The sequence below is a fragment of the Nematostella vectensis genome, chromosome 4, assembly GCF_932526225.1.
Source record: "Nematostella vectensis chromosome 4, jaNemVect1.1, whole genome shotgun sequence".
NCBI classification, from domain to species: Eukaryota; Metazoa; Cnidaria; class Anthozoa; order Actiniaria; family Edwardsiidae; genus Nematostella; species Nematostella vectensis.
The window spans coordinates 5407067-5619489 of record NC_064037.1 but is presented as its reverse complement, the minus strand read 5'-3'; the positions used below and the strand labels follow the sequence as shown (position 1 = coordinate 5619489).

At 40.3% G+C, this 212423-nt stretch overlaps 21 protein-coding genes and 2 long non-coding RNA genes across 31 annotated transcripts in view; 11 read left to right on the top strand and 12 right to left on the bottom strand.

Annotated features, from left to right (window-relative positions):
- Nucleotides 1-2842: 2842 nt before the first annotated feature.
- Nucleotides 2843-4397, bottom strand: LOC116608382. Its single transcript, XR_007307575.1, has 2 exons — nt 3900-4397; nt 2843-3243 (listed from the first exon to the last, which is right to left on the bottom strand). It is a non-coding gene; the product is annotated as an uncharacterized LOC116608382 (long non-coding RNA).
- Nucleotides 4398-7550: 3153 nt separating this feature from the next.
- On the bottom strand, nt 7551-19059 carry LOC5501322 (eukaryotic translation initiation factor 4E transporter). The gene is made up of 14 exons (XM_032369647.2): nt 18782-19059; nt 18456-18562; nt 18251-18324; nt 17392-17481; nt 15848-16085; nt 15425-15503; nt 14877-14993; nt 14386-14558; nt 13439-13550; nt 12627-12824; nt 12037-12233; nt 11601-11826; nt 9410-11011; nt 7551-8792 (listed from the first exon to the last, which is right to left on the bottom strand). The coding sequence occupies exons 1-14, from the start codon at nt 18879-18881 to the stop codon at nt 8605-8607; spliced, it is 3501 nt and encodes a 1166-aa protein (XP_032225538.2). The 5' UTR covers nt 18882-19059; the 3' UTR covers nt 7551-8604.
- A 2993-nt stretch (nt 19060-22052) lies between these two features.
- On the bottom strand, nt 22053-28035 carry LOC5500904 (malate dehydrogenase, mitochondrial). Its single transcript, XM_001622226.3, has 14 exons — nt 27850-28035; nt 27605-27725; nt 26558-26598; nt 26319-26409; nt 26017-26086; nt 25887-25926; nt 25716-25780; nt 25549-25609; nt 25205-25282; nt 24729-24827; nt 24132-24182; nt 23878-23979; nt 23499-23567; nt 22053-22280 (listed from the first exon to the last, which is right to left on the bottom strand). The coding sequence occupies exons 1-14, from the start codon at nt 27928-27930 to the stop codon at nt 22224-22226; spliced, it is 1026 nt and encodes a 341-aa protein (XP_001622276.2). The 5' UTR covers nt 27931-28035; the 3' UTR covers nt 22053-22223.
- A 3412-nt stretch (nt 28036-31447) lies between these two features.
- LOC5500902 (alpha-1D adrenergic receptor) lies at nt 31448-33576 on the top strand. Its single transcript, XM_001622230.3, has one exon. It carries the CDS (start codon nt 32574-32576, stop codon nt 33501-33503), a length of 930 nt encoding a protein of 309 aa, XP_001622280.1. The 5' UTR covers nt 31448-32573; the 3' UTR covers nt 33504-33576.
- Nucleotides 33577-40729: 7153 nt separating this feature from the next.
- LOC5500903 lies at nt 40730-48770 on the top strand. Its single transcript, XM_032369283.2, has 2 exons — nt 40730-41144; nt 46025-48770. Exons 1-2 carry the CDS (start codon nt 41105-41107, stop codon nt 46555-46557), a joined length of 573 nt encoding a protein of 190 aa, XP_032225174.1. The 5' UTR covers nt 40730-41104; the 3' UTR covers nt 46558-48770.
- Nucleotides 48771-62931: 14161 nt separating this feature from the next.
- LOC116607829 lies at nt 62932-69651 on the top strand. Of its 2 annotated transcripts, none has more exons than XR_004292485.2 (2): nt 62932-69479; nt 69551-69651. XR_004292485.2 is itself a non-coding variant. In XM_048726575.1 (2 exons), the coding sequence occupies exon 2, from the start codon at nt 63310-63312 to the stop codon at nt 69172-69174; it is 5865 nt and encodes a 1954-aa protein (XP_048582532.1). In that variant the 5' UTR covers nt 62935-63080; nt 63152-63309; the 3' UTR covers nt 69175-69651. The 2 variants fall into 2 exon arrangements, 1 of the variants encoding a protein (XP_048582532.1); XM_048726575.1 differs by having other exon boundaries at nt 62935-63080; nt 63152-69651.
- A 1794-nt stretch (nt 69652-71445) lies between these two features.
- LOC116607830 lies at nt 71446-73845 on the bottom strand. The gene has a single exon (XM_032369284.2). The coding sequence runs from the start codon at nt 73325-73327 to the stop codon at nt 72689-72691; it is 639 nt and encodes a 212-aa protein (XP_032225175.1). The 5' UTR covers nt 73328-73845; the 3' UTR covers nt 71446-72688.
- Nucleotides 73846-80278: 6433 nt separating this feature from the next.
- On the bottom strand, nt 80279-83245 carry LOC5500900 (serine/arginine-rich splicing factor 3). The gene is made up of 4 exons (XM_001622225.3): nt 83112-83245; nt 82440-82728; nt 80933-80974; nt 80279-80781 (listed from the first exon to the last, which is right to left on the bottom strand). The coding sequence occupies exons 2-4, from the start codon at nt 82724-82726 to the stop codon at nt 80721-80723; spliced, it is 390 nt and encodes a 129-aa protein (XP_001622275.2). The 5' UTR covers nt 82727-82728; nt 83112-83245; the 3' UTR covers nt 80279-80720.
- A 96-nt stretch (nt 83246-83341) lies between these two features.
- On the top strand, nt 83342-86902 carry LOC5500901 (serine/arginine-rich splicing factor 3). 2 transcript variants are annotated; one of them, XM_032369280.2, is made up of 5 exons: nt 83342-83479; nt 84282-84573; nt 85935-85994; nt 86095-86169; nt 86532-86902. In XM_032369280.2, the coding sequence occupies exons 1-4, from the start codon at nt 83455-83457 to the stop codon at nt 86138-86140; spliced, it is 423 nt and encodes a 140-aa protein (XP_032225171.1). In that variant the 5' UTR covers nt 83342-83454; the 3' UTR covers nt 86141-86169; nt 86532-86902. The 2 variants fall into 2 exon arrangements, with proteins under 2 accessions (XP_032225171.1, XP_032225172.1); XM_032369281.2 differs by lacking the exons at nt 85935-85994; nt 86095-86169; nt 86532-86902 and adding an exon at nt 84724-85148.
- A 5604-nt stretch (nt 86903-92506) lies between these two features.
- Nucleotides 92507-115435, top strand: LOC5502464 (serine/threonine-protein kinase 36). 3 transcript variants are annotated; one of them, XM_048726135.1, is made up of 36 exons: nt 92509-92651; nt 92776-92869; nt 93153-93293; nt 94150-94227; nt 95166-95296; nt 95370-95418; nt 95760-95827; nt 96057-96147; nt 96392-96433; nt 96565-96658; nt 96861-96973; nt 97087-97354; nt 97448-97623; nt 99230-99465; nt 99795-99894; nt 100363-100454; nt 100635-100746; nt 101248-101398; nt 101978-102245; nt 103015-103161; nt 103583-103766; nt 104081-104161; nt 104349-104467; nt 104747-104867; nt 105823-105926; nt 106053-106119; nt 106450-106517; nt 110616-110701; nt 110797-110870; nt 111830-111971; nt 112461-112581; nt 113138-113198; nt 113901-114030; nt 114237-114309; nt 114501-114597; nt 114898-115435. In XM_048726135.1, the coding sequence occupies exons 1-36, from the start codon at nt 92623-92625 to the stop codon at nt 115072-115074; spliced, it is 4185 nt and encodes a 1394-aa protein (XP_048582092.1). In that variant the 5' UTR covers nt 92509-92622; the 3' UTR covers nt 115075-115435. The 3 variants fall into 3 exon arrangements, 2 of the variants coding, with proteins under 2 accessions (XP_048582092.1, XP_048582093.1); XM_048726136.1 differs by lacking the exons at nt 99795-99894; nt 100363-100454; XR_007307486.1 differs by lacking the exons at nt 113138-113198; nt 114501-114597; nt 114898-115435 and having other exon boundaries at nt 92507-92651.
- A 1996-nt stretch (nt 115436-117431) lies between these two features.
- Nucleotides 117432-125027, top strand: LOC5502465 (sodium- and chloride-dependent GABA transporter 1). 3 transcript variants are annotated; one of them, XM_032370728.2, is made up of 12 exons: nt 117448-117794; nt 119341-119402; nt 120173-120307; nt 120764-121085; nt 121163-121430; nt 121607-121710; nt 121796-121920; nt 122000-122112; nt 122560-122688; nt 123177-123545; nt 123931-124030; nt 124564-125027. In XM_032370728.2, the coding sequence occupies exons 1-11, from the start codon at nt 117757-117759 to the stop codon at nt 124024-124026; spliced, it is 1761 nt and encodes a 586-aa protein (XP_032226619.1). In that variant the 5' UTR covers nt 117448-117756; the 3' UTR covers nt 124027-124030; nt 124564-125027. The 3 variants fall into 3 exon arrangements, with proteins under 3 accessions (XP_048582094.1, XP_032226619.1, XP_032226620.1); XM_032370729.2 differs by having other exon boundaries at nt 117707-117794; nt 119341-119447; XM_048726137.1 differs by lacking the exon at nt 119341-119402 and having other exon boundaries at nt 117432-117794.
- LOC5502467 (notchless protein homolog 1) lies at nt 124619-142105 on the bottom strand. Its single transcript, XM_048726138.1, has 18 exons — nt 142006-142105; nt 141777-141900; nt 136846-137017; nt 136721-136766; nt 136029-136108; nt 135766-135842; nt 135153-135250; nt 134399-134435; nt 134139-134294; nt 133505-133543; nt 133300-133434; nt 132871-132967; nt 128720-128825; nt 128118-128160; nt 127777-127836; nt 127583-127639; nt 126812-126882; nt 124619-125742 (listed from the first exon to the last, which is right to left on the bottom strand). The coding sequence occupies exons 1-18, from the start codon at nt 142008-142010 to the stop codon at nt 125730-125732; spliced, it is 1416 nt and encodes a 471-aa protein (XP_048582095.1). The 5' UTR covers nt 142011-142105; the 3' UTR covers nt 124619-125729.
- Nucleotides 142106-142114: 9 nt separating this feature from the next.
- On the top strand, nt 142115-144573 carry LOC5502466 (39S ribosomal protein L18, mitochondrial). Its single transcript, XM_032370742.2, has 4 exons — nt 142115-142445; nt 143002-143233; nt 143562-143649; nt 143957-144573. Exons 1-4 carry the CDS (start codon nt 142150-142152, stop codon nt 144028-144030), a joined length of 690 nt encoding a protein of 229 aa, XP_032226633.2. The 5' UTR covers nt 142115-142149; the 3' UTR covers nt 144031-144573.
- Nucleotides 144574-149391: 4818 nt separating this feature from the next.
- On the top strand, nt 149392-151900 carry LOC5502470 (transmembrane emp24 domain-containing protein). The gene is made up of 4 exons (XM_001623597.3): nt 149392-149685; nt 150112-150301; nt 150686-150796; nt 151198-151900. The coding sequence occupies exons 1-4, from the start codon at nt 149500-149502 to the stop codon at nt 151320-151322; spliced, it is 612 nt and encodes a 203-aa protein (XP_001623647.1). The 5' UTR covers nt 149392-149499; the 3' UTR covers nt 151323-151900.
- On the bottom strand, nt 151893-155296 carry LOC5502480 (1-phosphatidylinositol 4,5-bisphosphate phosphodiesterase delta-4). Its single transcript, XM_032370730.2, has 2 exons — nt 153251-155296; nt 151893-152961 (listed from the first exon to the last, which is right to left on the bottom strand). Exons 1-2 carry the CDS (start codon nt 155259-155261, stop codon nt 152537-152539), a joined length of 2436 nt encoding a protein of 811 aa, XP_032226621.1. The 5' UTR covers nt 155262-155296; the 3' UTR covers nt 151893-152536.
- Nucleotides 155037-155437, top strand: LOC116609908. The gene is made up of 2 exons (XR_004293190.1): nt 155037-155171; nt 155296-155437. It is a non-coding gene; the product is annotated as an uncharacterized LOC116609908 (long non-coding RNA).
- A 256-nt stretch (nt 155438-155693) lies between these two features.
- Nucleotides 155694-167548, bottom strand: LOC5502471 (BRCA1-associated protein). The gene is made up of 20 exons (XM_032370733.2): nt 167331-167548; nt 165647-165865; nt 165292-165442; nt 164721-164831; nt 164307-164385; nt 163363-163425; nt 162872-162922; nt 162714-162779; nt 161653-161735; nt 161220-161295; nt 160728-160795; nt 159985-160055; nt 159797-159867; nt 159359-159400; nt 159149-159238; nt 158949-159062; nt 158692-158742; nt 157910-158005; nt 156577-156669; nt 155694-156507 (listed from the first exon to the last, which is right to left on the bottom strand). The coding sequence occupies exons 1-20, from the start codon at nt 167404-167406 to the stop codon at nt 156430-156432; spliced, it is 1749 nt and encodes a 582-aa protein (XP_032226624.1). The 5' UTR covers nt 167407-167548; the 3' UTR covers nt 155694-156429.
- Nucleotides 167549-167581: 33 nt separating this feature from the next.
- On the top strand, nt 167582-169996 carry LOC5502472. Its single transcript, XM_032370735.2, has 2 exons — nt 167582-168314; nt 168510-169996. Exons 1-2 carry the CDS (start codon nt 167954-167956, stop codon nt 168968-168970), a joined length of 822 nt encoding a protein of 273 aa, XP_032226626.1. The 5' UTR covers nt 167582-167953; the 3' UTR covers nt 168971-169996.
- A 1330-nt stretch (nt 169997-171326) lies between these two features.
- On the bottom strand, nt 171327-182529 carry LOC5502481 (ADP-ribose pyrophosphatase, mitochondrial). 2 transcript variants are annotated; one of them, XM_001623608.3, is made up of 7 exons: nt 182408-182529; nt 179949-180147; nt 179319-179426; nt 174473-174559; nt 174132-174237; nt 172914-173057; nt 171327-172434 (listed from the first exon to the last, which is right to left on the bottom strand). In XM_001623608.3, the coding sequence occupies exons 2-7, from the start codon at nt 180116-180118 to the stop codon at nt 172204-172206; spliced, it is 846 nt and encodes a 281-aa protein (XP_001623658.2). In that variant the 5' UTR covers nt 180119-180147; nt 182408-182529; the 3' UTR covers nt 171327-172203. The 2 variants fall into 2 exon arrangements, with proteins under 2 accessions (XP_001623658.2, XP_032226625.2); XM_032370734.2 differs by lacking the exon at nt 182408-182529 and adding an exon at nt 182068-182348.
- A 256-nt stretch (nt 182530-182785) lies between these two features.
- On the bottom strand, nt 182786-191870 carry LOC5502473 (TRPL translocation defect protein 14). Its single transcript, XM_001623609.3, has 14 exons — nt 191693-191870; nt 191398-191492; nt 188806-188873; nt 188464-188501; nt 188343-188380; nt 187653-187781; nt 187188-187282; nt 186696-186800; nt 186504-186581; nt 186316-186411; nt 185625-185727; nt 184476-184567; nt 184289-184404; nt 182786-183759 (listed from the first exon to the last, which is right to left on the bottom strand). The coding sequence occupies exons 2-14, from the start codon at nt 191459-191461 to the stop codon at nt 183612-183614; spliced, it is 1170 nt and encodes a 389-aa protein (XP_001623659.1). The 5' UTR covers nt 191462-191492; nt 191693-191870; the 3' UTR covers nt 182786-183611.
- Nucleotides 191851-194669, top strand: LOC5502474 (exonuclease V). The gene is made up of 3 exons (XM_001623599.3): nt 191851-191990; nt 192785-193012; nt 193683-194669. The coding sequence occupies exons 1-3, from the start codon at nt 191879-191881 to the stop codon at nt 194441-194443; spliced, it is 1101 nt and encodes a 366-aa protein (XP_001623649.1). The 5' UTR covers nt 191851-191878; the 3' UTR covers nt 194444-194669.
- Nucleotides 194670-195609: 940 nt separating this feature from the next.
- Nucleotides 195610-206076, bottom strand: LOC5502482 (putative Xaa-Pro dipeptidyl-peptidase). Its single transcript, XM_032370732.2, has 8 exons — nt 205613-206076; nt 202417-202635; nt 201446-201668; nt 199996-200375; nt 197831-198265; nt 196758-197097; nt 196048-196291; nt 195610-195894 (listed from the first exon to the last, which is right to left on the bottom strand). The coding sequence occupies exons 1-8, from the start codon at nt 205740-205742 to the stop codon at nt 195697-195699; spliced, it is 2169 nt and encodes a 722-aa protein (XP_032226623.1). The 5' UTR covers nt 205743-206076; the 3' UTR covers nt 195610-195696.
- Nucleotides 206077-210541: 4465 nt separating this feature from the next.
- LOC5500189 (battenin) overlaps nt 210542-212423 on the bottom strand; it is a 15459-nt gene continuing 13577 nt past the window's right edge. For both annotated transcript variants that reach the window (XM_032368638.2, XM_032368639.2), the window contains 5 exons: nt 212211-212279; nt 212077-212132; nt 211788-211881; nt 211316-211456; nt 210542-210823 (listed from right to left, as the gene is read on the bottom strand). In XM_032368638.2, the coding sequence (XP_032224529.1) occupies nt 210686-210823; nt 211316-211456; nt 211788-211881; nt 212077-212132; nt 212211-212279 (498 nt within the window). In that variant the 3' untranslated portion in view covers nt 210542-210685. The remainder of the gene's footprint in view (nt 210824-211315; nt 211457-211787; nt 211882-212076; nt 212133-212210; nt 212280-212423) is intronic.

Genomic DNA, 212423 nt, shown 5'->3' with positions numbered 1-212423 from the left:
CATTAGAAAATAAAGGGGTGGGGAGGGTGGAGAGGTTTTAGTCGTTCATGTTTTTTTTTTCTTGACATGCATGAATTTTTTTATCGTTGTATGCATTTTTTTCTGTCTGGTTTTGGCTGCATTCATTTTTTTCCAGGCTTTTCATCGTGTATGATTTTTTGTTCCTTACCCACCCCCCCCTCTTTCGCTTTTCTACTTGTCCGTCTAGAATGGATGGCATTATGGCCGGCACATATCAGTTTATAGCCAGTTTGCCTCAGATAAACCTCATAGGCAATTCCAGGAAGATTTCTGCTTTTAACCCCCAGTTTAGATCAATGTAGGGAGTTTAAAACATCCACAAATTTATCTTCCTTCCCCTTCGAAAAATCCGCTGACCCGCCCCCTATTTGAGAAAGTACACACAATTCTACTTTTTTGTCTTTTGGGTTACCTGTTTTGCAGGGTAACAATTTGGGAGGCTAGAGAAAATGTGACATGTGACAAATGTGCGCAAAGCCTACTGACAAAAAAGTTATTCACATTCTTTTTTTTTTTTTCAGAAGAACGTCCAATTTTCAGTTGAGGCTGGGCCTTTCTTAATTTTTGGGACATTTTAAGGCCGAATATGTTCTTAACAATGTTCTTAAATTGTAGTGTTTATAAGAATATAATTCCCAATGAATTATTAGAAAGAGAATTACATTATCAATGACAATAATAAGGTTGTTGCTATGAGCACAATTTTATTCTTCATTTTAGAACGCATCAGGACTAAAAAAGAAAAAAAAATTCTGCATTCTGAGCCTCGGCATATTCTTAGCATGTTCTTAAAATTTGGTGAAATCTCAGGCTGGACGTTCCTATTAAAAGTGTTCTTATAAAAAAAACTGGTATATATACAAGTACAAGGAACTACTAACTTACAAGCACTTTTTCGAGTTTGGTGGTAAACGAGGGATTGTAGATTTTTTCCCTCTCAGGCCCGTACCCAGGATTTTTCTTGGGGGGGGGGGGGGGGGGGAATCCGAAAAAGTGGACCTAATTCTTCCGGGGGGGGGGGATAAGTTCTATGATAAAAATCTGAGCACCCCCGACAGAACAAAAAGGGATTTTTTTACGCCTTTGCAGTATCTCCACGGGACGTTTATTGTCGGGTTTGGCTACATACCAGAGTAATCTAACTTATGCTTTATAGTTTTGTCAACAAATAGCACGTCCATTGGGAACCGAAAGTGGACCTTCGGCCGTTGTGTGTGTAGGGGGGTGCGTTCGCACCCCCTGCAACACCCCTGGGTACGGGCCTGCCTCTATACACTCCAAACTCCTTTCTTAGGTCTTTGATATGGATTTCACACTTGCTTTCCTCTTGGAATATGAAACTACCACAGATGGGTAAAATATCTTGCCCTGCTTCTTATGAATGCATAATAGCTTGGGCAATAGTGCACGGCTCTGGTTTGATCGGAATCCTCAGCTCTCCGTTTGGATCAGGAAATTGGCGTAGTTGGAGTCTTGTCAAAACACACGCTTAAAAGCGTCTCAATTCTCACAATAAAGTCAAGACACCATTAAGCTTTCTCTTCACATTTATTCGGCCTCTTTTACCACTATGGATAACTATTAAGGAGGCTTTGTGCAACCGAATCTCGTCACTTGGCTTCCTAAAACTGTTATTTATTTATAACAACATAATACATAATACACCGAGGGGGAGGGAAGATTTTTACTCAAGACACCTTCAAATTTCAGAGCCCCCCTTTTATTGTAAACATTTTTTTTCGGTGCCCCCCCCCCTTTCAGAACCCCCAAATTTTCAAAGCCTTCCCCCTTACGACCTCAATAAACAAAAGAGTCTTTAAATCTGGAAAATGAAAATGAAATGATCCTCAATCAGTTGCGTGCAGGATTTGTTTTTTCAATCACCCCTCTCAAGTCAAATGGACCGCCCCCAAGGACGCCTTGTGAAAGAGTATACATTTGTATATATTTGTTTTTGTTAAGAATATTTTTAAAACATTGTATGTATATCGGTTTGTGGATTTGCAGGTTCCTCAACTGTTTTAGAAGTTTAATAAACTGTATCGGGAGATTTAACTGTTTACTCGAAAGCTGGAAGTATCTATATTATGGTTTATAAAGACAAAAGTATTAAATACATTGGTAATTTAGCTTAAAATTTAATCTGTGTTTGTGCCAAAAACTAGATCATATCAGTAAAATATTAACGCTGAAAAGTATGGCTCCTAAAAAAAATCAGAGCACCCACCCCTCCCCCCCTTTAAAGGACCTTTTTTCTTCGGATCACCCCCTTTTGGTGGTTAAAAATTCAATCTCCCCCCCCCCCCCCCCCCCGGGGGAGAATGTCTAAATTGAAGTCGTAATAAGAGGTTCCTGGCGGCTTATTTCTGGGTAAAAACTGGGAATATTGACATTTGAATTAAGCAACGCGCACGCAAGGCCTTTCAGTCATTTATAAGATAAATAATGAAAACACAAAGCCGAGAAGAACAGCAGCAACAAATGGCGTTCTTTTTATAATACTTTGTTGTTTAAAAGAACATGAACGTGATTTCTTGATTGCTCGATGGAATAGAGGGTGTCAAAAATTCTCTACTTTCGTCCCGCCCTCCTATATGCACATTAGCAAATTAGTAAAACATTAGTAAAATAATCTAATTCTTTTTGGAAGGAATCTAATCTACTGCGACACCTTTAGTACTTATCGATCGTGCTTTAACAAATAGTGATGATGTTTACATAAAGAAGAAAATGACGCCATCAGGTCTTTGCCACGTCTGCACGAAATGAAATGAATTCGGTATTGGCACTACATATATTGTCACGATTTATCGAGTTTTAATAAAATATGGAATATTTATTCTATATGGATTGACATCATTTTGTTCTACCGTTGTCATCTTCGAAAAAAATATATTTTGCTGTAATATGTATTTTCTTGCTACCCTCTTTATAATGACAGGAGTATCGGAGTCTGAAAAGTTGAACGTGTAAGGTTCAACAAGCTAAAATTCGGATACAAATATGTTCTAACGATCGGCCATATTTCTTTGATGATTAATTGATTGGTTGACCAGATCTTCTGAGTGTGCTTGCGTGATGCCTTCAACACGTTCTTGGTAGCCTGCACGCAAACATATGGAGCTTAGCTTGGAATGATTGACAGACGCTGTTACGTCACGGCTGGATGTGTATCGAGGTAGTTTCAGAAAAAGAACCATACACGCAAGCCAGTAACTTGTTCTAGAAAGGAAAACGACTGGGTTGAACGATTGATACGCAAGCATTATCGTCGAATTTTAGATATTGGTCTTCTCTCAAAATTTAATGCGAAAAAGTGTTTCAGAAAATCGCTGCAATCATAAAACATGCTAGAACCAGGCCCGTACCCAGGGGGGAGGGGGGGGGGGGTGGAGGGGATGCGAACGCACCCCCCACACAACGGCCGAAGGTCCACTTTCGATTCTCAACTTGAGTCTAGTAGACATGCTAGTTGTAGACAAAACTATAAAGAATAAGCTAGATCTCTCTGGTATGTAGCCAATGTCCGACAGTAAACGTCCCGTGGAGATACTGCAAAGGCATAAAAAAATCCCATTTTGTTTTTTCGGGGGGGGGGGGGAGGGGTCAGATTTTTATCAGAGAATTAACCTTTCGGCGATTTTTTAACACTTTTATAATTGGCATCTTTTCGATAATATTTCGGCAACTTTTGCGACTAAGACTAATCTTATTGGCCGCGCAACAGCGTATTTTGGTAGATGGTTTTAAGACTGGAAAGTAAGACTGACAAGGGGGGTATTGATAACAAAGAAGTCTTTTTTGCGTAAGTAAAATGTTGACATCGATCTCCAGTAAATCCAGGGGGGACATTTGCATTGATAGCGCAGTCCGCTTACCATACATGACGAATAACATGTACCACAGTGCAGACAAGGGATGCCATGACGACAGCATGCAAAAAAGACGGGCGAGCTCTTCTGACTGACCTAAAACACAGGGAAACCACAAGAGTCGGACGAGCATTATTATTAATGAAAACTTCAAGCCACGAACACATTAAATTTCTTCTTGAACATCAAGACATTTTTAATTTTTTTTTTCTTAATAAGTTTTAATTTGAGAGAAGAGATGTCCTAGAGAGTCAATGGTGTCTTTGAAAAAAGGATTATTATCAAGATAGGTGCTTCCCTCTCTGGGGAAAGTCAAAGAACCACAATTTTAATTTTGTAGTCGAACGAGGTCATGCCCATTTGAGAAGCTGACCGCGTTGTACAAGATACAGGGCCCTTGTTTAGACCATAAACCTTGCTTTGCGGATGGAGTCGCGGTTATTTCTTATTTTTTCAATAGGTAGCTCTATGTCAGAAGCGGAGTGGTTAGGTTTTAGGAAGTGTTCGGCGGCGTGGGTTGGTATGGATCGAGATTGGGAGTCTACAGTTCTGCGGTGGTCATTAAAGCGTTCTTTTAATTTGCGTTTAGTTTCCCCAATATATTGAAGGTTACAGCGGTTACATTGAATCATATAAATCACGTTTTTAGTATTGCAGGTTATGTGGGAGGTACCGATGGCCTTAAAAGCTACACATTTTTCTCAACAGGTGAAACACGACCTATAACCTCCCACATAATCATCAATGAACTTTGTACATATACTAGCTGTAACATGTCATTGTAACTCATTTATAACCTGAAGAAGGCAGGCATTGGCCTGCCGAAATATCGTTCTAAAAAACATAAATCTGCGTTGTTGTCGACTTTTTCTTTTAAAGGTTATATTAATTAATCAACTGTCGACGCAGACCACAAGGTCCGACGCACACCAGCAGATAGAGGCTGTCCGGTGGTTTCTTCCTACGTTTTTATACACCTTGCCATTCGAAATTGAATGATCAGCATCGGCAATCGTAAAGACAAAATCTAAAGCACTCCACTACAGTGGATTTGTAGTTTATAAGGTGGCCGAGTGCCATCTCGACGTTCTCTTTGCCATTGTTGATGTTAAGGTGGTGGTATTCACAGGAGTAGCAGGACTGGACTGAATCGGGTCATCGCGTAGATAATGCTGATGAGGCGGGGCAGGTGCAAGAACACCATTATCACATCGACCTATCGACACAGCAACATGTTATCCCATTATAGCACACGGATATAGAGTTAGTTACCTGTGGAGGCTACTATGTAATCTAAAGTCGAATCGAAGGCGAGTATAATAAATAAGGGGCGTGTCTAGAGAAAAACGGTAGAGAAAAAAGGTAGGGTCAAGGTAAGCTAGAGAAAAAAAAGTAGGGTCCAGAGCAGTAATTAAGGTAATTACCTTGAATTGCACTGCGCATCCCATCTGCGCATAGTGGCGCGCGCTGTTTGTTCGAATTTTCCGGTATAAAGTGCGCGAGCGCGCCACAGTTGTACAAGAAAACACAGCAAAAGGCGCGCGTTTTTTACTTAAAATCGCTTTGACAGAAAAACGAAGTCGGTTACCCCCATTTTTTATTTGCTCAAATAGTTTAATATAGACGGAAAAATAATATACTGAAAGAAGAAAAAAAGTTGGGTTGTAGAAGTTTTGTTATTTCTCTCAAAAGCCGTAAAAATACTTCAAAATGGCGCTTTTTACCGTATGATTAGTGGCGAAAACAATGTCTTTTAGTGCGATCTCTTAAAATGTGATTTGTTTTGAACATTGGCTACTACAAGTTATTGTTTAGGAGATCGGATTTCGGCAGCTCGACAAACAAAACTTTATTTTTTAAAGACTATAGGCACTCTTTTTGAAAACTAAGAGTTGTGTTTTTTCCTCGCACGATCAGTAAAAACGCGTCAACTCTACGCCCCTCTGTTGTGAAAACGAGGTCGGTACCCCCATTTTTTATTACATTTTTTGAAAGCCCTTAACTTCAATATTGTTTATGCCAAGTTTTAAAAAATTCTGGGTTGTAGAACTATTTCAAGGGAATTACCTTAACTGCTCATTTAAGTTCAAATCGTTTAAGTCCAAATAGGCATACTTAGTTATGGTAATAAGTCAGTAGACAGCCCCGTATCCAGGGGGGTGCAGGGGGTGCGAACGCACCCCTCCACACAACGGCCGAAGGTCCACTTTCGGTTCTCAATAGACGTGCTTTCTGCAGACAAAACTATAAAGCATAAGTTAGATCACTCTGGTCTGTAGCCAAATCCGACAATAAACATCACATAGAGACACTGCAACGCATGAAAAAATCCCTTTTTGTTCTTTCGGGGATGGTCAGATTTTTATTAGAGAACTTATTCCATCCCTCCCCCCCCCCCCCGAAAAAGTTTGGTCCACTTGTTCGGATGTCGCACACAGTCATTTTGTCACCTTTAACTTAGAGAAGTGAAGGTCGACTGATCTTTTGCATATTTGGCATAGTCATTTCGTCACTTTAGTTTAGAGAAGTCAGGTTTTCTTGTCGACTCATCTTTTACATATTTGTCAGTTATTTAGTCACCTTTAGCTTACACAATTGAGCTTTTCTTTTCGACTCACCTTTGCATATATGGCATAGTCATTTTAGTTTAGAGAAGTCAGGTTTTCTTGTCGACTCACCTTTGCATATATGGCATAGACATTTTGCCACCTTTAGTTTTTGGAAGTGAAGGCTTTCTTTTTGTCTCATTTTTTTGGTGCCCCGGCTTTAGGAGACTTCAGCTGAAGGGCACCAGTCATCTGCCCTGATACCGCGGAAATAGATAGGGGAGCCCCTTCAACCCTTCCTAATACCCGATGTCAAATAAATGTTTTGAAGAACATTTGAGACAACTACTTTGCCTCTTCTACCATTACCATTTTCTCCGGATAATAAGTAAAAGCTTTTCGTCATTGAAATTAGCTAAGAAAACAAATTTAGTAGCTCCCTGAAATTACGCCCAAGAGTTTTCAGTTTTTTGGTCAGTTGCACGGACATTTTGTTAGGTACAGTGATCTGGGAAAGCTATAACTATATTTCAGATTGCAATTGATAAAATCTAGTTTGAAACCATAGCTTTGTTTAGTTAGGAACCGACCATTAAACTCTTGAGGGTGTTGCCAGGGCCCAACATGTCAAAATATATACTTTCACAATAGTTAACGCGAAGAAAAAACTCCTACTTAAATAGAAATCTTCGCGCCCTGCCTTACTCCAACAGTTAAATGGTCAATCCTTATTACGAGAATTCACCTTAAAACGGACCAAGATTCTTATTGACTTTGTTGTTTTCATGTCAATTCAACCTTCCCTGCTAGCAGAGGCCTCTTTTCTCTGTATATCTTTTCCTCGCGAACTCCAGCCCAGCGAAATACAGAGAAAAGAGGCCTCTGCTAGCAGGGAAGGCAGAGGTATCTTTTCCTCGCGAACTCCAGCCCAGCGAAATACAGAGAAAAGAGGCCTCTGCTAGTAGGGAAAATTCAACCATTTAAAACTGTGAAAACTGTGAAAACTGAGGTAAAGACTGAAAACATACAAATCATTTCCGTTTTCAAGTAAATAACAAACTAACTCTAGGGTGCCCATTTTACCCCTTCAAGTAAGTTAAACACAGAGAAATGTTATTGTCACTTTATACAAACATTTCACATATTGGTCCATTTCTTTGTACAGTAGGCTTTTTTTCTTTAGTTTTTTTTCTTCTTTTTACACTAATTGTATACTGGAGATTTTCTCTCTTGACAAATTACTAGGTTGCCTTATTACAAGTGAGTAAATCGGCATTTACTACGTCCCTCTAGCGATCATCCTTGCGACTTACAACTACGCTTTTATTATGCGAATTTTCTCTATATGGCTATATAGCTAATTCCAACATGTTTTGGGAACGTTTATGCTGTACTTGGTCGTCATTTTGCGAAAGGCTTGATGGTGAAGGAGGTGAATTTGTAGTAGTTTGCTTCCGTTATTTTACGTCACTCTTTCTCTCCAGTTGAAGGGTACGACTATTTACACTAGATGACTCGATGGCTCATCTTACAAGATGCAATAAGTGTTCTATAACAGTTAATGGGACGATCACGGAAGAACATTTGCAATGTTAAAACAGCGATAACACACCTATCTTGGGGACAAGAGACTCTCGACTCGACCAAGTGGGAAGGAAAGGGATGCCTGACTACAGAGATAATTTATAATTTAAAGTATACGAGTATTAAGGGTGTTAAGACTGAGATAAGAGCTTCAAGGGTTGAAGCGAACTTTAACGAGAATGTCAAATTGTGCCTCACACACAATGACCGATGTTGACAGGCGTTTCGTGAATCGTTGCATATATTAATGCATTCCACTGGAAATTTAATGATCACCACCCCTTTCATTCTTAATTTTTTTCAGTATTTTGTTAGATTTTGATACTGACGAATGCACGTGAAGAAGATCCAGCCAAGTTCCTCTAATCCCCAAGAAAGCATCGAGACTACAACTAAAATAACATTACTGACACGCGCTAAACACAAAACTCCCAACACTGTTTTGACACGGTCTCAATGGCGGATGCAACAAACACAAGTTCCGACTGAATAACACGGAGTCCTTGACAAATAATTCATACTGGCGCAAGCTGTCCATGGCGCTCACCCATTGGTTGTTTTTGGTTAATTAACGGCACGAGTCACGTGTTTACCATGGCATGTTGTCGCTCTACCTCTTCCAGTGATAATACCTTTTTGCTAAAGTCTGGCGGTTTTTGTGCTTTCGCCACAGGGTTGACCCGAAGCACGTCTTCCCCGAACCACTTAGAGAGGATGTTGTCGTTGGAGGCATTGTTGGTCTCGCCGTAGTGGGGCTGCGGGCTAGATACTGTTCAACGATAAAGGGGGCGATTAGATGGATGGTAGATTTCAGATTAAGACAGAGGAAAATGCTACTTTAGTAGGGCTAGTCTTACACAAATGAATAGAACCTATTCTAAATAAAAGTGCATCAGTAAGTTGCAGCATGACACCTGCAAGAAACCAGCTCTTGTTATACACTTGTACGTTTGTTTCGTAGCCTACTTGTAGGCTTTGGTAGTTTTTCCGGCACGAAAACCCCGAAAACACGAAGTTCGCATACCATGGCGCCATCTTTCTGCGGGGCGCGTTATCCAAGATGGCGGCCGTGCCGGAAAAACTATCAAAGCCTACAAGTAGGCTATTTGTCTCGTTATGCACTTGTGCGTTTAGTTTCCAAAACAATCATAACGCCTCTCATTTGTTGTGCTTTGCTTTGCTTTGCATCTGATAACAAATAATTCAAAATATCAATCCAAACCATATGGCCATATTTGGATCACCAAACCTATTCATGAGAAACACCAAATGAATTGTAGGTAGGAAGATGCAAAATCCATCTCTCTGACCCATGGCAGAGCCACTTTTTTAAGATAGCGAGGTTCTAATGGGAATCCGTGCCATAGGAAAGGATGAATGACTTACCTTGAGGAGGACCACGCATATTAGCAGGTCTCGGCCCTCCAGGGAAGTTGGACGTTTGGCCAAGCAATGCAGGGTTCACGCCACCATAACCACCCATTCCTGGTCCATACATGAGTGGGGACTGACCTGGAAACATGGGCGGCTGCATAGGCACGTTGGGAGGGACTCTCCCTGCATGTTGCATCATCCTGAGGTATTGCGCAGGGTGGATGGTAGGTCTCATCATGCCTGGGGGGGTGCCCTGCTTGTGGTGCACAGGAATACCTACCATGGGTGAGTTGAAGGGCGTGTGCGTCGGTGGCATTCGGGGGGTGCCCAACAGAGACTGGGGTGACATTCTCCCCCCTGCCATGTGCGTTGGAGGCATAGCCCTGTGACGGTAGAGGTCTGGAGAGTGCATTGGACGCATGTCTGGCATGGCCTGCAGCATAGGGGAGTAGTCCTGCCGAGGGTGTTGCCGCATGACTGGGATGGGTCTACCCTGGCGATGTTGTTCGGGTAAGGCCTCTCTTCTCTGCTGCATATGGTGTTGACCAGGAGAGTGGTTACCACCTTGTAGTTGTTGTTGCCCCTCTTCGTGTCTCTGAGGAGAGGAACGCTCATTTTGTCTGTTCCCCATGCGATGCTGTAGAAGCTGCTGTTGAACAAGTCTCTCATGCTCGTATGCGCCTTTACCCTGCAAAGGGCCATTTGAAAATGCAGCACTTCTAGCCTTCATTTCACTCCTTATCTGTTCATCAGCTTTAGCGCGGATCATCATCTCCCTCTCCATGACATCACCCCTAACCTCCTCAGTGCTTGACTTGCCCACAAGGGGTGACCTGTGGATCATGTTTTCACCATGTGGATGTCTCTGCGGTGTCACAGGAGCAGAGTGAGGCAGCTGTCTGCGATTAGGGGACCCTGATTGGTGGCCCCTTCCTGGTGACTGCGGCTCAGAGTGGCTACCAGATTTTTCTGGAGAATAGCTAGATCCAGGGTAAGGTCTGAAAGCTGTAGGCTTCAGCAGAGGGGAGCCATCATTGTGAGGGATGTTTCGAGTTTGCTGTGGTGATACGGGCCCGTTGGCAGGAGCTCTTGATATTGGTCCGGATGCTGCTATTTCTCTGAGCAGCTGTGACTTAGGCGACAAAGGCCTTTCTGCTGGCTTTACCCCCTCATTTCTCTCCCTGGTCTCATTTCCGTTGATGAATTTTCCTTCTTCCTCATTAACATGGTCTACACTCTTTGCCTCATCTTTCCCCTTTGGCGTCATCTGATCTTTCTTCATGTGCATAAGGACAGAAGTTGGCATGAATCCCAGGTCCCTCAATGAGGACGGCACCTCTTTTCCAATAGACTTTGTCTTGGTCATGTCCAGTGGTTTACCCATGTGCATCTTGCTTGGTGTTTGATGCGATTGTGGGGAGTTCATGGCAAGGTCAAATGGTGGCAGCCTACCCATCGGTGGCCGGGGAGACATGAAGCTCTGACTAGGTACTGGGCTGGTGAATGCCTCTGGCCCTAGGAGGGGCTTTAGTCCTTTGTCAGCATGCATGTAGTTCACTGGGGATGGTGTTTGTCTGTGCATGGATACTGGCAGCAGATCATGAGGAGACATCACTGGAATTAAACATTTTAAAGGTCAGCTATATTTCTGAAAAGAAGACGCAAGCTATGGGCCTAAGAAATAAATCAACAGAGTCCTAAGTCATAAGTTATAGTGGTGTGCTGTATAATTGCAAATTTCAATTCATACTCCATGACCTGAGTTTAAATTTGTTATGTAACACAATCTGTTACACCTTGCCCTTGAGACCACTAAATGCAATAGAATAAATAAAAAAACAAGTATAGAGTGATTTTCAAAATCCCCTGCAACAAGATGTAATTGTTAAAGTGTAATAGCCAAGCCAGAACAAAAGAGAACAATGACATTACAGTGTATTAGCACTAAATAAACTAAATCGTAATTTATGGGTTTTGTAAACCACTCTAATAAATAGCAAAACCAGAAAATAAATAAATGAATAAAAAGCTTTACCAGAAACTCAAAAATGATCCATGATCTATTTTTGTAATTAAAAGTTCCAGAGCATCTGCATACAGTTTTGCAACAAAAACAAACTTATTTCTGTGGACCAGGGTTGCCTAGTATGTAAATTTTTCCCTATATAGATATCACAGCATTGGTAGTTTGAAGCCTTCCTACCAATGGACTTGTGCAGGATCTCAAATGGGGATTGAGAGCCATCTAGCTGAGGAACTACTTGCGCCGGTGATGGTGGTCGTCGCGGCTGCATCTGAGTCTGCATCATCAGTTGCTGCACCATCTCGGCTGGTGATGGTGACCTGCGAAGTTTCTGAAGGGGTGAAGGAGATTTGCTAAGCTTGGGGGATGGTGGGCGTGGTAGGTACTTGCTAGGAAGACCCGGGATCTGGACATAAAACAAGTATGCATAATTAGCAAATTATACTAACTTATGATTGCAATTTTAAAAAAAAAGCACAATAAAAATATAGCATTTTGAAATTATCTGATTGTTGCCTAATTTTCATTTCCTATACCATATATCTCTTATTTAACAATAATTTTGCACAGGAGTATAATTATCTATAATTATCCCACTCAGACAGGGTGCACTTACAACAGGCTGGGGTTTCTCAGGAAGATGGCCTGAGGATTTCATTGTCTCCACAAGCTTGAAAAAAGCAGCCATGTCCTGGCCAGTACTTTCCTGAGAACTTGGTGGCTTGTCTTCTACTGTATCTGCAGGTTCTTTCTTTAACTGTTTCTCTTTTTTGGACAAAACTTGTTGTTCTAAATCTTCCAATCGACATGGACCTAGCAAAGACAAAAGTCACTAGGGCACAACAGATAAAAAAAGTGGCTGTTTTTCCCGTTTGTTAAAAAAGACTATGCCTGGTTATGTGTTATTTGGACTATAAATCTTATATCTTTGATTCTGCCTTCAACTAAAAATTAACTTCTGTAGGTTATATTTAGTGAGTAAACAAACTTTATCACAATATAACAAAGGCTACTTGGACAAGAACTGCAAACAATTTTCAAGAGTGAAATATTTGACTGCCCTATATTATTTATATCTGAAAAACATTCATCCAGTGAGAAGAGCTTAGACATTGGTTACTCTAATATTCTAATATTTCCACACTCCCAAACGACAAAACGCTGTTATTGTGTGATCAACAAAATAAAGGTGTTAGCATTGTTCACCTTTCACCCTTGCATTGTCATCCTTCTCAGAGGAGAGAACATTCTCCAAGAGGGGCTTGACATCAATTCTAGTCTTCTCCAGCATTTCCTCAAGTGACACGGGGTCCGTGGAGGCATCCACAGGTTTGATTGGCACAAATACAAAAGGCTGAGTGGGTGAAGCTGTATGAGAGGTGACGGGACTACCAATGGACAGTCCTAAAAACAAACATATTTTAACTTTGATGAATTTTTATTCTAGACAAATTATTATGATACCCTGGCAAAAAAATGATCATATGATCCCCTGTTGTCTCTGTGTTTATAATGGACAAGCTATAAATAAAATATTCAAGTCAGAGGAAAAATCTTTCACCAAGTGTCTGTATGGTGGTGACTGCTAAATAGGGTCAAGTTTACAGCAAGTAGAGAACATTTTGGGCTTTAGTGAGTGATGCTGTAAACTTTATCTTAGTGTTATGATATCTATTTCCTGGATGAATGAATCTTTAAAACTCTAATTTGTAACTTGAATTTCACTTGAAATCAAAGTGCCCAACCCTCCCAATTTTGCTTAAAAATTCAGATTCCTGTAACAAAAAGACTCAGCAACATGCAGACAATATCTTCACGGTTATATCTTTCTGCTCTTTATTCTTGGCAGTTTCATTTAAATATTTTAAACAACTTGCTGAAGCTGACAACAATGCAAAACATTGGATATGTATTTGTTTTGACCTTTTTAGGGGCAAGGGGAGGAGTTGCAAAGTCTCATCTTGATCTCCAAAAGTCTTCACCTTTTTACATTTCATTTCAGATAACAAAAACATTACCCGAGTACTCCATCAATTCTTCAGCTGTTGAGGAACGTCGGCTTCCATTGTGACTTCCACTGCCATGAACACCAAAGAACTGGCTAAACCGGCTGGCATTTTGCTGATCAGCCTAAAAACAAAGGAAATATTTTAAAATAACTCTTAGTGACAAAAGAGGGCAAGCAAGCTAATAATAAGCCAAGTGACTGCTTTAGGTCACATTGTCACCAGTTTATTCCGGTCGATTATGTAACAATCTCCAATGATTTTTAACGGAAAACAGGAAAAACATTTCAAAATATTGAAAGTTTCTTGAGGATGTGATTGATAATTCAGAGCGGATGGCCTGTTAAATATCTCGGATTTTAATAGATTCTTTTGTCTTTTAACGGTTGAGGTTTCCGTCGGACCTCCGGAAGTAAACTGGTGACAATGCGGCTTTAATAGAGATTGACTGCTCATTAGAGCTTTTCTTATTTAGCCCAAATTGCTGAAAACGAGTCAGAAATTCAAACTCTACATTATTCTATCACAAACAGTATATAAAGATGATATGATCAATTTAGTAAGTGATATAATAATATAATAATATCACTATAATTATAATAATAATAATAATAATAATAATGTTTGTTTAATTCAACCGATTGCAGTACATGAATAGACTGAATTGCGGGTAGAGTCAGCGATTACTAAAATATAATTCACAACACATATTTAGCGTATTTAACGGAAGCAAATTTAGAAAAGCGGTCTGTGCGACCCGCTTCAACGTGGCGACTACATCTCCCTGATCTTAGAGCATATATACTTTAAGAAGTAACCATTGGATAGAGGGTGGCAACTTAATAGGGTGCGACCCGCTTCAACGTGGTGACTACAACTCCCTGATCTTAGAGCATATATACTTTAAGAAGTAACCATTGGATAGAGGGTGGCAACTTAATAGGGGCCGGACTGCTTACCATGCCAGAAAACTGCACTACTGTGTCAGTCATGAAGAATTGGTCGAGATCAAAGCCTTTGTCATCCTTTGTCTTATCTCCTACAGGTTCTGGTGTTTGTTTTGAAACACCTGAAAATGACTTCAAGTCATTCCCTGCTGTAACCAGCTCATCTAGGATGGTTTTGCGCTTTCCTAAAATGGCAAAAGCATCAGCATAGGCCATGTAATACTGCAATATTTAGATGTGGCACAGTTATTAGGCACAACCTTGTCGATGTTGTACATTTCACCACAATAGCCTAAAATAGAACCTCTGCTAAAACAACATGTTGTTCAAACACAGGCATTGCTAAGCCAGCATCTCACCAGGATTTTGCCAGCAATAATGGTATTGCTTGCATTCCATGCTATAAAATCAGTTCCTTGGGCATTATATACATATGTTATCCAGAAAGACTGATAGATACAATATACTGTATTTAGAATGCATAGTCTCTATTGTTAGTGTACCTTTTCTTTGTCTCTCGGGGAACATGTCATCATCAAAACCTTTTAGTTCCACTATTTCTGATGAATCTGGTTCGTAGTTTAGCCACTCTGGTTCTTCTTCAACATCTCTCCTTCGGTCTAAACTCAACAAAAGCAAGACAATAAATCCATAGTAAGTGCATAGTATTCTAACGGTCCTCTACCAATCACTATTACGCACAATACTCAATTTTCTATAATAAAAGCTGTACAAATAAACTATGTATCTATATCTTATTTTTATCTGAGCTTGTGCGCAACACAACCAGACAGATTATTTCAATGAAATTTTGTGTCTAGGTTTAAAGTCACATTGTCCCAATGATGGTTTTTAACGAAAACACGAAAAATATTGGAAGTTTCTTTGAGGATGTGATTGATAATTTAGAGAGGATGGCTTGTTAAATAACTCTGATTTTTAATAGATTCTTTTGTCTTTTAATGGTTGAGGTTTCTGTCGGACCTCCGGAAGTAAACTGGCGACAATGCGGCTTAAATATGGTATCCCTTCTCATCACTTGATTGCCTACCTTTTCTATTGTCCTCCCTTCCTGTTTTTCTTTCACCCAGTCCCCTCTCCCATGGGCTGGACTGTCTAACATCTGAGCTCTGCGACCCAGGAAACAAGAGCACTATGAGTTAACAGGCTGCTGCAGATGTGACAACTTTACTAGTAGTAAGTATGAGAGAAATAAAAGTGAATAGGATGGGCATTAAGATAAACAAAAAGCCATTTATCAAAACCTTCTGCCTACTTACAGTAGGAATACAATATTTCAGCCTATTTATGAATACCCCCTACCTCCTATCCTGGGAAATATTGTTTTAAACTTGGAATAAGCAAGAAACATGATTTTCAAAAACCTCTAGCTGGAGCGCAGACCAAGCTGCTTGTTTGAAATATCACATGTTTGTCATTCCAGGATGGATTTAGCTACTTTGTTCCATCATACCCTGTTCCGTTCTCTTAATGGTGGTCTCTCCCTCTCTCTGTACTCTGTTGTCCTGCCCCCTCTACCAACACGCCCAGTTAGTCTGCTGCGACCATCTCTCGGCTCCCTGTCCAGTGTCCTTGTCAGCATACTCTTGGGTCTTTCCGTCAGTGCTGCTCGATCAGGTGCGCTTTGTGGCACATGGCAGCCTTGACCAAAACTCTGACGCTGTGGGCTAAGAACTATTCCATCTTCCAGCCTAAAGTATCAAATTTGGTGAGGGTCAGAAATAATCTTCTTGACATGGTTTTATTCCTAAAAGTTTCGAATATCTCACTGTCTTAAAAACACAAATTTAGAGGCAATAAATCACATTTCCTCCAAATCCAAATGCTGAACAAGGACTTTTCTCTTTAAAGATCACTATATACAGGGCTTCTGGAATTACGCGGAAAAAAAACTTAAAATAACGTAGGATTCTTTGCTAAATTATGTGCAAAATTATGCAGAAAATCAATCTTTACGCGCTAAATTACGGTGATTTTGCAATACATTTTTCTTAAAAAATAAAAATTTTTGCGGGATTCTTTACTACATTATGCGCTAAATTACACGGAATATCAACTGTTACGCCCAAACTACATTTTGTACCGAAGAAAAGCACAAAATAACTTGAAAAGGTTATTTTTTTGCGTGAAAATATCTTAGGCAAGTTTTCATTGGCTATTAGCCACCAGCCAATTAAAAAAGGTATTTTATTATTAGTCCTAGGCCTTCGCTCTTACAAAGAATATCTCTTTTTTTTTACGAGAAATAGAGGTAAGAACCCTAAAAGAACACAGCTGTGCAATTAAATGTTTTGTCTTTCAAAATTTAGCCCAATTACGCTGGATTACGCGGAAATTTGTTGATTACGCGGAAAAAGCCAACTTACACGCTTCTGCACAAGCGCGTAATCCCAGAAGCCCTGTATATAGTAGAACTAAGATTGATCTTCTTATAATGTATAAGAGTATTGATTATACAGCCACAGTGCTCTCGCACTGGTTGATTAGCGGGTCATACATTCCCAAAGGGCATGCTAAAAAACAATGGAAAATTTTGCGTTAACAAATAAAATAAACAATTAAATCGTTGAAATTTTCAAATCTTTAAATCATCTCGCATATAACAGGTTTTGTTATTATTAAACCAAGAAAATAATCCTGTCTTTTCAGGGTGGCACAACTTCTAAGATAAATGGTATAAACACAAATGCTGGCAACATGTCTAGCATGGGTTAGCTTGAATGAACAACTCCTGGAAAGGTTCCTACTTCTGAAGCCAAAGCTTTTAAAGGCCAGTGGAACCCCAATTACTTTAACTTGGATGAGCTGAACTCCCCGCAAATGCAAACTGACTACAATTACTAATTTTCAGTCAATTCTACTAGAATAACACAAACTAACACCCAACTCAAACTGTTTGTTTTTTTACCTTGAGGGTTCAAGTTAACAGCATTTAAATGAAAACAAATGCAATGTGTTTGCAAGGGAGACCTCTCCATTAACACCTTAGACACTTACATTTGCCTTCTTATGTCATCCACAGGAGATGCACATCTTTTCTCGCTAAGGCTTGACTGGTGCCAAATCTCAGGGTCCCAGATACCATTTCTAGGACACAAAATACCAGTCTTATCTCATAAATCACATTAAACTATGTGGATCAGCTTTCTTAAAGGGTCTACCAGGGGCCGTGGTTTACTCAATATTCTACCATGTCCAAGAAGACTGAAGATGGCCTGAAAAATACCCTCTCAGATTTTAATAATCCTTGAACAGCTGATTCATAGGGAGAATACAATGTAAAGCCTTGTGTAAAGTTTACTTTATGTAAAGTAGTGCAACTAATATGAGACAATATCTAAATTACAGACTGACTACATTTTATATTGGTGCAGCTAATTAATGCCATGACATACTAGGACATTTCATTATTTGACCCCAAGCCCTGTATGAAGGACCAAATCAACAGGTCCAAAGGGGAAAATATCTGACATGTCCAAATTAGGCTGCTCACAAATGTGTGTCATATAGAAAGCAGCTCCAGGATGTCAGGGATTAAGAGGCCTGATTTTTTTGCTTTTACAAGAAATAGGGGCTTAATAATGGGATGTCTTATATGTATGCAGGTAGCTACGCCCATGGTCACTCAAAGCAACACTAAATTTCAGGTAGAGGGTTTCATTGTATCAAAAAGTCAACGTTAACCTAGTTGTCAAATTTTCTTCTCAAAATGTGTTTGAATAGACTTCCTGGACAAGTTCATGATTGTATTAAAAGTAGTTTTCCTTCTGTAATTTTCATGACTGATAGTTTGCAACTGCTAATACTAATGGCACTAACATTGTTATTTAGTTATGAACTAGAATAATAATAATACCTAACAAACTCCTCAGACAAGATACTTGGCCAAGCACGACAACTGGGACTTTCTTTCAAAGCAACAAGCTCATCCTAAAAATAAAATTAAAAATTGAAAACAAATTTTACAAAACGTCTACTTGTAAAATCTCTTGTTGGGTGTTCATACATAACGATAAAAATAAAAATAGACTTTTATAGCACAGGTTGTTCACTTCACAAACCTTCGAGTACATCACACGTGTGGCTTCTGGTTCACTCTCTCCGTCTCCAAGACTGTCCTTTGCCGTTTTTTCTTCAGTCCCAATGGCACTTGGTACTTCCTCATTTTCTTCGAATAAGTAAAGTAAACACAAGAAATACAAAATTCGAAAAGGCTGTGACATAAAACGGACGGACTATTTTTGGGACATGATACGAGAACTAATTTCAGATATCTAAAATATCGGTTAATAAAAAGAGCTGAGCTACGCACTATCTTGTTGTTGGAAAACAAGTTCGAGAGACTTTCACTGAAGGTATTTGTATTGTTTTATGTCTTCCACATTACCTTTTGAGAAAGGTTTCTCACCGCCATTGCTGTCTTTCTTCTCTGATTTCCCTCGTGCATGAACAGAGCCGACGTTTTTGCTAGGCTCCTCAACTTCCATTTTCCTCTTAACGAGGTGGAAATCTTACGGAGCCTTCCCACTGTTATGTTTAGTAGTTGTTAGGCCGGTATTTTGAGTGGTTATGGCGTTTATAAGGCTGAAATTTTGATGTTTCTACCCGAGCCCTTGATGACTAAACAGCCATTTTCAGAAAGTACAAAAAAGACTTCAACTCGCATTTTATTTGGCAGTAATGCGCAGGCGCAGTTGACAGTTTACGTTTACAGCCTCGATATCATGCTAAGCCAGCATCCGGCCTCATGCTTTAAACCGGAAGTATTCATAACCTAAGATTTTTTTATTTCCCCTGCCTCTCAAAAAGCAGCAATGAGAAAAAAGAGTCTGAACTTTTCATTTAAAGAAGCTAAACCATGTTTCTTTTAGGAAGGGATAGGGCAAGTTTAAAAATTAGTGAGCTAAAAATCCTAAATTTTATTAAAATTATTAATTTCATTTAGGGAGTGTCAGGGGCTCATAAGTAGGGGCAATCAACTTCCCCACATTCTTGTACTATATAGGTGTCACGGCGTTTCCTAGGATCAGGCCAGGGTGGACACGGTTCACGTGAATCGGCTTGGCCAATCAGAACGCGCCAAAAAAATCATTTTTGTTTAAAAGTTTTTGGGTGAAGAGCTCCCGGACAACTTCACTTTGGAGCAGATTTGTGGTTTAATCGGCAAGTTTACGTGTTGGCTTTGTTCAATACGTACTCATAGATAACTAGAGATCAATCTGACAAGCGATGGAGGGACGACGAGTTGTAATTATGGAGAAAGAAGCACTTGAACTGCAGACACTCGTCATCAAAATAGCGAATTTACATTTGTAGCAATATCGTGAAAAACCGGCGAAATTCATAACTTGTCAGCCTCTAAAGCAATTAATTTGTGTACCAATTTAAAGTTGGATATTTTTCCTATCGCGAAACGAGATGGATCACCATCGCACCTCGTACCGTTTTCGTGTTATTCGTTGAACAAGTTCGTGGATTTTAAGCGATAGGATGACAAGTATAAATTTTCGAATTAAATGGAAATAGAATTTACAAAAAGACACAAACATCCATATTGAGGTTGCCTTTTATGTTAGTATACTTTACATGGATATTTCTTACAATTTTTTACCAGATCAGTACAGTGAGTCCAGGACAGGTCATGGGTGTTGATACAAACACAGTTCTAGCTTTGAAAAGCTCGTTTAATAAAAATATTTCACAAAAACAAGACATAAACTTTCGTATGTTACTTCTTACACTATCGTAGTTAACTAGCAGTATCAAAAACCTTATAAATGATAATATCGCCTCTCAGCGACAGAATTTCGAGATCGAAACAAATGATCACTTATTTCCGAATTTATTGCTTTGCAAGAGCAAGAAAAAATGTCCTCGTAACAACGTTTGAGTCCACTTATGGAGAAATAAATAGTCCAAGGCTAGTAACAGAATGTTTCTTTCTCTGCGACAAAAAGGATCCAAAAATAAGAAGGCATATGACGACGTAGGAAGACTTTGAAAAGCAAGCGTCGTTTTCCCCCTTCTTGGCCGCCAATTTTGGATTCCTCGAGACAAAGTCAATTTTTCCGTCCTGTCATCTGATTGGCTAATCCGTGCGTCTAAAAATAGCCTGATCCTAGGAAACGCTGTGACAATTATATAATACAGATATGATTGCCCCTACTTATGAGCCCCTGGGAGTGTTCATTATTTATGGCCGAGGGGGGGGGGGGGGGCTCGGTTCCCACACAGGGGGGGCTAAAAAAGTTTTGGGTACGTCGATGGGTGGTCATAAAAGTTTTAATGTGGTTAAGGGGGGTCAAAAAAGTTTCATCCCTTAAAAGTAGGAAACCTTTTTTATTTATTATAATTGAAATGCGTAATCAAAATGCAAGAAAAGCTGTTTCCTAACATTGCCAATTGCATATTTAGGCTACATTAAATGCTGGTGAGCCGTGAACGCTTTCCCACAAATGACAAATTCAACAATACTTATTAAACCCGACGTATATGCATTTTTAAAATATACTGGGAATCCAGGACGGCAGGTTATTAGATAATGTCAATGTGTAAAAAGTTTGTGCAGTAAAATACAAAATTGTCCTGCGTGATATTGACTAGCGATATGGCATGCAGAGATAGATCTAGGTATAGATACATATTCTTTACTGTTTCAAAACGCCACAAGGCCAGATTTGACTCATTACAATACAAAATATTATTGATTTGTTTATATGTATCTATATGTAGTTTTGTGGATTTTTAAAGAGGAGGGGGGGTCAAAATGGTTTTTGGGTTTCTCCTGGGGGGGGTCAACAAAGTTTTGATGTTTACAAAGGGAGGGTTCTACAGAAAACAGTGGAGTGGAGTGGCGCTGAATACAAATCAGAGTTGGCTGCCCCTTCCAAACCATCCCTCCCCTTATCTTAGCAATACAATGGTCCCACTATTACCAGTATACATAAGTGACAATGGCAGAATGCTCCTAAGTATAAGTATTTGCCTCTAGGTGTGTACTTTTGTAACTTGGGTACCAAAGAGCCTCCAGATTTCTCTTGTCCAGTGACTGCAACAAGAGAAGTCTGGAGGCTCTGATACAGAGGGTGGTACTTTTGAATAGCATAAAATTCCCACAAAAGCAAAAGATCAATATCAGGCATGTACACAGGGGGTCGCAATGTGTGCAAGCACCCCCCCCCCCTTGGCAGCCAAAACCTGGGTCATTTCTTATTAAGGAATCTTCAAATACAATTTTTTTCCATATTATACCGCTATGAATGCACCCCCCCCCACCTTATCAATGGTAAATACAGTACATCTCATGGCTAACACTGATCCAGGCAAAGGGACTGTTTCAGAAAATTGTTGTGTGGGTATTTTTGTTTATCTTAGTACCATAGCTTATTTTGTTTTAGCTTATTTTGTTGAACACATCTTTTAAAAATTATGCCAAAGGTTTCCACAAGGATTATAGATGCAAGAAAATCCAATGACCTTAGTCTGATGATTTTTTTATGGATATCTCCTTCAAGTATACAACAGCCTCTCCGCATTATTAGGGACTTTAAGATTAACAATGCCAGAGGGATGATAAAAGAAATAAACAGTGTGTTCTGCCGTTGTCTCTCCAGTTTCGTAAAACTTAACATCCTACTATATACCACAAAAAAACACAATTTTTATAATGATGTTTTACTAGATACACAGATAAGGACAGAGTTAGAATGGCATCCAATAAAATTCTGAATTAATTTACAATTCTGTGTCTTCTAAAACACTGTATATTAATAAAAGCATAGCTATAGCTTTACTAAAGCTTAAGGACACCAGAAGAGATTATAGAGTAATTATTGGTTTACAAAGTCTTCTCCTTTCTTGATGTTCTTCAATAACTCTGGAATGACCTACAAGAAAAGATAAAATTAGCCTTCAGAGGGCCAAAGCTATCATTATATAGTTTGCTGAACAGTTTCCAACATCATGCCATACTTCAACTGCATAATTCTGTGCAAAATATCTCAGATTATTTATAGTTTAGTTAACCAAGAGTGTGGAAAAAGAAGAATTTAATAACAAATAAAAAAAACATTTATTGTTCCAAACATATTATTGCCTCTAGCCCTAATTTTCTGATCACAAAAAAAAAATATATCTTGGTATATATCTTGGGATATATCTTGGTTTGTAAAAAAACATGCGATAATCTCCTGATGAGTAGGCAACCACGAAACAGGCTTGTAGAGATGAAACGGTAGTTCGCTTGTTTTTTTTCCTATAAACCAAGATATATATATATATATGGAAAAACCCCGCGAACTACCGCTAGTTTGCCACCCAGTGATCTTTCGCAAGTTCCCTATTGTTTTTGCGTTGCCTAAGCCGACACTCACACTAGTCGTGACACTAGTCGTGACGCTAGTCGTGACACTAGTCGTGACACTAGCCGTGACACTAGTCGTGACACTAGTCGTGACACTAGCCGTGACACTAGTCGTGACACTAGTCGTGACGCTAGTCGTGACGCTAGTCGTGACGCTAGTCGTGACGCTAGTCGTGACGCTAGTCGTGACACTAGCCGTGACACTAGTCGTGACACTAGCCGTGACACTAGCCGTGACACTAGTCGTGACACTAGTCGTGACACTAGCCGTGACACTAGTCGTGACACTAGCCGTGACACTAGCCGTGACACTAGTCGTGACACTAGCCGTGACACTAGTCGTGACACTAGCCGTGACACTAGTCGTGACACTAGCCGTGACACTAGTCGTGACACTAGTCGTGACACTAGTCGTGTATAGAAAGTAATTTATGTATTGATTACGCAGTAATTATCATGGCAACTGAACAAAAACTGAAAACTCTTTTTTATAAATACTGACTGAAATCCTGGAATGAAACAAATCAACATTGCTGCAATGCTACCTCTTCTTCAAGTCATTACTCATTTAGGTTACAAACAAATCACCAAAATGACGACTTACACATAGTAGGTTGTCAAATCTCTAACCTTTCACGATAATCTTAGTCCCAAAAGTGCCGCCTTAGGCAAAGTTTACTGTATATCCTATAACCATAGATAGAAAAAATATAAAAAAGGTAAAAAAAACACCAAACATTACCTCTCCCATCTTCTTTTGTTCATAATCTGAGAGCTTTCCCATTCCTAGATTCTTCTCAACACCATTTGTCTACAATAAAAACAATAAGGTACATTACAGGTTAAAAATCATATAGATGGAACATAAGTTACAAAACATAGAGAGAGAGTGGAGCCCCAAGTTTGAACTTGGATATCTCAAGCTCCCTCATAACTCTACTTATGTTCAGTTGATACCATTTATTAGTAATTTCTAATTGGGTAATTCTCATTTTTCCAAAGTGTTTTTTTATCTCCCTTGTGGCTTCAAGTGGATTCCACTGTATAGTAAAAAACAGGTACCGGTATTTTTCAATTATAATCTGTAAAGAGCTAATATAATATACTATTTCTGTACTCACTCCCAGTAGAACTGGAGTAGCAAAATAACCAGCCTCGGTCAGGTGAGACTTGATAAAAGCACACTGCACCACATCCTTCTTGCCATTTAAAGCCTCAATAACCTAAGGCAAAAGAAAGACTCTATATAGAACATTTTAAATTGAAATAATAAAATCCAATGAACCAAATAAGAAAGGAGGGATCACAAAATGGCCTTCAGACAGTTAGAGAACACAGTATAAATCAAACTGATATAATTTAATTGATCACTTACAGAATGTACAAACTCCTTTCCAGCATACGCCATAGACAAGGTTGCAGATCCCTGAGATAATAATAAAATATTTTATAGTACTTCAGCATTGCTTGCAATATAATCACTATTATAACAACAACGATGATGATGACAGACAATAATAATAATATGTTTAATCGTACCATTTGCAGGGGACCTGAAGAACAGGCACAGTCAGCATAAAGCAAAAACAAAAATTGTGGGAAACTATAATTCACTACAACTCCCAATATGCATGTTATGTGAAACAGTACCAACATCATCTTTGGGTCAGTGTTGCTTCCATTTTTGGCAAACAAAAAAAGGCACTCTTTACACCTTATTTTCTTTAGCAAAACAGTTATCAAAGTTTTGAAAACCAGTGACACAAAAAAATGCAAAATATGTAAGACCCTTGAAGATTATTCCAATTGTGTCTCATCAGGGACGTTTTGAGGAAAATCTAAATTTGACAAAAAGGCTTTTTAAGAACCTACAGGTTCTACATACATATAGAATATACAGAAAAGGCGAATACTATTTTGACCACCTCCAAGACACATAGATATTGGCAATCCTTGACCACCTAATACTCACAGCTCCAGCCTTTGCATTGACGACCTCAGTGCCAGCGTTTTGAATTCTATCTGTCAACTTCTCAAGGTCGTCCTGAGTAAAATTCACACATGGTGTGGTCTGAAAAGAAACATAACATCCAGATTATTTACTTTTTGTAAAAATAAGTTGTAAATTAAAGGATAAAAAGTATCAAATTAAATTGGTTTTATTTGACTGGCCAGTAATATGGGTAAGCTTAGTTAACAAAGCATTAGTTTACAAATAAACAAAGACTAATGTATTCCCATCAAAACAGGTCAATTGAGATGCAAAAATATTCAGGCTTAGGAGAAAAATATCAAAGACAATCCCCTGCTTTTTTTGCTAAAATCTACTGAGTTTTGGCAAGAAAAAGGGTGAATCCCACATAAAAAAGAGTAGGCAAGCTACTGTAGAATGATGTTTTAATTTTAAATGCATAAAGATTGTCCCTGATTGGCTAGAACATTGTGTACCTGAGAGAGAAGAGGCAGAATGGTGACTCCAGAGTGACCACCAATGACTGGGATCTTAACAATATTCACATCCAGGCCCTAAAAAAGAACAAAAAGTCAGTGACATGATGTACAGCATGGAGGGCTAGTTAAAAATAACAGATTATTCAACTCAAGATGTTTTATAAGGCAGTTATTTATGTGAGAAAAAGTTCCATAAAAAATGTGACAGTTTGTTTGTCAAGTTTGAATGTGTTGTGAGACAACACATTTGATGGACGAAAAAGTTTATGGAGTTTGAACCTTAAGATTTAATCTAAGCATCACTTGGTGATGTAAACAGTGGTTTCAATAAGAGAACTAACCTTAGCTTCAGCAACAAATGTATGAGCACGCACAATGTCAAGGGTTGTAACACCAAGAATTCTATCAAAAAAACTAAATGTTAGATATCACTTTTTTGCTATAAATGAGTATAATGCTTGTGTTATACAATGTGATTTCGCAAAGGGAAAATGAACATTGTGCTGACCTTCCTGGGTCATACACTCCCGCCTTTTTGTAGACTTCACTTGCAATAGGGACTGTTGAGTTGACCTACAACATTTACAAGTAAATCATGAATTAAAAAATAATACAACAGTACAACTTGTATGAATCAAAATAAATAATGTTGAACTTGCATGAATCAACAGAAACTTACAGGATTTGAGATGATGCAGATGATAGCCTTGGGGCAGTGCCTAATAAGTATAACATGAAAAATAATTGTAACAGCCAAACTCGGGGTATATCTCCACCACCAAAAGTCCCCTTTTACACAACTGACTTACTTTGCACAAGCCTCCGAAAGATTTTTGACTATGGAAGCATTGGTGTTGAAGAGATCATCACGAGTCATTCCTGAGATGATTAGAACGATTAAAAATAATAGGTTATTGTCACTTTATAAGATGTCAATGTTGTTAAAAGCTGTATTTCTAGCTAACTGATCATTGTCATGATTGCTAAATGAAGACTGAAAGATTTCAAGTCAAATCTGACTATTGCTGACACCCTCGGGACTGTCATTTAGTGTTCATAATAGCAAGATGACTTTGTATTTTAGTTTTACTAAATGTAACAGCAAGCTTACCAGGTTTTCTTGGCACACCAGCGGGAATTGCCACTACAGAGCATCCCTCAAGAGCAGCTTTCAAATCATCTGGCCCTTGGTGACTTGTAACCTGTTTAAAAATTTATGTCAGTATGAGCTTTTAATACTTATTGCAAATATTTCAGGGCAGACAGAATATGCCTGTTAAACAGCTATTCATCAAAATGAAAAAGAGTGGATTAACATGTGACTTTTCATCACTAACGATACTTACTAACCTTTGCACGGGTGGAAATGTGGCTCAAATCAGCAGCAACTCCTACAGAAAACAAAAACATTAATTACTATCACTTCATTGAGATGAGAGTTGTTATGCAAGAAAGGTCACACTTATATATAAATTTATACCATTGTTAATTATGCACTGATGTTTGTAATCATTCTGCATCTTAAAATGTCATTAATTCATGGGTTGACACAGGTAACCCAAGCACACGGTTTGTATTCTAGTATGCAAGAGAATTTGTATAGTGATGAAAAAATGGAAAATTAAAGAAAATAATCTTCATAGGGGACTCACTTTATTATTTTCTCTTTGGGATCTCTCCTGAATATTATGGGTCCATTTTTCTCACTCATTTCCCTTTCACCACTCTTACAAGATGAGGAGCCATGCACCCAACTGATATTTGGCTTGGTAATCGCTCCTCAAAGCTCTCCCCATTCTACCCCAGACCTATCAAGACCATTTGGTAAAATCTTACCCATCTGCGCCCCCATGGGAGCAGTCACATGTTTTTCCATTTCTTGTTTACCTGAGGTTGTTCTGTGATTGGCTGACTTAACAGCTCCCATGAAGGCGTGGGTACGTATGACTTTATCAAGTGGTTTTTATAGGTCTGGGGTAGGGTGGAGAGAAAAGTCAGTTGGGTGCACGGCTGGTCAATTCAAGCATTGTGACAGAGCGCGAAAGGTCAGCAAATTAAAAAAATAATGCCAAGGTTTCCTACACAAAACGGGATGGTGACTTTAGCTTCATTCGGCTGTTTGGCTTAACCTTTGAGCGTTCTGCTTACCAATTTTGAGGTGATTTAGATCATCAAAAAGTCCACTAGAAAGTCCATTTTATTTAATTTTCCATTTTTTTATCACTATACAAATTCTCTTGCGTACTAGAATACATAGAGTGCTTGGGTTTTCTGTGGGGTTGATTGCAGATTGCCAAGAGAGCTTGTTTGCTTGTTTGTTGGTTTTGTAAAGGAATTAGTGTGTTTTGTGTTGAGACTGGTATAAGCTGAAGTAAGTAAAGTACTTGGTACACTTGCCTGGGGTGTTGACGATGTCATACAAAGCGAGATGGCTGATCAACGGAGATTGTTTCAATAGCAAAGACATTGGCTGGCCTATTCCCCCAGCTGCACCAAGGATTGCAACCTTTGACTGCCGCTATGCACAAACATGACAACACAGACACGATTTCAACAAATTGTAACTTTGGATCGTGTGAAATTACAAATTTACATTTCACCGGTACTTTGCCTTCGCGGGAACCCAACACGAGATTTCCTACCTGTGAAGATGAAGAGAACTGTCTGACAGCTCTAGAAATAGTGTTGGCTCCATTTGCGCGAATAGCAGCTCTGGAAAGCATTTTTGTGTGATATTTTAGGGAAGGATTCCGCAACCTTTTTCTAACAGCGACGGTGACCGTTCAAGAGAGATCGTGATCGCGCATGCTCACAAGTTTACGTTCTAAGTAGTGCCAGTCTCCAAGAAAGTAACTTACCACAGCTATACCACGCTAGTAGCATCAGAACGAGGTCTATTCTTATAGCTTTTGGGTCGATCTAAGGAATAGCAAATTGCAAAAAATGGGGAGACGGGGAGAGTAATCCTTGGCGAGTTTTTTTTTTTTTTTTTTTTTTATACGATGAATTCCTATATTTGGGATTCCTGTGCTGCGCGTACCCAGAGAACACTCTAGCGTACCTTGACTCTGCTAAATTTTCGTCTATAATAAGACTTCTTCAAGGCTGACTTGAAGTCTCCCCTAAAGAAGTCTTATTATAGACGAAAATTTGGCAGAGTCGAATACCCGTTTTTGGTGTATTGTATCAATCTTCTGGTTCACGAACACGACTATTTGGGCTTTTTGTTTTTATTCTAGCGTACCTTGATTACACTTTGGCGCGACTGATAGAAATTCACGAAATTATGATGATACGAAAATGAAGTGTCGCTAAAAATGGGATGCGCGAATATTTATTGAGAAAACTTGAAAGATTTTGATGAAATCGTTAGCCCAACAGGAGAACGTTACTCCTCATTCTCAAACAAAATATACTTTTTAAAACTTTTATTTAAGAGTCTTTAATTGACATGAAAACTGGGGATCAAGAAAAAGAAAGTAAACTTCATAAATTGGAATTGGAAGAGCAAGACGAGGATAATCCCCCCTCTTTGGCCAAGTTAGAGTCTTTAAAAAAACTAAAGCAAAACGACTAGCGCATCAGCACTGATGACGTTAATTTACTTTTTGTTATTGGTCAGGAGAACGCGTGCGTTACTCCTAATGTACTCCTGGTTGAGTAAGATGCTTGTTAATGTACAAAGAAGAAAGGTTATCAACGACAAATCACGCCAAAGGACATAACGACCCAATATTATAACTGAATAATAGCGGAGCTAAGCGCGGCCGCAGGCCGCGCGCGTAGCTCCATAGGCATAGAAATATGGTATAGGTATGCGACTTGGTTTTTGTGGTCATCGCGCGGGTATCCTGTGGTGTCACTCGCCAGCCAGCCAGCCAGTCAGTCAGCCGCGCGACTCCCAGGCCCCACTCGGCCCCGAAATGGCGACTAAATACAAGCACGGAGCAAGGGAAAAAGTTCTTGTCGATTATGCGATGATTATTTATTTTGCCTCAAATTTTGTGACTTAAGGATAAAGTCTACTAGAGGAGATCTACTAACATTCATTCACGCCAAGATTTATCTGGTTTTAGCTAGTACATTTAAGCAAGTAGCAGTTAACATTAAAAAGCGAGCACAACCACAAGAAAGCGAAAAAAAAACAATGCAAGGTGAGTTTCGGACGACGATTTGTATTGTCTATTGAGGATATGATAGTTATTGGGCTTTTGTTGTCCTTTTTTTTGCTTTAAGAATGCGAGTACTTAATTTAGTAATCAAATTATTTGAGCATAACAGCTTTTGTTTTGACATTCTTCTTTTTATCTATATTCTTGGTTGTGTTGAATAAAATACAATACACGAAAAACTTGGATTCGACTCTGCCAAATTTTCGACTTTAATAAGACTTCTTCAGGGCAGATTGATTGTGTTGGGATATTTCATAAAGGCTAACCAATATCGTGTTGCATTTGTCAACTACTGCTAAAAAAGACCGTTCTTGTCTTTATATCCTGTGCTCTTAGTCCTAAGAAGATACATATTCTTAGAAAATACAGCAACTTTTTCAATTTACAAGAGAAATTTTCCTTACCGAGGATAAAAAAAATCAACCCCTATTGTCAATATGTATTGTTGTTATTGTCTGAATCTTGCATCTCATGTGTTTATTTTTTTCAAATAGTTGTGGAAAATTAGTTAGATTATAAATGGCTTGATGAAAAGATTGTTTTGAAAGATATAATAAATAATTGTTTTCACTCTTTCATGAACCAGGAACTACCTGAAGGGCCAAGATGAATGCTAAAGACTGGAAGACATGGGAATTAAAAACCATGTCTTGAAGAGAACAGTAGGGAGTTCTTATTCACTAGTCATTTGGTACACCCACTTCCATGGTCCCAGGAAAGGGTGGGGGATTAGACTTTTTAAAAGCATGTTTCCAAGTTAAGAGTAAAAAACAGTCAATACCACCACCTCTCTTGACATATTCTGGTTAAAAAGTGGTCTAAAACCCCACATTAACCCCTGGCTTCTGCGGGGCCATGAGGGAGGGGGCTCAAATGACTAGTTCATTACTATGTGATTCAGCAGTACACACTCAATATGTTTTTTTTAGAACAAGATACTTATACAATATAAAAACTAAAAACAAACTTTTGCTTTTTAAATAATAAATCTGTAAAGAAAACAGTTTTTTATCAACCTAAAGATAATGGAAATATTTTAGGAAAGTACTGAATATAATTATCATATAATTATTATTGTTATATTTTCTTTTCAAACATTTAAAGAAGAGTCATATTTCTTCCTTTTACTTCTCCTACTTCTCCTATTTTTATGCAATTGATGCTATTTGCTATTTCCCCTCTACACAAAAAATAAATTAATGAATAAATTTGATTTTTAAATTAGAAATTTTCATTTAGTACTTTCACTTATATCTTTTTTTAGGATTTCCTTTCCAAGTCAGTCTCTTTCCCATTACATTTATTTTAGAGGTTTAGTTTTATTTTACTGGAATGGTTGGATCCAGGGCTTCTAAAAACACCAAAATATAATGCTTTACTGGATGTATATTTGTAGATATTAATTCCCATGAGGATGGGAAATCACCACATGGAAACTTCAGTATTGCATCTCATCTAAAACTGTGTCTGACACTATATAATATCTTTGGAATCCTGTTTAATCCATTACTTGTTCTTTGTAAGGACAAAGCTTGTCAGAATGTAGCTTTACAAATGTACATTAATGGGACTTTTATGAGGGGAAGGGTTTTTTTAGGACAAGATACTTAAACTATATAACACTAAGCAACAACCATGTTCTTTTTCAATAATAGAATTTGAAGCTATGTTCACATAGCTTGGATAGCATAGGCTTGGCCTCTTTAGAGGCCTGTGGTGGTGGAAGGGTTAAGATAATGGGAAAGGGGAAATGTCAATAAATGCCCAATCAAATTATTTTCATTATTCATATTTTTTTCACCAAACCTTTCAAGTTGAGTCGATTTCCTTTATTTCTCCTCTCCCGTCGACTATTTTTTAATCAATTGATATTCTTTGCTGTTTCCTCTCTACCCCAAACATAGATCAATGAAAGGGTTTGGTTTGAAATTAGAAGTTAGCATTTTAGCACTGTCAGTGATGTCTTAGATGTATTTTTTTAGGGTTTGCTTCCAAAATCAATCTGTTTTTTCTCGATTGCATTCATTTTGGAGTAGGCCAACAACAACAAGGCCATTATATGGTAAATGGTGGGTGCACCAATATGTAATGCATTGAAGGAGATACATTTGTGGATTTTAATTTCCAGATTAATTTTTCTGAATATTCAGTCAAATAAAGGAGAGAATCACCACTAAATTGATACCTTCAAATTACAGTATGGCATTTAAACAGTCTAAATATATCTATATATATAGTCTATATATATACCATGCCACGGGGTAGCTCAGGCCCCGTCCCCACGTATCCGTTTTCGTTTCAAAACGCAACCTTTTTGTTCCGTTTTCAAAACAATCCGAGTCCACACGAAGCGTTCTCATTTTGATACGGCCCGTCCCAACGAAAACGCAGAAACGATACGATAACGATAACAAGTTCTACAGCGCCTGCGTACTCGCGCGCCAAGTGGACTGGACCTGAGTTATCACGCCATCGTTTTCGAAAGGTTCCGTTTTCGTCCGTCCCCACGGCACCAAAAGGGTATCGTTTTCAAACTGTTACACTCTGGAGGTCGTTACCCGTATCCATAACAAAAAGGTTGCCGGGACAGGGTCTCAGACTACGCAACGTCGCTTGACTGGCTTTTCGAGAAAAGAAGAAGAGCACGTCAAAAAAGGCACATTTCAGCTAATTTAAAGACACTCTTGTGGTTTTATTATTAAAAAAAAAAAAAACAGTGACTCCTTTCCTATGTCGCTATAAAAAAGCGACATGATCTGAAATACACAATCCTGCTCTCCTGCTTGTAGCTAAAAATAGTATTTTCATTTCCGTCCCGGGATAAAAGAATGATAATACATTTGAAATTGCAATCAGACAAGAGTTGCTGTCTTTTTTATATTATTAATTTGTGCGCTGGGCGGCATTTTGATTCGTCATATTAACTCGCCTGCCGACAGTTTGTTTGGAGAGTAAATTAGATCTGGAATAAAAAGGCAGTCCCGTTATTACTTTGCACTTGAGAAGTGCCAGAAGCAGCAAATTGTGCCAAAGAGCCACCGAGCCTAGACAAACAAGTGCAAAACACAACCGAAAATCTTACGGAACACGCTTCATAGAGGCACATTGTAACATTTGACAAGTCTGAATGAGCCCCCGAATATCTCCGGAATATCTCCAAATCCTTAATACCTGAAGAATTCTTTAGATTGGAGATGGGCTTGTTAAGAACATTAAGAAACTTGTTTTACGGGGTAGTTTTATGTACAACACTTTTTGTGGGAATTCCGGGTAATGTCCTCGTGATAGCTGCCGTTCGCAGAAAACGCCTTCTAAGAAGCACTACAAATTACCTTCTTGCAAACGTCGCCGCGGCAGACCTGGCCACCATCGTCTTCGCCATCATATGTGGAATACCTTACTTGTTCACACTTGACAACTTCCCAGACATTTTTTGCAAAATTTTCTACATTGGTAATTTACCCGTGACTACAACGAGTGCATCCACGCTGACTCTTGCCATCTTAGCTATCGAGCGCTACCAAGCAGTTATTCACCCGTTGCAAGACAGTTATAAACTACGAGAAGACACCGTCAAGTATGCGATTGTTGCGAGCTGGATTATTTCTTTGGGGGTGACGCTTCCTTTGTACGTCTTCAGTGTTTTCGAAAATGGTGAATGTAGTCACAAATATGTAAACTACAAAACCTATATCATCATAGCTTTTTCTCTTGTTATATTCATTCCTTGCTTAGTTATGCTATTTTGCTATGGTTGTATAGTAAAAGAGCTCTACTTTAAAAACTCTGTGGCCCCACAGAACATTTCGGCGGCAGAAGAAGCTGCGATGCGACAAAAACTCTTCAAAAGATCAGCATGCGTTACTGTCGTGTTTGTCTCGTGTTTTTTGCCAGTGGCAATCATACATACACTGCGACTATACATTGGCGTGAAAACAGATATTCGTAATATCGCATTTGCAATATATTTTCTGGATGCCGCAATTAACCCTCTTATTTATTCCTGTCAGAGCTCGAACTTTCGGCAAGCGTTTATAGAGATAATCAAAGACTATTGCAATAAGGCTAGAAAAAGAGTTATCAAGAAAAATAGAGATGTGACGCACGGAGACACTGAGAGTTGAGACCTCAATGTCATTCGAAATCAAATAATAAATTAAGTGAGCTATAAGAAGGTAGCTCATAGAAATTCCCGGAGACCGCACATTGTGAAAAGTGTATTCTGATCTGATCCAAGTGCTAATAATATGGCTAAGAACATTGTAATGTTAAAAAAAATGTAATGTTTGGCATTTGTATAGCACACTTTAACATACGAAATGATCAAATGCGCTTCACATGTGACTGACTTTACTCGTCAGTGGCATTTGTATAGCGCCCTTCAACATACGAAATGATCAAATGCGCTTCACATGTGAATGACTTTACCCATCAGTGGCATTTGTATAGCGCCCTTTAACATACGAAATGATCAAATGCGCTTCACATGTGACTGACTTTACTCGTCAGTGGCATTTGTATAGCGCCCTTTAACATACGAAATGATCGAATGCGCTTCACATGTGACTGACTTTACCCATCAGTGGCATTTGTATAGTGCACGTTAACATACGAAATGATCAAATGCGCTTCACATGTGACTGACTTATCTCGTCAGTGGCATTTGTATAGCGCACTTTGACATACGAAATGACTAAATGCGCTTCAATGTAACTCGTCAGTGTGTAGATACAGACTGCTCCACGCAGTTTACAATCATGAGTGAGTTAGTGTGTAAGCATTGTCACTGAAGATGGTGCCACGGGCCAGCGTCCCCAGCGGTTCTTTTACATCCCCCAATACAGGTTAATGATGTGCGGTGAGAGACGGGACCTCCGACTTAACGTCCTTATCTGTGAAGACGAGGGATTCACAATCACCAATGTAAATGTAGAGAGCCAGGTTTATTACACCTCTGAAACTTAAGAGGCATTCCCGATAACATTAACTCGGATAACTCGAATTACTGTTTTCGGAGTTTCGGGTCTCCTGTGGAATCCCGGAAGGAATCCACAGGAGTCCCGATACTCCGGAGAGCCGGCTAGCAGGTAGGCTCGGTCTCCAGCCGTGATGATTTCGGTGCGCCCGCGATCCTTTCCCATTCCACGGCTGGGCGCAGGGTATGAAGCTTTGTCTGGATTAGCCAATCAGAAACTTACCACTCGAAAGTCCGTCATTAGCATAATTATCACAACGAAAGCGATCAGACGGTGACGATGTGACGTCACGGTCATGGTGTCTCGACCGCGTGCCCAGCCGTCAGTGGAGGAGGAGAGCGCGACGTAACCACGGCTAGAAACCAAGCCTATTTAGGCAATACCTGAAAGCGAAGCACCAAACGACCAAATCTTTGCTTATTGTCGCTTAATAATTTAAGAAATCTTAAATATTATTATTATATTTCTTCTTTGACGACGTCAACGATTTCACAGATCACGCGACCAACTTGTTAAACCCCCTTCCCACCACCCTTGACATCTACATAGTTGTCTACGATGTTTCGGCGTCAGGGTAGTTTAACGTAGTGACGTCATCAATGAAGTCACGTGACCATCTCATTGCACCCCACTTGAAACATACATGACACCGAGTTTGGTGTTGCCATACGATGTTTCCTTCGTGAAATATAAATATTTCTTATTTTGATGACGTTAGCATATTTTCACAAATCACGTGACCACAGTTTTGCACCTCCCTTGATACATGACACCTGTCAAGTTTGGTTGTCATACTATGCTTTTTAGATCATGCTTTTTATATCAGATGCAGATAAAGCTGAGGCTCTTAACCATCATTTCCAGAGCGTTTTCACTAGTGATAATGGTCAACTTCCAGATCTGTCGACTTCTAGTTACCCTACAATTAAAGATATTATCTTTACCGAGCCTGGCATTCGTAAGCAGCTTGAAAGTCTCAATCCATCTAAGTCTGTTGGACCGGATGGTCTTTCTCCAAGAATCCTCCGTGATCTATCATCTGAGATCTCAAATGTGCTCACGTTTATCTTCCAGCAAAGTTTTGACTCAGGTATTTTGCCTGAAGACTGGTTAAAAGCTTTGGTAGTCCCTGTCTTCAAAAAATCCAGCAAGGACAACCCTGAGAACTACCGTCCCATATCCCTGACTTGTATATGCTGTAAAGTTATGGAACATATAGTGCTAAGCCATCTGAACAGTCACACTGCTATGAACAACATCTTATCTGATTTGCAACACGGTTTTCGTTCTGGTTTTTCTTGTGAGACGCAGCTTGTTCTTACTACTTATGACTGGGCTACTTCTCTTAATAATCAAGGCCAGGTTGATGCTCTATTACTCGACTTCAGTAAAGCCTTTGATAAAGTCTCGCATTCCAAACTTTTGTATAAGCTCCGTAGTTATGGTATCTGCGGTAAGACTTGCCAATGGATCACTAGTTTCTTATCTGTTAGAACACAATTTGTCTCTGTGAATGGTACCCACTCCAGCTGTACTCCAGTGACCTCAGGCGTTCCTCAAGGCTCTGTGTTGGGTCCGGCGCTCTTCCTCTTGTTCATCAACGACATTACTCTCTGCACCAGGTCTCACCTACGTTTATTTGCTGATGATACTGTAGTCTATCGCAATATCAGGTCTGCAGATGATCATCAAGTGCTCCAGCAAGACCTGGATAACTTAACTAAATGGTCAAATGATTGGCAAATGGAATTCAACGTGTCTAAGTGTCATCTGCTTTCTATCACAAACAAGCGCAAACCATCCTTGCATACTTACTCCATCAACAATAAGTCTCTATCCAAAGTTGCAGAGCAAGATTACCTTGGAGTACGCTGTTCCTCCAATCTTCGCTGGGGCCCCCACGCATCTAAAATCTCGGAAAAGGCAAACAAAGTTCTTGGTCTTCTTCGCAGGACTTTGAAACCATGCAGTCAGCTAGTTAAAGAGAGAGCATACTTCACCTTAGTAAGACCTATTCTTGAGTACGCAGCTCCAGCTTGGAACCCTTATACTGATACCGATGTCAATCGCCTGGAACAAGTGCAAAAGAACGCTGCACGGTTCGTCACCAACACATATGACCCGTATGCAAGTACCACAAAACTTGTTAAAGACCTATCTTGGGACACTCTTGAACAAAGACGTTTAACTAGTCAGGCTATCTTATTTTATAAATTTCATAATAGTCTTATATATGCTAAATTACCTGATCTTGTCACGCGATCAACCAGATCAACCAGGCGCAAAGAGCTGTATTATAACCAATTGCAAGCAAATACCCTAGCTTTCAACTATTCTTTTTTCGCTAGAGCCATAAGAATCTGGAATTTGCTCCCCAACGACGTCAAATCAATTAATACCCTTGCCAAGTATAAGGCTGCTGTTCAGCCTGCAGTTAGATCTTTACAAGTACCTTGCTACTTGCGCAGGCTTTAGATCCCCAACCCATTAGCTGCTTAGTTTGTTTGTTTATTTATTATTCATTCATTTATTTATTTATTTAGCTATTTATCTATTTATTATTTATGTATTTAGCTATTTATTTATATCATTTATCTGCAATTAGATTTAAAGTGCATGTTACTTGTGTTAGCATTTAGATCCTCAATGGTCCTTTCCCCTTGTGGCGTTCTGTGCTTCTGTCTACGCCGGAGTCCTCTGCAATGCTTTGTTGTAGCGGTTGCGAGTGATTCTGGTGTGGATGGGGGTGTGGAGCGCCGTAGGGGGAATGGTCCATTAAATATTTTGTTCGTCTGCTTGTTATTCACTACTAATTTATTTATTTGTTTATTACCTATTTGTCTCAAGTATCTATCCTGTTTTTCTTATTTTATCTATTTACTTATTTATTTATTTATTTATTTACTTATTTATTCATTGATGTTTGTTTTTGCTACAGTTACTCTTTAATACTCTTTGTATCATAATTATTTGTTATTATTTGAGCAATACTTATTGTAATTATTTTAGCTCTATATGCCTCCTAGTATTAGCGAAAGCTACTTATAGGAGTAATAAATCGAAGTATCGAAGAGACGGATGGACATCGCGTCACGAAAACTCGAGTCGATGGGTTACCAATATATTGTTTCCATATTTTTCTTCCGCTATGACATCATCGATAGGAGCGTACAACTGTGATTGGGTACTATCAAGAGAGGTCTCTTGGTACTATAAAATCATCATCACCAGGGGCATATGGCGCCATTGATTCGCAGTCATCCTCTGTGTACAGGTATAGCGTAATCGTGCGTATCAATGGTTGTTTTTAATCAAAATATCGGAAATAATATATCTCCTTTTAATCAGGAATTCAAGACGACCACAAATATTCAGACTTTTTGAAATGTAAATCTGGATTTATAATAAAAAGATTGACTAACATGCGTATGATTTGTGCTTCGAACTTCAAACAGTCCTCTGAAGTGGGAAAATATTTCGCCGTTTTAATGCAAGTGCTGTTGGATCGAACAAAACCCCATGGTATTATCAATATATTGACTTATATCCCAGTGATGAATTTTCACGCGCGCTCATTGGTCAATACGGGTCACGTGCATATTTTCACAGGACAAATATCAGTCGATAACGTCCAGCCAAAGTGATATCTGTCCTGTGAAGATGTCTGCCCAATAACTCCTCGAACAAGGATTTCAAAACGCTATGAAGGCACAGAAATAATTTTTTTCTTGTTTTTGTTCTAATAAAAAAATTGTTGCATGGATTTTTATCTTTCGCGAATGGCAAACATAACAGCGCGCGCTCGTGGCGTCATTCCAGTGCACGTCAGCGCGCGCAGAAGACAATTCGCACTTTCAGTGTATTCACTGGGATATAAAATAAATAAACCCCTTCTTTGGCTCACTGTTAATGATAATGTCCGCGGATGAGAAATGGTACGAAAAATAAACAGTTGGCCGAGAGACGAAGATACCCCAGCCGCCATTTTTATTTACTAAATAGCAAGTAGACAAGGCGTGATACCAGCTTACAAGATTCCGAGTTTTGTTGTTGGAGTTTGTGTGGAATTTGAAGCGCTTAATCAGACGCATCGAGCCAAAAAACCCCATGATGCTACTATTACTTTGTTGACATAGCAACTAGACAAGGCAAAAAAGCAGCCCACAGTAGTGGTTTGAGTTACGCAACACATACAGAACGATCAGGTTTGGTAACTAACGGAACACCATAAAATGCCATTGCTAGCAAGAGAAAAACAGCAAAAGGATTACAAAAAGAAAATTCAAGGAAAAGGTTGGTTTATTTTCTACAAATCTTGTTCATTTCAAACCATTCCAAGCCAGTAGTGACCAGGGTGTGTGTGTGATGAGGAATACTGCGGGCTAAGAACGAGTTATCTACTAAGAGAAAGAGGTGCGCTAAATGAGTAAAGTAACCTCTCTCAAAATCCTGGCCACGGGCATAACATTTTATGTCAGAATACAAAGTATTATAAGATAGAGTAGTTCTCGTGTGCACTGAAAGAAAATGTTCTGAGAGCGCACAATGTCATATTACGACGCTGTTCTTTTTTCAAAAAAACATGTTTGGCCACCATGAGCTCATTTAATTTCTAACTCCACATCTACGCAGAACTACGCAGTACCTACACTAGTATGGATTCATAGTGCGCGTCACCCTATGGTCACAAAGACAAATTTTAGGGAAAGTTTGCCAGTTTGAATGCGAGAATATAGAATGACAAAAGCGACACAATACAAAGAATTAAGTTTGCATTTTGTTTTCTTTCGTCTGCATTAGTAGTAAGTTAATACCAAAAGAGCGATGAAGGTGATATATTATTACGATTGTTGAAAACAAGGATAAAATTATAAAATATTATAATCCCTCCACCTCGATTCCTCCTGCTGTGTTAAGTCTATGGTGTTTTATTTACCGTGATCTGTTCCCACGCGTCGTTGCGCATATGCCTCGCAGGTAGCTCTCCCTATTGTGTTGTTATCAAGTTTGCTTGGATATAACAGACAACACATTTCAAAACCGTATATTTATCAGCAGTAAGGCATGATTAACCATCTATACGCGCGCAAGTGCAAAACAAAATTGAGAAAACCAACGCAGTCGTGATAAGATTTTGAATGATTTGGAAGTATAATATTAGGAGCTTGAATCAGACACGCCTTTGTTAAATTGCTCTTATTAAATATTAAAAGACAAAATATGCCATCTAAAATAGCCATCTAAAATAAACAAAGTTTCACACTTCATTCAAAAGTTCAATCGAAAATACCGCAATGATCTTTTAAAATCAGCCGATGGAAATGGATGCTTTCTCACACTTGCGATAGCTTGTAGTCTGCGTAGCAAGCATTTCTGTGGGGTTTCAATGAAATAAGCAGTGAATGAAGAGGAGAGGCTCTCTCCCCATCCTTCTTCCACATTCTTCGCGGGGTTACGCAGGCTAGATAGGTTGCAGATTTAGGCGGAGTTTATCTATTCCACACATCTCCAACTCAACCTCAAGCCAAAAGGAGCCCTGGACACCCCAAATGGTGATAATTTTGAAAGGCTTGGATTTGATGTGTTGTTGTGATCTATAGTCAGACGTGTAACTAGGGACCTATTTGGCATAGGATGCACTTCGTCTCCTCCCCTTCCCCCCCCCCCTCCTACCTTCATCCCCCAACCCTACCACCCCACCTCACTCGCCGGTTTACCTTCACGAATTCTAAAGTTGTTTTTTACTAGGACGTGAGCGGGATTGCCGTCGCAACACAACCGAGAGTTTGTCAAACACAAGCATAGATGGGTTTTATATCAAGATTGTTTGTTTTAAAGGGACGTATAAAAGGGTGTCAACTGTTAAAATTTCCTTTATCATGCTAACCTTAATATTTGGAACTCTATTAATCATGCTAGCCTTATATGGAAATCTATTAATCATGCTAACCTTATTTGAAAATCTATTAATCATATGCTTACCTTATTTGGAAATCTATTTAACTTAGAAATCATCTATGCCCATATTTGTCTACCATATTTGTCATTCATGTAGCTTGGAAACTTTTACAGATTTTAACACAGGAAGCCTGGTCCTATAAACAAAATTAGCAGCAATATCTTGATATGTCTTGCGTTCTTAGTTTTTCCTGCTCTTTCGTTCCTGTGAGAATCGGAAAATTGCGAAGAAAACGTCCGCTTACGCAATCAAAACTAATTTTTTTGTATATGATTTTTATATGCCTACTCATCTCCCCGTCCCCCCTCATCAGATGGAATCACCTGATAAAAAGGCATATACTTCAAACAGGTTTCCCAAAAGGCTATCAAGAGTCTATTGAGAAGGCTATTAGAGCAGGAACCTCTCTCGACAACAAATCCATCGTTGATTCAATGCCATACAATAGTGATCACAAATTTGCATTGCAATCCTTAGAGGTGATAAAGTCCCGATTACTAGTAAATTTATCTTTCCACTTTAGCAACTAAACAGGTTTTATCATAATGGACGACTCTAAGCTAAAAGTATAAGTGTGTGGACCTCCAGGGCGGTTTCTTTACACAATAATTCATTATCTTATGTTTCACGCAAGATTTCATGTCATTTGGATTAGGAATGATGGGTCCTAAGGGTTCTAAAGATGTTATGAGCCTTTTATCAACAAATAGGAATCCCTTCCGAATTACATTCAGTAAGCCCTCGGGCTGAGAGAGCATCATATTTCAGAAATTGACTTGCAAGCGAAAGCATGGAAATGCGATGGGCTCATCAAATTTTGAGATGGAAAGGTATAGTGATGTTATATCATATCCTCGTAAACGTTTTCGCATGTTGATGATTATATAGTTATCGGCGTTTTAGGTCTATAATTTCGAAAACGCTTCAAAATCAGGATTATTTCTGTTTTTGTAGTATGATAACAAAGTTTATTTCTTTGTGATTTGCTTCACAAATATAACAAAAAGGGGAAAAACGGAGTGCATGTTTGCGAATGCATTATTCAATTTAATTTTCTTTTGTGAGTAAGAGTATTTCGAAAAGAATCAATGCGCAAAAGAAGAATTTAAAGAAACTACTACCGTTTTAATGAAATTTGCCTTTTATTTGATTTTTTTATAACTCTTTGAACTGTGATTCTATAAACCACCTTTTAAGATTCTCGAAACAGCAATGCCTCTTTTGGTACATTATTTTAAGAAAGCGACACGAAAGTATTGCAAAGGAAATATATAAAAAGAAAACGATACCTGATTTCTATAAAATAGTTCCCCAAATCTCCTTCCTCTTTATCGATGAATAGAGATATGATGACGAATAGACATGGCACGGCACTTGTTTGATTAGACGTAATGTTGAAGCCCTATTCTATCGTTCAAAGTGGGGCTGGGGGGTAGGGAATGGAGAGATGGGCAAGTAGGGGTGGGGCATGGAAAGATAGGCAAGTAGGTATAATGAGGCGTGGTTGGGAGGGACTAGGTGCTCGTTAGGGCGGAGCAAACAAATGGAAACAAAATTCAAACTCTTGATAAAAATATTCTTAAGCAAATTTTATCTGCGAAAATTTTGCAGGGTCGACTAACCAGTATTTTGTGTAACAAAATGAATTTAGAATATGCAAGCCTTTTATCAAGTGTCTTTCTTTAATGCTGGATGTTCCAAAACCATCCGTTTTTATAACACGATATTATTATGAGATAGACAGACATTTTCTAAGAACTTTAGTATTAGTATTACGTGACTTATCTTAGTCTTAATCAAAATCCTCTTAATGCTGTACCTGATCTATCAAAACATTTACCAAAGCTACCGGGCTATCTTATTTACAATATATTACTCCTCTGTTTTTTTAATTGTGATACAATATCTAGAAATTGGTGTTGATGCCTACGGCCTACTTAAACTTCGACTGACATGGATATGTTCTATTTGAGGAAGATCTCAGACACTCAAATAATCTTTGAGATTTTAATACTAATGAAATGCACCCCAATGATAAAGTTTTTTGTTCCGCCTTAACGTAGAAACATCTGGTTTCATCTGTTGGTTTATCTGGAACATTGTGCCCTTTTTAAACGCCGAAATGCATTTTTCATCTGAATTTTAACAAACATTGTTTTACTATTATAAGGACTCGTTTGCTTTCCTAGGAAAACCGCATTATCCATCAAGAAGCGCTTTTCTAGGAAAAACGCATTATGTTAATAATTCTTGATTGTAAAGTTTATTTTCTTAGATGCACTTTTTATAATAATATATAGCCCGAACAGCGGTCATTAATAATTTAAATCTATAAAAAATCGTAGGAAAAAAATGATATGGTGCCAATTAAATTATACATGTTGAAACGGAGGAAAGTATAAATCACCTGTCCAAGCGAACAGTGCAAACCACCATTAAAATGATATTTTCTTGCATTATTTAATCGCGCTATGTCCTTTGGATAGGAGATACAAGTTCAGAGCCGTAGTAGGCCCCGTAAGATTGTGAAGGGGGGGCACAATGCAGAAACGTTAAGAAAATATTGGAGGGGAGGGGGGACAGCCACGCCCCTACAGATCATTTCCTTCTAATCTTTGAAAATACTGGGGGGGAGCTAACGCCCCCAGTGCCCCCCCCCCTACTACGGCTTTGAAGTTTATATAAGTTTTTATTTCTATCCATTTGAAAAAATGCTGCTAGGAGAGAACAGGAGTGGTTGTTACTTACGGAGGACTGAAATTCTACGTGTTTGCATAGTCCTAGGTACACTTTTTACCGATTTGCAATGCCAAGAAGGAGGCTTGGTTATTGGGTAGGATTGGATTGATGGGCTAATAGGAGTGGTAAGGTATCCGTATCCCCCACCCCCCCCCTTCTTATATAACGGTGGTAAGGTAAGTTAAGGTAACTATGGGGGTGGAGTTGTACCAACAAAGTAGAAAGAGGAATAGAATATATATATATATATATATATATATATATATATATATATATATATATATATATATATATATATATATATATATATATATAAAAGCTCGCAGCTTCATTGCATCTTATTTAATTGCCGGTCGGATCGGCGAAAAGAATAGATGGGAATATTTAGTAAAATTAGGGTAAGGCGTGGTTGGGAGGGACTAGGTGTCCGTTAGGGCGGAGCAAACAAATGGAAACAAAATCAAACTCTTGATAAAAATATTATTAGGCAAATTTTATCTGCGAAAGTCTTGCAGGTTGACTACCCAGTATTTTGTGTAACAAAATGAATTTAGAATATGCAAGCTTTATTATTAAGTGTTTTTCTTTAATGCTGGCTGTTTCAAAATCATCCGTTTTTTATAACACCATATTATTGTGAGATAGACAGACATTTTCTAAGAACTTTAGTATTAGTATTACGTGACTTATCTCAGACTTAATCAGAATCCTCTAAATGCTGTACCTGACCATCAAAACATTTACTACCGGCCTATCTTATTTCCAACATATTACTCCTCTGTTTTTTGAATTGCGGTGTAATATCTAGAAATTAGTGTTGATTCCTACGGCCTACTTAAACTTCTGCTGACATAAATGAGTTCTATTTGAGGAAGATCTCAGACACTCAAATAATCTTTGCGATTTTAATACTACCACTAATGAATGCACCCCAATGATAAAGTTTTTTGTTCCGAACATCTGGTTTCATCTGTTGGTTTATCTGGAACATTTTGTCCTTTTTAAACGTCGAAATGCATTTTTCATCTGAATTTTAACAAACATTTTTTACTATTATAAGGACTCGTTTGCTCTTCTAGGAAAAACGCATTATCGGTCAAGAAGCGCTTTTCTTGGAAAAACGCATTATGCTAAGGGAACTTCTCGATTGTAAAGTTTATTTTCTTAGACGCACTATTTATAATAATATATAGCCCGAACAGTGGTCACTAATAATTTAAATCTATAAAAAATCGTAGGAAAAAAATGATATGGCGGCAATTAAATTATACATGTCGAAACGAAGGAAAGTATAAATCACCTGCCAAGCGAACAGTGCAAACCACCATTAAAATGATATTTTCTTGCATTATTTGATCGCGCTATCTTCTTTTGATAGGTGAGACCATAAGTTTTTATTTTAATCCCTTTGAAAAAAATGCTGCTAGGTAGCAACAAAGAGTGGTTGTTGTTACTAACGGAGGACTAAAGTTCTATTTTAATATGTCTATTTGTTTGTTAAGTCGTCGCTACCCTTTTTACCGATTTGCAATGCCAAGAAAGACGAAAATTCAGTTACGATTTCGTTGTAAAAAAAATTTTTCGGGGTGTTGCAGGCGATCATATGAAACTGTGAAATCTCCGTGGGTGAATCACAAGATTGGAATGTGACTCATAATAGAATAAAAATTATAGGCCTCTATAAAGTCTATATCCTCGACTTCATGCCATTTTATAGAGTTCTTTTGTACTTCGATTACAAGAAAATAAGCAATATTAGATTTCAGTTTGGCGTTTAGGTTTTTAACATTACATAGGACAACGGCATTTTCATCAAGTTAGTCTCCTACATCCGGGCGATCATATTGAATCATCCAATCGCGTGTTAACTGGAGATCCCCCAATCCGTATGTACATTGTTCCCCATTGGAGCGATTAGGGCGATTGGTAAGAATAAATAGAAACCAGGCTATAAATCATTGTAGAAAGGCAATGCCGACACCTTTTAAATTTCTCATTTATAACATTAAATCTAGTCGCTTTTCTCGGCGATAATGGTCGAGAGCTAGTCTCAGGTGAGTGCACCAAAAGCCTGCACTTCAGCCCACGTTTTATTTTAGTAGCTCCAAAAAAGCCTTCGTGTTAAAAAAAAAAAACTCATAACGAGTCTCAAGGGCCTAAGCAAAAAAAAACTGCTTTGCACTTAAAATAACATGTTTTTCGTTTACTGTAATGTGTGAGACAACAAATAGTCAGGCGTGCACCTGCACCACGACCAATGCAAGTTTGATAACGACGACTCAGAGTCGGAAACCCGAGGCAGTTTCTGCTTCGAGTATGTGCGTAAAAAATTTAACATCAAGCGGATAGTTTCAGGAGACATTGGCGCCAATTAGACCTCGTTGTCTACGCCTTAACGATAGCGATGTATATGTATGACTCCCGCCAAAAAAATAAGTAAAAATATGATGTCTACAGTACAAACATAGTCTTTTTTGCCGGTTTGTTGTTTTTGGCTTATGATTTGCGCGATCCACTATCAGAGTTATCAATAGGATCGAGTCAAAGATAAAAAAAATCTGTTGACTGTTGATATGATATAATGAATTCTCCAAACTTTGATTTGTAGTTAAGTTAATGATATCAGGCGATATGATTTGAAGGTACTGAAAGCTCGTTATAATTGGCGAAGAGGAAAGAGGATTTCAAAATAAAAAAAAAAAACACGAAAATTACGTATATTTCTAATATATATGTATACAAATGAAAAATTTATATTATTTCTTTGGAGAATTGAAACCAAAATCTGCGAGTTACTTTAAAGAAGTAGATTAATATTAAACGACAGTATTTTTACTTAAAGGAAATGCGCCTGCTGTATGATGAATTATTGTTATTAATCACATTAAAGGACACGCCATGTTTTGTGCCAAGATAGTTGATAAATATTGTAAGCTATCGTTAACAGATGGATTTATGCTTTGTTCTATAGCTCAGTCAATGCAAGCAAGAATGGAGACTCAAAGAAGAGAAAATCATGAAGGGGTTGCTGGAAATAAGAAAGCTAACGAGTCTTCCTTTTATCCTCTGGGAAGTAACGCCGACGAAAATGATATCTGTGAACCAGAAAGGAGAGAAAAGAGCGAAGAAACACGAAGAAAACGGATTCCGATGCGAGCATTAGTAAAGATGAAACTTCTTGGAAGAAAAACGCGGACGAAATACCATAGCAAGGAAAACAAAAACCAGGACGAAGAAAATAAGTCTGAGAAATTGGAACATGGAAAATCAGATAGAAAGATGGAAGCAATGAAACAATATGTCCCTCTTTCCAATATGGGATTCATAACTGGAACAGACGAGGATGAAAACATGCCAGACAATGTCGATTACAAAGGGGAAAGACGCCGAATGGCTATTTGCGAAGAATTGGAAAGGGAAATATTCTTTTGGGGGCAAGACTTGTACACACTTCGTAGCCTTCTTGTTGTACAGTACAAGCTTAATGGGTTTGGGTTGTTATGAATTATTAAGTTGGTGTGAAGTTTGTGACAGGAGTCACAAATAATCCGAGAGATGAGACGCCTTTTTATCATGGCTCTCGATGAGTGGGAAGTTCGACTTGGAAGCTAAATCTGTGGCTTTCATTAACAAACCGAAGGGAAGGAACAAAACCACTGGAAATAACAAATCGCAATTGGTCGCACAAATAACATAAAGTAACTAACACCTCTTTCAAAGGTCTATGCGATTGCAGTAAAACTGACGCTATCAAAACGCAACACTAACTGATAGAAAAACTTAACGGCGAATTTCGCCCAAGGCATTGCTTTGTAAGTTTCAAAAAAAGCAAAACAAGAAGTTGACAGGATTTTCATGAACCTCTATAATATCAAATTATTGCATTTGCATATCTTTCATCTTGCTCTTTCTCCGTTCGTGACGGAAAAATGTCTAATTTGTTGAATTGTGTTTCACCCTGTTTGTTTTACGCAGCGTGAAATAGCCATTTAAGACCTAATTAATTTCTGCCAAACAAATTATTTCTTTTACCAATTGATATGAATGAAATTTGCGGGTGAACTTCTAAGATTTGGAAATTGTGATTAATCAAATTTGTACAAAAAACCGTCCAACATTTTCTTTTAAATAAAGGTTTTGATGGATTGTGACATTAGCTTCTGTTACGTTATTTCTTATATACCTTTGTTATAGTAAGAGATATTGCCTTGCTAAAAATTCGAGATATCCGACTCTGTTCTATTTAAAAAAGATAACTATGAGATGGATTTGAAGTTGAACTTGACGGACATGGTTTGCGCGTCAAAATATAAACCATCAAAATATACAAACATTTTGCTGACTCATACTTATTGAACTAAAGTTGACGCAAGATTTGTAGAATTTTGAAAGCAGATGTTTCTTGCTGGTTAAGTAAATGTAAAATCTATAAGTTACTTTTTACATTTTCAGGTAACGTCGAAAAGAAATACTTTCAAAACATTTTCAGAACTTGTCACAACAGGAATTTGTTTTTACAAAATATCCCGTATGATTGTCATTGATGTTTTGGCTTATTTTAAAGAATGTAACTTTTAATAATATTCTGGAAAATAATGTTAGTCGCGCATTAATCTATACTTTTAGCCATGAATATGGGAATAAAACATCCGTCGGAGACGTGTCTCAAGGATATTACAATTAAGTGCTTTTAAAGTGTTTCAAGTTTGTCTGAAAGTAGATAAAGTTTATTTCAGCGCGAACAAAGTTTATTACAAAGTGCATCAAGTTTAACTTAAAGTGCGTCACGTGTAAATTAAGCTGCGTCACGTTTATCACAAAGTGCGTCAGTTTTAACTCAAAGTGCGTCAAGTTTATCTAAAAGAGTGCGTCCAGTTTAATTCAAAGTGCGTCAAGTTTAACCTTTATCTAACTATAAGTTCTCGTGGAGAAGTGAAGTGCTCGAGCTCATAGATTGATTGGTCATTCAATTGCAAGGGTAAAATCAATATTCTTTTAGATTTGTGTGGAGCAGTTCGCACATTTTCCATAAGCCAGGTTTATGCAAGACCCCCTTTTCTTTGCAGCCACTGTCTTGGCTGATCACTAACCCTTTTATGGTTTCTCTGTTTGTTTTATAAGAGAAGTAGAACAAAAACAAATTGCTTGTAGTCTTATTTTATTAAACAAAAGAAATTATTTAATTGAAGGCATTGTATGTCTAGAAAAGGAAAGGTGAAGTCTGATAACCATAATAAACAATCTGATTAGCTGTGGAGGGGATGTGCAGTCATAGATATTATGGAAAGTAAGTATATTTTTAAAAAAGGTGGTTGAGGTGGTTGAGTGGGAGGGGCACAACCCGTGTGCCCACCCCGAGCTGCATGCCTGTACATACCCAGTAAGCTATTTGGGTCTAAGTGGTGGCCATGATAATAGCTACTGAAAAGATTACTGCCCATGCATTAACATTTAGTGAACTATACAGAATTTTTGATCTCCTGCTTCTCAATAACAATAGCTTCTGCATGTAAGTACACTGCAGTATTCACTGAAGCCCACTGATTTCTAAAGAATCTATGTGTCTCCTCCGTGGCTGTGTTTGCCTTGGTTTAAAATAATGTAGCAATCCATTTTGTTTTATTTCTTGGGCAATGATTTGCAATCATAGTAGTTCTGGACTGGACATTGTTGTGGAAAAATAGACTCAAAATATAAAATACTGCAAACCCAGTATCGAGTAAAATAAAGCAATTTAATGTTTGATATTAGAAGGGCAGAGAAATGTGATTTTTCGGATTGATATTTCGAGATTTTACATTTCCCTCTATACAAAAGTCTCATCAAATAACGCAGAGATCTACTGAATGCTTATTATTTACCCGTCATCTTAGGAATTTGGTTGGTTTGTCTTCCCTTCATAAAGTTATTTCGCTCAGTTGCATTTATAAACAAAGCCTTACAGAACAAACGCCAGGCAATGGGGTTTGGGCTGTTGAATATCTTTCGCTTTTCCCTTAGGTGAGGGGCTAGTTTGATTATCCGAGTTCTTTTATTATCAAATGACAAACTTCGAAAGCCATGATAAGCAAACCCCGTAATACATCATACTTACCAAATAATTCTTGCTGCTCGCTCGAGCAATTATAATTCCGTTTTCTTGGAGCAAGTAGCGTGATGTAGAGAAATAACATGTACGCGTCATTGTGTCAGCCTCTTGTTTTGTGACCTGTAGGAGTTTTATGTCACACTTTCGTTGTGTGACAAGTAGGCGTCATCTTGTAACACTATCGTTGTTTGAAATAAGAGCATCATTGTATTAATCTCTAGTTTTGTGACGTGAGTTACATCAATGTGTCTCGCGCTTGTTGCGTGTCATGTAGGCGTCACTGTGTTACACTATCGTTTTGTGACATACGAGCATTGTTGCGTTACGGTCTCGTTGCGTGACACGTAGGCGTCACTGTGTTATGCTATCGTTTTGTGACGTACGAGCATCATTGTGTCACGCTCGCGTTGCATGACATGTAGGCGTCATTGTGTCACGCCCAGACTACGTGACACGCTCATCCTAATGGTAGTTATCAATGCCAAGTGCCTTGGCCTCTTCTGTTTGCGTGTTTTCCGTGTCCTCCTCTCCTATTGTCAGAAACTGGTACGATTTGTGAGTGGGAAGCACCCTTAGTGCATTTTTTGTATGTCCCTTTCGATTAATGGCTTGGTGGGCGTTTCTTCGTGCTCCTTGGCCCTCGTATTTTGTCGACTTGAATGAATCGAAGTAGTTCTTTTTAAAGCGCTCTTGTAAATGCTCTTGTACAGTCAATGGTTCCAAATAAAATGAGGTGTGTGGGTTTTTTTAAATTAAAACGTGAAGCATGATGAATTCAGTAAAAAGCCAATCAGAGCACGTGATTTGTGGATACCGGACGTCCTCGACCACAACCTCCCAAATCGTGTAATTGTTGTTAAATTGTGGTATCATATGGAAAAAGCATAGTATTTGAAGATGATCCCTTAATAAGAAATTACCCATTACCAATGTAACCGTCGGAACTTGACGTTAAGAACCGTGCGGTTACGAAAAATGTAGAAACAAATGCAATACTGAAAGCAAAACTATCAGGTTCTGGCACTAGCCAAAAAGTAGGCAAAAATAAATGGAATGAAACGAAAACGATCGAGCGAAAGGCAACGTGAGAACGAATACATGATGCAAGGCATGGACTTATAAGGATTTATTAAAAAATTAAATAATAAAGTTTAAGTGATAACAAACATAGTCAAATCCCGAGAAAAGGTAACCTAAACCAAAGGCTAGTTTTAAAAACCAAAGTACTTACAACCGGTAAATCAAACTGAACACAACTGGCATGACAGGCCCGTACGGACAGCGCTCTAAGCTTGTAGCTTATCTCTGCTGACTGTCTTCCCTGAGCAACTGCATTTCTCGCTCCCGCATCACGCCTCGCAAGCAATGCGTCACCTTTGCTCAACGGTACTAAAAAAAACTAACAGATACTGTAAAAACAGCCGCTTTTATACTCGCTTGGGGACGCGCATTTTTCTAGGGACGCTTACATTTACTACTGCTCATATTACTCAGCGTCCATTGTCCTGTCAAATTTAGAAACTAATCTTCCTGGGAAATGGTAAAAGGACGCTAAACTTAAGTCAATTATCACTATCAAGCTATTGATACTAATCTAAAGGAATTTGAAACATGTTGAAAGTAAATTCCTAAACGTGTACGGATCGAATTAGAATCACGTTTGAGAAACAATCCGTAAAATACGTAAAACAATTATAATCGCAATCCAAAAATCGCTTACTTAAAATCTTTGCAAAATCTAAAATAACCAAAAATACCACCCGGTCACACCAAATTTCTGGCCGCCAACGGGGGGGGGGGGGGGGGGGGGGGGGGGTTGCATCCATTTCACTTACCGTAAAGAAGACTTTCCCCGAGCCCGCGATACCGATGTAACGTTTTGTTGCAACACTACGAATTCGCACGATACTCGGGCCATACCGTAAAGAAGACTTTCCCCGAGCCCGCGATACCGATGTAACGTTTTGTTGCAACACTACGAATTCGCACGATACTCGGGCCATACCGTAAAGAAGACTTTCCCCGAGCCCGCGATACCGATGTAACGTTTTGTTGCAATACTACGAATTCGCACGATACTCGGGCCATACCGTAAAGAAGACTTTCCCCGAGCCCGCGATACCGATGTAACGTTTTGTTGCAACACTACGAATTCGCACGATACTCGGGCCATACCGTAAAGAAGACTTTCCCCGAGCCCGCGATACCGATGTAACGTTTTGTTGCAACACTACGAATTCGCACGATACTCGGGCCATACCGTAAAGAAGACTTTCCCCGAGCCCGCGATACCGATGTAACGTTTTGTTGCAACACTACGAATTCGCACGATACTCGGGCCATACCGTAAAGAAGACTTTCCCCGAGCCCGCGATACCGATGTAACGTTTTGTTGCAATACTACGAATTCGCACGATACTCGGGCCATACCGTAAAGAAGACTTTCCCCGGGCCCGCGATACCGATGTAACGTTTTGTTGCAACACTACGAATTCGCACGATACTCCATTTGTTGTTCCCCTGACGTAGAGAGCAATTCGGTCAGATTATAAGCAGGCGAGCGCGTACAAGTACAGCCTTCAGGTAGTCCTTTTGTTGATATTTTGCTTGAGGGAGGGGATAGGGGGCGCTTATTGGTGAAGAAAAATATTTTTTTGATTATAGTAAGATAAGTCAATGGCAAAACGATCTGGGTTTTTATTTGCCAAGATTTTTAAGGACGGTTTTTAAATTGCACTATGTCCAGGGGCGTGTCTAGAGAAAAACGCAGGGTGGGGTTCAGGGTAGTAATATATACTCGGCCACGAATCAATAAAGTCCAAGTCGGCACCTTAAGCTCTGGTAATAGGTCACTAGAAAATCAACCGTCTTCTTAACTACCAAAGACGGGGTCAGCCGGAGTCGAACCCATCTGGTCACATGAGCAGGGTGTGGTCCGAACCCCTCGCTTCCCCTCCCCCCTTCCTCTTGGACACGCGCCTGATGTTCGAGATGCGTGGAATCCCTAGGAGCCTGTCGTACAAAGCCTGATTTAAGTTATCCAGACAGCACTTATCTATGCTTGATGCAAGTGGCAATACAAACGAAATACACTCCCGTGTGTATGTTATCAGGGTGTAAGTGTAAGGGGGACGGAGGGGTTTTTGTGTGATATGACTAAAACCATGTCAGGGTTATGAGATAATATTGTTTTACTCACCATATCTATCCACCTTCTTATGGTCAATACTGCCCCGCACCTCCCCCCTGGTAGCACAACTAAATGGTATCCTGTGCGACAAAATATCTTGACCCGGGTGGTGATAGTCGGGATTTTGATAAGAAGAATAAGTCGGGTCGGTATGCGGACAGATGTCTCTTGCACATCGTTGGATTTATTTGAGTTGATTGGGCTTTCATTTGGCGCGGGGTTTGGTGATTTCCCAAGAATAGTCAGCATCAAAACACTTGCCATTATCTGCGATGGCATGAAAAATCCAAGCAATCAGGTAACTAATTAAGGATGTATCATACAGTACATCTTCAAAGAGTCCTTCAGTCTGTTTCTGTCTCTCCGTCTTTGCCCGTCTGTTTGTACGTTCGTCCAGTCTGCAGGGCCGTAGCAAGGAGGACACGAAGGGCATGTGCCCCCCTTTCAAAAAGAAAAAGGAAATGACCAGTAGGGGGGTGGCTGTACCCCCAATATTTTCTTAATGTTTCTTTGTGCCCCCCCCCCCACCACCACCACCACCACTCCCCCCAACCCACCCAATCTTACGGGTTCTGCTACGGCTCTGAGTCTGTCTGCCTGTCTGTCCGTCGAGTGGTACGTCCGTCCTCTACGCCTGTTTTTCCATTTGTTTCTGCATTTTCTTCCATACGTTGGTTCGTCTGTCTGCTCATCTTACGGTCTGATAGTCTGCCTGTTCCTCGATTTGTTTGGTCATCCGCCTGGTGGTAAAGATGGTCTGTCTGTCTGCCCGTCTGTCTGTCGATCTGTCCTCTTGTCTGTCTGTGCGTGGGTTTGTTCGTTTGTCCTTCAGTCTATCTGCTTGACCGACTAGACTAGAAGTTTGTTATACATAAATTTATCCTAGCTGCCAGAAGAAATGTTTTATGATAATGATCTATCCCTCCTTATTACCATAGCACAACGATCATGTGATTTCCCGGGGCTTTCACTTAGTTTAGTAAGTGGCAACACATAACATAATATTATCTGTCGTTTTCAATGCGCTATTGTGAATGGAAAGTGTTTTTGTAAAAACAAATGCTTTATGCATTTCATGTGATACAGGTTTTCTCGGTTCGAAAAAAGCAAATATTATAGCAGTTTTCCCGTGTTTTTCAAGGCATTACCCGCTCTATTTATCGTATTTTAAACTGTTCAAACTGAAATTTCACGTAAAGCAAAATAGGAGGAGGAGGTCTGGGAACGAGAATTGATATTCGCTCTTGAGAAGTGAATCGAAGGTCGATTAATCTTTGCCCTCTAAAGCATCAACAATGTGAGGCAAAGAAGCCGTTGCAAAGTTAGTATTTTTGTAGGGGAGAGCGCGGGGAGAGCGCAGGCATAGATTATATACAAAGAGTTTTAGAAGTGGTGACTTTCCAACAAGGAAAGAGGTGGGGAGTAGGGGAAAGGGTGTACCCCTAGACACTCGCCGCTCAAAAGAACATGTGACGAAATTCGAACCAAGCCTGCGTTGCATTGTGGTCGACAGGCGGCATTTAATAAGGGTGTGAGGTTAACGTAGACGACGTTTGAAGAAATAAAATGCAACTCTGCAAAAATAAGATGCCAATACTTTAGGTCGATAGGTTTGTTTAAAAAAAATAGGAAATATAAGCTGTAGCTCCTTTACCATAAGAATCTGTAATGGGTTTCAAATTCTCAAGCATTTATGCATTTTTAAACTATTGTAGACTCAATTTAATTTGCCAACTCTGGTTAATTTCTGCTTATATTTTTTTCTTTTTACTTCTCCAAGGAATAACTTCGGTGACGATTTAAGTGACATTTTCATCAACAGGGGTATGGAAAAAAGCTTGGAAAATCAATAAGATAATCCAAATTGACGATGGTAAATATATGATAACATGGATAGATTCTTGTAATGTCGGGGTAACCTGCAAGTATTTCTATTTTGTTTTGTAAAATTATCCATTTTAGCATGGGGAGGGGGCTTGGCGTTAACCATACGATAGTTAATATGCTCTATGGAACATTCGATGTTGAGACGCTTTCAGTATGCTATGGATCTTGAACTTTTTTTCCATTCCCTATCTTTGCTTAGAGGAAATGACATGCACTTTTCGAGAACCTAATACCTGTAATATTGCCATTTAATATGCAACCTCAATTGCAGAGGCAAAAGGCTACTGTGGGTAAAATGTTTAGCTTGAAAACGTTTGTTTCCATAATTGCTTGCTACATTTTTGAAGTGGAAAAGCGCACAAGAAAAAGAAAACATTTCGAAGTTTGCTTTTATCTGCATGTTTGTGCTCTCTCGTTTCACACCATGACATCACTAAAGAGACTTTAAAGTCTCGATATAAGGAGTATGGCGAACTCCCGCCTAGCAAGATAACACCGAAAGCTTTATTTCATTTTAGTACGAAAAGAATCTCACTATTATCCTAGTATTAGAATATTACCCTTGACTAATGATACACTCATACTCTCTTGGTATAGATAACGTAACTCTTATAGTTTCTAAGGAAGCGGTTTTTAAAGTATCCCGATTATATTAAGGCTGTGTGTAATTTATGCTTTGCAAGCTGGGATTCGATCATCATATTGATGCCGCTGCATATGGCGTTTTGTGTCAAAGGCAAAGGTCTGTTTCGTGAACAAAAATAAACTGATCAAAACAGAATCACTAAGGCGATGTCCAGAGGTGACTGTTCGAGTAATCCCTGGCGCGAATCACCCTGACCCCACTCCCCTCATTAGCCAAAAACGGATAGAAATATCGCCATATTGATGAAACCTTTGCACATGATATCTATACCTGACCCCCTACGCTAACCCTTAGCTACGCGTATACGTCTCCCACGGGATAATTTTTTACTCTTCTTTGTCGACACCTAATGCTCAATGCTTGTAGGGGTGGGGTGGGGAAATTGCGTTGCGGTCCCTACGCCACCCCCTACCTACATGCCTACCCCTCCCACCGGATAATTTTGTACTCTTCTTTTCGACAATTCATTCGGGTTTCCACACGTTCCACTCATTTATACACACAGACCCCTTGGTCTGTTTTGCAATAATAGCCCTACATTATGTTGTTTGGATTTGTTTACAAAACTAGCAATTACAGTTTCTGCCTTTAAATTATTTTTTATTGTCCCTGATGATTTTTAATAATGTGATTTCCCGTCTTTCGCCGCGAGCCATTATCTGTATTAAGAAAAAAAAAGAAACATTTTTTGGCAAATGTCTCAAGACAAATAAACGAACTACTTCTTATTAGTCGTTTTATGTTCACCAGTGACGGATCCTTTCGTCTATTATTTGCAGTAGACTTTCGGTTTTTCTTCCTTAAGCTCTTAAATCTTTCACTAGCGGCTTAGATTGCACTTTGGCAATATTAGACTTTCTTTAATCGAATTTGAGATATTTTGCCATTGCGGCTGTGTAAACTAAAGCCATACACTTTATAAAACATATGAAGCTAATATGTGGTTTCACTAGGAACCTCTATGTCTGAAGAGCTTTCAAGAGATTTCGTGAATAGCGAGATTTGCGATTGTCTATTTTTCACGAAACAACAATAACCTTAGCCTTATCAAAAGCCAATATAACTTCAATCTCTTCTTTTTATATTTTGCCTTTCAAAAAATAATTTTAAAAATAAAACACTACAGCTTTAAACTAGTTCCATTTCCCCGTTGTATCTTATGATTTACAGATCGCATAGAGTGTTTGGTTTCGTGAATAGCGAGATTTGCGATTGTCTACTTTTCACGAAACAACAATAACCTTAGCCTTATCAAAAGCCAATATAACTTCAATCTCTTCTTTTTATATTTTGCCTTTCAAAAAATAATTTTAAAAATAAAACACTACAGCTTTAAACTAGTTCCATTTCCCCGTTGTATCTTATGATTTATAGATCGCATAGAGTGTGTGATTTCACTTTGAACCGGGCCTTTACTTTTATCGCAAAACAGTAGTGTCATCTTCGTTTGTTAATCTACCCTTCTACCGGTGCCTAGTTCAGCCATTTGTTTCATCGCCACGAAAACCCAGCGTGTAGATGCACTGAAACCATCCTCTTTCCAAGTAATCGCTCATGTTCGATAAAAAGCGACACAAAACCGAAACGCTCAGTCAAAATGATCAGTCGATTACAGAACAAGATAAAGGGACAGTGTGTAGATTTGAGTGAGTTTCATCCTTGAGTCCCGTAAGTTGTTATCTTGATAAGCTCCGGGTAAAGATTGCTCGATACACTCGCAAATAGCGAATCGTCTCTCCTTCAGCGACGCACTAGAGGTATCTACAAATGTCACAAATGAAGCAGCTCTTTTGCACTCATCCCCATCAACACTGTTATGATTTATCTCGAAACTGTCGTTTGTCAATAAAGAGGACTTCTTTCTTATGGATGTGTCATTTCTATGTGGCTTTTGCTGATCAATGTGAACCACTTTATCCTTTTTCCTTTGGAAAAATCCCAATATCTTTCTTACGTTCGCCATTGCACTTTAGTAACAAGAGTGATGAGTAAGGCTTAGCTCGTCCCCTTCACGAAGATTGATTTTCTTCTACCGCTTATAGCACAACACTCAATTATCTAGACGTGTTTCAACAATATTCATCCAACCTGTCAAAAATTGCTGTTTTAGGTGCTTGTAATGAGTCTAGATGTTTTCAAACTCTATGTTTGCAGTCATATATCAGACTAATAAGGTTTTAGGAATGACGCAATAAGAAAAAAAAATCATTGTGCCCGAGGTGAAGTTTTTTTTTACTAGAATTTTCTAAGATTATACCCGCTACACTGTCTAATATCTGATTTGATATTCATCAATTCATGCCAAAAAAACGCATTAAACCCATCCACTTATGTGCTTGGAAAGACACTATGTTTCCATTATGATTGTTTATATTTTAGGAGTTGAAAAGAAGAGGCAAGACATGAAAGTGTGACGGAGGAGTTTATTTACTTTCTTCGAGTCAAGAATAGCTTTTCTAGAAGGTGGAAGGGAGGAACTATCGATTTTCATTTTCACGTTGGTTGCGGACTGTAGTTGTTTTTTCATTATTTATATTTTTATCTATTAAGGTTAAATAGACTAATGATACATCATACAGTACAGAACAGTGCGCACAACAGTACAAAACAGTACGCACAACAGTACAGAACAGTGCACACAACAGTACAGAACAGTGCACACAACAGTACAGAACAGTGTGCACAACAGTACAGAACAGTGCACACAACAGTACAGAACAGTGCGCACAACAGTACAGAACAGTACGCACAACAGTACAGAACAGTACACACAACAGTACAGAACAGTACGCACAACAGTACAGAACAGTGTGCACAACAGCACAGAACAGTACGCACAACAGTACAGAACAGTACGCACAACAGTACAGAACAGTGTGCACAACAGTACAGAACAGTGCACACAACAGTACAGAACAGTGCGCACAACAGTACAGAACAGTACGCACAACAGTACAGAACAGTACGCACAACAGTACAGAACAGTACACACAACAGCACAGAACAGTGTGCACAACAGTACAGAACAGTGCGCACAACAGTACAGAACAGTGCACACAACAGTACAGAACAGTGCACACAACAGTACAGAACAGTGCACACAACAGTACAGAACAGTACACACAACAGTACAGAACAGTGTGCACAACAGTACAGAACAGTGCGCACAACAGTACAGAACAGTACCCACAACAGCACAGAACAGTACACACAACAGCACAGAACAGTACGCACAACAGCACAGAACAGTACGCACAACAGTACAGAACAGTACGCACAACAGTACAGAACAGTGTGCACAACAGCACAGAACAGTACACACAACAGTACAGAACAGTACACACAACAGCACAGAACAGTGCGCACAACAGTACAGAACAGTACACACAACAGTACAGAACAGTTAGCACAACAGTACAGAACAGTACACACAACATTACAGAACAGTGCACACAACAGTACAGAACAATACGCACAACAGTACAGAACAGTGCACACAACAGTACAGAACAGTACGCACAACAGTACAGAACAGTACGCACAACAGTACAGAACAGTACGCACAACAGTACAGAACAGTGCACACAACAGTACAGAACAGTGTGCACAACAGTACAGAACAGTACGCACAACAGCACAGAACAGTACGCACAACAGTACAGAACAGTGCGCACAACAGCACAGAACAGTGTGCACAACAGTACAGAACAGTGTGCACAACAGTACAGAACAGTGCGCACAACAGCACAGAACAGTGTGCACAACAGTACAGAACAGTGCACACAACAGTACAGAACAGTGTGCACAACAGCACAGAACAGTACGCACAACAGTACAGAACAGTGCGCACAACAGCACAGAACAGTGTGCACAACAGTACAGAACAGTGCGCACAACAGTACAGAACAGTACACACAACAGTACAGAACAGTCCACACAACAGTACAGAACAGTGCGCACAACAGTACAGAACAGTGCACACAACAGTACAGAACAGTGTGCACAACAGTACAGAACAGTACGCACAACAGTACAGAACAGTACACACAACAGTACAGAACAGTACACACAACAGCACAGAACAGTGCGCACAACAGTACAGAACAGTACGCACAACAGTACAGAACAGTTAGCACAACAGTACAGAACAGTACACACAACATTACAGAACAGTGTACACAACAGTACAGAACAATACGCACAACAGTACAGAACAGTGCGCACAACAGTACAGAACAGTACGCACAACAGCACAGAACAGTACGCACAACAGTACAGAACAGTACGCACAACAGTACAGAACAGTACACACAACAGTACAGAACAGTGCGCACAACAGTACAGAACAGTACGCACAACAGTACAGAACAGTACGCACAACAGTACAGAACAGTACGCACAACAGTACAGAACAGTGTGCACAACAGTACAGAACAGTGTGCACAACAGTACAGAACAGTGTGCACAACAGCACAGAACAGTGTGCACAACAGCACAGAACAGTACGCACAACAGCACAGAACAGTACGCACAACAGCACAGAACAGTACGCACAACAGTACAGAACAGTACGCACAACAGCACAGAACAGTACACACAACAGTACAGAACAGTGCACACAACAGTACAGAACAGTGCACACAACAGTACAGAACAGTGTGCACAACAGTACAGAACAGTGCGCACAACAGTACAGAACAGTGCACACAACAACAGTACAGAACAGTACACACAACAGTACAGAACAGTGCGCACAACAGTACAGAACAGTACGCACAACAGTACAGAACAGTACGCACAACAGTACAGAACAGTCACACAACAGTACAGAACAGTACACACAACAGTACAGAACAGTGTGCACAACAGTACAGAACAGTGCACACAACAGTACAGAACAGTACACACAACAGCACAGAACAGTGCACACAACAGCACAGAACAGTACACACAACAGTACAGAACAGTACACACAACAGTACAGAACAGTGCGCACAACAGTACAGAACAGTGCACACAACAGTACAGAACAGTGCACACAACAGCACAGAACAGTACACACAACAGTACAGAACAGTACGCACAACAGTACAGAACAGTACGCACAACAGCACAGAACAGTACACACAACAGTACAGAACAGTGCACACAACAGTACAGAACAGTGCACACAACAGTACAGAACAGTGTGCACAACAGTACAGAACAGTGCGCACAACAGTACAGAACAGTGCACACAACAACAGTACAGAACAGTACACACAACAGTACAGAACAGTGCGCACAACAGTACAGAACAGTACGCACAACAGTACAGAACAGTACGCACAACAGTACAGAACAGTACGCACAACAGTACAGAACAGTACACACAACAGTACAGAACAGTGCGCACAACAGTACAGAACAGTACACACAACAGTACAGAACAGTACGCACAACAGCACAGAACAGTACGCACAACAGCACAGAACAGTACACACAACAGTACAGAACAGTACGCACAACAGCACAGAACAGTACGCACAACAGTACAGAACAGTGCGCACAACAGTACAGAACAGTACGCACAACAGTACAGAACAGTACGCACAACAGCACAGAACAGTACGCACAACAGTACAGAACAGTGCGCACAACAGTACAGAACAGTACGCACAACAGTACAGAACAGTACACACAACAGTACAGAACAGTACGCACAACAGCACAGAACAGTACGCACAACAGTACAGAACAGTGCGCACAACAGTACAGAACAGTGTGCACAACAGTACAGAAAGTACACACAACAGTACAGAACAGTACACACAACAGTACAGAACAGTGTGCACAACAGTACAGAACAGTGCACACAACAGTACAGAACAGTACACACAACAGCACAGAACAGTGCACACAACAGCACAGAACAGTACACACAACAGTACAGAACAGTACACACAACAGTACAGAACAGTGTGCACAACAGTACAGAACAGTGTGCACAACAGCACAGAACAGTGTGCACAACAGCACAGAACAGTACGCACAACAGCACAGAACAGTACGCACAACAGCACAGAACAGTGCACACAACAGTACAGAACAATACGCACAACAGTACAGAACAGTGCACACAACAGTACAGAACAGTACGCACAACAGTACAGAACAGTGTGCACAACAGTACAGAACAGTGCGCACAACAGTACAGAACAGTGCACACAACAACAGTACAGAACAGTACACACAACAGTACAGAACAGTGCGCACAACAGTACAGAACAGTACGCACAACAGTACAGAACAGTACGCACAACAGTACAGAACAGTCACACAACAGTACAGAACAGTACACACAACAGTACAGAACAGTGTGCACAACAGTACAGAACAGTGCACACAACAGTACAGAACAGTACACACAACAGCACAGAACAGTGCACACAACAGCACAGAACAGTACACACAACAGTACAGAACAGTACACACAACAGTACAGAACAGTGCGCACAACAGTACAGAACAGTGCACACAACAGTACAGAACAGTGCACACAACAGCACAGAACAGTACACACAACAGTACAGAACAGTACGCACAACAGTACAGAACAGTACGCACAACAGCACAGAACAGTACACACAACAGTACAGAACAGTGCACACAACAGTACAGAACAGTGCACACAACAGTACAGAACAGTGTGCACAACAGTACAGAACAGTGCGCACAACAGTACAGAACAGTGCACACAACAACAGTACAGAACAGTACACACAACAGTACAGAACAGTGCGCACAACAGTACAGAACAGTACGCACAACAGTACAGAACAGTACGCACAACAGTACAGAACAGTACGCACAACAGTACAGAACAGTACACACAACAGTACAGAACAGTGCGCACAACAGTACAGAACAGTACACACAACAGTACAGAACAGTACGCACAACAGCACAGAACAGTACGCACAACAGCACAGAACAGTACACACAACAGTACAGAACAGTACGCACAACAGCACAGAACAGTACGCACAACAGTACAGAACAGTGCGCACAACAGTACAGAACAGTACGCACAACAGTACAGAACAGTACGCACAACAGCACAGAACAGTACGCACAACAGTACAGAACAGTGCGCACAACAGTACAGAACAGTACGCACAACAGTACAGAACAGTACACACAACAGTACAGAACAGTACGCACAACAGCACAGAACAGTACGCACAACAGTACAGAACAGTGCGCACAACAGTACAGAACAGTGTGCACAACAGTACAGAAAGTACACACAACAGTACAGAACAGTACACACAACAGTACAGAACAGTGTGCACAACAGTACAGAACAGTGCACACAACAGTACAGAACAGTACACACAACAGCACAGAACAGTGCACACAACAGCACAGAACAGTACACACAACAGTACAGAACAGTACACACAACAGTACAGAACAGTGCGCACAACAGTACAGAACAGTACACACAACAGTACAGAACAGTACGCACAACAGCACAGAACAGTACGCACAACAGCACAGAACAGTACACACAACAGTACAGAACAGTACGCACAACAGCACAGAACAGTACGCACAACAGTACAGAACAGTGCGCACAACAGTACAGAACAGTACGCACAACAGTACAGAACAGTACGCACAACAGCACAGAACAGTACGCACAACAGTACAGAACAGTGCGCACAACAGTACAGAACAGTACGCACAACAGTACAGAACAGTACACACAACAGCACAGAACAGTACGCACAACAGTACAGAACAGTGCGCACAACAGTACAGAACAGTGTGCACAACAGTACAGAAAGTACACACAACAGTACAGAACAGTACGCACAACAGTACAGAACAGTACGCACAACAGTACAGAACAGTACACACAACAGTACAGAACAGTGCGCACAACAGCACAGAACAGTACACACAACAGTACAGAACAGTACGCACAACAGTACAGAACAGTGCGCACAACAGTACAGAACAGTACACACAACAGTATAGAACAGTACGTGTTGTCGCCATTATCCGGGCTCCCTGTGTTAGAGGCCTGGTTCCGAGCCTTGCGCGGTCGCATAGCCTCGTGCAAAACGTTTTCAGTTCGTCGAGAATTTCCTGGAGTTTTTTATTGGAGTTTTTGACCTGAATCTAATGAATATTGTATGGATTTGTTTTTGGATGGATTCCGCACCCGTGTAAGTATCATGCGTTTGTATAATTAGCGGAAATTGCCATAATTTTCATCTTCAGTATTTGTTTATTTCAGCGAATCTCGTGGTAATTCGTGATAATTTTGAAGTTGAAACTCGTGTAGAACTTTACCCGTGAATATCGACAAGTGGAAAATAAAAGTTGTGTTCATATCTAGAAGCATCTCATCTATCTGACCTATCTGAATTCCAACATCATTCGACGGCAGAGTAAATGAACACTGAGGATTATTATCTTGGAAACATGAGTGAAAACGAAGCTAGTAGTGAAGTCGAACGAATAGAAAGCAAGAAAAGGTCCCTAGGAGGCTACCTAGGGCGCGTGAGTATTCACATGAAAGAGCTCAAAACTTGTCTTGATGATCTCTCTAGAGCCAATGAAATACAGACAGCCTTGAATGAATTACAGTCGGCTTTGAATAACTATGAGGACTGCTATCAGTCGTACATTTTGGAAGAATTGGCAACCGATGAATTCAACAGAGTGAAAGAGAAATTTGAAGAAACTCGTAATGAGTGTGAAACTACTACCAAATTGGCAAATGAACGTTTGAAGAAAGGAAAGTCAAACTCAACTAAGTCAAGGCTGTCTAGTAGGTCTAGGAAATTAAGAGAGAAAATAGAAATGAAAAAGCTTCTTTTGCAACAAGAAGAAGAGATAGCTCAGCATCGAATGGATCTGGAACGTAAGAAAATAGAATTGGAATATGAACAGAAAGCGAGAGCATGTAAGCTCAAGTTCCAGGTTCAAATCGCAGAAAAGGAAGCTGAGTTATTAGAAGAGAGAGGGAGTGAGTCTGATAGTTGTGTGTCAGAAGAGTATAAAGGGGATGTAGGGGTCATGCCACCCATGTCTCAAGAGGAAAAGCTAATGAAATGGACCGAGCAATGTGACCCCATTCCTGATAATCCTAGACCAGACACACCTAAGCTAATGGAGGGCCCTTCCCATCCTAAAGACCCCATTCCTGAGAGAAAACCCCAGATTAATGACCAAGAAGCCCCCCCTAGTAGTTATAGGAAAACCCCGTTTGGTTTTCTTCCCGTGAACAGTACTGATATCATGTTAAAGCTGACCATGCTCCAAGCCATGCAACCTGTTAAGTTCTCTGGGAATCCAAGTGACTTTCCTAATTTTAGGAAGAGATTGAGAGATAATTTAGAAGATGAAATTTTAAGTGATTCACAAAAGGTTGAATTCCTACCGAAGTTCCTCTCGGGGGAGGCTTTTGAAGTTGTGGAAAGGGTTTCCGGTTGCAGCTATTCAGTGATAGTTGATATTTTGGAAGACCGATATGGGCAGCCAGCGACCGTCGCTGCTTCTTGTATTGACAATTTGACCAGAGGCCCAAGATTGAACAATCATGATTATAAGGGACTGAGGGATTTTGCAGAGCAACTTGAATCAGCCTCAAAGAAACTTGTTGGGGAATATGCTATTGAAGCCAGTACCATCTCAAACATGAAACAGATAGTTAGAAGGCTTCCCCAGTATTTAGTAAATAAATGGGGTGATGTATCCTACAAGATAAGAGAAAAGGGGGGTATCCCTAAGATTTCAGATTTGGCAGATTATGTGAAGAGGCAAGCAGCCATAAAGAATGACCCAGGTTTTGTTAACCTAAGCATGAGTGAGAACAAGGGTGGTGGTGATAAAAGACCCGAGCAGGGTGGGAAAGGCAAGAACTACCAGAAACAGACTTCTGTCTTTAAAACAGACATGGAAGGCTCACCCCCTGAAACTACTATGGGTAAACAAGCCCCAATTAAGACCTGTCCTTGCTGTCAAGGAGAACATAGGCTTTCAGACTGTGCAAATTTCAAGGGAAGGGACTTACCCGGCCGTTGGCGACTGGTAAAGGAGAAGAGATTGTGTCATATATGCCTTAGGCCAGGACATATGAGGGACAGATGCCATACAACCACTTTTTGTAACTGCAAAAGTGAGCGAAAACACCACACCTTGTTACATAACCCCCCTAGAGCTAAAGATGACCCTCCCAAAGAACTTAACTCGAGCGCAGGGGAGGGGACGACCGAGGGACCCCCTAGAAGAGACCATGCTCAGGGCACCCGGGGTGGGGAGCCACACAGGCAAACCGAGCAATACGCAACATTTTCTGAAAGAGCCACAAAAACGGTGTTACTACATGTTGTACCAGTTAAATTGATTGCCCCAAATGGGAACTCTCTGACAACGTATGGGCTACTGGATAATGGCTCAAGAGGAACTATGATAAGCTCGGAGGTTTCAGCGAAACTCGAACTTAAAGGTCATACTGAGGAAATATCCATCACCACCATGATGGGAAGTAGTAAGGAACAGATAGAGGTTGTGGAGTTTGAACTGCAACACGCAAGTGGTGAAGGGGATAGAATTCCCGTAACTGAGGGTTTGGTAACGAAGAAATTCAATGTCAACGAAAAGTGTCTTCCTAAAGATATTGACAGAGAGGCACACCCGCATCTGAGGGATATTGAGATTCCCTCGGTAGACATGCCTAAGGTTTCGGTTCTGATAGGAAAGGACGTTGGCTATGCGCATGAGGTGTTTGAAGTGCGTAGACCAGCGACGAAAGCCAGTGATTTGAAGGCTTTGAGAGGTCCTCTTGGATGGGTAATTACAGGAACCCTTCAAGGGGAGACCTCATGCAAGGAAGTAAACCTGAACTTTGCTGATTATAAGAAAGAACTTCAGCATCAGATTGAGCGGTTCTGGGATTTGGAGAGTTTCGGTACAAAGAGTGTTGGGACGGACAAGGGATCCCCAAGTTTTATATCGCACCATCTGTCCAGGGAAGACAGGAAGGCTATCGATAAGTTGGAGAAGACCATTACTAAGCGTGATGGTCACTATGAAACAGGCCTCCTGTGGCGGGATGATGATGTGACCCTACCTAATAACCGGAATGAAGCCGATAAAAGACTGAATAGTCTGAAGCGTAAGTTTTCACGAGAGCCTGGATTGGAGGAGAAGTATCGAGCAGCCATGGAGAAGTATATCACTAAAGGGCATGCACGCAAACTCAGCCCAGAAGAAGCACAAGAGACTGGACCGAGAACTTGGTACTTACCTCATTTTGCAGTGACGAATATCAACAAACCTGGTAAGCTGAGGATAATTTTTGATGCTGCATCAGAGTACCAAGGTACTTCGTTGAATAAGAACTTGTTACATGGACCTGATTGTACAAACAGCCTGACTGGGGTGCTCCTACGGTTCAGGGAGGACAATGTTGCATTGGTAGCTGATATAGAAGGGATGTTCCTTCAGGTCGGAGTTAGAGAAGAAGACCAAGATTCTCTGCGATTTCTTTGGTGGGACAAAAGCTCTGATGACCCTCCAGAAGAATATGCCATGAACGTGCATGTCTTTGGGGCAACCGACTCGCCTTGTGCAGCCAACTGGACACTCAAGAAAACTACAACTGACAATGCTGGTGACTTTGGAGATACCACCATCGAAACTGTCCTGCATAATTTTTATGTGGATGATGTACTAAAAAGCGTAGACACGAGTGCGAGTGCAGTCACGCTTGCGAACGAGTTAACCGAACTTTGTGGTAGAGGAGGGTTCAACCTCACAAAGTTTATGAGTAACAGTAGGGAGGTCCTTGCTGAAGTGCCTATCGAGAAGAGGGCAGCACCAACGCTAGATTTAGATCTTGATGAACTCCCAGTCGAGCGGGCACTTGGAGTTAGATGGAACGTGGAGACAGACACCTTCGGGTTCAAGGTGAGCAACACTGAGAAGGCTGATACTATGAGAGGAGTACTATCGACAATCAGCTCTGTCTTTGACCCTTTGAACTTTGCTGCACCAGTGATAATGCGTGGCAAGCAGATCATGCAAGCCCTATGGAGGCGGAAGGCACCATGGGACGAGCCGCTCAGTGGAGACATTCTGCGTCAGTGGCAGACATGGAAAAGGGAACTTGTACGGCTTGAAGATTTGTCCATCCCCCGATGCTACTTCAGCAGGCCAGACCATGAAGGTGTTGGACTACAACTCCATCACTTTAGTGATGCCTCGGAGGCAGGATACGGGTCAGTAAGCTACTTACGAATCGAGTACCCGGACGGAATGGTGGAGTGTGCTTTCGTCGCCGGAAAGTCAAGGAATGCACCTATTAAAGGCTCAACCATCCCAAGGCTGGAGCTACAAGGAGCCCTACTGGCAACACGGGTGGACCAAGCAGTTCGCCGAGAACTGGACCTGAAGCCTGACAGAGTCGTGTTTTGGACTGATTCGATGATAACACTTAACTATATCAATAATGAAACCCGCAGATTCCAGACGTATGTAGCCAACAGGGTTACAGAGATTCGCGAAGCGACTAATCCTGACCAATGGCGACACTGTCCGGGAAAACTAAATCCTTCCGACGAAGTAAGTCGAGGTCTAACCATAGATGAGTTTCTCCGGGATGAGCGATGGCTTAATGATCCGAGTTTCTTGAGAGAGTCAGAAGATCAATGGCCAGATAATAAATTTGATGCCCTGTCTGAAGAAAGTCTGGAGATAAAGAAAGAAGTGTTCTTCACTGACCTGGAGCCAGGAGATGGCCTGGAAAAGCTTCTAACCGACACTTCTGATTGGATGAAGACCATTCGAAAGGTTGCGTGGGTAATGAAGTTTGTGGAGTGGTTGAAGACAAGAAAGCATGCAAAGCCTACTGAAAAGACACCTGGAGAGTCAGAGAACAAGCTAAGTCCAGACGACATAGAACGCGCCAAGCGACGAATAGCTGTACTAGTACAGCGGGAAAGTTTCCCTGAAGAAGTGAAGGCTCTGAAGGCAGGAAAGGAGGTGAATGTTGCTAGTGCTATCTTGAAGCTTAAGCCGGTCATGAAAGGCGATGAAGTTATGAGAGTTGGAGGAAGGATCTCGATGGCACCGATGAGTGATGATGCCAAGAATCCCATGATATTGCCGAAACAGAGTCATATCACTACTATCTTGATCCGCCACCTACACGAAAGCAACGGTCATTGTGGCGTGGAACAAGTACTATCCCTGCTGAGAGAGCAGTTTTGGATTGTGAAAGCGAGAGTGGCCATCAAGGCTGTTCTTGGAAGATGCATTCATTGTCGCAAGCAAAGAAGAACTACTTTGAAGCAAGAGATGGGAGATCTACCTAGAATTCGGATGATCCCTTACGAGCCACCCTTTACGTATACAGGTATTGACTATTTTGGACCGCTATATGTTAAGCGGGGAAGAGGAAGAGTGACTGAGAAGCGCTGGGGAGCTATCTTTGTTTGCATGAACTCCCGAGCAGTTCATCTCGAGTTAGCTAAGTCGCTAGAGACGGATGATTTCATACTCGCTCTGATGAGGTTCCTGAATCGCAGGGGCCATGTTGTGGAACTGTGGTCGGATAACGGGTCCAATTTTGTGGGAGCTGATCGGGAGATACGTGAACATCTGGAAGGAATGGATCATGACAAGATCGGACGTGAGTGTTCTGCGAAAGGATGCAAGTGGATCTTTAATCCACCTGGAGCCACCCACATGTCAGGCGTGTGGGAGAGGATGGTGAGAGTCGTCAAGCGAAGTCTGAAGGCGATCCTGGGGAAGAACCCCCTCAACGATGAAGTGCTGACCACCGTGTTTACTGAAGCAGAACGTATCGCGAATTCAAGACCGCTAACCCGGAATCCAGAGAATCCTGATGATGAGGATCCTCTTACGCCCAATCACTTTCTGAACGTGCGACCTACGATGAATCTTCCTACGGATACGGATGAACGGGCAGATAAGTACAGTCGGAAGCGGTGGAGACAAGCGCAATTACTTGCTAACCACTACTGGCGTCGCTGGTTGAAAGAGTACATTCCTTCCTTGCAAGTTCGAAGCAAGTGGAACAGGAAACAGCGAAACCTACACGTCGGAGATATAGTGCTCGTTGCGGACGACAACGTTGGACGAAACAACTGGCCTCTTGCGCGCGTGATTAATGTGTTTCCTGGCGTGGATGGATTGGTAAGGAGTGCAGAGGTGCGCGGTAAAGGGACGACCTACAAGCGCCCGGTAACCAAGTTGTGTCTGCTGGAAGCCGAGGATGAGGATGTCTAGATACGGATCGGATTGGAGACTCAAGGGACAGACGTAGATAGTGTAATATAGAACGGACATTAGCGTTATGACAATACGTTTATAGTTATGAACCTCCTCCGCAGGAGTTCATGGGGGGCGGGATGTTGTCGCCATTATCCGGGCTCCCTGTGTTAGAGGCCTGGTTCCGAGCTTTGCGCGGTCGCATAGCCTCGTGCAAAACGTTTTCAGTTCGTCGAGAATTTCCTGGAGTTTTTTATTGGAGTTTTTGACCTGAATCTAATGAATATTGTATGGATTTGTTTTTGGATGGATTCCGCACCCGTGTAAGTATCATGCGTTTGTATAATTAGCGGAAATTGCCATAATTTTCATCTTCAGTATTTGTTTATTTCAGCGAATCTCGTGGTAATTCGTGATAATTTTGAAGTTGAAACTCGTGTAGAACTTTACCCGTGAATATCGACAAGTGGAAAATAAAAGTTGTGTTCATATCCAGAAGCATCTCATCTATCTGACCTATCTGAATTCCAACAGTACGCACAACAGTACAGAACAGTACACACAACAGTACAGAACAGTACGCACAACAGTACAGAACAGTGTGCACAACAGTACAGAACAGTGTGCACAACAGTACAGAACAGTACGCACAACAGTACAGAACAGAACACACAACAGTACAGAACAGTACACACAACAGCACAGAACAGTACACACAACAGTACAGAACAGTACGCACAACAGTACAGAACAGTACACACAACAGTACAGAACAGTGCGCACAACAGTACAGAACAGTGCACACAACAGTACAGAACAGTACGCACAACAGTACAGAACAGTACGCACAACAGTACAGAACAGTGTGCACAACAGTACAGAACAGTGCGCACAACAGTACAGAACAGTACCCACAACAGCACAGAACAGTACGCACAACAGTACAGAACAGTACACACAACAGTACAGAACAGTGCGCACAACAGCACAGAACAGTACACACAACAGTACAGAACAGTACGCACAACAGTACAGAACAGTGCGCACAACAGTACAGAACAGTACACACAACAGTACAGAACAGTACGCACAACAGTACAGAACAGTACACACAACAGTACAGAACAGTACGCACAACAGTACAGAACAGTGTGCACAACAGTACAGAACAGTGTGCACAACAGTACGCACAACAGTACAGAACAGTACACACAACAGTACAGAACAGTACACACAACAGCACAGAACAGTACACACAACAGTACAGAACAGTACGCACAACAGTACAGAACAGTACACACAACAGTACAGAACAGTGCGCACAACAGTACAGAACAGTGCACACAACAGTACAGAACAGTACGCACAACAGTACAGAACAGTACGCACAACAGTACAGAACAGTGTGCACAACAGTACAGAACAGTGCGCACAACAGTACAGAACAGTACGCACAACAGTACAGAACAGTACACACAACAGTACAGAACAGTGCGCACAACAGTACAGAACAGTGCACACAACAGTACAGAACAGTACGCACAACAGTACAGAACAGTACGCACAACAGTACAGAACAGTGTGCACAACAGTACAGAACAGTGCGCACAACAGTACAGAACAGTACCCACAACAGCACAGAACAGTACACACAACAGTACAGAACAGTACACACAACAGAACAGAACAGTACGCACAACAGAACAGAACAGTACGCACAACAGTACAGTCCACACAACAGTACAGAACAGTGCGCACAACAGTACAGAACAGTGCGCACAACAGCACAGAAAAGTACGCACAACAGTACAGAACAGTACGCACAACAGTACACAAAATAGTATAGAGCAGTGCGCATTACCATAACCATACCCTTATCAATTCCTTTAAGAAAGTTTTTCCCTGTTTTTACAGCGACCATCCATTGCCATCCGTATATTGAATAAAAGAGCTTCAATTCTTGCTTTCATTGATCTTGGCAAGCTTTTGTATATTTAGTTTTGTTACTGTATGAAATCTTTTTCGTTGCAGCGTATAGAGCAATGGTACAAAATGGTTACTTGCACTATTTGCGTATTAAATAAATAGGTATTGAGATATATTTGAATAACATTTAATTTGGCCAATTTTTAATAAACAATAAGGAAAGTAAATTAACACAAATGGCAATTTCCGTATACACATATTTCTAAAAACGTTAGACCGAAAGGACCCATGGGTCCCAAAATATTTACTCCAAATTCAAAAACATATCAATAAAACATACAGCTTTCCATTAAATGTAATTAATTTATGGTTTTGACATAGTTTGAGTTTATTTACCACCTTTATTTTCACAAATAATCAATACCGATAAGCACCTTTTGGTCGTAGAACTACCATTTGTCAATTGCCATTCGCTGTTTGCGCTTACAACGTTTATTGAATAAATAGGTGTATACAATATATGACCTTCTCAAACAAGGTCAATTTGTTCATTATTACTCTTTTAATGTTATAAATCCGTAACAAACACTTTCTTTATTAGAGAACCCGATAACATCTTCGGCTTTTTCTGATAACGACATTTCAATCACATGCATATTCCGCATCTGATCAGCGCCGCGCCCCATAAGGCCTCATGTCTATATGCCGCTAAACACACAAGTAAAATAAACGCTTGTTATTTCTATTTTTGCGCCAACATCATTTTCATTACCTCCATTTGGACCTTTCGTTGCCATGTTATGGTGCAGTTTGCAATTAAACTTTTATAAGCAGGAAAGCAATATATCTTAGGCGAAAACAATGTCTCCGTGACATCCCCTAGGGGTTAGATGTCTTAGGGTAAGATCTAGCGTAGATATCGTACACTGTTCTTCGTGTTTATAAAACATGAAACAAAGCCAGCGCGATCAGATATACTGATTTAGCCACATGCCCAGCCGTGCATAGGAGAGATCATCATTAATTGCTTATGAGCTTCTAAAAACCCTCTAGCAATAACAAAACGCCCACTTAAGATCTCTCAAATTTTACTTGTTTCTACTCGAAATAAATGTGCATTGGTCTTTTTTTATCCGGTTGTTTTGCGCTTTTGTTAACGCTTGCTCTTATTAACTGTCGCCAGTAACTTGGCATTCTAAATACAACTGGCGTGGGCACGTTTTATTCACTCAGTTCTACAAGAAGACGTGCTGTTCATACCAAAATATGTCAAGAACCGTAACATTATCACTTGTGTTTCGCATCTTGTCTTAGGTTTGTGTTTTCAAACCGTCGCCCGTAACACAATGCACAATTTTCATCTACATCTACGTGTTTTACGTGTCATTTAAAATAAAGCGACTAGACGTTGCTCGTGGAAAGTGAGATAAACCACGATATCTTCGCGTTCATCGTAGAGACGCATTTCATTCATTATATACTCCTTTCCATCTTCTCGCAAAGAAAAGAACTCTTATAGCATCCCTAGTTCACTTAGAGTGTGATAAACCATATCATATCACATTTCTACATTCGTTAAACACGCTTTTCACAAAGAAAATAACTCTTAAAGCATCCCTAGTTCGTCGAGAGTTAGATAAACAGTGAGGTCTTTACGTAGCTCGTGAAGAGACGTCCCTTCGTTTATCACATGCTTTTCGATCTCCTCGCATACACCCTTCCTTCTAGGAATATCAGGCAACTCAGCGAGCTCATCGATATCACTCTCCTGGTTAATTTCCTGTCCAGCCATTTCATTTAACGACGAGCTAAAAGAAGAATCGTCTTCTCCCCATATCATTTTCTTCTTTTTGTTTTTCTGTGATGATGTTTTTGTTCCGGTATCTTTTTCTATTGTTTTAGATTTAACTCCGTATTTCGTCTCATTCATGCTTTCAGTAGAGGTAATCCCCCGAAACGAAAACCTTTTTTTCTTGTCTCCTTTTTTGGAAAAATCGTCTTTATTGTCAGATTTCACGTGCTTTACAGCTGAAAAAGTTAAGCGTTGGAGTAGTTTCCATCGTTTTCTTGCGTTTCTTTGTGGTGCTTCATCTGTTTTCTCCTCACACTCCATATTTTTGCCTCTAGTATCACTTGCACATTCTGAAGAGTCCTCCTCGATCCGCGGTGGCGCCAGATGATATTCAAAATCCGATATTTTTGCATTGGTTTCTGGTAAAGATCTTGATTTATGTAGCTGCATCATCTTAAAATAACTTCGCCGCCCCTAGATACAGACCTCCCGGGGTTTGTAGCGTTAAGAAGATGATCGATTTTATTCAATTACTTCTTTTTTCCGCGTGTCGCATATTGAATCCCTCCTCAGGAAAACAGGTGAATGCTTGAACAAGCTCATTCATTAGTGCATACGAGAGACGCTTATTATTCTGAAGGTTCTTTTGCGATCGCAACTTCACATAAAGTCTTCCGCCGTTGATCGAGCATTTGAAAGGAAAATAAGGCTTGTGAGATGGGTGAAATGATTCGCTAGATTAAGCTTTGACGTAGAGATAGATGTAAACGAGATATCTTATAGTACGCGCACACTTTAAAACGACTCTTTGTAGTCACGTCACAAAAAGCACATTACCCGTGTAAACAGTTCATCTCCAAGAACTTAAGCTTTTAGGAACCGTTCTTGTCAATGCATCTGATTTCTATAAACGCGAGATGGGAGTAACACCAGTGACGATATTTCTCCAGACAGTCAAAGTGCATTTAAGATTGACTTAAAAGCATTACTTTATTATAAAGACTTAATTAGACTTGCGAGCGATAAAAGGATTATTATAGCCTAAAACTTGTGCGCTTTTACAAGAGTCTCGGTGGGAGTATTAAATCGATTTAAGACAAGTCTTACTTTCCGTAAACCAAAACAGTATACAAGAGCTCGATCAAAAAATATCACATCGAAATGACTTCCGCATGTTGTAGGTAACACCTCACAAGCTAGGTATAAAAATAGTGCAGAAAATTTTGATTTCCATTTATTCAAAAGATAACCTATTAAATTCCTAAAGCGCTGTTTGTGGTTGACATGGCATCGTTATCAACACACGCTGAATTGAAAACAAACGTGGAAAAGTGTTTCCTCGAAAAGTCAATACATTTGGACATGGAATTAAACGATGTCCAATAGGTTATGAAAAATAACGTCATATAGATGATGTTCCTTAAGCAGGGTGCGATAACCTTCCTGAGTGCGATTCTATCGAAAATAATAAAGAATTCTACGATTTACACGATAGCTTTTAGCCCGCTATTGACGGGGAATGTTACCACTTTATTTAAGGTTTCTTGGCGAGCAGAGAAGTGTCGCTCAGGAAGCGGTATTGGGCCAAATTAGTAGTAAAATATCGTTTTTCTCCCGTGCTATATACCTTAAGCATAACAAAAACAGGACCGTGCCACAGGCTGTGGGTGTGGAAAAAGCCGCTGAAACGCTATATAAACTCGTTTAAAGCGAGCTGGCTCATGTCACGTCCATCGGACGTGTCACGGAAGCCATTTCGCGGCAAATCTGAACTCATTGACCAATAGGAAATCTAATGTTGAGCACTTGCGTCATAAGGCTTTCAAAACAGAGAAAAGCCCTCGCTATAAGCTCAACAATAAGGAAATGTTACATTTCAATATATTCAAACACCTATACCGCAAATGGCTGGATAAATCCGGTCCTCCTCATAGTCTCCTTGTCTAAATAAACGCCCCTCAGCCACAAACTTTCAATAGTGAACCCTGACAGTACTACCGAACTCAGAACTCCAAACCTTATTTTATACAGCCTATCAAGGTCAAATACCGCCGTGCCATATCTCGGCCACAAGACAAACCTCAATCTCGCCCCCAGGGTCGTCTGGGTGTTTTTCTTATCATTTCTGTGAGGTTTTGAGCGAGGTTTGTCGTAAAAAGAGGTATTTTGATCAAACTGCAAGAGTGCCTTAGGGCATAATCAAGTTTTTCTAGCTCCATGGCTAAAGATGTTTGCCAGTCTTCTGCGCAGCTGTTCTTGGTGTCGTTAGGCAATGTTTTTAATATGGCTGCGCAGGAGAATTTGTTTGAGGGGTCGGAAAATACCAGCTTCTACATTGATTTAGAACAAAACTTTAGTTGTGATAAACTGAAGCGACAGTAAAAATGTTGTTAGACTTGATACGGTTCATTCATGGAGGGATTTTCATTGTTTTAAAATCTATGACAATATACACCTTTTGGTGTTCATTACCAGGAAATCTACATTCATTTGCGGCAATATACGATCAATAACGCGAATATACATTCATTTCCGTCATAAAGCACTCATTTGCGTGAACACAAATTTCAATAGCGATATTTACTTCGCCGTAACATTCAATCGCAAAAATCGACAGTCATTCGCGCCTTTCGTCATTCAAAGGGGAAAAATATACTTTCATCTGCGTTTTCATTCGACCATTAACAAAAAATCGATAAACAATTTGGCGAATTGACAGTCAACTATGTGCAACACATATTTATTAACATCTTTATAACAAAGAGTGAAATTCAATAGCATTTATAGACAGTCATTCACGTGATTATGACATACATTACTAGGTTTATACAAGCAGTTGCGCGTTCTTTACATTCAATAACGAAAAATCTATTTCAATAACGGTGAGTCATGTTAAAATTCTACATAGAGCATTTAGCTGCACTTTGCATTAGCCCTCGATCACCTCACCATTCAGACATCGTGGTAAATATGTTTGCATGAATCGGTACCACTGACGCGCATTTAGCAGGGGTTATACAGTAGTACCAATATTGCGCTGCAACGCTTGCAAAAGCAAACGCGTACGGAAAACTTCCAATGCAAGGCCTTGGTCTCTAGCCGCACCCCTATCTCCCATCCGGGCTTGTACTTCTGGTCTTGAGATGTCAGCTTTTATAGCCGCTTTAAGAGAGCTTATTGCCTGCTCCACAATGATCAAAAAGGGGCTGTAGGGTGGTAGCATTTTCCGCTCTGTATTGGGCCCGGGTATGGCAGGGTTGCGGTGGTGGCGCTCCATCGTAAATAAATATCACCATCTCGTCCGGGTCGAGATTAAGTCTAGCCTGCGTAAGAAATCACTGAACCGCTGTGCGTTCATGTCACCAATAATTGCCGAGTGGAATACAAGACCATTGATTGGTGATATTGCCATTGTTACGGTAATGTTCCTCCAACGCTGCCCGCAGACCTGTCTATAGGCTCGCTCTCCTTGTCTTGCCCTCCCGTGACGTGCGGTCCAGATATTGTAGCCGCATTCATCTACAAAGACCGAATGATGCACGACACCACGGTTCATGAACCAGTTGCCGTAGTCTACTCTCTTCTGTAGAACGTCAGGCCTGTTCCTTTCCGCTGGGAGGGGCCTTGCCAGCTTTACACGGAACAACATGCCATCTAGCGTTCTCGCTACCGTGCGGTCGTAAATCCTTGGTTTCAAGGGCAGTCGCCTTCTTAGTTCTTGGTTGATACGGCTGAGAGTAAGAGGGCAGTTGTCGTTGATGATATCGTTTAGGCAGTCTCTCATCTCGTCATCTACTCTTACGTCATTTCTTCCACCTCGTGGTATTTCTTCAATTCTCCCTTCTCGTATGTATCTAGCAACGAAACAACGGGCTGTGGAAGGGTTGACCCCCAATGTGTCCGCCACCAGGAGATAATCTTCCTCTTCATCTTCGAATGACCGTATAATTCGCTCGCGGTGCTCAAAGGGGATTCTATTTCTTGGAGGCATTGCAACGGTACTGAACAATGGCACGGACTGTACAGTATTGCCGAACAGAAAAAAAACTGCACAATGTTGTCTACATTTATACCGTTATTTGTTTGGAAAGGTTTGCATAACCTTTTGTCAGAATGCAAAAGCTTATAAAATATCTAGTTTGATAAAAAAAACACTCAAATTATCTATTGTTTTATTGAAAAAAGATTTTTTTGTTAATGAATGCAAAGAAGGTCTAAATGTTTGTATAATCGCACTAATTAATGTCATGTCCGTATAAATGGTTGTCTATAAATTCAATTGAATTCACTCTTTTTGTTAAAGATGTCAATAAACACTAATAAATATAAGTTAAATCCATATGACTGTCAATTCGCACATTTGTCTATAGATTTTTTGTTAATGATCGAATAAACACGCAGATTAAAGTACATTTTTCGCCTTTGAATGACGAAAGGCGCGAATAACTGTCGATCTTTGCGATTGAATGTTACTGGCGATGTAAATATCGCTAATGAAATTTGTGTTCACGCAAATGAGCGCTTTATGACGAAAATGAATGTATATTCGCGTTATTGATCGTAAATTGCCGCAATTGGATGTAGATTTCCTGGTAATGAACAGCAAAAGGTGTAAATGCAAGTTAAATAAAATTCGAGGTCGAGAAGGGGGTGGTGGGGGGGGGGGGGGGGCTATTTAAAGTGCGCTTTTTCGAATCAGTACGGTATCGGAATTTTTCTGTTTGCTTTTATGGGAAGATGTTTGTTGCCGTCTGGAAATACGTTTTTTTAATACTTTCTTGGATGGCTTGCAGGTTTCAAAGGTGCAAATAGCGTGAAAGGCAATCAGGCCTTCGTTTTCATGAAGATTTAGCAGCGCGATGGACGGAATGGATATTATGGTTTTCGCTGTAGTTACCACTACTTTACATTTGATTATTACATTTGAATTGCTGTTCTCGTTGCAAAATAATTTGTTTCTTCCAAATAGAGAAAATTCTAGTGTAGAGAAGCTGGTAAAAGTTGATGGTAAGGAAGAGTTTGAAAAGTTGATGATAATTTCATTCGTTCTACTTTGTCCGCCCTTATTTTTCGGAATGGAAAAAGTTGAAGTTGATGGAAATCATTGTGAACCTGATTTAGGAATGTCGCCTCTAAAATGCAATCTAAGATTTAGAAAGGGGGGTGACTTTTTTGACAGGCTGTCTCGATTTTTTTCTCAGATTTTAAGGAGTATATATTTCATGTTACAAATTCTTCTACAAAATTTCGAAAATACTTTTATTTTCCCTGTTTGTGAAAATCACGTTTCTTATTGAAGTTTTGAATTATAGAGAACAAAACGCATAACAGCTCCTCTTACTACCAAACGCCATCCGCCATAAAGCGCCTACAGACATCCATTCTGTCGATCGACACTATTTCGTATCCTATCGTGCAACCCAGCAAATTTTGCGAAAATCTTCCAGTGCAAGTGCATCAATCACAACACAATTTTAAAGTAATTCTGCCGGCGAGTTGTCAAAAAACTTAAAAAGCTTATGGTAAGAACCCAACATATTGCGTACTATATTGCAGGCGTGGCAAATGACTATATTCATTGAATGAAGGTAGCATCCTTGATAATCGGCGTCCGGTGCTAACTTAGCTATTCCTACATAACCTCCTTTCTTATCCGAGCTCATTTATGAGCTCATTTGCCTATGCACGCGTCAGTTGGTTAAAATCTCATTTTTCGACAGGGATTCTTGTATCGCTGTTGCTAAAACTTTGCCAGTGGGGCATGTTGATAAGTTAATCGCAGTTTCAGTTTGATTATCCAGCACTCAACTATGTGCGAGCATTAATTTGCCGGTTGCCCTCCCGTCTACAAGTTGTAGGGGGGGGGGGGGGGCTCTCCATAAAAGTAGACGATAGGGTGATCGCCCTATTTTTTAGGGCATTCAATTCAACTAACTGCTATGAAATTCTCACGCTTTTGCTATCCCTTAGGGGGTTTCACCGGTCGGTCTCACAGTGATTTTAAAGCTTATGGTTAGAAATTGCTCACATTTCAGTAAGTTTGGAAAAAAATGTTCACTCGTCAGTTACTTGGGACGAGTTACCACAGCTTTCAAAGAGTGTTGAAGGAGAATTTAATAACAGTTTCAGACCGATTTTGCCTACTTATTTTGAGCCGGGTCGAAAGCGTACCAGCACACGTGCCATGGTCGCGTCCCCCGCAGTCGGTTGAGATCTCGACAAAATTGGACACTAAACAAGCAAAACGAGCATCCTAACTCAATGCCTAAATACTCTAGCTCACTTGGCTATAGGCTGTACGGCGTTTGGGAAAACTTATCAGTTCAAAACAATGACCCAATGCCTTCTAGTAATTGCTGAAGAGCATGCAACAAGTTTTAGCAAACCCAAGTAATGCTAAAAATTGAAAAACACCTTGACAGAAAAGCTTATTTTGTAAAACAATCAAAACAGATTATTATATCGTTTTGTTAATAAATCCAGGCTGTTGTGTTGTTTTAAAAACTGACCAAATAGGACGGGGAGGAAATGGATAAGCAAAAAAAAAAAAAACCCTACCAATCATGACTCTGGATAAAAAATAGAGACTAATATATTGCCAAATTCTCTAACAATTAGCCTACCTTACGTTTATTGGTATTTTTAGCGAAGAAAAACTCAGCGCGATGCGATAAGCTGCCGCCATCTTTGTGTTTGTTTCAAAATGACAGAAACAAGATGAGTAGCAGGGGTAAGACCACGGGCGCAAGGAATTCAACATCCCAAATAAGTGATACTTTATCATTAAAAGAATGTCAATCACCCACTCCTTTGTTATTGTTTATCTTTGAAAATACAGCGGTTTATTCGCAAGAAAACTTCAAAATAATAGTTATCTAAGGCCTAGGGCTTTATATTCTAGTAGGCTCATCAGGACTATGGCCAGTCAAAGCAATCCAGTCCTTTGTCTTGTAATCATAGATATCTCATATTGGTTCAATTTTGTCTAGATCAGGGCACCATGGGAGCTGTTATTCTGATGCATCAGAGTACTTGGTGTAAAGTGATGTTTCCTATATGCCTGTAGATGAAATATAAGTTTAAGAAAAAACTCTCACATCGTAGCTCGCTGTATTCTATGTAACACTGCCAAAGTAACCACCTGCTGCTGTATTAACATTAAAAAATCTACCCTAAATTCTAATTTTCTTACCTCCCTAACAACTCCTAGATTCCTATACTTGGATTTTTAGTAAAAACATTTATGCTCCTCCAGGGATAATTTGTCATTTTCCAACACTAACGACATATCTTGCTAGAGCAACAAAAGTATGTGGGCTCTGGGAACAAGATTGTAAGACTCCATGGGAAAGAGTACCATTCTTTTGGGGGTCTATACAAGGTAGAGATGAAATTGGTCTGATGTATATTTTATATTTTAATGTTGACAACACTTCCACAATTACAATTAGCAAAGGTATAACAACACAAAGTGTAATGCTAAAAAATATAAAATGAAGATGCTAGAGTGATACTGTGCAAATAATGGTAAATGTTATGCAGGGCTACTTTCAGGTTCCATATCACATTTCTTTGCTGTCTCTTGAGCTACTAAACTTTTATAGGTCAAAAGTGGGGTACATACTATCTTAGTTTTATGAATTTTGACAATGTAGACACCTCTAAACAAAAAAAAGTGAACTGAACAATGTTTGAGTAAGAAAAATTAAAAATGTGGCATTGAAGTGTCATTAGTATTGCCCATGAGTTCAGCAAGTCAGAAATAATATCTAAAAGGCTAAAAAAAGGTCAACGCTAATCTTCTGCAGGCCCTCCATTATATGCTGGTAGCATGATGTCTTTACTGTCAGTGGGGACTTGGGCTTCTACGAATAGGACTGCGAGAACGGCTTCTCTTGTATCGATCCCTAATATAAAACATGCAGATTTGAATAAATAAAAAGAATAATAAAAAAATAGTTAATACAGCAGGGAAAGAACCCTTAAATAAAAATATAGTAGTAAATATGGTGGTAACAGGAAAAGTAAATTTCAAACACAAATATATGAAGGTCTTACCCTGAGAAGGATCGGCTTCTGCGACGTGGTGGTGTCCTGGATCTGCAAAACAATAGCATTTCAATAAATGTAAACACCATTAAAAACAGCATTTAAATATCAAAATCTTATCAATAACGTGGATAGAACAGAATAAATAGGACTACAGGCATGCAATTTATACTGAGGAAGTCTGAAAAAAATTATGCTGAACTTATTTAATCGGTTTTAATGACAACAGAACATCAAAACACCAAAACAGTCAAAGATTATGCATGCAGTAGTAGGTGTGTAGCAAGGATTAGCTGAGATGGGGTGGACAGATTTGATTCTCATATGGAAAATCTCTAATTTGGAGATTCTTCCTAGTTATAGGTCTAAGTGGTTCAATCTATCAAAAGGCATACAGTACTGTGGTCACCAAGCTAAGTCTAAAAAAGTTTGGCCATAAGAATGCCAGAATAAAAAAGTTTTAATTTGCACAATTTTGGATGTTTACACAATTTTGTGAAGAAAATTGAAGCACTTTAATTGGCTAAGAGCAATCAAATTTTTTTCTTAAATTTTGATTGGTTAACTGTTACAAATAACAGTCTAGGTGGCCACAGTAGCATGCGTGGCATGGTAAAAAAGGAACACAACACTACCTGAATAGCACAACAAGACGGGAAGAGATGGGAAGGGAAGAGAAGGGAAGTGGGTTGACCTGGATGCATCACTCCATTCACAGATGATTGAATTGCTTATTTTTTTTTTAAAAGATTTGTATAAACTTGTTTCTTGTGGCATTTGTAAGCTTAAAAAGTATTTGTCAAACCAGAAATTTATAAGTAATATGATATGATGACATCTGATCTTCTAAAACCATTCAGATAAAAGGTAGACCTTATCAAGTTCTTTCAAAATTCACTTCCACTTTGAACACCCTAGCAAGCAGCAAAAGCTATTAGAACCACAGAAAAGCTCAAGGCAATTAAAAAATCAACAATCTAGTAAGTTGAATCATTGAAGTAAAATGCAAATAAAAAGTTATCATCTTAATCAGCAATACATTTTTTGTCTAACACAATCCAATCATCTGTGGAGGAAATCGCCTCAGGAGCAAATAATGGCGCAGAGTAGGCGTGAAGTAGTCCAGCTTGGGGTGATTGACGCATTTTGATGCGCAGAGAAGCCATGTAATGATCACCAAATTTGGTATTTTTAACCAAGCAGATCTTGTGTTAAGGACGAAATGGCCTAACTATGACGCATGGTAAGATGCCTCTTGACAGGAGAGGCATAGGTTCATTTTCCTCAAACATAACCATTAATTAGTGAATGAAAGAACCTGTAAAATGTCAAACACCATATTAGATTAATAAATCAACTCCTTATCTACATTTGCAACCAAGAAGTATCGGTTTTGAATCACACAAGGGCTACTATTAACAAATGTCCAGAGAATTAGCTGGGGCTCAAAACATGAATGATAAAATATAAATTTCTTATAAATACGATATATGAAATAGAAAATACTTAACAGTACCTTCTTCTTGGTGGGCTTCTGCCACGAGGGCGTCCACCCCCACGGTCACGACCACCACGGTTGTTAGAGAATTCAACTCTTATTGTTCTATCACAGACATTAGCCCCATCAAGCTCTCGGACAGCCTCCTCGGCATCCCGATAGTCCTCATACTCAACAAAAGCAAAACCAGGGGGGTTGCGGGCAACCCAAACCTTACTCAGGCGGCCAAACTTCTCAAAAGCTCTCTCTAGTTCAGATGAGTCGGCATTTCGACCAAGATTTCCAACATACAGTTTAGTTGTCATTTCTATAAAAACAATAAGGGTAAAATTATCAACTTTAAAAATTGCATGTACACCAAACAACTCCCTCTTCCATTCGCCTGTATTATTCAGGCCGGCAGCATGGAGTTGGGTGCAATAAAGGGGGAAATGCATGCGAAATTGCTTCCCTTTTATGTCAGAAACACCTAAAGACCGTAAATATGCCACTAATACGACTTGTTGGTCGTGGGTCATCCGTATGTAGAGCGCAGAAGTCTGTCAAAGCTTGAAGCGATATATTAAACGTATCGTCGTTGATAAGTTGTTAAGCACATCCAAGTCATTCCTTTACCGAGGTATAGCGAAAGACTCATTACGAGAACTATTACCTCAAATAAGCATACAAAATAAGGGACCGAAAGCTTACCTTAAAGAGTGGAACGTCGTAAAAGCAGAAGGGAAATAAAATGCAAGCAAGAAATCAACTTGAGCGGGGTCGAGCATATGGCGTTCTTTACCCATAAGGCGTTTGGGGCTCAACAAGCAACACAGGAAACCCAAACTTACTAAGAAATGATTGTAAGGTCATAAAAATATCTTTTGCATAGCGTTGCAAACTGCGATGATAATACTATACAATTTAGAAATAAGCGATAGGATGAAATAAGCGCTAGGATTCAGATTTTTTTTTTTAATGCTCTGCTCGATCGTCCAAATAAGGTCATCGGTACCTGGACATATCGCATTGCATTCTGGGATACGGACGCCATATGCGAGAGAGTTCATCAAACGAAGGTTAGTTCTGTCGATGTTTTCTTCCGATCTTTTGCCCTAAAAACGTTCTTTTCTCTTACTAAAAGGTCTTCACCGTATGATTTCTTTGTTAAGATCGTTTAAGAAGCTGAATGCGCATGCCGTCCCGAGTTTATTCATAGAATTTTCGAACGTTCTGTTTGCTTTTTGTTATTTTACTCTATTTGCTAATGTCTTGCCTAGCCGCACTTGGTTTGGTCATTTTCATCACATTAACTTTTAAAACCTTTCTTTGCAAAAGAAAATCCGAATCCTAGAATTTTTGAATAAATCAAGAATATGAATAAGCCTAGAATCTAACGGCTACTCGTTGACGTTTCATTAGATATTTTTGACTCATTCGCATCAACCTCGAATATAAGCTCAGGTTCCTGTTTTAGCGATCATAAGATTGTTGAAGCTTGAATAAAGCGTAACCTGCCCTGTTTTTCTTTTTCTATCTTATCTTCCCTATTACAGTTAAAGGTGAAGAACGCATTTTGACATTTTCGCTTGTAGATATATTCTGTAAGTTTAGTAGGATGGCAAACAATAGACTCGGAAGAGAGCAGCTGGTAGACGGCCATTTTGAGAGGTCAACTTCACAATTACAGTGTGTTTGCATAATGTGTTTGCATTATTCATCACACGAATAAAAACTTGGATTCTCTTAATTATCATTAAGGTATAAGGGGAAAAGTCTTAAAAAAGATGGAGGCATAAGTATACTGATTTTCCCAATGACATGTAATTTCGTCAGATCTTGATAACTCACCCTTGCTATTTCATATCATATTTCAATCAGATATGACTACCAAAGTTTGGGTTGGCAACCTAGGAAAGGAAGGTGACAGGCATGAGTTGTGGGAAGCCTTCAAGTCTTATGGTGAACTACGTGATGTCTGGGTAGCACGTAACCCTCCAGGGTTTGCCTTTGTTGAGTTTTATGATGCCCGCGACGCAAGAGATGCTGTTGATGCCTTGGATGGTGAACGTATCTGCGGGCAAAGAGTGAAGGTTGAATTGTCACATGGGCGGTCACGAGACAAGGGTCGAGGAGGAGGAGGAGGAGGCGGGGGTCGTTATGGGAGAAGAAGGTTATGTAATCATCCTTTTTTTATGTATTTGCTCCCTTGCCTTTTTTCTCAGTTTACTAGTTAATTTCGAGTCAAGCTAAAAGATTATTGTAATCCCTTTAAAAATATTTAGACAGTCAGTTATACTAATACCAACTTACCATTTTACAGGTCGTTACTTTTTCTAACGACCACCATTTTCTGCAAATGGCACATCCTCAACTTTACACACTCGCCACATAACTTCACGCTTCGTCTTGTGTGATGTCTCGGTGGAATTTTGAGTCTAGCAACCTGGCCCAAAGAATTCTCCAAATCCATTGCTACCTCCCTGTCTCCCTCAACAACAACAGCAACAACAACAACGCTGCTTTCGATACACCCCTCTCCAAATTCCAAGAGCTACTGGTTCAACACCAACGTCCACCACCCAGCTCATGTGCAGTGTTCTTTGCGACTCAAGCATCCGCCTCCTGTTTTTGCTTCTCTTGATGATGGTTGAGCATAAAACAAACAAAGTACATTTTTTTTATTTCAAAAGACAACCATGTTATAAGACAACATTTTATTTGGCCAAATTAAAAGGACAAAATATAGCAAAGAGGACAGCCTGTTTCTCCAGGTGCAAACCCAGTGGTTGTATGTACCCCCCCCCCCCCCCCCCCGGCCTCATTTCTATATATATGCATCTGTGCAACCCCTCTAAGCAAATCCTGCTCTCAACAATAGTTGAAGATGCTGTGAATTTGTAGATTGGGTTACTGTTTTGGTATCATAAGCAACTGTGTGGGATTGATTTTATGCTCAACCATCTATGAAGTGACTGCAAACCAAAGTCCACACAACAACTGCAGCACAGCTCGGCATGTCTGCAAATGTGTTCATCTAAGGAGGGCACAGCCTGCATCAGCGCACCCTTCCCCTCCATTCCATCTTGTCCCTCCTGGCAATTAGCATCTCAACAATCCTCAACCCTCCTTATAAAATTATTCGGCCAGGTAGTGTTTGTAATGCATGTAGAGTTAACTGGAATATTGAAAGAAATAATGGGAGGACACGGCTATGGACTTTTTAATGTTTTTTTTGCTAATTTTCCTAAACAGTTAAGTTATTTCTTATGTTATGAAGTACTGATTGTTGTTGTGTGATTTTTTTTGTCTGTGGTTTTAAATTGTCACTAATGAACACTGTATGTATATGCCCAGGACATAGTAATAAGCTATTAGGTAACTGGATATGAGACTGGACTTCTTTCTAGGTTTCAAAATTTTGTCTAGTGACATGGCTGTGAAGGCTGTTCTTGTGCGCTTGTACTGAAAAATTGAACAGACTTGTGAAATATGTTTTGAGTGTGATAATAAATATTTATTGTTTTTTTTCAGATCCAGGTCAAGATCGAGATCTCCCCGACGATTTTCCAGGTCTCCTAAAAGATCTCCACCGTAAGTTACACTTTATATTTCCATCTATACTTCCATATACAGTACTTCTATTAAACTTTTCAAATGCTCATGCTGAGTAATTTGTACAATATTTATACAGGCGTTTCTCCAGACGAAGCAGATCGAGAAGTCCTGGACGCCACTGAATCGTAAAGCAGCCGTACTTTTGAAGAAGGTATAGCTGTCACCTTTTGACATTGTGAGAAGGCTGTGGGGAAATATTTTCCCTAGGGCATTGCTAATGAATTCACACAAAGGGTTTCATATCTAGTTTGCACATAATGTAGAGTAGTAAGTTTCTGTTGACCTTGCTATATGTTGAAATTCTAAATATATCACCAAAAGGGCCAAAAGATCTTTTTCAGGCTAGCATATGTGAAAATTTTGGATTGCTGGTTAAATGATGGCATACAGAGAACTTGTGATGTAGCTTGTTTACTTGTTTTTTTTTCTCATTGCCTTTGACCTGTCTTGTGACATACTCTCTCTTCCATCCCATTCTAACAGTTTTTTTTTAATATTTTGTATTTCTTTCAGAAGTCTTTATGAATCAAGTGTTGTTTCCTTTGTGCTTCAACCAGTAGTCATGTTAGCACATTTTATAGACCCGCTATACGTGTGAACATTCTCTGCTCCTCCCATAGATTTAGATGTCATTCATCCATATCCAAACACCTTGATCTTAATTGTAACTATTGATTTCTCATTTGTGATATATGAAATTGTTAGCTATTGTACAATGCTTGCAGTCCTCTCCTTTGGCCAGCCAATGAAGGCCTGTGGTGACCTTGTTTTTACTAATGTCTGCCAAAGGAGAGTGTGCAAGCAGTATCTAGCTATTGTAGTTACAGAGTTTTTAAATTTTTGTTATATGCTGTTGAAGCCCAATAAAGTTGTTTTATTCATAAGCTTTTGGTGTTTGCTGTATGATATTGTGACCTCATATATACTATTTATTGTGGTATTCCACTCGATATTATTTCATTTGATCATGTGTGGTCCAAATCATTGATCAGGGGGTCCAAATTCTATAAACCTTTATGTGATCGAAAAGGGTAGCAGAAATTGCAAACCCAGTTCTCAATGGGTATTATAATGATTTCTGGCTGCTTTTTCCTTAATGAAGAGGAATTTTTTTGTGTTCAAGGATTTTTTTGTACCCACTGTGGGTGGGTGTCCGTTATATGGAGGTTCTGCTGATTGTTTGTTATGGGGTGTTCTCTTGGTGTGTCCGTTATATGGAAGTTCTGTTGATTGTTTGTTATGGGGTGTTCTCTTGGTGTGTCCGTTATATGGAGGTTCTGCTGATTGTTTGTTATGGGGTGGTCTCTTGGTGTGTCCATTATATGGAGGTTCTGCTGATTGTTATGGGGTGGTCTCTTGGTGTGTCCATTATATGGAGGTTCTACTGGTTGTTTGTTATGGGGTGGTCTCTTGGTGTGTCCGTTATATGGAGGTTCTGCTGATTGTTATGGGGTGGTCTCTTGGTGTGTCCGTTATATGGAGGTTCTGCTGGTTGTTTGTTATGGGGTGGTCTCTTGGTGTGTGCGTTATATGGAGGTTCTGCTGATTGTTATTGGGTGTTCTCTTGGTGTGTCCGTTGTATGGAGGTTCTGCTGATTGTTTGTTATGGGGTGTTCTCTTGGTGTGTCCGTTATATGGAGGTTCTGCTGATTGTTTGTTATGGGGTGTTCTCTTGGTGTGTCCGTTATATGGAGGTTCTGCTGATTGTTTGTTATGGGGTGTTCTCTTGGTGTGTCCGTTATATGGAGGTTCTGCTGATTGTTTGTTATGGGGTGTTCTCTTGGTGTGTCCGTTATATGGAGGTTCTGCTGATTGTTTGTTATGGGGTGTTCTCTTGGTGTGTCCGTTTTATGGAGGTTCTGCTGATTGTTTGTTATGGGGTGTTCTCTTGGTGTGTCCGTTATATGGAGTTTCTGCTGATTGTTTGTTATGGGGTGTTCTTTTGGTGTGTCCGTTTTATGGAGGTTCTGCTGATTGTTTGTTATGGGGTGTTCTCTTGGTGTGTCCGTTATATGGAGGTTCTGCTGATTGTTATTGGGTGTTCTCTTGGTGTGTCCGTTATATGGAGGTTCTGCTGATTGTTTGTTATGGGGTGTTCTCTTGGTGTGTCCGTTATATGGAGGTTCTGTTGATTGTTTGTTATGGGGTGGTCTCTTGGTGTGTCCGTTATATGGAGGTTCTGCTGATTGTTTGTTATGGGGTGTTCTCTTGGTGTGTCCGTTATATGGAGGTTCTGCTGATTGTTTGTTATGGGGTGTTCTCTTGGTGTGTCCGTTATATGGAGTTTCTGCTGATTGTTTGTTATGGGGTGTTCTCTTGGTGTGTCCGTTTTATGGAGGTTCTGCTGATTGTTATGGGGTGTTCTCTTGGTGTGTCCGTTATATGGAGGTTCTGCTGATTGTTATTGGGTGGTCTCTTGGTGTGTCCGTTATATGGAGGTTCTGCTGATTGTTTGTTATGGGGTGTTCTCTTGGTGTGTCCGTTATATGGAGGTTCTGCTGATTGTTTGTTATGGGGTGTTCTCTTGGTGTGTCCGTTATATGGAGGTTCTGCTGATTGTTTGTTATGGGGTGGTCTCTTGGTGTGTCCGTTATATGGAGGTTCTGCTGATTGTTATGGGGTGTTCTCTTGGTGTGTCCGTTATATGGAGGTTCTGCTGATTGTTATTGGGTGGTCTCTTGGTGTGTCCGTTATATGGAGGTTCTGCTGATTGTTTGTTATGGGGTGTTCTCTTGGTGTGTCCGTTATATGGAGGTTCTGCTGATTGTTTGTTATGGGGTGTTCTCTTGGTGTGTCCGTTATATGGAGGTTCTGCTGATTGTTTGTTATGGGGTGTTCTCTTGGTGTGTCCGTTATATGGAGTTTCTGCTGATTGTTTGTTATGGGGTGTTCTCTTGGTGTGTCCGTTTTATGGAGGTTCTGCTGATTGTTATGGGGTGTTCTCTTGGTGTGTCCGTTATATGGAGGTTCTGCTGATTGTTATTGGGTGGTCTCTTGGTGTGTCCGTTATATGGAGGTTCTGCTGATTGTTTGTTATGGGGTGGTCTCTTGGTGTGTCCATTATATGGAGGTTCTGCTGATTGTTATGGGGTGGTCTCTTGGTGTGTCCATTATATGGAGGTTCTACTGGTTGTTTGTTATGGGGTGGTCTCTTGGTGTGTCCGTTATATGGAGGTTCTGCTGATTGTTATGGGGTGGTCTCTTGGTGTGTCCGTTATATGGAGGTTCTGCTGGTTGTTTGTTATGGGGTGGTCTCTTGGTGTGTGCGTTATATGGAGGTTCTGCTGATTGTTATTGGGTGTTCTCTTGGTGTGTCCGTTGTATGGAGGTTCTGCTGATTGTTTGTTATGGGGTGTTCTCTTGGTGTGTCCGTTATATGGAGGTTCTGCTGATTGTTTGTTATGGGGTGTTCTCTTGGTGTGTCCGTTATATGGAGGTTCTGCTGATTGTTTGTTATGGGGTGTTCTCTTGGTGTGTCCGTTATATGGAGGTTCTGCTGATTGTTTGTTATGGGGTGTTCTCTTGGTGTGTCCGTTATATGGAGGTTCTGCTGATTGTTTGTTATGGGGTGTTCTCTTGGTGTGTCCGTTTTATGGAGGTTCTGCTGATTGTTTGTTATGGGGTGTTCTCTTGGTGTGTCCGTTATATGGAGTTTCTGCTGATTGTTTGTTATGGGGTGTTCTTTTGGTGTGTCCGTTTTATGGAGGTTCTGCTGATTGTTTGTTATGGGGTGTTCTCTTGGTGTGTCCGTTATATGGAGGTTCTGCTGATTGTTATTGGGTGTTCTCTTGGTGTGTCCGTTATATGGAGGTTCTGCTGATTGTTTGTTATGGGGTGTTCTCTTGGTGTGTCCGTTATATGGAGGTTCTGTTGATTGTTTGTTATGGGGTGGTCTCTTGGTGTGTCCGTTATATGGAGGTTCTGCTGATTGTTTGTTATGGGGTGTTCTCTTGGTGTGTCCGTTATATGGAGGTTCTGCTGATTGTTTGTTATGGGGTGTTCTCTTGGTGTGTCCGTTATATGGAGTTTCTGCTGATTGTTTGTTATGGGGTGTTCTCTTGGTGTGTCCGTTTTATGGAGGTTCTGCTGATTGTTATGGGGTGTTCTCTTGGTGTGTCCGTTATATGGAGGTTCTGCTGATTGTTATTGGGTGGTCTCTTGGTGTGTCCGTTATATGGAGGTTCTGCTGATTGTTTGTTATGGGGTGTTCTCTTGGTGTGTCCGTTATATGGAGGTTCTGCTGATTGTTTGTTATGGGGTGTTCTCTTGGTGTGTCCGTTATATGGAGGTTCTGCTGATTGTTTGTTATGGGGTGGTCTCTTGGTGTGTCCGTTATATGGAGGTTCTGCTGATTGTTATGGGGTGTTCTCTTGGTGTGTCCGTTATATGGAGGTTCTGCTGATTGTTATTGGGTGGTCTCTTGGTGTGTCCGTTATATGGAGGTTCTGCTGATTGTTTGTTATGGGGTGTTCTCTTGGTGTGTCCGTTATATGGAGGTTCTGCTGATTGTTTGTTATGGGGTGTTCTCTTGGTGTGTCCGTTATATGGAGGTTCTGCTGATTGTTTGTTATGGGGTGGTCTCTTGGTGTGTCCGTTATATGGAGGTTCTGCTGATTGTTATGGGGTGGTCTCTTGGTGTGTCCGTTATATGGAGGTTCTGCTGGTTGTTTGTTTATGGGGTGGTCTCTTGGTGTGTGCGTTATATGGAGGTTCTGCTGATTGTTATTGGGTGTTCTCTTGGTGTGTCCGTTATATGGAGGTTCTGCTGATTGTTATGGGGTGGTCTCTTGGTGTGTCCGTTATATGGAGGTTCTGCTGATTGTTATTGGGTGGTCTCTTGGTGTGTCCGTTATATGGAGGTTCTGCTGATTGTTTGTTATGGGGTGTTCTCTTGGTGTGTCCGTTATATGGAGGTTCTGCTGATTGTTTGTTATGGGGTGTTCTCTTGGTGTGTCCGTTATATGGAGGTTCTGCTGATTGTTTGTTATGGGGTGTTCTCTTGGTGTGTCCGTTATATGGAGGTTCTGCTGATTGTTTGTTATGGGGTGTTCTCTTGGTGTGTCCGTTATATGGAGGTTCTGCTGATTGTTTGTTATGGGGTGTTCTCTTGGTGTGTCCGTTAAATGGAGGTTCTGCTGATTGTTTGTTATGGGGTGTTCTCTTGGTGTGTCCGTTATATGGAGGTTCTGCTGATTGTTTGTTATGGGGTGTTCTCTTGGTGTGTCCGTTATATGGAGGTTCTGCTGATTGTTTGTTATGGGGTGTTCTCTTGGTGTGTCCGTTATATGGAGGTTCTGCTGATTGTTTGTTATGGGGTGTTCTCTTGGTGTGTCCGTTATATGGAGGTTCTGCTGATTGTTTGTTATGGGGTGTTCTCTTGGTGTGTCCGTTATATGGAGGTTCTGCTGATTGTTTGTTATGGGGTGTTCTCTTGGTGTGTCCGTTATATGGAGGTTCTGCTGATTGTTTGTTATGGGGTGTTCTCTTGGTGTGTCCGTTATATGGAGGTTCTGCTGATTGTTTGTTATGGGGTGTTCTCTTGGTGTGTCCGTTATATGGAGGTTCTGCTGATTGTTTGTTATGGGGTGTTCTCTTGGTGTGTCCGTTATATGGAGGTTCTGCTGATTGTTTGTTATGGGGTGTTCTCTTGGTGTGTCCGTTATATGGAGGTTCTGCTGATTGTTTGTTATGGGGTGTTCTCTTGGTGTGTCCGTTATATGGAGGTTCTGCTGATTGTTTGTTATGGGGTGTTCTCTTGGTGTGTCCGTTATATGGAGGTTCTGCTGATTGTTTGTTATGGGGTGTTCTCTTGGTGTGTCCGTTAAATGGAGGTTCTGCTGATTGTTTGTTATGGGGTGTTCTCTTGGTGTGTCCGTTATATGGAGGTTCTGCTGATTGTTTGTTATGGGGTGTTCTCTTGGTGTGTCCGTTATATGGAGGTTCTGCTGATTGTTATTGGGTGGTCTCTTGGTGTTGCCACCCAAGGACCACATAACAAACATGAAGGGGAACCTCCAAATAATGGCACCCTCAGGACAGGAAAATGTGCCTGTTTGAAAAGGTATGCGGGGGGCTGTAAAACCAGAGGGGGGCACTAAGTTAAAATGTTGCTAATCACCTTTCCCTTTAATTATTGAGTTTGACAGGAAAATATTAAATTGAAACTTTGAATAGTGCTGATTAAATAGATGTAGTCCGCTATAGAGGTCAGTTATATAGATGTTCTACTTCATGTCCAAACCAAAATAAACAACCTACAAAATGTGGTAGCTTTGGTTATAACAAATTGCGTCAAGTTTATTACAAATTACGACGGTTATAACAAATTGCTACAAGTTTATTACAAATTGCGACAGTATTGTGGCCATGGGCGAGCTTTTTCCATGCACAAACAAGTGGAATATCCACCACTCCTGTCTTCCGTCCCTACTCTTCCCAAATAAAATTAATTCTCGATCTTCTTTCTTAGTTTATGGTATGCCTGTGGCGATAACACGTGATTTAACATGGCGGCTATCAAACGATAAAGGCGCGAGATTTGGGTTTTCCAAGAAACCTGCTAGCATTAGCGTCCGTATTTATCTTAAACTTATATTTTTAATCCATGGCTCAAAAATCAAACAAGAAAAGCATGTAAGAGTTGGTCGATTGTTACTTTGGATAATTTTCTCTCGAGTCATGCTAGTTTCTGTTAATGTTGTTGACGTTGTCAAGATGGCGCCCGGTATTTATATTTTCAAACACATTTGGTGATTAGCGTCGACACGATGGAGAACTACCATATACTGGAGCTAATTGGCGAGGGATCTTTCGGTAAAGTTTATAAGGGGAGAAGGAAATACACTGGAAACGTAAGTCTTTGCTCTATATGGTCGATGTTTTGATCGATATGTGGCTCTCATTGGAATGGAAATTAGACTGATAGATAGACTAACTTGATTTTATTGATATCTGACTGGGAATTGATTGGAAGGAAGATTGTCATGGCTTATTCTTAAACTTCTAAATACAATGATGCTGTGTTTGTAAAGATGCATCCGTATCTTTTACTTTGAGATCTTTTTTTTCAAATTAATGTTTGATGTGTGTTCAAATATCAACCAAACAACAACAAAAAACTTGTATATTTCTCAGTTTGTAGCTTTGAAATTCATACCCAAGACTGGAAGGTCAGAAAAAGAGTTGAAATGCCTTCAGCGGGAGATCGACATAATGCGGGGGCTACAACACGAGAATATTATCAGACTGCTTGACTCATTTGAGACCCCACAAGAGGTGAGAGTGCAGATTTATTGTCAAAGTCAGTGTCTTAGGCCTAGCTAAACATTCAAACATGTTTGTCAAACATTGCGCAAATGTCAAAGTCAGTGTCTTAAGGCCTAGCTAAACATTCAAACATGTTTGTCAAACATTGCGCAAATGTTTCTATGCAAATGCCACCCACAAAACATGGCACTTAATTGGCTTCCACAACACGTCCAGATGTTTGAACCAGATCAAAACATTTTCATCAAACATTTGTGTTGAACGTACATGTTTTATCGTTTAGCCACTCATCACAAAATACATTGCACGCACCTCATGCTTTCATCCAATAACAGCTTGAAATTCCCATGGCGCCACTTTGATTTCTCACGTAATCATAACGGAAAATATGTGTGCGCTCATGTTTTATGAAAATTTTTTTGTGTTTAGCCACCTCGCCAAATATGCTCGCATGAGAGTTCAATTTCAATGTTTGACAAACATGTTTGAATGTTTAGCAAGGCTTTTAAAGTCCAGCTAAACTTTAGTACAATTTAATGCCATCAATTAATGACAATGAGCACTTGTTTATTGCATTCTGGCTTCTGTCAATCAAAACAATTGAAGCTTTTTAATAAGCTGACACTTTAATGTCTTTCCAACAAGTTTGGATGACAGAACAACTTTGGATGACAGAAGCCACAACCAGGCAGTTAAGCAGTTTAAATTCATTGGCAGGATTTTGCAGAATATTGAAAAAATATCTTGTCATGGGCTATGAACAAAGGTGCTCAGTGGTGAGCCTGCTGACCAAAAAATAGTACAATTATGCCTTTCTGAATCAGTGTATAAAGTCAGTTTTTTAAGTGTTAATGCTATACTTTAGGTATGTGTTGTTACTGAGTATGCTGCTGGCGAGCTTTTCCAGATTCTAGAGGATGATGGCGCACTGCCTGAGGAACAGGTATGTACTTGACAGAGCAAAAAATGGCAAGTTTTCCCAAAATAAGGTCTGGTTAACTTTGGTAAGCTTGAATTTTTGTATAGAGGTTCCTTATGTTATTTAAACCAACATATCAAAAAAGTATTTTTTTCTAATGGAGACGTCTTCGAGATATGAGGCTTGAAGTGCAATTTTCAAATGTTCAAAGTATTAATTCTCCTTGTTTTTAGGGAGAAGTCGGGCTCCGATCAGATATTAACCCAACTTTGCTCGCTATTACCTAAATTTCATATCTTCTAAATTTCTTTAACATTTGGAAATAAGCTTTTGGTTAGAGGAACTCCTTGTATGCGGAATCTTAAGCTTATATATTGAGAATTGGAAAATTTCATGCCATTTTTTCCCTCTGCCTATGTACTTTAGCAAACAGAAAAACTTTTGTGACAGTCACAAAAAAACAGACTTCCAAATGAGTGGGTCACATTTCCAAATGTGAGTGGGCCACTTTAATTGTAGGATGGATTGGAATTTGCTGTAATTCAAGCATATGTGATTTAATACTAAGATGAGCTTCTCATTTGCATAGCGTTTCATACCCTCCAAAACCATTAATCACACAAGTTATATCTCAACAGATTTAAATTCAAAATCAAAGCAGGGACAGATATTTTTAAAGAGAATACTCTATTCATAAAAACCTTAGAAAGTCTGTATCATTTACATTTTCTCTAATGCCTAGTGCACACTAGAGACATATCAACATAATGACATGGGCGCGCGCACTCTTATCTTCGACATAACGACATGGACATAACAACATAAGAGAAAAAATATGTTTTTTCTTTTATGTCATTATGTCCATGTTGTTATGTCGGGCTAAACATAGTGCGCACGCCCATGTCGTTATGTTATTATGTTGCTAGTGTGCACTTGGCATAACTGCATCTTGTGTAATGTAGGTGCAACGTATCGCTTGCCAACTGGTAAAGGCACTTTACTACCTTCACTCTCACCGCATCCTTCACCGAGATATGAAACCACAGAACATTCTCATTGGAAAACATGGAGTTGTTAAGCTTTGTGACTTTGGGTAAGTTATAGTTTGTATAGCATAGCATTAGAAATAATGGATTATGTATTACAACTGTGCTATTTTATTTTAGATTTGCAAGAGCTATGAGCATTAATACTCTGGTCCTTACATCTATAAAGGTAGAATCAATAATCATCATCTTTGTCTCTACCAGTACCTTTTATAAAATTGAAATAATTACATTATAGCAGGGCTAATGAGGCTGGCAGCACTCCCTGCTCACTCTTTGAGGATGTGCTTTAAGGCCTCCATACTGCCATTGCTCACAATGGAAGAAGCCTTTGCATTCAATTTACTGATTATTCTAACAAGCACTTTGTTTAGTACAAAACACAAGCACTGCCACTGTTATCACATCACCATTTGTTTTTTAATCTTATCACCCTACCTTCATGAGGTTTACTACAAAAACACATGTGACCATAATGAATTATCATTACATTCTATGTCTTGTCTGTAGGGAACTCCATTATATATGTCACCTGAGCTGGTTCAGGAGAAACCATATGACTACAACTCTGACCTATGGTAAGGAAGAATCTGGAATTAAACTTTGCAAAAGCTAAAGAAAATATTAAAGGGCACTTGAATGCAGAAGAAATAATTTTAGCATTATGTTGAATAACATGTTTGTCATGGTGTGCTCTTCACTTAACATGGATGGAAACTGGTTGAAGAAAATAAAAACAAAATGCTCCTTATCCCACTGTTTGTCCACATTCTCTCCCATTTGTAACATCTTGCTGGTTCTCTGCAGGTCTCTTGGATGCATCTTATATGAGCTGTGTGTTGGCACTCCACCTTTTTACACCAATAGCATCTTTCAACTTGTGAACCAGATATGCAGGGTATGGTGAAAGCTAGTGGTGTTTATCCCTGCCAATTATGGCCTATGATTGCAATTCTGCGACATTACTAGCAATTTCCCTACCATAAAGCTTGCATTCTCGCAATTTGTTTTTTTAGGTGGTATCCTAAAAAGGAAGGAGTTCTGAAAACTTGTCATTAGAGCTAACATACCTTGAGTTGTAGCAGGTTGGCATATTTTTTTTTTACTTAATTCATGCAGATTTCCCTTTGATTTTGTTTTAGGATACAGTGAAATGGCCAGAAACAATGAGCCCTGATTTTCAGGTAAGGAGCTTTTTCACAGTAACACTTTAGACTACAAAGTATAATATACCCTAGCATGCTCCTTTTACTGTAAATAAGGGGGTATAGATAGTGTTGCATTGTACATATTATTGTGTCTGTTGTGTTCATAGAGTTTTTTACAAGGATTACTGACAAAAGATCCAACCAAGAGGCTGACCTGGCCACACCTACTGCGCCATCCATTTGTGTCCAGTAACATAAACGGTATTAAAAAGTTTCTTTTATTGAATTAAGTGTGATGAATTAACCATGATTTTAAAAGATCTTGATGCAAAGGTGGATCCAGGAGCTCAAATAGGGGACGGGGGGATGAAGGGATGGGAGGGATTTGGAAGGATCTATTAAAGAGTGTCATTTTATTTTCCTCATGATATAATATGTGCTGGATTCCTTTTCTTGATTTTAGAAGCTGATCTTGAAGTTGATGGGATTCCTCCTTCTGAGTTTGAAAGCACTCAGGTCAACAGGACCCATCTGGACAGGGGCTCTGTGAAAACGCCCAGTAAGACAAGGGAAAAGGTAGAATGTACAGAATGTTCTACTACAAAAGCATATATAAATCCTCAAACAAAAACCATGCTAGGTTCAGTTCCTATCGTCACCTTATAAGCATTGTACTTATGATTTTTTAGAATAAAGAAGACCAAGAGGTAAAGCCATCGTGGATAAAGAAGCTCCAGCAACGGCAAGAAGGGGGGAAGCAGAACAAAGATGGAAACAAAAAGCCAGACAACACCAAAGACAAGACTGCAGAGTGCAAGCCAGATGCCAAGAAAAAGCAGCCAACTTCGAGCAAAGGAAAGCAAAGCAAAGAGGAAGAGAAATGTGGACGAAAGCAGAGTAATGGACAGAAAAAAGCAAGGCAGCCAGAAGAGCAGAGGCCTGCACAACATCTTGATGGTGAGTTTTGTAATGTTTCAATTAATATTTTTTGGGAATTTTATACCCTTACATCCCCAGTTTATTGTCAGCGTTGATTATATTTGGATCCAGATGATTGGGAAGTTGAGCAAGAAAGCAAACAAGTCAGACAGAACCAGACTCAGAGAGAGCGAACAGGGCATGAGATAAGTGATGATTATGAGCGAGAGATGTCTGTTATTAATCTTGTGCTGGCTGCTGCAGCCAAGAGGAGGCAGGAGACTACTGGGGGACAAGCAGAGAATGAGGTACAATGGCCAATAATGTTATCTTTCCTCTTCTATATACCGCGTTAATCATCCATGGTCCTCATCATCATTCATGTTCATCATCATCAAATTTTTCCATCATCATCCATGTTCATCATCATCATCTATGTCCATCATCATCATCCATGTTGATCATCATCATCCATGTCCATCATCATCAAACTTGTCCATCATCATCCATGTTCATCATCGTCATCCATGTTGATCATCATCATCCATGTCCATCATCATCATCCATGTCCATCATCATCAAACTTGTCCATCATCATCCATGTCCATAATCAATGTCCATCATTATCATCCAGGTGCATCATCATCATTATCATCCATGTCCATCATCATCATCCAGGTGCATTGTCGTCCGTGTCCATCATCCATGTACATCATCATTCATGTCCATCATCACCCATGTCCATCATTATCATCAAACTTGTCCATAATCATCCATTGTACATCATCATTCATGTCCATCATCATTCATGTCCATTACACCCATGTCCTTCATCATCATGTTTATCATCCATGTCCATCATCATCATCCATGTTTATCATCATCATCCATGTTCATCATTGTCATCCATGTACATCATCATCCAGGTGCATAGTCATCCGTGTCCATCATCATCATCCATTTTTATTATTGTCATCCTTGTCCATAATCATCATCCATGTCTATCATCATCAAACTTGTCCATCATCATCCATGTCCATCCTCATTAATGTCCATTACACCCATGTCCATCATCATCATGTTTATAATCCATGTCCATCATCATCCATGTTCATCATCATTATCAATGTTTATCATCGTAAAACTAGTCCATCATCATCCATGTCCATCATCATCATCATCATGTCCATCATTATCATCCATGTCCATCATTATCATTTATGTCCATCATCATCAAACTTGTCCATCATCATCCATGTCCATCATCATCATCCATGTTCATCGTCATCATCCATGTCCATCATCATCAAACTTGTCCATAATCATCCATGTCCATCATTAATGTTCATCATCATCATCCATGTCCATCATTATCATCCATGTCCATCATCATCATCATGTCCATCATTATCATCCATGTCCATCATCATCAAACTTGTCCATGATCATCCATGTCCATCATCAATGTTCATCATCATCATCCATGTCCATCATTATCATCCATGTCCATCATCATCAAACTTGTCCATAATCATCCATGTCCATCATCAATGTTCATCATCACCATCCATGTTCATCGTTGTCATCCATGTCTATCATCATTCATGTCCATTACATCCATTATCATCCATGTCCATCATCATCCATGTCAATCATTATCTATGTCCATCGTCATCCATGTCCATCATCATCATCAATGTCCATCATCAAGATCCATGTCCATCATCATCCATGTCCATCATCATTCAAATCCATCAACATCAATGTCCATCACCATCCATGTCCATCAACATCCATGTCCATCATCATTCATGTCCATCAACATCCATGTCCATCATAATCCTGTGCATCATTTTCCCTGTTAATTTATCATCATTGGATTGTCATCAATAAATTGGAAATGCCTATCTCTAGGAACTTGACAGTGATGAAGAATGGGAGTGCCTTGTGGAGGCAACTGAAGCCAGCCCTTCCCCAGAAGATGCTAATGAGTCGACAAGCATGAAGCTGATGAATGATGAAGCTTTTGTAGAACACACAAGGACAGCAATGGACAATGCCTGTGCATTAGTGTTTGATGGAGTGATTGAGGGTGCATCTAAACTACGGCTTGTACTTAGGGTCTTAAGGAACATTCTCCTTAACAAAAGGTATGATTCCTTGAAAAAAACTAGGTTAGTTTTTCAACTGGCCCTCTATACATGCTAGAATAGCAAAATGGCAGTTGAGAAAGCAACTTTAATGGAAGTTCAATATTGTAGCCAATTTTCCTGACCTTGTCCTCTTCAGAGGTCAGCTGTATAAGCATTCGTGCATGGGTAGGATTTTGAATAACATTCAATAAAAGTGAAAAAAATTAGGAGTAGCTGAGCTTAAGACTGCAATTCTTCATGACACCCCTATGTGTAAAAAGAATACACAACAAATAAATAGAAATAAAAGAATAAATAGACACTCACCAAAGGTGTTTCTTCTACAGCTCTGCAAGTGACAAATCCATGTTCTGCAGTACCCTTGGTATTCCCCTTAAAATGGCTGATCTTGTCACGCAACTGATTACTAAACCTTCTCTTTATAAGGTAACATGACTACCACCCCAACGGAGCATGTAGAAAACTGGGGGGCTTATAATTGAAAATTTTTTTATCATATTGAAAAACGAAAAAGGAATAAATAGTATAGTCATCGTTTTTGACTTGTTTCTCTCAACCCCCCCCCCCCCCCCCGCAGACCCTCCCTTTCCGTGGTGCCTGGCTAAACCTGCTCTTGATAAAAGATAACATAACTACCACCTAAATAAACCTCATTATAAGGGACATGACTACCACCCCAACTAAACCTTCTCAAAATAAGGTAAAATGACTAACATCCCAACTAAACCTCCTCTTGCTGAGGTAGCATGTCATCTAAGCTGGTAGCATGTCACCAGATCTGTACTGTGCTATGTGATACTTTTAAGAATTGAATCGAACCAATGATGAACAGACAATAAGATTTCTTGTAACACATTGCAAGCAAGTTTTGATAGTATTTTCTGTTGGTTTTAGCAACCATGGGTTGTGCAGGTGATTATTGACCTACTTAGTATTGTCACAGCATATCTCAAATACTGCATCTTGAAAGCAGGGAAAGATGAAAGGTATTGGTGTGCAATAATACATTATCTTCAATTATAATTAGAAAGCATTTGTTATGAGCAGCGTTTGCCTTTCACAATTCCATTGCTTCTTTGTCAAAGCCTCATAAGCACAATAAAGATACATTGTGGCTGGTAAAGGTGATTGGTCTCTTAGCCACATAATGGTTTATCTCTTTTCAGGGTGGATTGTTGTGGCCTACCTGAAAGCGGTAAGATGCTGTGTAGTGTTGTTTCCGCCCTCTTGAGGTGTGATCAAGATAAAGAATTCCTGCTAAGAGATGCAAGTTTAGAGGTATGTCTTAATCAGGGGTGGATCCAGGAATTTTTCAAAAGGGTGGGTGGGTGGGGCACCAGCCGCCTTGGAGCCCCCTAGATCTATTACTGTTAATGGATCTTATGTGATGTGAAGTAGCAAGACATGAGATACCAGACTTTAGATGATCTTACCTCAAGCCATAGGTCTGTGGGAGAGAAGGTGATTGGTAGGTTATAGATTAGGGGCAAGTCCGCCAGTTCTTGTGGCATGAGATTAGGATCTGTGAATCCCCTTACAGATTGAAAAAGACAGAAGTCTTATCTCTTTATCTGTATTGGTGTTGATCCATGCTCCGTGCCTAGCTTATGGTGTCATTTTCAAGGTCAGGTTGGAAACTGCACTTCTTTACCACAATATCTTGCTCTCTCTCTTGGTTACACCCATTGTTTTTAAGACGAATTCTGATGAGAGTTTCTATTAAACAACACCATTTCGATATACTCATAAATTGTTACATTTTGTTTCGTACTTTTCAAGTGTGTGGGTGCCCTCTGCCAAGCGTTTGATTGTCATCCAGGACCCATTCGTGAGGAGTTCTATGACAATCTTGCCATGTGTGACATTGCCAGTGTTGATGCAATCATTTCATCTCTTGCGCTTGATCAGCCACTGGTGCAAAAACTCAAGGGTAAGTGTTTGCCAAATGCCATCTTCGTTATCAATTATGGGTCACAGCACATGTATTCTAAGAGTGCAAGCTTATTTGAATCGTAGGTATTTATGTTAAACATATGTTAGCTTTACAAACAGGGGTTAGGATAGCAAAGAAGAGAGTCCTAGCAAAGAAGGACCATAAATACAGCTTAGATAGATAGATAGATTCGTTTATTAAATACCCCTCGCAGTTAGAAACTGAATTACAGGTAATTAGCACACACACAAGTTAAGCGATTACAACATTACTACATTCATACTTATACAGATACTTAACAGTAACAAAATTTAACAAGCGATTAGTGTTGCATATTTTCGGTTTCATGGGAGCAGATCTTCTTAGATTGTACCGGTTGACTCCCTTGACAGTACTACTAGTGGCTAGGCAATGTAAAGGGTTTTCCTCACACAGGGAACTCATGAATTGTTGACAAAGCATAAATCGTCTATTTTTAAGCAAGACAAGACCGGCTTTCTCCAGGGCATCATTGTAACTATTGGATGGGAAGATTATTATAAGCGCTCGTTTCTGGATACGCTCGATTCTTTTCAGCCTCAACAGCAGACCCCAATTCTCTCAAGTCTCGTGCCAAGCAGCTCCAGTCCCTGACTCGATCCACACTCTGTGCCCTGCTTGCACCCAGCACCTCACCACACTCTCCCGCTAAACGAAACCTGGCGTCTGTGGTGGCCAAGAAGTTCCTGCAGAAAGCACATGAAAAGCATCTAGACGTCCTCCTTCAGTACGCAGGAAGCAGGCAGCCTGTGCCGCCTGCACTGAGCGTGGTGGCAGAGCTCTGCCTGGTATCTAGAGAATTCAGGTAAGCCAAGTGATCTGCAGAAAAGACTCCTGGCAATGGACATTTTTAGTCTATGTTTTCTTTCTCTCTTTTTTGATTTTATAAATCTCATACAATTTTCACCACCAGTTTTTAGGGTATGGCCATAATCGAATAATAGTAACTCATTAGTAACTCATGTAGAAGCATTCTTTGATAAAGTTTTCTTGTGTTTTCTTTGATAAATATTTCTAGCATTTTAAAAAAAAGATGAATTTGAACAAATGCATATATTGCTAAAGTTTAGTGTTTGGTAACAACTATATGTATAATCGAAATCAGAGTGAAACATTTCTAAAACAAACCCCCTGTTGTAGAAGCTACATGTCTTTTCTCCTTGTCATTAAAACTACAGGATTTTTCTTTGCCACATTTAATAAAATTGTGTTACTTTCCCAATTGAAGACTTTGCTTTCAAAGATTTGTTAGTTCCATTGTTATTTTTATGAGATTGTGTGACTTTACACATGGTTTTTTGCAACTTGCAATACAATGATGGCGGATAAAAAAATTGCAGCTTCCAGAAACATGATACACATGGACATTCTTCTCACAATTTTGCGAAAAGTAGAAACCAATTCTTCTTGCAACTTGCAACAGAAAAAAAAATATGCAAAAGTGTGATGTTAGATAATTGTCATTCTCTTGCAACTCGCAATGCAGCAAAGATTGCTCAGCAAATTGGTGTAAATATTGCATCATGTAACATGGCCCTTATCACGCTATTTGTATTCTTCTTTTCCACTATCAGTATGCATGTTGGAGGTGAACACAAGGTGTTGGCAGCCATGGCGTCACATCTCCAAGGTCAGGGGCAGCAGACAAAGGCTGAGGTGCTGTGTCCCGTGATGCAAATCATCTATAATACAAACATGGCTTTGGGGGAAGTCCCGGTGGAGTAAGTGAAGCAGGGATCTAACAGATAATATAGTTTCTAACATTTGTTGGCTTTATAAAGTTCTTGAAATTTCAATTACAATGATTACTATGTGGTGCAAACTGATTTGATCCTTGTTCATATTTCTGACCAAATTATTGCCATACCCTTTAACTCACTTTCCCACCTCTTCATCTTGAGACCATGTGGTAGTTCTGAATTCTGTGCACTATTTATTCCCCACTTCCTTTTGTGTTGAATCACAGTTCATAGTTCTGACATGTCAATCACATGTTCCTAATAAGGCAATTAGAAAGAAGGTGACATAAAAGCAGTCATGTGGTCCCACACAAATGTTTCGCAAAGTCTGCAATCAATGGCAAAATAGATTTCAAAAATGCCTTTTGGATTTAATCAATGGTATAATCTCTGGTGGTTGCAGGGTCACAGGTGCCTCCAAAAGCATCTTGTCCCTCTTCCTGTCCTCTGAGGAGTTCACTGTGCAGACATTTGCAGCAGCGTTGTTGGCACAAGTATGGGGACCTGATGTCAATGACGCAGTGGAGGGGAAAACTGCTGAGCTTCTAGATGCGTCACACAGAGCTCTCATTGCTGCACAAACCCAGGTGTCTAACACAATATCCAAGGTGTTGGGTAGAATAATGGAAAATATCAAGATTCTAGATACATCACATACAACACTAGTCATTGCACAAACCCAGGGTTCCCTAACACAATAACCAAGGTGTTGTAGAGTAAAGGAAAATATCTCTGGCAATGTGTGGAAATGGCATGATTTCGGAGTTTTCTAGCTCAGCCGTTTTTTCGTAAAAGGTGGTCAACAGTCCATTCCTTAGCGTATTATATATAGTATCGATAATTGTGTATGCCAGGTATCTTTATTATCGACTCATGTTATACCCCTATACCCCTGTGCTAGGCGGAGTCACAAGGTCTATTTGGTGGTGCAGGAGGACACCTAGATGGGATCATGACGGTGCTATCCTTACATCTGACAGAGGTATTATATGCTGTTGATAATTCTTTTCAAGTCCAAAAGCCTTTTGGTGTCACAGTTCTGTACTTTTTGTCATATTATTCAAGGAATTAAGGCCCTTGGCCTTGGTGTGATGGCTGAAAAACTCCTAAAGACACTTTTCTGATATTTTTCTTGTGCAAAAGTAAGCTCTTTTGTTTTTACTTTTCAGAATTACACCTCTCTGACTTCAAGCCTGGCCCTGATACTTGGTCACCCTGTATGGAACCTTGTTTGGGAGAGCATGTGTCGAATTCTTGATATAACCAGGGATCTTGGTATGATTATCAGGTAGGCGTCACAGTAAAAAAAAGATGTGTTGTGGTCGGAGGGGAGGGGTTGAGGTTGGGTTTATACCCATAATGTTAATACATGGAGCGGATATTTGTTTCAAATTAAAATGTACATTAAATAGACAGTAAAAAAAATTCCATGATTTCTTGTCCTTGGTTTGTCCTCCTCTCCACTTTCTATGTCTTTGTCTAGACATCTCTCTTCTATATCTAGTGATCCCTCATTGTTTTGAAACCTACATCTAGTGATCTTTCATCTTTTATCATCTATATCTAGTGATCTTGAGGCGAATGTGGTTGATGAGGACGAGAGTACTGTTGGAAGGGTACAGTGGAATGTCATGTCATTTTATGGCCTCATGGAGGTTACTGAACTCAGCTACCAGCTCTTTGCCAAGGTAACATAAGATTAATTTACTGATCCAGTCTTGGGCTCATGGTGGAGGTGGGCTAGACATGCACTAAAGTATAGTTTGTGCCCTATTCTATAGTGACGCTACACAATACCTCGCCAATGAACACCACAATGCTGCATACTTTGCCATACCACCACAGTACTTCACCATACCACCACAGTACTTCACCATACCACGACAGTACTTTACCATACCACCACAGTACTTCGCCATACTACCACAGTACTTCACCGTACCCTCACAGTACTTCACCGTACCACCACAGTACTTCACCGTACCACCACAGTACTTCGCCGTACCACCACAGTACTTCACCATACCACCACAGTACTTCACCATACCACCACAGTACTTCGCCGTACCCTCACAGTACTTCACCATACCACCACAGTACTTTACCATACCACCACAGTACTTTAGTGTTGCACCGAAGTACTTCACCATACCACCACAGTACTTCACGGTACCACCACAGTACTTCACCGTACCACCACAGTACTTCACCGTACCACCACAGTACTTCACGGTACCACCACAGTACTTCACCATACCACCAGGGACAGTACTTTACCATACCACCACAGTACTTCACCGTACCACCACAGTACTTCACCGTACCACCACAGTACTTCACCGTACCACCACAGTACTTCACCGTACCACCACAGTACTTCACCATTCCTCCACAGTACTTCACCCTACCACCACATCACTTCACCATATCACCACAGTACTTCACCATACAACCACTGTACTTCACCATACCACCACATCTACTACAAGGTTTATTGAAATCCCTAGGGGATTGTATGTTCAATTACAACTAAGCACCTTACTAAGAAGTCCTTTTTCAGGAAGCAGCTTGTACATCCTGTCATCAGTTTATGTGTGATTCCCTTCTGTTTCTCTGTTTCGTGATTGGTGGATTTTTTTTCAGGTACCGGTGGAGTGTGTGATCAAAATGGCAGACCCATCTGATCACATGATCTGTGTACTCAGCAAGATCCTTACTCCAGAGTTCCTCAACCAGCTTTACAAACAGTGAGTCAAATGCGAAAATATCCCTCTTTATTCTCCGTCTCCCCTGTGAACTCCTCAGCAACAACGAGAAAAATGTCCATTAATCTAATAAATGTGTGATATAGTGTTGTAACCGTTATCTCCTAGTATATGTGAGAATGTGTGCCAATCAAAAGAGGAGGCAACTACAGCTGCTACAACATTCATACTTCAGGTTAGGGTCAAACTAATTCACAAATATTCCTGATTGTCAGTTAGCCTGTATAAAATGTAGAGTTATCATATTGTGTGGTCTGTCTATTGCGTGACGCATGCTAGTGTCACGTGATGTTTCTGTCACATACTATTGTATCTGTCACGCGTTGCTGTGTCACACACTATCATCTGTCGCGTGCTTTCGTGCCACCTGCTATCAACGGTCACGTTTTTGCTGTGTCACGCACTATCGTCTGTCACGTGCGTGTCACGTGTTGTATTGTGCCACAGACTATCATCTGCCACGTGCGTGTCACGTGCTATCAACTGTCAAGTTTATTACCCATAGGTCGTGCGCACCTTTTATTTGCCTTTTGCGGTTGATTTGGATGACGCCCTGATGAGCGATGCATTGAGGTGAGCCCTCGGACTTAGATAGATGATGTATGTTGTACGTGTTTGATCTATGTTTTATATATAGATCTTCTCTTCCCTATTCGAACTTAGATTATATGTTTTTTATATTTGTTCCTCCTACTCTTTTCTGACAGATTCTGTATGTTTTATGTATAGCCCACCCCATCCACTCTTCGAACTTAGATTATGTGTTTTATATATTGGTCCCCCCTCCCCTCTTCGTACGTTGATTCTGTGTGTTTATATGTCGCCCCCCCCCCCCCCCCCCCCCCCCTCCTCTGTTCGTACTTAGATGATGTGTGTTTTATGTATTGGTTCCCCTCTGGGTGGTGAATTCCTCTATCGGTCCCTGCATTTGTCAGACAAAAAATCTTCACATTTTTTAAAAGTTATTTTAAAAATATTGTCAAAAGACAACTTCAATAATGACCTTAAGCTAAACGTCATGTTTATTTGATAAGCGATAAAATTACACCGAGCCTCGCCGTAATGCAGTGGGCTAGCAGTACATGAACAATAACTTATTCTTTTTCTATTTCTCTAAGCCCTTAATCTAAAATTTAAACCAAGTATGGATATTGGACTATAGCTCTTTTCTATAATGACTTGCGAAGAGCGACTGCATTTTAAGCTAAACCTAATATCTTTTTGAAAATGATAATGACCATTATTATATTATAATGATAATTGATATTTAGCAATGCAGCGGACTAGCAGTACTACGTATGGATATTGGACTATTGCATATATGATAATTGCCATTCCGCACTGCAATTCGGCACAGTCTCAGAACTAATGAACGATTTCTCTACTTCTCTAACCTCTATTTAAAGTTATTGTTCCTGATGCCTTTTTTTATTTACAACTTTTAGTTAGAAGGACGGGTAACAGATGTGTTCTGACCGGCTTTCAGAGAGTGCGCACGGGCCGTACAGTTTTTTCTATTCCTGGCTTCCAATGTGTATTCGACAACTTTTAAAGGTCACAATCGGTCTCCGTCTGCGGTACTCGGCTTACTCAGCCAATAAATAACATTTATATTTTTCCATGCGCGCGGGCCGCATTCTCCTATCTCGCGAGCACGGTAACCATTTGCGCGCCATAGTCAAACAGACAGATAAAATTCAAGATTTCAGTTGAAAATAGTTGTTTATCGGCTTCAATGGCGGGCCATTGTGTCTTCAGCTCTTGGAATACAGAACTCTACGCACGCCTCAAGGAATCTCTTAGCGAGTCGCTTGTTCGCGTTTTGCCTCAGCATCCTTCTAAGATCGTCTCAAGAAATCGTCCAGCGAGTCGCTTGTCCACGTAACGTCTCAGCCTCTTGCTTCGAAAGATGTAAACCAGAGGGTTGATACACGGTCCCAGCAACACCAGCATGGATAACAGACCCAACACACTCGTTTGCGGCGATTCCGCGCCTTCCTTGTGCATGCTCCGTATCACGTACGTCATCACCGAGCGTGGAAGACACGTCGCTGTTAGTGTCACCAGCACGATGAAGACTGTAATCACTGCCTTGAATTCCTTTCTGCTGCGTGCTGCTTTCTCAAGCCCCGCCTCTGTGCGTTGATTGCGTTTCTGTGGCGATATGCGGTATGGAAAGCCTTCAAGTTCATACCTAGCATACCAAGGAATAGGAAGAGGAGGAAGACGAAGAAGAGATAGCGGAGGTGATTCTCGGAGATCCTGTAGACAATACTTATTCTAATACTGACAGCCCAACAGAGCCCGAGTGCTAGCTTAACACGCTTCATCGTGACCAAGGTGTTATAGCGCATATGCAGCTCGAAAGCAATCAGGCGATCCACAGTGGCGAGAAACAGGGTTGTTAGGGTACACACGAAAGTGGTCGTGCCTGCAAGAAGGACGATGACGTCTCCCACATCCAGGCAGAAGTCCTCGACGCCAGAGAGTGAGCGTCCTACCAAGTAGACAAAGTAGGTTTGCACAAAAACACCCGTCGTGAGGTCGCTCAGCGCGAGATTCACGAGAATGAAATTCGCCGGAACTCGGAGCTGATAATGTGTGAAGACGGTAGCGACGATGATGGTTTTCCCAGGATGGAAAACACGGAGATTAGCACCGTGATGACGAGGATGGCTGTAGCGAGCGCGGGAAAGCTCTCCGCACTCTGCGCTATCGAGAGTTTCGACGTTGTCGTAGTACTGAAAATGCTTAGAGCCGACTCCTGGCATAGGTGATAGCTGGTGGTGGTGGTGGTGGGGGGGGGGGGGGGGGGGGGGGGCACACATTCCCGAGCACTTTCGAGTCTCTTTCCCGCTTGTACACGAAGGACTCTTTGGGCGAAATGAGCACTTGAAGAGACAATTACGTCTAGCACAGATGGAAGGGAATTGAGTTTGCCAGGATTAACGTAGCGTTGTTATGGAAAGTTAGCTTCAAATTCGGAAACGACTGCAAACTGCAGTATATTTGCTGCTCTCAATCTTGTTTAAAGTAGTTTTCATGAGAATATTTTTTTCAAGAGACATACATTGGTGTTTCAAATTCTAACGAATTTTTAGCCGTAAACAACTGTGTACTATTATCGTAGACTTATCTTCATCCAGGTGTTCGAACGACTGGGACCTTTTAATCCGTTAAAAAACCGTTAATAAACGTTCATCATTCTATTAAGTTGGAGGACTCTTTTGGATAAACTGTGCTTGGTGTTCGATAGCATCTCATAAATTCCACGCTAGACAACATTCAGTTGAAAAATAAATAAATAAATTCCTGTTTATCCCATAACGTATTAAAATGCTTGGAACAATGATTCCATATGTAAAAGAAAACAATATGATGACCGCCAGTATACGCTTGATTTTGTTGGTTAAGCAGACACTATAGTGTGCGCCTCTTATTGTTTGGGTTAACTTACAAACACAGGAGGCAAGGTTATTATTAATTTTTTTATTTGTATGTTTTAAAAACACTTTAAATGTGTTAAAACACTTTAAAACGTTAAAAAATATTTGTTGTTAGATATAGGTGCTAACATAGAAGCTAACACTCTTGGCAAAACGTGTAAAACTAATATTTGATAGACAAAGCTAACGGGACAAAGCTTTACTGTTTAAAGTCGTTTTGGATAAACGCAATAGGGATTTTTCCAGCACGTATAACAATTAGTTTATTAAGTTATTGATTTTTGTCCCACGTTATGAACATGTTACTAATCCAGAGAAAAAAACCTACGTTCACCGAATACAAAAACAGATGCATTTGCAGTTAGATCTATCCTAACCCAACTCGCAAAAAGCTCCCACTTACGTATAAAAAAACCCCGTAATTTAGAAATAAAAGGGAAAGTAATATATAGATTTAGGCATTGCCTAAAAGCGGAGCTCCAAACGACCAAATCTTTGCTTATTCTCGCTTATAATTTAAGAAATATTAAATATTATTATATTTCTGTTTTTGACGACGTCAACTATTTCACAGACATGCGACCAACATGTTATACCCCCTTCCCCACTATTCACGTCTACATGACACATAACAAGTTAATTTTAAGGCGTCAGGGAAGTTTTACTTTTAGTGACGTCATCAATGACGTCACGTGACCTTAACACCTTCATTACACATACGAAGATTGGTTGTCATACGATGTTTCGTTCATGAGATATGGATATTTTTGTTCTTTATGAAATCGGAATAGTTTTGCTTTTAGTGACGTCATCGATGACGTCACAAATCACATGATCATATTTTTGCACCCCCCTTGACATGACACATGCCAAGTTCGGTTGCGAAACAATGTTTCTTTCAAGAGATATGATTTTTTTTTGCTTTTTATCAATTGGTGTAACAATACGTGACCGTATTGTTGCACCCCCTTGGCACCTACTTAGTTTGGTTGCTCTCTCCTATCACTCCTCCTACAGACGTTTTCGATAATTTTTTTCATACCCAGGCGCTCCATAGGCACGCGTGCAAAGGATCACTGTAAGTTTTAAGCAAGCCCGAAAAGAATGAGCTATTGCGCTGACACTACCCCGGTCACTGTTCGTCGCTCGTTTAACGGACGCTAGGTGCGAGGCAGAGCTACTGACATTTTGGTTTTCATGCCTGGTTTTCTTCTTCTTTTTTTAGTGTGATGTACAGGCAGCGACTGCTGGACCATCTACTGGATGTCTCTAGCGCCTATCTCGCCGAAGAGGCTTTGGACATGCCAATTGGTAAGAGCACATTTAAATTTCGCAATATTTTAAAAATGACAAAATTGAAGACCCGCGAAAATGGGTGTGACTGAGGTTACCGGTTGTTTCGCCAGGTCTCGTCTGCCGCCTCGTGCTAAGCGATGAGATGTTCGTCACACAATTCGCCAAGTACGTCATCAAGGAGAAGGTGAACGCATCTGCAAACCTTTGAACAAGCACTAGTTTTGTCATCGTCTGATACAGTAACCTTCGTTTCAAGGAGTTTGCCTTATCAGCTTTTTATTTAAATGGCAAGTTCCTACTTCGGCAAATAGGATTCTTACATAACTTGGCAACTCCATGACTATAATATAGTGATTTAAGAAAATAAAAGCCTGTGTTTTGTTTCTAGGCATTTTTTCTTGTTTTAGTAGGCGTAAATGACAAATTTTGAGGCTAACAGGTTCTCAAATATCAGGTTCATACTCGCGGAAATCGGAACCGGAAAGAATAGAGCAGGCTTTTGGGGCCGAGGCGCGCTTGTAGGCGGAGTTGTTTTTAGAATGGAAATGATGTCATAAATGGTCAACAAAGCATATTCCCCAGTGTATGTTGTTGGAATGTAAACTCGCGTCAGCATTGTTGTACTTGTGACGCTCTGAATTCTCTGTTTGTGAGTTGTGTAATAAGACTGTTGCATGATTTAATAGTTGTTGGAATGTGAACTCGTGTCAGCATTGTTGTACTTGTGACGCTCTGAATTCTCTGTTTGTGAGTTGTGTAATAAGACTGTTGCATGATTTAATAGTTGTTGGAATGTGAACTCGTGTCAGCATTGTTGTACTTGTGACGCTCTGAATTCTCTGTTTGTGAGTTGTGTAATAAGACTGTTGCATGATTTAATAGTTGTTGGAATGTGAACTCGTGTCAGCATTGTTGTACTTGTGACGCTCTGAATTCTCTGTTTGTGAGTTGTGTAATAAGACTGTTGCATGATTTAATAGTTGTTGGAATGTAAACTCGTGTCAGCATTGTTGTACTTATGACGCTCTGAATTCTCTGTTTGTGAGTTGTGTAATAAGACAGTTGCATGATTTAATAGTTGTTGGAATGTGAACTCGTGTCAGCATTGTTGTACTTGTGACGCTCTGGACTTTCTGTTTGTAGGCGGAGTTGTTCTTCACCTCTCTCCTAAGCACCGACTCGCCTGTCTCGATAGTATGTGACGTCATCGCCATTTTAAGTCACGTGGCACGCAGCTCGTCCGAATACGTCAGTACTGTTATCTCCATTCTGGCGGGAGACCGAGGTATGTGGCGTGGCAGGTTTGACAAGATTTGATTAAACGTACATAAGAACGGCATGTAACATGATCTGCACACGTCACTCTCGGTTTGTTGGTCAAGTGATGATAATGATAATAACTTTATCTAACGAGGGTAACACTTCACGTTAAAACTGATTATCTTGTGGCTCTCCTAAACTCCTTGAATTATTTAGCATTGTAACCGGGAACAATATCTGAACACGGCAACATCCTTGAAGTAAGGCGTTATAGAATGTATTGATTATATTAACGCACTAAGCGCCCAATATGGTTGACAAAAGAAAATGTCTATTGCTTAGTTTTGGGACGTCGCCGGACTTCGATATTCTGTAAATAGCAAGGCTAGTATAACAAGTTGTTAATTTTCAAATGAATTCTACAACAATGGTCTAGCACATCGAGTCGAATCAAAACTGTCGTCGTACGGTATGTAAAACGGCTAGTCATTTTTATTTTACTGTTTCATGTCAGGTTCATACGAGGCGCTCTACGCAGTACTAATGTGTCCGGACACAGCCGTAGTCGCCGGCGCGTGTGGCATGCTTGGAAACATCCTCAAACACTCGGCTGTCTTCTACCCAGTCTTACAGCGGTGAGAAATCAACGTCTATTTCTCTACTTTCATTCAATGGTGCACTGCAAAGGCTCGTGTCCGTCACCAAGTTAGCGCATCTTAAAATAATCCTGTTTTGAAATCCACTTCGCCCGCTGCAAAGATTTTGTCCGCAGTCATTATAAATGGTGCCACAACACTATTTTCCTGTGGGACCCTTAATACGACTGCATAAGAGTTCTCAGAGAAGTCAGTAATTGGTGGGGTCTACTCACTGGACGCTCACTGGAGTTCAAGTATGTACATCCACGACGTAACATCAACACAAGGAATGGACAGAACGACATACAATAATATGTTATCTCTGTTATGTTGTTATGTCGTTGTGTAAGCAGTTTGCACCTTTAAGCCAACCCCATTCCTAGATACCTATATGCAGATCGAACCATCATTTTTATTGACAAGCTTAAAAAGGTTGGATTCAGCTTACATGTTTTAATGAGAGAGGTTATTAGGTGTAATAGAGCTGAGGGGTTTGGCGTTTCTCCTTTGACTTGTAATGTATTGCTCTGAATAGTGTTCTGAATGGTTTTAGGACGGACACTTTATCCGTACTTAGCGGGTGTCTCAAGTTTGATGATCCAAATACACGCAAGGTATGCAAGCTAAGTCTTGCACTGATATACCCGGGATTATACAACGACACTCGTAAATAGCGCGCTCTGATTCACAGCCTCACACACACCCAGTTTCACAGTTTTATTTACAATTCATAAATTGAGCAAGCGTCAAGGATCCATGTGTTATTAGAGGACATATGCATGCTTGGCGTCACCATGAGCGCGCGCCCCCAAAAACTAGATTGTAACGCAAGAAAATATTTTCATTATTGTATAATACAGATACTGTAGATCTTATTTTTTGTGCGTCCTGCCCTCTTATAGACGCTCCAAAGACGTCACAGCGTTTCATGAAAAACAGTCACGCAACTCGACAGATGATGTCACGCTGTAACGTCAACTGTGCATCTATTAGAGGGCAGACGCACGCAAAAATGAGATCTATTTGTTAATTATATCACGTATTTATTATTTAAGCTAAGCGCAAATTAGTTAGAACAACAATGAAATGATGTGCTGACGAGTTCATGAACTGACTGGTTTATGTTGACTTTGTTATAACCAAACTACAACGCTTCTACTTATTCTGTATTCAAAGGGTGACTCGCTGTACTAGCTCTCATCCGACGTGTTCCGCAGTTTGTCAAGCTAGTTACACCTACAATTTAACATTATTTTTTCACTCATGGAAATTTGCCTTTCTTTATGTAGCTAATCTTGAGTTGTTGTTTTTTTAAGGCGGCGAGTTACGCGCTAGGTAATGCTGCGTATCACAGTGACTCGTTGTACTCGCTACTCGCTCCAGTTATTCCACAACTTGTAGAGTTATTGACTGACTCCGTGCCCAGAACACGTGCCAATGTCGCAGGTAAGTCCTAACAACACATTACCCGACCTTCTTTAAATCCGGTTTCCTGGGGAAATTATTTTTTAAAAAGCAAGAAAAAATATGTTTCTTCCTTTTCCTATTTAGTTTCCCTTGATGCCTTGGTCATTATTATATTTTTGGGGTGTCATGCTCACTTTACCTGTCTAGTGGTTGCACCGCCTGAACTTGTTTATCCCTCTGCGCAGGTGCACTTGGTAACCTGGCTCGACACTCGCCAGCACTCTACCCTCAACTAATCAAAGCACAAGCGCCGAACGGGTAAGCAGTGTCAGATCCAGGCGGGAAGGAAGGTGGGGGGTGGGGTAGTGGGGCTAGGGTCGCCTTGATTGATGATTTGGAATTTTTAGAAAAAAAATTATGGGAGCTAATTTAACTCCAGCTATTTGTTTTATGTTGTTTCCTTCGTGCTGGTGGCATTTAATGTCGATTTTGGACTGACTTTGAGGTAGACTTCTAGAGGTGGCGTGTAACGACAGCCACTGTGAATCACGAGACGCTGCCATGAAGACGCTCAGGCTGTATTGCAGAAACCCCGTATGTAGACAGGTCAGTGTGACACAGGGTACCCCTCTTTATGAAGACGAAAAAGCTGTATTGCAGAAACCCCGTATGTAGACAGGTCAGTGTGACACAGGGTACCCCTCTTTATGAAGACGAAAAGGCTGTATTGCAGAAACCACGGATGATAGACAGATCAGTACGACAAAGCGGCCCAGGATATACTCTAGACAGAGGGCCGCTTTTGTTATAAGAAAGAAAGTTCGTTCCGTCCTCTTGTTTTGTGATGCATATTCGTTTTGAGTTGCCATCTTTTTGTCAATAAAGAACTCTTGTTCGTTTTGACAGGTTCTTATATCAATTGGGGTGGAGGAGCGGTTGCTTAGGCTACAGGATAGGTCCCGGATGTCAAGCGCTACCAGTCTCCCATCTACGGCGTCCAGCGCTCGGTCAGACGACAGCGCAATGAGTGAACATTGCGCACACATACTAAGCAAGCTAAAGTCGCGGCACAGGGATAAGTGACTGGGGGAAATGATAATATGCAAGAATGTGACTTGGGGATAATCTAAATTGGAACTCGAACCAAGATAAAACGTGAATATTTAACAATTGTATATGTCGAAAGTGTCGTACCAGAACTACCAGCACATATTCACCGACACTTTAAGCGCCGATGTGACTAAGCGCGCCAGAGTCTGAGGCGTGTTAGCGTCAACAATTAGACGCCGAAATTTTTGGTGTATCGGATCTATGAACTTTGTAGCAAGCTTTTGGAAGAAAAGAACGAGCTCTATAACTTACGGACCACTAGGGTGTTAGTCAATCAGAGCCCGCGATTTGTAATAGAACAGTAGGTGATTTCTATTAAACAAATGATATCGTACTATGTGTGGGTAAAACGGAAATGAAGTTCATCTACATCTTTGGGACCCCGGGCGTGGAGTACTGGAACGAGAGAGCGGTGCGGACGAGGGGCGCATGACATAATACTGCTTTAACCGTTGTAATCTGTATCGTTTTACATGCAACCAAGTTAACCGTCTGACCCAGGCAGCATTCTAGAAGATATAACTTTGCAGTATGTGTTTTTGTATGCATATAATAATTATGTTTTTGCGCCACCGAGGCGACAACAGCCTTCAATGTCACCGCGCAGAGCCCAGGGCTGAATGCTCTTTTTTATCCAATCAAATGTCGAGATAGCCGTATTTATGCCTGGGTTACCGCTAACCTGCTTTCTACGAACCGGTCCCAAAACGGTATGCTAGCGAATATCACAATAAAAACTCGAATTTTTTTATTATCCGTTTACATTTTCTCTCCATATATTTACTGATACACGTTGAGTTTCGAGAAATGCAAATTAACACCCTATGGCAATCACGTATTGGCCTAAGCGAGCGCTAAAGTATTTCATAACAATGCAAAGCTAAAGTAATTTAGTGATTTCACTCAGGAGAATGACCACTAGTAAGTAGATTTTCGTTTCTGCCAAATCTTGTTGTATCGCAGCAACCCTCCCAAAGTCGCATCAGATGAATGCGCTACGTGGGAGTTCAAAGCAGGAGTTCTAGAAGCATCTCTTGTGGAACTCTCGGGTAAATATGTTATATGACTAGACAACCAGTATAGAAAAAGTTGTGTAGCTTCGACTCAAATACTTTTCTCTTGAATAATCGACAATTAAATTCTTTATCTTTTAATTTTGCGTTTTAGAAAGCTGTATGAAAAGTTGTTTACGAAGTTTCACGCGTCATCAACCTGTTAATCTATACGATTATTTTTACTGAAATTGTGTGTTTAGATGGTAAAACAAATTGATTTCCCGTATTTTTTTATCTTCAATGTGGGCACAGTCGTCTTCAGCCGTGAGATTTTAATCTTATCATAGTTGAAACCACGTGACGGGTGCTTGATATCCGCCTCCCTTACCAGCTTAAACGTATATCCTTCGCAACCCACAACAGTGCAACCCCGCCAACTGGAAATCGTATAGCCAGTTAGGGCTTAGTTGGATCTTAACTTATCGAACTACATTTTATTCGATAATTTCTATGTTTATTAGTTCATAGATTTACTTGATGTTGCTTTTGAGTTGGGCCCGCACTTTTATGAGATGGGAGGGCTATTTGCGTTTCTCTGCGAGATCTTATTCCTAGCTTGCAGTGTTACTTAATTTCGTCTCATTCGAGTGGGGTGGATTCTTCGGAGCTCCCCCCCCCCCCCCCCCCCCGACAGCAGAAGTGCCCAATTCAGATTGTCTTATATTCATTTTCAGTTTCTTGATGTAAGCTAATACGGGGTTCATGCGCCACTGAGCTTGGCGAGTCTGAGAGAGACTTGATATATATACGTAAATAAACAGAGAGAGAGAGAAGATGTGAGATAAAGTATATAAGAAGAGAGAGAGAGCAGAATATTTGACCTAACTCTAGAAAGAACGCAAATATTATATGAAGAATGTAAAAACATTTTTTTTTTGCCATGCGGGGCAAGAAAATGAAAAAAATTCAAACTGTTATGAGACGGCACAATGTTACTCTTCAACTAATATGTTCATATTCTTCAACTAATATATTCAGCGTTCCGGTCTCCCCAGGCGTTTTACACTATTCAGCTCGTCTAGTAATTTTACTAATCACGTCATCTAACATACGGGAACCTTCATATGCGGAAGCTCGAATTTCGTCGCTTTTTCGGCCTAAAAGCATCAAATGTATCTGTAGTCACTCTATAATTAGAAATGTTTGTCTAGATGGTACAGATTTGAGTATTTGTGGGCGAAAAAAGGGCAAAATTTGGTAATTTGAATATTAATTGACATGCGCGCGTTTTTTTATGCAGGTGGTACATGGGATCGAGGCTAGTGTTGATATATTCACTTCCCGCGCGTTTGCGTAGCATCAGAACACGAGGCGGTTTGATCGAGTGTTACTTTGCTCGCGGTATTTCTGACACTAAAAAAAGACCCCCAAAAAACTCCTCTCGAACAACTCCAAAATAGTCCAACATGGATACCGAAGACTTTGTGCTCAAGAATAACAGCGAAAGAGTTCTCCTTTCTCCCGAAAGGGAGAATGGCTCGCCTCAAGAGAGTGAACTAGATGAGCGCGAAGTTCAGCTTGAAGACGAGAGAGAGACTTGGGGTAAAAAAGCCGACTTTCTCTTGTCTTGTATCGGCTTTGCCGTAGGTCTCGGGAATGTATGGAGGTTCCCCTACCTCTGCTACGCCAACGGAGGAGGTAAATACATTATATTTAGTCAAATATCTAATAGAAAGGAGTAGGATTTGAATAAAGTTACTACCTCGTGGCCATTGAAAAGCATTCGTCCGCGACTGGCAAGCTTATAGCACATGGTTTAATTAAACTATCACACACTACAAAACGTATTTAGAGTTATTGTGTACGAATTCATTCCCTAGACCCAACGTTGCTGTTTTTCTTTGTGATTTTCGCGGCGAACGCTATTCTTAAATGAAAATGCAAAATTGATCAGATTTTGTGTCGTCATTGGCTGTCAAAAAAGTGATTGTGTATGTGGAAATCATAAATCATTTATCTAGCATAACTTTCGTGCCAAGACTCAGACTATTTTTTTACAGTGATTCACTCGAAAGTTTATAGGAAAAAAATGATTATTTTTGTTTCTTCTTTTAGAACTGTGTATGTTTAAGTATTGATAAGTTTTTTTGTAATTTCATGCTCGCCCGACCATTGGTTTTGAAGTTCTAAATTATTTATAAAACTACCCCGGGTACTAGAACATTGCTATCACAAAGAAAGATAGACAAATGTGATAGCTTATTTAATGAGCGCTACTCGTTGCGTTGTGAAAAGATAAAACAAGAAGTTTTCATCCACAATTCAAACTGCAAAATGTACAAGCTTAAAATTTATCTTTGTATTGAATTCCCAAATTCTAAAGACATAAACCTCAGCTCAGTGTATACAAACAGGTTTGAAATAATAAACAGCGTTGCCCCCACCCTTTTAAAGTCGGATTAAATATCTTATATGGCGTGTTTCGTCTGTAGATGATTAAAAAGCTTTCAGGATTTTAAGAATGTCGATGGCAGGATTTTTACGGAATGCATAATAACTTGAGCAATGGGAAGTTATTTTAGGATTTCAAAACAAAATCTAGCAAAATAGATTAACTCGTTTCCCCAAAGCAAGCTCAGTAACAGGTTTCATTGTTTACTCGCATATGGAAAATGATATTGCAAAACTTATCTTTAATGGATTGACGTCTATAGGCTTAAAAGGCTTGCAGTATAAGAGAATAGCTTCATATTCAAATGCGTTCACCTTTTTGAATTATGCTGCTGAAAACATCTGTCTTTTTAAAAACAGTATAGTCAGCTTACTTTATTAATTTCTTGATTTCTATCTCAAAGCTCATTTAAGGTTGGGTGAGGGTAAATCACTTATTTAAAGTATCAAGAGTTATTTTAGTAACAGTGTAGACGCTTAGGTGTGAAGTTCGGTTGTAAAGTTTTTTTTTTATCGATTTGCATAATATTTCGCCCTCATCCCTACGTATTTCCTAGGATTTGTATTTAACAATCTATATTATGCTAACTGTGGGCCTTACGTTTATGTTAAATTAGCCCAGGGCTGTATTTAATGGGAGGTTGGAAACTGAAAAATATTGATTTTGGGTAAGGGAATTTATTTTTGTTGCCCCATGTTGCTTAAAATAAATTTGATGTATTTAATAACAATTTTTATTTTTGTCCTAACATAAATGAGTGATGTATATGATTGTTCTATTTCTTATTCAAAGGCATTTGTCCTTGTTCCACACCATCAGCCGTTTCCCTGAGACTCCCCGGGGAAAATTACCAGGTGGTTAGAGCATATGAACGTGATTATGATACCAACGTATGGCCGGTAAAAGCCAGCATTACCTTGCATCTATTCCAAATTCATTTCAATCATATGACGCTTTTATCTCCATTCCATTTAAACTAAAATGACATTCCTTTTTGCGATTATGCATGTACAAAAAAAGTTTTAACTGTTTTGAAAGACCAAATTGTTATAAGATTGTGTGGCTTCATTATAAATGGTAACAGGTTGAAAGGGTGTTTTTGGGATGGTTGGGGGCCCGGAGAAATTCCTTCAATGAGATTTAGAATGGTTTCCATGGAGTGTGTGGGTGTTTATGGGGGTATGGGTGTTTATGGGGGTTAGGGGTTGGCAGGGGTGGAGAGGCCACACAATCAACCAAAATGTGTATTATGATCACTTCCATTTTGGAGTTATGTATAATTAGAAATAGTTTCTCCTTTTTTGTTCATGCATTAAAATCTTAACCCTGGCATGTGTGGCACAATCATCAATCTAAATGGGACTGCTGGACCAGATTTGGAACACAACAAGACTGATGATAAACATCCTCCAGCCCTCTTGATTTTGATTTTTTCCACATTTGCCATAGCCAAACTCATACTATATAAAAACAAAAATAAATTCGAGTTACAGTATTTAGATTACCACAAACCACCTTGAATAGGACAACATTTGTTATTAATGACATTTGGGGGAGTATCAAAGCTATTCATAACACTTGCTTGTCTATATGAACATGACTAACTTTGACTTTATCCACCTAGGAGCGTTTCTTCTTCCTTACTTGATCATGTTGGTGCTATGTGGTATGCCCATGTTTTTCATGGAACTCTCTGCTGGCCAGTACTTCAGTCTGGGCCCTATTGGGGTTTGGGGTGCTATCTGCCCTCTCTTTAGAGGTTAGTGGGCCTTTTATCATTTTAACATTTATTTGAGTTGGCAAATGACCCTCTTTAGATATATAAATATATGTGACTTTTGGTGCAAGATATTATGGTTCTAATGGAATTTTAGTCTTTAAGGACTGTTTTTGGTCTTCAAAGATTGAGAGCCTTTATTAATAGGAAACAAGTGTAACACAAGAAGATTAAGTATTTGTGTTTGTCTTGCTGTTGTGTTCTAGTGAGAATTAATCTTGGTCTTCTTATCTTACTCTGGTGCATAGTCCTTGAAAAGCAATGTGGAAAAACCTATCACTTCAGAGCAATTAATAGGTTCATTTGCATTTCCCCAACATCTATGTTACTGCTCCTAAGCATGTTTCCTTATGTGGGTATTGGCCTTTCCAGCACAGTGATCCAACATAATTTGTTACTGTCTGTTCCTAAGTGAGCTTCCCTATTCATACATTCCAGGTATTGGCTTTGCCAGCATAGTGATCTCCTTCCTGGTCTGTGTGTACTATAACGTGATCATTGCCTGGTGCCTGTACTTCCTTGCCGTGTCCTTCCGCAGTGAGGTGCTCTGGAAGCACTGCGATAACTGGTGGAATACGGACAATTGTTATGCTGGGAGGATCCCAGAAAGCATGTCATGTTCTCTTGGGAGTGGAAGTAACAATTCGCTTGTCAACTCTACACTAGCTAATGCAACTGTACTGGCTGCCAATGCAACAAACGCCACCACAGAATGTCTCTTTCCTGAAAACCAAGTATCTCCGTCATTAGAGTTCTGGGAGTAAGTATTCATCCTTATGCCAAACATTTTTAGATTAAGATGTGCTCTAACATATCAACATTTTTGTTTACCCCTAGGAATTATATCCTAAGACTGAGTGATGGCATTGGTGAAGCTGGAGAGATCCGTTGGCAGATCTTGGTGTGCCTGATTCTAGCCTGGGTTGGTGTCTACTTCTGCATGTGGAAGGGGGTCAAGTCATCTGGAAAGGTGGTCTACTTCACAGCCACGTTTCCCTATCTGGTATTGTTCATCCTGTTTGTGCGTGGTGTCACCCTCCCAGGAGCAGACAAAGGGATTGCATTCTACCTTAAGCCAGAGTGGCACAGACTAAAGGACCCTAAGGTACTGCATACCTCTTTTGCTTGGACAAAGGGCTAATGCCTGAAATGTCAGCAAATCAGAAAGTCATTCAGTTAAAAGCTTCAACCCTTTGTTGTTTTACGTTCCTGTTTCTCAAATGACTATGCAAAGGATTATTCCTCCACATGTCTAAGTTATTTTGCTGATTGGTTTAATAGGTTTGGGTTGCTGCTGCCACACAGATCTTCTACTCTCTTGGGATTGGCTTTGGCTCCCTTGTTGCCATGGGCAGCTACAACAAGTTCCATAACAACATTTTCAAGTAAGACGTACCAGAGTATCACTTTAACAGTTTGCTGTGTGATATTCTGTACACAGTTTCTCAACCTAATTTTGTTTTCATTTAGGGATGCCATCAGCATTTCTCTGATCAACTGTGGCACCAGTGTGTTTGCAGGCTTTGTCATTTTCTCTACTCTTGGATTCATGTCTCATGTACTAAACAAGCCCATTGAAGAGGTTGCTAATTCAGGTAATTGGTCTTTATTTGACTCTCAATTGCCTTTACAATGGTCTGTGTTCAATGATCTAACCCTGGAGCCTTGCCGTAGGTCCTGGACTTGCATTTGTTGTGTACCCAGAGGCCATTGCACAAATGCCCATCTCTCCTCTATGGGCGATCCTTTTCTTCTTCATGATTCTCACCCTGGGACTTGACAGCCAGGTACAGTAAATTATTTGATGTTTGTAAATTATACTAAAGTAAAAACACATTTATTGTTGTGCTCAGAAAGTCCACTTGTCATAATTTGCAGTAGTTGGATGGCAGGAGTAGTTGGACGACACAGTACAAATAGCTAAATCCTGCTCTTTAAAAGGCTATGTTAATGTTAAGAGGGACAAAAAAAAAAAAAGAACAATAGCTTTCTATGAAGACATGCAAGTTACAGCATATGAATTCCCTTTAATGCAAACTATAGCACTGTTGAAAACTTCCTGTTGGCTCTCTTTGTCAACCATGTTGGGAGAAGCTGTGAAGTAGTTTACCAACACTTCCCTTGTCTAATGGTCAACTTAGCAAGGCGGTGACCAATTTTGGTTGATTAAAAATCCAGTGTATGTGTGCATAGTGCAGTCTTGGCTAAGCAGCTTGCTTGTTGTTGTTGTATAGTTTGGCATGATGGAAGCAGTCATTACAGGCATTATTGATGAGTACCCTGTGTGCCGGAAACGCAAGGAGTTGTTCATTGCTGTGGCATGCTTTCTGTGCTTCCTGCTTGGAATAACCAACGTTACTCAGGTAAGGATAACTTTTGGTGATGGTCTTATTAGCTAGGTGCATGAAACATGAGACTGCACTATAAAATGAGTGCCCAGGGCAGCAACACCTTCAGTTGTCGCTTGCCCGTCGACCTGTCAAGACGCATCAGATTTTCTTATCGAAATCGAATATTTGGTTCCATATAAACTTCCAAGGTAGAAAGAAACATCAAAGCAAACTGCAAATGGTAGTTCTATGATGAAAGGAATCATGGATCTCTACACATTTTTAACAAATGCAGGGAAATAGTCAATGATGCGTGAAATGTACATAATATATCTCGGTGGCTTTTAGGGAAAACTGTGCTTCTCCATGCTTTGAAACAAGTGTTTGAACTCTAGTTCTATAAGATTATCTTTTAGTTACTTTTGGTCAATTTTAGTTATTACCTTCTCTAGTGTTTTTTTAAATTAAAGTTTGACCCCATCTTTGCCTGACCTTTTAATTAATTTCATGCTTCTTTTCAGGGTGGAGCATATGTCCTCAATCTGTTTGACTATCAGTCTGGTGGCGTTTCACTGCTTTTCCTGGGATTCTTTGAAACTGTCTGTCTGGCATGGATATATGGTGCTGATCGTTTCTCTAAAGACATTGAGGACATGGTGGGCTCAAGGCCAGCTGCATGGTGGCGTTTTACTTGGAAGTTCTGTGCACCCACTGTCATGGCAGGCATTTTCTTCTACAGCATTATCTTTTGGCAAGGGGTCAGCTATGGCAGCTATAAGTACCCCCAGTGGGCGGAGTTCTTCGGCTGGGTCATTGCGCTGTCCTCTATGTTGTTCATTCCTGGAAATGCTATTTATATGATCTGGAAAACTCCAGGGACCCTAAGAGAGGTGAGTTGAGAATCTAAAGTCATGTTGCTCTGTCTGCTAATAGGCCATTCCAGCTATAAGCATGCGCACGCACTCACCATGGGAACCTACCTCGACTACCAGCATGCAGCGCTCACTTCGTTTGATGTAAGCTTCAAAAAGCGCACGCTGCATTCTGGTAGTTGAGGTAGGTTTTCTATGGTTATGCGCGCGCAAACTTATAGCTGGAATGGCCTATTGCCTATACAAGGGACAGTAGACCAAGTAAAAGCAAAGAAATCCTTATAATGCAACCATGTTAAAATTATTTTAGCCATATTTATTGCTTCTCAGCCTGTCTTATCATACTAAGTGGTAGGACCACTTAGAAGTCTTCTAATTTCCTTTATTTTGGTTTGTTTAACAGCGTGTAACATTCTTACTTAAACCTGACCGGAATATCCTACAAGAGATTGAGAGAAGAGAAGGACTGTCAAAGAGAGTTGAAGTCCTTAAGGTTTAACTTGGTGAGTATGGAACAAGCCATTTCACTTTTTTCAAGTAGGAACTGCTGCATAATTGAGTTTTTGTCATTCGCAAACAGTCAACTAATAGTGTTAAACTCATCATGTGACATCTCTAGCATTGGAAATGTCTTTTTAGGCTGGCTCTCACGACAACATAAGCGGAGACGGAAGCGAAAGAGTCTTATGTCGCGTGAGGTTTAACGCATGCTCAGTTCGTAGTCTGTGCCCATACCTCCTTAACAAGCTCAAGCTGGACGGGTTAACTTATGCTTATGTTCCGCTTATGCTTACGTCGATCTATTTTTCACGCTACCTGAGCGCAGCATAGAGGTTAGATTATCAAAACTTCCTGTTCTTCTTGCGCTTACGACGAGCCGGTTCTCACGCGACATAAGACTCTTACGCTTTCGTCTCAGCTTATACCTTCAAAATTATATAAAACCAGGAGCAAGAAAGTTGTAGTATTTTTTTTTCCTTATGTGAGCAATCAATATAATTCAAATATTAATAATCTGATTCTTCTTATTTTGCAGATAAAAAGATGTACATATTTTCCACTGACTACCATTACAACAAGACCAACCAGACTTAAAACAATAAAATTGACGTTCCTTGTTTGAAGTATAACTTTGTACAAAATATTATTTATTCAGAAGAATATGAACAGCAAAATATACTAACTACATCGAATCAACATCACGGAATAATAATTGGTAAATGAAGTTAAGTATAGTTTATACAAATTCCATGTGTTTGAAAATGAACAAGTGTCACCGAAAAGCTATTTAAGTTGAGTTTAAAATTGTAATTCCAGGGAACTTTTGTTTAAAAGTTGGCTTACATACTGTTTCAAAATATATTTTATTTTACATTTACCAAAAACATTTACATTCACATAATAATAGACTACCATATAAAACAGCCATATTGTAGTTGCAGTATTTAAACAGGTGTTAAAGATATTAAATCAGTTTGTAATAAATAAACCAACAAACAATCTGCTTGTTTCTCCTGTACTAGTTACACCAAAGATCCCTACCTTACTAGGAAATAAAATCACTTGCTTTTGCAAGATACCCAACCTAGAGCTTTCAGCGGAAATAAAAGCCGTTTGCTAAACAATGTTTCCTAAATATGATAGTAAATCTTGTTGCAATTTGATTGCATGAAGCGAACAACATACTGGGATGATTTAGGGTACGCAATTCAACATGATGTCTACCTACCCACAAACGAAAATATTCCGGAAGCAGAATTATTGCCAAAACCTACCATTTTCTGTATCACATCAAATCGTTTAAGACGCCATGTTGTATTTCGTCCTCTAAAATCGTCACAGCATGCTGTTTCTTATCAACCCAATCCCTGCGCAACGTAAGAATGAAGAACCATTTTCGAGGTGACCTACTTTCTCGTAAAATCCCTGGGCCCCGGTTCCTAGAAGGCAGGTTAGCGCTTATACACGGATAAACATGGTTATCGAGACATTTGGTTGGATAACAACCTTATTTATCTCTGGGTTAGCGGTTAACCTGCTTTCTAGAGACCTGGCCCTGGACTAATCGAGCAGAGGGCGCGACAGGAGTCTTACATCGGTGGGGGTGGGATTTTCCTCCACAGCCATAACAGCGCACAAAGATTATGTACTGCAGCTCTTCTTGGTCGCGAAGCTCTGGCACACAAACTTCCCTCAAAGTGTTTACGCCCTCCAGCTGAAAGTAGATTTGGAATGCATTAATAATACTTGTACAGACAGTCTCTCACACAGGGTTTCGTGTGGTGTTTTGGGTTTCGTGCGGTAAGGGTGGAAAAAAAAAGTTCTCGATAAAATCAACCTTTTGTTCATTTATTTATCCTGATCCTACCACACCTAGGCCGACCTAGTTATTCTACTTTTTGCTTCCGTAGTTTTTCTAGTCATACCAGCGTGTATTGTGTGGCTCTTAACCTTAGCCGTAATTAATCGTAATAGACGAACTAACTTATCCACTTTACACTGATCACTTGGCCTTTTTGGTTGCGAGTTCGTGCTTAGTAAACAAGTAAAAAATGTATATTAAGCCTTTCACTCAAGGGTACTTTTGAGCAAAATTTTAAGAAAAATAGACCCCCCCCCATTTCAAGTCCAATACTACCAAGATGGTATGCCTTGAAGTTTCCAAAAATGCATTGTGGTTTTTTTGTGTTAACTGCTACAGCCTGTTGCTTACAACAGTTTTGCTTGTAATGTGTTTAAAAAATACAGCTTTATGACATCTGGAGAGTGCTTTAGGACACCATGAAGTCTATTTGGGCATAATTAATGCTGTGATTATGAATGTTTGCACACTGAGGTTGATTCAATGGGATAATTCCTTGTTTGGGTTTCACTGAGTGAGAAAGAAATTTTCTGGTGAATGGCCTCATACTCTCCAATGTGGTACATCTTTGCTACCCTACCCAACCTTATTCAAAAATTGTTTTCAGGCTTATTCTGGGTTCCTTGGACCTGGAAATGTTTTGTTTGTCGTTGGGGCAAAGAGACTTTAAAAAAAAAAGATGGGGGAGAAATTTTCCCACCCTCTGTCAAGGTGTTTCCAGGACTCCGATGATGCAGTGCAGGCATACAATTTTTCCTAAACATGGAGGTTTTAGCATAGATTATTGTGGCTGATGGCTCTATTGGTGACTTGATTGTGACTCCATTTCCAAGAAATGAAGTAGACCTTCATATTTAATAAAGCTAAATCCCCCCGGCCTATCACAAACATAAATGTATAAATAGATTGTGATGCTACTCACATTTTTAGAACTTTATCTTTGCCCCCACTTCCAACTCGTGCTCCGTCAGGGCTCCAGTCAACGCTATATACCTGAAGATTTAACACATAAAACCAAATGTACAAACAGTCAGAGCAAAAAATACACCACAACAAGCAGGAGTAGGAACAAAATCGCTTTATATAGTCAACGCTATATACCTGAAGATTCAATACATAAAACCAAATGTATAAACAGAGCAACAAATACTCCACAACAAGCAGGAGTCGGAACAAAATCGCTATATATTACATTTAACGGGCATACAGTCAGATAAAAAAAGGTTATAAACCACACCTACCGGACACTCATAGTCAAAACAAAAACGTTAAAAACAACAACTAACGGGCAACAAAAACGTTATACATCACAAATTGTAGAGTGCACAACGACGTTATACAGCTACACAACGTTCACAATACAGGAAAAGAGTATACAGTAAATGAAATACGCTATACACCTACACAACGTTCACAATACAGCAAAAGAGTATACAGTAAATGAAAAACGCTATACACCTACACAACGTTCACAATACAGCAAAAGAGTATACAGTAAATGAAAAACGCTATACACCTACACAACGTTCACAATACAGCAAAAGAGTATACAGTAAATGAAAAAGGCTATACACCTACACATCACTAAAAATACAGCAAACGAGTATACGTAAGAATAAACAGCTAAAGAGCACAAGCATAGAGAAATGCTCAAGGAATAAAAACACGACAGGTTTGGACACTTGATTCTTACCTCGTCAGCATGTCCAGGAAGGTCGTAGAGTAGCTTTTTTGTTTTCATATCCCAGACCTGGTAAAAGCGAGAGCATAATCAATAATTTTGACAAACACGTGTTACAGAGCGAGGAATTGGGTTATCGATATGCATTTATCTTAAAAGTCCTTCCAATACACACCATCTTGCGCATGCGCATGACCCATACTCACCTTCAATGTGCTGTCTGCACTGCCGCTGCATATGAGCCTGCAGTCCGCTGACCATGCGATCTGGAAACAAAGTACAGCCTTCATTACTAAATCCATTTAGCTGTTTTTTTTTTTTAACAAAGGGGCGTGTCTCAGTAGGCAAAAAAAGATTTGCACGCAAAAGTTCCAATTTTCATTTAATGTCCAATGCTGCAATTGATGATAATGAAGCAATCGATTGGCATATCTGTGGGTTTATGTTTTCAAAATCATCCATTATTTTAGGAGGGTTTTACGTACTTAGGGTCTCTTCTCCCCCGTTTTCCATCACCAGTATCGCGTTATCACATATCATGGCTCACCTGATAGACGCAATTAACGTGACCTCGAAGAGATGTGATAAATCTGAAATAAAGTCACCGATGGTAAAAAAAATTCTATTTACTCCAAGTTTTCAATATTTGTATTTATCAGTAGAATAAAAAGTCATATTTCCGAGATCTTTTGTTTGATAGTCTGTTTGATAACTGTCTTTCTTCCTTCAAATGAGCCCCCCCCCCCCCGAAAAATCGCCTCCTGCTTGAATAAGGGCATCGCCTGAACCGTTTTGCACAATAGGCTTCGATAAAGACGGGTCTGTACGCTAGAAAGTAACGAAAACTGAAAGTCCTACTCGCCACAACATTTTAACATTAAAAGTTTGACATGTTATAATTTTTGGCAATTTTTACTTCTTGCACCTTCTAAAAACACTTTTTATGAAAAATTAAATAAGCGCTTATTCGACGGTACTGACATTTTCAAGCGGCTCAGCGCACGCTTGCATGCATCTGATTGGTTTAACCGTCGCACGCATCTGATTGGTTTATCCATCGCACGCATCTGATTGGTTTATCCGTCGCACGCATCTGATTGGTTTATCCGTGCAGTTGTTTGCCCCTACTTTTGAGCTTTTCATACTTACTTCCCTGTTTCGCCATTCCACAGTTTGACCGATTTGTCGAACGCAGCGCTCGCGATGAGCCGCCCATCGGGAGAGAAACAGACTTGATTGATCAGCGCTTGGTGGCCTGGAGGAAATATGATACTTTGAAGGGAAGGGTCGCAGATACTTTATAATGCTAGTGTGCACATATAGCTAAACCGCAATTGCAACAAAAATATTGATTTTGCTCTTTTGTTTTTGCTCTTTTGGCACTTAAAGCCAATAGCAGTGAGCAAAAACAAAACAAAACGCAGTGCGCAAAAAAGTTATCTTAGCTTTGACTCTCGAGAGCAAATACTTCTAAAAGCCTGACCAGCAATCTGTACTGCCTTACCAGTCATGCGTACCAAGGGTTCAGCAATCTGTACAGTCTTACCAGTCATGCGTACCAAGGGTTCAGCAATCTGTACTAGTCTTATCAGTCATGCATACCAAGGGTTCAGCAATCTGTACTGCCTTACCAGTCATGCGTACCAAGGGTTCAGCAATCTGTACTGCCTTACCAGTCATGCGTACCAAGGGTTCAGCAATCTGTACTAGTCTTATCAGTCATGCATACCAAGGGTTCAGCAATCTGTACAGTCTTACCAGTCATGCGTACCAAGGGTTCAGCAATCTGTACTAGTCTTACCAGTCATGCGTACCAAGGGTTCAGCAATCTGTACTAGTCTTACCAGTCATGCATACCAAGGGTTCAGCAATCTGTACTAGTCTTACCAGTCATGCGTACCAAGGGTTCAGCAATCTGTACTAGTCTTACCAGTCATGCGTACCAAGGGTTCAGCAATCTGTACTAGTCTTACCAGTCATGCGTACCAAGGGTTCAGCAATCTGTACTAGTCTTACCAGTCATGCATACCAAGGGTTCAGCAATCTGTACTAGTCTTACCAGTCATGCGTACCAAGGGTTCAGCAATCTGTACTAGTCTTACCAGTCATGCGTACCAAGGGTTCAGCAATCTGTACTAGTCTTACCAGTCATGCGTACCAAGGGTTCAGCAATCTGTACTAGTCTTACCAGTCATGCGTACCAAGGGTTCAGCAATCTGTACAGTCTTACCAGTCATGCGTACCAAGGGTTCAGCAATCTGTACTAGTCTTACCAGTCATGCGTACCAAGGGTTCAGCAATCTGTACTAGTCTTACCAGTCATGCGTACCAAGGGTTCAGCAATCTGTACTGCCTTACCAGTCATGCGTACCAAGGGTTCAGCAATCTGTACTGCCTTACCAGTCATGCGTACCAAGGGTTCAGCAATCTGTACTAGCCTTACCAGTCATGCGTACCAAGGGTTCAGCAATCTGTACTAGTCTTACCAGTCATGCATACCAAGGGTTCAGCAATCTGTACAGTCTTACCAGTCATGCGTACCAAGGGTTCAGCAATCTGTACTAGTCTTACCAGTCATGCGTACCAAGGGTTCAGCAATCTGTACTAGTCTTACCAGTCATGCATACCAAGGGTTCAGCAATCTGTACTGCCTTACCAGTCATGCGTACCAAGGGTTCAGCAATCTGTACTAGTCTTACCAGTCATGCGTACCAAGGGTTCAGCAATCTGTACTAGTCTTACCAGTCATGCGTACCAAGGGTTCAGCAATCTGTACTAGTCTTACCAGTCATGCGTACCAAGGGTTCAGCAATCTGTACTAGTCTTATCAGTCATGCGTACCAAGGGTTCAGCAATCTGTACTAGTCTTACCAGTCATGCGTACCAAGGGTTCAGCAATCTGTACTAGTCTTACCAGTCATGCGTACCAAGGGTTCAACAATCTGTACCAGTCTTACCAGTCATGCGTACCAAGGGTTCAGCAATCTGTACTAGTCTTACCAGTCATGCGTACCAAGGGTTCAGCAATCTGTACTGCCTTACCAGTCGTGCGTACCAAGGGTTCAACAATCTGTACTAGTCTTACCAGTCATGCGTACCAAGGGTTCAGCAATCTGTACTAGTCTTACCAGTCATGCATACCAAGGGTTCAGCAATCTGTACTGCCTTACCAGTCATGCGTACCAAGGGTTCAGCAATCTGTACTAGTCTTACCAGTCATGCGTACCAAGGGTTCAGCAATATGTACTAGTCTTACCAGTCATGCGTACCAAGGGTTCAGCAATCTGTACTAGTCTTACCAGTCATGCGTACCAAGGGTTCAGCAATCTGTACTAGTCTTATCAGTCATGCGTACCAAGGGTTCAGCAATCTGTACTAGTCTTACCAGTCATGCGTACCAAGGGTTCAACAATCTGTACTAGTCTTACCAGTCATGCATACCAAGGGTTCAGCAATCTGTACTAGTCTTACCAGTCATGCGTACCAAGGGTTCAGCAATCTGTACTGCCTTACCAGTCGTGCGTACCAAGGGTTCAACAATCTGTACTAGTCTTACCAGTCATGCGTACCAAGGGTTCAGCAATCTGTACTAGTCTTACCAGTCTTGCGTACCAAGGGTTCAGCAATCTGTACTGCCTTACCAGTCGTGCGTACCAAGGGTTCAGCAATCTGTACTGCCTTACCAGTCATGCGTACCAAGGGTTCAGCAATCTGTACTGCCTTACCAGTCATGCGTACCAAGGGTTCAGCAATCTGTACTGCCTTACCAGTCATGCATACCAAGGGTTCAGCAATCTGTACTGCCTTACCAGTCATGCGTACCAAGGGTTCAGCAATCTGTACTGTCGTACCAGTCATGCGTACCAAGGGTTCAGCAATCTGTACTGCCTTACCAGTCATGCGTACCAAGGGTTCAGCAATCTGTACTAGTCTTACCAGTCATGCGTACCAAGGGTTCAGCAATCTGTACTGTCTTACCAGTCATGCATACCAAGGGTTCAGCAATCTGTACTAGTCTTACCAGTCATGCGTACCAAGGGTTCAGCAATCTGTACTAGTCTTACCAGTCATGCGTACCAAGGGTTCAGCAATCTGTACTAGTCTTACCAGTCATGCGTACCAAGGGTTCAGCAATCTGTACTGCCTTACCAGTCATGCGTACCAAGGGTTCAGCAATCTGTACTAGTCTTACCAGTCATGCGTACCAAGGGTTCAGCAATCTGTACAGCCTTACCAGTCATGCGTACCAAGGGTTCAGCAATCTGTACTAGTCTTACCAGTCATGCATACCAAGGGTTCAGCAATCTGTACAGTCTTACCAGTCATGCGTACCAAGGGTTCAGCAATCTGTACTAGTCTTACCAGTCATGCGTACCAAGGGTTCAGCAATCTGTACAGTCTTACCAGTCATGCGTACCAAGGGTTCAGCAATCTGTACTGCCTTACCAGTCATGCGTACCAAGGGTTCAGCAATCTGTACTAGTCTTACCAGTCATGCGTACCAAGGGTTCAGCAATCTGTACTAGTCTTATCAGTCATGCGTACCAAGGGTTCAGCAATCTGTACTAGTCTTACCAGTCATGCGTACCAAGGGTTCAGCAATCTGTACTAGTCTTACTAGTCATGCGTACCAAGGGTTCAGCAATCTGTACTAGTCTTACCAGTCATGCGTACCAAGGGTTCAGCAATCTGTACTGCCTTACCAGTCATGCGTACCAAGGGTTCAGCAATCTGTACTAGTCTTACCAGTCATGCGTACCAAGGGTTCAACAATCTGTACAGTCTTACCAGTCATGCGTACCAAGGGTTCAGCAATCTGTACAGTCTTACCAGTCATGCGTACCAAGGGTTCAGCAATCTGTACTGCCTTACCAGTCATGCGTACCAAGGGTTCAGCAATCTGTACTGCCTTACCAGTCATGCGTACCAAGGGTTCAGCAATCTGTACTGTCTTATCAGTCATGCGTACCAAGGGTTCAGCAATCTGTACTAGCCTTATCTGTCATGCGTGCAAAGGTTTCAGTAATCCTTGCTATCCTTATCTGTCATGCGTGCAAAGGTTTCAGTAATCTTTGCTAGCCTTATCTGTCATGCGTGTTAAGGTTTCAGTAATCTTTACTAGTTTTATCTGTCATGCGAGCAAAGGTTTCAGTAATCTTTGCTATCCTTATCTGTCATGCGTGTTAAGGTTTTAGTAATTTTTACTATTCTTACCAGTCATACATACCAAGGGTTCAGCAATCTGTACTAGTCTTATCTGTCATGCGTGCAAAGGTTTCAGTAATTTTTGCTAGCCTTACCTGTCATGCGTGCTATGGGTTTCGTTTTAGCCTCAGGCTCCCATAGAAAGAGCGTAAAGTCATCTGACCCAGAAACAAGGCGCTCAGCTTTACTCCCCTGAGAGAAAGTGAGATGGATATTAATGTTTGCAGAGGACTATGGTCTCCTGTGGGTGTAACTACAGTAGACGGAGGACTTTACTTCAAAAAAGTTTTTGGAGGCAGTTGAACTGACACGAGAAAGGTAGAGAATAAGGTAGAGGTGATCCAAGAGGGAGTTGCCAATGTCTTCAGGGATAGCTTAACTAGGATACATGCCATATGCTAATGTACAGTTTGCTCACAGCATTTAGCCTGGCCTTAACTTTTAGAATATCAGAAATTGAAAAGGAAAATTTATATATATCGCAGTCACTGAAAATAAGTTTCTACAGTACATACTGCACCTACCTTGGCCTCTTTGTATCTTTTTGATGCTTCACTTTGTAATGTCTCTGCAGACATAGTTTGTAAAGTTGTCCCCTTGGATGGTTCAAATGCACCAGTTCTTAAGACATAATCTGTATTGAGAGCCATGTGGTTTACCTGTGAGAAAAAAAAAAAAAAAATCAGATCAATCAGATCATTCACCCCAATAACTATAGTCCAATCGTACCCAGTGAGCATGTCCCTGTAGAGTTCTGCACAGCACTCCCTGCAAAAAAACAAACAAGAGAAGAATGTTTATGACCCCAAATCAGCACATTTACTGATGATAACTATTACTTGGTCTATCTTGCTTTGTTTTGTGTTTTTACTTAAACTTTTATTCCTTACCTATTGCACCTTACTCCTGTAACAGTGAGTCTCATTGGTGTAGGAGGGTGTGGTCATAAGCGCAGGTCCCTTTGTTTTATTTGTTAACTACCGTATTTACTCATGTATAATATGCATTTTTTTCAGGTGAAAATAAACTCCAAAATCGGGGTGCGTATTATAAATAAAAAAAATGACATAACAATTAAAAAAATAGAAAGCTCTTGAATATTTGACCCGTGAATAATTAGTCAAGTTATTTATACTCCGCAAGGTGTTATTTTGACCAGATCTAAATCAAGGAAAACATCTTGATAGTTTTCGATGTCTTCAAGGCGAACATGACAATTATTTTTCAACATACTCATCTAGGATTTTTGTCAAATAATAGTTACCTGTCTTTTTTGTGAAATGACCCAAAAAATCCGGTTGAGTATTATACATAAGTGCATCTTATACATGAGTAAAAACAGAAATACGTCATGTATACTCACATCCTCTGCTCTCCAGACTTTTATAGTTCTATCCTGAGATGCACTGTAAATTAACCCCTCCCCTCCCCATTTGACGCATGTGACTGACTGGGTGTGGCTGGAGAATGTTTTGTCAACTGATCCAGTTGCTGTATCCCAGATTTTAACAGAAGAGTCCTGCAAAACAAAAAAAGTTAAAATATCACCCTCTTTAAATAAAGATTACAATACTTGTATTCTACTGAATTTCTTGAAACATATAATGAAATCAAGTATGCCACCTTTGAAGAGCTTGCCAAGTATCTACAGTCTGGATTTCTTAAAAGGAAAAGTCAAGATGTCAGTAAAAGAAATGGTGTATTTTTTGTAGTATTTTGTAACATTTTGAGAGTGGGTGGATTAACATTCGCCCTCAGTAAAGTATAATCTTCCAGATATGATCCATTCACCCATAATTTTTTTCTTCCACTTACACCCCACTCCAATCCTGCAAGAAATGGTAATTGACTTGACACTTAAGTCCTTCAGGCGTTTAAATTTCTTAGAGGAAGATTGCAATTGCGCTCACAACACTGCCAAACCCATCTGGAATTTTGCCACAGTAGTGTTGTAATTTTACATTATTAACAGACCCGTATGCAGGGGGTGCAGGTGTTGGCCACCTCCCGCCCACAAGGGGGGGAAGTCTACTTCTGGTTCGCAAACAACGTGCTAATAGTAGACAAAACTATAAAGCATAAGCAAATAAGAGAAATACAGTAAAGCTATTCTAAGTCAATCTGGTATGGTATAAATTTAAAAGTCAAACTTTTTTGTAGCTACAGTAGATGTGATAATAACTGTGCTGTGAAGTTACTGCAATGGCATAATAAAGTCCCTTTTTGTTCTTTGGGGTGTTCATATTCTTGTCAGAAGACTCACCCTTCACCACCCCCCTGAAAATTTGTTCGGATTTCCCATCCCCCAAAGGGTTTGATTAATCAGGTTGAAAGTTTATGTATGACTTCAGCTCATTAACTAAGATCAAATTCTTACCTATGTAAAGGCTCCCAGCTAAGCCATGTTATCCATTTTAAATGCCCTTTGAGTGTCTTTCCCATTTGTTTTCCTGTCGCTGGATCCCATATCCTGATCTGCAGCACCAATATACATACATTATTTGCATCATTATCCTGTATGCTGGGGAATGAACTGTCTGCCTCGGATAATACTGTATGTCATCAAATTTCATGGATAGGGCATGATTTGAAAATGGGTTATTCTGATCAAGGGGGGGGGGGGGGGGTGACTCCCATAGAACAGACAAGGGTGATTAACCCTAAAGGGATAGCACTTTGGGTGTGGCCAACAGCAATTCTTACCCTAAATAGCACACTAGGCATGGTCAGAGCAATTGCTAACTCGAAGCAAATTTTCAGTTTTCCACCCTAGAGTACATCTCTTTTCTGACTACATTCATGGACAATTGTCATTAGGATGTGATGATCAACTAGCGTGAGACCCTCTAAGGGATAGCAGAAGCGGAAAAATTTTGAACATCCCCTAAGTGATAGCAGTTAGTTGAATTTTAAACCTCAAAAAGGTAGTACAATTACCCCCTCTACTGTTATGGGGAGTCCTATCCCCGGGGTTCTGATCCCTTCCATACCTCGCCATTTTTGCAGCCAGAGGCAAGCTTCTTCCCGTCAGGTGACCAGGCTATATGCAGTATCCAATGCATGTGACCTTGACATTAAAAACATTCACTGGAGTGAAAATACTGCAATATTTATCCAAGGGATGGAAGTTCAGGGAAATGGAAACTCATGTTCATTCTAGTTACCAAGGCTCAGTAATAAAATTGTCTAATGCCTATCTCCATCTCAAGTATCACTCTCTTATATTGATATGTACTATAAATTTCCAATTCACCTTTACAAGTGAAGTGAGGTGTCTCCGTGGTTACATCCCAGAATCTGACTGTGGTGTCCCCAGAACCGCTAGCAAGGTATCTGCAAATGGATCCATCACAATTATTCTTTGCAGAAAACATATTGAACTATGAGGTTAATTTCATGATTTGCTCCTTATAGCATGTTGGTGCTGTCATACTATGCGTTTGGTACTACTGGACAAAGATGTCATCCTTCATAAAGCTACTAACAGTGACCCCTCCATATAACTGACAACCTCTATTTGGCAGACACCATTTGAAGTCCGATTTTTTTGGCCACTTAAATTCAGTAAATTATACCTCCATTAAGCAGACACCTCTATTAAGTGGACGCAGACACATTTCACCGTCCAGTCTTTAACAATCCCTGTATTTTTTACCTCCTATTGCACAGTGGTTACTTTTTACAATACTTTCCTATAATAATGCCATGGAAACCCCAAACAACATAACCACTATGCGATATATAATGATTGCTGTGCTATACAATTGTGGAGTATTTATGAAACAGTGATTCAAGTTCCTGACTGTAGTTGAAAAAATATTTTTATCTTTATTAATTGTACCAAGGTCTTGAGTTATACAACTTTAAACTCTTCTTCAGCCATGTTGTCGAGAAATTGTAATTGTATTCATTAAAAATACTCTAAAATAGCACAATGAGCAGTACCTTCCATCTGGACTGAAGGCAACAGAGATCACGGCTTCAGTATGCCCTGTAAACAAGTTTTATTTTTTAGTTCAATATGGGTAAAAAATGTGACAACATAGGCATGTTCTCAGCTCTTGACTAACCTGGAATGGAGCTGGTACATCTGGTGACAGCCCTGACCTTAAACACTGCTTGGGGTTGGTAGACTATTTCAACAACTTTTTCCGTCTCTACATCCTGCTTGTGCAAGGTGTCTTGTAGAGAACCTATGACCTCAGACTCATTCACAAAAAAACTGTACGGGACAGTCTCTTCCTAGTGATATAACACAATAAAGAAATGTCATGTTTTGTTTTTTTTGCACTCATCATTAATCAGTAAATACAAATGTATGTTAATACAAAGAGTGAGTTAATGTGTGGAAGTAATGTGAATGGAAACAAATCCCACATTATATTGGTGCAATAATAAGAGACAGTACTAGAAGGAGATATAGTTGGACATCTGTATTATTTGGATTTTTAACAGGATAACCAACACGAGTTCAAGTCACAACTGCTTTAATTCCTAGATTACTAATTACTAGACTAAGTACATCTTATTTCTTCCTGTGCAATTTCAGTAGTGAGGGTATGATCGTCAAAGTGAGAGTTTACCAACGGCTTCGGTTTCGCTTCGGTTCTCATTCCTAAAGAAAGCCTTACGAGTTTGAATCACAACTGTCCCCTTTATTCCCCCAATACATTACTTGCACAAAATCGATCCATTAAATTGCTAGACTAAGTACTTCATAGTTATTTATGTACGATTAAATAAATGCGAGTACAAAAAGTGAGAAATAACACTGGCTTCGATACAAAATGTCCATCTGAGTGAGGTGCGGTATAGCAGGATAGACAGTTTATATGATATTGGTCAAAACTGTATATATAGACACAATTTACTGTCATATACACACACAGTATAGACTGTATATTCTTCAAGGAGTCTCCTATTTATCAATTTATTGTCAATAGACAGTTAGAATCTACCATTTAGAACGAAGCAGCACTGTACCAATGTCAATTCTGTCTAATTATACACTTTATACGTCAATTGACTGTCTAATAGACAGCTAGTATCTATTCTGTATAATTAGAACGAAACAGCACTGTACCAATGTCTATTCTGTCTAATTATACACTTTATACATCAATGTACTGTCAATAGACAGAATCTAAGCAGCACTGTACCAATATCTGTTCTTTTCTATTGTGTCTATTTATACACTTTAAACATAAATTGACTGTCTATATACAGCTAGTATCTATTCTGTATATTTAGAACGAAGCCGCACTAATGTCTATTCTGTCTATTATACACTCTATACATCAATTAACTGCCTATAGACAGCTAGTATCTATTCTGTATATTTAGAACGAAGCAGCACTGTACCAATGTCTATACTGTCTAATTATACACTTTATACGTCAATTGACTGTCTAATAGACAGCTAGTATCTATTCTGTATATTTAGAACGAAGCAGCACTGTACCAATGTCTATTCTGTCTAATTATACACTTTATACATCAATTTACTGTCAATAGACAGCTAGTATCTATTCTGTATATTTAGAATGAAGCAGCACTAATGTCAATTCTGTCTATTTATATACACTTTATACCTCAATTGACTGTCTATAGACAGCTAGTATCTATTCTGAATATTTAGAATGAAGCAGTCAACTACACCGATGTCTATTCTGTCTATTCTGTCTAATTATACAATTTATTCGTCAATTGACTGTCTATAGACAGCTAGTATCTATTCTGTATATTTAGAACGTAGCAGTCAACTACACCGATGTCTATTCTGGGGCAATTGCAGGGTTGAACATTGATTTTAGGGTTATTTCGAAGAGCTCGAAAGAAGTCAAAATTTTATAAACTAACCAAAATAACATTGTAGGTTTGTTAATTGGCCTTTGATCTTTAAGATAAATTCAATATTTTGGTTTGAACGTCTCACATCGAGCGGATGGAAACGGATTGAAAACAGTACTTTTAGGTTTTGGAGAAGGTAGCTTTACTCAAACACTGACATTGCATAGAGCTAACCAACTAGATCCTCCGCATACAACCCATTTAAAAGAACATAGTTTCATTTAGTTTCACTTGTTACACACTATTTTATATTTATTTCATAGCAAATGCGTGTAAGTGCCCCTTTCACCAGGCCAAAACATCTTATATGTCAAACTAAAGAAAAGTAAATCACACATTTTACTTTAATCGATATGGCTGTTTATTTGTTTATAAGAAAGTGAAATATATAAAAACGTGCATCAATACAGTCTTCAAAAACATGCTCACACAAAAAGCTAATTATTTACAAATTATATAAAAGGTTAAAAGCGTAAAAGTCTCTGCAGTTCTATTGGAAAACTTATGCACATCTGAAAAGCTAAATATTTACAATAAATGGTTATACGAAAGGTTACCATGAAACGTTAGAGCCTCCTCTTTTCGGTATTTGTTATCAACGCGTTTCTGTTTATGGTGCTGGGAGATCTTCGTCACAGTGATTGGTGAAGAAAGCTCGAGCACTCTCTTCACACGATACTCGTCGTAGGTGGGCGCAATGGTTTCTTCAGCAACTACAGACGTTGGAGGCAAACTTCTGGCTGATAAGGAAGTTCAACAGTTCCGATGCTTTGTCCATGTATTGCTTTGGGATTACATAGCTCCATTCACAACCTTTGTTACTGCCTGATGAAGGGCGTATAAAACTGTGGCAACTCAGACCACTTGTCCCTTTGCTTTTGAAAGAATGCTCTTACGGTCTCGGTCATGTCAGTGAAGCTCTCTTTTCCTCCTATTCATCTTCGTGCGCTCCCTCACCCATTGAGTTCTCAGGCTTACCAACCAAGTGTTCCTTGTCAAGGACATCAAACACTTCCTTGAAGTCTTGTGTCCTTCCAGCATTGTCTTCATCTCGTGATAGTCTGCGTCTGTCACTGGAGGACAAATAAAGAACTGCCAGTCGCAGAAGCCGTTATAGTCGTTCCCATTGAGAAGGCTCACGATAACATCGGGCTGCACAAAGCCAGCCACGTTGAACCACGTCTTTGTCACAACACTCTGAGAGTTGCGCCGCCAAGCACTGCCGTTGATAAGGGATAGTAGTGTTTTTCTGGCCGACAACCCATTCTTGTACTAGTCTAACTGCTTGTACAGTAGAGATATCTCGTCGTATAGGCCAACAACTCTGCCTCCATTGCGCTTGAGGGTATAATGGGGTTCTTCCATTGAAAAGTGTTCAATATATATTTGTAGATCATCTTCTTCCTCTTGTTTCTCTGGTTCTCTCTCTTGTTCTGTCTCGCATCACTGATCTTTCTCCATAGCTTGAATCGAAGTATAGAATAGAACAGAAGTCGGTTAAGCGCGGGAGACTTCTTTTGGCCCTTGTCTGCCAGAACAACATTCCATATGATGGGTGGCTCCTTCAACTGGTTGTTTACAACAACATGGGTTTCTGGGCCCATGAAGTGTGAACACACAGAAAGCAGAGGAAAAAAAAGAACTCGGGAGGACTGCCAATGGCTTCAGCATGGGCATTCACCAGTGTCTCAACTTCGCTTGAAGTGGCTTTCTTCAGATTTAAGGTGAGTGCCTGAGCCGCTAACACCCTACGGTCTATCTCTCCGAGACTCAACATTCCTGGTAGACTCATCGTGCGCACGGTTTGAAGTTGTGGCGTAATCTGACCGACCTTACTCGATACTTCTGTGCATGTTGTTTGGAAAATAATAGGACATGCTGAAAAAGAGCCCGCTTAGAAATAATAACAAAGGAAAGTTAATGCGATAAGTTACTATTATTCGCTTACTCTAGTTAGACGCAGGCCTAAACATTTAAGAAACAAGGTGATTTATCTGACTGCGAAAAATAATTGTGTAGCTCAGTCATACATTTCTTGGCAATGGTGTTTCAAAAAAGACATCCCAATGATAGGTTGCTATTTCCAGGACATTGCTGAAAAATATATCAAATTAAAGAACTTGCTTTGAACTTATAACGTGCATGCTAAAAAGTGTGCGCGAGCAAAGCTGATGATCTGGTCTTAAACATGAAGTGCTAAACCCTTAGGGAACAAAAGCAATTGTAGGTCTCCTATTCAGGGCGGAACTGCCACCTATTTTCCAAAGAGCGCTGGTTTCTTTTTAAAAGAATTTGACTTCCCTTACTTATCAATATCCACGGCCTACTCTGAAACCCATTTCTATAGATGATAAATAAACCCTGTGTAATGATCAATGTAGGCCTTGTAGTGTAGGTCAAAGTAAAACCACTCTGATGCTTTGCTTAAACTGTTTGCAATGATCCATCTGAATTGTGTTTTTCGTTGTCATAGTTTGTGTTTCCCCAAAATTGCGATGACAGTATCCAATCTTCAGTGGTATCAAGAGGACCTTGGGACTTCTCACCCTTGGCTGAGAAGTCCCTTCTCAGCCAAGGGTGCAAGAAGAAAGAAAACTCTGTTGTTCTATGAAACAACAGCAGGGATGCTTGCTTTCTTTCGGCCCTGTGGAATAATTGTAGCTATGACAGAAATGTTTACTTGCGAGTCGCACACTCAAGTTTATCTTTTTCTTTTGAGGACGTTTTGTCACAATACTAATTCTTTCCAACGATTACGTTATCTAGGATACGATCCGGCATGTGGGTTTGTTCCCTTTTTGAGAAACCAAAAAAGAATGGCTAGTGAAAAACTCTGAGGTTGGTTTTCCCGTGAGATGTCACATATATGAGGACACACATCTTTGATAGCAATTTAATATCATAGATGAGAGCAGTTATTCAAAAGGAACTAACAAATTGACTGACAGAATGACTCACTGGCTATTAGAATAGAAAGATGTAAGTAATAGCAGTAATACGAGACTAGAATAGATGACTGACTCACTGACTGACTGTCTAGGGACTCGCTGACTGACTTACTCAATGTAAAACTAAACTTATAGTTATGATTGGCTAAACTTGGATATGCTTGCGAGCTACCATGAATTGTTGATTATTGTGAAAAGCCTACCTTTTGCAGTACTGCATTGCACACAAGCTCTAGTTTATCTGGTGTGATGTCGACAGGGAGGTCAAATGGTGCACCAACAAGCTCTCCATCCTCACTCTTGAACTGTGCAAGAATTCTTCCGTCACTTGAAAAACCCAAATAGAGTAGAAAGCAAAGGTAAGAAACTAACTGGATTTGGCAGCGTCTAAACTTCTACAGCTGTTGACACCAAAATCTAATAAACACCTACCTCATTCTATTATAAAATTTATGGAAGAACACTAGAGTTACTAAAAATCCCTGTCGTAAAATGGTTTGTTTTCGAAATATAATCACACGTGCAGATAATCTAGGTCAGCGGTATTCTTTTCAGAGCAGGCGCTCTGTTAAAAACATGGCGGCCGCTATGGCCAAACCAAGTGCAATTGTGCAAAATTTTATTATCAAATTTCGCGAGTTATTCAGTGCGACGTTGTTGAGAAGGCCTCGCGCATGTAGAAGTCTATCTTATGTGTCCACATGCAGGCTAAGCCAGCTGAAAGATAAGAAATCTAGCGAAGAAATTGGGGTTTCCGCCCCGGCTCCAAGAACAGATTTTAGGAATCGTAACCCTCGGGACAAGGAGTACCAAGGATTAGACAAGCCGAGAGGCTATTCCACACAGTTTAACAGAAGAGATTACTACAATAAGTGAGTGTTACTGTGCGTGTTATTTTGTCTGTTTTGCATACCTGTCAACCTTCGAAAATCTCAAGGCTTGAGAATGTTTTTGGGGTAGGGGTAGGGTATATTCATTTTTTGGGGGAAGGGTAGGTTTAACCTTGCAGGCGTTTGCCGTATAGAAAGCTCTCGCAAACAAATCCACTTATAGATCTCACGGGGGTGTTAGATAAATTGTGCTACGCAAGGGAATTATTTTTTCAAATATTTTAATAGAAAAAAGGGGAAATTATGGTTTTCTATAGAATAACTTTTCGGAAGCGATAAAAATTGCTAAAAAGCTGGAGATTTGGTGCTCAACGCGGGAGAGCGGGAGAAGGGGTCCAAAATCTTGAGACTCCCGCCTAATGCGGGAGAGTTGACAGGTATGGTGTTGTTAAAGTTTTGAAAAAAAAAACTTTTCCACCCCCTCCCCCACCACCACCACCACTAAGTTGCACAGCTTACAGAAAGTTGAATTTGTGGTTGCTTCCTCACCTTCATTGCCACCCTGTTCCTCACTCAGTTTATTGACCTTGACCTTCAGGCTATGTCTTGACATCTCTAATCGTCACATCAAAGCATATGTGCAGCATAACACAGGGACGATCCTAGCTTCAGCTTCAACCACAGAGTTCCCAATCGCAAAGCGCTTGTACAAAACTACAGACACATCAGCTGCTGCTAACATAGGCAGGGTGTTGTCTCAGAGATGCACTGAGGCGGGACTTACTAGAGTTTACTGGGCACCAGAATGGGCTGACAAGAGAAAGTTAAGGGTAAGGGCATCACCCTCAGGGGTGGGGCATGGCCGCCAGTTTTCCATAGGCTTAACTATTTTTTTAACAACCAATTCAAAGATATTTGAATAATTGAAATATCACTTTTTAACTCTTGATACAGCAATAGATTTATAATTTTGTCACCAATGAAACAATTGGACCATATTTATCCCAGCTGCAAAGTAAATTGTTTTATTCAAATAAGAGGAAAGTATGATGTCATACTCCTGTCAGCCTATCAAAAATCCCAAATAACTCAACAAGCATTCAAATGATGTAACACGTCCACTAATGATTTACAAGTTTCTTTCGTTCTTTTTTACAGGTGAAAGCGTTCATGAGCACCATACAAAAGGGCGGCATCAAGCTTACTGAGCCAAAAGCCTCCAGGCTTCTGCAAGACTTTTTCTCAGGTATGTCTTATGTACTCAGGTGAGTCCCGCTTGTAACCTGGTGAGTCTGGCTTGTACTCAGATGAGTCTTACTTTTACTGGGATAAGTCTGGCTGCAACTTGGATTAGACCAGCTGACTCCAACTCAAGTGAATCCAGCTTGGATTTATTGGGTTGCTGCCCTTTCATAAATGTTTTTTTTCCATCTGATAATCAATAATCAAATAAATCTGACTTCTATTGTCACTGGGTATAAAAGTATAAAAATCAATTTTATTTAAGAATTTGTCAACCAACTTGCATACTAAAATATACATTTGCTCTACAGATTTCAAACCAAAGAGTACCAGAAAACGTTGGAAACGAATGCCTAATTCTGAGAAGAGAAAGTTTATCAAATAAGATCGCCAGGGAAATGATGTTCATTGGGGAACACAAGAGTTGATGTCGCTGGTTCTTAAGCTACATACCTGCATCACCCAGTAACTAGGGAGAATTGTGTGAAAGGAAAGGCAAACTATATCTCCATAAAGTTTTCTTTATTGTGGTCCCTTTCCCTTGGAGCTCTCTCTATCTGTTTTGCTGATTTAGAAGTTGTGGTAAGATATATCGTCGTTTATCTTGACACAATTAGTGATTGTGTGACACTTCTCCTTTCTTCTCATGTGGGGTGCCTTATAAACAAGTCAGGGGCATAGCCAGGGGGGTGGCCTAGGGGGCCCGGGCCCCCCCTTTTAGCAGCCAAAAATACAGTAAATGTATGAGAAATGATCTAAAAGAAAGGAGAAAATTCCACGAAAGTCCCTTTTGGGCCACCTCCTGTTAAAAATCCTGTCTAAGCCGCTGCAAGTGGAAAAAGGGTTGACATCTAAACTTACACCTGGGTGTTAGTTAGCAATGTAATGTTTGATATCTGATAAAAAATAAAAGATATTGTATAATCTATGCCTTGATGTTGTGTTATTGTAGTAAAGTTAATGGCCGTTCTATATCATAACCCCCTTCTTTTATAGAAAAACAAAAAGAAGCAGTATTAGTCATTCATATCTTACTGATTTTGATAATGTTTTGGATCTTGGTAATGCTGTGTTTCTTTGTTAGAGTGGTTTTCAAAAACCTGTGAATTACTATTAAGTTTATTTAGTACTAAAACACTGTAATGTCTCTTGTGTTCTGGCTTTACTGTTACACTTTAACAATTAGATTTTGTTGCACAGGATTTCAATTAGTTTTTTGCACAGGACCACTCTACTTTACAAGGATGTTACTGGAAAATGTGAGATAAGTAAAGTTATACAAAATACAGTGCTACCTACAATTCGCCTCATCATTAGAATTCTCCATGATCGCACTTTCTTGCTCGGCAAACGGGTTTGACCAAGCAAATGTTATGCAGGCTTCCTGTTTTGAAACAAAAAACCCTCAAATCGTATTGGTGTTTATCTCTTCTTGGTACCTAGAAATTAACAAATTTAATTCTTTGTTTGTTTGTAGATTTCACATAAATACAAGGAACTCTAAGGCCTACCTGAAATTATTACTGAATGACGTTCTCATTTTTAGTAACAGAGAAAGCTGGTTTCAAACTCATCATTTTTGGGCAAAGCCTGGGTATGAGCGGAATAAAGTGAGGTGGATATACAATAGTAGTTTTCTTCCTTTTTGATCCCGTGTACAGTACAACTAAAAGTGGTGTGTAGCAATATTCTCATTTAGCTTGGAATGATGCAGTGAGCAAACCTCAACAAAACAAAGAAATATAGCTAAAAAGAGCAAATGAAGGTGAATGAGGGTTGGCACAAGATGCAATATGCACTTTTTTCAGTCATTTTATATTAAGTACATATCTCAGCATCAAGCATATCATAGCTAAAGAGGGCAAATGAAGGTGAATGAGGCCTAAGTATAGGAACAGGTACGGGTGTACTTATAGATGCAGTTTTTTCAGTCCTTCTATAGCAGTCTGACATGAAGTATATAACTGCATCGAGCATATCGTAGCATAAGAGGTGGGAGGTTGTGGGAAAGGTAACCCCCAATTTATAATCATGGGTTGGACTGCATTGTCTTTTAGTTTTATGCACAGGCAGCCACAGTTGGTTAAGGTTAGAAATAAACTCGTGTCATTTATATATTTTTTTATAAATGAGCACTGATGAATTCTCCCCAGTCCTTCTATGGCAATCCGATATCAAATCAAATCGCACGATTTGATTGGTCAAGGGTCCATGTGTTATAAGAGGAAACACGCCAGCTTGGAGTCAGCAGGCGCGCTGAAATTTATGTTTACACTAGCTTTTAGGACAACTTCAACACACCTGCGTGGGTCTTTGCAATAAAAACCTAAAACAAAACCACCTATGATCTTATGATCACAATCTCACATAAACAATGAATCATGTCTATATCAATAGTCGACCTGATTCACAATTCAAAAACTCCCTCTGCTTCCTCCTCTTCTTTATCCTCTTCTTCTTTTTCAGCTTCTTCCTCCACCTCTCCCTCCTCCTCTTCTTCTTCTATTTCGATCTTTTCTCTCACTTCTACTTGTCTGTCTTCTTTTTCCAAAGCTCACTCTGTTAGTTTCACTTCAGTATACTTTCTTGCATCTTTGTGCCATTTTAAAGTTTGCAACTTTTTAAGTGCAGTCATTTGTCGGTCTCTTCTCAACTTATCCAATCTTGCTATACGTAGCATTTCCTTTGTAATTAAGCAGTCATGTATCTCTTCTCTAGGATCTGTGTTAATGAGGTTTGTTTTCAGAAATGCTAGTGTTTTCTAGTCGCTTTGACTTTCTTTTCCTGGCCTATTTCTTGTTCTCTTTAACCCATTGACTCCTGGCTTTTTTGGAGCTGAATTTACAAAAAACAGACTGAAAACAGATACCTCCCCCCCTATTCTGAGTTTTATACAGCCCGTCAAAGTCAAACACAGCTGCACCTAGTCAGCGGTATCCAAGCTTTCCAACAGTGCTTTGCGGTCCCCACTTTTAATCCCTCGTCGATGTGCTGAAGCCAGCACAAGTTGATGGTTGCTTGTATTTTTCATCAAAAATACAGCTATGAGCATATTAGGAGAGTGTCTCAGGACATCATGAAGTCTTTTGGGGCATAATTGAGTGCCTTGCTTATGGATATTTGCAAGCAAAGGTGGATTCATGATGATTTTTTCTTGTTTGGCTTTGCCCGGATGAGAAAATAATTTTCTAATGAATCACCACAGCTCTCCTAAATGCTGTCTTTTCTGAAACCAAATTGATTGCAAAATTGTTTACACTGCTATTCTGGGTGTGTATGACCTGGAATTGATTCGTTTGGCTTCGGGGTGAAAAGAAAAAAACCATCTGACTTTGGGGAGAGGAGTGTTGACTGGCCCTCCCCTCGTGAATTTTCCCCTGTATCTCCCAGAATGCTTTGCAATACGTAAACATATTTTCGTGGTTGTACAATCCTTCAAGGAATGGGCATTGTGTTTTGAGGCCAAGGAAATGTACCTGGAGGATCAGAATAAAGGTATCTATTTGTGTCTTGAGCTGTGTTTGCTGATCTCTCTCCCTTGTGTGGTATTTTGAGCGTTTTATTGAGAGGGGTGATTCTGCTTTTCTCTCCTTGTTCGATTTGAGATTTGTCAAAGAACCTGTGCTATTATTTGGCTTAAGAGTAGATGCCAACACCTTGGTTGGATGCATATCTGCAAGACCATTTATCCCTTAGACTGATGCCTGAGTATCTTCATCTTGTTGTGTTTATTTTGAATTTATGAATTTTTTGGGTTGTGGGTACTTCCCAAAGCCGGTACAGGCCGGTTCAGGGGTCAATGTGTTAACTTTCCTTTTTTGATTATCCTTTTTTGGTATCCCCTTGAGACATGTGCTATTTTGTTTGGGCAATTATGCACTAGTCATTTGAAACCCCCACCCCCATGGTCCCGGAACTTTTGAACAAGAATCGGTCCCGAGGGGGTGGGGGAATTGACAGTTTTTTTTTAGTCTTACACTTGTCCCCACATACCATGGGGGCTTGGGGACAAATGAATAACATCACAAATGTACTTTGCAAAAGTCGTGTAAGTTTCTGGTTTGAGACTTTCTTCTGTAGCAAGCATTCCATGTATCAGCGTGTAGCAAGCTGCATGGCAAAATGTGCAAAAACGAATATGAATGATAACTAACGCCAAATGAAGATAATTTATTTTTCCATTATCTTGGTAATTGTTATCTTCATGGTTCTTTGTACAAATTCGCTAAAGTGTACTGGCTTTGAAAGATATAGGCTTTTTTACAGATGACTTGTTGTAGGGTTGTTGCCTATAGTTTACATCCCGAGGGGAAGGGGCTTTTGACAGCAGTTTTGTCCCGTGGGGGTGGGGGCTTTTTAGTGTAATCCCTAACGCTTCACCGGGACCATGGGGGTGGGGGTTTCAATTGACTAGTGCATTAAACAAGGACCCGCACTATAAAAGGGCCTGGACCAGGTGCACAAAAAGGCTCATTTGTCAGTAAACTGCTACGCGGTGCAGAGCTCCGGAGTTCAGTCAAGCGTGTCTTGTTTACCCACGAGAAGCGAAACCCAAACTCAACTTTTGAAGCGCTTTTTTTCTCGTTTGCTCGGTTTATTTTCTCTTTTGACTACTAACAATGAATAATAATAATAATAATAATAAAAATAAAAATAATAATAATAATAATAATAATAATAATAATAATAATAATAATAATAATAATAATAATAATAATAATAATAATAACTTTATTCACTCTGTACTTGACACAGTTTAACAATTAAAGGGAAAATAAAAATAGTACATTGAGTCTGGAATCCGTAATAACAAGTAGTTTTCGAGTTCAAATTATTAACTATAACACAACTAAAAAGTTTCACTACCGACGCAATGTTACGGCGTGTTGTCATCTTGAAATTTGAATCTTATTCAGCAGGGGGCGGAGCTAAGCCCTTTTATAGTGCGGGTCCTTGTTTAAAAGCTCCTCAGGCTTTACCTCAACCTCTTCAAGCAAATTTCTGCGCTCTTCTAGTTTTGTTTTTGAATAATCATACTGTTCTGTGGCCCAGTCTTGCAATTTGTTTTTCGAAAAAGTTTGTCAATGTTGTCTTTCATTTCTTCCTCCTTTTTCTCTAGCTCAGGCATTATCTTCTCTAATTTTTTACGACTTCAGGATAAAACATCTATGTGATTGAATACTTGTAGAATGCATTATTGGACTTCCACGCGGCAATATTGTAAATCAGTAACGTGTCAAAACTAAAACGTGTGTGTGTACGCAGAAGTTTAAAAATGGGAAACTAAAAAAAAGGTCATATGATCACTGCCATTCACAACAAAAAGTAGATGACCCGCACATGTGTTTCCATATGTTATGGTAACCCCCCCTTGATAGTGCAGAATTTAAGCTAACCCCCTTCCCCCTGGCATAAATAGTCAATGGTCCCTTAATCTCATTTTTTGTGCGTCTGTCCTCTAATAGATGCACGGAAGACTTCACAGCGAGTCATGGACAACAGTCACACAACTCGACGGCGTCTCGTTGCGTAAGAGCCCGAAGCAGACGCTCTCGCTCATACGATCACTTCCATCTCCGTGTTCTCTCTTAGAATAAAAACGCCAACGCGTCTCCTTGCGTTATACTATTTTGTCTTTATTATGTGCACGAAACTTTTTTTATTTCCAAAATGAACTCGCGATTTTTTTTAGAACGGTCTTCCTGTGGTCTTTTTAAAAAGCGTGGGTCTACTACCAAGCGCATGCGTTGTAACGCTATTCTTGTTCGACGTGGCGTTTGGACAAAGAAGTTACTTGAATTTGGTGGAAAACTGTGAAGAAAAACTCGGATTTTAACCAAATTCCAGCCTTACTATGGCGTCCATACGGCTATTGCCTTCTTGTATAGTACTTATGTTTCTCGCTAGGTCATCACTTTGTTATTTTATCACTATAGACGCTCATGGGGAGGAGTGTTTTCATGATAAAGTCACGTCCGGCACCAAAATGGGACTTATTTTCGAGGTGGCCGAAGGTGGATTTTTGGACATTGATGTAAAGGTAACACATCATCGACTGTCTTTATCATTTTTTAAACCTTTGCTTTTCTGTGCAGCGAAATAAAGAGAGAACATTGGTGAGTGGCTCAGACAAGATATATCTCTGAACTTTTGGAGTATTGTTGTTTTGTATGCAGCCGGCTTGATTACGCATCTGAGGCTTTGTGACTATCCGTTTTGAAGTAATATATATATATATTTTAGTATATAAGTATGAGCATGCATTGATCACGAATCCATTGATTCATGTTAGTATGAAATGGTTGGGTGATCAGCTACAGTACCAATTGAAAGAAAAGTATTACCACTCTCAACTGGAATTTCTCATTTACTTGCCTTAGTAACTGATGTAATATAAGAGTCTTGTAATACACTTTGTACTATATAATATCCAGCAGAAATAAACCAAAATTATATTTTTTCGCAGATTATAGGGCCAGACCAAAAGGTCATATATTCAGGAGAAAGAGAGACTAGTGGGAAATACACATTTGCCGCACATATGGATGGCACTTATAACTACTGCTTTAGCAACAAGATGTCGACAATGACACCAAAAGTGCTCAAGTTCTCTATGGATATTGGAGAGGCACCAAAAGATACAAGCAAGGAGGACAGTAAGTTTGTCCCCTTTCAACCGAATCAAACTCATTCTCTGGTGACATCTGGGAATAGTTGCTTTAACTGTGTATAAAGCTAAGATCCTGATTATAACAACATTAACTATTAGGTTAGTCCTATTCTTTCAACTGAGGAGTGCGCAGGGCTGAGAGACCCCCTATAATTTAGAGTAGATAGGTAATTCTTCAAATGCAAATGTTGTACTGTATATTGACATGGCAGATTGAGTCAGAGATTTGTTTATTTGGGTTGTATTACTATTGTAATCTGAGAACTTACTATTGTAAAGTTTAGTTGCCATCATAATGTTGATATTGTGTAATTTAAGCATGTACTGAGTTTCTAGTATACATTCTAAATTCTTGATGTTCTTTTTACAGACGCAGGGCATGATAAGCTTAGTGAGATGGTTAGCCAGCTGTCAGAAGCCATGACTGGCGTCAAGCATGAGCAAGAGTACATGGAGGTCAGGGAGAGAATCCATAGATCAAGTAAGTCTTCCTCCTACCTACATTATATCCTACTCAGATAAGAAATATTAACAGTCATTCACAATGAGCCACCAAAAATATTACCTGTCATTAGTTAAAAACAAAAGAAAAGTAATTACCCACCAAAATTCATACACATTCCTCGTGCATTTTTGAGTTTTATAAAATAATTTCAGGAGTTTTTTTCATTTTTATTTTTGTTCAATGCAAATTCCATATAAAAATAAATGTATTGTGAAAAATGCTGTAAGTGTGTCAACTTTTTCTTGTTTACCTGATCTTTTAAAAGTTTGTATTATTTTAGCTTTATACCTACATTTAACCTATAAACATCTTAAGGACCTAGTGTTTAACAGGTAACATTATTAAAGCTCCTAACCCTAAACTTATTTAATCCACAGTCAATGACAACACAAACAGCCGAGTGGTGTGGTGGTCGTTCTTCGAGTCTCTTGTTCTTGTTGCCATGACATTGGGTCAGGTGTACTACCTCAAGAGGTTCTTTGAAGTGCGAAGAGTAGTCTAAAGAACCACACAAGATCTTTAACTCTCTAGACAATATTTATCAGCTGTTGTTTGGTTGTTAACCAGAAGATTATCTACGGCACTTGTGACAACCATACAACTTCATGGTTCGAGCTTCTTCACAAAGCTGATAACTTACAAATTTAAGTAAATTTTCAAAATACCAATCCATACACTAGTGTACCTCCAGAGAATTCTATTCAAATGAACATCAAGATGTTAGGTTGAACTTGGAGATATAATTGGGGGATATAACACTTGAGAGTTTAATCACCCTAAAGCTTTACAAAAGTTGTATGTACAACCATTTACTTAGTCTGTAAATATGCTACCTTGGCTTTTCTCCTTAATATTATTGTATCTTCCCATAAGTGATTAACTTTTAGGCCAGTTTCAGGCATATTAAGGTAAATAATTACTTACAGCTGTTAGCATGAGTTTTCTCAGAAAATGTTAAAATGTCACACTTTTTTTTCCGGCTCTTTGGATCAAAAAGAAAAGGATCCATGGAACACACTTTGGTTTGTTGTTTTTGTCCAAGCAACTCAAATTTATCAAAATAAACATTCAGTGATTTTCTTTTCTCTTTTATTTAATGTACTTCAAACACAATATTATTATACAAGGAGATATGATCTGAAGAGTAAGTTTGCATATAAAAAAGGACCATATTTGCAAGTATCCTTCTGTATTCCTCTTTTTGAACCAAAAACTGGTTTACGAACACGACTATTTGGGCTTTTTGTATTTACCCCTTTTTGAACCTTTATACATTGATACACAAATATTATTACTGTAGGTCACTGCCATTTTCAATGCAAACTGCCATTTTAAGGGGAGCTATTGTCAGCAATTCCTAACTGATAAACATTGTTCTGGCTTTTATCATTTAAACTAATTGAATTTTGCTTGAGCTTTTTGATTGGCCAGTGAGAGATGTGGCAACCAGAAGGTGATTTGGCAATTGTAAATCGTCTGCGAGAGTAGCAGAATATTATAACTGCATTTAAGTTTTATGCATCAGAGGTTGAGGTAACTACTTAAGAGTTACTTGAGAGTAAATAGAGGTGCTACTACACTCAATATACATTTTGGGAACAGTTAACCTTGTTTTTTTTGTGCTAGTCCAAGTTTCTGTAATTTCAAAAAAATTATTTCACTTCTGCATTGGCAGAAAGCCTGGGATATATTGGCTGACTGACTGTGGATAGATCCTTAGATAATAGCCTGCAAGTCAGTGTCACTTATTTTGACGTGGACAAACAAAGTAGTGCCAGGAAGTGGCAGACCAGACATGTCCAACAACTGGATCTGCCGATAGCCCTCCATCAGAGATTCAAATGGGATAACAACCTGCCCCAGAAAATCATCAAATCCATAGTCCTCATCATATACCACAAATTGGACCATTGCCAGCTCTGGGACATGAACAATTGTCTGGAACTCTTCATTCCAGACAGGGTTTAAGGTGGTGTCGGTAAGGCCATGTGTGGTAAATGTTGCCTTGTCAGCAGGTACACCATGAACTTCTACCTGGACGTAGGGGTCAGGTTCATCTCGGACCAAAGACCAGGACTCTTCTATTTCCAGCAGTTGAAAGGCACTGATAACTGTCAGCTGGAGGCGTTTGGGTTGAATACCTGAAAGTAAAAATATTTCTTATTATGGGTACAAAAATAAAGGCTTAGCCAGCTCTCTTTTTGTGTTTATTCCATTGAATCCTTTGGCACTGGGAAATGAAGTGCACTGGATCTGCTTGTGTGCATATAACCTTTGTATAACCCAAGTCATATAATTTCCAGATAATACCAAATGACAGCTGGCTACCAGGTTAATAAGAATAGGGATGGAGCTAAACTATTTCATCTTTATTCTATTCCTATGCCCTATTCCTGTTGTGTTAACATTCAATGTAAGAGTGAAACACACCTGGGAATTTTCCATCCTGTGGGTCAGGATCAAATGTCAACTCTGGGTCACGGAGGAATTTTGGCTTGAGAACATATCCTGTGTTCCCATTCTGTCTGAACTTGCCATAATGTAGTTGCATTTCCTCTGAATTTGTCTGATGGTTTAATGCAACAATCTGACATCCAACAGTCCAAGGTTTAATTGGGTCGTAGTTACTTGAATCAACCCTTAGGTTGCCAGGGTAAATTCTACTTATCTGATGCTTGTTGAATTCTACAAATTCAGATGCACTTTTATCCAGGAAATACAGCATTTCACTCTCAACAAAAGAATGTGTTTGTGAAAAGTGACCCATTTCCATAGACTCAATGAAACTCTTGAATTTTTCATTAGAGATGTAGTTGATAAGCTGTGATAATTCATCAGCAACATGTTCCTTGGCTCTAGACCAGCTCATTTTCCTGCGTCTACTTCTTGGGCTGGATTGTGGACTCAGCTTTTGGCCCAGACTAGCCACTGATAGATGGTCATCAAGAGATTTGGGTGTATCTTGTCCAGCTAATGTTCTATTGTTGTTAGATACCTTACTCCCTCGAAAGTCTGTCTCTTGCACTGATCTTTCGATTTGAACTTTTCTGTCAAATGAATCAATCTCTTTGTCCATTTCCTTATCATCAACTATGCTTTTTCCCGTCTTTCCTCTGACCAGAATCTTGTTCAGGAAAAACTTTGGGGAGGGTAGGGCATCCAAAGTGAAGTCAACAGGGGTGGTGTAGAGCAGACTGCCAAGGATCCCTTTCAAATGTTCAGCCATTTTTATCTGGAACTGCACAGAGCAGTGATTCTCCAGAGACACTATGACAGGGTAAGGTGATACCTTAAATGCACTCTCTTTAATTGCCTGCACAATATCCTTGAATAGGACCTTGGATGTTAGGGTGTGGCCGTGGTATACTATAGGCTCCTCATCGTCCCCATCCCAGCAATCCAGCTCAACACACCGACACCCCCTCTCCAGGACATCTCGATATGCCTGCACGCTGGAGCTCCCCTTCAACTGATGTCCAAGCAAATAGGTGTTGTGTGACGACGCTATGAAGTAGTGCGAAAGGGGTTGATTCATGTCTTGGTAGATTTTCTCATGAGCAGGGTTAAAAAGACTAGCATGTTGAGAGTTAATAAAAGACAAAAAACCATCTATTCCCAGCTGTAACTGTGCTTTCCCTCGTTGAGAAACCTCGAATTTCTTGATTAATTCCTTGCATGTCTTGTGCGTGACGTCAAAGCGTTGATCCTTCGTCATGAAATCCTCAAGATCATCGACCGTGACCCAGGCTCCATTCGATGACACGTTTCTAAACAACAGATCGACTTCCTTTCGTTTCGAAATGAACTTGTAAAACTCAATAAAGTCTTCCTTATTAAATGTGAAATCCTCTGGGCGTTCTTTTCGCTTGTTCATCCGGAGGAAGTCTTTCGTTTTACTTCGGAATGTTTCATTGTTTATTTTCAATGAAATGTGGGTTTTGAAAAAGTTCTGAACATCGTCGTACGGCAACTGTTCGTACTTGTCGTGGCAAACTTGCTTAAAGATCTCTCCTAGCCACAGATTTCTCCTTGCCTCGCCTTCTGCAACCTTAGCCCTGTTTTGAATGAGGCAATGAAGTCCATTAACCCAGCATGACGCGGTATCTGCCGTATTTGCCACCAAGTGAATAGCACTACAGTTTTGTTTATCTGTTGTTATAACGATTGAAAAGCAACGTTGTAAATCAAAGTTTTCAAGTGCGGCACAGTTATCAGCGATCCAACCAGGTAAGGACGACCCACTGAGTACAGATGTGATCGAATTAGCATCAAGTTCTTCTTTGCTTCTAGCTCTGTAGAAAATGGCACCAAAATCTTCCGCCAAATGGACGTTTTCTAGCTCGCTCTGCAGGTATTTTACTTCCCCGCTCTTGGATGTAAATTCGTTGACTTGAAGCATGTTTGTTTTTTTAAGTAGCGTTTGCCAGTACGGGCTCTTCATGGTTTATTCTCTTTTAGCTTGCTTTCTTTCTTAGTACAGCGAACTTGGAGTTCTGTGGATGAAGTGAGGCTCAGAGAAGCGGACAGAAAGGAAAAGTCCAATCACCATAACCCACTCACGGAATCCGATTACGTGACTAGGGACCGGAAATAGGACATTAAAGCGTCATCAGCCTTTTCAGTGTTTGCTCATCTGTATGATGGCTCTTGAAGTTCCTAACACTTGGAAGTTCGCATTTTGAATGAAAGAATCGTCAAGAGTGCTATTAGTTTTACTGCGACAGATATTTGGAGGGTTATGCAACTTGATCAGGGGTAGTGTCACGCAACACTCCCCGTCCAGGTTTGGACGCTCACTCGAATGCTTTCTTCCCCCTGCCCATATGTATTTCAGCCCGACTCAACTCGTTACTCAGTAATCAGATATAGCAAATTTGATTCTTATTTTGGATCTTTATTATTGTTTCATTTGTACAAACTATGGCACAGGTAATATTTATTTTCCTCAAACGGTCCTCCGCTAACTCGAACTGATTTATAACTTCTTAATCAGAGGTCCACGCAAACGGGGTTCTTGCCCCACTGCTTGGAAAGTAACACATTTCAGGCGCGTATACAGGGGGGTGCGCACCCCCCCTATGGCGGCCGAAAAGTGGGTCATTTCTTATTAAAAGGAATCTTCAAATGCTATGCTTTTTCCATATGATACCTATGACTGTGCAACCCCCCCACCCCCCCTCAGCCAATCCTGGGTACGCACGCGCCTGCAATTTGAGGTCTGAAGGATGTCATGTGCGTCTACAAACTTGATGCTCTATGACTACGCATAGCCTATAGTCGTCTTCCCGCGCAAAGTGAGGGGTGTGCCCCAATCACAGCACTTGTTCACCCTAGTGACCCTTCCTGGTATGGCAAAGGATTTGGAAACCAAGTATTATGCTATATAAGCATCGTGTTGCATCTTTGTGATCCACCGAATGCTTGCTACCCTGCTAGCAGAGCTTTCTTTATGTTTCTTTCGATCAGTTCACTTATCTGGTCGTGTCTCTGTTCTTTCGCAATCTCGTTTGTTCAAGAATGAGAAATAACAGAGACGCAACAAGGGGAAATGTGCTGATAGTCTACCACACTCGCAGATTGCATGCTGGGTAATTGATGCTCGCGTTCGGTCATCTGTGTTTTCGCCTCGGTTTCCGGTTCTGCGAACTTGAACCTTCACCAACAAACATCTGACCTTCCTGTAGTTCCTACAAGAAACAAAACACTAAGCTTTTCGATGGGAGCATATGATATCGTTTTGTTCACAGTAGACTAACCTGTCGGGTTTCCTGTGGTGCACATGCAATAGCCTCTTGAGCCTGCAGGTGATGCATTAGGTCAGCGACCTGCTCTTGTAGCTCTCGAACTTCCTGGAAATATATTCAGAAATTTTAAATGACATTACCCTTTACTCCCTGGGGTGGGGGCACATCTTTAAGACCACACCCCTTAACTTCTTCGAGCACTGCGTTTGAACATTTCCACTATAGGAGAACTTGAAAAAAAAATGTTTAAATTAATTATCAAGAACATAAAGACTAAGTGTCCCTTACGACATCTGACCCAAGACAACGAACAGTCACACCACAGGTTACTATGGTAATGATGTCGAGAGTACGATGAGCCACACACATGTGACGTAATGCGGTGGTTGTCACTATGGATACACCAGGAGTGGATCTAAGAAAGTGTGTGAACTAGCACCAGGCTCGTGCCCAGGATTGGCTAAGGGGGTAGGGGAGGGGGGGGGGTGCGCAGTCATAGGTACACTCTGCGCATCCCCCTTTGTACGCGCCTGAGCGGGACTCAATTTAAATGGGAAAATGTTGAGCATATTCTTGTTTGGGCGCTGCCACCCATTAGAATGCTCCCATGGGACTTAGATTAACACCAACTCATCAACAGGGAACGTATACCACGTGATACTTTTGAATAGGGACCATAAACAAGGACGACGACGACGACGACGAAGAGATCGAAAAAGATGCGTTCTTGCCCTTGGCGTCCAATTCCAAACTAGTTGCGATGGAATAGGCATGGCATTACTGCCAGGAACAGATAAAAATAAACGTGCTAAGCGCTCAATTTTAAACTAGATTCGATCAAATTAACCTATTTTTACCATGGCGAACAATGATAGTCTGGTTTTCGACGCACACATCCCCGTCCTTCCTAGACCGTGAAACTTGAGATTTTACGTTGTAGTTTACCCTCGTGCGCAGAGCTTTCTGTGTCGCTCGTTTACTTTACTTGTTGATGTGGAGCAAAGTAAACGAGCGACACAGAAAGCTCTGCGCACAAGGGTAGTTGTAGTTTGAAGGAAAACGGATGGGGTTACTTGGCAATTTCAATCGGTTTCCTCTAAACCGGTCGGTTTGGGCTACAAAACCAAATTTGTGTGTTGATTACATGTATTATTGTTGTTTGTTTGAAAGTATGAACTCTAGCTATCTTTTATAAACAAGTTTAGTCTGAAAGCTGTTTTTCGGTCCTAGCCGTTGCTCTGCTCCTGCTAAAATTCTCTATTCACTGACCATGTGCAGCCCCCGTCTTTTCACGCGTTTTTATGATAAACTGACATAGTTATCAGGAAAAGTAGCAATTACTTACTGTCGTGCGAATTTTCTCAGATTCTTGAAACTTGTTTTCAATCTCGATCACTTTCTCTTGCCATGCGGCTTGATTCTCACGCAGACACTTGTTCAGCTGAAAGAAAAGTACTTTGCCTCTCACTAACATCATTTTACCATAACTTAAAGTTCGCAGGTCCGACTTGCGTTGACAATGCTGTTTTCTTTTTATTTTGAATATTCAATACTTTCACATTTACTCAAAAAACAATATCGTAAATGTTTAAAAAAGCTGCTCTTTACGACTTCACGGTATCTATTTTGAAGTAAACAAACTCAAACACAAAGCCTACAAAATCAGTCTCGACTCTCAACTAAAGTCACGTGATATTTGCATCAACAACTTGTCCTGTATTATTTGACACTTTAAAAATATAACTGATGACGCTCTATAAAAGTAGACGCATCTTTTAGGGTATAAAATTTGACCAACCTTAAGGGGTGTTGAAGGATTTTTCCAATTCTGTTATCTCGTAGGGTATAAAATTCGACCAATTGCTAATCCTTAGGGGATGTTCGAAGATCAAGCGTACTTTGCAAGCGACCTTAGGGTTAAAATCGATTTTGCCGACGATCACCCGTTTGTTTTTATCGGAGTCCCCCCCCAGGGGGGGATATGGTGATCAAAAGCTACTCGGGTGTCATGTTTGCTCACTACAGGGCTCCCCGCCTCTAGAATTTCTGTTCTCTACAGTTGAGATGCCTGATTTGCACCACAGGGTTTCATAGCCTACGGAGGATGTTTCTCTGTCCAACACTCACCTCCTTTTCCTCCTTGAGCTCATTTACAAGCTTCCCAACTTTACCCACAACCTATAACACAACGCAGCGACATATTTTCGGTATAATACCACAGGGCAAAGGATGCTAATGTTTCAGTTTTATTTCGCCACACTGTTGAAAGAAACTACATTATACATAATTTAATAAAATAATACAACAGGGCTAAAGTAAGTTATCTTTTCAATATCAATATATTTTATTTCGCTGTTACTTATGATGGTTTCCTACGAACAAACCTGGTTGTACTTTTTCTCAAAATTGCGTTTCTCTTTCTCGCAATCTGCCAGTTTCATCTCCAACTTCTTGCATTCCTCCAGAGTTTTCTTGGAACGTTCCTCTTCCTCAGCAACCTGTAATGGTTTATTCAACATGCTCTTAGTCCAGGTCACCTGGGTAAGACTACAAATCCTGTAAATTCCAAGAATATTTTAAGAACCTGTGCTGCCGCCTCGGTCTCAATTCTTGTGACTTTTTCCTGGAAATACAGTCTCTGGTTTTCCAGCTGGTTCGTCAATAGATACGTATACTGAGTAGACAAGGATAGATAGGTATTTGCGTGGTGCTAAAAGGGGTGTCACCAGGGTGTGTAAAAAATACAATCTAAAGCAACAATAAAAAAGTTACACAAAAGCGGTTAGATTTATACCTCAAGCGTTAGTGAATCCAGCTTTTCATCATCCCCCACTTGCTAAGAAAAAAAAGGCAACTTAAAAATACAGAACAAAATCTGTAAACTGCTGCTAGTATGACAAAGCATACTTCTACTCAGCGCATCTCACGGGCGCTTGACAAAGGCGTTCAGCGGATAGATCATCGGACAAAACATGCAATGGCCGAACTCTATTACTGGGATTTTCAATATTCTTTTTACTGTCGCCAACGATTCCAGATGCATACGGTAATAGCCCTAAAACTTCCTTGTGACCTCAGATTGGTTGACGCTTTGCACTGGAAGCCATCTAAGTGAAGAAGCCTTAATGGAGTTTCTGACTTGGGATTAATAAGCGCGAGTTTGCACAATACACTTAATCGCAGTAACACTGCGAAGCTTGCTACAATCCATGTATAATATCAAGACAATTACTCTTTCTCCCGGACCAAACTCGACCAATTTGCCATCTGTCTTATTCTGTACCAGACGGTGGACATAGTTATCTGGAAAATACAAGAGCCATTGTAGAAAATGAAAATAAAAAGGAGTGGATAGTAGAAAATATCCCAAACATTTATAAGAATGGGGGTGACGCCCTAGCCCTTGCCATCTGTACCTACCTCCTGTATAGTCCCATACTCTCTGGGTCCCAAGTTGGAGTGAATATGTGTGGTTGGTATCCTCGAAATGCCTGGAAAAAAATAAGGAAACATTTATTTCCAATAAGTATTTTTTGTAGCTGCTTCAATATCGAGTAGAATAATTTTTATGATATCTAAACAGTGATTTAAAAAAAAAAGTTAGGAAGCCAAAGATTCAACACTTTTATTGTAATTTTATCTCTAAAACAATACAATACAATATCCTTTATTTTACGAGGGTGATATTTTAACAATACATATAAATAAATAAATAAATAAATAAATAAATAAATAAATAAATAAATAAATGAATGAATGAATGAATGAATGAATAAATAAATATATAAATAAATATATATAAATAAATAAATGGACAGACGGACGGACGGATGGATGGATAAATAAATAAATATATCTGTTTTTTAACAAATGGCCCTCTCTTACTATTTAGTAATAGTAAGAGAGGGCCATTTGTTAAAAAAACAGATATATTTATATTTTTAGAGGGCCATCTCTTACTATTACTAAATAAGACATGCTGATTAACCTGCACCATAATTATGCTTGGTTTGAGCAAATGCTAGCGAGAAATCTAAAAAAAAGAAACTCACATTTTTTCACAGCTTCTCAGGTAAGTCCAACCCAGCCTCCTTTTCTTTGTGCAACAGAAATCCCAGCATCACAAACAAACAACAGGCTGAGTCTATATGCAAGCTACATACCGATAGGCGTGTGAACTCTGGTACCGCCCACATCCGATATGCCCACAGATGAGACAGATCCACAAGCTCTAAAGAAAAACAATGCCAAGTAAATTCAAATAAAAGACCTAGCACAAGAAGAAGGGGGTGATTGTCCTATCTCTTAGGGTATAAAATTTGGACCAACTGCTATCCCTTAGGGGGTGTTGAAGATTTTTTTTCCGATTCTGCTATCTCTTAGGGTTAAAAATTCCTTCTACCACACCCAATGTGCTTTCTTTTAGGAGTAAGAATTTCTGTTGACCACACCCAAAGTGCCATCCCTTAGGGTTAAAATAGATTTTGCTGACACCCCCATCTGTTCTTATCGGAGTCCCTCCCCGGGACATGGTCATGGAATGTTTTCATAGGGAGCTCTCGCCTGTGGCTGGGTAAATTTTGAATGGTTTCTGAGCTGTGCAATGTTTATATTCAAAGTTTGTATGGGTCTCATCTACTTGTCTATATAATTACCTCTCTAGAGTCACACATAAAGCACTTATTTTCTGTTGTAGTCTCAGGAGTCTGAAGATATCTGCATACTGGGCAGCTACAAAATAATAACATCAAGTCAACAGTAATCATCAAGTAAAAAAATAGTCATACTTCTTCCATTGAAACATGTGTAGCCCCTGCCCTGTTAGTTAGCAGATTTTCCAATTACCTTCTAATTAACTGCATGCTTTAAAAAATGATAAAGTCCATAACAGGTATTAAAGACACTGCTGATAATCATTAATCTGATCTGTGCCATATTGAACAATTCTGCTTCATCGTCATCATCATGGCCAAATTTTGACTGATGAATTTGAAATCAGGACTTAGAAAAGGGCCTGCTACATAGAGTGTGTGTATAATGGAAGCCTATTATTTGGAAATTACATTGTAACCATCATTTGATACTTACGTGGTGTCTGACCATTTTGACAAACAGCTACCATGGAAAGAGTGATTACAAAGAATCGTCAGGACCCCCTCAACAGATTCATCCTAAAAGGTGAACACAATAAAAACATACTCCTTTCTTCTAGATTTTTTTAGATTAAATATAAACATTCAATGAGAAATACAAAAGGCAAATTATGGTCAAATCCCCACTAATGCAGCTCTAATTGTGGAGATCTTCTTAAATACCTGTTTTGACTTTAAACTGCTAAAATATATTTTCTGGTAAACCTTCAGTTCAAATTGCACAAATTCTAGTTTTGACTTACAAACAGATATTATATGAACACTTTTTTACTCAGGGAGTGGTCATTTATTACTGGGGGTGGGGGTGGGGTGGGCTGGCAATTTTGCAAAACACTGGGCTCAAACATTTTGCCCCCCCCCTCAAATCCAACCCCAAAAAATTGTGACCCCCCTAGACCGGACGCCCAAAAATTTGCGACCCCCTCCCCCACCACCACCAACACCTCCACATTTTTATATTCGATAAAACCACAGAAACTTGATATACATAAGGAGTTTAGCTGAATATAACCTTTACTAAAATATAGATAAGTCTAGCATGGCAATTTTGTCCTATTTAATTTATTTATTATTTAATTTATGTACCTTTACTTTCGCTAGTTTAAGAGTGCACAGAGATAAACAACTGATTTGAATGGGCAGCTTTGTCTGTCAACCATGAGACGGTTTCTCAAAATTTATTTATATAAAGACAAGACTAGTATTGGACTAGCATGTCGTTTGCTTAATACTTTTATTTGACATTCCTTTATACAGACAGTTTTACTAAAACAGCCGCCTTTTCAAATAGAGTGGTTTTCAAAATTCCATGCAACAAAATGTAATTATTAAAGTGTAATAGTCAAGCCGGAACTAAATAAACTTAATAGTATTTTCACGGGTTTTTGAAAACCACTCTTAACCACTTTGACTCTTTCTCTAAAAGCAAGTATTTTGTATGAATATTCTTGTTTGGACAACACGTTGTCAGCTAACAAGAGAGGGGGGGTACCATACCATTCTTTCCAAGCAGACAGGACATTTTGGGAGCTCTGTAAGGCCAGGGCATGCAAGACTTGCACCCTACAACAAGTCATGTAAGGGAATAATTAAAGTAGATTAGCCAAGTTTTTCTTAAGAACAAATACCATGTCTAGTCAGGTGTCTTTATTTACCTCTGAGGACTTGACAATCTCGACTTTGGCTACATACACAAGGTGGCACACCTGTGAGATGGACAAAAGATAGCTACCCTAAAGGCTCTAGTAAGCCCCCAGACTCTATTTATTTTTCTCAAAGAGGGTGGGGGCATATTGGAGAGGGGGGATGCAGAGAAAGAGGGCTTGTTTCAAAACCTCCATTTAGGCACTACTATAGGCATTTATGGCCTTTACAAAAGTCTTACAGATGCTATACCTTGATGTATATTATGCTTGTATTCTATATAAATAATAATATTTGGTGGCAAGGATCACTTGCACTCTTGGAATATGTATCTTTAAGGAGGAGGGGGTTATGGTTCAAATCATCAATCAAGAACCGTAAGCTCAGTATCAAGGTATGGCAGAAAAAGTTAAGACAATGTGAAAGAGCATTTAATGTAGTATTAGGTATTAGTTCAGTGTCAATTTATTAAATGTTCAGACAAACAAAACCTGTGACACACCTCTTCTTCAAAGGAATTATATTGCTGTCCATTAAAGGTATTGTAGAATTCATCTGCAAGTTCCTAGAAGGTAAAATATCCTTTAATATTTGGCAACAGTGAAGTTATTTTCTCTAAAAATAAGATTGAAATAATTTTCTTTCAATCACAACAGCGAGTTTGGGGCCTTGTGTGTAATGTAGAATAATGTGCATAGTCTGGATTTGCAGAGGAGATGGGCAGGCATTCATTAAGAAATAAAATATTCTTTGCCTCCTTTGAGTTTTGAAAACTGAGGTATTTTTGTTTGGGAGAATTCGAGAGCAGGTCAGTGGAGCACGAGACCGCAGGTAGAGTGCACCACATCTGCTCGAGAATTCCCAAAACAAACAATGAAGTTTTTAAAACTCAATGAAGGCACAAAAAGAATGTTTTATTTCTTTTATAAAAATATTTCTAATTTCATATGCAAAAGACAGAGCGCAAAAACAAAACAAAACAAAAAACTTCACAGCAGCGTGCGCTCATGGCGTCATTCCAGTGCACGTCAGCGCATGCCCAGAAAACAGTTTGAAAAACTGGCTTCAAATTCCAAGCAATATTTACTTCATAGTTTGGTTTTTCATCTATTTGGACTTATTTTGCAATTTCCTATCTACCTGGGACACATTTTTCTTCCGAAGAATATTTTTTTTAGGGTTCAAAGGTAAAAGTTAGTCGGAATTCACAGGGTTGTTGACTGATGATGCACAAATTCTCTTTACACATTTTTTTTCTGCGTCATTGCATGACTATCATGTAATGATAGTGACCAATCCCACCAATCAGAGTGCCTGTACTATCTTAATTTAGAATATCATATGAAAAATGACTAACATTTGGCAAGGAATACAAGGAAGGAAGTCAGGGGGGGTTGCATGTGCCCCCTACACCCTCCCCAAAACAAAGCCAAACTAAGAACGTGCCTGGTTCTTAAACTTGATTAAAGCCATGTACTGATTTGGAGATGCATCTCTTATTATCTTGATGTTTTCTATAAACTCTCTGAAAAAGAGAAAGAGAAGTAGAAGAGAAAATCTTTACTAAGAAGGTATTCTTTTCAGGCCCGTACCCAGGGGGGGGACAAAACTATAAAGCATTAGCTAGATCACTCTGGTACGTAGCCAAATCTGACAATAAACGTCCTATGGAGATAATGCAAAGGCATAAAGAAATCGCTTTTTGTTCCATCGGGGATGGTCAGATTTTTATCAGAGAGAACTTATTCCCTCCCTCCCATCCCGGAAAAATTGGGGTCCACTTTTTCGGATTTTGCACCCCCTAACCCCCCCCCCCCCCTCCAAAGAAAAATCATGGGTACGGGCCTGCTTTTAACTCACTCTGACGGGGCAACAAACTGGAGTAGATCAATGCATGTCAGTTTGGCGGGAACTGCAAGCATGCATATAGTTTGACTTCTGGAGATCCCTTGGTTCAAAGAAGTCATCTCACTGAAAAAAAAAACATACATTAAATTGTCTATTCTAGATCAGTATAATAAACACTACAAGAAAAGAGATACTCAGGCATCAGTCTAAAGGATAAATGATCTTGAAGTCATGCATGATAGGAACTACTTTTCAAGCAAAATAATACCTCAGGTTCTTAGATAAGTTTTTAATCGAACAAGGAAAGCAGTAGAATTGATTCTCTCAACAAAACACACAAAATACCACACAGGGAAGAACAGCATGTGAGATGGAAAATTAGAGCGAAAGCACTGTTGGAAATTTTTGATACTGCTGACAAGGAACAGCAGTGTTTCCCTTTGACAGGCTGTAAAAAAATCAGAATAGGGGGTAAGTATCTGTTTTCAGTCTTTGTTAATTTTTGGAAAATTCAGCTCAAATAGCTGGGGGTCAATGGGTTAACTGTACCTAAATGAAATAAATTTTGTGACAAATTACTTACTTGTTTTTGTAGATGTGTAGAAACCCTTTGACAGTCTCAACAGATGGGTTTCCAGAGAAAAATCCAATTTTTCCCATCCACTTGGACTTTTTATTGGTAGCATCTGTTTCTGTATTATCCTCACTTTGGGAAACCTCTGTCTTATCAGAATCTAAAAATGTGAATGAATGTGCATGCAATAAAAAATGGAAAGCTTTATTCATACTAGATCAAGCAAGGTCAAATATGAATCATAAGTGAAACTTGCTGAGGTTAGTTCTTACTCTGCTGCTCACTAGATTGAGTGAATTGGCAGGACCAGCCTTCCCACAACAAATTGATTTCATCAAAGATGCCATATGTACAATCCACCCACCTCTTGAAAGGGTTTCAATTTTGATATCCTGGTTTGACCTTCCTCCTATATTGATCTCCAGCACACCACTGGCTGAAGTTCCTTTCTCTGCGTTCTCTGCTGGGCTACCTGTGGAGTGTGTGCCCTCTACACCCTTGCGATCACTACTTTTTTGTTTTCGGCTTTCTTTATCATAGTGGCCATCTGATGACATAACTGAGCTAATGGTGAAACCTGGAGCTTTATAAAAGAGAGAAGACAAAATCATGAATTACTGAGGCCAAACCCTAACCCAAAACATTGCTTGCTTAACAAAGAAAACCCTATAAACCCATTTTATGGTGTACAAATAGAGTGCTCTCTCTAAAAAACATTTTTTTGCTGTGTATGTAAAAATATCAAGGCGAGATTTCTTCATTGAGGTCTTTAATTACCACTTATGGAATTTATCACTTTGTAAACATGCAGTGAATCAGAAGGTATTTGGAAAATCGGCTAACTAACAGTGCAGGGGCTGCACTGTTGACTTGATGTTTTTATTTTTTGACTTGATGATTACTGTTGACTTGATGTTATTATTTTTTGACTTGATGATTACTGTTGACTTGATGTTATTATTTTTTGACTTGATGATTACTGGTGACTTGATGTTATTATTTTTTGACTTGATGATTACTGTTGACTTGATGTTATTATTTTTTGACTAGATGATTAATGTTGACTTGATGTTATTATTTTTTGACTTGATGATTACTGTTGACTTGATATTATTATTTTTTGACTTGATGATTACTGTTGACTTGATATTATTATTTTTTGACTTGATGTTATTATTTTTTGACTTGTTGATTACTGTTGACTTGATGTTATTATTTTGCAGCTGCCCAGTATGCAGCTATTTTCAGACCAATGAGACTACAACAGAAAATAAGTGCTTTATGTGTGACTCTAGAGAGGTAATTATATAGACAAGTAGATTAGATCCATACTAACTTAACCTTTGAATATAAACATTTCACAGCTCAGAAACCATTCAAAATTTACCCAGCCACAGACAAGAGCTCCCTATAAGCATATTCTATGACCTAGTCCCAGGGAAGGACTCTGATAAAAACAGACAGGGGTGATAGTCTGCAAAATAAATTTTAACCCTAAGGGATAGCCCTTTGGGTGTGGTCAACAGAAATTCTTACAACCTGAAAATCCAGAGCCAACCCTACATATGTGGTGTAAAATGTCTTAATCTGTCCCTAGAGAATTTGTTCAGTCTGTAACATGAGGCATGGAACTGTACAGGTTCAACAAGTACAGGTGATTAAGAGTTGGTTCCCCTCAGTTTTCGAGACACACTGTGGAAGTTAGGCTTTGGGCAGGAGGTTTTATCTTATGAGACTTCGCTCTTGTGAAAACTTGATAAGAGTCGTGTATAGATGTTTTTAATGTGAAAATTAGGACCTTGCCTTTATGAAAATTAAGACCATGTCTCTATCAAAAACAGTCTTTAGAATAGTTGTTGTTGAATATGTCAATTCTGAAACTAGAAGTATAATTCTCAGCAACCTAGGCTTAGAAAAAAAGGAAAACAAGAGGTAAAAAGGAATCAAATGTCAACATAAGTTCGAATACAGCTACATTTTATTTTCAATCAGTAGGCATGGCGGAACATGAATGAATGGTCGTGAAGTCATTGATTCACTTATCTCACCTGTGAATTGAAACCCTTGTGGAGCCTCACAATCATCCGAAAGCTCAAGTCTGATTACGACTAGAGAGACAGACATCTATTTCACTATACAGCAGCATTAACGAATTGCTTGTTATTTTTTTTACATTTTTGTAAATTTCTTTTCGTTTTTTTTGTTGACTTCAAGTGCATTCTAACGCGCCCACGGTCCGCTAGTCAGCAAAGCAACAAAGTGAGTAACAGCTCACGAAAAGTTGTCCCCAGACTCTCACAACGAGCGCGCGTCCAGCATGGCGGCAAAAACTGACAATGTTGTTGTGTTTGGCGCGCTTCCAAATGAGCTATTAATTATAGCTCACTCGGACGCGCAGCTATTAGGTAATTTGCATGGCAGGTGCGAGCTTACGATAACGACGATAAAGGAAAGCGGTATTTGGTCATCATTGATGGAATCCAGAGGTAAATTCTTTTCACGGCACGGTAAGGCGTGGAGAACCTGAGAACGATAGTGAAAGTGAAAGTGAAAGAATGTGTTAAAAAATTTTCTGGAATCTGCTTCCCATGGGAATCACACTCCTATTTTTCAAAAAGAGCGACAGAGGCGAATAAGCAAGCAGAGCAGCCGACTCATAACTATAACAAAGATGGCAGGATACAAGCAAGCGTTCCTTCTCTTTGCTATCTTCCTTGCTGTGTTTTTTACAACAGTAAGTTTTCCCGACGCCACCAGGAACGCTTATCGGGTTACCGAGCAAGGACTGCCAAAAGTTGCTGAATTTGCGATGGACGCCGCTGTCAAGTTTCGTGATTACTGCGCCAATGATCTAAACACTGATGTGACCAAGATGATGGTGTTTGTATACAAAGTGGCGGTAGCTACAGGTCGAGTTATCGGACCGATAGGACAGAAAGTAGGGTTGCAAATATGGAATTGGCTGGTTTGTATTCACGACAACGCCATGTCCTATACAGAAGACACACTGCAGCAGATCCTTGGGAAAGAAGGTATATGAAAAAATTCCAGGTGTGTTCATAGGATTTTCTGGGGGGAGGGAAGTACGGGGTGCACAGTAAAAGGTACCATATGGATAAAAGATACTTAGTTTTTGACGATTATGTACACCTCCTGTGTATGTGCCTGTATTCTTCCCACTGTTATGCTATGAATACCAGGATATCATACAGTTCTTCTGTCCACAGATTATTGGACCCCAGATGTGATAAGCCCTGGTCGACACAAGCTACTCTCCCTTATCCTGCTAAGTTTGTGGATTCTCACAGGAATTCTGTCTATCTCACGTATGTCATACAACAAATTTTTCCTGGTCATGTCTGGCACTTTTCTCCTGCATGCAGTGTTTGGCCCTGTCTGGTGTGTGCGACGCATGGCATTTGTTATCGGCCTGTGTATGTGGGCAGGTTCGGCAGCAGCTAATAAGCCCATTCCTGCTGCTGTCACTATCCTCATCATCTTCCTGCTGACAGGGATTCGCAAATGGAGGAAGGGCATCGCCAAGGCCAAGAGTGCTGCGGATTTGTTGATGTTTAACAAAACTATGGAGCAGAGAATGGAAAACTTAGAGAGAAAGCTAGACATTGTGCTGGCAAAAGTAGAATTCCTTGTTGACAAAGTTCCTGATAGAGGCTGCCGACATGCATGAGACATGAATTTATTAATAGGCAGACTTTCAAATGACCAGAAAGTGTTGTGTAGATTAATTTGCTCTTAGTGTTATCCATCAATATGCACTGTGGAGTTGACTTTCAAATCAATGATTTGGGCCGTTATACCATGTTGACTTGATGTTTGTAAGACAACCAATAGTAGTCCTTTGCAGGAGATCATAAGGCTGAAGCCCATTGTGTTTTCCTATCAGCAGACAGATAATACATAATGTAAATATAAGCAGCATGCTTAGTGTGATTTTTCGTGATATTTCACAGGATAAAGTCCAGAGAAGAAATTCACTGACTTTGCAGTGTTCAAATTGGCATTCTTAGCTCCAGATCAAAATGCACACAATAAATTACCTTCTTATCTACCGAAAAGGTGTCAACTGGAACACAAGCAGGTTGAGGTCCAGACCTGAACAAGTGTCTGCAGTATACAACATACCATCAGACAGACAGCTTAGAGAGTGTTCATTATTTATGGCCGGGGGGTGGGGGGGTGGGCGGTTTTCAGTGCCCCCCCCCCCTTTGTTGACCCCCTCCTCTTTAAAAATCCACAAAACTACATTTATAATAAGAAATATAGATATGTATAAACAAATCATGCATTAAAAACAACAACAAAATAATATTTCTTATTGTTATAAGTCAAATGTGGCCTTGTGGCATTTTGAAACAGTAAAGAATATGTATCTATATCTATCTTTGCATGCCATATCACTAGTCCACATCACGCAGGACCATTTTATATTTTACTGCATTGGACTGTTCTAATAAAAGATAAAATCGTCCTGTGTCATTGGTATCTAATAGATCTCCCAGATCTGGTACTCGCGGGGGCGTCCAAAGCAAAGGTATCCGAGTCAGACTTTTAACACATTGACATTATCTAATAACCTGCCGTACTAGATTCCTAGTATATTTTACAAATGCATATATTTCGGTTGTTGTTTTTTATTGATCCTATAGGTCAAGCTTATGAACTACTATCAATTAATAAACTGTTGAATTTGTCATTTGTGGGAAAGCGTTAACGGCTCTACAGCAGTCAATGCTAGGAAACAGCTTTTCATGCATTTTGATTAATCATTTCAATAATAACAAATAAAAAGTTACCTACTTTTAAAGGAATGAAACTTTTTTGACCCCCCTTCAACCACATGGAAACTTTTATGACCCCCCATCAATGTACCCAAAACTTTTTTAATCCCCCTATGTGGGAACCGGTCCCCCCTCGGCCATAAATAATGAACATAATGAATATAGTCCTCAGCACCTCATGAAACAATCAAATTTTCCCAGGTCTTGTCTCATTGTTCTAATTGACTGTTGTGCATATAACAGAAAACTGAATTCTGGAGAGAAAAATGCTCATGTTAGCAGAAGCTTTATTATACTTGCAGTGAGAGAAATTAGGCAAAGGCATAAAAGCTTTTCTACATTACATTTTGGACTTTTTTTTTGTACACTCTAAAAGTTCAATACTAAAAGTGGTCACTCTACTAAATAAACTACTAAAATTGGTAAGAGTTACCCTTAAAGACATGTAAATCAACAAAGAGTTCAGGCCCGTAACCAGGATTTTGAGCAGGGTGGTTCGTTTTTCCATTTCAGTGGACCAAATTTCCGGTATACCACTCCCCTCGCCTTATTATATTAGGTAATCAATCTTGTATTTGTTATTAATACCGTGCTTTTTAACATATAGCGATAATAAGATAATTATTATACAAACATTTATATAGCCACTTGAAAGACATATTTATGTGCAGAGTATATCTCCAGCCAAACGTTATACATTTTTGTTTGCTCTAAGCGAACGAATCCCCTGAACCCCCTCTGGCTACGGGCCTGGAATTTGGAATAGTCATCTTTTGGGGTTTGTACCCATAGTACACCAAACCTGCATGGTTGAATACCGCAGCATGTGAAATAGGGTAGGCAAGGTTAAGCTCTTCTCTCAGACATGGTTGTGTGGAAACTAAGATCTTTGGGGTAGGCTGCCATGAACCACTAACCTATCCTCCCCCTTCCAGAAAACCCTCAATTATAATCCTTGAAGAGATTAATCAAATATAGCATACTAGTTTTGTAACAACAGAGAACAGTGCAAATGATGCAAGAAAATTAGCCATCAAGAAAATTAGCCTTTATCTAGCAAATTGTCAATCCACCCCGTAAAGGAAAGGAAAATATAGAGAGAAAGAGGGAGGGAGCAGATCAACCTGTGGGAGTGTTCAAAGGTAAAATAAAACAAAAGAAATAAGCTATGACTCCGAGTCAACTTGTCATATCAACTTCTCATCCACCCCCTGAATAGTGTTGTGACATTAACACTTACATTTGTTCTGTACAATATAACACAATTCTTGTTTTATTTTGCATACTTCTTGAGGACTATACCAAGTGCTGTGAACATTTTACAAATCACGAAAATTTAAGTTTGACTATGTTATATTGTCTCATTCTAATATCGAACACAAATCTAACCTTTGTGCGGCAATATGAAAAAAAAAATGTATATCTCACTTAAACATACTTGTGCTTCAACCAAAGATAAAAAAGAGTCATGTGACTTATTGATATTTTCATCTGCCAGTGGAAATATACAATTAGTGTGCATTCATTTTCAGCTCGAGCAGACCTCAAAATATTGGAGGGGGCAACATACAAAACTATAAGAAAATATTGGAGAAATTAGCCATGTCCCTACTACCCCTATTTCCTTATAATTTATTTAAAATATTGGAGGGGGAGGGGGGGGAGTCACATTCTCCCTAGTGCCCAACCCCCTTCTGCAGCCCTGAGGCGTGCATTCGTGTATCTTGAGCTAGCATGAAAAAATGAATACATTATCATTTTGTAAATGTGAACCAGTAGCCTACCTGTAGGCTTTGATAGTTTTTCGGGCACGAAAACCCGGAAAACACAGAGTTCGCATAACCTGCCTGCCAAGCGCATTATCCAAGATGGCGGCCGGGTTATGCAAACTCCGTGTTTTTGGGTTTTTTGTGCTGGAAAAACTATCAAAGCCTACAGGTAGTCTAGTGAACCAGGGACTGATAAGAAGTTCCTAGACTATATATGAGCCTTTGTTACTTCATTCATTCTTGTTCAAAGTATGTGGGATCGAAATTGATAAGGTTGACAAAAAAACAAGAGTTTCACTAGAGTGATCAAGCTTTTCTGTTGAGATTGGGTGAGTTTTGGCTACAGCAAGCAGTCAGAAAAATGCATGGTGGTACTCCGCAACCTGACGCACAATGTCTGCATGACTGGCATATAGGTTAAGATCATGTGATATTGGGGTCCAGGCCACTGCGCCCGCATCATCGCCTGCTTGAAGTCGAAACTGTTTGAAAGTGTTTCCGCTTTCGTCGTGGTAATTAACAGCATGCGTCTCCATCCATGCGTTGTCGGTGTTGCGGGGATCATCAACATACCCACTGTAAATCTATGAAAAATGAGAAAAATATAACATAATTAGGGAATGGCAGGATATCTTTAGTCAGTGGTGTTGATTTTTAATGCAGGGCCATAGCAAGGGGTGGGGCACTGGGGGAACCTGCCCCTCCCCTCCCAATTTTTTTTTCACAAATTATAAGGAAATGGCAAGTAGCGACTTGGCTTTGGCCCCATTATTTTCTTAATGTTTTTGTATTGTACCCCCCCCCCCCCCCAATATTTCAAGGCCTGCTATGGCACTGCCATACCATTCGCATTGCAGTTTTTTTTCTTCTTAACTTATAAACTCTCATGCTTTATTTTGAGTTGGTCTTCCCTTATAACAAGAAAAAGCATGGAACCATATACGGTAACGCGAGTGTATACTTTTATGACATCATTCTGTAATCATTTATCTTAACAAAATGATAAAAACCTTTATCCACATGCGCGCCTCAAAAGTCAGCATTAGTCAGCTTTACTACTCACATTATGCCCTGTTTTGAAGCACTCCGTCAGCTGTGCATGAAGTTTATCCTTTTCTTCTTGAGAGACCTCCATACTGTTCATAGCTTCCTCACCAAACTCTTTCTTCAATGTTATACTGACTGTGTCACCAGGGTCAACCATTCCCTTCAAAAACACAAATAAACAAATAAATAAGCTCATTACCCTTTATGTTGGAAGGTGCACATACAACATGGCCGATTAGAGGGTATCAAGTCAAGGGTATAAAAAAGGAGGGATAGGGGGATGCTTGCCCCCCTCCTTTGTAAGCAGATGTCATTTTTTTACATGTACCTAAATATGTATCCAGTATTACATGTATAAATTGATTGCTTAGTAAAAGACGTCATATGTTTTTTTACTGTCTGTATTCATTTTTAGCAGCCAATTCTGCCCACAATGTCTGGGACCACTCCACTGTCCCTGAGGCAGTCAGCATAGGGAAACAAGCTTTACTGAAATTGTTTATGTTTTGCTGTGTAGGATTTCCCATCTATGCAACTTCAATATTACTTGATACTTGATACTTGATCAACCCTAGCCTTTCATGTTAGAATCCAATGACATGGGGGGTTTAAAGGGTTTAATTGAGGCCAGGGGTGGTGGAGCTGGCCTTGAAGTGTGGCTCAAATTGAAATCCAAAGAAGCTAGGCTGGGAGGGTGGGGGGGGGGGGGGGGGGGGGAGAGTGGGAGTAGGCAACCCCCACCCTCATGACACCTTTTTCTCCCCATTTATTAGATGTGTAAGCCAAGCCAAGGTGATTGCAGCTTGAGAATAGCCTTTGCAGCTTCTATTGACTTTTTTTGCTCTTTTCTCATTTTCTTTTTCTATATCTATTGCATGTTTTTATACTACTGGCCCAAAAAATGTTGAGGTCCCTAGCCCACCACCTAAGGGGGCATTCCTGGCCACCAAGTATAATAGAGGCAGGCGCGTACCCAGGATTGACTGAGGGGGGGGTGCGCAGTCATAGGTATCTTATGGAAAAAGCCTAGTATTTGAAAATTCCTTTATAACAAATAACCAACTGTTTGGCCACGAAGGGGGGTGAGTGCACTCTGCGCACCCCCCTGTGTAAGCACCTCAGAGGCAAGGTGTAGATGTAGAACTAGCCTGAAATGGAAGTCTCTGCAATAGGTGACTTGGCTCTTGTATGTAGGATGTTTTGAGGGAGTGTAGGAAATAGAATGTGTTCTTACCCCAGGAATGGCCCACTCTCCTGTGTCTTTTCTCTTGATTGCTACAAATTCTAGAACTGGTTTTCCTCCTTGTAAAACCTTGTTTCCTTTATTGTCTCTCTTCCATCTATAAACAATGGTTTGGACTGGGCTTTAATGGTAAACATTAATTTTGTTTTCATTGATGTAACAACTACAAAAAAATAAAATAAAGATCCATTTTCTCTAATTTCTCTCTCTCTCTCTCTCTTGCCTTTCTTTGAAGATAATCAGTGATTTGCATGATCAGTTTTTATTTTGGATTGAAATGTTTAGGAAGAAATGAGTACGTGTTTATTTTTGCTTCTTAGGCATAACAGTACCTTGTGACAACAGGGTCTGCAGCATGATTTGGCCCCCAACGACCTAGTAAGCCACGCCCTTCCAGGCCAGTCCTACCAAATGGATTTCTGTATAATCACAAAGTTATAGAAAATTATAAAAAGTTGTTTCAATGCATTGCATGATGAATAGATAGAAAACATTGTCAGGTGGGTTCTCAAATAATGATGCTTTGAGATAATTTCAATTAAACAGAACCATGCAATCATTAAATGAACTGTGGTAGATACTGTAATAAGTTGACTTGAAGGCTTTTTATTCACCTATTTTATTAACACAATACAAAACATGGCGGACTACACGAGGAACTAAATCCGGGTGCGCATGTGCGAAAGATATGCTAATTAACCGGAAGTAAAACTACAACATCCCCTTCTCTAAGCTGAAAAGCTGAAAAATTACATGAGTACAAATGTGACTGGTAGTGTCCAATTAGGGGTGTAAAAAAAAAAACAAAGAACTTTGCAGTACTAATAATAACATAGCTCAATATCTAATGTTTGTGTAGCAAATGCTACAAGTTCAGTCTGTCTGGGGGCTTCACTGTCCGTGTTGATCTGCGTAATGGTGGACCACTTTGGGTAGGTGTGGACTTCGCAGGGGTACCAGGTGTAGACGTCCTTGGCTCTGTTGGGGGTTGGTTGCCGTTAGGTGCTGGTTCTGCTACAGGCTCGTAGTCATCAGTAGCTGAGGTATTATTCAAGCTTAGTTTTTCACCTGTGGGACGAATGTGTCTGCGGTTTCTGGTGAGAGTACTGCCATTGGCCATGTCCACAATGTGCGAGCGTGGGGTTGGCGCAGCGGCTCGAACTATTCCTGGCTCCCATTTGGAGTTGAGGGGGTTGAAGACTCTGACAGCGTCCTGAGGGTAGACAGGCTGTAGACACTTGGAAGTCCTGTCGTAATATGATTTCTGTCGGTCTTGTCTGGCTTGCAGCTTGACATTGGCATCATAGTCAGGTTTGTTCAGTAGTGCATGCCTGGAAGTAGCTGGCAGGTTAGACTGATATATTCTGGAATTTAGCAACTCTGCTGGTGATGGCAGGGTGTGACCCAAAGGGGTTGTTCTCAGGCACAGCATGGCTAGATGTGGGTCTTGCCCTGATTCCTTGCACTTTTGAAGGAGATCCTTGACAGTTTGCACATTTCTCTCTATGAAGCCATTAGCCTCCTTGTAGTATGGGCTTGTAGTTGTATGAATAAATCCATAGGTGCTGCTAAAAACCTTGAATAGAGCAGACGTAAACTGGGTGTCATGTCCTGTGACAAGTTTGTCTGGTATGCCATGCTCCTCAAATATTCCTTTGAGGTGAGCGATGACAGTAGATGATTGGATGTTAGTTAGCTTGCGCACAATTGGGAACTTACTGTAGTAATCAGAGAGTAGTAAGTATGGTGAACCGTTCCAGGAGAACAAGTCAGATGCTAGGGTGTGCCAGGGCCTTGGTGGAACATCATGAGGCATTAGCGGTTCTTTAGTGTTCATGGACTGATTATGCTGACAGGGAGCACAACTCTTGACCATGTTGTCGATGTCGGCATTGATGTTCGCCCAAAAGACTGATCCCTTGGCTCTGAGCTTGCATTTTTCCGCACCCTGGTGTGCATAGTGTAGCTGCTGTAGAACATCTGGTTGCAGGGTCTTTGGAATTACAATTCGGGTACCCTTCAGGACCAATCCATCGGCGACAGTAAGTTCGTCACGATAGTTCCAGTATGGGTGTAGTAACTCAGGGCATTCAGCTCTTTTGTTTGGCCAACCTTGGGCGATGACGGCACGAAGTGAGTGAAGTGTTGTGTCCTTCCTCGTCTCCTCTTGGATCTGCGTTATCCTAGTAGGGCTAGCATTGAGGTGCAAGTGTAGCTCATGTATAGAGACATCAAGTCCAGCGATAGTGTCACCGGGACTTGGGTTAAGTCGTGAGAGGGCGTCGGCCAGGGGTATGTCCTTCCCTGGGACATATCGAATGTCGATGTCGTATTTCTGTATCCGCAGCATCATCCTGGCAATGCGGGGTGGCGCGCTGGCCAGATGCTTTTTGAATATTGCCTCCAGTGGCTTGTGGTCCGTGTGGACCTGGACGTGGCGTCCATAAGCGTAGTAGTGGAATTTCTCGAGACCATGGACGACTGCAAGCATTTCCCTTTCTATGTTGGAGTACCTCCTCTCGGTTTCAGTGAGTAGCTTACTTCTGTACTCCACAGGGCCTTTATCTTGGATGAGTGTCGCGCCGAGGCCACGTTGAGATGCATCCACCTGGATTACGACAGGCTTGGTGCTGTCGAAATACTGCAGCGAGGCTGGCGATGTGATGAGTTTCTTGATGTCATCTACAGCTTTCTGGTGTTCTGGGCACCACTGGAATTGACTACTTTTCCTTGTCAAGTCCCAGAGGACCGCTGCTGTTGAAGCGAGGTTGGGTATGAAACGGCTAAGGTATTGCGTCATACCTAGGAAGACTTGGAGATCTGTGAGGCTCGTTGAAGGATCCATGTTGTTGATGGCTTCAACCTTAGTAGGGTCAAGTTTCAGACCATCCGCACTTAGGGTGTGTCCGAAGAAGACAAGTTCCTTGCTGGCAATTTTGCATTTGTCAGCATTGAATTTCAGACCAGTTTCACGGGCACGCTCCATTACTGCTTTCAGGTTATTGTCATGCTCCTTACGGTTGCGTCCGTAAACAACTATGTCGTCGGTGATGCCTGTCACCCCAGGTAAGTCACCAAAGGTTTCATCGACCTTCTTTTGGAAGATGTCCTGAGCACAAATCAGACCAAAGGGTAGTCGTAGGAATCTGAATCTTCCATGGGGAGAGTTGAATGTTGTATAGAGTGAGCTTTCCTGGTCAAGCTTTATGTTCCAATAACCGCTGCGGGCGTCAACTATGGAGAAGTACTCGGATCCACTTAGCTTTGATAATACTTCATCAAGAGTGGGTGTACGATGATGTGGACGTTTGATGGCGCAGTTGAGGTCCTTTGGATCAAGGCAGAGTCGTATGGAGCCATTCCGCTTTGTGGAACAGACTAGCGAGTTGACCCAGTCAGTGGGTTCATCAACCTTGGTGATGATTCCTTGCTGTACGAGGGATTCCAACTCCTTGCGCAGAGGCTCCTGAAGTGCTTCAGGGACTCGTCGTGGCGGGTGAACCACAGCGGGTACTGTAGGGTCAAGTGTGATATGGAACTCTCCGCTGAAGCATCCGATGCCTTCGAAGCAGTCAGCATACTGTCTTAGTAGAGCTGCCTTTGCCTCAGGGTCATCCTTGGGTACTTGAGCTGGTCGTATTTCGGCTGGCTCAGCCTGGTCTTTGCTTAGACTGTGGTTAAGGGTTACAAGCTTCATTGCAGTACATGTGGGTAGTCCTAGGATTGTAGGTCCTGTCGTGTTTACAACATGAAATTCATGAGGGCTGGACTGACCGTTATGTAGTAAAGTGAGGTTGCAGGTACCGTAGTGTTGTACTTCATGGCCTCCATATGCTGTTATCCTTGTATCTGATGGGGCTAAGCTGAGGGGCTTGCCGTCTATGTCGCAGAGTGACTCTGGATAGATGTGCTTGTAGTTGCTTAATGGGATCACATTTCCTTCAGCACCAGTGTCAATCTTGCATAATAGTGGTAGTGTCCCGTTACTCGAGTTAACCTGTATGTTGACGAGCGCTTGAGTGATCTGTCGAGACATACTATCAATGGTCAGAGAGTGAAAATATAACTGTGGGGAATCTAGGGGCTCAGGTGCAGTGCTAGCATTCTCATTGCTGAGGGTGTTTATCTGTTGCTTTGATTTGTTCCAGTTTCCCCGCCTGCCTCTTCCCCTCGGGGTGGGACCTTGGGGTTTGGTGGAACGGCAAACCTTGGCCCAGTGGTTTGGTTTCCCACAGTTGCTGCATTTTGTTCCGTTTGCGGGGCACAGGGATTTTTGTGTCACATTATGGCTAGTGCCACAGTTCCCACAAGTTTGTATTTGTTTATTTTCACGTGAGTGTGTCTTGGGATGTGAAGAAGGGCTTTTGTGGGTTGTTGCGTGTACAGGTATAGTGTTTGTGCCTCTAATATCTTGTAACTGAGCCGAAGTGGCTTCCTCAGTCCTGGCTATGTCTATTGCCTTGGCGAGCGTTAGAGTGTTGTCTAACTCGAGGAGTTTAGCCTGGACACGTGGGCGGCGAGACCCGAAAATTAGAGCGTCAATAATGTGTTCGTCTACATTATCATACCTGCATTCGCTGGCTAGCAATCTTACTTTCTTTATAAATGAATCCACTGGTTCATCGTCCTTTTGCTTCAGAGTGCGTAGTTTAAATCGTGCTAAGCGAAAATTGCTCTTGGGGGCGACGTATTCTTCAAACTTCTCCCAGTAAGTTGACAGCTTTTTCTTCTCGTCTGAGGTTAGCGACCACGTAGAAACTAATTCAATTCCTTCTTCTCCCGTCCATATCAACAGATAACTGACCTTTTCTTCCTCCGATTTGGACTTAAGCGGGCCAGAAAAGTACAATTCGACGGTTGCCTTGAACTTTTTTTAGCGCTTGTTGAAGATCGGTTGCATTCCAGTCCATACGAGGGCTAGTGAGTCCCGTGAGTTCGGCCATTTTCCTTGTGTAAACTTGCTAGATTTCTCGTAAAATACCGACCTGGTATGTTTGAGAGTGATTTTCCTTCAGTTTGCTTCTGACACCATGTAATAAGTTGACTTGAAGGCTTTTTATTCACCTATTTTATTAACACAATACAAAACATGGCGGACTACACGAGGAACTAAATCCGGGTGCGCATGTGCGAAAGATATGCTAATTAACCGGAAGTAAAACTACAACAGATACTTACAGAGGAACATTATTTTTTATCTCATACATCCCAGTGTAGCTTGTTCTATCGACATTGTAGGCTTTGTCCAGTTTATTGAACAAGAGAGGGGGGTCAACAGTTTCCTGCCTGGAAATTTGAAAAATCAAACATTTCAAGTTGTATTGAAATACTTAGTACCCTTGGAAAAGCAGGGCCTTGACTGACAAGTTGGGAAGGGGAGGGGGTGTGGCAGGTCAGCCGCTCCCAGTAGAGTTTGAGTGAGGTAAGTTAAGTCAAAAATATAAGGAATCATGCTAAAAGTTTTAAGGGTCTGTTTCCCTCTTTCATAACAGTAAAAGACAGAATATTTTTGAAGTTCCAGCAGCACTTAACAAAAAATCTCTTCACCAAATTTTTTTTTGATTTTACATAGTTTTTGGGTTTTGCTTTGGATATATGTTCAAATTGAATCTATATCGTTTGCACTTCCATGAGATCTTTGCAATTTCTAAAAGTTTTATACAGGAATGTCTATAGAGCTGAAATTGATATATGATATATTATATTTAGGAAAATAGTGCCCTTTTGGAGAATTAAAAAAAATTCAATAAAATATTGCAATAGAAACACAATACATGATCACTATGAAATTTTTTGTTCTCTAGTTACCTTGTATCTGGATCAGCCCAGACAGGTCTCTTCAGAACACTTGGCGCTGTGTAGTCTACGGGTGTATAATTTGGAAATGGTTCCTTCCATGTTACTAGATTGTCTGGTACAGGAAAACGCTGAAGGTTGCTTCCTGGATAGACAGAGGTTCTTGCCTTTGTGTGATGCATTTTCAGTGGGCGAATAAAAAGGCAGGGACCTATAAAATAATAGAACTTACATAAAATAACCTGAGTATTAGGCCCTCCTATGCTTCCATCGTGCCGGCGAGAAACAAGACAAGGGCCTGATACAAGAACTGTTCAAATCATATGTTCTCATGCCGGATTCCAGCATGCTCCTGATTGGTCAAAAAAACAAAGGGCACTTGAATGGGATGTGCTGATTGGTTCAACTATATATAGTACCCTAACCCGTCGACTGCTTGTTCTCAGAGTAATAGCGGACTCCAAAACTGCTTTTGACCATGCGTTAGCAGAATCAGAGAAATTGTTTCTATAACATTTTCTTTGGAAAAACTAAAATTCTGTCTGATACTCAGGTTAGATGTTCAAATGTCTTGCCCAGGCCGGCCATTGCGTGTGTTTATTTCTCGTTGGTATCATTTTTCGAAGCGAAGATCTACTAGTTATACCAAAGGCTCTGGAAATATGGATATCATAGAAGCTGCTTAATACTACAGATATCATTAGTAGCCGAATATTCAAGAAATTTGTCTGTGAGAGCACAAAGAATATCCTGTAGTAATTAAGTGATGTGTGGATCTGCAGTCATAAACTTAAGTCATAAATTTCCTGAGCCGTGAAATATCTTTTGCGTTTCAAATCATTTAGCATAAAGTTACCCTCACCGGAGTTCATCATTACTAAAATTATTACCCTTGCATACGACACCAATGTAGATTTGTTTTACATAAATACTGTTTATAATTTGATTTGGGCATTTGATTGCGCCACCACACGAGTCATTGAAAAATTGACAGCCAACGTATTTTGACAGTGACCTGAAAAAGGGCGGCAGGTATCACGTCTAGTATTGGGTCAGGCGTACTTTTATTTTTCCTCACCAACTTTTGACAAATTAAATCGCCTGATACTCATCAGGCTACCATAAAATGATTTTTCCATCATTTGCATTATTGCCATATAAAACACAGGGGTAGTATTAAAATGGGAAGAAAGTCTTTTACCTGAAAGCCCCAAAGCCTTGCATCTCCAGGTTTTGGTAGTAAATAACCTGTATCCCCATTTTTAATATAGAATCTCCCAGTTTCAGACAAAAAATATTTTGTTCATTTTGCCACACCCAAACCTCTACTGGTCTTGTAAATGGAAAAGCTTTTGAGAGAAATGATACAACCAGCATGTACATAAATTTGCATCATATGTTACATGTATAAATGAATTGCTTGATAAGAGATGGTATTATACATATAAATTGTACAATACAATTTTCGCTCTACTCTATGTAAAACCCAGGTACCTCTCCCCCCCTCCCTCAAAACCACTATCACTATAAACACCCTCTTTTTATCCCCTGTGGCTCCTCCGCCCAATTTTGGGACACTCCACCACCCCTGAAAAATTCAAAACCTAGTTTTTATGCACTGCCCCAGTTCCCACATGACATAGAGAATGGGTTATTGATGAGCTTAACGTCTGTCAAATTTGACTGACAAGTAGGTTAAATACATTTTTTTTTTAGTCATTGTGACTATACATAAATGTATTAAGGAAATCCTTTTAAATTACATAGTAATATTGCACTTACCAAATGGTATACTTAAGTTAAATTCTTAAATGATAATTCGAGATATCGTCTATCATTTCTTGTTGCTGGACTATCGCTTCCAAAAGGAAAATACATTCCTAAATAAGGATATTCATATCTCATATTTGTGACCTACCTCGCACATTGGTAAGTAAGTATTTACTTATATTTGAAAGTGCAAAACTCCACAAAATCTAATGAAACTAGAGAGCAAAGCTATTATTGCATGCTTTGTTTAGTTTCGGGTGCACTTTCGGGTTCATTAGACATGATATATAGGCAAATCTGTTTGTGTTCCTTTAAAATTAATAAAACTAGATAACAAGGCGATATCATCACATACGCTTACCTATATAAGCTAGGAACGAGGAGATAGATGACTTTTCGGCCAACCGCCGGCAAAACATATATACACACGGCAACGAGTTCCTTCACGGCATAGAGCTTCTAGAGGATTCTTACGTGGCGCTACTGGCTTTATATGAACTAACAAAATGCTCTCTGACCATGGTGTTATGATTAGCCCACTGAATTACTTAGCATGACATTATTTTGTGTGTGCATGGCATGGAAAGGTAAATTAAAATCGATTCGGATCAGTTACTCGAAGTATACGATTGGTTTGGTTTGGGGACTGAGTCAGATTAATGGAGACGATGACGTCACGATTTTAGTGGCGAAATATTTACCTGTTTACCGAGAGCCGAAAAACACTGTTACACACCCGCCATTTTGCTTGATTACGGGGAGCTGTTTTCTAGGCGGTGTATACTGCATTTTATCCCGAGTTCCACAACCAATCAAATCGCTTGTTCTTGCGAGGTTCCCGAGTTTTGCATACTAAATATATATATATATATATTTTGTGTTATACAAAATAAATGTCGAATTAAATCTCATAAAGTTGTATAGTTGGTGTCAATAAATGATTTAAAAAATCGAAATTAAGATTAAACAAGAAAGCATAAGATTGAAATTATACACGATGAAAAGCCTGGAAAATCCATGCAGCAGCCCAAACAAAAGGAGCTACAAAAACTCTCCCGGTCTTTTATTCAGAACTCATTAATGATCTACATTTTATTCAAAACTTATAAATGATCTACATTTCGAAAACGGAAGAAAATACATTAATGGAATGGTATAATTGTATAGCTGTATAACTGTAAGCCCAGTGGTATAACTGTTAACCAAATGGTATGTAACTGTAAACCCAATGGAGATACCAGAGTTTTTACGTTCAACCATTTATAGACCTTAGAAGTTAGAGGCTCTGGTTAACAGGGTAGGAAAGATAACAAAACTATCGTAAACACGTAGATCGTAAAAGTTTCCTTTCTCTGAAGAAACGTAAAATTTCGCCAGATAATTATAAGTAATAGCGCAGTCCTTTAAAGGCCATCGGGTCTGTGTACAGTAAATGTGTATGGGTGGGGTCTGTATCACTCTTGGGTACATTCAACGTATGTCGCTTTCAGCGTCACCTCTGGGCGGGGTGGCTGAAGGGGAGAGGTGGGAAGGGGAAGCGAGAAAAAAAGATCCCTCTCCTCAATTAAAATAAGGACACAATCATTCTGAAGAAAAAAATACCATTAATATTAATATTAATATTAATATTAATAATTATTATCAAATTATTAAATCAAGCTAGGCTAGCTTAAATAGAACAATAAATATATCATTCTTATAGAGCAAGTTCTTCTTACAACTGGCCTAAAATGACTACATTCACACAACCTCAAAATAACCTGTTAAAACTCAGTGATATAAATAAACTCAAAACTAAGAGCTCACAAAAATTACCAAATACATTTGTACAACTTGTCTTGTGAGTGAAAAACGTTATAATACTTTATATCAAATCTAGATTACTTGGTTGATTTCCGCTGATTGCTAATCATCTTTCTCCCTTAGGGATAAGTTGTACATGGAGTATGCCTTGTCGTCAGTGACGTCCTTCTCTATGTTCAAGAACTCTGGCAAATGCAGCTCTCTTGTAGATTTAGTTGAATATGTCTCCAGCAAAATTAGACCTTTGCACCTGTAAAAAGATAGTAAAGAGGTTAGGCCTAACAAAAAGTTTTTTTAGGTACGGAAGTTTCAAAGAAAAACAACTGAATTGAAACTAGAGAATACTTTTTGCTGTTTGTTTTGTTAATCTTTAGCAACTGTTGTTGTTGTTATTCTTTTTTAAGTATTGTCAGATTTGGCACTAACGATATAAAAAAGTAATCGATTTTGTCTCGCTTAGATAATTATTTGTATAAAGAGCTGCATTAACAATCAAAGGATAAACTCTCCGTTAAAGAAGGCTAATCACGCCGCCATTTCATGCTCCCGCTTAATGCCGAATCACACAAAGCATCCATTTCCGTCGGTTATTTCAAGCGAGTAACCAATATATTTTCAATCAAATACCGTCAATCAATAATGTATCAGATTTAATTCATAGATTGTTGTTTTGAAGTTTCCTTTCAAATAAACCATTGTATTTTCAATTATAAACAATAACAAAGGAGCGGTTGATCAACATTCTTTAATTTCCGAAGGCCTTGTCAAAGTGCACGTACCTCTCTGGGCAAGGTTCTGTGTACACATCTAGCTGGTAATACTGGTCTTTCCAAATAAAACAGCGACGGTGCTTGTACATGGACTGCCTCATGGGGTCCCTCTGGCTCAGAAGCAGCTGGGGCGGGGAAAACCAAGAATAAGGTCCAAGTCAAGCAAGCATATTTACGTGTACTGAGATATACAGACCTCATAGTCTCGCCTGTTGAGACTTTTTCGCACTTCCACTACTTGGCCATCGATCATGGGTCTCCGTACAGTGTGCATGTACATGTAACGCCCTAATAGAATTAAAAAAAAAACATTGTCAGCTAAGGCAGATTATGTTCCAAGATTTTGCTTAGAGGACACCATTGGGAACCAAGGGCGTCAAGGTCAGCGGAACAGTGTGGGCGGACTGGGAGGGCGTAGGGGGGCGGGAAGGAAGAGAAAGGAGTGAGAAGTCTTCTTTCCATTTCCTTCCCCCCCCCCCCCCCTCCGTCACCCCATTCGTGTCTGGTTATACTGACCTCGAAATTCTCATGGAATACGTGCAAAACTTTCTAGAAAACTGGCATAACCACATAAGAGAAAAATGGATTTACACACTTGAACATAGAACAGCATACACATGTTGCTATGTCTCGAATGTGCGCCAAGTTTCAGCTTGCGGTCTTACATGTACTTTGCTTTAATTTAGAAGGGTTCTTCCACTAAGCTATATCATATTTTCTCTGGAACTCCAGTTTTGAATGGTAATCAACGAAGGGTAATGACACTGGATGGATGAAAGGTAGGAGAGGATGAGGAAAGGAGGGGATGATGATGATGAACAACCTAAATAGAAAAGGTGTAATGGCACTTGTACGGATCAAAGGGAGGAGAAGATGATACAAGAAGAGAATGATGATGATGAACAACCTAAATAGATAAGGTGAAATGGCACTGGTACGGATCAAAGGGAGGAGAGGATGAGGAAAGGAGGGGATGATGATGATGAACAACCTAAATAGACAAGGTGTAATGGCACTGGTACAAATCAAAGGGAGGAGAAGATGAGACAAGAAGAGAATAATGATGATGAACAACCTAAATAGATAAGGTGTAATGGCACTGGTACAGATCAAAGGAAAAAGAGGATGAGGAAAGGAGGGGATGATGATGATGAACAACCTAAATAGACAAGGTGAAATGGCACTGGTAAGGATCAAAGGGAGGAGAGGATGAGGAAAGGAGGGGATGATGATGATGAACAACCTAAAAAGACAAGGTGTAATGGCATCCCAATTTTCATGTAACTTTCTTTTTGCGATCTTTTTCAAATGAGGTTATATGCTACTGAAAGAGTGCCCAAGTTACCATTTTGCCCTCGCTTCCTAAGGCGTGCTTGGGTTCCCTTTTCTGGGTTGGCCACTAACAAATAGTTATGCACAACATCAAAGTCTTCAAATGGCGGGAACACCTGCAAACACGATTGACTTTTTGAATCTAGACAAATTAAGGGAAACATTTGGTGAACATTCTATAAGAAGTAACAACATTAAACACTCCACTCTAAACTTTTCAAGAGGTGAGTCACAAATTATTAAAATTTTGAACAATAAGGTTCTTAAAACTAACAACAGAATTGCAAAGAATAGTCTATACATAACTCTTATTTTCAGAGCTGTAGTATGGTTCAAAATATTGGGGGCACGATACAGAAACATTAGGAAAATATTTTTCGGGACAAATATTTTTGTCGTCAGAGCTGTAGTATGCTTCTAAATATCGGGGGTACGCTAAAGAAACATTAGAAAAATATTTCTTGGGGACAGACATGCCACTACAGGTTATTTCTTATAATTTCCAAAGATATTGTGGGGAGGGGGGTGCCTCAGTGCCCCACTCTGTCATTTAACAGAAAAATGATATGTGGAATATAACATGTATTGCAGCCACCAGTAACTGCTCATTGAATCAGACTTAGAGAAGCTTAGAAAAGCAATTAGGTGTCAGCAATACCATTTATATTCAATTTGAATATATTAAATACACTTAGTGATCATACCCTATCAGAAGGCATTTTCTTGATAAGAAACTTCAGCTTTATGCTATCAGGAGCCAAACGATCACCAACTTGAATCCCGATTTTGTTACATACAACCTAAAATAGTGTTTAGAGCCTCTTAATAATTTGATTATGGGACACATTTAAACAAAATGCTGTGATGCAGTGCAGTGGTGGTATATGCTTACCCTTATCGCCTTATGCACTTTGGCATCAAACTCCATGGTGTTATCGATAACGTCAAAGTAAGGGTGCCCTACCCACACCTATAAGTGAAGAAAAGAAATGATGGTCAACTTGGTCAAATTTATGAGTGCAAACATAGGCTGAATCTTAATTCTGGATTAAAAGCATGGTTTTGGTTCTTGAATCCTTTCCACCTGTTGAGTTTTCTTATCCAGGTCTCTTGCAAGCTGAAGACCCTCTGATCTGGCATTGTTGTTGGCAAGAGTATAAAAAGCTTCAGCTCCGCATGCAGATGACAACTGTAGAACAACAAAACAATATTGACAAGGAGCTATCCTGCATCCAGAGGCTTATGTCCTCATGCTTAAAAATATACGCCAAGGGTGCGTGTCCCTGCTCCCCCTTTGTTGGCATTTGATCATTGCATTTTTAGGCCTTTTATGGTGCTGAAACCTCTGAAACCAAGGCTATACTCAGGGATTACCCTAAGAGGCACTGTTGCCTCTAGAGATATCCATATTCAAAACACAACAAATATGGGTTAAGGGCACTGACCCCCTGAGTTCTCACTAATTTTATAGGGCCATGCCAGGCGCATATAGCAAGGGGTGAGTGCAGGGACACATAGTAAAGGGGGAAGCTTATAAAAACATGTCAATAACATTTACCCTGAGAACTACACTCACCAAGTGAACAACCTGGTCATAACGCCCTTCCCGGAGATCCATGGTTCGCCAGCCATTTTTATCCAACATTTTCTGCCAATGCTCTGGTTCACAGTCTATGGTAGAAGAGAGGAGAAAACATTTGTGATTAATAAGCATGCCGTGACTTGGGCATTGTCTGTCAAATTGTCTTATATGTTTATTAAAATCATATATACATTTTACAAAAGAAATTGACAATATTTCTTACAATTTAAGCGGCAGGCCAATGGGGGACACTTACTAAAATAGTCACAATCCTCGAAAAATAATTTTTCCGTAAAGAAAAAAAGGGGTGAGGTCAGCAGCAATTAATCACAACACCACAGGTTGTCTAAAATGAAATCTTAAACTTTTGTTATAAATGATGTTCTGCTAAAATAACAACTAGCTCTAGATCCACAGGAATCGGAGCTGTTGCCGTCATGAGAACAAAAAAAAACTTACATGCGGAGGGGTCCATTGTTCCCCTGTCGCAGATAACCAGGCAGTTTTTGTGGCAGCGTTCAGCTAAATCAAAGTATGTTTTTTCCAGTTGCATCATCGTCTTTAGTAGGTTCTCTTGAAAGATATTCACTGAAATGATACACAAATATTTATCTCTTGAAAGATATTCACTGAAATGATACACAAATATTTATCTCAACCATACGTCTGTAAGACATTGTTCACTTGATGCTGCCAAGAAACAACATATTTTCTCATTTAAAGCCACATTGTCACCAGTTTACTTCTGGTCGATTATGTAACATTCTCAGATGATTTTTAACGGAAAACGTGAAAAATATTTCAAAAATAATGAAAGCAGCTTATTGAAAGTTTCTTTGAGGATGTGATGTGTTTAATATCTCAGATTTTAATAGATTCCTTCGTCTTTTAACGGTTAAGGTTTCCATCGGACCTCTGGAAGTAAACTGGCGACAATGTGGCTTTAACCCTGGGACATTTAATCAGCAAAAAATAATGTGTCTCATTGTCCTCAGAGAAAAAAATAAATAGCTTAATATTATTAAATATATCGGAATTTTGCTAGAAAAGCTAAAACAATGAGAAAAAGGTTTGATCTTTGGCAAGAACATCAGTTTTAACCCAGGGCAGTATTTTTTTAAATATTTGTTTTGCAGAGCATTGTCATACCTTGCTCCCCATCAAGCTCAGCAAACTTAACACCACCACTGCCATGAAACAAAGTAAAATGTATTGGCATCCACAAAGGACAACAGCCTTTTTGACTGGGAAATATATATTGTATACTAACCCTAAAAGAATGGTTGCTGTTTCAGGAACACGGAAAACCTAAATTAAAAAAGAAAAATCAATGCAATCAGCTCTCACATAAGAGTAAGCCTCTAATGACATAAAAAGTAGTCATTGTAAATCTCAAAGTTAATCAACCACTCTTTTGTTGTTGTTTACAAGTGAAAATAAAGCAGCTTATTTGCAAGAAATTTTCCAAAATAACACCCATGATGGAATAATACAGTATTTGATTGAAAGTTTCTCAGGCTTCCCGATTTTTTGCCAATAGAGGCGGTAGGCGGGAAGATGTCTGCAAAGCAGGCTAGGGTAAAAAGTTTCAAAACACACAAAATATTTGTACCTTCCAACCAATATTCTCGAAAAATGTGGACATTCTTGCTTGAGTTGTAGTTTTTCCTCCACAAGGCCCTGCCAATATCAAAATAATATAAATATAATTTTAAAGCTTAATTTAAAATGCACTTAATTTTGAGTCATTTTGTTGGTCCGAAGTGAGAAATCGACCACTTTTAAACATGCGAATAACTTATCCACACCAAAAGCACGTAGCCTTCCAGGATCTACACTAACAGACTGTGTCTTGTTTTGACGTGACAAAGCCTCATTTATGAATAATCATAGGTTAAAGTTAGGAGTGAAGGACTTTTGCTACTTCCGCCACAACACGCTAAATAAATCTGTGGCGGAAAAAGCTATTGATTATCCGAGACAAAGTATGACAAATCAATACCTAGACCACGAGCTTGCCAAATGTCGCAGGAATCGGATGGTTAGAAGTGAACCTTTAATTAAGATATTTAGAGCGACTTGGGGTGAATCGGAGTTCAAAGTTGTGTAAACATTGGAAGCAGCATGACAGTAAAGACAGATGAAAAGCAAATAGAGTCGCACAAATATCAAAGCACTAGTCATGAAAGCCAAGCAAGATGGTAAGGTCCAAGCATGCCTGCACTGAAAAAAAATGTGAGGAAACAAAGAAGTGCTGGAAATGGAAAGGAAAAATGGTAACGTTGTCTTCCATATGATCACTTGTATTGGTAGCTTTGCTTGTTGAAGATTGTTATAGGTTGTATCATGAGCCCTTGTCACTTTCAGCAAGGCAAATTTGTTCATGTACGCCAAACTTATTGGAATTTCCCTCTGTGTTGGGTTTTCTGCCTCTCTTAGCCTTCTTAATAGGAACCCAAGGCTTTTTCTTAAAATTCGGCATAGCTTACAACTATTAAGTGGAATTTAATTTGAATGCTGGTAAAGATAATAAAATACAGAAGAATCTCGAATAAACGTGAAAAGAATGTTAATAATGATACTGATGCATGCATTATGCTAATTAGAGGATAAAGCATAAAACTAAGTTGCCTGGATGTTGATTGCTGAACCTGGATCAAAGTAAACGGGATTATGTGATTGACGCCTTCAAGAATAATGCAACACTCGTTTGAATTTGTTTTTTTCCTGAATATCAAGCAAGTATTTAGATTTTGGTGTTTTTTTTCACTAAAATCTAGAGTATACCTATTGTCGTCAAATAAGGTAGTTTCACCCAAAATATAGCCATTTTGGGCTAAGGTATCGTTTGAGTCTGTTGCTAGGGAAATCTGTTTGTTTCATAAAAGCTTGTGTTTTTTGTCAAATCTCTTGGAACTTTCAACATAAGTGTTTTTGACATATTATGACACAAGTGATGACGTCATCTGACCCCACCCATGGTCACGTAACCAAGAACAGAAAAACATGTTGGAGAAGCTACTGTTGAAATCTAATCTCATTTTTTTGCAGATTCTAAAACTTCAGGCATCTGATTTGTGAAATTTTGATACGTGAGAAGTGGCAATTTTGTTTATTTGGTAATAATTGTTTATTTGGTAATAACTTTTTGATTTCTTCAAATATCAAAAATCCCAAATTGTTAGGAATGGTAAGGCTTGAGTGAAAAAAAAAAAACTCAACTGTTGTAAAATGTTTGTTTTTCTTGCACTAAAATGGCCACCATCTTGTTTTTTGCCATCTATTTTTTTATCTAAAAAACACATAAAAATCTATTTTCTTCTACAAAATGTCAAAAGTTTATTTTAATATTTTAGGGAAGTAAAAGTAAAGTTAGAACTTGAGTTTCAAAGAAAAAAGGCTTGACGGAGATTGAACCTGGAGCACCTGTTCATGAGTCATCAGTGCTTAACAATGGGCCATGGAGTGATGTTGGTGGACGCAGGGTAATTCTAGCCTATTTGGCCGAAATCTAGCGCTTTTCCTTTCCGTAGCAAAGGTGTTTCGTAGCAACGAGGTGCCATAGGCCCTTAAGTACTTATGATATTGATATGGTTTAAAAAATTTTTACACAGAAAAATCAAAATGGGAGCAGATCTAAGGGGGGGCAGGGGGGACCCCAGTCCCCCTATTTTCAGACATTTGGCTTAAAAATAACAAGAAATATAAGGAAATACATGGAAGAACATTAAGTCTGGCCCCCCTTTCTTGAAACGTTTGCTTCAGCCCCCCCCCCCATTTTTTAAACTTCTGGATTTGCCCCTACAAAATGCAGCAAAAGTATTGAGAAACTGAATAAAAATCTGTTTTATTTTCATAAGAACGTTTTTTTTTTTCATAAGAACGTCTAATTTTCAGTGAGGCTGGGCCGTTCTTATTTTGGGGACATTTTAAGGCTGAATATATTAACGATGTTCTTAAATTTTAATGTATATAAGAATATAATACCCAATAAATTATTAGGAAGAGAATTACACTAATGATCAATAGCAATAATAAGGTTGAAATCTTAGGTTGGGCGTTCTTATAAAAAGGGTTCTTATAAAAAATAGTGTAGTGGTATTTGTTGTTGTATTAGGCTTGGCACGTAAATCCATAACAAAATCAAGCTTAATTCCCCTTTGGACACGACAGAAAGAACAACAAAAACCGACTTTTAACCTACCTCCAGTAAGTACGACTTTGTACACTTTGTGGCCGGGACCTATTCCATTTTTAAGTGTTTCCATTCTTTAAATATCCAACAACCTGATAATCAGCCTAGGAGAAAGCATAGCGAAGACATTCGGCTTTCAAGATTTTAAACAAGTTTCTGGTAATCCGTGAAACATCTCAGAACAGAACACGTGCGATCAAATAATCAACGTTGGTTTGAAAACGGATGTTTTGGAAATTCAATACAACAAGTATGGCAACTGTGTTAACAAAAGTTACCGGGTCAAATATACAGATGTACTTACCGGCGATATAAAAACAACAAGGAAAAGAATTAAAGTTCAGACCACCGGTCCATCGAAAGTTGTCTTTACAACATCACAAAATGGCTGAAGTGCTAAGACTAGATACACCCTCCCCGCTCCCCACGTATTTCAATTTGACTTTGGTTTGGGCTACCTGTGTGAAAATAATTTGAGTGTTTGACAAAAATGGCGGGCAATTTGGGTGATGAATTTTCTTCGTGTTTAGAGGATGAATTTCTCAATGATGAAGTTTTTGTACAGATAGATGAAGCTGTTGAATGCGCTCTAAGAAGATCAGGTATCACGATGTTGTATTCTTCTTCCCTCCTCTAGTGTATATCTATCCAAAAACGATTGTTTGTCTCTATTATCAATCCGGAAAAAAATTCATTTATTGAAAGGACAGGGCCCAGGGGCGTAGCCAGAGGGGGACCAGCCTCCCCCCTTATAGCAGCCAAACATTCAGTAAATGTATGGGACATCTAAAATACAGAAGAAAATTTGTTGAAAAATTTTTATGGGCCCCCTCCTTTAAAATCCTGGCTACGCTGCTAGGGCCATTATTCACCTCAATCTCCTCCCCCACCTCCTTCCCCAGCCTACTCACCCACCTCCTTCTCCTGCCTACTCCCCCACCTCCTTCCCCTGCCTCCTTCCCCACCTCCTTCCCCTGCCTACTCCCCCACCTCCTTCCCCTGCCTGTCCCCCCACCTCCTTCCCCTGCCTGCTCTCCCACCTCCTTCCCCTGCCTCCTCCCCCTGCCTACTCCCCCACACCTCCTTTCCCTGCCTACTCCACCACCTCCTTCCCCACCTCCATCCCTGCCTCCCCCCCCATCTCCTTCCCCTGCCTACTCCCCCACCTCCTTCCACTGCCTACTCCCCCCCACCTCCTTCCCCTTCCTCCTCCCCCACCATGGGTTTCCTATACTATAAGGCAGCTAGGGGTCTGGGACGGGCTTACCCACAGAATGGAGATGTTTTCCTGTGACATCACAACTCTTACGAACCACAGGAAGTCCAATCGGAACCCCATGTAAGAATGCCTGAAACTTTCCTGCTCAAACCACTTTTTTTCATGTTTGTATACCAGCACAACCTTCATCAATAACCAATCCTGAATCAGTTAATGGAGACATTGGTACTAGCACCAACCCTCTGGGTAAATTCCGTGGTCACCTTGGATATGTCAGCGTGACAGACTTGGTGTCACAGTACTGGTGTGAGCAACAGATGGAATATGGCTACTCATGTGCAGAACTATTGCCTGAAAAAACTCCAACTCACATCCAACAGGGTGCAGATATTCACATGGCAAAAGGTAAAATAGCCAAGAAATGTGTGGGGAGTGTTAGGTAAAAGCAGGGACATAGAAGGAGAGAATACCATACCAGAGAGTGGTGCAATAGCTCAGTGGTATGGGCTTGGCTTCCCAAGCAAGAGGACCAGGGTACAAATCCAGGTCAGGCCGACTTGGGATTTTTTCAGGTGTAAAAAACCTGGCTCTCTACATTGGGGACTGTGTATCCCTCGTGGCTTGGATGACTACATTAAATGGCGGTCCCGTCTCGCAAAAACCTAGATAACCAACCTGTTATTGTAGGATGTTAATCAAAGAACCACTGAAGAAGGCAAAGTCCATCTTCAGTGTCTGTACTTGGCCGCATAACCAAAAGGGGAATTTACATACTAACACTCTCTCATCCACGTAAACTGAGTGGCAGCACAGTGCGCCTTATATAGCAGTCTGAATAAGACCCTGTGTAATGTAAATCCAGAGTAATTCAGCCTATGGCTGCAATTCTGGATAAAGTTGGCCAGGCTTCCTTTCCATACAAGGGTGCTAGGTTGGTGTTCAGGGCTGCAACCCCAAAAAATTCTTTTACCTCACATGGAGGTTACACCCTCCCCTATATCCAACCATGTCACCCCCTTTTATCATTTCTCTTTCTCCATAAACTACAAAAGCTTTTTTTTATGTGTATCCACAGAGTTAGAATTATATGATGTAGTGCCTATCAGCATCAAAACGAAAGAAGATAAATGGGCAGTTGTCTGCTTAAACTTCCTCAACCAACTATCTGCTTTAGATGCTTGTCAGACTGTCAGGGAACTTCCAGTCTTTGGTGAGCCCTATGGTATGGGGTTATTTGTTTATGGAATCATTGATGAGCTGAGGTTTAATTCAAAGCGAAAACTGGAAATTCTAGAGGTTAAAACAAGGTCAAGTGAGTATGGATCAAAGCCACCCTCCAAAGCCCAACAAAATAAGAACTCTCTACAAGTTTTGATTTATTACAAGATGTTTAATGATTTGATATCTGGAAAGATAAAAAGCAAGCAGTTTCTCAAATTTCTCAAATTGTCAGGTAGTAAATTACTGTCAGAGGAACCTATTGCTGTCGCGAAAGGATATGGAATAGATTGTAAAAACATGGATGACCTTACAGAAATCTTATTCAAACGTTTACAAATTTCTGATCTACCCAAAATTGAATCGATTGCTATCGAGTATATATCGCAGCAAGACTGCTCCGTGTTGAGAAGATGTGATATCCCAGTTGATGAAGGTTGGCTTGAGTCCCAGTTCAATAGACTATCAACGTATTGGACAGGCTATAGGACAACAATGGGGGTTGACATTGAAGAGGCCTGGAAGTGTCATCGCTGTGACTTTGTTGATATTTGCGAGTGGCGAAAAACAAAAGAGCAGGAATGCAGAATGAGAAACAAAAGAAAAGCAGAAAAGTAGAATGTTAGAACTGTATGGCAGCGTGGGAGCATGCAAAACCAGGTGTAAATCACAATAAAAAATCCCGTTTTTAGGTCCCTCTGCACAGGCATGTGTATGTGGTGAATTTTAATTTGCTAAATAAAATTTGCTCATGTAAGACAAACCAAACTTTGGCTGTTTGAGACCCCTGTGGTACCATGTGAATTGGAGACATGGAAAATAAATAAGGGGGATGACAAGCAAATTGTTGTTTCACAATAGTGTCTGTGGAGAATCTACCATCACTTCTCCCCCAACTTATCAACTTCACCCTTCCTCCCACCTTGTCCCTATCACCCCTCCCCTACTTTGCCACCCCCATCCTCCTACCACCTTGTCACCATCATCCCTCCCCTACTTTGCCACCCTCATACCAACTTGTCACCTTCACCTCGCCTCCCATCTTGTCACCATCACCCCTCCACCTTTCCACCATCACCCTCCCCCCTTCTTGTCACCATCATCCCTCTCCTACTTTGCCACTCTCACCCTCCCCCACCTTCACATCGACTCTCATCTTACCAACATCACCCCTCCACCATCACCCTCCCCCCTTCTTGTCACCATCATCCCTCTCCTACTTTGTCACCCTCACCCGCCTACAACCTTCACCTCACCTCCCATCTTGCCACCATCACCCCTCCACCCTCTTGTCATCACCACCCCTCTACCTTCTTGTCATCACCACCCCTCCACCCTCTTGTCATCACCACCCCTCCTCCTTCTTGTCATCATCACCCCTCTACCTTGTCATCACCACCCCTCCACCTTCTTGTCATCATCACCCCTCTACCATCTTGCCACCATCACCCCTTCTCCATTCCAAGAAACACATAACCATGACACCCTCTCATCATAAGATCATCTCTTTATTGACATCATTGTGTTCACCAACAAAAAAAAATCACAGAATCATCTTGAGCACTTGTCTTTACCCTGACCACCATTACAATGATTATTATCATCATCGACAAGAATCAGGCACAAATACAGGAATGGCTGAAGGGGGGGGGGGGTGTACGCACCCTGTGCACCCCCTATGTACGTGCCTGCTTATCATTATCTTCAACAACCACATCATCATCATAAAAACATCAACAATAACCACATTGCCATCATCATCAACGACAATTACACATTATGAATATTTTTGTGTAATTTTTATCTCGCAAAATTTTGAAAATCCAGAACTTCATACAATGAGGTGTAGTAATACACATGTTTTACCTATTTCACACATGATCTCTTTCTATGCTTTCCAACCATGTTTGGTTAAATACACGCTTGTTACATTGGTAGCACTCCAGCGTGTTGCTCAAATGGAACTCTTTCTCATCGCTCCACATTTTGCTCTCGTGGGTCAGGCGTATGTTCCACTCAAAGAATTCTTCCTCGGTTATCGTATTGGCACTGTCAGCCCCAGGGACATCCTGTTGAAAAAACAGGGTTCTTTTTCCATTCTCACGAAATCTCGCATGGTACAAATAGGGTAGACAAGGTCTGTACCGACGCACTTTATTACTGTAACATACATGGCGTATTGAAATTCTCTGTAAGAATAGATTATATAAATTTTAGCTTACCTCTCCATTATAGAGCAGCGCTTGATATATCTTGCTATCTGGGGTTTTCAATTTTCTCAACATCAGCTGCTTTGAGATGGTGATCACGGGCTCTGGATTTTGAGTAGATGGTGTACGGCTCATGGAATGAATCTCAGTACTAGTCCCCTCTCGTATCGTACCAGTGTCGTGGAAGTAAACTTGGTCGGAGTTGTCAATCACTGTCAGCTTGGGTAACTTACTCTCCTCGTCGAACTGTATAGTGCTGAATTGATAAATATATTTATCCTCAACATTAAAATCTTTGCAAAAAAAAAACACTGTCATCATCTTCGCAACTTTGCCATCATCAACACCACCGCATCGCCATCATCATCCTTATCCAACCTTTGCCACCATCATCTCCATCATCCTCATCAAAATCGTACCTACTCCATCATTATCAGCAGCAGCAACAACAGAAAAGCCATAAGCAATATCATCATTATAAACTATCCAAGTCTGTCTGTCTTTGCTGCTCTGTCATTGCTATCAGAGTTGATTAAGGAATGGTTACGAAACCCTAGCCTCGTCCCTTGGCTTTTCGGCGGGCCTATCACGCTCTGCATGGCTATGACGTCACAGCCAGCATGAAGCGCTCGTCATATTGGAAATTGTGAGTCTGTACGCAAAGCATACCTTCCCTCTGCATCATATTTATGGAAGTAACTTCAATTATTTCCTAGACATACCTTTCGTAGAGTCCAGGTAAGACCACAGTCACCCCTAGGTCCACATCATCATCACACAAAGGAAAAGGGGGCAGACTCTGATCCACATTCCTTACTTCGGGGCTGGCTTCTCGAACCGGGAGACGCAGAACCCCATAATGTATGTTGAGGGTGGTCGGGGTCGGAGAGGGCCAAACCACGGGGAAGTATGAGGGGGATACTGCCAGGCGCAAGGTGTTGCCTTGTTGTACCACGTGACCAGTTGCGTCCAGCTGGATTTTGATGGTGTACTGTTTTCCAGGTTCTAGGGCCTTGACGGATTCGGGTCCATGACCTTCTCGGTGAGTCAGATTGAGAATACCTGGTAAGGAGTGTAGAGTCTTTGTTAACCCCCGTTATGCCACCTAGTAGAATATCTTTGCTGAGAATACACCTATTTCAAATGGCTGAATAACCCAAATAAGTTTGCAAAAACAGTTTTAGACTTTATTGGAAATAGGAATTTTCTACTGAGATTAAAAAATCAACCTTCATGTTTGAGGCTACGCCAAAAAAAGTTTGGTTTATCCTGCATTGAATGAAAGAAGGTAATACAATGGTCATCTTTACAGTTTTAAGTTGAGGTATTTGAGCCAATCATTGTGACTAGGATATGCTGAAGTGTGCATCAGAACACAGCAAAAACCTTGTATCTAATAAGTTCCTTTTAATGTTATTTTTTAATCCAGTATAAATAAAATTATAGCAGAGTCTTAAATATGGTCTGGGTGAAGTTTCTAGCTGCTGGGAAACAGAACAACATAACTCTCGAAAAGCCAGACCAAATGGCTAGAAACTTCACCTAGACCATATTTAAGACTCCACTGTCAGGTCAGAATATTTTTGAGAGTTTAACAGTTTTATTTCTTGGTAAAGTGAATGGCTTATTTCAATCCCATATGTTTACTAGAAACCATGACACACACAACGGTAACGTGAACCACTATAATTTATTCATACACACAGTGAGCTTGGGGTACCTGTGGCGAAATCAAAACAAAAATGTAATGTGACACAAACAAAATAAGAATCTTACTTCGTGTATGGTGTCCTACCTCTTGAAATGAGCGTTGAACTTCCATCAGGAAAGACATCACACAAGCGAACAGCAATCTGCGCTTGGGGTTGATCACTACTCAACTCTAACTCCACCTCCGGGAAACCAAGCACAGAGACATCATGTTTAAGTGCATAGGAATCCCAACAGAGGGAGAGTCTGTCGTCATGTGATTGGTCAGTTGGCAAGTCTGAAGCATTTCCAGCCATGTTATAGCCACCATTAATTCCACACACAGGATCACTTTGAATGCTGCGGGTCTTTTGGGTGGTATCCCGTGATTCTTGTGTACTAGTTATCCGTACAAGTTTCTCTGATTTTTGACATAAGGAGAAGAGATGACTGACAATGTTTGTGGAAGGCCACTGCTCTTCACAGATCCATTCACCGGGCCAGTCTTTCATGTCAGAAAGATTCTGGGGCATTTTCACTCCTGGATAAAATACAAATAACATAGCCATCACAGTTATGCAATAGCGCTTGAGATCATTGATTTGCAATGCACATCACTGTGGTAACCTTAGCCTAAGTACCAAGCATTTCCATGGGATGGTTGCATCAATAGGAAGCGGGTTAGGAAACGCTTGCCCACACAGTAAATGCGCATCCTTAGATCCTAAAACACGATCGGGCGCTATAAAATTAAAAAACAGCGCATGCTCATTTGAAAGACGCTATTCTAGTATTCGGGCATGAAAACAAACAAAATTTTTTTTTTGCTTCAAAACCTTTACAATCTCCATCCATTGTCTGCCTTGTTTACAGAGACGATTGAAAAATTGAAACTCTGTATGCCATATTGAGTACATGTTAAAAGCCATTTTACACCAAGCAATTTTTCCTGCAACTTAAACAGCAACAATGGCGAATTTTGCAGGTTACAGAGGGATGATAATTTTTATGCAGCTTGTAATGCGCCAACTTCTCAATCATAATTTACAGTGGTTGCCTTCTTCTCCTGGGAGACGTTGATTGGCTAATTTTTTTTAAATGGTTTTGTGGAATGCATTGCAAGTTTTCTCTAAATGTCTGGAAAGAAGAAACCACTCTACTTTTTTTGCAACTGGCAATCCAACAAAAAAATGAAAGTTAGAATGCAACAAAAATTGCTGTGGAAGTTTAACACATTGACCCCTCAACCGGCCTGTACCGGCTTTGGGAGGTACCCACAACCCAAAAAATTCATAAATGCAAAATAAACACAACAAGATGAAGATACTCAGGCATCAGTCTAAGGGATAAATGGTATTGCAGATATGCATCTACTCTTAAGCCAAATAACAGCACAGGTTCTTTGACAAATCTCAAATAGAACAAGGAGAGAAAAGCAGAATCACCCCTCTCAATAAAAGGCTCAAAATACCACACAAGGGAGAGAGATCAGCAAACACAGCTCAAGACACAAATAGATACCTTTATTCTGATCCTCCAGGTACATTTCCATGGCCTCAAAACACAATGTCCACTCCTTGAAGGCTTGTACAACCACGAAGATGTCTTTACGTATTGCAAAGCATTCTGGGAGATCCAGGGGAAAATTCACGAGGGGAGGGCCAGTCAACACTCCTCTCCCCAAAGCCAGATGTTTTTTTTAAGTCTTTTTACCCCGAAGCCAAACAAATCAATTCCAGGTCATACAGACCCAGAATAGCAGTGTAAACAATTTTGGAATCAATTTGGTTTCAGAAAAGACAGCATTTAGGAGAGCTGTGGTGATTCATTAGAAAATTATTTTCTCATCCAGGCAAAGCCAAACAAGAAAAAATCATCATGAATCCACCTTTGCTTGCAAATATCCATAAGCAAAGCACTCAATTATGCCCCAAAAGACTTCATGATGTCCTGAGACACTCTCCTAATATGCTCATAGCTGTATTTTTGATGAAAAATACAAGCAACCATCAACTTGTGCTGGCTTCAGCACAACGACGAGGGATTAAAGGTGGGGACCGCAAAGCACTGTTGGAAAGCTTGGATACCGCTGACTAGGTGCAGCTGTAATTGACTTTGACATGCTGTATAAAACTAAGAATAGGGGGGGGGTATCTGTTTTCAGTGTGTTTTTTTGTAAATTCAGCTCAAAAAAAGCCAGGAGTCAATTGGTTAAGGAGAGCACCACTCTTGGATTTGTGCATTGACTTGATGATGTTCACAACAACTTACCTTGCTTCATATATATCCTAAGATTAGGCTGTTCCATAGCACCATTGGTCTCTCCTTTGAGATGACAACCAAACCACTGACGCATAACCTCGACATGGTCAATGGCAGGACCAGGTGTTACACCATTAGCAGGCCAGCAGTGGCTCCAAGGGCCAACGATAGCCTTCAAGGGACAGGTTAAGCTTTCAGCCATGCGGAACACGCAGTTAGTGTACAGATCAGCCCATCCCCCAATCAAAAGAACTGGACAACTGATCTGGGAGAAGTCTTCACAGATGGATGCATGCTTCCAGTAGTCGTCACGAGTCTGGTGCGAAAGCCAGGTGTTCATCCATGGGTAGCTTGAGTGGTGAAGACGATGCTTCCACATTTCTACCCACCTGAAGGAAGAATGTGTTAAAAGCTATTTCTTGGACATTGTCGGTGCAAATCACTTATAAACTGACTTAATATATTCTAGTGCAGTGGTTACTGAGGGTTTAGTGTTCAAGGGGAAGGGGGGGGGGGGGCAATGGTATTTTGGAATACAAAATTCATAATCTTTGACCCAAGTACGACATGCAAAAAAAAAAAACATTCCAATTTGACCAGGGATTTTACAAAAGGACAATGAATGGCTAGGCCCCAACAGTATTCCTATGGAGTATAACAGCCATTTGCTGAAAGCCAATAGCTGCATGATTAAGCTGCAATTAATCCCCATTTACCAACAATTACTCCTTTCATCCTTCTCCCCCATAAGATGTATATTCATCAAGAAATGCTGAATACCACAAACTTACCTCTTACAGTATGTCTATACAAAGGATCCCTCCCACATTCCTGTCAGTAACCTCCACTTTTAGCAATCCTTGATACATCACTTAATGATGTACCACTTCCCATTTCTTCATGGTTCTGCATTACCTTTTAATACACTGCTCTTCACCACGAAGGGGGGGGGGGGGGGTCTTCCAAAGTTGACCTGATAGGGATGCTTGCCATATTTTTTAGGGGTCAAAATCGGGCCATAGGTATTTTTTTAGGTATCCGTGAATAAATAGGCTTTTCTCTTTGAAATGGTGTTTTTCAGGGCTTCTGGAGTATTTTTGGTTTGCAGATATTTTAAGGTGTATTTTCTGAATTTCCTGACAAGCATCCATATCACTTTTTACCTTGAAGAACCCCCTCCGGGACTCCACCCCTCCCTTATGGATCTTACCATAATGCTTTCCCTTGCCAACCTTACTGGAAATCTGAGACACTGCTTGGATAACGTTAACAAACACTATAAGAGAAATACAGGCAGGTAGCCTTGATTTGCCGAGGGGGTGTGCACTTATAGATATCACATGAAAAAAAAATTAGTGCTTTTCAATCCTTCAATAAGAACGTTTTAGTGGCCAAGGGATGTGCACAACCATTGCACATGCCCTAGCTAAGCAAAGAGATAAAAGGAATACATTCTAACCTTTTTCCAACAGAGAGTGGATCTGGGGGTCTAGCATTCCAGAGGGCCATTTTAGAAGCCCAGGCCAGTCCACCAATGCCCATGACACATCCTCCAATATAGTGAATATCATCAGCATATCGATCATCACTGGAGTAGACTGAGACTATGGCTTTTAAGGCAGGGGGTTGGAGTGCAGCAACCTGCAAAGCATTGAATCCTCCCCAACTCATGCCTAACATTCCTGGAAAAAGAGAATACATGGTACGTCAAGGGATGCAGATTTGTTCATTAGCCACACCCACTTGTTCACAACTCCAAGGCTTCCCCTCCCCTACGGAAAATGTTGATGTTTGTGATGCTGATAAATTTCTTGAGAACCTCTTCATTGGAGTCAGCTTAAAGCTGCATTGTCACCAGTTTACTTCCAATGGTCCGACGGAAACCTCAACCGTTAAAAGACGAAAGAATCTATTAGAATCCGAGATATTAAACAGGCCATCCGTTCTAAATTATCAATCACATCCTCAAAGAAACTTCCAATAGACACACTGCTTTCAATATTTTGAAATATTTTTTGCGTTTTCCATTAAAAATCATCAAATATTGTTAGGTAATCGAGCGGTGACAATGTGGCTTTAATTGGCTCAAGGCAATTTTCCTGAGTAGAGTAGCAGCCTGCCTCCCTTTGATAGACTACTTAAAGTTACTTCCTCTTGAAGAAAGATGTCTGGCTTTTCTTTTAGTTTAGCTAAGAAACAATTGAGACTTGCTGTGGCATAGGATTGATGAGGTGATGTAAGAGGGAAGGAGGTGAAGGGAGAATCCAACGGGTAGGGGAAATTGCCTCTTACCTCTATCCAGACCAGAATAAAAAAGCAAATTATGGAATCATATCAATTTCCTGTTATGTCAAATGTCCCCCCCTTGTGCTTTGCCAGATTCCAGAGCCTTCATGTAAATCAAAAAGTATGAGAATTTGCATTTCATACCAACAGATCCATTGCTCCATTCTTGTTTACTGATCCAGTCTATTACTTCACAACAGTCTTTTTGCTCTTGACGCTTATACTCATCAAAATACAACCCCTCAGAGTCTCCAGAGCCGCGCATGTCTACTCTCACCCCCACAAAGCCATGCGATGCTAGCTTGGGATATTGCAGATTATCTGGTATCTTTGTCCAGCCCATTCGATTGTAGGGCAAAAACTCTGGAAAAAAAATAACACTATGAATATGTCTTTGAAATTTGCCGATAAAGTCTCCAGCCTTCCTATTTTTTTGTATACTAGAAAGAACACAAGTTGTATTGGGCTTCAAACTCACTCTACTGACATTCTATCTGCAAAATTGAAATAAAGGAAGACAAAAAACAAACCTGAGGGCACTGGCTCATTTCAGATAGCTTGTTGTCTAAATGTCACCTCAAGGGGTGGGGGCATTTGACGGTAGTTTTGTCCCAAAGGGGTGGAGATTTCTTCAGTTTTGTTTAGGGTTAAAATAATATCCCCCAACCTTCCCCGGGACCATCTGGGTGGGAGTAACAAATGACAATTGCATTACAAGGTCTATAGTTTTATTTAACACGATAAAGTGTTTTTTCCCTAACAATTAAATTTCACCATACATTTCTTTAAAAACCACTGATGGTAGCCTTGGGCTGCCTGTTTTTTCATCGCGCGTACATACAGTTGTGAAGGGTGCTAATATGTTTTTTTCAAGAAAAAAAACTGTAATTAAACTCTAAACATTAAAAAAAAACACAAGTAGAAGTCATGTTTTAAGTTTGTAGGTAATTTATTGATAATCACAACAAAACACACAGCAAATAGCTGAACCAGGAGTTTCCAGGTTTTGCAGCAAATATCCAGGTCTCCAGGTTAAACGCTAAATCTACAGGTTAAGTAATATTCATGAGACTCTGAGTTTTAATTACCTGAAAACTTTGTGAGAAGAATACAATGTTTTGAAAAGCACAATGTGTGAGTTTGTGAGAGCTATTTTGTGAAACGTCCAGAGACGGATGCCAGACAGGGGATGTAAGACCGTAATTAGCCTCCGACTTTTGAAAAATAAAATTGCCTGATACTCGGGCTAGACTGTAATATAAATAGAAAATGTATCAGCTAAGTTGATTGGTCAGTTATACATACCTGTCAACCTCTGAAAATCTCAAGGCTTGATAATTTTTTTGGGGAGGGGTGGGGTATATTCATTTTTTGGGGGAGGGGTGGGTTTAACCTTGCAGGCGTTTGCCGTATAGAAAGCTCTCACAAACAAATCCACTTATAGATCTCACGAGGGTGTTAGATAAATTGCGCTACGGAATTATTGCGCTACAGGGAATATTTGTTTCAAATTTTTTAATAGAAAATTACCCTGGTTCCAGAGCCTCTCTATTAGTAGCCAGAGAGCCTCGAATGTCTCTCTATTAGTGGCCAGCGAGGTTGAGAAGAGGCTCTGGCCTCTCGAAGCGCTATTTTGACTTCTGCTAGGTTCAGAATCTGAACATGGTGGCTGATTGGCCAATTGACACGTGGTCATGGAAACCAAAAATTCTGACAGTTTTCTATTGTTTTTTTCGCTTCAAGTTCAAAAGGTCAAAACCGTTTTTTAATTCTTGTTGTTCGAAATAACAAACATCTAAACAAACAAAGGAGCGATAGATTATTTTGATCGCAATTTTCATACTACTTTGCAGTGGTTACAAGATTTACCAGTATTAAAAATGCAAAGTCTGTTCAAGAGGAGTCTCTTTGCGATTCATCAAGCGGCAAGATGTTTTCTCTGTGCTGCCGACCGGCTACGAGAAATCTCCAGCTTATTCCCGGCGTTTGCTCTCGCCTTAACGGTAGTGGATTTAACTTTCCCAAGCAAGTGATTGTACTGGTCACTTGCCCCTTGAGTTCTTTGATAGACTCATTCCGAGGATAACCGGGAGCTTATTCCGCGAATTTTTTTTCCTCCTTGAAGCGCTTTCATCCTGAGAAAATGTTCCCCACCTTCTATGGGCAGATTCTTGTCACAAAACTCTACAGCAACGATCCCATGGGTTTACAGATGAATGTTGTTGTTTTTAAATTGGGTCTTCATGCGTTTTTCATACTCGTAAATTCGATTTCAGAGCGAAGAGATGTTTACATCCAAGGTAGCACCGCGTGAAAAAGACACATGCTAATCACAAACCGTTAACATGGAAGTGAGGCAGAAGTCAAAATAGCGCTTCGAGAGGCCAGAGCCTCGTCTCAACCTCGCTGGCCACTAAAAAGGGAGACCTTCGAGGCTCTGGAACCAGGGTTATAGAAAATAGGCAAACTGGTGATTTTCTATAGAATAATTTTTCTGAAGCGATAAAAATTGCTAAAAAGAGGGAGATTTGTTGCTCAACACGAGAGAGCGGGAAAAGGGGTCCAAAATCTTGAGACTCACGCCTAATGCGGGAGAGTTGGCAGGTATTGTCATAAGCCAATTGCGTGTCTTGTCTCATAGGTCAAGCACGTGAGGTAGTTCGTGGTTTTAGCTGTAGTTCGAAGAGAGTTTTTAGGGGGTCTTCCTTCAGGATTTGAAGGGATAAAAAAACTATAAATTGTGCATTTATTACAATATGTATACCGTAAATTATCTAACAAACGCCCGGGACGTTTATTAAATTTCGATGGACTGAGTGTGGGTGTGGGGGGGGGGGCTATTATCGAGAGGCGTTCTTTACAAACTATGGAAATATGACAAACCCAAGTGTACTGGGGTTCTAATCTCAGTCAGAATTATGAAGCGTAGCAAGCATTTCTTGACATTAAGCTAGTCTCACACAGGAGAAGCCGAACTACTATGCTATTTGTTTTTAAGCTGGGAGGGAGGGTAGGGGGTGTTTATTAGACAGGGGCGTTCATTTCACACTTGCAAGTTTAGGGGGGTGTTCATTAGATAGGGTGCGTAGCAAAATAGACTAGCATAACCCTAATAAATGTCATTAGGCCTGAAGTCATGTATTCATGTATACCACAGAAACCACAAACAATCACTTGTAAATCCCCAGACCCCAACCCCATCCCCCCCCTCCCCCCGCACACCCGGACCCCCTCGTAGGAAGAAATTTTGGTGTTGACAGGTATGGTCACGGAAAGGTTCAATTTCGAGTGAATTCTCCCAAAACGCGCTTCACGATCGTACATCAATTTACTCACTTACCGAGCAAAGCTGGAAACTTCGATGGTTCGCTTCCATCCTCTCTTACTGAAGGCATCCAGAGCGTTGCGGCGAGCCTAGTTTCATCTTTGAGTTCTATCCATACAAGCGGCACCTCCTCTATTTCATACATGACCCTGGCTCTTTTTAAAAAGTAAAGTACTTTTAAGAATCTCTATCGAACCGTAAACAATATCTAGTCGCCTGTTCCGTCCCCTTCAGTCGTTCCCCGCTCTCTCGATTTCTGCTATATACAGGGAAAAACCGGGTAGGTTGATTTATACCGGAATTCCTGTTTTAACCTTACTTGTCAAACCAGTTTTCTTGCCGTTTATCCACGGTAGCAATTCAAATCGAGGGATAACTTTTCTTTCGGGAACCAATTTTTATCAGTCGGATAGATAGATATTCACCGGTAAACAAAAGCCAATCGATTTCAATGTGCTGTTTTTTATATACAGCATATTCAGATATTTTCGTCTGTAAACCTGTCGGCAGTATGAGCTTGGTAGCCAGGCCAAAAAAACAACAAAAAACAAAAAAAACCGGTAATTCCACTTGCTTTGCCTCAGTAGGTAATTCTTGATTTTCGTGTTTTAGCGTTTTTTGAAACCGGAAAAAAAACTTTTCACATAAAAGGTTTCTCAGAATTATAAAAAAAATTCAAACGAGTGGTTTATACCAATATATCAGTATTTTAGGCCTTGAAATGAAACGATGCCAAGTTTTATTGCCATACGACATGTTTTCGTGGGGTTTACCCGGCTTTTAAATGTAAATAATATCGCACTCTCGCATACCTGTCAACTCTCCCGCATTAGGCGGGAGTCTCAAGATTTTTTTTTACCCCTTCTCCCGCGTTGAGGATTTGTTCGCGAGAGCTTTTTATACGGCAAACGCCTGCAAGGTTAAACCCAACCCTCCCCCCCCCCAAAAAAAAAGAATATACCCCACCCCTCCCCCAAAAAATTCTCAAGCCTTGAGATTTTCGGAGGTTGACAGGTATGCTCTCGAGAGAGAAGTTACCCCATTTTCCGAAAGCGCCAGGCGTCCCTCGTTTGGCCAGGGCCGCCTAATACTGTGATCATTGAGCTCCGTCTTTTTGCCTATATTCGAGGCGATGCTCAGATTGCAACAGGTACCAAATTAAATACACAATTTTTTTCTTGAAGTTTGCCACCATTTTTTTGCCCGCATTTTTGCAAAACCCTGGGTTCAAAAATATTGCCCCGCCCTAAATCCAAGCCCAAAAATCGTGCCCCCCCCCTAGACCAGATGCCCAAAAATTTGAAGCCCCTACCACCTCTTCAATAATCATATCTCTTTAAAACCACAGAGACTTGATATACATACTGAGTGTAACTGAATATAACCTCTCATAAAATTTAGATCAGCTGACAATTTTGTCCTGTTAAATTTAAGTATGAATCTTCACTTTCGCTAGAGATAAACAAGAAATACTGGTGTCGCTAGAAAACGACCATGTCGTCGACAACGTTAACAAAGGCATTTGAACCTAGGTTTTGGAACATTTTAAAGTATTCGTTTTGTTCAACTGATTAGAACACTTGGCTTTGTCTGTCAACCATGAGAGGGATTCTTAACATTTATTGATGTAAAGACAAGATTAGTACCTGAACAATATGGAACTAGATATACAATAGTAGGAAACATTGTAAACCGAAAAAAAATTCATTTGAACAATGACTCTGTTGCTCAGTATTATATTAGAACCAGACTTAAATTCTGCGTCCAAAAAAATGTGACCCCTCTTTAAATGACAGCCCCCAAAAAATGTGACCCCCTTTAAATTGGCGCCCCAAAAAACGTAGCCCCCTCCTACATATTTGCCGACCCCCACACAGCAATAAATGACCGCTCCCTGAGACAACGGTGACATATTAGACTTTACATCTAATCAACTGTCGTCTATCCAAAATGTGCTGATGGATGTCAGTCATGAGCGAGTTCAGAACGTCAATGAGTGTTACTTTTCGAGGGAAAATAGAAAATAAGAAATAAATCCAAGTTTCTGATTCCCTAAATTGGCTCACTTGCCTAGTGGGTACACACTCACTGAAATGTTTATACATCCTTTATATCTCAAAAATCTAGATTGTTTTCAGGGGCGTAGCCAGGGGGGTGGCCCAGGGGGCCTGCCCCCCCTTCTAGCAGCCAAAAATTCAAAAAAATATATGATGCATTATCTAAAATACAAGAGAAAATTCCTTGAAAGGGCCTATTGGGCCCCCTCTTGTTAAAACTCCTGGCTACGCTGCTGGTTTTGAACACCTGACTACCCTGCTAGCAGAGTTTTCCTCTTGCTTGTTTCTATCAATCAGTTCACACATCCATGTGGCGTCTATGCACAGGTAGCCCAAGCATAATGTTAATGGAGTGCAACATACTATAGTTAGGGCTTAAGGGTTTTTATACCTCAAAATTTGTAAGAAATTATGTGAAGTTTCAAGAATCTTCCTTCACGTTACCTTCCCCACCTTGTCACCCTTTCCCCCTCACGCCATCACCCCTCCCCAACTTGTCACCCTCACCCCTCCACCATTCATGCCATCACCCCTCCCCAACTTGTCACCCTAACCCTTGCACCATTACCCCTTCCCAACTTGTCACCAAACCCTTGCACCATTACCCCTTCCCAACTTGTCACCCTAACCCTTGCACCACTCGCGTCATTACCCCTCCCCAACTTGTCACCCTAACCCTTGCTCCATAACCCCTCCCCAACTTGTCACCCTAACCCTTGCTCCATTACCCCTTCCCAACTTGTCACCCTAAACCTTGCTCCATTACCCCTCCCCAACTTGTCAACCTAACCCTTGCTCCATTACCCCTTCCCAACTTGTCACCCTAACCCTTGCTCCATTACCCCTCCCCAACTTGTCACCCTAACCCTTGCACCATTACCCCTCCCCAACTTGTCACCCTAACCCTTGCACCATTACCCCTTCCCAACTTGTCACCCTAACCCTTGCACCATTACCCCTTCCTAACTTGTCACCCTAACCCTTGCACCATTACCCCTCCCCAACTTGTCACCCTAACCCTTGCACCACTCGCACCATTACCCCTCCCCAACTTGTCACCCTAACCCTTGCTCCATTACCCCTCCCCAACTTGTCACCCTAACCCTTGCTCCACTCGCACCATTACCCCTCCCCAACTTGTCACCCTAACCCTTGCACCATCACCCCTCCCAAACTTGTCACCCTAACCCTTGCACCATTACCCCTTCCCAACTTGTCACCCTAACCCTTGCTCCATTACCCCTCCCCAACTTGTCACCCTAACCCTTGCACCATTACCCCTTCCCAACTTGTCACCCTAACCCTTGCTCCATTACCCCTCCCCAACTTGTCACCCTAACCCTTGCTCCATTACCCCTCCCCAACTTGTCACCCTAACCCTTGCACCACTCGCACCATTACCCCTTCCCAACTTGTCACCCTAGCCCTTGCACCATTACCCCTTCCCAACTTGTCACCCTAACCCTTGCACCATTACCCCTTCCCAACTTGTCACCCTAACCCTTGCACCACTCGCACCATCACCCCTCCCCAACTTGTCACCCTAACCCTTGCTCCATTACCCCTCCCCAACTTGTCACCCTAACCCTTGCTCCATTACCCCTCCCCAACTTGTCACCCTAACCCTTGCACCACTCGCACCATCACCCCTCCCCAACTTGTCACCCTAACCCTTGCTCCATTACCCCTCCCCAACTTGTCACCCTAACCCTTGCTCCATTACCCCTCCCCAACTTGTCACCCTAACCCTTGCTCCATTACCCCTCCCCAACTTGTCACCCTAACCCTTGCACCATTACCCCTTCCCAACTTGTCACCCTAACCCTTGCACCACTTGCGCCATTACCTCTCCCCAACTTGTCACCCTGACCCCTCCACCTTCTTGTCACCATCACCCCCCCTCATTACCATCATCCCCCTCATCACCATTACTCCTCCCCCAACTTGTCACCCTCACCCCTCCACCTCTTTGTCACCCTCACCCCTCCCCCATCACCATTACTCCCCCAACTTGTCACCCTCACCCCTCCACCTCTTTGTCACCCTCACCCCCCCCCCCATCACCATTACTCCCCCAACTTGTCACCCTCACCCCTCCACCTCTTTGTCACCCTCACCCCCCCCAATCACCATTACTCCCCCAACTTGTCACCCTCACCCCTCCACCTCTTTGTCACCCTCACCCCCCCCCCCCCATCACCATTACTCCCCCAACTTGTCACCCTTACCCCTCCACCTCTTTGTCACCCTTACCCCCCCCCCCCCCCATCACCATTACTCCCCCAACTTGTCACCCTCACCCCTCCACCTCTTTGTCACCCTCACCCCCTCCCCCATTACTCCCCCAACTTGTCACCCTCACCCCTCCACCTCTTTGTCACCCTCACCCCCCCCCCATCACCATTACTCCCCCAACTTGTCACCCTTACCCCTCCACCTCTTTGTCACCCTTACCCCCCCCCCCCCCATCACCATTACTCCCCCAACTTGTCACCCTCACCCCTCCACCTCTTTGTCACCCTCACCCCCCCCCCAATCACCATTACTCCCCCAACTTGTCACCCTCACCCCTCCACCTCTTTGTCACCCTCACCCCTCCCCCATCACCATTACTCCCCCAACTTGTCACCCTCACCCCTCCACCTCTTTGTCACCCTCACCCCCCCCCCCCCATCACCATTACTCCCCCAACTTGTCACCCTTACCCCTCCACCTCTTTGTCACCCTTACCCCCCCCCCCCCCCCATCACCATTACTCCCCCAACTTGTCACCCTCGCCCCTCCACCTCTTTGTCACCCTCACCCCCCCCCCCCCCCCATCACCATTACTCCCCCAACTTGTCACCCTCACCCCTCCACCTCTTTGTCACCCTCACCAGACCACACATAACAGTCAAATATTATTTATTCTTTCAGTATTCAAAATATTTACAATTCCCATATTATAATCTTTATGTCTACCCAGCATATCTGCAAGTATCTGCAAGAAGAAATGCTTGCTAACAATGTTTAACTTGAAAAACATGATTTCTCAGCGGAAGACCCTATGGAGCCAATATTTGCATAATGCATTGTGAGCTGGTAATGCTGTTGCACCAGCAAGAGCGATCCCCGTACTATCAGCCACGCTTGTAATTCCCATACAGAATTCACGCTCCGAGGGTGGTACCTAAAGGGAAAAATGAAAACGATTTAGGCAGGGACTACAGGGACTATTTTAAATGGTAGAGGCTAAAATAAGTGGTAGTGGCTAAAAATTTGGCCAAGACAAACAAGTATATATTTGGAGCCCTGAAAAAAATCAACCCAAGCCAAAAGGGGTAGGGCTATAGCACTACCAGCCCTTGTCTATCCCTACCAGCCAGGATAGACAAGCAACTTAATGAAACAAGATTAGATACAGGTAAATTAGAACTGCAAGTTTAGCAAGAGTGACCAGATCCCACTGGGAAAATCGTCTACAAAAATGTCACATATGATAGTCATATTGTTTAGGTCTAGTTAAGATGCCATACTTTTCACGTCAAATGGCCAATCAAAATCGTCATTGTCTGTCATTTGCTTTCGCAGTGTATTCAACATAATTCAAAGAGTAAAAAATCTATGTTGGCCACACCCATTCTACTTTGGTTTAAGATTGATATTATCAAAGAACATGTACCTCTTTGGAAACTCTGTAGAATGCATTTACATACACTGCTCCACCAAGCAGTCCCTCAAAGAACACAATTGCAAACATGATCCACACAGAAGGCAGGAAGTGATAGATGGATTCGAACGCCAGCACTGCCAGATTCACCCACTAAATCAACAACAGTTGGTTACATTGGAACCTCATACAATGCACTGAAAATTCTAAATTTTTAATTAATTTTTTTTATGGTTTATAGAGCATCACATTGCTGTTGTTTTTAAAATAGATCCTGTATTGCAGCAAATTTCCATTTAAAAATTCTGGAGAGCAGGGTAGTGAGAATACCCTTTTTCCAATATTTTGGTATGGGTCTTTTCTAAAACAGCACAACAGGATTTTGTAATTTGCTCATTACTCAATGCAACGGCAGATCAATACACAATGCATATCCTCAGAGATGACAGTACAAGTAAGGATAAAAATGCAGGGGTTAACCCACCTGTAGTCCAGTCAATAGACATATATTCTTGATAGGAAGTATATTGACAGATGATCTTGAGATCAACACCCCAAGCTGATAGTCAACCTGATACCTGAAGTAAATAACAAAATGTCATATATTGACATTTCCATTGCATCTATCCACATTCTATTATAATAGTTTTATTCTGCTTTTAGTCTTAAATTCATTGTTTATTCAAAAGAAGTTTATTAATGCTTTTGTAGAAATATTGGTATTTAGACTATAAGTATGAGAGATAGCTAGTGAATGGCTGCAGTTTACTAACCATCTATACTGCTCTGAAGGTGTAATCCAGATGTCTTTCCAGAATATCAACTCATGCTTAAAAAAAATTATCTCAATAGATATTCAGTAAGCACCTATTAATTGTCAAAGTAGGAAATAGGAGCTTGTACTTACCAAGCCTTGGTTTATGAAATACTCAGCAAAGTAAACCAGAAATAGAGGTATCATATACTTGAGAAGACCCTGAGGGGATAAGAAAATTAACTAATCCATCCTCTTAAAAATTGATCATTATTGGAACTCTTTATGTTCAAGAAAGATAATAGAAGCTTGCAAGAACCTAGAATTTAAGAACCTTTAAAAGCCTAAAAAAAACAGAAATCCATT

Coding starts and splice junctions, on each gene's coding strand:
- LOC5502474 (XM_001623599.3), top strand. CDS start 191,879: ATGGCGGGCAATTTGGGTGATGAATTTTCTTCGTGTTTAGAGGATGAA. Junction 191,991..192,784: donor ATGCGCTCTAAGAAGATCAG/GTATCACGATGT, acceptor TTTGTATACCAG/CACAACCTTCATCAATAACC. Junction 193,013..193,682: donor AGATATTCACATGGCAAAAG/GTAAAATAGCCA, acceptor GTGTATCCACAG/AGTTAGAATTATATGATGTA.
- LOC5500901 (XM_032369280.2), top strand. CDS start 83,455: ATGCGAGAGAGTTCATCAAACGAAG. Junction 84,574..85,934: donor GGTCGTTATGGGAGAAGAAG/GTTATGTAATCA, acceptor GTTTTTTTTCAG/ATCCAGGTCAAGATCGAGAT. Junction 85,995..86,094: donor TCTCCTAAAAGATCTCCACC/GTAAGTTACACT, acceptor ATATTTATACAG/GCGTTTCTCCAGACGAAGCA.
- LOC5502472 (XM_032370735.2), top strand. CDS start 167,954: ATGGCAGGATACAAGCAAGCGTTCCTTCTCTTTGCTATCTTCCTTGCT. Junction 168,315..168,509: donor GCAGATCCTTGGGAAAGAAG/GTATATGAAAAA, acceptor TTCTGTCCACAG/ATTATTGGACCCCAGATGTG.
- LOC5501322 (XM_032369647.2), bottom strand. CDS start 18,881: ATGGAAGTTGAGGAGCCTAGCAAAAACGTCGGCTCTGTTCATGCACGA. Junction 18,563..18,781: donor TGAGAAACCTTTCTCAAAAG/GTAATGTGGAAG, acceptor ACTTATTCGAAG/AAAATGAGGAAGTACCAAGT. Junction 13,551..14,385: donor TAGTGCAGTTTTCTGGCATG/GTAAGCAGTCCG, acceptor CTTTGTTTTTAG/GCTGATCAGCAAAATGCCAG.
- LOC5500903 (XM_032369283.2), top strand. CDS start 41,105: ATGGAAATGCGATGGGCTCATCAAATTTTGAGATGGAAAG. Junction 41,145..46,024: donor TCAAATTTTGAGATGGAAAG/GTATAGTGATGT, acceptor TTTGTTCTATAG/CTCAGTCAATGCAAGCAAGA.
- LOC116607829 (XM_048726575.1), top strand. CDS start 63,310: ATGAACACTGAGGATTATTATCTTGGAAACATGAGTGAAAACGAAGCT.
- LOC5502471 (XM_032370733.2), bottom strand. CDS start 167,406: ATGTCTGTCTCTCTAGTCGTAATCAGACTTGAGCTTTCGGATGATTGT. Junction 162,780..162,871: donor AGATTGTCAAGTCCTCAGAG/GTAAATAAAGAC, acceptor GACTTGTTGTAG/GGTGCAAGTCTTGCATGCCC. Junction 160,796..161,219: donor TTATGTGTGACTCTAGAGAG/GTAATTATATAG, acceptor GTTTTTCTTTAG/AGCTTGTGGATCTGTCTCAT.
- LOC5502473 (XM_001623609.3), bottom strand. CDS start 191,461: ATGGAAACACTTAAAAATGGAATAGGTCCCGGCCACAAAGTGTACAAA. Junction 188,874..191,397: donor CAAAGTCGTACTTACTGGAG/GTAGGTTAAAAG, acceptor TGATATTGGCAG/GGCCTTGTGGAGGAAAAACT. Junction 184,568..185,624: donor TAGGAAGCGAGGGCAAAATG/GTAACTTGGGCA, acceptor TAATTCTATTAG/GGCGTTACATGTACATGCAC.
- LOC5502466 (XM_032370742.2), top strand. CDS start 142,150: ATGGCGGCCGCTATGGCCAAACCAAGTGCAATTGTGCAAAATTTTATT. Junction 142,446..143,001: donor AGAAGAGATTACTACAATAA/GTGAGTGTTACT, acceptor CTTGACCTTCAG/GCTATGTCTTGACATCTCTA. Junction 143,234..143,561: donor CTGACAAGAGAAAGTTAAGG/GTAAGGGCATCA, acceptor TCTTTTTTACAG/GTGAAAGCGTTCATGAGCAC.
- LOC116607830 (XM_032369284.2), bottom strand. CDS start 73,327: ATGATGCAGCTACATAAATCAAGATCTTTACCAGAAACCAATGCAAAA.
- LOC5502480 (XM_032370730.2), bottom strand. CDS start 155,261: ATGAAGAGCCCGTACTGGCAAACGCTACTTAAAAAAACAAACATGCTT. Junction 152,962..153,250: donor ACAGGATGGAAAATTCCCAG/GTGTGTTTCACT, acceptor TTTTACTTTCAG/GTATTCAACCCAAACGCCTC.
- LOC5500900 (XM_001622225.3), bottom strand. CDS start 82,726: ATGACAACTAAACTGTATGTTGGAAATCTTGGTCGAAATGCCGACTCA. Junction 80,975..82,439: donor AGAAGCCCACCAAGAAGAAG/GTACTGTTAAGT, acceptor ATTGTTTTGCAG/ATCCAGGACACCACCACGTC. Junction 80,782..80,932: donor AGAAGCCGATCCTTCTCAGG/GTAAGACCTTCA, acceptor GTTTTATATTAG/GGATCGATACAAGAGAAGCC.
- LOC5500904 (XM_001622226.3), bottom strand. CDS start 27,930: ATGCTTTCCAGAGCTGCTATTCGCGCAAATGGAGCCAACACTATTTCT. Junction 26,410..26,557: donor ACATTTCCACCCGTGCAAAG/GTTAGTAAGTAT, acceptor ATTTTTAAACAG/GTTACAAGTCACCAAGGGCC. Junction 23,568..23,877: donor CTACTCCAGTTCTACTGGGA/GTGAGTACAGAA, acceptor TTTTTATTGTAG/ACAAATGGTGTTGAGAAGAA.
- LOC5502481 (XM_032370734.2), bottom strand. CDS start 182,125: ATGTTTTGCCGGCGGTTGGCCGAAAAGTCATCTATCTCCTCGTTCCTA. Junction 179,427..179,948: donor TGGGCTGATCCAGATACAAG/GTAACTAGAGAA, acceptor TCAAATTTCCAG/GCAGGAAACTGTTGACCCCC. Junction 173,058..174,131: donor GAGAGTGGGCCATTCCTGGG/GTAAGAACACAT, acceptor GTGTTTTTGAAG/GGAATGGTTGACCCTGGTGA.
- LOC5502464 (XM_048726135.1), top strand. CDS start 92,623: ATGGCTCAAAAATCAAACAAGAAAAGCAT. Junction 97,624..99,229: donor GGGGACAAGCAGAGAATGAG/GTACAATGGCCA, acceptor GCCTATCTCTAG/GAACTTGACAGTGATGAAGA. Junction 110,871..111,829: donor AGTACGTCATCAAGGAGAAG/GTGAACGCATCT, acceptor TTCTGTTTGTAG/GCGGAGTTGTTCTTCACCTC.
- LOC5502470 (XM_001623597.3), top strand. CDS start 149,500: ATGGCGTCCATACGGCTATTGCCTTCTTGTATAGTACTTATGTTTCTC. Junction 149,686..150,111: donor TTTTGGACATTGATGTAAAG/GTAACACATCAT, acceptor ATTTTTTCGCAG/ATTATAGGGCCAGACCAAAA. Junction 150,302..150,685: donor AGATACAAGCAAGGAGGACA/GTAAGTTTGTCC, acceptor TTCTTTTTACAG/ACGCAGGGCATGATAAGCTT.
- LOC5502465 (XM_048726137.1), top strand. CDS start 117,563: ATGGATACCGAAGACTTTGTGCTCAAGAATAACAGCGAAAGAGTTCTC. Junction 121,921..121,999: donor TGAAGAGGTTGCTAATTCAG/GTAATTGGTCTT, acceptor GCCTTGCCGTAG/GTCCTGGACTTGCATTTGTT. Junction 122,689..123,176: donor GAATAACCAACGTTACTCAG/GTAAGGATAACT, acceptor GCTTCTTTTCAG/GGTGGAGCATATGTCCTCAA.
- LOC5502467 (XM_048726138.1), bottom strand. Junction 134,436..135,152: donor AGCTGGGAGCCTTTACATAG/GTAAGAATTTGA, acceptor TTTCCTTTTAAG/AAATCCAGACTGTAGATACT. Junction 132,968..133,299: donor AAAGATACAAAGAGGCCAAG/GTAGGTGCAGTA, acceptor ACTTTCTCTCAG/GGGAGTAAAGCTGAGCGCCT.
- LOC5500902 (XM_001622230.3), top strand. CDS start 32,574: ATGGGCTTGTTAAGAACATTAAGAAACTTGTTTTACGGGGTAGTTTTA.
- LOC5502482 (XM_032370732.2), bottom strand. CDS start 205,742: ATGTATGAAATAGAGGAGGTGCCGCTTGTATGGATAGAACTCAAAGAT. Junction 202,636..205,612: donor GAAGTTTCCAGCTTTGCTCG/GTAAGTGAGTAA, acceptor TTTTTTTTCCAG/AGTTTTTGCCCTACAATCGA. Junction 195,895..196,047: donor CGCTGCTCTATAATGGAGAG/GTAAGCTAAAAT, acceptor TTTTTTCAACAG/GATGTCCCTGGGGCTGACAG.